General features: G+C 39.3%; 2 protein-coding genes across 2 annotated transcripts; one reads left to right on the forward strand and one right to left on the reverse strand.

Moving 5' to 3' along the window:
* Positions 1-30,476: 30,476 nt before the first annotated feature.
* Positions 30,477-56,583, reverse strand: SH3TC1 (SH3 domain and tetratricopeptide repeats 1). The gene is made up of 17 exons (XM_074147866.1): positions 56,376-56,583; positions 54,591-54,665; positions 52,229-52,356; positions 49,516-49,621; positions 47,553-47,696; positions 46,707-46,884; positions 45,830-45,903; positions 44,744-44,939; positions 43,690-43,817; positions 41,565-41,606; positions 38,330-40,009; positions 37,474-37,654; positions 34,775-34,925; positions 32,469-32,591; positions 32,018-32,168; positions 30,941-31,137; positions 30,477-30,707 (listed from the first exon to the last, which is right to left on the reverse strand). Exons 1-17 carry the CDS (start codon positions 56,581-56,583, stop codon positions 30,477-30,479), a joined length of 3,993 nt encoding a protein of 1,330 aa, XP_074003967.1.
* A 19,252-nt stretch (positions 56,584-75,835) lies between these two features.
* On the forward strand, positions 75,836-222,059 carry ABLIM2 (actin binding LIM protein family member 2). Its single transcript, XM_074148116.1, has 22 exons — positions 75,836-75,891; positions 116,493-116,636; positions 131,688-131,871; positions 141,561-141,676; positions 146,493-146,619; positions 148,749-148,842; positions 164,859-164,946; positions 168,212-168,270; positions 172,682-172,759; positions 177,409-177,555; positions 183,843-183,963; positions 185,698-185,796; positions 191,330-191,431; positions 192,691-192,744; positions 197,923-197,975; positions 198,606-198,753; positions 203,876-203,934; positions 204,255-204,257; positions 205,972-206,026; positions 207,362-207,369; positions 207,604-207,684; positions 220,305-222,059. Exons 1-22 carry the CDS (start codon positions 75,876-75,878, stop codon positions 220,416-220,418), a joined length of 1,950 nt encoding a protein of 649 aa, XP_074004217.1. The 5' UTR covers positions 75,836-75,875; the 3' UTR covers positions 220,419-222,059.
* The last annotated feature ends 10,076 nt before the right edge of the window (positions 222,060-232,135 follow it).

A 232,135-nucleotide genomic window follows, 5' to 3' on the forward strand; every position in this document is an offset into this window, starting at 1 on the left:
GGCAGGTTTATGGTCCCCAGCTGTTCCTACTTCTGCCTGGCTGCCTATGTGTCGTCAGAGCCATGGGTGCTGGTCTCCTCCGTGCTGTGTAGTCCACACAGCCATGACAGAGAAGTAGGGTAGCACATGGCACAACACAGAAATAATAGCAAAATGATGCCTTAGTGCTGCACTGGGGATCTATATGCTGCTGGTAAAGGAAGTGCCATTTGGATGATGTCTAAATCTAAATTTATGACCCCATAACCATTAAAATGCATACTTAATTGCTTGAGTATATTTTCCACTCTGTCTTGTCCCAATCCAAACTGGGTAATTGCGTATCAACTGATTTAAATCTCTGCATCTCTCTCTCTCTGTTTAAATCACTGAGTATTCCAATTCACACAGTCCTACTATTGTAATTCATCTCTGCGTGTGCATAAGTGTTATAAATTTCTTTGGAGTGAATTTCTATATAATTCAAATTTCTTGTTATTGTTTCCTTAATATGGTTAAAGTTCAAAAACACTCACTTCTGTTATAACCTCACTATACAAATTGTGTAAGTTAAAGACCACTCTGACCTTGCCATTGAGGTCTCTAAATTAGGAGCACATGTTTAATATTCATCCTCAGTTCCTCGTAGGAGTATTTTGAAAAGAAATCCAAAGCACACTTTAAACTGAAGTAATAAACACTGTTTATTTATCAGATTGTCTGCATCTCATTTCCTGAACTAAACAGCTAAAGTCTGTTTGCACTCCTGACATTGCAAGTCTCACAAGCTGATCCAAGAGAACATCTGTCAGTTTGTTTTCAAGACTGGACATTGCAGAAGAAAAGAAGGGGTGGGAGGAGAAATAGACTTTTACAAACACAACAGTTCAAGCAAAGTGAGAACTTTTCTCGGCTGCCTTCATAAGCCAGGCAAGCTGTGCCTTAGAGATATACTTTGTTTTCCTTTTTCTCCTTCCTTAACAGTAGCTGAAAAGCAGAGGTCATTTTTCTTCTCTGTGTTCTGCTCAAACTGATTCCAATAAATAATTTTAGGAAGTGTTAATGAGTCTAAAAATGCATTGAAGAAATACTCTCACAGTGTACTGAAAGCAAATTAAAAAATCAAGAGCTTGTTTTCCTCTAACATGAGACACAGCTACTCTGAACTCATTGCATTTAGTGCAAGAGAAGAAAGGTAAGCTTTTGGCAGAGAGACAGGATTATTTGCAGGAAATGCCACAGCCTGCTCTGTTCTTCACTCTGTTTCTAGCCAAAAGAGCAGTTTGTGTTGGTATGTTTAAGGGGAGGAAATTCAGACCTTTAATAACAGAACTGGCCTAGAAATCATATGCTTTAAATTCTGTCACAGTCTTTAAAGGCCTTTTTCTAGCTGTAGAAGGGGGAATTGTATCTCAAACTTTATCATTAAATGTAAGGTCTGCAGTGAAAAGGTAAACGTATATTTGAGCAGGTGTGTGGGAACAAAAAAAACAGTCTATTTTTTTTATTAGAAAGTACTGGTTCATAAAAAAGAAAGGTTTCCAGAGGAACAAAGCATGACAACTTGTGTTTGGAAGAGCTGTTTGATGTGTGAGGGTGTCTATAAGGAGACAGGGGTAGATCTGGTCAAAGTGTGTGTTTGAAGAGGGAAGAACAGAGAATGATAGAGGGAAAGAAAAGACCCGTTTGTTTTTCCCCTCTATAAGATCCAAGAACCAAAATTTCAATATTTTTCCTGAGCTGTAAAAGGTTCAGATTCAATTCTCTGATCTTTCTGGTCAAGAGCAGGGACTTGGATTTGATGTTTTGGTGTTGCAGGTTCTGTCCACTCTGGAAGATTCAGTTTTCTTATGTAGTGTTAGAAGCCTTAGTTTTATGCAGAAGCAAAAAGACAAATATCAAATCCATTGCTGAGTGCAGATTTCCTGCTTTGCAGCCCACCATCCTGTAGGGTCTTCTGGACCACTCACATTAATTGGCCACAAACATCGTGTGAAGAGCCATTTTGCAAGAGCTACCAGGTCTGAAGCTGCAACATGCAAGCTCAGCCAGCTGCTGAGAGGGGTTAGGTAGACTAGGCAGACCTAAGGCCAAACCACTGTTCAGCAGGATACCTAAGTTTGTAGCTCCCTAAAAATACTGCTGTACTGTTCTGTACCTCCTATCAGCTCTCCAAGGAGAGACACTGTGGCACCAGCTGCTCTCAGTTCAGTATGTGGGGGGCTATCTGCAAGAAAGACAAATTTACTTCAATTCAAAACACGCTTCTATGGGTTCTTCAGACAAGATGTGTAGCCAGAGCCACACCGCAGTCTGCCCTAGCTCATAGATTTTTGTGTGTGATTCAAATTTGTTGAACCAACAGTCGCATGTAAATGATCATGAGCTGTAGAAACTCCTTATTCTTGGAGTTTGGCTATAGTGACTCAGAGAAAAAACATACAAATGTAAAAGGGATTTTGCTTCCCTCTGGTCCGTGCTCTGCTTTGCTGTTGACCAGCTGCCTAGAATCTCAAATAACCTCATCCCAACTGATGTGTCCCTGTGAATATATATATCCTGCAAGACTCTGCCACATGCAAAAAGGATACGGTGCATTAAAGAATGGAATGGAATGGAACAGATCACTTGGAAGGGATCTACAACAATCATCTAGTATAACTACCTGACCACAGGGCTCACCAGAAGTTAAAGCAAACTATTAAGGGTATTGTCCAAATGTCTGTTAAATACTGACAGGCTTGGGGCATCCACCACCTCTCTAGGAAGCCTGTTCCAGTGTTTGACCACCCTCTCAGTAAAGAAATGCTTCCTAATGTCCAGTCTAAACTTTCCCTGGTGCAGCTTTGAACCATTCCCACGCATCCTGTCACTGGATCGTGGGAAGAAGAGCTCAGCACATCCCTCTCCACTTCCCCTCTTCAGGAAGGTGAGGAGAGCAATGACGTCGCCCCTCAGCCTCCTTTTCTCCAAACTAGACAAGCCCAAAGTCCTCAGCCGCTCCTCATGGGACACGCCTTCCAGCCTTGTCATCAGCTTTGTTGACCTCCTCTGGACATATTCAAGGACCTTCACATCCTTCTTAAATTACGGAGCCCAGAACTGCACACAGTACTCAAGGTGAGGCTGCACCTACACTGAATACAGTGAAATAAAGAAAGAGGAATGAATTTGAATTGAACGAGTTAAAGAGAAAGAATCACTTTTAGAAGTTTTCTACTCATCTGGGCCCAGTGCATTTCACCTTAGGATGCTCTTAATGAACTGTCAGAAGCAACCTAGAAGTGCAGTTCACAGTAAAGTGAAAATAAAGTCAGCTTATAAGCCTCAAGAAGACCATAAAGTGGTCCATGATTGAGAACGTACCATGTCTCACAAATCTAGTTCCGTCTAGAAGAGACTAATAGAAATTGTAGTCTGGGTAAAAGCTATGGATGTCGTATAAATACATGCTGACATTATTAATAATTTTTTATGCTGTCTAATAACATTTTTCTAAGCAAACAGATTAAAGTCTGTGTGAAGCCTCATGATGTATAATTTATTGGAATTCTGCTGTCCAAAGAGTCATCAATCCTTCATAGTCTACCTGAAATTATGTCAAGTATTTCCATAGGAATATCTCCTGAGCCTAACGCTCAGGTCTTATTATAACTGCTGCTGGCTGCAAGACAAAAGAATAGAAAAATTGAAATTTAAAATTATTTTTTTAAATGGAGAAATGTTCCTGATAAATAAGATGCAGTTTAATAAGGATAAGTGCAAAGTACTACACTTTGGCACAAGTAATGAGCAGTCCAGGGACTGAAACAGGGACTGACTGGTTCTATACAGTTCTGCATACAAGTTTTTGAGCTTATGAGAGACCATCAGCCTACACACTGAGGGGAAAAAATCACACCAAAACCACCCAAGCCTCTTTCTCTTGTTGAATTACACAGAACGTTTGTAAATCTTTCAAAAAAAAACCAAACAAAAAAAAACAACCTCAAATTTCCTCTTTCCTCACTGTGGTAATGTCTCAGTTGGAATTCTGTTCCTAGGTTTGCATTTCCTACTTCAAAAAAGATGTGAATCAGTTGGAGTGAATCCACAAGTGTGTAAATTTATTAGAGGTTTAAAAATATGCCTTACAAGCAAAGCTTGAAAGATCTGAAATTGTTTAGTCTAAAACAAAAGAAGACAGAATAGGGACATGATAAGAGCATTCAAATATGTAAAAGGTTGCTGAAAGAAGAGGGTAAAAGCTGTTCTCTCTGTTCACTGGGGTAGCTCAAGAAGGAGAAAAAAGACTCAAGATGGTGCTAGGGCACTTTAGGGCTGATGTTACGAAAATCTTTTTAAATATAAAGGGACTGATATTTTTTACATATAAAGATAGCAAAGCATTGGAACTGAGTTTTGTGGAGAGGATGTTGGAATCTCTTTGTTTTTAAAAGCCTTCTTTCTAAGAAAGCTTAGATAGTTTTTGTTCAGAAATCGCTTAGAAAGAACTGATCCTGCCTTGGGTAGGTAGGACCTTGAGCTCCCTTCCTACTTTTCTTCTGATTTTGTGACCGTAATGGAGACAATCTGCCTGATTAAAGATTATATAATCAGATAGCAGAAGTCCTAAACTGAATTTAGGAAGCTCACTCAGAATTTCAAGAAAAAAAAGAAAGAAAAAGGTGGATTAGAATTAGAGATGAAGAAGGATTCAGTTAAGGCTATTGGGGACTAGTAGTTTCAGTAGTGTGGTAAAACCACAAGGCAAAACCCAAGTAGAAATACAGTGAGATTGAAAGTGAAAATGGTTGTACATCTAGAGTTTGAGGTCTAGGGATGATCAGAGGATAAAGTGCTGGGAATGGGGAGATCAAAGAGAAATATATAACAGATGGAAGGGTGAGGGAAAGAGAAACGTTTCCTCCAGCTGGCATGTATTATCTCCTGGAAGGATTGGCAAGATTCTCTAATCTTGCCAAGAGGAGGATGTGCTGTGAAGAGAGGGATACCAAGTGTATTTTATTAAATTCTATTCAGCGAGTAAGAAAAGACTTGTTGTAAATGAGTTATTCTTATAAATGTGCAAATTCCATGTATTAATCCAGCTTGCTCCCTGTGTACTATCATTATTAGTGTCACTAGGTGGTCAGTGTATAACTATGGGTATTCTCTAAAACATCACAAAATCAACCTCCTTCTGTCTTCCATCTCTTGCCTAATTATTCTTATTTATACCATCCCATATTCTGTGACTGTTTTTTTTCCCTTGCTGGCAGAGTAGCAATGTTCAGAGGCCTGCAGATTTTATGAATCTTTTTATGGTGGCTTGGCGTTGTAGAAGGGTGGTGTGGATGTCGCTGGATATCAGCCAGTCTTTCTCTGAGAGGGTCTGCACAGAGGGTGCCAAGAGGGACGAGGACTGGAAGGCTGAAATAGAATTGTAGAATTGATTGCAGAAACAAATACAGAATTAATTCTAGAAATCAGACTAAAAATTTATGAAGAAAACTTTATTCTGCTTAAACCATGAAAGGACAAATTGTTCAGTTTCACTTGGAAAAGTTTAGGGGATTTGCCATAAAAATGGTCCCTGCCTAGGGTACACAAAAAGGTAGTATATGACCAGTTGCTTTTCTCATCAAATTTATCTAATTGAACAATCAGTCCAAAGGAAGTGGGTTTAGGAATATTGCTGGCCTCAAGTTTTCAAACTCCTGAGCCTTTTTCTCATTATGAATTTTAAAATTAATAATCTATATTTTGTTTCTTTTTATTGTCTTCCTTTTATAAGCCTATGAGTTGCGTTTTTGAGCTTCCCTCCATAAAATGAGAGCTAGAAAATTGTTTTATTATGGAATGGAGACTGTCAAATTATTGCAGTAGTTAATGTTTTAAGAAAAACACCACATTTTCAAGATTTGCCATAAAACTACAAGAGTTGGAAACTTTGATTTAAGTTAGAGTTCTAGAACTTGAAGGTAACTAGAACTACTTCTGAGGAATTAAAGAAAGGCAACAGAAGTACAATGAAGAAAATGATAATGCTGCCTGAGTTTTCCTTGTGAAAGCTGAATGATGACAGGAGAGAGCAGCTAGCAGAACTCAAAAGCCAGGGCTGGAGATGTTGATAGGATGAGTGAAACCATAAAGTGGAGAACAATGGGTCAAGTGTGGAGAAGATAAGAACATAAATGTGGTCTTTCTGGGTCGGTCCAAAGGGCCAGTGTCCTCTTGTTTATGGTGACTTACAACAGATCCTTGGAGAAGAATAGAGGAAGTCTGAACTGCCACTTCTCAGGCTGGACAGTGCTGCTGATTTGTAAGCAGCAGTTTTCTCACATCCTGCCACCACTACTACATTTTAAACTGGAACTCTCCGCCTAACTCTGTGACTCAGACTAATTTTGAGCAAAAGGGTCGTTAGACCTTCTCACCCAAGCTATAGGCATTTTTATCAGCTTAGCCCTGTGAAATAATTGGCCAAGGCAAGTTAAGGAGACAGGTGTTACTGTTAGACCAAGCTGTTTGCCATAGGGTTTTATTTGCTTACCCTGGCACGTTTTGTATGATGTCAGCACACAAAGAATGTTTCTGCAGATAAAGCAAACGGCAAATGATTTCATGAGCCTGTTTGTGACAGATGTGTGCAGTGTGAAGAAACATTGTAGCGCAAACTACAGTACTCGTCAAGATCGTGTTATTCCAGCTCATTAATCACATTTCTCTGGTTTGTCTCCACAGATGACTATCTGTGAAAACTCACTAGCAGTCGTGACAAGGCTTTCTGCTTGCCACCCCCTCTACATAGATGCCTGTTGAAATTCTGTGTATCATTATCGAAGCCACACTGAAAGACAGATGGGCGTTGTACCTCTTTCACGTCTGCTTCACACTCCTCTTCCATTCAGGGCCAAGAGCTGCCTGTATATAAGATCTCCCACAGTTTTTCATGCTGAAAAAAATTGTTTTAATCAGCATTCTCACCAAATCCTTTTTATCAATGTGTTTTAAACAGATAGGTTAAAATCTGTCATGCTTTTTTTGGTGATGACTGGGTAAAAGAAGAGCAAATAATAGGTGCTAAGTTAGAGGAATTTGCATAATGAAATTACTGACTCACATTACTACAGTGAAATTAGAGCATAAAATGTATTTGGAGACGTGCAGACCTTAAGAGTACTTTTTTATGTGAGGGAGGAAAAAGAGGAGATGCTTGCCTTCTCTCCACTCCAAAGAACCCAAGGGAACGTATATTTACTGCTATCCCCAGGACTTCTGTGTACTCCTGGCCCAGTCTTTGGAAAATTTTACTAGTCAAGGAGTCATGCGTGCCTGTTTTCTCATCCTTTACTTGTCATGGAGCAGCTGCATTTCAGAGTTGTTAGGAAAGAGCAGTGACTACATATGGAAGAGAACAAGATGAATATACAAGTTTTTGCAGTTGAGATCAAATCTGAAAAGAAACTTAAATAATGTGATGTTCATTGTTGCAAGAGAAAACCAGGATTGAAAAATTCCATCTGTAACAGTGCACAGACCCATGAATCTTGTCCACAGACAAACCTTTTAATTTTGGATGTTTCTGGCAGGATGAGCCTCAGTTGGAAGGACAGGTTCTTTTATGGAGCTGCCATTTTCATCGTATTGAGGAACAACAGCATTGAACCAGTCAGGTCCCAAATGGCATGCGCTTCTCTCCGTTGAGCTCTGTTGAGCTGCCATTCAGTCTAAGAGTCTCAAAGCTTCATGTTCCTGTCCCTCTCTCCCCAGCCCTTCTTACTATTCTTAGAGAAGGAAGAAGGCTAACCCACAAATTAGGATTAGGGAGAGTTTCAGCTTTCAAAGACAGTAGAGGAGGTGCTTGGCATTACGCTGTCCCACAAAGACATGCGCAACTGAGAGGACATGGAATTCCTCACAACCAGGTAGCTGAAAGCTTTAGAAACAGGCTGTGTGACATTGCTGGCTGGCAGTCACTGCAGTCAAATAAATTCAGGACTGAAATTGCTTCTGCACTTAGGCATCTGTGTGTCATCTTTGATTGCATGTTTGCTCACCAGTCTAACAGGACCAAACAGCTATCTCTCTTTCAGGGACAGGATTTTTTTTTAAAACTGGGTATCTTCCTATCAACCCTTTCTGTAATGCCCTATCTGGTAGGTAAATTCTAAAATCAAGTTATACTTGATTTACTAGTGTAAAATTAAACTATATGGATAATTTTTTTGTGTGTGTAAGAGGTAGCAAGGCAATGCTTTTGGTTGTGGTGGGTTTTTTTTGGGGGGGGAGGGGTTGTTGTTTTTTTTTTAAATTGAGTGAAGACTTAGAATTGCATGCTGCAAAATCATAGCAAAGGGCTGAATCCTCAGCAAGATCAATGTTTGGGAGCCACTGTGTAGACCATGTATCATAGAGAAACTTATAGCAATAATAGCTTAATTTCACTTACATGGAACAGCAGGGGTTAAGAAGGAGATGATAGATATCCTTTAGACTGTCCCCACATGGGATTTCAGAGGTATTTGCTGTTGGTGCAGAACTCTGCCATTTTTGCTGTGTGACATCCTCAGCTCCCTCCTCTACATATTCCCAGGTAGTCCCACTGCTTGACTCCTCCCTGCTACTGGCCCCTCATTATACACTCATTCTCCTCACTTAAAATTAAAACTTCTCATTCCCACCTCCAACTCTGAAAATACTGTTATTTCTTTTCACCTCATCCACACCAGCTCCTCTTGGCTCCTCATCTAGTCTATCAATAGTGACTTCCACAAGTTCTTGAGAGGCTGTCTCATCAGAACTACTTTGTTTAACCTTACCTTTGTCTTCTCATCTGACATCTTAAAGAATCTCCCTCCTCCTCTCTCTCCATTTTCCCCCGTCTCCTTCTCCCTCTACATTTAAAGAAGTGACTCTTATCCCAGATATCTGACTTGGATGCGATGAGCTTCACTAAATAAATTAAATTATTTGTTCAAGTTAAATCAGTCTCTTTTCAATCTTTCCCAAGAATTCTGTATAAGAATCTAATTTGATAGTGCTTTATGTTTGAATGGCAAACTATTCCATGGAATAATGAAAAAACTTCTCCTAAAGGCACAAGTCAGATGATACCTTAGGGACAAGTTGTGCCTTTCAGTGCAAATTCACACTGGTATGTCAGCCACTTAGCGCAAGTATCCCAAAGTTTTAGTTTGCCAAGCTAATCAGTCAAGTCTGCCTATTGTATCCAGTCCCCAGGGTATAACCAACCCATTGTATTGTGACCATATTTGTCCCTACATATCAAACTCCAGATATAATCAAAAGTTATGCTTGTTCATATGTAAACCAACCTGTCCTCATCTTACATTCCACATCTTACAATATGTTTCCCCAAAAATTTTAGGCAAAAACATTTATCATGTTAAAATGTTTTTATCAACAAATGGCAACTCATCTGGTATCAATATTTAGTAAGTAAGCAACACTAACATTGTTTTTTCCGCATTTTTGTGATTCTCTTTTCTTGAAATGCACTAAGTGCCAACAATCTGTTTTTCTATTGCAATCAAAGGTTTCTTATACAGACTTTTTAATTGCAATGGTCTTAAAACATCTGCTTGTGGACAGAATCACTTGGGATTTAGGTTGCTTTTTGATTTCTACTTCTGTCTTTGGAGTTCAAATAACTCCCACTCACCTGACAGCATCAAAACCAAACCAGAACAAAACCTCATCTGCTTCTCGTGAATTTCCCAATGCAAAGTTGACAGCAGATCCAGAAGGGAACTGATTCTAGGGCCAAATCCCATGCAGCTTTTAGCTGGTAGAATTAATTTGAATTGAGAAGGCCCCAGGAGGGATCCTGGCACCCAACTCTGAGGGAGGAATGCAAAACTAGACCCAAAAATGTTCTGGACTTGTTTTTATAATACTGTATAATCTGGCCAGGACACTGAGGTTAATGTCTTTCCCCTTGTGAAATGTTCCATGAGATCTTTAATTGACCACAAGTCACCAAGGGTCAGGTGACTTCTCAGCAGTACAGTGACTCTTTGAAGGACATCGGGCACTGGTTCGATGCTGACTTGGAGGGAAGACTGCCGTCTTCTGAATCACTGCCACCGTTTCACTGCAGCACTTGGCAGTTCTTTGAAGATCACAGCTTCCATTCAGAGTTTAGCCGCTGTGAGCCTGCTCTGCTTTACCAGATCTGGAGAGATCATAACCTAAGTTTGTATAGTGGCTGACTTGAAGAAAGTGCCTTACAATTTAAGAAACCTTTAAATCAACAGCTGATAACTAGGTTCTTTATTATACAGGCAGGCTAAAATTTCCAGAGTATGTACAAGTTCTGCAATGCAAATACAGCTTTCAAGACACAACGAGGAAGATCAAACTGAGTTAGCTAGTGAAAAGGCATAGGGAAGTATGTATAGGGAGGAAAAAGTATAGGGAACTTAGATGTCATATTACAAAGTCTGTCTCTTCAGTCTGATGGCTCCCTCTTACATATCTCAGTCTATGGTTAAACTGAAGCAGCTTTACTCAGTTTGGGGGAGATAAAGAAAATTATTTGAGCTGGAGAGCCATAACAGTTCTCTGAGGAGAGAAAATCCTTATATATCAGTCTGGAGGCACTGGCAAGGAAACGAAAACTTCGGCACAGCGTCAGTGGTCAACCACAGAACAAAGACTCTTTAGCTGTTTTTACTGTTATGGACTTTGAGTTATAGAAAAGGAGAACATTTAGTTCATTTGATTAGTATATTGAATGGAGTTTAAGGTGCAAATCATTTGATCAAATGTGGGTGTCTACTTTCAGATTAGACAAATATTTTTCTGCATTTTACTGATATATTAAGTCTATTGATATTAAGGTTAGCCTGGACACCCAAAGCACATGCCCAAGTGTAATAACTTGGAAGACTGAGTAGCCCTTCAAAATGACACTGTCCAGACTGCATTATTTTCTATTAAATAAAAGTGAAGCTAGTCAGGATCAAAACTTACTCTCATCTAATCATCTAGTCAGCGAAGTTCCCACTGACTGGAAAAAGGGGAACATAACCCTGATATTCAAAAAAGGAAAAAAAGAAGACCCAGGGAACTATAGGCCAGTCAGTCTTACCTCTGTGCCTGGCAAGATCATGGAGCAGATCCTCCTGGAATCTCTGCTAAGGCACATGGAAAATAAGGAGGTGATTGGAGACAGTCAATATGGCTTCACCAAGGGCAAATGGTGCCTGACAAATTTGGTGGCCTTTTATGATACTGCCACAGACTTGGTGGACAAGGGGAGAGCAACAGACATCATCTACCTGGACTTATGCAAAGCATTTGACACTGTCCCGCATAACATCCTGGTCTCAAAATTGGAAACTCATGGATTTGATGGATAGACCACTCGGTGGATAAGGAACTGGCTGGATGGCCGCACTCAAAGGGTTGTGGTCAACAGCTCAATGTCCAAGTGGTGGCCAGTGATGAGTGGTGTTCCTCAGGGGTCGGTACTGGGACCAGTGTTGTTCAACATCTTTGTCAGAGACATGGACAGTGGGATAGAGTGCACCCTCAGCAAGTTTGCCGACAACACCAAGCTCGGTGGCATGGTCGACATGCTGGAGGGAAGGGATGCCATCCAGAGGGATCTGGACAGGCTTGAGAGGTGGGTTCATGCAAATTGCATGAAGTTCAGCCAAGCCAAGTGCAGGGTCCTGCACCTGCGATGTGGCAATCCCAGGCACAAATACAGGTTGGGCGGAGAATGGCTGGAGAGCAGCCCTAAGGAAAAGGACTTGGGAGTGCTCGTGGATGAGAAGCTCAACGTGAGCCAGCAGTGCGCACTGGCAGCCCAGAAAGCCAACCGCATCCTGGGCTGCATCAAAAGAAGTGTGACCAACAGGTCGTGGGAGGTGATTCTGCCCCTCTACTCTGCGGTCATGAGACCCCACCTGGAGTGCTGTGTCCAGCTCTGGAGTCCTCAACATAGAAAAGACGTGGACCTGTTGGAACAGGTCCAGCGGAGGGCCACGAAGAGCACCTCTCCTGTGAAGACAGGCTGAGAGAGCTGGGGTTGTTCAGCCTGGAGAAGAGAAGGCTTCGGGGAGACCTCATAGCAGCCTTCCAATATCTGAAGGGAGCCTACAGGAGAGCTGGAGAGGGACTCTTTGTCAGGAAATGTAGTGACAGGACAAGGGGTAATGGTTTTAAATTGGAAGAGGGGAGATTTAGGTTAGAAATCAGAAAGAAATTCTTTACAGTGAGGGTGGTTAGGCAATGGAACAGGTTGCCCAGGGAAGTTGTGGATGCCCCATCCCTGGAAATGTTCAAGACCAGGCTGGATGGGGCTTTGAGCAACCTGCTCTAGTGGGAGGTGTCCCTGCCCATGGCAGGGAGGTTGGAACTTGGTGATCTTTAAGGTCCCTTCCAACTCTAACGATTCTATGGTTCTATAATGGGTGTTTGGTGTCTCAGTCCTGTAGATAGATATCTACATTTCCAGTGAAACCAATGAAGTCGATACTATATATGTATCCAAGACTCAGATTTTATAATACAATAAATGAAGTTTGATTCAGCTTGCTAGCTCCAAAGGTCTGGAGTGGTACACTACTTGGTAGTCCTAGTGGACCAAGCAAGGACCAAGCAAGGACCAAGGACCTCATGGCAATTTCCCTGACTGCTGAGGGTTGTACAGTTGAGGCATATTGTATAGTGGACAGATGTTGTATGAAACTTTTCAGGAATTTCTGTCAGGGACTGAGCATCCACACTGCTTATTGGATTCAAAGAAATTTGAGAGGGGCTAGAGTGTTCTTAAAACATGCTGAATGATCCAACAAACCCACTCTCTCACTGACAGCAGTGGAGGTCTTCCCACTGATTCCAGTGTGAACAGGAGTGGGACTCAAAAGCACACTTCTGCTGCCAGAACTCTCAGAGCAGAAGCTCTTTACAACCAAAAAAGTGCATTTATGAGTTGAAATGCAATACATGTCATTTGCCTGTTAAAACTTCCTTACACATATAAAGTTGTTCTTCTTGGCATGCACACAATTGTGCTGTCCTGACCAAGCTGGATGTCTAGCTGCCTGTTTCCTGATAAAGCCCCTTACGATTCACACTGTTGGTATCTTTATGCCAAATTCCTTCGACAAGTTTCACTAGGCATGTTCATGTACGCACACAGAACAATGAACAGCAGGCACTATCAAATTAAATTCATTAGTCCTAAATTCGTGCAAATGCTCAGAGAGAAGAATATGCTTTTGAAAAGAGACCAATATATCTTTTTTTGTGTTGTTGTAACACTATTTCAAATTTGGCTTCTCTTTGACAGAAGAGAGAGTAGTATAACATGTAGGGTTTATGAATTGTCCCTAATAAACTTGTATTTCATCTCTTAGCTACATTTTTTACATTTGAAAATAACATCTGCTCCTTCCTTCTTACTCAATAAGACTTTTTAGAAGAGATTAGATGCAACGATTTTCTAAAAGCCTAGTATAATGAAACAGCTGAAAGAGAAGCTTAAAAGAAGGCAACTGAAAAAGAAATGTATTCCCCACCATGACCATAACTCATAGCTATATTTTGTGAGAACTCTAACAAACTAATCCATCTGGTTTTGGTTTTCAGTCACAGATGAACTAATAGCCTCTCATTTAAGTTACTGCATGGAACCACTATGAGCTTAAAGAAGCATTAGTCATTTTATTTGCATTCAAAAGATTGTGTTTTTTTGAATGTAAGGAGTATCTCTTCCCTTAAGAAAGGAATATATCCTGCATAGCAAGGATTACCAGAGAGGCAGGAAAATCTGTGTTAGCTAAAAAATTGATTACACAGACTCATTTGGGTTGGGCAAGGATCCTCCTGTGTCATCAATTCCATTCCACTGCACCAGTACCAAACTGATGATACCAATTGGATTGTGGGATGGAAGAAAGCATAATTTCAGGAAGAAAGAACCTAAAATTATTTCAGTGTATGTGTATGAAATAAAGGACCTTTAACTGTTCTGATAGCTCTCCTGTAGAAAACACTAGCAAGATTTGCATTATTTTTGCCAATTTTCTCCTCATTTGATATTTAAATGATACATTTTAATCCTAAATATTTGTTATCTGTCTTCTCACTGTTTCTTCAAGAATGTTACTAGAAGCCCTTCAGCAAGTAGTTGTGAGTAAATTAGTTGAGATGTCGCAACCATACTTTTGCCAAAGAGCAAAGAAGGTGATGTAGGACCTTCAGTTTGCTTCATCAAGGCCTGCAGCAATTAATGTACCTCTCTCATGAAAACAGTTTTAATTGTGGAAATATGCATCCATTCAAGGAAAGCCATACTGTAAGGAAGGAACTTTATTCACAACAGGCTGCCTCCTCCAAGGACTGTTTCAACCCTCACTCAAGTCTGTCATAGTTTTTCCATTGCTTCCATTTGGCATTGGATCAGGCCTCTTCGCTGATGAGTTTGAAACACTGATAGGGAATGTTTATTCTATGCAATAATCATTCCTAAAATTACCATGTTATGGTGGACCATAATGAAGAATTTTGCTGTAGTAGGAATTCTAGTCTTTCATTTTGGTTTTGACCTAGAAATTATCTGACATGCTATAGACAGATAAATTGTTACCATTTTTTGGTTGTATATAGTTTTAAATAAGCTCAAGCAGCTGTTTTTCAGTATGCTCTCTATTTTTTCATATTAGGCTCCTTATCCCTTAGTCCAGTGCGATCATTATAGATTTCATAAGAAGGCAGAGATTATCTTAAAAAAATTATTAAATTATACTGTCCTAAACTTACCACCAATGTGTTCTTCGTTTAAGAAAACGTCTTTTTCTCAGAGACTGACAAAGCAGCACTCATCTAGGCTCGGCAGTGTGTTACCTTTTATTCAACACATACCTAAGTCACAATGTGTCTTGTTTTCCTGTAGATAGAAAACCAAGCCGACGTGTATACTTGGCAATACATCATTTTGTTTCTCAGACTCACTGTAAGACATTTCATTTCCCCAAGGAACCATAGGAGGTAACAGCTTTGTTCACAGTAAGCATTTTTAGGACATCATTGTGTAAGGTCTTAGGGAAAAAGACTGTGTGTGTGTGTCTGCCTGCTCAAACAGCTCATGGAAAAGCTGCCTTATGCATAATTTATGTCAAAGATGCCCATACTGTTGCATGGAAGGAGAGAACGAAGCTCTGAATTTCTGTAGCCATAGACTGAAATAGCGATTTCTTCAGTCCTTGCTATGGTACTTATGATGGTCATTTGGGGTTTTATAAGGTTTTGGGGGTTGTTTGGGGTTTTTTTGTGTTTGTTTTATTATTTTTTTTTCTAAATGATGTGTTCCTTACTCATTCTGCTTTCACTGGTGGCTCTGTGACTTCTCTGAGCTTAGAAGATTCAGTATGGTGTGACTTTTTCTGTGCCCCACATCTATCATTAGCTGTTTTTCTAATACTTAGTAGTTGTGTCATCTTTGCTATGAGACTATAACTATTTAGGGAAGAGGGTTATGGTCTTCATTCTACAGAGATAATTTTGTGGGCACACCTGGGAGTACGTGGACATCTGTGTCAAGGAATTTCTTTTAAGAGCTGCTAGGGATAGTTTTTGGTTTTCTTTGAAGGCTTCAAGATTCTCTGTTTTGTGTGGTGTCTGCTGACACCCAGAAGCTGTTTATGTGAGAGATTAGAAACTCATTTACACAAGGTGTTACTGTCACAACCAGCTTTATAGTTCTCTCCTACAGAAAATGGGTTTTGATTTTCTCTCCATTAGGCCTCGTGACATAGGTCCAGATTTTCCATGGACAAATACAGTCAGCACCAGTATCATTTCGTAACTCAAAATGGCTCATAAGTCCACAGAAATTTTCCATTGGAGAGAGATCAAATTGTCCACAGAAATCTATTTTTATGAAACCCACAGACAAAATATTCTTGAAACCACCTCCTTTTCTGTGCATGGTAATAGCCATTTTGCCTGACAGTGCATTTGCAATTGTTGGATTTTTGGGTTACAAGTTAATAAAAAAGAGCAAATTTTCAGTGAAAATAGAAGGGGGAAGAAAGGAATATATAAATCATTGCTCTTCTGTCCTCACTAAGTCACCAGTTCTTCAGAAAGACAAAAAATTCTGCACATTTCTAAAATTAAGAATTATACCAAATGCTTTATTTTACCAGTATTTTATACACTTCACTTTTTCACCAAAAGGAAAGTAATTTTTAGTTAAAAAAATATTTCCAAATGATTTTAGATCAAACATACTGCTTACGGTAATAGGCTGGCTATTCTTAATAACAGAGCCAGGACCACATTCTCCCTTATGACATATAAGGGCAAACATGATGGTTGCAAACCAGAGCCTCAGTGTTGTCCTTTTGGTCCGCTAGTCTCGGGCACAAATACGGATATCCATTAAAATTAAAGGAGCTCAGTAAGAGTAAGAAGAAGATAGTAATTACAATTAAAGGCCTCTGATTGGCATATTCTATAAATAACAGCAAACAAATTAAAACTGAATGCAGTAATTAAAAAAAATCTGCTGCTAAATTACGCCTAGCACCTGTGGAAGATAGCAGTCAGCCACTCAGCCTGTAAATTTAATATTTTTTGTTCACATAAGCAAGTCTCAGTTCTTGCAGACTTGCTTTTGAGCTTTGCCATTACCTCACTGAGGATTTGTGCTCACGGGTGTGTTTGTGTTTATGTAGCAGTGGAAATTTTTTTCAACAAGTATGAAAATAAAGCTTGCGTGTTTTTCAATTTTGAAAATATTTTCCTTGGCAATGAAAGTGATAAACACAGTGGCTAAAAATGGTGTACTTTCTAGGGTATATTTCTTGCTTTACACCTGAAATAGGACATCAAAGTCAATGACAACAGATGCCTCAGCTGGCAAAGTTAGTACAGTAGCATGAACTCAGCCAATTAAACACAAGAAAGCTCTCATTAGTCTAGATTTTTGGAGGTATGTAGCAATACAGAACTTTATTGCCTATATTATTGTTTTGATACTATGGAATGATTGATTATATCTTTGTGAAGTTCACAGTGTTCCTGGAGTAATACTGTAGTCACTGAAAAAGCAGTTGTCTTTTAGTTTTTAGGATGTTTGCTTGAGTTTTCATCAACTTCAAACCACAGTGCCCAAAGCTGAAAGGCCAATGCAGGCCAATCAGCACAGCCAGTTGGATGTGTAATGGAAGTTTACAACACTGGGATCATTGTACTGTTCATACAACTGAGACCCAGCAAAGATAGGCATATGGTAATTGCTCTGCTGTTTACTGGTATGACTTCCTCTTCCAAAAGAAAACTTTTCTTCCAAGAAGAACCTACTTTTGGAATTGCAAAGCCCACATGTGATTATCTGGGACCTTAGGATAAGTACTAAGATGTTCAATAGAGCTGCCCATCAGTTTATGGTAAACTACAAAGCCAGAGAGACTCCATGTGACTTCACAGTCCTACTGGCCTGTGAACATACTGATAGAACTTCCTCCATTTTCTATTACCTCGTGATGTGGGAACTATGATTTATACCACAGGAAGAACACCTAGTCAAAAGAATCCAATGGCCAAAATCATAAGTGGACTTCAGACTGCTTAAAGCAGCTGATAAGTGTGAGTTTGGATGAGTGGAGTTTTGGAGTCAGGTGCCTAGTATCTGACCTATTCATTCATTCATCTGTCCAGCCCACACAATAGTACTTTGAAGTATTTCTGTTGAGGATGATGGATGGAAAAGAGATGTAAGCCAGCAGAAACCCATAGCAAGAAAAAATACTGGAAAAGATTGTGTCATGCTTGACCTGCTATTGAATCTGATTCTTCCTGATAAATATTGTAAAATTTTGGAAGTAGCTGCATTTTTTCAGTTAAAATTAGGGCATGTTGCATTCAGCTGAAATAAAACTGCGCATATAAAACAATTCTGCTTATAAAAATGTTTTAGTAGTGGAAATGGATTGCTGAACAGACCAGTAACATGCAACGGATGGTACATTTCTGTTCTAAATTACGGGTTTAAAGTCCAAGATGCTAGTGACAGCTGTTCATTGGCCTCCACTCCTCTCTCAATCTCATTTCTTAGTGGACAGGCGCCGTATCAGAATTGTCAGTCTTGGTGAGTAATTGTTTCTGCATCAGGCTGAAGACTAAACTATCCTCCCATAAACTGAGAAAACCCTTTAGCATCAGCATTGCCACTGTATTTCATGCTGTGCCTGTGCAGATAAAGAAATTATGTCTGTCTCTTTTGCTGTCATATCTGCTTTCATTCACGAGCACTAAGCTGGTCTGAGCACAAGAATAATACCAATGAAAAAGCTAAATCTTCCAAAAAGATTTTTTTATTGTTTAGCTTGGGTAGACCAAAGCCCATTCAGTCACTGTAGGATATGGGATTCCTTACTAAGCATCTATCCAGTGTTTTGGTATAACCACCATTCAAAATCTCTTCTGAACTCTTCAGCCTGATTAAATCCCATGTACGCTTGCAGCTTTGGCACAGGTCACATACACATCAGCACTGACAGCGCCAAAGGAACAGCTATAGCCTTACAAAATTGAAAGAAAACAGGTTTCCCCTATCTCTCACTCTAGTGATGTAAGCATGGTTTGTCCCTACAGAACACAACCAAATGAAATAATGCCTTTTTAGTTAGCGGTTGGACAGCTAGACATGAAAGAGTCTGAATCACCATCCCCTTTGGCTTATATCTACTAAGCTCTGGGATGTCTACAGATGGAGGTCTTTTGATCCCTCCATAGCTTAAGCTGTTCTATTTTGTCAAATTAAATCCTGAAAGCATGCAAATGCAAGGGATCAGAAGGATCTCTAGGGATCCAGTGCAACCCTGATGCTCTGAGGCAGAAATAACTACAACCAGGATACCAAATATTAAAAAAAATATTTATCTAACTTGTTTTTAAAAGCTGTAATGAAGGAGACTCTCCTTGTGTAACAGATCTTGGTACTTCATTACTCTACTATTATGAAAATATACAATATAAATCTTATTTTTCTTTCCCCTGCAGATGAGAAGAGCTATCTTCTTCATAAGCGGCTTTTACATTGTGAAGACTATAATATCTGACTTCAGTCTGTTCTAGACTAAACAAACATTGTTCCTTCAACCCTTCCTCAATGTTCATATTTTCTAAGCTTTTTATCAGTCTTGTTGTTCCTCTTTGTACTCTAATTTGTCAACATCTTTCTTGTATTGTGTTGTGCCTAAGCTGGATACAGTTCTTCATCCAAGGTCTCACTGAACAGAGAATAATTTTCTCTATATGTTGTCCATGACACTTCTACTGACCTGAAGCCCGCCATTTTTGCGCTACAGCCAAAATGTTTATTCATGTCTGACTTGTTGCCCATTACAGTCCTTCATCGTCTTCTGTCACCTAGTCAGCTATTCCCCATTCCACGTTTATTTTCCATAACACAGGTATTTAGCACAAGTTTCCTTTCTTGAAGAGATTTGAATTCTGATCCTCAGTAGTGCATTTAGCCCCTTTCAATTTGCCATCATTGAGAAATTATAGACATCCAGATTTCTTCAAAACATGTAAACAAGCCCAAAATTATCTCTCTGAAAGTTGCTGTTTGAAATCCTTTTCGTTTTGATAGTATGAAGAACCAACAACTTATTTTCAAATTTTTAGTAAATCACATTTATATTATGTATTCTTGTACAAGAGGATGTATGACCTGACACTATTTTACATAGTTTGGCATTTATTATTTCACTTTATCCATTGTCCTATTAAAGTACTTATCCTGGCAAACTCTGACATGTGAGCTCTAAGACAGTTAACTATCATTTTGGTATTTCTTACTGCCACTCTCATGCCACTGGCACATATTATGCCTTTTTTTTTTTTTATTAAATCCCATTTCTGAGGTCTTTGGGGTTGCAGAAGAAAGGTGGCTACCTAAATGATAATAATAATTATATAATAATTTTATAATAATAATAATAACTATTATATAATAATAATTTTATAATAATAAAAAGTCCATCCAAGTGTAGGCTCTGGGGATTGAACCAAATTTGTATGTTCTTTGGAAAAGGGTGTGTGAAATAAATCTATAACAAGATCTTTTATTTTAATAAGTTCAATTATAAGTACATAAACATATTTCTAAGTGATGATTTAAGCCTCTATAATAATGAAATTGTTTATTTGCACGGTGAGGTCTTCCAGAGACTTTTATTAGTTTGTTTTTATTCATGAAAGGTGAATTTAAAGAATGAACATGAATTTCATGTACAGTTGAGTACGGGCCAAATGAAAAGTGATAGTTGACTCCACCCAGCAAAGAAGAGCCACCTCCCCTTAATGGATTGAGCATTTGAAAGGAAGAAAAATAGCTTCAGGTTATCTTCAGATGTTTTCTAAAGTTGGATGAACTTAATCCATTTTGTTTTCCACCATTTATTCAGAAATACTGCCTCAGGATGCGGACAACTTTACCACTGATATTCCACCACACCCCATAACATGGAATACAGCAACTAGGCACGATAGTAAAAATTCCAACATTGGCCAAGATTGCGTGCATATCTGAGACATTTATCTCAGATACATCTGAGACTCAGCTGTCTGAACCTGTAGGCCTGGGGAACTCAAGGGTGGTAACTTTGGTACTTTATTCCATGAGGTGTAACAATTTGTTTTCACATATCTACTACAGTGTCCCAGTCCTCCTCCTACTGTATGGAAAATAGATTTGTGGTCACTTTAAGGGAAATAAAAATAGGGCTAAAATCTTAACATGAATTGTATGTTTGCAACAATACAAACATGAGGAATTTCGGAGCTGGAGTAAAGGAATAAAAGTACCTAAGATCTTGAAATCATCCCAAATCTTGGTTCTGCAATCTTCGATCTTTTTGGTATGCATTTTTGGTACATGTAGTTTTTGCCAAGGACTTCATACGGGAATGTAGCTAGCGAATGCTTGAATCTTAGTGGCACACAGTTAACATTTTGAGCCTCTTCACTTAAACTGTGTTACTGGTAGTACAGGAGAGGGTTTGGTGGCTTTATTCTTTAGTTGTTATGGCATAACTAATCAATGCCATGAGAAAAAATTGTACTACTTTTGAAGATGCAGTGAAGATATTAAAGATACATTGCTCTCCTGTGCTTGTCAAGTTCACAAATTTAATTAATTTTTTTTTTTGTAGTCTGAAAGGAACTGTTTCCATAATTTATTCTGGAGATTTATGCTTGGGTTTTTGTGGAGTAGAAATAGAGTATAGTAACAATGTATTAGATAAAAATGAAAAAAAAATAGACAATCTTCAAGTGTCATGAGACTGTTTTTCTTATGTTTGTATTCTCCAAACTACTTTGCCCACAATGGAAAAACACTGCTTGAGTATCCCACATGCATTGTTACTTTAATCAAACACCAGATGCTTATTCTGTTAGATGCTCACAAGACTATTTTAAACTAGCTCAGTGATGTTGAGAATATATTTGCTTGCTTAATCGGAACCTTTATATTAAGCTATTCCGGCTTGAAGTTAAAATTTCTGAAATTACAAAAAAGTATGTGAAAATATGCTTTAATACCACTTTTGAGAAATAAAAATAATGCACAATTCCCCTTATATTTTCCCTCAATTCAGGGGAATGGAAGGCTCAATTTTACAATTTCCTGGCTTCCTAATATTCAAAATTAAATGCAGGATAAAATTATCCTTTCATTGATTGTCAGTGTCTAACTGATAGACTTAACTGTGGAAGGTTTCTGCATAAGATGACAAAAGAAGTAAGGAAGAATCCAAGCAGAAATTGTCAAAATCACACTCCAGTAAAATCAGCCAAGTATTAGCTTCACAAAAATGTAAACGGAGCAGACAGTATCTTGGCTTATGAATTGTGGAATGGGAGAGGACTCTAATTACAGAAATATGCATCAGCCAATGAAGGATTATAGATATTTTTCAGAAAATAAAAAGAAGTTCCATAAGATCTTGAACTGTAAGGAAAGTGAGAGACTGGTTTTAGAGCATGGTCTTGTAACCTTCTTCCAGAATCAGACCTCTCTAATGGGTCTCATAAACCAGATCCTGTAAAATGTGTCCTACTCTGCAGCCCTCTTTCCAGTAGAACCTCTAATAAGGAGGAGGGAAGGTCACTGGGAGGACAACCGAGAAGGAGGATGTATAGGAATATGCCAAAACTTCTACATCCTGTGGAGAAGTGCTCCTCACAGCTTAGTGCAAACACAGTGCTGAGGAAGTCTCTCCACACAGCCTGCTCCCCCAGACTCACATGGGAGAACACAGCCACCCACCAGAGCTGCTCAGCAGGTGTCAGATGGGAGGAAGGTTCAATCTCTCAGGCCACATACACTCTCTGTTTCCAGGAGTCCATTCAACTTGGACCTTTATGCAGGACCTCAGCACTTAGCTTTAATCTCCTGTGGCAGGGGAATGTCATGTTAGATATAGACATTTAGCCAAATCTCAAATTCTTAATTTGACCCAGATCTGGGGCTTTATTTTAATGGAGCTTAGCTGATTTATGTGAACTGAGAATGTGGTGCATTGTCCAAATCAGAATTCCATGTCTCAGCAACTGAGTAAAATAAAACCTTAACTTGTGAACACAGAGGTCCAAAGGCAGCAATTGAAGTATTTCGAAGTGCTCAATCTCAGTTTATATTAGATTTAACTTGTTATACCCAGCATATTTAATACAGTCATTTAAAAATAGAAGACAGTTCAGAAAAGACCAACAAATACATTTGGGTAATCCAGGTATAGATTTTAAAGTAAAGTTAAGAAGCACTAAACAAGCAGTTTGCAACATTGCAGATATTTGCACATTACAAAGACTAAAACCACAGTGAAATATTCAGTGCACTCCTTAAAGTTGTACTTCTTGCCAATTAAAAAGAATGTGTTTTGGGCTGTTAACAAAAAGTAACAGAGAATTCTGAAGCTTCTAATGTATGATTGCTCTGAGTATGGGAGACTGGGTGTGATGCAGCAGCATCTTCAAAAGTAGCTCCCTTTTCATCCGTCCTCATTTTGAGCATTGGATAAGCTTTGTTCATACTTCTCAAAGCAATTTTCTTATTTTGTGTTGGAAGACTCATGGGTTTATTTGCTTCACCCTTGTCACAGCATGAAGCATACGCATGGCAGGGCCTGCTTATCCCCATAAGATGCAAGTAGCTCAAGCTTATTCAGTAGGCATACAATTTTGGTAGCATGTGTCAAAACATCTTCCCTACCAAGTTGCAATTTCTTAAAAGCTTGTGACAAGAATACTTTTTGATAGGAGAAAGTCCATTCCTAAAGCAATCCCACTTTGCTGGTAAATCAGTGCTCCTAGTCACTAAAGCTTTATAGAGAACAGGTAACCAGACTTCATTTGGTTTAAAATAAACATTGACCAATTAGTGCACTTTTCTCTAGACTCATTCTTAGAAATAGGACTGATTTTTTTCCAACATTAACTGGTATGTGGCAGACACCCAGGATTCAGCAAGGGTGATGAAAAGCCTGGCAGACATAAACCCAAATAAAAATGGTGTCTAAAAAAGGAAAGCAGTAGAGCAAACGTAATTGGCAAAAGGTTCAATAAGGACAACGTTTCTCCGGCTTGGTAAAAAAGTGTCGTCATCTGTTCAATGACACAGAAAATCACAGACGCAAATTTATACACATTGATCAAGTTGTAGGCAGAAAAAGAAAACAGATAATCTAACAAAGTGATTCTACCCAAAAATTCCACTTATCTGTGAAAGATGAAAAAATATGTCAGAAACAAAGACATTAATTAAATTTTTTTAGTAAAAGACAGATTTTTAGGGTAAAATTCTTACTGACACACATCTTGATTTTCTTGAAACTTCTTGTAGTTACAAGTCTTTCAAGATTTTAAGAAACCTATAGTTATCAATAAGTAAAATAAAATGGGATACTTGAAGAAGGACTGCTATCTTGGATAATAAAGAAAGAATAATATTATAGTAATACAATTATTACTTCACGGTGAACAACATATTTACTCAGCTGTATGTTTGCATGTAAGACTATTGTTATCTCTGGTATGCAGGAAGAGCAGAAAAAGAACTTTTATGCAGTGTATAATTGACAGACCTACAGCAGAGCATAAAAGAAAAACACTTTTCAGATTACTCAGTAAGCGCTTTATAAGTGTTTTCTCGAGTTCAATTCACCAGCACGATTGCATGAATTTTAACTAAACCTTTATACCATGTAAGTCTTGACCAACATGACACTTTATCTTCAGAATTTAGAGAAAATTGTACTGCATATCACGTTAATCTACCAAAGAAATAAGTACAGATTCATGCCAAGAATTAAAAATCAAAAAGTAATAGTTTACAGGGAATAGTTTCAGAGATAGAGGGGATGTATTTATTTTACTATCCTGTTTCTTTATAATTTGGATGCCTCTGCATAGTTAGTACTAACATAAACTTTGAAAACATGAGACAAAACATCCTGGACACATTTTACAATGATGCTCAGTAATTCAGTTCTGAACTGAGAATAAAATTGCCTCAATAAACAATAGGTTGTTCAAGGCTGAAGATACTCTTTAAAAGGAGAGTAAACTAAAAGTAATTAGTTTACATTTGAATTTCAAGCAGATATGGATGCTTTGCTGCATTGCCACTGGACAACAACAGTGTACCTTTATTTGGAATTTTTTGTATGTTATTAAATAGATATGAATCGCTAAGGAGAAATTATGAAAAAATGCAGAAATGAACTTGGGGGTTCCATACATCACTGGACCTAAGCCCCCATTTCTCCTAAAACCACACGCACATTTATTCATGACCAAAGGGCAAAATGTACAAGAACTCCAGAAAAGGAGGCAATATTTTGGTTCAAGGTCACTTTCGGTCACTTCTTAGGTGCTTCCTTGTATGTCCTAATACCCATATGCTGTTGCTTTCTGATATTACAAAAAGTGCTCAGTTACACTGGTTCTGTGTTAATCTCCTTGTCAAGGGAGAGAAAGAAGCAGGTGTGTTGCATCTCAAACATTAACTATGGCATATATTAGAAAAGGTGGGCACACAGAAATGTATCTGCACTTTAAGCAAAATATGAGCAGGTGGATAATGGTCTGTAATTCTTGACAAAGTCTTTCCCCAGTTTGGGAATGGATTGGCTCCTGAGAAGTTTCTCTCTCCCCAGTTTATAACCTGACTGATAGAACAGAAGTATCTAACACCAGCCAGCGGTGTTAGATATACTTCAGGAAAGATTCAGAAAGAATCCATATTATTTTTAGAAAAGCAAAAATGCTCCATTTATCATACCCATTCCAACTTCCAAAAAATTAAATATTTTCCATGTGATGGTGAAATTCCCTTCTGTTGACTTGGCAAAGAAAGGGTACTTTGAGCAGATTTTGCACATCTGCTACATCAGGAAAAACACCTGCTGAAAATTTTCAAGTTTCCCAGCACATAACTCTCTAAAGTAATTCAGCATCTAAATGGCATATAAGTTTTATATTGTAAGTCAGAGTTTACCTTTTCATGCAAAGATACAATCCATTTAGTATGTCAGTGCACTGCATGGGCAACTTAACCTGCTACTCAGTGATTAAAGTGTCAGACAGAGATAAATATTCTGGGAAATTAAACATTATTTTTCTTCCCTTTGTTATCTGAAATGGCAAAATGAAGGCAGTAAAGCATTAGAAGCAGAATATGTAGGGGAACATCTTAGCACATCAGCAGACACTGACACCAGGCAGGCAATTTATATTAAGTGGGAAAAGGGCTACCAAGTCTGCTAATACCTTTGGTACCTTTTCAGAAAAAGTGGTTTGCTCTGTAGGTTGAGTATTTTGAATGTCCCTGCATAGCATACTGCAGCACCAGGCTCATACAAAACAGTTCGTACGGCATTTCTCTCGACAAACAAGTAGCTGTCGGAAGTTGGCCATTTTAAACTAACACCAACAGTTTTCAGCATGTGTTGCTTCTAATTTCATTTACCAGGTTTCTTCTCCACTGCAATATTCTGTATTTGCATTCCAGTCTTCCTGTTACTAAATGAAGCCGTGTTCTACCTCAGAGCAGCCAACTTTCCCTAGGATGGTTGTAGACAAGTCAGTTCTCAGAACTTTAAGCTTTTCAAAGTAGCTTAGAATTATTATCTTCAACTCTTTTTGCTCCCTGCAAGCGCTCCGTTATTTTCTGGGAGCATATTTCCTTTGCGACAGAGCATGCAGATCCTTGCCTGGGCAAGATCTGCATTTCTCTTGTCCTGGTAAATGGGCTTAAAGCCTTAGCTATGACCTATATCATCAGTGTTGAATGCATCACGTTTGAAGGGGTTTTTTGAGTGGATTTTGGTTTTGTGGGTTTTTTTGGTTTTGTTTGTTCTTTTTTTAAAAAAAAGGTATTAAATTTAAGCTGGAAAGGACGGGTAATGGAGGAACAGTGTGCTACTTTTTCAGGTTTCTGAATTCCTTTCTTAATCTTCTGGACTGGAGGCTACTAATGCACAGCTAGAGAGTGCCACCACGTGGCTAGAGGCCCTCTTGGCTGGCAAACTCTATAGCTCAGTCCTGCAAAAAATGAAGTGTTGAAATTGAATAGATTAGGTCCTGAAAAAAAAAACAACAAACACACAATATAAAACAGGCTTCACTTTTCTAAGGAGGCCAAAGTTGCAAAAAATGCGGGTACGAAAAAGCAGTAGAAAGTAATGAATACCCAAAGACCGGGAACCCCGTGTGCCCCTTTCCACTCCGGACTGTACTTTAGGCCAGTTTTTCAGAGCATGGGTGATGGACCCCAGCCTTCCTTTACTCCTAAGTGAGTTCCTTAGCCATGAGACAAGGCAGCGCTCCGTTTTACACACACCCAGAGAGCAAGCAGATTTGCCATATGTTTTTATCTAACCAGGAGAGATGGAAGGAAGTCCAGGCCCCCAATTAGGACAGCCTACTGATTAGGGTACTCTGTATTTTCCTCTTCAGAAATGTGAGCTTCTACATGCTGAGGAAAGAACAGGGATTGAGCTCCCCCCTTTCCAGTAATTAAGTATTCCGTACCCTAATAGCACCACTACCATTCCCTTGTCTGTAATCCTAACATATGTCATTTCTGGGTGAGAAACCACCAAAAGCATCTGGTTCTGTATCTGACAGGGTTCAAGCTACGTGGCTGCTCACAGGCACCAGTTCGTGCCTTCCTGGAAGCAGAACCTTGTTATTTCCAATCAAGCAGAAATACCTACAGGGTGTTAGTGCCTGCAGAGCTTTTAACAGCTCAGCAGGGATTTTTTTGCTCATTAAGATTATTAAATTTTTGCTGACTAGCTATATAACTAGTTCTGGTTAAAAGCCCTCTGAATCTATATCCGCTTCCTATGTCTTTTTTTTTTTTTTTTTCCATTTATCATTCAAACATCCCATCCCTCACCGTCTTTTCTAACAAACAGACTCTGCAGAAGCACGCTTTTTATACCTTATCTAGGAGGCATCTAGACTCCATGCTGTTCTGCCTTTTTGCTTCATTAACTGGCAGAACATTCTTCTAGTTTATCTAACCAAAATTGATCATTTACATAACAGCTGTGGGTAAACAGAGCTTTATAATCTCAAATAATCAGACTCCCATTTATAAAGACTTACACCAGGAGGCACATAGGTAAGATTCATCTCACCCATCTATAGAGTTCTGCATCGTAGACAGTTGATGATTCTGATGCTAAAAAGAGTAAGGCTCTGACAGATGTCTCCTGAAGGGAAAATGAATCCTATCACTCCTGATCAAAGGGAACAGAACTTAACAGTAAAATCCTTTAGCTCAGATTCAGTTCCTCCCAGGATTTTTTAATTCCAACTTTGCTGTCCAAGTGTACTTTATTTGTTATTGCAGAATAATAAAATGACATTGTGCTACCTGGAAAAAAAGATACATATAAGGTGGTCTAACAGGTTTTGAAGCAGTTTTAAAAATTTAGAATACCATTTATATATCTAATAGAAATGCAGTTCTTTGAAATTCTATGCCTATGACTCACTTTAACCACACTGAGTAGGAAAACACAGAATTCCCATGTCATCAGAGCAAGGAGAGAATTCAGGTATACTGCCTTTTCAAAAACCAGGTAACTTTTTGTATGCTGTTCAACTGGCTTGAAGGGAATACCCAAGAAATTCAGTGTGCTGTACACTGCCCAAGCACAATTTAACATTAAAGGGTGAATTAATAATAGAGGACTGGATTGCTATGAAAGCAAAAGTTCTGTGGAATCAGGGCAACAAGATGAAGTAGCAATGCAAGAAAGATAAGGTCTTAGCAGAATTGAATTCTAGATTAGGAAGTGCAGTTTCCCTTCCCAGAACACAAAGAGACTGCCTGTGATTGCTGTAATCAGAACCAGAGAGAGGTTATAAATTTATCTAGTCTGGAAGCCAAATGAAATGGAAAATAGACTGCCAAGCACTGAAAAGCAAGTTAATGAAGAGAGCAACATCCACAATTTTCCCAGCCCTGCAGAGATCATACAGGACTTCTGTTGAGTTTTCAGGTCAAGACAAGGAAGAGAATATGGGATAATTAATTTCCCATGCTTAGTGGGACAATAGGACACCAGTCTGAATCTGAGTCTTCAAAATAAGTTTGTAAGACACCCAAACAGTAAAACTGTCAACTTTAATGTTTAGTCCAAGTCTGATTGTGAGTGTCCAAAAAAATTGTGTGCAGAATTGCTTTGAGCAGTACGCATTTATACAATCAAGACATTAGAGGTCTGATTCACTACTATTTTTTAGAAACAAAGTGCTGAGATATATTTAATGATCCTGCAGATTTACAAGCAAGGCATTATCATGTTATTTATTTTTAGCTATCTAATTCTCAGTGTGAAACTGAAAACACAGGAGCTCTTAAGTTCTCTTTACAGTGTCAGAAGTTGCCTTCTAGAAATAGTGAATACAAAGTGTTTAATCTCGAAGGTATAGAGCTAAAGCCCCACTTCATGTTGTGGACCTTTGAGCCAAGTGCAGGGCTGCAGAGAGTTACCTTGTCTACCTAAGAAGTCAAATCGTCTCTTCAAGGTAATTCACAGGTCACAATTATCATGACAGTGGCAACTGCCTGTTATATAGACTAGTGCTTACAGCACTTGCCAAGGAAGGAGATGCACTTCCCATCTTCCTGGAGTGTCAGTCTATCTAGATTATATAAGTATATTATATTATATATAAGTATCCTCTCTCCCTCTAGGGAAGATGTCAAAAAACTAATAAAGAATTCACAAGGTCAAAAAGACAAGCAGAAATCAGATACCTGAATGTATATATGGAAAGTGTTCAGAGTGCACTGTGAATGACAGATTTTAGGAAAAGATTCTTGGGTAGAGAACCACAGCAATGACAGTACATCACTACACAGACCAGGGGAAAAAAAAAAAAAAGTAATGTCTCAAAAATAAACTAGCAATTTCTGTATGAAGTTGTTAGAGAATGAAAAGGCATCATTTCAAAGTGTAGCTGCAAGTTTATCAGACTTTTTTTTAAGACACTGACATTCCTTCTTAAAATATACAGCATGATCTAATTGTCAGTTCTACCATAGCTTTGGTGTGAAAATGTTTTGAGGCACAAAGATTTAGAACTATCAAAGTTAACAATCTAGAATATTTGCAATTAAAGCAGTACATTTTTCTGAACATAATGTAGTTATATGTAAGACAGTAGGAAATGCTGTAATAAGTCATTGCAGACAATACTGACAGTTCACAAAAGGGTCAGTTAAAAAAACCACCCAGATAATTTGCCTTTGAAAAGAATGAAGAGGACTTTTACATGACCACTGAAGTCCACAAAGCTACAACTTACATATTACTAGGGACTTCAGTTCTGGTAACCAGTTATTACAACATGTACATAAGTGGTTTCAGGCACTAGTTAAGATTTATCTTCTAATTCCTGTAAGTACTGCAGTAGATTAATTTGATAGGAAGTGAGGGGTGATGTCTGGGCAATTGAATCAAACCAATTCTCAAACACCCCACCTAACATCTTTGTGCATATATTTTTATGACATCAAGTAAATACAATAGAGCTAGGTCATACAAGAACTAGGTAATGCAAAGAAAACCACATTTTATGGAGTGTTTTATCTCTGTAACACTTTATTAGATATTTTTCATTGCATTTATGCTTGATCATTTTCCAATATCCAGCTAGGCAGAATAGATAGCAAAGAAAAATTTAGTTAAAAAAAACTGTTGGGTTTTTGTTTTAGTTCACAGGCTGATCATTAAACAACAAGTACAAGACTGTATCTTGGAGACAAAGAAATGTAGTTCACTGTCATATAAACTGGTAATTTAGTCTGGGATGCTGAGCTCCAGCTTACAGCACATGCATAATGAGACACCGAATGCATTTTGCATTCTCCTACAAAGCCAGTGCAATATTTCTCTCAGTACTTCTGTAGTTGTCAGACTATTTTCCAAAGATGCTTATGAACCCTTATAGCACCGATCAGGAGCTAGATTTATTCTCCTAACATTCAACTCTGTTGCAAAGGTTCTTGCCTTTTGATAGAAGAAGAGAGACATTTCCCGATCCACAAGGAAGTTATGGTAGATGATTGCAAGTCTTGTGTAAATCTTCAGTTGAGCTTTTTTATTGCCCAGGTCCATGGCAGCAGCAAGTGCCAAATGATAATAGCCCGCTGCATCAAAGGGATCCTGAAATAAGAGACACAAAGATAGTACCTTCTATGGTATAACCAGTGTAAGAGGGCATAAAAGCTCAGTTTATTAGGTATCAAATGAGAATGACGTAGATTCTGAACTTCAGTAGGTTTTCCCACTTTATTATTTACATACTAAATGCATAAAACCAGAATGCAATAAACCCTGATGTTATGAAACACTACTCAGTATAACAATTTTCTGCAGCAGTTTTTGGTATTTCTTACCTTAAGGTCATAGAATATAATGTCTCCTAAGATCAAGTACACCTTGACATAATACAGCGTTTCCTCCTCAAACTCCAGAGGAGAGGAACAGAGGGACAAGGCCTTCAAATAAAAGTGTTCAGCTAGTTCACAGCGACCCAAATGATGATGGATGGCAGCCAGCCGATGGTAAGCTATTCGTTCATTTAGCTGATTTCCTAATGAGATAACGTACAAGTCAGGATAAAACCAAAGAGACAAAGGAGACAAATTGCCTCAAACCAGAATACATGTATGCTATTTTTTGTTTACTTCTATATGGTATTTGCTGATCTGTTCTTGAACAAAACTAACTTTGCTCAAGAGATACATGGCCAAAACCAGCCCCTTAAGAAAAATTCCACAGAATTCCTGAATTTCCCAGTGTAGGATTTGACAGTGTCTGGGATTTTCTTAATAAATACATTGATATGACATGTATATATTTACACACCCTGCACATACTTACAAAGAATACAAATAGATTATTTTGAAAGTATAGTAGCTAATGGGATTAAAGACTCCCTTGCCCCTCCCAGTACACACTTTACATCAAAAGTTATGACAAAAAGATGATTTTCAGGCTTATCAAAATGACCTGTGTGCATATGGAGGGGTGGAGGGTTCTTGAGCAGTCGAATGGCTCTCAAATTCAAAGAATAGTCATGTTGGAAACTACCCTATCGGTTTTGATTACTTTTTCCTAGGTCAGTTCACCAGCAAGGCTGTGAGCAAATCTAAAAGAAATATGACACTCAAAAGCTTCTCAGAACAATATTATTCATTAATATTACATCTTAGCTGTGAGAAGAACACTCAATTTGGATTTGGTAATCCCAGGTTTAATTCTGTGCTCTACCAAATGTTTTCCATCTGAGCTTGGAGTTAGGAGAGACAGAAATAGAGGTCCTCATTCTTGAATGAAAGTAAAAATAGCAGTGATAGATTTCTCACCAGGATTTCATAATGATACTGAATTCAAAGGAAGAAAGATTTTTAGAATTCTGTCTCATTTTGGAGATATCAGTAACATTCAGCTATAATTGAAATTGTTCTTACCTAAACTTACACTGAGCGTAAGAGATGCCTTTGCATATTCCAGACTTTCCTCATAAGCTTTCAGATTCACCAGCAACTCCACCAGTTTATTGCATAATCTGAGTTCGGTGTTTTTGTTGCCAGTCTTAACAGCAAGTGGAAGAGCCCTGTCCTGAAATACATAAAACCAGCTTAGGCACTGCTGAACTGCAGGATATGCACTAACAGGCTTCCACTTATGTCACATCAAGCAATTTCTGGTTTTATTTTGCTCTTTGCATAAGGCATATCTAACACCCAGGAGTTGCAACAGGTGAAATCTATTAACACCATGACTAAGTACTCAGCTGCAAGAGGTTATAAGGTTATAAATTGTTTGCTGAAAGGATCAGCTTTTGTTTCTGCATATGTAGAACACCTGCTGTGCTGGGAGGGTACATAACTATTGATGCAGTAGAAAAACTGCACAAACCCTGTAGAAAGTCACGGCTTTCTCCTTTTCCCAAGTACCATTGAAGAATATGTCTCCAGCAGCTTCAAACAATTCCATTCCTAAATTTGGATCCCCTGTGTAAAGAGCAGCATCCTGAGCAACCTAAAAAAAAAAAAAAAAAAGAACAAACAAACAAGGAATGGATAAAGAAAGAAAATCTTGGTTACTAGTTGGTAAAAAAAAAATCATAAATATTAGCAACTGAAAAAAGATCTTGTAAAGGCCTCTCGTTGTAAGATAGGAAAGGCTATTTTTTATGAAACCATGGTCTGTCTTTTTGGTACTCTGGTTTTGAGTAGGCCAGTGGCAGATGCTGAAGAAGGAACATAAGGACTTGGGCACATATTTTTATGGTGTCCCTTTTTCTGGCAATAGTACCCAGCTACTTTTGTCAGCACATCTCTCTAAAAACCAACAGTGCATTTGATAGCTGCAATATATTAAATTTGAATTAAATTGCACCTATCATGGAAATAAACTCTAATTGCAAGTTAGATATTGCTAACAGTGCAGATTTAAAAGCGTCTAAAGTGAATTCTGTAAATAAATGCAGCTCCACTATCTTGTTATTCTGAGATAAATAAATGCCATGTTACCAAAAAGGACTTCATGAAAGGCAGCATGCATCCTCCTCAAAGCAAGGATACCAGGATACTAAGTTACTGATAGCATTAGTAATGAGAAAGGGGGCTTGCACATGAAGCAAGTTGAAGAATCTTGCTTTGGTTTTAGAATCTTTAGTTTTTAAGTGACATCCGATTAATAGAAGTCCAGCTTTCTACTTCAGCACAAAGGCAGCAATCCTTTTCAGTCTGTCTTGGCTTCAGGCGCCTAAAGGCTCTATTGCATCACATTTTTGGAAGCCGTTTTACATGCAAGTTAAGATGTGATGAGTTGCACAAATTACTGGCACACTGGTCAACCTTTTAGTGGGCAGATTCCTGCTTTGAGGCTTTCCTCACGGAGAGGCACTGACTCTGCTCTTAATACCGGGTTCCATACATGCACAGTATGGAATACACATGCCTGTCCCTGGCCCGCTCCTCCTCTTGGAGGAAATAAAGCAGATGGAGAAAGCCATCCCACATGCTGATTTGGCTTTGCACTGACTGATTTGGGGGCTATCAGCTAAAATCACTTAGTAAAAGAAAAAGAAATAACAGGCCTATAACACAGTCCCTTCCTGTAAGCACATTTATTCAGTTTTCCTGGTAAGTATTCAAAAAATCTAACTTAATTGAGAGAAAATTGTGTCTGAGTACACATTTTTCTGCTTCTTTGTAGGTTTTTTCAAAACATCTTAACAACAGATGTGTGATTATTTTATTTAGAGATCGTGTTTTTTGTACCACTCACACACCAGCCAAGACTCAGATCGGGTACTGTATACGTCCTGCGCTACAAGACAGCACTGCCCCTTACAATGGGAGAAAAGTATTTTTAACCCCTTTACAAAAGCAAGAAACTAATTCCCCAAATGCTTCAGTGAATGGCTAGAAGCCAGTTAGACGACAGAGTCAGACCTGGGCTGCAGTGCAGCTCTGAGTAGGACTCCAGATCATCCAGTTTCAGCAGCCACAAGGGCTAGATCCCTGTTTCAGGTCATCTTTCAGTCTGTGTTAGCACAGCAGTAGAGGCAGCAGGTCCCAGCTGGTCTGAGAGGTGTGCCAGCCACATGCCCCCTCTCTCACTGTTGCAAAGGCAGCAGCAGCAGCTCCAGCTGGCTCTGTGCTGTGCTATGCACAGCCACAGAAGGAAAGCTTTAGATGCTTTGGAAACGCTTCCTGAAAAAGCTACTCTGTTTTTCTGGGGATCTGTCCCACAAGCCAGTATGCTAAGATGATGTCCTAAACTTCTAAATCTCCTTATCTCTTCCTCTCCTCTCTTTTTTGGGGGTGGGTAGGGGTGGGAGCATCTGTCAGTCTGGTTTTGGTAAATTTGGCCGAAACTACAACAGATGATTATTATCTCTTATGCACCATCATGTAGCACGCATACATGGTTCGATTGCTGTGGTGCTGTAGAGCTGGTAGACGGTGAAGAAATACACAGAATTTACAACAGAGCAGGCACTAAGAAAGGTCACAGCCCAAAATCTTTCCAGAGTCAAGCAACAGATTAAAATGGAGCACCACCAGAAAATGCTGAGACTTTCAGCTGTGAAGCATTAAGCACAGAACATCAGTTAGCAAAATCTCTGGGATCATTATAATGAATTACTTATTCTCCAAGCCACCTGCACCATGTTGACAACATGTGCATGCCTGTAAGTGTTGACAACATACCTGAATATAAAGATCCACAAGTTCATTCTGCCTCAGAATGTAATATATCTTTCCTGCCCGTAGCCAAGCATATGCCTCTTTCTCTTTTTTCTGGAGATCTATAAATATTCCAAGGCTTCTTTTGGTATATTCCAGAGCTGACCTGTAAGCCCTGGAACAGGGGAAGACTGCTTATCACTGAGGGGTTCTTCAGAATTGGGAATGTTTTTCTTCATAATGAAAAAAACTTTATGTTAATATAAAAAACATATCTGTTTCCTCTAGTCAATACACAGCTATAATTTCTCAATTATATTCCATTAGCAACTAGCAAATTTGGTCTTCCTTTTTTGTTCAATCTATGTTTCCTGTTCAATTGTTATCACATTATATTCTTTCAGGATATCTTATTTTAGATGTGTCCTTCTCCTACACCTCAGGCTACTGACAGGTGGAAAAATCTGTCCTCATCTTTAGCTCTTTATTATTTATCATTATCTTTAATGATTATCATTTATGGCTTTTTCCCCACAAACCTCAGAAAGAGGTTGTATCTGTAAATATTTTTTTTTTTCTAAATATCACCTAGGCCTCAGACTTAAGCACAACTCAAACTAATCAGCATTTGTAGAAAACCTTGGAGGCGGATGGACAGACCTGATCAGTTCTAGAAGCACTGAAATTATCAGGTCACTGGGCAGTGCAATTTTCTTCAAGTGTAAAGGCACTGTGCTCTCAGAAGAGTGGTCATACTTTTCATTAGAAAGACCTGTAAGATTGATTGAGCTCAGGGTGCTTTACACCAGACACAGAAGCCCTAGACTTCCTTATTAAATCCTTCTCTGTCTTATGATAGACTCGCATCAGCTTGACCTGGTGTATTTTCCTCCAAGCACAAGACACAAACATATTGAAATACAACATGAACTGCGCAGTTACAGTGAATCTTTACATAGCACATCCTTAGAACAGCCTACTTAGACCTCCAAAAAGATCCAAAACAAACCTACAAGTAATGCTCTCCCCAGTATTTCGCTTTATCAAGACTTTAGTTCTGTCTCAACAAGGTATCTTGACTGAGGGGGGGCGGGGGGGGTGGGGTGGGGAGTTTTTACCACATCCTGATTCTTACATAAATTGAAGAGACCTGTCACTCCTTTTATACTCATAAGAGGAAGTAAAGATGCTCTGAACAAGCCTGACGTTTCAGTCTTTTCTTTGCTAACAAGCTGCTAACATGAGGAAAGGCAAGGTAGTTAAAGTAGTCCAACTCAGCCCAATTACTGAATGCCACTTCCATCCCTCCTTCAGATTTTTTGCTTTTACAGCAGACATATACCAATCCATAAGCAGCACAGCAACCGGAATGGGTCAGGCTGTGTCCCCTGGTGTGGCCACAGTAATTTACAATGGAGGTGGTGACACCAAGGACATCACTGTTCTCATTACTTCATCATAGACACATATCCTTGTTACTTGGGACTGTTAACTGAAAGAATACTGCAATATTATGGTCTAATATCATATTGAGTACATGTCATTATCCAGTAGCCTGCAAGGGTTACACAGCCAATATTTGGGACCCAGGCTTCTAGATGAGAAGCAGGGAGTTGGATGTGATGATCCTCATGGGTCCCTTCCGACTTGAGATATTCTACGATAAATTCCATGTTCCATAATAAATGCACAAAAAGCAGCAGCATCCCCAACTAGTGAAAACCTTCTTCAAATTCCAGGTAGTTTGAATTTTTAACCAACTCCTTTGTTTTCAGCCTCTCCAAAGGCTTTTCACCAACTATTTCATTAAACAGCAGTGAACAAAGCAAAATAAATTAGGTGACATATTAGGAAAGTTAGAGGCTTGGACTGCAGCCACTTAGAGCTTAAGTAAATATCTACTCTCTTTCCAAAAATGAGGATATTTTTTCCATCCTTACTGAGGTATGCATGAAAATACCTGAATCTGAAGTGACTCCCTGAAGTAATATACAGTAAGAAAAAAAAAAAAGAAGAAATCAGACAAAGCTGCCTTAAAAAACACTTTTAAAATTGTCTAGAGAAACCTGTACAATCCCCCAGCACCTGTTAGTTACTATGAATTGACTTGTGCAGTCTGTTTTTTCAATACAGCAAAGGAAAAAATTGGTATTCTGAAAATAAGAGCAGTATAGAAAATGCTGGAGACTGACACTATGCGGTTTTGCACATAGGCTTTGTGCTTTTGTAAGTTTTGGAAAAAAAAACCCAACCCCACAACATTTCCTCAAAGAGAAACACTTACATAGAGACAATTTGATGTCTGACCTGCTTGGAATATGTAATTTGATCTCTAATGGAAAAGTTGTCTTGTAAAACTCTGTCATTGCAAACAAGTCACCTGCCAGCAATAATCCTAGAGCTATAGCAGTCATCAAGAGTTGCATAACATATAATACTTTTTAAACGTATTTAAACAGATTTAAAAATTAATTTAGCTCTTGAACTGGTGCTAATCCCTGATGAACATCTTGTTCTTCCTTGGGAGATGATAGTTACTTAAAAAAAACCAAAACACACAAGAGAAGTCTCCACTAGCAATGAACCCTTCGATTCTAGTAAAGTGTATTGGCAAAGTAGAATTTAAAAAAAATCAGTCATATTTAGCTGTTGCAAAAATTGAGATCCTTTAGCATGACAGAAAAGTTACAATCAGAATAAAGCAGTCATTCAGCATGTCTTACCTTTCTGTTCCTAAAGACAAATAGAGTTGACTAATGGTTTCCAAAATTTGTCCCTCCAGAACTTTGTTGGACATCTTTCTAGCTAAAGATAGCTGATATTCATTGTAGATGACACACTGAGCCTCATTGGGAACAACTGTACTGTAGAACTGACACAGCAGTTTAATTACTTGTAGTTGACCTAGGAGAATAGATTTGAAATACTACCATGAATCTTTATTTTAAAATGAAAGATGAAAGTTAGTTTTAAAATAATTCATTCTTACTGTTTCACAAATTCAGCACAGTTAATGAATAACAATGTAAAATTAATAACAAAAAGATTCCACTGCCAGTTTCTTCACCCCCAAAGTTAACAAAGAGGTTACTTCAAAGTTGATCTCCAAAATAAAATAATAAAACAGTTACATTACCTATATAAGCTGCCTTAATCATGGTAGCAAGAATAAATAAAGCATGGGTCTTCAAATACAACTATATGATGCAAAAGTAATTCAGATTACCGATTGTTTTCATACCTTTAAATTCGAGTCTAGTGATATCATAACTCTTGTAAATATTATTGAACATAGAAATGTCTAAACTTTTTACAGATTATTTATTTTTTGCTTAACACTTCATTTTCTCTATTGTTTCTGAAAAACTTAGTTGCCACCAAAAGACCAAGCCAACATGTATTTATTTCTCTACCATTATGGGACAGAGCAAAGATTTCAATCGCTTTGGTAGCTATCACGTAACATGTTGTTTAAGGAACAACCATAACATACCTAGGAACAACTATAATGTGCCTATATAACAAACATTCCCAAATGGGCTACATTTCATAAATTTAAGAGAAAAAAAAGGTACTTACTTTCCAGATGACTTGTCTCCATTGCAACTAAAAAAGCCCATTCGTAATAAAACCTTCCTTTTTCTCTTTGAGTTCCACCAACATAGTAACATCCCAACTGAAGGAGGACTTGGATAAAGTCTTGGCCACAGTCCATACTTGGAAGTTTGGAGAACAGCTTCACTGCCCTGATATAATAATGTTCTGCCAGCTTGCTGGCTGCTGCATGCAGGCAGAGTGCCCCAAAATTAGCCAGGGCTACAGCTTGGTTATGGGTCATCTCAGTTTCCTCTGAAAGACGCAGTGCTTTGTAGTAGCTCTCAGCAGCTTCTTTTGTATTGTTTGTTCTTTTCAAAGCTATAGCAAGCATATTATAGGCGATGCCTAGTTGTTGAGCATTGCTCCATGAAGAGTCAACAACAGCATTTAAAATGGCTAAAGCCACATCATATTGCCTGTAAAGAATGTATAACCAAGCAAGTGAAACCAAGTAGTTAATAGTTTCCTCTGGCCTGGCAGAAACGTCAGCATCCAGTGCTTTCAACATGTAAACAATGGCTTTTCCATACCGTTTGTGGTGACTGTACAGTTTTGCTAAGCTAAGGTAGATAGTGCTGCATAGTCCTGGCTGTTCATTAGTGAGCACAGAGGAAAGTGCTTGTATGAGGTAAGGTGCAGTTTGGGATGGGAGTATTTGTCTGAATTTTCTCAGGCCGTAGAGCTGGGGAGCATTTTTGATGACTAAATCAATCCTTTTCAAGGAATCCGCTAAAGTATTTGAGCTCTGGGAAGAGGCAACCTTTATGCAACTTAACACAATGTGCGGCAAGCACTTTTCATTGTAGGACTCTGCTAGTTTGAAATAACAGTTGTTTGATAAGTTGTTTTGTAAACCCAAGTCATTAAGCAACAGTTGAAACCTTTCCAGGAACGGCAGCTCCTCTTCATGCTGTTTGTGTGCACTGTAATGTTTTGCCAGCAGAAAGCATGCCCTTGCCTCTGCATGTTTGTTCTGGCTCAAAATTGCCCTCTTCAGAGCATACTTTAGAATATCTGACTCCAGGTCAGTGCTGCAAATGTAGTTGGGAATTCCCATGAGAAGAGACGTAGCCTTGTCAAAAACATAAGCACATTTTTCTTTGTTCTTCTGTGTCAAGTAGATGACCGTTAGATTTGTATAAAGAGCAATTACAAAGTACAAATCACTAAACCCTCCAGCTACTGCTCCCAATGCTTCCTCAAAATACACCCGAGCCTGGGAAAACTTCAGCTTTTTAACACTGAGCCTGCCTAAGAGAAAGCACAGCCTTGCTAATGCCCAGGACTTACCTGCTTTCTTTGCTGCTTCCCTTGCTAATCTAAAAAAGCCAACCAGTTCTTCTTCTTCTGAAAACCCATAAAACATGCTATTGATAAACGGATAAGAGAAATCATACAGGTTTTTGAAGTTTCTGTCATACTCTTCCCTATTTAAGAAGAGTATCAATGACTCAAAGACATCAGATGCTTGAACATCATCTTGACATATGCGGAAGCAAGGTGGAGGAAAGGTTTCTGTATTTGGAGGGCTAGCAGAGTCCTTTCCTTCAGTACTTGGCTCTTCTGCCTCGATGGCCTCCAAATTCTTGAAGTTCCTCAAGAATTCTTCTATCTTGCCATTCTTGCTAGTAGATCCTGTGCTAGAATGTGAACATGGAATTTCTGAAATTCAAAAATAAATTACAGATCACAACTTCATGTGTGCATGCACACAAAGATCTTTGATAGACCAACAAAAAATATCAGTAGAAGATGCTATGAGGAAAACACAATGTAAACATATTTCACTTTCTTAACAGTATGTCTAGGAGACAAGCCAGAGGTGGGGAAAGAGAGATCAAGAAGGATCAGGAAGGAACAAGTGTGGGAGAGTGGAGAAGTGGGGATAAACGGGACTTGCACACATAAGCAGGTTGCTGATCAGTACGCTTGCCTAGCCAGGCCCTGTGCCTGATCCAGCACTAATCCAACTGAAGTCCAACATTAATTCAAACTGTTTTGTGCCTGAGTGTATACTCAATATGTGCTGAGGGCATATTTTCTCTTCTCTATGGGTACGTGAGAGAGAGATCTGTCAACGAATCAATAAGCAGAACACCAGAATCCAGAAAGACCCAAGGTCTGGACTGGAGGCTGGTTAAAGGGCCCAAGGTCAGAGCACGGATGGACTTGAAGTCTAAGGTAACTGTGAGTTTCAGCATGTGAGTTGAATAAGGGCATGCCTACATCCTGATAGAAAGCTAAGGCGGGTTAGCCAGCGAGGGTGCGCAAGACTGAGCTTGTTGAAGTCCGACATGGATGCTGTGAGGGTGCCTGCAAAGGTCCTGTTCTCCTGTCCGCATTATCTCTGTGTGGCCAGCCATACCTGTGTAATAAGATCTCTTCTTTCTATCAAATACCAACCCTGATTCTCTGCTGGCACAGATTAACTTTCTCAAAATTACTAAATTGGTGGTCATTGATCCACCAATGTGGATTCTCCAAGCAAATTCTCCTAGTACTGACATTGCTGAATATCTTACAAATATAAGAAAGAGATATGCCATCACTTCTTTAGTCTTTCTACTGTTATCCAGCCAAGGTAATAGGGCAGGGACTAAGGGCATAGCTTGCAGTTATAGTCAGTGTAAAGCTTACAGCTGCATATCAACAGGAGCTTATTGAAGCTGCAGATTTAGAGCTCATTTTCCTTAGAATCTCATTTCTGAAACTGTTCAGCAGAATCATAAATATAAAAATTGGTATTTAGGAAAATGTAGTACAATATACGTAATGATAGTTACAGCTTAGCATCTAAATGCCAAAGGGAAATAATTCTGCATCCTCACCAAAATATCTCCTTTGAGAAATATATTTATGGGATGAAGTTTTCTAGCAGATGGAAAATCTGCTGGAATTCAAAATTGGCACTTGTCAGGTGCCCCATAAACAGTATTTTGCCCTGTTAAACAATGGGGGGGGGGCGGGCAGAGTTTGGGGTGTGTGTCTGCAACAGCAGTAAAAATTAGTCATAGAGTTTGCAGTTGGATAGCAAAGTCCAAGAAAGACTTCTGATATCACTGAAAACCCACAATGTCTTACAGCAAAACCTAGGAAAATAAACAATAAGAGAAGAAAGTTAGAATGTGAAGAGACATTAGAAAGAGAAAAGCTGGCAAAGATACAAAAAAAAGAAATCAGAAGTTGCTTTAATTTTACATAAAAATTGAAGTATTACCATATTCATGAGCTTTCTGAAGTTCTTGTTCTTCTAATCGGTCTGTAAGAAAGAAAAAGAACATGTTATTTATGGTATCTTGGTTCTTTCTCAGTTTTAAATATCCTAAAATAAGGCTATTTTTAAGTTTGGAATTCTTTCTGTCAGAAGAATTGGATATGTCCCGGAAATTTAGAAGATGAGAGATTTCGCAGTCTGACCCAAAGGTGACAGATACCAGGGACTTACCATCCTGCTGATACAGTTCACTGCGTCCTACACGGTTGGAAAGCATCACTGCTGCATTAAAATACAAGCGGCAGCACAGATACAATCATTCCCCACAACCCACCCCCTAAAATGAGGTAATGAAAAACCCTTAATATTATTGAAATAAGTTTTAGCCTCACTCCCAGGGTGGGGAATAATTATTTAGGGTAGTTTGTGTAGATCAGAGTGTCATTTTTGTGGCCATTCCAATAGCATGCAGATGAAAAATCTGCATCTGAATCTATCTTTTAATACTAGACATTACTACTACAGATCTAGTTTTAGATGTTTAACATAGAACATCTGTAGAACATTTAAGAATTACTATTTTGTTTAGAAGATATTTCTCAAGGTATTTCAGTTGTCATGCTGCATTTTAGGATTATATCCTCTGTCTTTCATACACTAGATGAAATTCTGAGTGTACAAAGAATATATGTAAAAGCAGAGGCTCACAGAACTAGGTCTATTTCAGCTCATGGAAAGCTATTTTGCTTGCCTTCAGGAGTGACCTCTCACTGACTATTTACTTCTGGATCTCCTTTCTTTAAATGCTTTCCTGTGGACAAATGCCACAGATGTTTACATCTAAGTCATAGCGTAATGCTCTGAATATCTAATAGGGGAAGTGCTCACAAGTAAATACTTCCCATTAGGTTGATGTAGACGGAAGGAATCAAAAACCCATTTATTCAGATCGCACAACAAAACACCAAGTGAATATTGAAAATGCTTGCTCCAGGCGAGTCATGTTGATTGATTGTACATTTTAAGAGGAAAAAAAAGTGATAAAGATGGTACTATTAGCTAGGGAAGATGTGAAAAAAAGTTGGCACTTGTAAAAATTAGGGAGAAGACAAGATGTGGTGAAAAAAGTGCAACAGGCCAAAATAGCAGTATGTCCATTATGCCAGTGAGATTATTTTAGTAACAAATAGAGGTCTGAGCTTTTGTTCCCAGGCTTTTCATCTGAGCAAGAAAGGTGAGATGTGAAGTCATTTTGTGTATTGACAAGAGTTTCATTTTTCAACTCAGGCCTGACATGCTTTAGTTATTATTCACACACACACTTTAATTTGAGGAATTAAATCAATGTGCCTGAGTTAAACCTACACAACCAGCTCCTTTCAAATTGGAGCCTGCAGGCCTTTCTCTTAGGATACCACTAATGCAGATAAAACTGTGTATGCTTGTCAAATATCTAACATCACCATGGAGCAGCCTGTGGTGAGATAAGAAATTGCTGCTCCTGTTCAGCAAGACAATTAAATTACACTGCCTTAAACTAATTGGAATAATTGGGGTTTGACCTTTATAGATTTAGTGTATGTAAAGCATGAGCATTTAGAGAAATAACAGCTCCATCAGAGATGCAGTTAAAAGTATATTTTTTGCTTTGCATGAATAGATGTTGCTTTTTTCTATACTTTTGAAAGTTAAATCAAGCACAAAGAGGTGTATGTTTGCATTAGCTGTCAATAATTATTATGCTACCTTTCCTAAGATGAATGAAAAGCCAGCAATATTTGGGTGAACATATTGCCTTTTATAATGCAGCACTCTTGACATTTGAAAGCTTATTCAGCTCAATAACAGAGTTTTTAAAACCCAGCTGTTTAATTCACTGAAAAAAAGGACAAAAGATTTGTAAATGCTCTGCTGGGAAAAGTCTTGCATCAGCAGGAAAGTAGCAAAGATGATATAAAGGATTTTTACATGCCATATCTATGATCAAACTGAATACCAAGATATTTCTAAGTAGGTGTAAAGGCTGGAATGTCATTGAAATTGAAAAAAAAAATAAATCAGTTATAACAGGGATATAGGAACTGCATGTGTATCTTGTGCAGTAAAAAGGAGTAAAACTCATACTTACCTATTTGATACACAGAGCAGACATCCGTGATGGAGGTTTGTTTTAACAAATGTATGACTTCTTCCAAATTTTTTTCTTTTGAAAAAAAAGATAGCTCTTCTGCTTCAAGAAAATCCAGGTCCTGTGGTCTAACAAAGAAAGGAGCAACTTTGAAAGCAGACTTGGCTTAAGGAGCTCAGTGCATCAGCCAAATTTGAGCTTGTTAGAGAAACTAATACTATCTTTACATTATAGGTCATACTGTGTTCAAAATTAGTAACAGTCATATTTATAAAATACATACAAACTGATGATAGCTATGCTTACAGCTAACAGTTTCTGCCATATCGAAGTAAGCTATATGTCTATCTGTGCTGTGATATAGCACTTTATGACACAATTTATTAGAAGCACAAATCTTTAAGGACATTATGGTATTGATTTTTCCTAATATACGCTTAAAGGTATACATCAAGTGAACCTGTGAACAACATTTAAGAACTCCTTATTTCAGCATGCAAACAGTCCAGGCGTATTAATAGGAGCAGCCTATTTACATGGTGCAAATGAATGCTGAAATGCACACTTTTTACAGATTTCTGTCTGCTTTACGAACAATTATTTGTAAAAGGAGGCTCATTTGAAGCAAGTTAACACCTGTAATTGAGGGTACTAGCAAAAATAGAGTTTGGATGCTTTAACATCAATTTTGACAGACCAGCAAAAATGGAATCTTCTGTAAGAGTAAAGCTTCTTGGATCTTGTGATCCAAAGAATAGATGCAGAACCAGGGATAGCAGCTACAGCAACCCCTTTTCCTCAGTGACAAACTCAGGTAAAGGCTGATAACATTTTCCACCGTTTAAGCAGACTTCACATTCCAATTTCTTTGTATTTGTTTTGACTGATACACACTATGACGACTCCCATTTAAAAAAACAAACAAACAAAAAACCCCCAAAAAAGCAAACAACCAAACAACCAAAACCAAACAAAACTGAGTTTAACATACAGTATTTTAAAGATTAAGAGACAAAATTCCTTTTTGCTTAGGCATTAAATACATATAACTTACTTAGTTCTAGATAAGTCCAGTTTAACATGACTTGTTTTTACAAAACCTATTTGGCCAGTAAACATATGTCTTCCAAGAAACCATTCCATGCATTCAATGAAGTAGCCAAGGATCTCAATTTTGTCCCCTTCCTGGAAACTAATCTCTTCCAACACAATACTTTCATAATTCATCACAGCTAGACAGGATCCCATTGCTGTGTAATAGGGAGAGAAACAGTGTTTGCAGATAAAGTAATTTAACAATACAAATACACACAATAGAATAGCAACTCAGCAGAAGAACATATTTAGCAAAAAGACATTCCTGGAACTCTCGAGTTACACATCCAATGCAGCAAGTTTTAAAGCATCCAAACCTAATCATCTTGTTTTCAGCAATTATAATTGTAAATAACAGCATAAAACTCCTCAGTTCCCAGCCATTAGACATGAAAGTCTAAAATGTCTTCAAAATTCTAGCGAATTTCATCATGAAGTAACAAAAAGAACTGGTTTAATTCCCTACTTTTCCCTTTTAATAGTGGACTCTGAACTTGGGCCAGAGTAAAAACCTTTGAACCTTTTACCTAAGGTAAAAATCCTTATTAGAGAAATATAGTTATAGAACATTCAATACAGTATTAAAACAAACACGTGGTAGAAAACAAGTGATATTTACTCTCTAACCTCAGACGATCTGTACAAGTTTTATTTCTCTGGCAGTATACGTGTGAAATATCCACAATAATCACATAGGTACATTGTCTTATTTTTTAAATTTCTTGATAAAAATCTACAGAGGCATCCTCAAATGAGTTATTCTTTGCTAATTTGTGTACCTACTTAATACAAAATATAGGAGAAAAAAAGGGCAGATATAAGACATCAGTTTTTAACTCAACTTAGACATGTTTAGCCATATGTTTTGTAAAACCCTTTTGTCACAGGCATTGCTAATTTTACTGCAATATAATTTTGAAAGCTGTTTTCCCGTCCTAGTAAAATGGGGAAAAAATATTGAAGCTTTCAGAGTCTGTCCTAATGAAAGCATGGAATAAATTGGGTTATTTTTTTCCAATGCTGATGTTCAAATGAAGTTTCTTACCAATATTCTTGATGGATTTAGATTCAGTTTTGTGTGCAACTTCAATAGGATTAGAATACATTCTAAGAAACCATCTGAAAGTAGAAAAAGAAATTAGTGTATGAAACACTTCAGTAAGTGTTGTGACAATAACATTGATATCTTAAATCCACTGAAAAACAGATGCACCCCTCCAACAATTGTCCTTCAGTTTCAGCCTGTACACTTCAGACACAGCTATATTTTGAGTAATATTTAGTAGTAAAAGAAGTGCTAGTTCAGTCAGTCAAACAAACCTGAGAAAGTCATGCTATTTCTCCCTGCCCAAGGTGAATAGAAAAATTCCAGCTTTTTAACTACTAAGGGCACCAAAAATGAATTATTTTCTGGTGATTCCTGAAGCAAATCCACTGATAATTTCATTGTTATAATTTTGACTTTATAGCAATTACGAGCTTGGACATGAATTTGGAAACAAACTGCATTACGGAAGTAGATGGCTCCTGTCAGTAGTGTTGAGTAAAAACCACTGCTAGCCTGTTATCATCCACACTTCCAAGCATCCCACCTGTTACCCAGCCATGTTTCCAAGCATCCTGAAAAATGAAAATTCTCACTTTGTATTATTCTAGAAACGTTAATAGATTTTATTTCAGACTGAGGAAAAAATCCACAGTACGTAATTCACAAGACAGGAAACCATCTTTAAATGGTTCTCTGCAGGCATATGGATTAATTTCAGTTGTATAGTATAGAAGGAAACAGAGCATTTGTTCTTGGTGTTAATGGAAGATGGATGTTCTGTAACAAGCTACCAACTAGAGACATCTGTGTCTAAGCAGACTTGTTCATATGAAACATATGCATATGAAATAGGTATCTGGAGTTAGGTACCTACTGATGAAAAGGGATCAATGGCTCCAGAGAAGCACTAGACAGTAAGGTCTTGTCACCATCCACAGATCCACCTATTACATCTTCAGTAAAAGACCCAGTCTCCAAATAAGTGTTTATTTCATTGTCTGTAGCCGTTATCTTTCTTATCAGGTTGTCTGGACATAAAACAAAAAATGCCCCTAAAAAGAAAGCAGTGAAGCAGATGTCATTTTATGCAATGTTTTAGTGTCATACAAGCTTTAAAACTCACTTCAAGAGGATCAGTAATATTCAGAGATTCAAAATCTGAGATTTCACAAGAATTTTCTTTCCGATTGTTCAGATATTCATACTTTTCTGTCTAGTTTCTCTTTCATTAGAAATATAAAATGCAGAGCTGAGGTGTTCATTGAAGTGTAGAGCCGTCTTCTGCTGCACACTTTGTGTATTCCTGTTGCAGTAATCAATGATGCGTCTAGCACATCACTGTCTGATGATGGCAGCAGGTGATGCTATTTATGAGAAGCACATGAGCCTAGCAACTATCTGTAATCCCACTCCTGGACATCTCCAGCATCTGCAATAATATTAAGCAAGTTGGAATGTACATCCCTCCCTAATCCTTTTGGACCCATTTATGGACCAATAATGAATTTCATTAATCACTTGAATTTCTTTAATCACTTTATGATCCCACTGAACCCAGTCTGCGTTTGTTCCTTTCTCTTCTCTTTCTGGTGCATTTCCAGTGAATAGATTTAAATTTCAATTTACATTAAAATTCTAAAATCAAATATTAAGACCTATTCAAATACTTAAAGAAAGATACTTCTCTAAATTTAGCCTTGGCATGTATGGTCTTCCTTACCTTCCTGTACTAACAGGCTTCTGTACATCAAATTTAATGATTTTTCATTTATACAGACTTCAATGCCTGCTTCTTCCTCCTCTTGAGAATAGAGCCAGAAAGATTGATCTAGGAATAAGTTCTCCATGCAATGATTTATAAAACCTAGAAAGAAAAATCCAATTTGTTTTCTTTGCAGTTTTACAGTATTATACAAGAAAATAACTTTTCAGTAAGTCAGGGACTGGGGTAGGCATTCACATAACTCCATTATTGCTTAACCCACAATGTATAACTAGTTTTACTACATAGCATTGACTATGAAAAGTTACATCCATTAAGTCGCATGCATTACAGCTAATTTTAATGCTTAGCTCTCACAAACTACACCTGAAAGACGCACAACTTTTTTGTGCCCAATCCTGCTGAAAATGGACCCTTACAAGGTTTCCCCATGGTTTAAGCTGCACTTGAAAGGTTTGGAGTCTGAAAGAGGTAATCACTAGGAAGCTTTGAGCAACAGGTGCTTAGCACCACTTAATAACAGATGACTGGAAATAATCTCAAAAAATAATCTCTTTATAAATTTCTGTTGCCTGATTCAGCAGTGCCAATTTATGCAGATATTGTGCCTGGGTATCTGATTCCTGGAATTTCTTTGGGACAGAGATGATGCTGCCTACCAGGGTCATGTAAATCACAAGGAAGTAGTGCTTTAGCTTAGAAACTGGGACTCCTTACATTAGGATTTAGGGATTTCAAAGCTATGTGATAGTTTCAGGGAGATCTGAATTGGTGTATCATAATTGTCATGGTATACATAGTAGATTATTACTTAAAGGGCCAACATTAATACATTAAAAAACCCTTTGTGCAAAAATTTATGGTGAAGAAGCGTGGACAGATCAGTGCATAAGTTGCTACTCTGCTATTTGGAACTTGCTAAATCAATTCCCTATTATCCACAGCCTTGCCCAAGAGGAAACTTCACCTTCTCGTGCTTTCTCTGCAAAATTAAATTGAAGCAGTACTTTTTCTAGTTCTCTATGGAGCATTTTAAAATACAAAATAGCAAATAAATAGCAAATGTTAAATTAAAAATAAAATTCATTATTTTAAATTGGTCTGATGAAAACAGGCAAATTGAATAGTAATGCACATGAGCTCTCCATCCACAGAGGAAAAAACTTGGGTGAACAAAATGGAAACAAAGATCTGATTCAAATGCTGTTCTTCAGAAAAGACCTGTGAAGTTATAGGATGTTAAAAATGGAACTCAAATCAATGGCATCCCATTGTTACAGACACATGCTCAAGATTTAGAAACAGAACTGAAGCATGCAGAGCATACAAAGCAATCTTTGCTTTACTTGGTATTTCCTCTGAAGCCTTAGCAACTCTTTCCAGTTTGCTTACTACTATTCAGGAAAGATGTTGAACAACTAGAAGAGTCTAGTGGGAAGCATAGTCAGAGGTCTAGAAAATACACTCTGAAGAGGGGTTATAGGAATTAGGGCTGATTTTCCTAGTGAAAACAACATGGAGTGGAAGTGCAGGTTAGAAGTCTCCAAATTGGTATTAGCATGGTGCAAAGGAAGAAAAGTAACCTCTATCTCTACAGTGAGCAAGAAGAGCTGTAAAAGCATTTAAGTTGCAGCACAGGTTAGACTTTAGGACAAAAATGCCTGGATTGGAATAGACTGCTTAGAAAGAAGATATGACCCGATTCTGGAGTATCTAACTTAGACAAGCCATCTGCCAGGAATGATAGCCACTACCTGCATTGGGACAAAGGCAGGTTCTCCTGGAGGGTCTCACCAGCCCCAGACTAGTACCCAGTTCAGGAACATTACTTACTGCTATGAGGAGTTAATACAAAGAATTTCAAAATCCTGTTCAACGAGTTCCCAGTCAATCAAAAATTGTGTGCAGAGGAACAAAAAAAAAAAGCATATTGAACTGTTGTATGGTGAAACAGCTTTACCCAGTGAGTGGTAGGTTAGGAACTTCCATATTTCTTCAAAAGTTTTAAATGTCACCACTATTAGATCTTGATCACTATGAATAGACAGCAGTCTGGCAGAGAGCTCCTAAAAAAAAAAAAAAAAAATCAAAACCAATACTTTATTTACAGTTGTACTTTACTCAAGTACAATTTCTCACTAGGTAACACATGCTAAAATGCTATGTATTAAGACGGATAAAAAACTCATCCAGGATTATAGGTATATGAGATACCTGTTCTTTAACACATACCTACAACATACAGTGAACCAAGCTTTAATCTGATTTTTTTTTACCATTTGTACCAAGAGCTCCAGTGAGGTTAATTTTCAGGGGAATTAAGACCTCAAGACTGGCCACACCGAGTGAGACTAAAGGCCTGTATGGTTCAGACACGTTTATGTGGAGTGTCCAATATTCTCTCTTTAGAGTGTGAAAGCCAGGCAAGCATCTAGGGGTGCTTTCCAAGAATACCCTCTTAGCACAGAGCAATTTACAGCTTGGAAACTGCCTTTGCCAGGCATGTGGGCATTAATAATTGATAGTGGAAAAGGTTTCTTTTTGTTTGTTGGTTTGGTTTCTTTGACTTAAAATTTCTCTAGCTAACTGGAGCTACAGTAAATTTTTAGGATCCACAACATCCTGCTGTTAGGTTACCCTCAGATCTCTGTAACATATGAAAGCACACCTCCTTTGATGCATCTTTAAACCATGGTAGCTTCAGTCTTGTTCCAGGGTAGACATTGAATAGTCATTCCCTCATTGACTCTTTCTATGCTTAAGAAAATATACTGGAGTTTTTTGGGTGGTGTTTTTTTAAAGATGCAGTAAGATCCTCATTTGTATTGGTTCGTGGTGCTAGAGTAGCATTAAACTGTGCATTTAACAAAGATGAGCAATGATCATTGTAAATTATAATGATGGATTTTATGAGGAATTTCAGAAATACTATGAGGGAGAACTACATAAACCTTCAAATAAGTGAAAGAAATACACATTTTGATAGATTCTAGCCGAAAAGTGGTAATATACAGTCTGGCTGCACTTCGGTTAGCTTAAAATCAGGGCTCTCCAATGATGCTGGCTACTGTATTCCAGGGAAATACAAAGAATTATGGCAGTTTGAGACAAGTATCTGAACCAGTATCTCAGAGAATAAATCAGGGGCAAAGCTAACAGATATAGTGCTACTGTATGATTTCCCAGCACTGTACCCTTGCTTCCATCACATCAAAGTTGAAATGCATCTAAAACAATTTAAGGACTGATCAAGAAACTGATTCTAACTCAGGGGGGAGGGGGAAGAAATTGTCCCTCAAACATTTTCTGTAATGTGAGCAAGATGGAACTGATCCACTGTTTTTGTGACTGTTATATCATGATTTAAAAAGAATTAACTCAGATCTTTTAAACTTCTGTATTTTCAATTCACACAACATGAACAGATTAAAATAGTAATTCTTTTTTGAAAAGTCCGACTTAAGCCTCTTCCAACAGGCATGCCTCATCACTGCTTTGATCTTCTGCATGCCCCTTTCTACACTTGATTAAATATTAACGAGAGCCTGAAATCTATTAATAAATTGCCAACACATGCTAAAATATCTCAGCCTCAAGGGCTTTATGCGCTGCTGAATATCAAAACAACATTCTAAGGAAACTTATCATTACAAATCTTGCTTCCTTCAAAGTCCTTTTCCTAGTCTGTTTCTAATAAGGCCACAAATCTATTCTATTTGTATGCTGTTTTCCTTCTCCTCCTGATCCCTTCTCCCTTTCTCCGTCTCCCCCTAAACAAAAGCCAGAGCAGAGCAGCAGGAGTACAGACTGTTTTCACAGCCACAGAAATCAGCAGGCTGGTGATACAGAGTTCACAACACATGAAAGGAAAATCATGTAGGAACACATGCATCTGAGAGTCATAAAGCCATAACTAATTAAGATTTCAGTGCTTGGCTTGCTCGAGAAGTAGGCTGGAACTCATGGCTCAGACAAAAAAGGGACACCAGAGGTCAAACAGTATCATCCTGCTTTTTCATCAAGAGGAAAGGGGAGACTTTAAATTCTATTTGTAGCAAACCTCATAGCTTGTAGAAGACAGGTTTCCTATATACAAACAAATTAAAGACAGTAATAAAAATATGCTAACCCACTTGTGTACTATTTAAAGCTATAGCCATCTAGCCCTAGGAAGTCCAATATTTATGCTATTCTCCTTCAGACTTCCTCTTTGGCTTAGCAGCGGGCTTCCCGGGTAACCTACAAACCAAATGGCTCCAAGTGGCTGGAAACTGAAGTGAAGACTCAATACATTGAAAAAAAAAACAACAACAACAACAACAAAAAAAAAAAAAAAACCAACAAAAAAACGACCAAACAACCCAAAACAACCAGAAAATCATTATTTCCTTTGACAGAAACCCAATCAGAACATATTTAAAATAAAAACCCTTCAATGCCTTATTTAGTTGGATTCATTTATTTCACATCAATTTGGTGTTCCAGTGTTTTCCAATGGCTTGATATTTCTAATGTCTCTAGATGGTTTTGGGCCATGGGAAACTCTGGTCACTGAACTCAAGCATACAGCATGTAGGTGGAAATAGGACCCAAAGATCTCACAGATTATTTCAGTAGCAGAGAGCGTATTCTCTGAATACATAAATTAATTCCCAAGCAATTGACTGACTTACACTGAAAACTGCCATCACTTCCCTGCTGTCATTTTCCAGAAGACGGAGCTGCCCTCTGAGCTGTTTTTGGAGTATGGGATCAGGACATCCACTCTTTCGTTTTACCATCGTTAGCTTCAAGGAGATATCTGGAGAAGGATATGTATTTACAGGGCTACAAATTCTGTGAATCAGCTTTGGAGAACCAGAAAATCCCTCAAAATTATAGAATCCACATTAGGAACTAATTTTTTAGGTTCAGAGACAGACACACAGAAAATTGACCTACGCATGTTTCTTTTTCATTTTTATTATCCAGTAGAGATAGTAGCCTAGCCTGAAACACAAGATTTTTTTCAGTTGCATAGTAAAGGCTACAGCTATACAAAGGAGAGTGATGTGAAAGTCTGTAGAAATTTTGGGAGACAACTGACACACTTGGGGATGGAGAAGAGAGAAGAGGAAAGAGGCAAGCAGATTGGTAATCTAATTAGACAGCTCTATGGGCATTGAGAACATGCCCAGATTTCCAAACATCCCATGCATATTTTAAAAACTGAGGCAAACAGATACTGGAACAAAAAAAAAAAAAAAAAAAAAAAAGATAGTTCAGCATGCTGCAACTCTTTATGCTAATCTTAAATTCGTGGTTATCTGACATGTCACCCCCACTACTTCAGAAGGCTTCTATAAATTAAATATTGAAAAAGCTGTTTCTTAGCTGAGCTGGTTGAGCAGTACCAACCAAGATAAATAGTCCAACTAAAAGCTCACTTACATGATTCCCCCAGCACATCTCAAAGCAGCTAAATACCTCTTCCCAGATCTTGACATCTGTTTACAAGAAGCTTTTACTGCAGCAAAGGATACAGTTTCAGCTAACTTCTCCCAGATAAAGAGGATCTTTGATAAAGCTACTTTCATTCCATATGTCTGTTAATTTAACTCAATAACAGTAAATCATATTCATAAGTTTTCAGATACCCAGATGGGCCCATATAAGCCTACAATACCCACTCAGGAAGAATTCCAATTGCAAGTATGCAAATAGGTCACGCTTGCAGCAATAAATGGGATTGTTGTACATCCCCAAAATATTCCAGCTCCTCTGAGTTTCACCTTTTAATCGGGCAAAAAAGATATTTTTCGCATTCTAGTCTAATATGCTGCATCTTAATCTGTTTTCAGAGGGCTTCCTATGTACAACTCCAGGAACTCTGTGATGACTTGAGTCTAAATTACCTGTTACTTTAAGGTCAAGAAGGGTGGCTCAGAAATACAAAGCAGTGTTACTGAATTACAAGACCTCTCTGTTTAAGCTGTGGTCATACAGTCAATTGCTAGTACAAAGAACATAAACTAGAGTCTTTGAATGTTACTCGGATCACTGTTCAGTAACAGTATTCCTGACATTTTCATTTTACCTGAAGCCATAAATGATACTGGCACAAGAGAAGACTATTACTTAAAAATATACATTTTCTTTTACATAATCAAATTGACTCCAAGTTAAATTGTGTTTCTACAGTTACATATTTAAATTTTATATAAAGTTAATATTACTGACATAATGATTACATTGAATTAAAACAACTGAAATATGGCTGCTTCTGCCAAAAGAGCTATTAATAATGCCTAATGGAAATGAAACATGGTTCAAAACCCCACTGCATCTATGGCAATCTTCCTGTCTGCTTCTGTGAGCTCTGATCCATATCCCCAGTAAAGAAGAACTCCAATTCTGTACAAAGTGAGACAAATAGGTACATAAGCACAAATAATTGAACTACAAATAACCATATGCCTGGGGGAGACTCTCTACCACTGATGTGATTTGTCAGGTCAAGCCAGACAGCAGAGTGCACACCAGTGTTGGTTTTTTGATGATTATTTCTCTTCCTTCCCAAGAAAGAGAAGGGAAATGTGACTAGACCATCAATGTCATGAGCGCTGCAGAAGGGAAGCCTGCTGTACCTACTTACTGAAGAACTGCTCTCAACTGCAACTTCATTGCAAATACAGCATTAAAAAAATAAAAATAAAGACATGGAAAGGCCACACACTTAAAAATAAGACATTAGAAGAATTGAAATTAAATAAAGTAGGCAGTGAACTTATTTGCTTTTCTTTTTTTATTAGACATTACAATACAGTCCATAAATTGTTTCTGGCTTTTATAGCAGTTAATAAGTTACTTCTCTCTTTTTATGAGAAATTCTCAACAAATCTTATGTAGAAGTTGGACACTTCAAGGTGCCATGAAGTATGTTATAAAATTGCAGGAGTGACTACTACAAATGTTGTTGTCATAGTTGTCTCAAAAAACAGTAAGCAATGAGAAAAGTATGATATTTAAAAGAAATGATGGAATAAAATGTCTTACCAGTTGGAAAATTCTCTGCTTGACTGGGAAGGATCCTTGAACTGACATTAGTGCATTTTTCACTTTGGGAACACTCTATTATGATAAATGAAAGGAATGGTTAAGTGCATTTTCTAAGTCCATATAAATCACACTGAAAAAAAACAAAACCCCACACTTTCAACTCCTTTGATGCATTGGAAAATTACTAAAAGAAAGTAAATACATTTTTCCCCTTTCTGCTATGCAATTGCCAAAACCACAAAAAGTGTCTGAAGATCATTTCTTCTACTGAGGAGGAAGGTAAATCTTGATTTCATCATTTTGATGTGAAGCTTCAAGATGATGGAGAATTGGTGGAAAGTTCACCTCTCAGGAAACTGAAGTCCCATTTAGTAGGGAGCAAGAGTTTGACTTAAATTTCCCTTGCACCTATACTAAAAGTGGCCTCCACCAAACTTCAGTTGTATAATCTGGCAATGATATGACTGCCTTGTACCAATTTATACATGGAGAGAAATAATCCTTCTCTTTATTTGTTATGATCTTAATAATTGGGAGGGGGTAATGTAAAAACAAGTGGTTTGAAGTTTTAGAAAAAAAGGAAAAATAAGTACTCACTTCAATCGTAATTTAATGGTTGATAAGGGCAATTAATTAGCAGATGGTTTTGGTATGTGAATTTGCCATTACTATTATCTCAATAGTACCAGATATGGACTTTCCTTGAAAGGCATTTATTGAGACATTAATATCCAGTGAGTAATATTTTATTTAAAAACTAAGCCTAATTTCTGTGGCTTTTAGGAAAAAGTAAAAAATATGAGTGTTTTATTACTCATGGGAATTTAATTTTAAATAATAGTTTGTTATTAAATTTGAGCAAAGCATAAGTCACTATAAATACATTTTAAACATCGAGACTGTTTAAAGTCCTGTAATTAGATTCAAAGACTTAACATGGACTCTGTGCCCCATTCCTAATTAATGGGATGACTTGCATACTTCTTGGAAAGCTGAAGAGAAACTTTATACTGCCCTGGGATGCTTCTACCTGGTATTCTTTTATGTCAGCAGAGTTGCAGTTGTGAACAGAAAGACATTGTCTTTCTGAGCCATAGGACATGCAATTTAAAACGAAACAGTTTTGCCATGATGGCTTGAAGTATTTTCACATTCAGAAAGCTCTCAGGCCTAAAGAAAGCATCTGGCCGCTGGTTTTAAAGACAGCCACCTTCGCCACTGCACTGCTCCAGCCAAAGAGGGTTTGACTTGCATGTTTTTACTGCATGAAGTATGTTTTCATTTGCAGAAAAATAAAGACAGTGTTACATCTTTTGCTGAAAAAATGGGAATCTGCATGTTTCTATTTTAATAAAAATTCTTAATCTAACACATCTTTGCTTCTGAATATTAGATATTATAGCAAAAAGAGCTAGAAAAAGTATTTGTATTTCAGTTTTCTGGCTCTTGGGTTCTGATAATTTTCTCAGCTCATCTTAACTAATAGATAATTCACTATCTGGATAGTCTGTCCAAAGTTTCCAAATTCATTTGTCTGTCCAAATTTCAGTACAGATCGTTTAATAGTCCAATCTATGCAGCATTGCCCAGGAGGAAATGAAATATACCTGTTTGCTTTGTTACATTTAACAGTTGTAGATGTATTCTAAAAATAGCTCAGCTGAAAATCACATGACAGTTCTCTCCTTGAGCACAGCAAACAATGTTTAAAGAACATAAGTAATTTAAACTTGAAGAAAAGTCAAGAGCAGAGTGACCAGGCTGTACTGATCAAGGTCTTACCCACTTGTTCTTGCAACCTGTCCATCCCACCTCCTTCCCCGGCAGTGCCGATGGCAGTATTGGTCTCCGCATGCTTCCAGTCAGAGCTCCACTTTCCCTGTTCCATTTCTCTCCTCTCCAAGTTCCTGTCTTTTTTTCCCTCAGGACCAGGGATGATGGTATTAGCACTGAGCACGGATGTGCTGCCTGCCACCGCTGAACTCTCCATAATTTGCAGTTCCTCACAGTGGTGCAATTAACATTATCAACAATCTGAGGGAAAATCCAATAATATATTTTAAAATAACTCTCATAATATATGAACATATTCAAGAGCTGTTCCTCTCCTGCACGAGTTATTTTTAATTGTAATATGCATTAAAGTATTTCCTTTAGACTTCTTTGAGGGGCATTGTGGTTTAGCACCCAAATTCATCCTAGAAAAAGCTCCTGCAATTAGGTGGCATCACTGCTTTAGCAACAAAGCAATAGATTCAACTAATAGCCAACAATCTAAGGCCTTCAAGGCCTGAAGTGAAATGTCCTCATGCCCACTGATAATTATTCATTCTTGGCCAGCTTTAATGCAGAGCCTCCAAGGGATAGCATCATTCACATTAACAGAGGCAATGCAGGGGAAAAACATCATTTTCTAAAGGTGACGAGAATGGAACGGGTACTGCATGCTTAATTCAAACAAACAGGAAGGTTTTTATAAATCCAGATAAAGAATTAATCCTCTGCAGGAACTCACACTGAAGGAAGACTGGTATGCAAGGATCCAAAGAGTTTTTTGCAGTAAAGTGATCTACTGAAGGTAGAGGTCAAGTCTGGCAGCAAGACTGTTATTAGCATGAACATCAGGAAAAAGGAATAGAAATGGAAGTAGAGCACAAGTAGTTGTGAGCTTCACTGCTCCCTCTTCAGTCATCGACGTGGGACATCCTGCCTCCCCACTTATTGGGCACAAGCTACTGCAGCTTCAGAAAAGTGCAGCCAGACCATCAGCCAATGCATCTGCAGAGGACATGACTCATAGCCAGCATGTTCCCCACTGATATTTAGACCCTTTTCCTCAGTGGGTTCTCACATGCCTCTTTAATTGATTTCATAAAGCTACAGGATAGATTTTGCTGTAATCCTGTCACTTAAACTGAACCCAAATTCCTCTGTGCTTACTCCAGCTATACTCGCTAACAAGCTGCTTTTATTATGAGTATAGGAACTTTCACAAAGATTTCAAGTTTGTTTCGCATTTGTTTTCCAGCAGAAATTGGTTAAAACTGAAGCTGTTGATGGAAGATTGCTTTCTCTCTGCCAAAACCTCAGACTACTGCCTGGTCACCTTTACAATCTGCCTTCAGACTGGTCTGCAAATTTCTCCCTTCTCTGTTCACCATAATATGAGGTATCCCAAAGCATATTGTTGTGTCTTACTTCTTCGCATACGTGTCTTCCAACACTTCTTGCCCTCCAAGCTTCATCTTCTAGATCCCTAAACCTGAGCAAACTGAGCCCCAACATGAACAGCAGCAAGAGCTCCTAGCTGTCTGCCATGGTGGGAGGGTACACAGGAAAAGGCAGCGACCTGTTTGCACAGCTTCCATACTCTGTTTTGCAGTCATTGTGACCTTTAGCCCATGGAGCACTTGAATAAGCAGTAAACTATATATAGACGTAAGCATGTTATGCAATTATAAAAAAATTAATGAGGTATACATACAGGTGGTATGACCAGGTCAGAGAATTAAACTACGACCATATCTACCACAAGCATGTAAGTTACTGAAGTATGAAGAAATCTAGGCTGGATATTGTTTTAATGTTTTCATGGTCCCATTTTGCCATTTATTCAAAAGTGCCTAACAAAGCATTGAGGCTGATTTTCAAAGGATGCTTTGTGGCGTCGCATCACAGTTCTCCATATACAATTATATGTATAAATTCATTTATGCTGATAAAACATAAATAGTAACTCAAACACAAGTGATTTTGATGCCTTTTCTCAGAAAAGAGTATTTCCACTACCATAAATGGTTAACATTATAGTTCTGACTTCAGATTTCAGTTTCTCTTGCTAACTTCCCTGAAAAACTGCTTATCAGACTTGACGACCTAGTTAGAAATTATTAAAAATAAAGGCCTGCCAGAGAGCAAACTCACTTTGGTAGGGATAAGCTTTTCCATTTGTGTAGCTGGTCTTTTCTTTAAGGTAATGACAGGAGCTAACACCATTCTTTGCAGTACTGTACCAGGATTATATGTAATGCATTGTAGCTTCCACACTTAAGAATTAAACACTCTTCTGCATATGTTTTGTAAATATTGGTATCTTCTATTGATAAAGATGTAAATATTACGATATTAAGGGTAATTAAATTCCAAAGGTGGTTGTTTAAATTACATTGTTCTATGAATCCAAAGCCAGTTGTTATTTTTAGATCAGGATTATCCTTAATCCCAGAAATAAAATTCAGTGTTCAGAATATTAATTTTTTCCATCAGCTCCTATCTACAAGCAGAAATATCACCCTTAACAAAATTTAGGAAAACAAATATACTGTGACTTGAATTCTTAGAATTCAGTTGAGTTGAAGAGATATTGATTAACTTTTCATGTCTTCTGAGTCAATGCATGTTAGTATACATAACATATAAACAGGGTGGTGAATGAGCCTACAAAGCATGGTGCTGCAAGAGCAAGTAGGACATCTGAACAAATCAAAATGGGTATGATCTGCTTAAGAAGATTCAGTCACAGTATCCCAGAGCCTAAGCCAAGGGAAAAAAAACAAATCAGAATGAGTGAAAGAAATGCAGAAATGGTATGTTCTTATCAATGTTTTCTCTTGGTTTTTCTAAGATACACAGTATGAAAATTAAATTCTTAAAAATATTTTTAACAGTCATGCTCTCCTCTACAGATTCCTTTCCCATCTATAATGTTTGTTTTAACTATCAAATGTTAACTCATGAGTCTCTGAGAACAAGAGAGTAAACAACTTCCCTGTAGCTAGGCACCTATTCTGTGTAGGACCTTTTGAATGTTTATTTAGCATCTAAATGTATCCTAAGTGATGCAAATTTGGTCCCAAATAACAAAGATTTCATAGAACTTCACACCACATCTCTGTCCTTCTACTGTTCACCTTTGACTATCTTATAAGTATCCCAAGGAGCAAAACTGTAACACACAAACAATGCTATGGTATAGCCATCATATTTATTATGCTGATGGTTTCTCATCAATTATTAAACCATTTCAGTACAAATTAAAACAGATTCAGAGGCACCAAACCAGAGAAAAACATTCAGCCACTATAAAACAGATTTAGAGTATATTAAACTTCAGTACTCGAGCCACTCTCATCGTTAGAGATTTTTCATAAACATATATAATGCTAACTTACCATTATACTTACTAGCAACTAGCCATTTGTTGGTAGCAACAAATACAAGATGAAGAAATGGATTAAAGATCTAACGCTCACCTTGTAAAGTAAGTTTGTCTTCTATAATTAGTTCATATAATATACAGTTATGTGCATTTTATTTATAATTTAGACAAAATTATTTTATCTCATGCTCTTTGAGGCTTGACCAAGAAATTCATATTTGGTGCAGGATGTTGACCATAAAACTTAATGATCTTCCCATTTTTCCAAACCAGGAGCCAACCTCTATTCAGAAGCCATGCAGGCAAAAGGGGGGCACTCCCCGCTGATCTGGGAGAGCCTCACTTTCTAAGGCAGGCACTTGCAGTGGGGATGAGGGTTAAGAGAGGAGAGGCAGATGGTGGACAGCTCAACGACTCCTACAGGAGTGCCTCCAGCTTCACTGGTGTCATCCCTCTCCATGGCCTGAGCTCCCTGGACATGCTGCCCTCCACAGAGCCATTGGTAGCTCCTGTCCAGGCTTACGAGGCTCAGAAGGTCACTCCACCTCCCCCTTGCCCTTTCACAGGGCACAGCAGGCTGGAAAGGTCTGTATTCAACAGCTGTTAAACACAAGGTGGAAATAAGACTCTTTTTTCCTACTGGAATTTACATAGAACAATTCCATTACCATGCTTTTCCCTCTGTTGCTGCTTCCTTTTCATTGAGGGCTTGTATCTAAAAACACAGCTAACCAGAAGAAAAAAGCTTATAGCTTGACATTTTTCATTTCCCTAACTATGCAGGTTGAGTGTTCCCCCCACACACACCTTTTCTTGTTGTTTTAAGAGGAGTTGTGGATGATAGAAACACTTCCTCTCCCCGCAACTCCTTCCCATTAAAGGGGGTTGAAGAAAGCTAATAATATCCACTGAAAAGGTTCTGGCTCTCTCTTTAAAGGTGTGTTTCTAAGGATGAGAATACGACCCAGTATATAAAAATGGTTTATATTTGAACTAGTTGCCTAAAACCTGCATGCAATACAATATTTCTCTTTCATTCATCATCTTCCCTCTAGGAGGCTCAGGACAATTTATTAACTCCTAGCTTCAAGTTATCACCAGCAACTATAATTATTGCAGTTTTACAGAGATGGAAATCAAGACAAAGATTATTTGTGGTCATACAGGAGCGCTATAGAAGTGCTGGAGAAATAGCCAGAGTCCAGAGGTGAACGCAAAGTTGAATTAATTTATCCCAAGAGAATTATTTATACATATTGGAAACTTCCAGGATGGTACAAGGTTTCTGCCATTGCTCCTCTTTACATCAATTCCTGTCTCAACCAAAAAAAATGAGCATCAGCTACTGTTTGTTACTCCTCTCATCTCATCTCACCTAAGCCCCTGGTGGATCAGACACAACTCTTCTAAATTTAAAGTCTCCATACTCTTCTAACCATTGCTGCTGTACCTAAAACAACAGAACTCTGGTTACCCCAAAATTTTTACTCATCTCATGTGGTGTGTTGCATTCAGGGCTCTAAGCCAGCCAAGACAACTGGTGAAGCCTGGGTTCACTAGGCTTCTGACTAGAAGGACCTCTGACTGTGTGCATGCCCTTGATCTTCTGCTCTGCTTCATCTCCTGTACATCCCATGTCATACAATATCTCAGTCTTGCAACAGTACTGTCTTAAATTAATCTAGGTCATTTTCCCAAACTGACACTAAAGCAGTTGTTTTATTATTCCTTCTCCCCAGTTTCAACTCACACTTGTTCCACATCTTCTGTATCAGGCTACAAACACCTTACAACCAGGATCATTATAAACTTTATCCCAGAGAGAGTAAATCACAGCTTTGATCTCTATGAAATTCAGTCACAGGCATGAAGTTAGAAAAATTCCATACTATGTACTGTACAGGCAACACTTAACACTTTTTTCCTCCAGTGCTGCTGTGTATTCCACAGAAAGGTAAAGCATATCTGTAATCAGGGTAAAAGGACTTCGGAATCTTAGTACTCTCCAAAATTGGAAGATTGACTCCTTTATCACTGAAGTAACTTTAGGTTAGTTAGCAATTCTTTACAGTAAACTATGTTGCAAGCAGCATCATTGTTCATGGTTGTTCTACAAACAAAAGAGCCCTAGCAAGCTTAAAAGATGCATTAGATTCCTTTAAAAGTTTTAACCCTTTCTTATGATTCGTTTTCTTCATACCTGAGTAGCACTGAAATACACTTTCCATCTGCAGTCCGGTTCTAAAAACAGAATAAGTCCAAAACTTTAAAATTTAGATATTGAAAATTGTAGACTAAAATTCACAATTTCATAGCTGACTAAAAATAAGCGTAAGCCATAGAGCTGCTTTAAAGAAAAATCAGTTCACTGTTAGAAAACTATAAGAGGCATCTATGAATCTCGATACTTCATTTTGAGTGCTAGATTTGACAGTGTTTGGCCTGTGGCAGCCGATGCAGAGGAATAAAGCAGGAGGACTGCTTTTGCTACTGAACAGCAGCTCAGCTCACACAACACTGCCTGGAAGAGGGAACACGGAGCAGCACAGGAACCCCCAGCAGGTCCTCATAACCATGAGAGATGGCAGTTATACATATTTTACAGTCATTTCATTATAGACACACCAAAGCATTGAACACTACAGAAATTACCCGTGTTTAACTGGCTGCAGTTCTAACATGTTGACAATAAACCTACAGTCAAATACCAGACCACAAGTATCTAAACCAGAGCAAAAGACAGACATGCAGATACAGAGCACAGGACTTCTCCTACCTTTTCCAAGTCTGATTCGCTATAACATGCTGGTAAAGAGCAGACAGATCTGTGCCTTCCTCAGTTCTGCTCAAAACTGACTCCAGCACAGCTCTTCCTGTTTGACCTTCTTATCTTTCCTGTTGATTGCACAGCCTGGCTTGGATGTGGCAAGTACAAAAAGTTGTCTATTAACTGATACTGTTAATTCCAAACTATTTTGTTTGGTAAAAAAAAAAAAAAAAGAAAAAAAAAAAAGAAACATTCAGGAGCATGGAGTTGACGTACTGAAGTTCATTATGCAAAGCAAAAATGTATCAAGTGTGCTGGAAGGTTCATTCACACACTCCTGCTTTTCAAAGCAATAATTCATGTTGGCATTTTGCATTAGTGGCTAAAAGGCTCCATGGGACACATCCAGGCCATTGTGCTATGCGAGCATTGTTCAGACAAAGTGACAAACAGTCCTTCAGATAGAGTACCAGGCTTTTTTGCCCCTTTGCTTCTGATCACAGGATTGGATTTCTTGCAGCCATTCCAGCTACAAAAAGCCTGATGAAGAATTACTTGACAGTGAATTTCCTCTGATACACTTGGGTTTAAATTGCAGAAGTGTGGAGTTTTGTAGATCTATCATTCACTATGCAGAATTAATTATCAGTTTTGGGAGTTAAGCAAGTCTGTTGTGGAGTAAATGCAGAGCATATCTTGTCACAAGACTTTGTCATTGATCCAGATGCCATATCCTAAATGACCCACAAAGGCAAGGACAAGAGGAACTAAAAATAATCCATCCTGTTTCAAATCTGCTTGCTTTTCATCCTCCGCTTCTTGAGATGTTTTTATATTCTCTTACTCCCTAACATACTGAAAATTTCACATACAGTTAGTCACAGTTATAGGTAAGCACCAAGTACCCCACGTGTCATCATTGTGGGCTGCATTGGGGCAGGCACCACATAAGAACGGAACAGACAGTGCCCACCCCAAAGACCATATATCTGTTATCTCAGACATCTCTAGCTGGCAACATCCCAACATTTGAGATACCAAGCCATTGACAAGTTGCATGTGTGTTGTCCTGTAACACATCAAACAGTCAGAGAGAGCCTATGGGATTGGGCAGCACCTGAAGAACACGGTTTGAGGTGGTGGGTTGTTCTGCACAGCACTGCTGCCCTCCTACAGCTCTTGCCAGAGGGAACAGAAAAAACAGACCCTTCAGATGCCTTAAAGACCTTAGTTATGACTCCTGCTAATCTGCTTCAGGGAACACGCACCTAAAAGTCAGTGTTAGACTTTATAAACTAGGTATTAATTACAAATCATACTCTTTTATTTACCTTCATGCCATCACACCATGCTAACATGAATTATAAATGCTACTTCACACTGATCGGCCAATCTGTTCCCGCAGTATGCTTGGGAACTCTCCATCTTTCCAGACATTATAAAGTTGGAAGGTATTCAAGTAATTGTATAAATCACAACTAACTAATCATCCCACAGTGCTCTCCTCCCACTGGAATTAATTTGATATTGCACTATAATGCAGTACACAAAGCATGCCACTTCAGGTTTAATTAATTTATGTAGTAGCTATGCCAACAGCATGAAATACCATATTTCTGCCACCATTTTACTGACTAATTTTCTGTGAGTTTCATAAATGAGTCTTTTCATCATGTTTATTTTATTTGTATATTGAACAATAATCTTTGGTTACATTATATAATCTCAGCTCTTCACTGGTATCCTTATCACCTCTTCTTTCATGTGTGCTCAAGGTAGTTTTGCAAAAAAAAAAACCAACCCAAACAAAAACAACAAAAACCCCATCTAACCCTATATTTTTCCCAGTGAATACCAATCTTCCATCCTCTATTTCTATGGCCCAATCATTTTAGAATCTACCAGTAATTAGTGTGTCCCTAAAATCTCAAAAAATACAACCATTTTTTATTTTAGAGAAGTGAAATTAGGAGAGATGCATCTCACATAGGGAAACAAGTAACAAAATAGCAACAACCGAACTCCAGGCTCCTTAACCGCATTTTCAATACCGCCTTAGAATCATAGTATAGTTTGGGTTGGAAGGGGCCTTTAAAGGTCATCTAGTCCACCCACCCCTGCAGTGAACGGGAACATTCTCAACTAGGTCAAGAATCTTCAGCTTCCTCTGTGATTTTACTCCAAAGTGTGTTTCACACCATGTATAGTACTTCAATTCTTGCGGATATGAGTATACTCACGTGCAGTTTAAGCGGAAACAAGGAAAACAAAGTTTTCAGCTTTAGGGTACTGACATCAAAAGTTAGCCCTGGACTTCCTGTTGTCTTATTTAAACAGTACCAGTCTGCATTACAAAAAAATGTAAGTGAATAACCTTATTGAAGATGTGAACAGCTGCTCCCATGAAATAACTCCAGAGACCAATATGTTGTAGGAAACAGGAAAAACACAAAGGTAGCACAGAGTGGTTTCTGTATTAGTAATTGCATTGCTCATACAACATTTTAATCACTAGAAATTCTGCTACATGTTCAGGTTTCCCTATGCTAAAAAAATAGTCTTGTGAATACTTCTTCTTTAACTATTAAAATTACAAGAAGACTTGGTGGCCCTGTTTATGTTGGGTTGTCCCTGATCTTTTCAGGATTAGTAAAAGAAGCTGCCAGGAGGCTGAGGAGGACATTGCGTGTTGAAACAAGACACTTCCTCTAATTGTCTCTCTCTGGCGTTGCTTTTCATCATCCTGTTTGTCTGCCCTTCTGCAGCTGCATGTTTGTCTGACCACTTTTCACTACAGCGGCTTGTGTTAGGAAAAACAACCCATTTTAATATTAAGGCCAAGTTATACCTTCCAGTATAACTATTGTTCCACCCCAGTTGGGGACATACCTATGGAGGAACAGTCTGCTGCCAAAGGAACCAAGCTGAACATGTAAGCACATTGAAATGTAACTCATTTGACTGTTTACTGATAACTGATAGCAAATACCAGATTTCGGCAAAAAGGGATTGTCCTATCCACTTCACTAAATTCCCGTCTGATCTCTTTCATCTCCAGTCCGCTAAACATGACAAAGCTTATTTCCCCTCGCTGAACCCTGTCATTAAAAGATCCTCTTTGTTTCACGTTCTGCTGAAATTAGCATTCTTCACTATTTATAGCTGGCATGACAAATTTGAAATCACACAAGATACTGCTTTCTTGGCTAAATTAGTCTCTATTGGTTCCTGTGTCATCCAGTGGTTAAGGTATAATCACTGGGAAAAAAAAAAAAAGCAGCAGTGTAATACAATCTGAACCACAAACTTCACAGATAAACATCTACTGAGCACCTAGATGTGAAACCTGTACATCTTGAAGCGTGAACTCAGTGGCAGCTGTTTACTTAGCAAACTTACTTAAATAATTATATTAATTTTAGCAGGATTAGCAGCATGCATGGATGTTAGTTGTGTTATCACGTTCACACCAGGCTTACACAAAACTTCCACAGAAATAGGTTTAGCCATATGTTTCCTTTTGATTAGCATGTTATCTCTCTGCAGTAACTGCATATAGCGTTAGCTAAAGAGTTAAAGTGTTTTCTCATGGAGTCCTGTCATCTTTTCATCTGCCTGGTTGGAACCCAGATAGCTTTACTTCCCCCAGATCTCAAAAACAACACCACCCCAGCTCCACAGCCTGGTTCAGAAAGGAAAAACAGAAAACATAAAAAGAAAAATATACTCCTCTCCATCTGTACGGAAATGCCGTCGCCTTGTAGTCTGCAGGAAAATGCTGAGTCAAAACATCCAGCTGTTACACCACTTAAACAGTTCCTAAGCTGTTTACCCAGCTCACTAAATAATAGCTGAGTTTACTTACAATTACCAAATGTTAATAATAGACGTTACTGAGCTTGTTATTCCTCAGCACAAGCCATAACATGGTGCACACCTGACAAAGCTTCCTCCTAAGTTTAGCAGCTCCCAGGAACCACTGTTACTCACTTGAGGACATTTTTGGCCATGGACCAAAAAGCCAACACGCTCCTACCAAGGAAACGATTTGGGCTCATATCCAAATCCCAGCAGGCAACAAGGTTGTGACGGGATTCCCTTTTTGGTCTCAGCCATGACACGGACCATGGGCCTCCATGTATTAGAGAAAGAGAAGCCTTCTAAACCAGTTTCATCATCTCGGAATAAAAATTTATTAGCACTTACCACTTAGAGGATTAATCATCTCCTTTCTTTACTCTCTGGGTCACCAGGATAACAGTATTTCTGCCCCACAGGGATAACAACCTCCCCTAATTAGGCACAGACTTTTGAGTTGCACATGGCACGGAAATCTATTACTTCTCCATGGCCCCAAACCAAAATCATCCAGAGAGCTTGCATTCACAAACTCCAGTATAGGGAATGAGCTTTTTCTAACTTTTTTTTCCTAGTTTTGAAAGTGAAATTTGTTTCCTTATATCTTCTCTAATCTACTACAATTAACAAACCACCCGGTAAACAAGGCTTCTAAAATATCAGACATAGCCTTAAAAATTTAGGTAACACATGTTGACATGGAAGCAACAATGCTATTCTTCTACAAATCTCCAACTACCAAAAGGGGGAAAAAATAACTACATGTAATTCAATTTATACTTAAACTCCCACAGAACACCTATTTTTCTAAAAAAAATTATTTTTTACCCTCCTCAGGCAAACAACCCACCTTTTATAGCATTGCAGATGATTTAAAGGCAAATGGGTACTTCCTTTTATAATCAGGTGAATTGATTTTTCATTAAATGTTAACTTTTTCCAGCTGCTTGAATTTTCCAGGTAGAAATAAGAGTTTATTCTTAAGGAAAGATTTGTAACCTTCTTATAGACAGCTAGGAAATACTTATGTAATGTTATATTAATTTGAGATTATTTATTTTGTTTTTTAAATGAATTTGGTATTTCTTTTCCTTCTGAAAACTCTTTTGTTTTCCTTGTTACGCATTCTGAAAAGGGCACTAATCAAGGTTTTTTTCCTGAGTGAGATTTCTGACACAGTTTTCCTACTAGCTTTTAAAACAGAGAAAACTATGTCAGTATATCTGAAACTGTTTATTGTGAGGAGAAAAATCATGTGGCTCCATGATTTTAAAGAAGAAGGGGGAGAACAAGCAGCAATGAATATTTAGTTCTGCTTAATTTCCTTCTCCCTTCTAAGGATTTGCATAAATGTATACTATTTGAAAGATATTTTTATATTTTTATATACATATTCATACTCTTTTTTTTTTTTTTTTTTTACTAGGGTGCTAAAGCATTTCTGGGATTGATAAAAAGACATTCAACAGAAAAGCACTTACAATCCTTAGCTGTATGCTGAAACACTTAATTTGCAGTACTGAAATTCTGAAATTTTACCCATCTGCTTGGTGATTCTGCTTAGTGCTAGAAAATGCGGGGTGAGGGAGCTTTATTTATGGGAGCTTGAATATACATGGAATACAGATATCTCCTGAGCTAGTTTTGGTATGGGGGAAGTAAATTTTGACTCACTTAGGCATCCAAAGTGGAGGAAAGATATTTCAATATGGATTCAGTGGAAACGAAGGCTCACTTTTGCTTCTACTGATGCTCTATGGAAGAACATGCCTGAAGGAATACCTGGAAGACCCAAAATGATAGGTAGCTGCCAGGCCAGAAACAATCACAGAACTGTGATTTATCATCCTATAATCTCTATGCTGTCCGTGAGGCACAACACAGTTCAGTGTCAGTAGTTTGTGTAAAACAGAATGAATGCTGGTGGTAGGCATGCCACGTGAGGGTGTTCCCTTTGATCAAGGTAGCCCAAAACACTACCTTCTTATATTTAGGGATTAACATCCCCAGCCACCAAAATGTCTACAGTACAGAAAATCCTATATTGATAATTTTGACTTTAAGAAATAACTGTAAAAGTCTGCATCCGTGTAAAACTAGCAAAGTAATTGTGATTTTTCCCAATTAGTGCTGCCCTCTAGTTGAGACCTGAAGAAGGGCTCACGTGTGCAAAATTGTGCCCATTTTTTCCAGCTTTATCTGTACATCCAATTTATAGCTTCTAGTAACTTTTTTTTCTCTTATATGTATGTTCTTAGACTTCTTGGCCACAGACACCACAACTAAGTATGTAAAAAGATGGTAACAAGCATTACAAGCACAACACTTTCTGCTTCTTAACTATCCAGCCTTGGCATGCTTGATGCACTATTTCCTAGATGAAGAATAAAGTCTTTAAAAGGTACAGTGCAATCAACAGTCTTGGTAAATATGAGGAAAGATTTCCTGTTTAATAGAGAGTATCTGAGGTACAGTGGAGCTTTTGTCAATATAGATCTGAAAATTTTCAAAACTCTAGATAACTCCAATTTAAATTTTGGTCTTTGAGCCATCTTACAATTCCAGTTTTGGACTATTGATTAAGTGATTTCAAGTGATTTCACTTGCCATGACGGACAATAATGATGTTAAGGTGTGAAAGTATAGGGGCATGCTATAAAAAGATTATTAATATGTTTAAGAGCACGCAACTAAAAAAGAAAAATTATAATAAGCATTAATACACCCAGGCTCACTCCATTAAATGCACAGTATGTGTCATATCCATGCATTATATTCAGGAATATTTTTTCATTTTTTCCTGTGTTTGAAAAAGAAATTGTTTCTCCTTATTTTCTAATTGACATCTGTCCATAAGTTATCAACAAACCTCATCTAAAACCTTTAAGTTATCTTTTAGGTAGGCTTAGCCCAAGCCATTACATACAGACTGGGACCTTCACCTTGTATCATTAAGCCTGGAAAGCAACACTGATCGTGCGAGACAGGTTCAATGCGGCTGGGGACACAGACAGGAGCATTCGGTCACAGCTGCCTTTTTCTAGGGAGTGATGTCTTCAAGCCCAGGTATGTTCCCTGGCAGAGTGTGCCAAAAGCTTCTGTAAATTGTCAGGCATCTTATCAGGCAAAGCCTCACTTACAGATGGTGCTATGTGAGAATTTTATCACCCAGGAAGAGTCTAATTTCTGCTAGCATGATACTGTATTTTTTTACTTTTTTCTTGCATAAGAACAGTGTTAGAGATGCAATGTAGGAAAAGCACCGGGAAATCAGAATACATCAGCCTGTACTGCAAAAGAGAGTTAAATTGACTCGGGGCCAATGGATTGTAATATCATCTTCTTGAATTGAGAACATGTAGCTTCACATAAAGAACAATTTTGCAAGGAGTCACGTTTGCAAGGAACTACAATATCCTTAATAAGCGTTAACCTCTCTGCAACAGGCACAAAGGGGACAGTATTATAGTTCTTGCTTGTTTACTACAGAAAGCACAACATTATTTACATGTTTACAGTCAGGAGTACTGATACCGCTGGCTACACAGGCTGCATCGCATTGCACTGAAATCCTCACAAGCTTCATCTGCTGTTCTCAAAATGAGGTTTTTGCCAATATTTTTGCAAGTGTAGTGACTTTTATATTATTCATGCTTAGTCTTGGCTCCTCCCCAAACCATCCTTTGCATTTGTGTTTCCGCACATTTCATTGCAGTGACCTGGATGGTTGTCATTCCCGTGTATAAATTATGTATTGGTGCTAATCATTACCTGCTTGACTTCCTGTCAGATGCAGCAGTCTGCAATATTAAAATTTATTTGTTCTGACCAACTTCCCAAAAGCTGACTGCTGACATGAGAGAACAGTCCTTGATTGTCTCACTGTAACAAAGATTTCTTTCATCCTCAGCCATTGTTCCCTTTGATGTTATTTCACTCTTTCTGCTTTCAAAGTTTGCCTGGGAGTTTTATTTGACCTACTAATTGTAATGCGTTTGGGTTTGTAATGGGTAATTGATGTCTAAGTTATAACTGCTAACACAATATTTATATTCTGCATATTGTGTGAGAGGAGCTTTGCATAAAAGTTGCTACAGACATCTTGATAGTGCGATGCAGACATCTCAATATAGTTCTGTGTTATTATTTCATTACAGATGCTTCACATTTATTCATTATTTATAAACACCTGTACTTCTGGCTCAGTGAATAGTTGGCAATTTATTTCCATACCCAGAATCTCATTTTAAGATCCCAGCCTCTTACTCTTCTGAAACTTCAGACTTGACTTTTACTTTATTTACTACCAATGTCATATTGATACAGCAAACACAGTAAGGTGGTAGAGAGGTACCTACTGTCACAGGCACAAACAGGTTACAAACACAAGCGTGGCTTATTTTGGCAACTGTCCCAGAACCAGTAATTCCATAATATAGTAGCTTTAATGTCAGAAAAATCATAATTTAGATTTGGTATTAGACAGAAAATTAGACTGGTGCAGGTCTAGTTACAGGACTGCAACCCAGGCAAAGAAGTCCAGCCCTGAATTCCTGAGACATATGACTAAAAAAAAACCTATGGTTTTAACACACAGATGTTTAGGGAAGTTTCTTCGCACAAAAGAGAATCAGTTAAAAGCAAAAGAAGGGTCATGACAGGTTCGTAGTCTTCTGTGGTATAAAAGAATTGCTGGTTTTGAAGTAATAGGAAAATGACACATTTCTGGAAATTTATAGAATACACTTGAGGGATAATTTGTCGTTTAAAATATAATCACTTCAAAATAAATTACTATGAATTGTAAGATTACTTATCTTCCAGAAGATATAATAGTTGTCAAAAGACAGCAGTTTGGAGTGAATATGAGCCTAATAATTAGATCTCAGGTTAAAAAATAAAGAAATACCAAAGTTTCTTAGGACCTTAAGCTCAGCTTTCAGGGCTACCTAATAAAATTTAAATACAGAGACGCACAGTAGGATTTAAAAAAGGATAGCTAATTTATGTGGGTTTTTTCTGATTTTTTTTTTCATGAGGTCCATTTTTAGAAGGATTTGAACAACTAATCATATAGCAGGCACAAGCTGATCAATTGTTCTTTTAACTTTCACTCCAAGTTGCTATTTGACCTGAATATCTTGTGATACTATGTCAGCTTTGAACATGAAGCCAAGGGCCAACTTACTGATGTTAAACAGCTACTTGGATTTGTGATCTTCTATATTCTGGACCAGCATGTAAATCACTCCTGGCAGCTGGTTGGATGATGTTTTTTTCAAATTTTTTTTTTTTTTCTGAAGAAACAAATGTTCTGCTTCATTCCCAGTGCAGAAGTTCTAGTTCCTCTCCCTCTTACTTTTAAAATATGACCCCTTTCATACTCAATTGGCAATGACCTCAAAAGCTTTGCAGGCAAACAATCAAATAAAAGTAATAATTTTATTGTGCTGGAAACCCATGGCTTCCCCGTTGTTGGAAAGTTCAGAAATATTAGAAACAATCCTTTTTGCTTGCTTCAGTGGGACTTTTTCAAGAAAAGCACTAAATAAAAATATTTTATGACAACTTTCTGTGAAACTGAATTTTAAAATACAAGTGTTATTAATTGACTGTTACCCCATTTGGATTCCCTGAATTTTGAAAGTAATAAAAGGGAAAAAATTAAGAAAGGCAAATAATTTTTGATCTGGTTAACTTCATTTGAATACACAGCAGGGGGGGAAACCACAAAGAACTGTCTGGCTGCTTGAACTACACCAGCCTCTGCAAGAATGAGAATGTATATTTTGTCAGTCCATAAATCTGCATAAATATGTTACATACTGAACATATAGAAGCACACAGTCATGTGTAATGAATATACACTATATTGATCTGTTTTGGTTACATTTAAAGTGCTCACTCTTTTTTCCTTTACATAAAGAGATATTCCCTTACCTGTCAAACTATGCGTTTCTGATAACTGGAATTATTAGGAATTCTATAGATAGTGAAGTGTTTTTTCAATTACAGCTATTGTAATAGAGCAAGATGTGGGAATGTATTTAAGAAATACATACAGTTTAAATACACAGGGACAGTAAAATGCAATATAAGTTCTTCCATAACACTGTCCAAATAACATTAGTGGAGAAATATTAGAAAACTTTTTTGCCTTGCATGGAGTTTTCTAAACTCTTCCAAAAAATAATGGTGCTCTAAAAAGAATTCAGGATGACATTGTGGCTGTGGAGGAAGAAGCAGGATCATCAGGATTGCCAAGGGCCAATTCAATTTCCAGTAATGACAGAAGTGGTGCAAAGTGCTGACAGTTTATAGGCTGCATTTTCAGCCTTCCTTGCAGTGGCTGGACAAGCTGATTGCTTTTAAAAATAAAGAGATGACTGCCTACTAGCCTGAGATTTGGTTTGGTAACGCAAGACTGAATCTTACATTGCTCCAAGGGGTGTATCTGCCCATTCTCAGGATAGATCATTGTCCTGAAAGATCTCAGCTGTTTCGTCAATGAGACTGGATGCTCAGTGGAAATCCTTTAGCGTAAACCTTCTTGCCAATTCTTTCTGGATGGTTTCATGTTGACTGTGAAGCCAACAATTCCACCACACTTTTGCTATCAAACTTTTCAAAACCAACTTCCTTAGCAAAAGAGTCTTTCTGGAGAGCAAGGATAACATCAAATCCAACAGGGTTCAGAGTAAACTCTTGACGACTATTTTTGCCATAAACCACTCATACACTGTGACCTCTTGTGACCTCTTCCCAAGTAATGCTAATGTTATCTATGCCATCCATGATATTAAACTATCTCCAAAAGTTATCCAGGCAGGGCTTTTCCTTACCTGTTGTCTCCTGGATAAGCTTGGAGAAGGTCCCTTCTAGATAGCAGGTCTTGAAAGCGGTGATTACTCCCTGGTTCATTGGTTGGGGTCTCACCAGTGGCAGAACATTACTTTTTCATTGGGCCATGGGGTCTCCTAATTAAGCTTGTGGCAATTGGCATTCTCCTAAACATGGAGAATGTTGAAGTCCATGACCTGTTTCTCATAGTGTTCCCTAAAGTCTGGCACCATCTAGGCACTTCGAGCATTTATGTAGTAACGCGGGCCTTTCGGTTGTTTCAGTGACTGGTAGAGAGAACTTCCAAAATCCTCTTGTAGTCCTGGGGTTCTCACTGCAATGAATAAGTGAAGGCTTTAGCGTGCAGTCTCCTTCTGCCCTGCTGCCCAGCAGAAGGGTCAAACTGTCTTGTAGCAGCCTTAAAGCTCCAAGGCAGTTTCCTCTTTACTACATCCAGCATGGACTGCACGCCCACTACCTTCAATACAACAAGTTATGTATAATTTAGCTTTTAAAGCAACACTTCAGCATAGCCACAAGCTTACTAGCATCACTCAAAGATTGCCTGGAACTCATGATGGTTATTATATGCAAAGACGGTTTGTGATTAAAAACACAGATTGCAGTGATGCTAGAAGTCAGATCTCATTGCCATGAGTGCAGAACAGGCAAGATGGAGGCTGCTGCGTAGCCACAACTGAGATGCTCTACGTGTGTCTACTCGTGATACATAACACACACGCATGCGTATTCATGCATCATCAGCATCAGTGATGTTCTACGAGGCCAGCTGCAACTCAGCTGGCATCCTTCAGTACAGCTGGGCAGCTCAGGAGAGCTTGCAATGGAAAATAGGTGGTAGAAGATTGCAGGATAGAAAACTGGTAATAAAAGCACTGATCAAAACACAATGGTAAACAATCGATGATGCAACTCCAAAACAAATGACAGAAAGTGACAGAGAGCAGCATGGTACTGAAGTTAAACGTTGCTAGTTTTAAGGAATGACTAAGTAGAGTAGGAGTAAAGGGTGGAATCTGATAGAGCTGCATAAATTCAGGAGTGACACAGAGAAAGTGAATAGGGAATGATATGTTTGCTATCTCTTCTACTACAAGAATGAGCCAGCATCAAACAAAGATAGCAAATAGCAGGATCGAAACAAAAGCAGATAGTTCTTCACACCACACAGTTCAGCTTGAAATGGTTTGCACAGGATGCTGTAGTTTCTTGAATTGTGCATGGCTTCAAACAGCAACCTGGCAAGATAACAGAAGGTTCTTCAATGTGAAGAACACACATCTAGCTCAGGAAGCCCCCCCCAGCAGATATCTACTGCTGGTGACCCTCAGGAATGGGAAACTGGGTTCGATTGTCTGATCCTGCCCAGCTGCTCTGAGTGCAGGTCCACACTCTTCTCAGCGGTAGCAATTATCTCCAGGGGCTCTCAATTTGCATCAGTCAAATGACATGAGAGCCATACTGTACTGCTGTATCACACAGAGCCGAGGACTGTGGTTCCCTGTCAAATCACGGCACGTAAGCGCTGCTACGGAGCTCATCTCACTTCAGTTACTGGTGTAGGATGGGAAAGTTGTGTAGGTTTTTATGGTTACAACTATTAGTTAAGTTTTAACTTTTAGATAACTGTTGGTGGAAAAGAGCATAATAAGCGTGCTTATATAAATGCAAAGCAAGTCTTCACACCCCTGTTTCTTCATGCTGTTGCTGTAATTCCGAGCTGCCCCAAACCCAATCCAAAGTCAGCGTCAGAGGAGCTGAGCAGTAAATACAACACACTTATGTGACTACAGCTGGCTCCTGGTTTTGTTAAACAGATGTTTTGGGGTTTTTTAAACATTATTTCTTCCAGAAGTATAGTAGATTTTCAGATTGATGAAATACTGAAGAAGCTGGCTGTAATAAAACATCCTGTGTCCTTGTACTCTCAATTACAAAAGATCAGTGAGAGTTCACCTGCTCCAGAAACCACCACCTGCCCCTCCTGAACAATCAGATTTGCTGCCAAACATCTGTGCGGTGCAGAGCCGCCTGGAGCCGAGGAACAACGCAAACATCCTCATCCTTATCCTCATTCCCTGGGCGGGTTTGGAGGGTTTTTTTGGGGGGTGGGGGACACGCTAAGGCACCTGTGCGCCAATTCGCTTTGCTCGGGCAGCGTACCAACATCGCGCAGAAGTCGGGCAGGGAAATGCAGAGGAAGCCCTCACCCACCGAGCCCCGGGGGGCTGGATGGAGAGCTGGCGGGCAAGGAGGTGAGCGCAGGCGGCGGCGGGGAAGTTTCTCCCGGGGGGGGTGGGAGGGAGGAAGGAACCGGGAGGGCTGCAGCATCTCTGCCCGCATAAGCGGCGGGGCCGGAGCCTCCCCCCGCGGCCGCAGGAAGGCACGTAGAGGGATGTAATCCGCGGGGCGGAGGGGGGTGGGGGGTGTTGCCGCGGAGCTGCCTACACTTCCCAAGGTGCCCGCCGCGCCGCGCTGGGGCTGTGGGTGCCGGCACCTGCCGGCGGGGGCGGAGCGCGGCGCCGCCTGCCCCGCTGCGGGCTGCGCGGCGGCGGGCGGGGATGGTGCCGGTGCCGCCCGCGGGGGCGCGGTGACAAGCGGCGGGGAGCGGCGGCGGGCGCGGCCCCTCCTGCGCGCCATGAGCACCGGCACAGGTAGGTGGGCGCGGGGAGGCGGGGGGGGGGGGCGGGCGGCTACCGGCCCCCCTTGTGTTTGGGGTCCGTCACGTTGCGGCGCGGCCGCTCTCCGGGGTGCGGGCAGGGGGAACCGGCTGAAAATTGCTAAAAAAGCAGAAAATACGCGTACGCGTATGTGCGCGGATATCGCGGAGGGGAGCTGGCGCTGCCGCAGCCGCGGGGCGCTGCCGGGCGGGAGGAGCTGCGGCTGCCGCTGCGGTGCCGGGACCCTGCGGGGGGGAGGGATGTGGGGTGCTCCGGTGGTGCCGCCCCCGCCCCGGGCGTCGTCCGCACCCCCAGCGGGGGTCCCCGGGGAGCCCTTGGCCGGCCGCAGCGGGAGGCGACCCGTGTCTGTGTTGCCCCCCCCGCCCGCCCGCGCCGCCGGCGGCACACCACGGCACGGCTCCGGGGGTGTCTCGCCCCGGCCCCGCAGCCGACATGCGGGTGAGGGCGGCTGGCAGGCTGCTGGCACCCCCTCCCCGCCCCGCATCCCGGGGCTCCTCAGACGGGCGTATTTGCGTTAAAAGCTCGGCCTTTTCGGCGGTGACAGAGAAGGTGAAAATCACGGAGCCCTAGCTGGGATCGCCAGCCGGAGGGATCCGGTTGCCCAGGGCGATACAAAAGTAATTTCTCCTGTGATAGATGCAGAATTCGAGAACTGACTCGGAATTGTATTTTCCAGCGATTCAGCATTCGTCTGCGTTGTGTGGCTGCGGGGGGTGGCTACTTCAGAGCACAGCTGATCACAAAATATTACAGTCTTTAAGGCAAATACAGGGTTGTGCATAGGGGAGAGGGAGGTTGTGAGAGCTGATTGTATATTTCATTTTTGAGGGTAAATGTAGCTGCTAAATATACCCTCTGCCACAACAACGGGGAGAGGTTGAATAGCTACAATTACATGGTGACTCTGTATGTCAACATGCTTAATCATATCATGTCCTCAGAGCGAGCCAAATGAGAGCCTACTGCAAACAAAGGGGAGAACGAGCTCCCCGTGAGAACAGTGCGAGATCTGGGGTCAGGCACCTGCCAGAGGCTTCAGCTGAAAACTGAGTTTGGTATTTCCTCATGTCTGTTAAAGGCGTAGACGTTTCCCTGTGTGCCCGTCATCCACGTTCTTGCGTGGTCTGTGGATGACACACGCACTGCCAGGGTGCTGGTCCTTTCCGGGGAAGTGCCTGGGCCAAGGCAGGTGTCCAGGGGTGCAGGTGAGAGCAGGATAAGTGTGTGTTGAATTGAATCATGTGCTAGAAATCCTGAGTCTGCTCCCTGTCTCTAAAGGGAATGGAGATGGTTAACGCAGATGGTGACATCTGCATTGGAGATGATTAAAACTCCAGCACAGAACCCTATCCTCGGTTACCCGTCTGTAATTTCGAACTGAAGAACATGAAATACTGTGAAACATTTAAATTCTGTAGTGGTAGAACTGAGGCTGGTGGGGGGAGTATTAAAGTCCAAAGTTGTATCTCTATAGTATTTAAAATGCCAATTAAATAGATTGGAAATTTATAAATCCAGTAGAAAAGTTAGTGTGTAACAGTCTAGTGCAGAGGAGACTTGACACAATTCTATCTCAGTAATTGCACGAAACATGGTGTAAATGAAATAGCAAAAATGAACGGTGCCAAGATAAAAATAACATCCTGGGAAAAAAAGAGAGTGGAAAAAACCCCTGAGAGTTCTTAGCTCTCATTTGAAAGTATAACTGGCAGTTTTAAGAGCATTGGTTTTAAGTATCAGTTTAGCTTTGATGTTTCCAAATTTTGATTTTGCGTATCTATGTAGCCTTTGTAAACAATTTACAATCAATTTTTATTATAAATTAAATGTGAGGAGCCCATACCTGCCATGCAAAATCAATGGAAATTTTCCATTGACATCAATAGGGCAAGTATTGCACAGCAAATTTAATGCCACGTTTTGACTAAAATTACTGTTTCCAAAAGATTTCCGCCAAAATTACTGTGGTAAAGCTGTAATTCAAAGTTTGGTGTTTACTGTAACAGATATTTCTGGTTCTGCAAATTAAGGGCGCATTGTGGTACTAAGATCAACCCCACATAAAGTTCAAGGAATTGCTGCACTGTTTCATAATCCAGGAGAAATCCCTGCTCTTCCTGTTACTCTTGAGATGGAGTAAACTGTTGTGGATCTGTGCTTGTTACTCCAGAAACCTTTGCTCAGACTGTGTTCCCTCTTGTGCTGATGCAACACATCGTTAGCTACCTGCATCAAGAGGGTTTCAGGCAAACCTGTGACCCTGCCCTGCTATTTTAACCGTAAAATTTGGCTTTAGATATAGAAATGTGTGTATTTGTTAAACGTGATTTAGTTTGTAGTATATAGATACGGATAATACAATTTAAAGTGCCCCAATAGTACGTACTTTGAACCATCATTCTGTGTTAATGGACTGCAGACTCATGCTGTAATTTTAAATCTAGAAAGCATATGATCGTGTGGCATAGTAAAACACAGCTGAAATGCATTATTACATATGTTGTAATGAGATTTCTTCCAGGTGTGATTTTCCTCAGCTGAGATCCATATACTTACCATTGATCTTGGCTGAAACTATTTCTAAGAGCTTATTCACTGCCCTTTACACCTGGATTTACACATGGCATGGCTGTGCTTTTAGGATTCTAAATGTACTTTAAGAGTTTTTAATATGATTATCAGTCTAATATTTCAGTTCTTTGCCATGTTGAAATCACAGCAAGAAGAACAGAGTAGGTTAAAAATTGTGGATTGAGAAAAGTAGGTTCCCATCGATTCCCAGAAATAGGGTAACGTGGTGTCTATTATTTAAGTGCAAAAAAAAAGGAATCGCAGAGCTAATTACATACTAGGTGAATTATCTTAGATTAGATTAAAAGTCATGACACAAATTCATACAGCTATTTAGTCTTTAAACTGTTACATTAGAGGGAAAATTTGATTGTGTGGATCAGAGAACAGCTAATGGAGTGTCACAGCCCAAATGGAGGAGGAAGACAGTGACTCTGGTTACAAAAGAGGTTACGCAGGTTGGTCCCTCGGGCTCCTGCTCGGCTTGGGAGATGCTTAATTCCTTTTCAAAGTTCACATGCAAATACACTGATAGGAATCCTCTCTGGAGACAATAGTACGACTGTTTCAGACTGTAGTATATTTTATAGTTAGATACAGTGTTTTACTTTCAGCCCTTCATTTTGAGCACTAGTCAAAGAGATCATTGAATTACTAGATACGAGCAGCAAGAGGTTGACTTCCTTTGGAGTTCTCCAACTAATGAATGTGTGAAGATTATAACACACAATCCTCCAAGTTTTATAATTAAACAGGATTAAAACTGCTTCATTCCATTGCCATTTTAGCCATGTTTCCCTGAAAAAATAAGTAATGACATATTTCCTCATGGCATTTTCTTCCTTTGAAGTTGAATTGCATATAATGTATGTAATTTCTTAGACTGCAAAAAACAGGAAGCCGTATCTTAGGATTCTTTAAGGTTTTTGGTTGAAGATTCTTCTTTAGAGCTCTTTAGAAAAGGATTTCAGCTCAGTGTATGACATCTGTTAAATGGCATCGTGTTCTGGGACTGTAAGAACATACAGCGCAGTTAGGAGAGGATGAAATAGGTCAGAAGCTTCTCAAGTGATGGTACATCAGCTGCTAACTTCTGACTGCAGGACATCCTGGCTGCCATGGGCCTTCATGTGCTGCCCCAGCGCTGCAGCAGGTCTTTGGAGAGATACCTAGTTCTGCTTTAAAAACCCCAGATACGTGGCTTTCTGACCGCGGTCTGTTTCTTGCCAGTTTGCCTGTTTGCAGTGTGGCATCTGTACAGTAAGGAGCATCCTCCGTGCCTGGTATCTGCACGCAGCCGACTGCCATTTCACTACATGGTTAAAGTCAACATACTTTCGGGTTTGCTTCTCAGGACCTTAATGGCTTATGTACTTAATGCCCGGTAATGAGTTTTGCCATAAAAACATAAAGGGCTAAGAAATGTAATGAAAATTGAAAAATTAATCAAAGCATGGCTATTGAGGTAGCCTTTTCCTTCTTTAACCTTCTTCTGTGTGAGGGGACGGCCAACAGTTAAGAAGTGAGGAAACCCTGATTTTAGTTTGGCCTAGTTTGACAAATTGTTCACTCTCTGCACTACAGAAATTCAGGCTTTTAGCAATGGAAACGCATCTCTCTTGACTGTTATTAACTTTAAGCTCACCTCTGCATTTTCCAGTCCTGCTAGAGGGTTGCTGGTGCCATTAGCTCACCTTCAGACCTTGGGTTCTCAAACCAAGCATTCAGCGCTCGCAATAATGAATTAAACATATTTGTGTGGAAATGAGCTGTGCTGCTTGGGGCTTTTCAGAGCAGAGCCCTGTAAACACCCGGGTGAGAGGGGCACAGCCAGCAGAGCTGTGGCTCCGCACAAGCAGGGCAGTGGATGGGCCTTGGAGATTATTGGACAAGTTGCTGGCTCGTGGTCTGCATCCTTAAATATAACCCTAAGGCAAATATTTCTGAATTTAGATTATTCCCTGTGTCAAGATCCATTAGAGGTGTGTTGAGGTCCTTAACTGTTACTGTCTGAAATGTTGGGATGTTTTTTTCACAGCTTATTAGTTGATGTTCGTGCTCTGAAATCGAGATGTGGTATTGTTTTGCATGAAGCGGGATTATTTATTTTTCCATTTCAGAAAAGGAATGTGAGAGGAATACGAACTCCAGTGAATATTTCTGTCTGCTTTAGGAGCCGTTTTTCTCCCTTTCTCTGTAAAAGCAAATCATTCTTCTACTGGCATTAGTCAAGTTGATCAATAAGTCTGTTTTGGAGATTCTTCTTATCCTATAGGACAAGTTGTTTGACCTGTTGTTGAAGGAAAACAAAGTCTAAATGCAATTGACCATGAAAAATAAATATTCCTGAATTGTAAGATATCACTAGTGATATTTTAAAAAGACTTGAATGTTCTTTTAATAAGGGGTGGGGGGTTTTTTTGCTATTTAGAAACTGTTATTTTTAGATTTAGGTAATACTGTCATTGGAAAACAGTAACAGATCGTAGTTGTTCCTCCTGGTGGATGTGAGGAACAAGTGTGGTATCTCGGCCATTGCTACTCAGTAGCCGTTCACAAACACAGCATCCAGTTCCTTGGAAGTTTTCAAGTCCATTTTCTATTGTTGCTTTTCTAGCACGGGGCACTCACTGATACTTCAGAAGAGGATGAAACGTGAATGTCCCATGTACTGGTTTATGGAGTGAAATAACTGGATAGAGTATGAATGTGACCACTAAGCATACAGTAGTTGGGTTCCTTCAAACTGTTTCAGAGGATGACAAAGGAAAATCGAATCCCTGTAACGTTGTTTGTATGGTGAAATCCTTGGGGAAGTAGAAGGAGTTAAAGTTTGATGCGTATCATATGAAGAAGAAGCCACAGAACCTGTTTGGCTCGAGAGTGTCATGCAAGAGCTTTTGTCACTTTAGAAAATAGGTCATATACCTCCTTCCCCTCACAGGTGTGTGTGACTTGAGGATTCGCAGGTAGCAGGGCATTTCAGAAGTAATCCATAAGGCAGTTTACTAATTGATGTCTAAATATACACTGGGTTCTTCTCTGCTGAGCAATGTTAAGTGAGGCTAAATGAATAGGCAACCCTATATGTAGTGATTAATTTGGAGAGTTCTTGATCACAGACCACTTCAGTTTTTGCTTGGCTTGTTTTTATACTTCTGTCAAGAGAGGTCATTGAGGTACATTTATAAATCCCAGATTGCCACAAATATTGCAGTTTAAAATGATGTAAATGCTCTAGAAGTCATGAAAAATATTTTTACAGTTTCATCTTTGCTTTCATCTCAGTTACTTTTGTTTACTTTGCCCTGTTTACAAGTTCTCTACCTTTCTTTTCCTGTTGATGTTCTCAGTATTGCAAACTTAGCTGGGTTCTGCAAGTCAAACAGGTGTTTCTGTTCCTTACTTTCTAACAGATCGGTGGGGATTTTTGATAGCGTTCAGCTGACAAGTTTGGCTTTACAAAGTCTTGTAGGGTTTGCCTTGCTCCAGTGTTTCTTTTGGCTTTACAATACCAGTGGCATTGAAGCAATCACTTGGTGACAATTTTAGATCCACACCGATACAGAGGATCTAATATTTAAGGTTGCCTATATAATTGTGTAGGTCACGGAGAGCAAAGGAAACCGTAGAAATGGGCTGTGTTGCCGCTGTTACCCTTGATGGCAGGGAGAGGGGAATGGAAAAGGGTTTGCAGCCAAATCCCATAACCGGGGCACGAGGCAGTCGGGAACAGCTGGGGCTGCGTATGTCTGCACAGAGAGTTGTAGCGAGCTTCTGGCAGGGACTCCAACACCTCGCCCCTCCGACTCGCACATACGCTCTCCGTTCTGCGATCGGTTAACCTGGCTATAAGTCAGGCTCACAGAGTGCCGACTGTAGGGTTCCTGCCCTGCTCAGGGTGAAAAAAAAAAGCCCCATGCTCTGCCTTTGAAGCAGTGACAGAAGTGTGCCAGAGTGTAGGCGGTGGGTAAGTACTGGTGATGAGGGCACAAGGTTGGTTTGCGTGCCGTCTTGAACTCCTCCATGACTAATAGTGTACACTTAGGTACAGTTTTCCCACCATCTTGGTCAACAGAGTCCAGCCCCTAATCCTATGGGGGTTCGTGCAGTGAGCACGATGAGAGGAGCTGCTGTGGACATCCCTCAAGTGTGGACATGCAAAGAGAGGTGGAGAGGTCTGCTTTTGATCCATCTGGAGAATAGAGGGCCAAGGGGAACTGAATTGTCATCTTCGACCCCTTAATAAGCAGGCAGAGGGACAACAGAGCCCAGCTCCTTTGACATGTGTATGGAAAAAGGGTGGGAGGCAAGTCAGGAGGTGTAGCAAGGGAAATTCCTGCTGATTGTAAGGAAAAGAAAAATCGCAATGAGAGTCCCGGAACCCCAGAGGACGGTGCCCTGAGAAGCTGCGAAATCTCCGGCCTCAGAGATTTTCAAAATTTAACCATAAAAGGCCTGAGTAACCTGACCTAACTTTGGAGATTGCCCTGGTCCAAAGTTTTTGTGGGTATCTGAAGCCATCATTAAGTGTGGCTGCAGAGCTCCCATTGAGCTGCTACGGAGATCTACGGGCAGATTAATCTCAGATGTTTTGCATGGCCATTTACCAACCAGTCTTCCTGGATGTGTTTTGCTGGCTCATTCCTGCCTGGGAAAACTGGAGAAAAACTAATGTCAGCTTCATGTGTGAACATTTGTAAGCTCTCCTGCACCAGGCTCTGTAGAAACAGAGTTTATGTACCACAAATCTGTTTAACAGTTTTCTAAAAGATGCAGACCTCTCCTGTGGGTTATACATGTGCAGCTGCAGAACCCCTCCTCGACTGGGATGGGGAGTGTGGTTTGAGCATCTGGCTTCTCCATTGCTGCAGGGACTTTGAGAAATGCTGAGTGTCCATCACCCATGGGTGAAATCACTGTGAACTGCAGTGTGTTTTGACACTCTTAAACCAGGGCATTTATTTATGTGCCTTAGTACAGAATTACATGTAAACATTTTAACATCTTTATCCAAACAGCCACGGCTTTTTACGGTACAAAACTAAGATAAAAAGCATCTCAGAGACTGTCTTAATGTGTTGTCAGCCGTGAGAGCAACCAGAGCTTTTCCAGCAACTTCTTTAAGGCTTCTGTCTTTACGAGCTATAAGACCTTTAATAATAAACATTTGTGTTTCAATTTGCTATATGCCATATTTGTTGTCATTATTTAAGATCATAACACTGTCTGCACCAGCTCAGATTAAATGTCTGTGTGGCCCAGTAGCCTGTGTCCAGCTGTGCCCGTCGTGACCTAGGAACCACCGATAACAGTGGATAGTTGTGTCCATCTTGGTCTTGAATGTTTTTCAAGACGGTACCAAGTGATGCATCACCTCAAATGCCGAATTTTAGTTCACTTTGGTACCATGGCCTAAATTTCATTGTCTGCAGAAAGCCATCATAACAGTAAACTTCTATTTATATCTTAATAGAGCTACTCAGTTACAGTGCTGTAGATTTGTTTGTGTCTGTATTATTAATTGGATTTGATCCAAGACTGAAACCCAGGTTGTGCTGAGGACCCTTAACTCCCGTTATTTCTAAACTTTAGGGTTAAATAATCTCTCTGGACTGAAGCGATATGCTACATTTTCAGGAAAACTGCTGAAGCGATAGGCACCCATTTTGGATTTCTCTCCATAGATCCATAATTTTAAATTGTGATATGCCTGAGCTGTTTTCCAAGGTCAAGGCTGATTTTTCTGTGGGAACACCACGGTCTGTGTCCTGCAAAGAATATGAGACTGACATTAGGGTGATGCTGCCAGCTCTGAAGAAATGCTCGGCTGGGCTTTCTGCATCTTGTCTCTGAAGCACATAAGGTCTACATAGATCTAGAAGCATGCCATAGTCATGCCTATTTTAGAAAGCAGAAAACAGCACGAGCTGCAAATGTAAGTTGGCAGAGGAAGCCTGGCTGTTAAGCTAAAGCTGTCAGAAACTGCCACAATGTTGGTTGGATACTTGCTTGATTTACCTGTCCTGAGTTAGAAAAAGGCAGCTTCTCAGAGCCTTTCTAAATACAAAGGTACTTAATATTTTTGAAAACATATAGGAATGCTATATATTGGAGGCAGTCCCAGCTTTAGTCCTGGTAATTTTTGATCTCATGCATTTGTTTCCTAGGTGCTGTAATGATGTATTTCATAGAGTGATAGATGCTTTCAGTATAGCTGTTTGCACTGTGGACATCAAACAGCTCACCAATTTCGGTTCTGAAATTCATCTTTAATTCTAGATACTTCTTTAAAGTATTTTTACCACATTGTCTAGGTTATAGGTCAAATTCAGTTGCTAAACTGTGTGATCTTCTACTGCTTCTCTGTATAACCAGTTGTTTTCACTCGCATATCCCAATACTTACTTGTTTGCAAAAGCAGAGCCGTCTTCCCTCAAGACAATGAAAGAGAACAAACTTATCACTTCTCTTCACAGTCCACTTCTGTACTAATTATTCTGCTCGCTCAGAAATTGCAGTACTGGTTTATATTTAAAAAAAAAAAAAGTTTTCTATTTTTCTATAATTGAACCTATTTTCTATAAGTCAACCTGTGACGGTATTTTAAGGAGTTGTGCATCCAGCGTTGCTTACAGAGACCTTACCAGTGGGTGAATAGTAAACCTTGATGTATTAAAGCAAGCTGCTACTCTCAGCCTGCCCGGTGCCCCTCTGCTGTGGATCTGGAAGGCAGGTGATGACTTTTGTGCTCTCGGTGTGCTGAAAGGCAAAGAACTGAAGTGTAACAGGTGGCCCCTATGAAGTTTCTAGGGAAATTATGGTAATTATGCTATTGAAAGAAATTATAGTATGGAAAGTATTTCTACTGCATTGATATTATTGGACTATGAAGAATTAACAGTTACCAAAGGACCTATATTGGTCACAGGCTATTTGGCATTTCAACTTGACAGCTATGTATAGCACTTGAGCTGTAGGGAGGGAGGACTTTGGATGGACAGTAAAAGCTATACATCCAGGAGAGCTGTTGTACTAACCCGTAAACAAGTCACCCTATGTGTTTTGCTCCTTTTTGTCTCTAGATTGCAACCTCTTCTGCTGCTTTTGAGATGTCAGTGTTAAAATCTTTTTATCTATTTATTTAGACTTTTTGTTGCATACTTCTGTGTAAGCATTCTAAAATGCTATGCCCTAAAGAAATTATTAATGCGATGAAAAATTGGAAAACTCTTTTAAATAAAAATAATGTAATAAATGGGGTAATTGCTATTACATTAATATTCCCTGTATTTCGTCTGACTGCTGTTTATGTTTTTTGTGAACTTTGGGGAGGAGATGCTATCTCTCGCTTTGTGTGCTATATAAACAGTGATACTATTTTTAGTTCCAGGCCGAAAGATAACATCATCTCTTTGGGAAGATTCTGCTATATTTTGCAGGAGCTCCTTCCTTTTTCAATAGAAATTATCACTCTTCACATTTATGTTCTCTGATGTCAGGATTTCCTTTTGGTAGAATTTCATTATGGTACTGTGGGTGCTGCATGTTTTTATAAATATATTTAGCTGCTTAATAGTAGTTTTCATCAATTGACTGTAGAGCTCTCAGAAGAGAAGTAAATTCACTTGTGTATGTTTGGGAACTGAGAACACATTTGTGACTTGTGTTTGGTCGGATTAGTCAAGAGGAAAAGGATTTGAAACACCAAAGTCTGAATTATAACTGTTGCATCCATTGGGTCACTCTGACTTCACGTGTATAAGGACATTTCGGGTCAGCTTTGGCATTAACATGAGTGGCTGGCATTTGTCTGCAGAAGTAAGAAAGGGAAACGAATGCTTAATTTGTTTGCCATCTTCCACTAAGTTTTGAAAAATAAAATCTGGTCCTTAGGTTGTCCAACAGCTCGAGGGGGGAAAGAGGGAGGAAAGAGTTGGGCTTGTAAAAACCAGATGCAAGAAAGCCTGTTTCTTGCTGTTAACTCCATGTCCCAGGCAACCTGGATCTCCCTCCCTCTTGCTTTTTCTTTCTCTCTGGATTGTATCCATGTGGAGATTTCATTCCAAAAAGAAATCAAGGTTGCAGCTGATGTCACCCCTCAGATAAGACTGTACATGTAAAATACTAAAAAAAAAAAAAAAAAACCAGAAACAAACAAACAAAAAAACTTCAACAAGAATCTAACCCTGGAAAATGTTTTGGTTATTTTTTATTTTTTACTTGGCAGGAAAAGGCTGCACGTACTGGCACCCGAGCTGCGAGCGTGCAGCCCCACCAAGGAATCTGTGCAGCCCACAGTGACGCCTGTCCCAGCAGACCCCTGCCAGCAGCTGCCACTGTCACTTGCCAGTTGTTTAAAGCTCTTTAAAGGTGGCATAACGTGGCAAAGAGATAACATGCTGCTCTTTCCTCTAGAGGCAGGTTTAAGTTAATATTTCCCCAGAGGCCAGTGTTACAGATTCGTGCAGAAAAGTGGAAAGAGCCCCTGGCTCTTCTCTCTGCTCGCCCATCTCCCTTTCCCAGCCGGGAAGGGAAGCTGGGGATGGAGGCAACTTTCCGATATTTCAATTTCTACAACTTTTGTTAGTCACAATCCCATGAATACGGTAGGTAGTTTGGAAAATATTTGTGATCTATCCCAGATGACACCAATAACACCTCTCAGCTTTTGTAAGCCCCAGTGACCTGAAAGCTTAGATGTTGGGGTGAAGATTATTTCAGTCCTGAGGGCTTGTACTGAGTCAAACTTGTTTACCGGGTAAATTTGTCTAGTTAAAGTGGACCTGCTCCAAGCTACACATGGCACTTCTGTCCAAAATACAGTGAAATAACCAAGGTCATTTTAAGGGAAGTCTGACCAAAGTGCACCACATTGATTGTCCCCCGTCACTCTCTAAATCACTACAGCAGCATCGAATTCCCGTATTCATATGTTTATCATCAGGTTTTGATCATGGTGTGGTTCCAGAAGAGTGTAACCACTGGTATAATTGAATACTGGGGGAAGAAGGATCTGCATAATGAGAACCATCCAAGTGAGACATGGAGCAGACAGGTCACACCAGGGTGTCCACTGGGGACCAGCGCAGCACCAGCACGGGGCATTTATGGAGAACTGCATTGCTGAGCAAACTCATTCCAGCTTTTGTGTTGATTGAAGCGTTTTCTGATATTTGGCCTTTGCAGAGAATCCTCAGTATTGTACAATAATGGGCTTTAACAGGACTTCAAAACACCGAAGCCTATGTTTCAGAAGCTGCGTTTTGAAAAGTGCACTCCAAAATTTGTTCAAATTTATAGTTTATTTTAAGAAATCCATGAGGGTTATTTTCTGAGCTGTTCACATGAAGCTGCTGATGAAAACAGCAGCCAGCCCTGAAGCTTGCAGACCCCATAGGGAATGCCTGTCAAAATGCGCTGTGGCAGAGCATCAGGATAAGACTCTGGCAAGTTAAATTTGTCTTATGCGTGCCCAGAGAGTCTCAAGAAACCAGAAGTGCTAATGCTGGGGATGCTGACTTATCAAAGGAGTGCAGCTACATGCAAGAGGATTAATTTTACTAATATGTGCTTATAATTTACCAAGCTAATAAGGCTCTGCAATATCTGATGCAAATCCACAAAAAAGTTAAATTTAGTAGGCATTGTGTTGTGCCTTTATTTTGAAATGCACATTATTCATGTTTACAGCTTGGCATTTTTCATTTGTAGTGCTCATCATAATGTTTTAAAAGTTACTCTAAAATTGATTCCTTAAATGTTTTTGAGATGAATAGTTTTCAAATTCAAGACTAGATACCCTCTTTGTCATGTGTAGTCCCATTGAAGCATAAGGAACTGTGCACTAATACAAGAAAGAAAACTTTATGCTGCAGTTATTAAAAACTGTCCCTTACCTTAGACTTGAAAATTGGAAGAACTTTTTTTCAGAATAAGAATATTTTATATTTCAAATATTTTTATTGATAATATTGCTCAGTGACCAACTCCAAATATAGCTTTGGCAAGCTTTCTTGCACAGATATAGCTACCGAAATGTTATTCCTTAAAAGTTGAACCCCAGAGCCCCCTCATCTATGAATTGTTGTACTGCAAATTATTAATGGAATATGTTATTCTGCAAGTTCATGGCTGTTTTATGTCATTTAATGCAAATGAATTGTAGATAAAATACACTAGGTCATTAAATGTTTACTTGAGATAATAGGTCTGTTTATTCAGCTTGAGAAAACTAAAGGCGGAGTTAAGACTGGACTTAAAAAAAAACGTAGGCAGGACGCAGGTTTTAATTATGATTTAGAATAAAATCTACAAGCAAATAAGTCTAGAACAAAATTATAAAAGATTGCTGTAGGTTGCTACAGTGGTACATTTAACATACTAAACTATTTGGAGTGTGGCACATTTTCCACATCAGAATTAAAGAAATAGCAGCTTAATGCGTTAAGTGATTTCAGTGACATCTGCTCTGTCAGTTGCCTATGGGCTGGAAAACTAAGTATTGTGGGAAAAGATACACAGGCAGATCCAGCAGCTCAGGATTCAGTGCTCCAAGTGGTGGAGGGCTAAGGGCAGTTTTGGGTCCCCGGGTACCAGTCACATTGGTGAGATGCTTTTGGCCCCTGCCTTGGTTTGGCAGGAGATGCTCAGGTGATGGGCATTGTCACCACCGTCCCATTTTTCCTCCTGCTGTAGCGGTAAAATTGTTGAGTGGAATGAAGGGGCTATTCCTGGTGTTTCCATGAGGAATATCACTTGCTGTGGGAGGATGTTTTTCTTTTTTTTTTGCCAATGTTTATCCCTATTATTGGGGCTACAACAGTGGCCCCAATTATCTTTGTCTGCTCTGGAAAGGTGGCTTCAGAACAAAACTCTGTGATTGCAGTTCTTACACTAGAATACCTTATTTTGGAGCATCTTTAGGACTTTGAATGACCTTATACTATTTTTTTTAATTACTTTAGTTTCATCAGTTTGCCAGATACTATACAAGCAGAAGTGAAAACCTTATGCTTACCCTTGAGATCTAACTGTCAATTAGGTCATGTATACACAGAAGAAAATTAAGGGAGAAGTCACAAGCAATAGCATCTTCTTCTGTAAAACAGAATATAAGTTGGAGCCTCTTTTTTTTTTACCATTTGGAATTTGTTTATGATGTTCATACAGGAAAAGGATGAAGGGACTTAAAAACCTTTAACCTTTTTCTGCAACTATGACAGCTAGAACTACATTAAAATAAATAAATAAAAAAGAACAGATTGCTGCATAATCACTTATCTCCCAGTGATGGTACTTAATTTAAAACGTCAAGTATTTCAAGGCTGTGATAAAATTGTGAGACTGAACAATGCTTCTTATATTGCAGACAAAACTCCCAGAGCTCCCATGTCAAACAGCCAAAATTCAAAATGCAGCCAGATTAGCAGAGTTAATCGCATTGCCTGTTACTTAAATTGCAAGGGAGCTGTGCAGGGTGTAGAGGCTGGAAACTGGATACCTGTGTAGTAATGCCTGTGCCTAAGGATGTGACCCACAGGGTATGTGGTTAAGTGGGATTGGTATTTACTGTCACAACAAAATCACTACTTGTAAGGCAAATTGCAATGTTGAATGTGCAACTTTGTAAACCAGGTTGGTTTCTTTGTATGTTTGGTGTATGCATAGATTTAAAAAGACAGCTTTGCTTCTCTGCTTCGCTGTGACTTTTTGGTGGTGGGTTCACCAGCGTCATTGTATGTCTAATACGTGGGTTGTAGGATTGTAATGAAATTCCTCCTGAATTCTCAGGGTCAGTCCTGGGGGCAGACTGCTGCAAATCAGAAGGCAGGCAGTGTCAATGGAAATAGATAGGCATATTCCTTGTGATTGATAGCACTATGGGACAAGAAATTTATTCTGACGCTTATATCTAAAAAAAACCCCACAAAACCCACAAGTCATTCATTTAGCCATTTATGTGAGTATGCCTAAAATGAGCTTCTATTCTGTTAGAATCCAGTGGTCTAAAGCTACAAGTTCAGAAATGTTGACACACACACCCCCCCCCCCAGGACATCCCAAGTTCTTATGGCAAATCCAGAGAGAAAAGTTTTGCATTATTACTTATGGTATGTAGTACAATATTGGAAGGTGGCCTTTTAAAAAAACCTAGATGGGCAAAGGTGCTCCTGGTTAAAGGTGTTCAGCAGCCCTGAACACCAGGTCACTTTTCCATAGATGCTAAATTTGGAAGGCTAATTTTAATCTCCCTGCTTTAAAGTGTGTGTTCTCACTCACCTGTGATGATGTTAATGTTGGGGAAGGATTTTAGGCAGAAGGTCTTTTTTGCTGTCATGCTGGGGTCCTGCTGCTGAGGCAAAGTGGAGCAGGTCCGTGGATGGGATGCCTGGATGGTAGGGGGCTGAGTATACGAGGAGGGGCTGCGGGAGCCAGTCTCCTTCAGGAGGCTGAGGGGGAAAATTAACCATAGAATCATAGAATGGTTAGAGTTGGAAGGGACCTTAAAGACCATGTAGTTGCAACCCCACTGCCATGAGCAGGGACACCTTCCACTAGACCAGGTTGCTCAAAGCCCCATCCAGCCTGGTCTTGAACACTTTCAGGGATGGGGCATCCATGACTTGTTCCATTGTCCCACCACCCACACAGTAAAGAATGTCTTCTTAACATATAATCTAAATCCCCCCTCTTTCAATTTAAAACTGTTACCTCCTGTCCTATTGCTACACTCCCTGGTTAGTAGTCCCTCCCTATCTCTGGGGAGGTACTGGAAGGCTGTTATAAGGTTTCCCTGGAGGCTTCTCTTCTCCAGGCTGAACAAGGCCAATTCTCTCAGCCTGTCCTCATAGGAGAGGTGCTCTAGCCCTCTGGTCATCTTCGTGGCCCTCCTCCTGACCCACTCAAGCAGGTAATTACTCTCCTCATGTCCCTACTGGTGGCCTGTAGAGAAGATGGAGCTGGGCTCTTCTCAGAGGTGCGTGGCAAAAGGACAAGAGTCAACAGTGGCAGCTTGCAACACAGCGAGTTTTGGTTAGATATAAGGGGAAACAAAATTCCCGAGAGGGTGGTAAAGCACTGGAGCAGGTTGTCCAGGGAAGTGGTGGAGGTTTTCAGAGCTGGATGGAACAAGGCCCTGAGCAACCTGATCTAGTGGGATTCGTGCTGAGCAGGAGGCTGGATTAGTTGACCTCCAGAGGTGCCTTCCATCCTAAATTATTCTGCAGTTCTAAATATAGCATGTGGGAGTACTAAACGACATCGGCATGATTAAAGTTATATTTGAAGCTGGACTAGGATATCAAGGCAATGCTTCTGGGACTCTCACGCAGCACCTGCAAAAAATATAAAGACATCTATATTTTCAATGGAAACACAATTATTCTGTAGCATAAAGATATCCCAGCTGAGAGTTACATGACTGTCGTAAAAACATAGCTATGTCTTGGGGTGTGTGTGATGCTTAGATGTACTTTGTAAGGGGTCAGATTTAATTCTCCAGGTCATAAACTGAACAGCTGAATGGATGCAAGGCTTCTCTCTCCCGTTCTGTGGCATAATTAAAAAGACCTAATCTCTTATGCTTCTGACGTCAGAATAAAGACAATACATTTCCAATATTCTGTAGATTTTCTGTATAGTAGAATACCCAGCTTCTAATCTTTAATTTACTATGTCATTACTACAACTAGGCCAGTTTTAAGGAACTGTCTTGGTTTAAAATTGAATCTTGGGACCGTTATTTTCTTGTGGAGTGAATGCAAAATATATAGCAAATTGCTAGACAGGAGAGGTAGAATCTCATTAGTATAAAACTGTAAAATGATTTGAGAAGATATTGAAGAAAAGAATAAATTTTAAAGATTAGAGCAATTTCAAGGTTTAAAAAGCAAAATTTATTTTGTTTCATTTTGTAATTATGTCCATACCTCATCAACAACTACTAAATGGACCGATAAATACTAGAGTTTAGGATTAACATATAAGCATTAAAGCCTTTGAGTAGGTTTGAGTGTGCTTGAAAGGTTTTGGATCAGTGCTTTAAATAAAATAATTAAATTTTACTGTGTGAGTAGAAGAATACACTTTAAAGTCATAATTATAATTCTGACTTTGTACAAATGTAATCTCACTGGTTGAAAAGGGAACATCCAGAATGAATGAAAAACTGTCTTGGTAGCTTTCAGATTGATTATAATTAGTTTATTTTCCTTCTTTTCCCAGTTTCTGATAATTATTAATAATTTAATTAATTGGTAATTATTATTTCCAAATATGGAAGTGGGAAATCTGTCCCTCTGCTGGAGGATCCTTGGGGGACTGCTGTTATAGTGCTGTAGCATTGGGCACAAAGGCTGCCTATCTGGAGGGCAAAAAGATGATTTACAGCAATTTTCCTTTACCCTTCCCTCCTACTAAGTGGAACTCACAAATGGAATTGGCCTACTCAATTTGTAAATAAGTGTCGATTACATCTATATAGATATAATGGTGCCAGCAGTCTGTCAGTAATTGGACTGATGGTGGGAGTTAGGTGACAGATTTGGCATCCAATTGGAAAGAAAGTTAAATGGAGGCTTAAAAGAAGCAAATTGTGAAGCGCAGCAGAAAACGCTCTTGAACTAGAGGTGCAGGGATTCTGCTGATTTTGCAAGTGCTATACCGAATGGCGCTATAGTAGTGGTGTATTTATTAATAAAGATAAAACTATTACTATGTGTATAGAAAATCTCCATGACCCCATCTTAACCAAAGAATATTATATCAAAAAGTCTTAGATTTTTAGATTATAGTTATCATAGAGTGACATTTTTTGCAAATGGTTAGCTAGCGTTTTGGGCACTTCTTATTATTTTGGTTAAGGGCAAGAATTGACAACAAATGCAGGTATTCTTTATAAAATCACATTTTCATAAGAAAATAACATGAAGAAGGGCCATTTTTGTTACCTTCTGTGCTTTAGCCCCGCTGTTTGCAATCTCGTGATTCAGAAACACCCCTTTTCAGCTGTTTCTCCACTCCAGGGAACCTGTTGCTCTTCTCTTCCCATTTGGATTTAGTAATCAATGGCCTTTCCCTTGGTGGTTCTTCTCTGTCCTCAGGGCAGTACCGGTTTTTGCCAGTGGTTCCCAGGTGTTTATATGCAGAGGCTTTCTATTGTTTCTTAGACCTTCCTCTAAAAGAGGCGGCTTTCTTTTTTTTTTTTTTTCTTTCTTTTTCCCTTAATCTGTAAAGTTTTGATATGAGTCTATATTAAAGGCACAGTTTGCACATGTCTTTAATATTGGGTTATATCCTGAATTTGCATAGTCAGAATCTGGAAATAAGTGTGTGTAACATTGTGGAAATATTTATTCAAAAAAAAAGACTTTCTTCTTCGGTTGCCTAATTTTAAAGCTTAGAGATTAAAGATGTTTCTTTTTTTGTTACAGAGTGCCACATATGGTTAATTCCTGCCTGAGAGCAGTGCTTTAAACCGGTATAAATACTTTTGCTTTGAATAAAATATATTTGCGCATAGTTTCATACACAATGGTCTGACTAAGGGATTTTGTTTGAGAATTACTAACTTATTTCTGATTAAACTTGTATTGCTATTGGCAGTAGCATTTCAGCAAACAAAAGCTGGCATTGTGTAGACATACAAAGTAATTATCATCCTTCCTCCAAAGAGCTAGTGGTGTGACCAACCAAATCCATCAAGATAGATATGTATTGTACATAGAATATTTCAATTGACTTCAGTACAGCTGAAATACTACACAAATATTTTTCATTCTTTGTTGATGTCCATATCGGTATACGCTCTACTAGTATGAGCATCCAAAAATATGAAAGACTGTTAATGGATTCACATCTGCAGAGAAAATCAAAGAAAGAAGCTAGAAAAAGACTACATAGCCATTAATTGGGATAATTCACAATTAAAAGTTTATAGTTATGTAGAGCTACTTGAAAGGGGAAAATAGCACAAAGACCTACTCTACTGAGCTTCGGTGCATTGTATGGATTGTATTGTATTTCAAGGGATTGAAAACTTCATACTGAAGTGTTATCAGCTTCACTGAATTGTTAGAAAATCTAACTTCTAAAAAATATTGTATTTTTTAAAAATTATTATACGCAATTCTCCAATAATTTCAGGGGGGTTAAAAAGCTCTGTTTGTCTTTTCCTAATGAAGGATAAGATTTTCATGTGTTTACAGGACTCCCACGCTGGAATCACAGGAAGCATTGATGAGGATTAGGAGATCTGGCAGCTGAGTGACAGTGAGATCTAAGAGATTCAGACATGCTTTGCATAGGAAATAAAATAAACTCACAATCTCAACAAAAATTTTAAACAAGCACAGAAAACGGAGTGAGCAGTTATGCACTCAGGCTCGCAGCATGTCCCCCATCCTGATTTTTGGATGCCTGGAGTTAGGTGGGGTGACTCCCACCCTAGTAAACAAGAGGAGACTGAAATTGTACCCATCTCTGTATTTGTGTAAAGCTCATGTTTTCATGGAGTGAAGAACTAAAAGCTTGTTTGTTTGACAGTTCCAATTGCCTTTGGAAAAGATGCCATGTTAGTCTTCCTCACAGACAGTTTGGAAATGTAAACTTTGGAGATGTGAACTGCCTAAAAGCATTGTCATTATGAAATCAGTGATACAACGCATGGTGTTAAAACCTGTCTGCCTTGGGCTGTCAGCGTGGTGTCAGATGGTGAGACTGTGACATGATGGGGGTCATCAAGCTGTATGGCTTGGGGCAGAAGTGCACATCATTCCCATCTTCCACACTGAAATTCAGACTTTTCAACTCTATTTCAGCTCAGTGTCGGGAGAGGGACTAAAATTGAGATAACGCTGGAATTTCCAGTGCTTAGTGGTACAGGTATTACTAGTGGAGTAGCTTAAAGAGATGGGACTGATAGGTGATTGACAGTATGAAAAATGTTGTTAAAAGGACTGAGTCTGGAGGCTAGGTCAAATTATGGGTTTCTGCAAGCCACAGTGGCTAATTTAGCAATTTATGCTTTTGGCACCTACTGTCTCACTGGCTTGTGGAAGCAAGTTGGTTAATCAGCAGAGAGAAGCTCTTCCAGAAGATGTCTCATTTTGCACAGCCTCAGTGACAGTTGTAGCTAAAATTATTAGAAATGTAAGGCTTGGATTGCATTAAGGAATTGCTCCTCGTTCTCTGCTTATTTAACATGTTGGCTCCTACTGTGTCCTTTTTCTACCTTTTATGTAAGAAACTGTATTGCTGAGATAATTCAATCACATCCTATCATTTTTCGTACCCTGAGGACCTCATCAGTCTTTTCACGGAGCTAGATATCATGCTTTGAATACGAAATTGATACTCATTTCTTGCAGCTTGATCAGATTAAATTTATTAGACTATGTTTTTCTTAGGTACCTCACTTAGACCTATGTTCATGTCCATGTTTTAAGAGAGTACCCAGAAAAACAAAATAACTTTTTGAAATTCAGGCTTGTTCCTACAGAAACATTGTTAAAACAAAAGGTTTTGAAGTGCAGATACTAATAGTGCTTAGCAGTGCAGAAAAACAAATCATACTGGAGCGAATGTTGATTTCATTCATTACAAAGCAGAATTGTCCTTTTTAATACAGTGAGAGCAGGGCTGTCACTCTAAATGATAGAGAGAAATGGGATGCCATAGAAAGGATATTTACCATCTGAGTCACCATGTACTTTGTGAGTATTTGGGCTGGTAGGAGAATTATCTTTGCTTATATTCTGTTTTAGAAATAACACTGGAAGTGTGCTGCGGTAGCATGGATCCCTTGCTCTTTCTGTGTGTCGTATTAAACTAAGGTTAGGCTCCTCATTAAAACCAGGATTTTTGTGAGATACTTTAGAGCGGAGCCAAATTGTGTCCCAGTGCTCCTTTGAGTAGGTAGCAGTAAAAAGATCTTCCATGTTTTGCAGCCCCGCAAAACAGTAAGGCAGACTCTCCTCCTGCTGCCCCATGGGGACCCCCAGGGCTGGTGGAAGGAAAGGGTGAAGAAACTGTGTACCCAGGAGAAGTCTGTGAGAAGGATTGAAGGTGTGGAAAGGAGGCATCACGGTGGGCCAGGAAAGAGCATTTGTGGAAAAATGGAGAGAAATGAGGGATAAATGGGGTTGGCTGCAAGTAAGTCAGCTGCTGGGCAGTGTCCTTCTCTGGCTGAGCTCAGCACCTGATGGCCACAGTCTGTTCTGTTTTCTTAAATTGTGGGTTTGGTGGGATGGGGGGGTGCGTGCTTCTTGGGGACTGGCACCCAGCCTCCTTGCTGGCTGTGTGTGGGACGCATCCCCGTGTCCCATGGTTCCCCAGATTTGGCCATGCATAATTTATCCTGCTTCTACATAATGCCAGCTGGCTGAACGGCAGTCATCAATGCATAGACCAAAACCATATGTAAGTGGTCATCCCTTGTGGGAAAGTGGAAGGGAGCTTGAAGTGGTTAAGGAGGAAGGGCTGCACATACAGCCTTGGAGCCATAAGGGAGTGCCATAAACCATGTAGGCAGTGTCACAAGTAGAGTCCATGAGCTAGGACAGCTGTGTTCATGGTGGCCCAACAGACCAACTCTCGTTTCACAGGATAAAGGTCAAGGGATAGCATCCTCCATAATTGTTGTCTTAGTAATAGCATCCTACGTAATTGTCATCTTAGGAGGTTGTTATTAAAGACTTGAATCAGTAGGATTATTGGCAATTGGGACAGCTTGCAGCCAGATGAAAATCCCCGTTTCTTTCCCTTGTGCAGAGGAGGAGTGACCCGTATCTGGGGTGGGCTGTGGGGCTGCCAGTCTCTGTGTTGCAGCTACTCGCTGGGCTTTTCTGTGTTAGGACAGAGACAAAAGCTTCTCTTGAGGAAAATAAAGGTTTTTCTAATGCTTTTGCAAAGGTAGCTGGTGTTCAGCAGGCCTTGACTACAATTTTAGATTAATTTTATTGCATGGGATGTGAGGACTTATCAGGTTCGGTCCCAATGAAACTAAAAACCAATTTAGATTAAGAAAGTACCTCAAAACAGTTTCTTTTGCTTTCTTTTTGTTTTGACTTGAGAAGCATTCTTTGGTGTTTTCCTCCAACCATATTTAGTTTCCCGCCTCGCTGAACAGAAATTAATTTCTGCATCACACTTTTTATCACACAGGGCTGCATTTATTCACAGAATCTTAGAACAACTCAGGCTGGAAGGGACCTGGAAAAGATTACCTGGTCCAACCTTTTTGTGGGAAAGGGAGCCCGGATGAGATTATCTAGAAACCTTTCCAATCACATCTTGAAAACCTCTGGTGATGGGGACTCCACCACATGCCGGGGAGGTTGTCCCAGGGTGTGATTGTTCTCACTGTGAGAAATTTCTTTCTTATGTCAAGATGAAATCTCTCCCAGTGCAACTTGTACCCATTCTCCCCTGTCTTCTCTGTGTGTGGCTCCTTGTGAAGAGAGCGCCTCCGTGCTCTTTAAATACTGTAATACTGTGATGAGGTACTCCCTGAGCTTGCTCTTCTTCCTTCTAGTCCAGTGAGTCGGAAAAAGTAACTGCAGGCAATGTGAAGACTGTGGCAGCTCATGTTTGTGCACACCACAGCCTCACCCTGACATACCGCTGGGACCACCAGTTTCCCTCACTTCCTCTAAACTAAGGTCTCCATGCAAAAGAAAGCTGGGTACAGAGGCTGGATGGGGACTGGCCGGCTCTAGCATCTCCTGCCCCCAGAGCACACGTATCCCACTATTGTTCCCTTGGCACAATGAACGTAATTTGTTTGTGGCTCAAATCAGGGGATTTGGAATTGTTTTCACCTGTCCTTCACTGAATTGCATTTTTGTACATTACCTGGGAAAAGAGGCATGAGACACCTTTCTTTTATAAATAAGACCCAATTTTATCAGATGATGTTGCTTCTTCCCTTTCTATCCACAAAAGACGAGTATAAAGCTTCAGACCAAAATAGTCAGTTTGACATAAAACTCACTCACTGTCTGAATATGGTGGCAGGTTGCAAATTTAGCAAAACTTAGTCCAAAAGTGTGTTGTGTAGATAGCTCAAAAATGTATCCGTCGACAGTAGAAATGTTAGTTGCAGAAGTGTGAAAGAAGTAGCACAGTGACATCCGGGCTCTGGGGTTGTGTTTGTGTGAATGTAATGCGTTTCTCCTATGAATGCGGTGTTGAAAGATAATCGATTGCAGAAATTGTCTAGCCTGCACGTGAAAAGTGAGGCAACAAGCTCATGTATCTGATGGGGATGAAGCACAATTAGATTTGTATCTAGGAAGAAATTCTCATGCTGTGACAGCTTCACCAAAGTTAACTAATTTACACCTATTTAAAGTACTGGGAGTTTAGCACCAGCACTTCAATAATGTCAATACCCATATATATTTAAAGCAACTGTGCGATTGCAATAAAACAGTGGCTAACGTCTTAATGCCAAAGTAATCAGAGCAAATAAAAACAGAAGTTCAATTTTATATTTTGGAGTAATTGTCTAAGACATTTTTATATGCCATAGAATGCAACATAAAAAAGAAAGAATCTTTGGAAAGGTCCTTAAATTATTGTTCATAATCCTTTTAGAAACACCATTTCATACAGCATTAGTGGAAAGTTAGTAAAATATAATTTAGTTGTTGATTGGAGGTGATTCATTGTGGCTTGGCTAGCAAAATGAACTATTGTTTTCTACATTATTTTATCTTGCTTTTGCTTTTATGGTGTTGCTATAACAAGCAGGCATTGTTATTATTATTCTGTTTGTACCAGGGAGTGGAAAGAGAAATGAGCCATGGAAATTCCATCTAAACTGTTTGGGTTTTTTTCCCAGTTCCAAACACTTGCTCATTTCCGAGCCAGGGAATGTGCTTGTTCCCCTCCTCCATTCGATGACACAGATGGAGCGAATACCAGCGTGAAGAGTGGTGGCGAGCAGGGGTGCACCCTTGTTGGTGCTACGGAACCTTGCGGGGTGGGAAATAGCACTGCAATGCCTGTTTCTGATCTAGGGTAGTGGCTCTCTATAGCTTAATGCCCTAAAGATGAGGGGACTGGCAGGAATATGGCTTGAGTAACTGGTGGAAGTGCTAGGAGTGATTATCGGGTAGTCAGGAAGCTGCAGAGCAGTAGTAGACATAGAGTGCAGTGTTTTTTTTAAATTGATTCTTAACATTTTGGAGCTACTTATGCTAGAACTGAGCAATAAAGAATATCATTTAATTTAGACATACTCCAAGAAAAAAAAAAGTTTCTTTGTTTCTTGGTATTAAAGTGAGCTCAGAGACATAATTTCATTTCGGATGTTACTGATGAGAAATTGTAACCTTGGGCAAAGAGCGGAAAGGCTGAACTTTTTGGCAGTGATGAATAAATTGCTAAGATCAAAACTTGCCTGAACTGAAATCAGAAATTAATCCCGTTGAAAGTCTTCCACCCAGATCAATAATAGTTTTACTGGTGGGCTTCACTGGGAACAGGGTAAAGTCCAACAGTATCACATTTCTAATGATGGCTTCTTTTTTATCTTTACTTTGAGAACAGCACTCCACGCTGTTGACAAATTCCTCGGTGATCATCAACCAAAATGAATGCATTTAAGTAGGCTTTGGATCTGACCTACTGCTTTGCAGCTACATCCCTTTATAGAGAATGGGATTTGGAAAGCAGGCAGAAAAATGTTTTCTGGCGTGGTCGCTGTGGGCTCAATGCAAGGATTAAAGGGCTGGGAGTCAGGCACGTCTGCATGGGATGTGGAGAGCTGAAGATGAGGACGTGTCTGAAATCCCCTCTGCCCTTTGGGGCACGTTTCTTGTTCAGGGCTTTACGCTTGGGATTCACGGTTTGGATCCTGACCCTGATTTCAACGTCAGGATGGAAAACCTGACCTCTGAAAACCTGGACAGAGCTGGCCGTGTGGAGGCTGGGGTTAGACTTGCAGCTGCTTGACCCCCTGAGTAAGTGGAATTTTGCAGCTGTGGTTCCTTATTGGATCTATCGGGGTTTAACTCACGCCGCCAGGTTTTTTTTCAGATTGCCCTAACCAGGAGACTGCAGCCCATTTTTTGCAGAGTGGTTTCTGCCTGTGTGTGCCTGTCCTGGAGGTGCCACATGTTGGAGACGGGCTGAGCTGTAGCAATGCAGCCCGGGCTCAGGTGGGAAGTATCTCTCTGGGTTTCCTCCAACAAATATGCTGAGGTCCCAAAAAGCTCTCTGTAGTCACGTCATCTTGGAAAGCGAAGAAGGTAGCTCTTCAAATAGAAGATCCTCAGATCTGCTGGGTGACACTGAGTAAAAGCACTCAGTACCCCACATATGCAGGAAGGATTTATGCTCCAAACAAGCACATATAGCTGCTTTACCAACCACTACCTGTGAAAAAGCAGGGGGGGGAAGCCAAAGGCAACTTCTTGTAGTCCTCTGGGGACAGCTGGGAAACGGGAGGCAAAAGATCAGCTGGCTCTGCCTTTGGATGTGCCGAGGAGCACGCGTGACAAAGCTGCTAAGAAGGGGGTGTTTGGCCTTCCAGCTTTGGACTTAACATGTATGACACTTCAGGTCTTTCCTTAGACCTAGTCCCAGGCCTCTTAACTCTTGAAATCTTCCATTATTTTTTTCAAGGTTTTTGTGTGGATTCATTGCTTTTTCTTTATAAGACACCTCCAAAGTAAAATTTCTGTATTCTAATTGCAGCACGTGAGAGAGTGGGTTGAATCTTTTTTCCAAATAGCACCCAACCCACATTATCATTTGATAATCTTGCACGATAGGTAGCTTGTGATTGCAGAATTATGGCAATGTCTGTGTAACTTTCCAGAAGAGAGCGAAGCAGTGAAGATCCTTTTAGTCTCTCTGATTGCTTAGTTGATACTTCAGTTTGTTCTCCGTTTAAGCACTCAAAATTTCCATTGATTAAAAATCCAGGCAATATAAATGGTAATTTTTTATGTAAAACAATTATAAATTAACAATTAGCGATCTCTTTCTCTCTTTGTGTGCATGTGGCATCAGCCCACACAGAAAAATACATCTTTAAAAACCTGCTCCATGTGTTAATTTACTCCCAGAAGAAATACCCAAAAATGATCTAGGCATCTTTGCAATACCTGTCATCTTTCTTGCACCATTTGTGATCCCCTAAATGTCAAATTAATATTGTAGTTTAATTCCTCCTGTATTAAAAGGATATAAATTAGCCTTTCTGACTTCCATGCCTACTACGTACAGTTTTTGACCACGCCAGCTGACATTTATTGCCTCGTTCTGCTTCTTCAATTTCCCTCCCATAAAATGCCAGGCTCGGATTCTGGGTTTTATCTTGGCAGTTCTTGTTACAGTACCTTTTCTATTGCAGCCAGGATGCTTTCCCTTAATACAATACATCCCATTATCCTGTTTGCTTTCCCAGCTAAGCGCCAGGTATTAAGCAGACAGTTTAAGTTTCCCTCTTATGGTCTCAAGTCCTTTCTCTGATTAGTCCCTTGTAGTGCCTGACCTTTTAGAAAGCAATACCTTTTGTTAATTGCTTGCCTTATCCTTATTACGTGGCAATTTTTCACTGCTAAATGGCACATGTCAGCCTATAACCTCTACCTAAGCAGGTCTTTTCTTACCTGACACCTACTCCATTTGTTACTGGCCATCCCTATCCGTTTCATAAGGTCAGCAGATTTCCTGTGCAGCAGCTTCGTTTCTGAAGGTGCGTGACCTGTGGTGTCATCGCTGTGACTTTCATTATCATTTCGCTGCTAACCAGACTGTATCCCTTTACCCTCTGACCAGTGTCACTTTGTAAAACACTTTCTGGACACGCCAGTACTCTGTCACTCATTAAAAAGCCTCAAAACTTGTCTCATAGTCCTCTAAAGATTTTCTTGCACCTTATTTCTGGGTTTGATATACCACTAATTTTTCCCATTATACAATCTCTGCTAAAGGCTTTGCAGGCTTTATGTTTCATTTCTGCTCACTATTTCATGTGTACAGTTTTCTGAAGAATACTAAATTGTGCTTTTATTCTAGTGGGGGGTGTAAAAGGGGATAACACACCCTTCAGTCTGGATCTAGGTCTGCTGTAGGAAGATCCCCCCTGGGAGAAAGGAGTTGGGAGTGGGAGAGGTTCTGCTTTCATTCATCTGAGTTGCTGGCCAGCAGACAACGCCTGTCATCATGAATTTCAGGGCTGAAGGAAGCTCTTTATTCCTGAGAGATAACAGGGAGCTGAGAAGGACTCATGACCCACTTACCTCTGGAGCGAGCACAGCTGCCTGCTCTCCCTTATGCAAAGCTCAGAGTGGATTCTCAGCCTGGTCTCACATTCTAAGTTTTCCTGCTTCATAAATATGCAGCGTTGTCGGTGTCTTATACTTCTGTGCCTTGTAGTACAAGAGCCCTCAAATTGTTATTTTCCTCTGACTCGCTTGCGTGTGTGTTTCAATTAAAGATTCCCATGTATATGGTTCATTGCTGTGCTGGTGATGAAAAATGTTTTCTCAGGCGTAGACTTGAGGATGGAGGTGTTTGAGAGCAGGGGAGGTTTTGGTAGAGTATGACTGGTCACTGAAGGCATGGATGGGTGACTCTGCAAGTCCATTCCCAGCAGGGATGGGATTAACGTGAGAGGCTGGGCAGAAAGTTGGAAAATGTGGGTTTAGTTATAGAGACACCATTTATCCAACTCTTATCTCATCAAACCTTTACCCTTTTCATGTTTGTTTTCACTTTTACCATGTGTTCATCCTCTTTATTTGGATCATAAGTGTTTGAAGGCAAGAACCATTCCGTAGTAGTGCCAACTTTTAACACAACCACTAAGGAATACATCAGTTAATAAATGATGATCATTAAAAGGAAACATCTGTTTCTTAATTTTATTTTTGTCCTAGTGGTTAAGAATTACCAAAATCTGTATCATTACATACGGGATATACTTAATTTTATTGCATTTATTTGGTTTTTTTGTGATCATATTAACCTCAATAGAAAATCCAAATAAACACTAACCTGGATCAAAACCACTGTACTTCAGAAAGAACATGAAGGAGCCGTACAGCCAGTTTTTCAGACTTAGAAGGCAAGTTACCTTAAGATATACTGAGGAAAATCTATGAAATATGATTTCTTGTATTTTCCAGCATTTTCAAAGTAAAATTCATTAATTACAGATTGTTTGTGAAAAGTAAATTTCTTAATCTGCATTGAGACTGGACTCTGTAGTCTCCATTTGCTTTTAAACAATCATATATGCAGTTGGTTAGAAACTTTGTGGGTGACTTAAAGTCCAAGGATATAGACTCATAGAAGATCCCGAGTTAGAAGGGACCTACGAGGATCACAGAGTCCAACTCCTGACTCCACACAGGGCAACCTAAAAGTTAAGCCACCATGCAGTCCCAGAGGAGCAGGAGAATTGCTGCGTGCAAGCAGATATGTAACAAGTATTGCAAAGTCCCTGAATCTCAGGTGGTGTTTTAGCTCTGGTTTGTAAAAAAAGAAAAAAAAAATTGGTTAGGAAGTAATTCATATTTTATACTGAGGAAAAACTTCTACATTCTTCCATATTTAATAAAATAAATAATTGTTTCTAAATGTTTTCAAAGACAGGCTTTAGAAAAAGCTCAAAATGTGTCTGGTGAGGTGTTGTGAGTATGGGAGAAAGGAGCAGGGTTAGACTCTACACTATCACCTTCATTTACTATTGACATTCACTTTTACTGGAAAGAGGAAAGCGAGTACAGGAAAAACACATGAGTTAATTAGGAGGGGATCCGAAATCTTTTAAAAATGCCATTTACAACTGATGGTACCATAGGCTATAAAGAGTTTGCAGCCAACTAATCCATTTCTGCGTGGCCTAAATTCGTTGCTAAGCTGTCTGGCTGCTGTTTGCAGAGACATCAGTGAAGGCATTGACCTCAGTAACGTAACCTTGGTGAAAGGAAACCTGAAACAGAGGATGGGTGAGGGCATTGCTGTGGCTACCAGGACTTCAACTTGAAGTTGTAAGAGGAGCCAAGTGCCTCATCCTTTCCAATAGCAAGGGCAGGGTACCATTAATGCTTTCAAAACCAGGGAGATGCAGGTGTTTGGCTTGCGTTGATTTGAGAAATCAGGTTAAAGCTATATTGCTTTCGGGATCATTTGCAGCAGGGGTGTCAGCAGGCGGTGTCTGAGCTGTCTCGCCTGAGCTGCTGTCACTGCTGTCTCTTGTCACGCTCCCCGGAGTCAGCCCATCACACTAACGAAGTGCAATAGTCTTGTGCTCTGTGCCCGTGGCTGGTGCTGGAGTTTCACAGCAACACCATCAAAACCCTCCGAGCTCTTGGAGTGCGATTTCTCCTGTGCTGTAGGCAAGCGGTGAGACCGCAGGGGAGGCGCAAGGATTACACCTAGAATTGTAAATACAAATTAGTACACTATGTGACTGCATTATGATCGTATAATGTCAAAATGTGGGTTATATAGCATTTAGCCTTGAAAAGGAGAAAGCCTGGTGAGCGGAGGGAAAGGCTGTGTTAGAGTGAAAGCGCTTTCACTTTTCCTGCCTATTAATTTACGTTCCTTCAGAGCATTGCTATTTAGCAAAGTGCCTTCTGTGTTTCTGCCAAGCTGAAGTAGCCACTGGGGAAAACTAAGTAGGCCAAATCCTGCAGATATCTGGAGAGCTCTGCCAGGGTGGCTGGTGATGATCCAAAAGAGTGTGGGGATGGATTTGGCCTCACGCAGGCAGGACAACAGTACTGAGCAAAATAAAATGTTGCCATAAGGTTTTAATACCAAAAGTCTGTTGCTGCAAGATAATGCATATATAATAATTTTTGAAAATGGAATAGTTCGTAGTTTTGCTTTGATGTGCAGAACCTGCGATGTTTAGGTCTGCTCTCTGGGTCTCAGACCATGTCAGCCAGGGGCTATTTAAAGTTACAAACCACGTCTGGCATGGCCCAGGACAGCGGTGTGTCACCATACGGATTTCTACAGTCGGAGCTCCTCAGCTGTCCTTGTAGAAATGCTCGTTTTATTCCCAGTAGTCAATACTGGACAAAGAAAGCAATGTTTTGTTTCCTATCCATTACAAAATGAAAAGGTACTTTCTGTATGTAAGAAACCAAAGGGAAACACTCTGAAACTCGGGGGAATTCTTGATTTCTGCTGTAGTTGATGGGCATTTCTGTAAGATCTATGAACCATCAGCTGTTTCTGGCTTCTCATCAGGAAATATTTTCAAACTTGATCATAGTTGCATATAGATGCTTTTGAAAGATTGATGCTTTTTGTCTTAAAAAAAGGGCCTCCGCCCCCTCTTTATATATTGTTTATAAGAATTCGTCCATAGTGAGCTGGTAAGAGCTTAAAAAAATTCATGAGAACTTCATTATGTCATAAAATTTAGACTTTATTCTACACAAATAAGCCTTTTTCCCCCCTTTCTTTTTCAAACAAAGAAAAAAAAAAAAGCAGTATTTAAAGTTTTACAAAAATTGCTTTTTTTTTTTTTGGGTGGAAATTGGAAGGTATTGAACTTTCTGCAAAATGATTCAGCATCAACTATTGAAGTTGATGGAGACTCAGCCTCCCATGCATTTTGGATCAGTTCAATAGATTTTAATATGATTCAGTGCAAAATATTCTTCAACCTGCGTAGCCGAGTGAGCTTACTGTGCACTTGTGCATGGTGCTACACAAACTGTGTTGTTTTCACAGCCCTCCCTCAGCAGCATCAGAAGCTGTGGAGACCTGTTTTCACATTTACACCCTTGAGTAGCTTCTGTTTGTCAAAAGAGAGAAAAAAGCTGTTTCTTTGCTGCTCTGTAACCAAGTAGGCAATGACTGCAAAGAAGGATGGTGAGCAATGGGGAAGGGAGGTGGGTGAGTGGGTGGGAGGAGAGTGTGTTTTGGCTTCTGTGAAGCGTGCAGGGAAAAAAATAATCTGCATTGTGGAAAAGGGAGGTGCAATCCTGTTCCTTTTCCAGCACCCTACTCCAGGTTTAGCTGGTTTGTTCTCCAAGCCATCATCCCTTTTCCAATGCACACGTTACTACCTTCATACAAATTTAGTCCAAAGCAAGTAAGAGCTACAGATTTTAATCCTTGTGGAGTATTCACATGATAACTGGGCAAGCAAGTATTGCTTTAAATAGCTCCATTGCTGTTATTCCAGTGACAGGCAGTCCAACTCCGTATGAGCAATCCGGGGAGAGATTTTTGGCTGCCAGGTATCTCACTGACTGCCTTTGGGAGAGAGACATGCTTACAGCATCTCCTTTCAAAATCAGTGCTGTGCCCTCCTGCACCGGGGGACAGGGACCGCCTGGATCGGGGGGACAGCTAGAGGGGGGTTTCCTTGCTACCTCAGCCCATATTTTTAATTTTGTGGCCAGGCAGTTTGCAGATTTTCCTTCTTCGAGCATTTTTCCCCAGGTGCCTGGCACCACCTTGCAGTGGCTATGGAAGGTGGCACCACCCCATGCAAAGACAGTCATCGCTGGCACGTCCTGCGTCCGGTCCCTCTGGGACCCTGCCAGCGGTGGCCCACCCACCCTGTGGACGTGACAATATGTAGACTCCTGCAGGACACTATTTTTACCCGGCGGCGAGGTGTTGGCTCGCCTCCTGCCTGTGCGTGGGTGCTGCAGGAGTCATCTGACCCCTGGGCACGCTGGCGTCGGAGCGCTCCGTGCCGGCACGCTGCCGCAGCTCCCGCGCCCCGGCCCAGCTCCTCGCCCCGGCTGGACACCCAGCAGCGGTGCTTCTGGTGGCATTTCCCCTCTCGGAAGGCATTAATGCGGGCATGCCGGAAGATACAGGTACGGTGTGATGACTCCACGTTTTGGAGAGTCTAGACCTGAAATGACTTGTTTTTCAGCCGGAGCTGCGGTAACTAAATCGCTGATACTGCCATGAGAATAATTATTCAGTGTTTACATGGAAACGCAGCAGAGTGGAGGAAGATGGTTAAACATTTATTTTAAATTATGTCTCATATTCTTTTAATTATAAGAATGATGATTTGGAAATTAAAATGATACTGACAGCTGACAGCTCAATTTGAAAACTTTCCTCATTTTATTTAATTTAAGTTTACTTTGGACTTTATTAGCTTGTAATGGAAAAAAAATACCTATTGCTTTATGGAGATACATTGGGAGTGCTGTTCCTATTTCTTTTCTCATTGTAATCTTGATAAACCCATACAAAAATAGCCTTTATGTTGCTGCAGTAACCGTGCCTAAAATTCAGCAGAGACTTTTGCTAACTGCCTTTGGGTTTGGTAAATGTTTTATTATAATAATGAGGGCAGGAGGTTAGCTCGTGCTAGTCTTGTTTATGTGGCATGAATTTTGCGCTGAGCATATGGTGAGATTCGGAGCTCTTGTGTGTTGAGTACTTGTGCTGTGCTGCATCTCTTAGGCACGGTTGTATTCACATTCTGCTGGATAACACCTCTCCCTCCTCCCTGATCCCATAAACTCTGTAATTAGCAGTGAAAGCAAAGGTTGTTTCAGTTGTACTGTCTGCTTGCTGTCCTGTATCAGCTATAAGTTTCTGTTCTGATTATGATCCATAGGAAGTGCTGGAAAAGGCGTGCAATCCTTTCCTTTGTGCCAAAGGAAAGGCACTGTAAAAGCTGATGTTTTTAAGTAGTAGGCGCAGGTGTGGAGTTCAAAAAGAAATGTGATTCTTGAACCATGTGATTTCGTATTTTTGGACTACATGAATGAATTCAATTAAATAGAGACCTATTGACATAAAGATTTATTGCATTTGCTGAATTGCCTGTCTTAAAGGTATAGGAACTAAAGAGAGAAGCAGTAATAGTGCTGTGCTGTAGGAGCCGCAGCAGAGGTCTTGCAAAGAGCAGCGAGCGTTTCTGGGGGAGCGGCTGGACCCGCTCGGTGCAGAAATTCCCCACTGGGGAAGCGACTGAGCTCCTGTGCGCTGGCCTGGGGATAGTTCAGCCTCTGTATGGACAGCTGGAGGGCTTGAGGGAAGTTCAAGGCAAAACTTCTTTAGCTTTCCCTTTATTCTTGTGATGTTCTGCTTTGTTGTGAGCTGTATGGAAGGAAAAGGCATCGCGTTATAATGATAAGGTGCCATAAAGCATGCAAACACGTTTGAAATGGCTTTTAACACAAGCTGCTAATTGAGAAATATACTAAAACAGGTTACCACTAGATATTTAATGTACTTACAGGTTTGGTTCCTGTCCGTTTGGGCACATGTACTCCCTCCTGCCCTGGTGCCAGGACCACTGGAGTTCACAGCTGAGCAGAGCTGGGGCCAGGGAGTTGCTCTTCCCTGCTGCCCCGCGTGGTGGGAAGGATGGATGGGGAAAGCTTGTGGAGTCCCCATTTCACAATTGCCCTTTCTCTCATCCTTTCTGTGGAAAGGACCATCGAGGTCTCAGGCCCCCCCGTAATGAATCACAAGTTCTTAGGGAAAAAAGCCACCACCAGCTCCCTTATCTGAAGTAAATTTATAGCTCACACCCACGCAGTTCTCTGAGCACTGCCTGCATTAATGTATTACATACTACTGTGCTATATTATCCTTCCCCCCGACACAGGCATTTGAGTACTCCTAGTCACTGTATTTTACACACGGATACAAGGCAGGGAGGGAGCAGGGGTCAGCTTTAGGCACTTAAAAACCAGGAATAATGCTTCACGGGGATATTTAGAGGCACTTAAATACTTGTTTTCTTTGCTTGCATCTGGGTGTTTTTAAATACAACCCTGAATGTTTTGACTGAGGTGATACAAGAAAGGTTTGGCAAAAAAGCAGCTTGAACTCCAGTCTCTAATTCCGGTCAGGTGCTGCTGCACTCATCTGCTTCTCCTTGAATCCTCCTCAGAGAAGATTGCAAATTTAATTCCCCTCTGGGCTGCTGTGAACCACACCCTCCCCAAAATGCTTGATAGAGCGTTTCAGCAATCAATACTTCTGTCTTGTTTCTCAAATACTGAGTGAATAAATGGCATTTGGGTCTCATATTTGTTCATTTTGATTTTCTGTCACTGCCTTTAACTATAATGAAAGGTTTCAGTGTCGACACAGATAATTTCCTGCTAATTCCTTCACGCAGAGAAATATCTGTTACCAGAGCTGTGGTTTTTTTGGTTCAGAGTTGGAATGTGGCCTATGTCTTTGTTGAAAAAAATGAACATTTTTATGAACTAAACAGCTGATATTGGTAATTTTCCATATTACCGTCTTTTTACTCAAACAAAATTTTTCCGTCTCATGAAATGAATGTAATGGGTAGTGAAGAAGGGATGTTCCTGGTGAATTTATAGAGGAGCCAGTATTGCTGACAGCTGCTAAAGAAAACGGATGTAGCCTTTCTTCTGATGGAGGGTTGCTCTTGGAGGCAAATGACATTATATTTGTCCGAGCCTGAAGTGAAAGACTTGCACTTTTTAAACCCAACCTCAAGAACAGGATGAAAAAACCCAAAACAAAACACAAAAAGAATAGGGGAGACGACACCCCCCACAACCCCATTTGGTTTTCCTTTTACTGTTGTCTTAAGGCTCTGGTTCTAACCTATCCATCCAGGTACCTTGGTGAGGAATTAGCACTTTCCCTGGATTGAGACATAATTTTGGGGATTACAAGAATTTGTTCTTTAGAGATAAAATATTAATTCACATAAATGTTGTCTATCCATTCAAATTGCACCTTCGTTTAGTTCACAGCACTCTTTACAATGTCTGTATGAAATATCACAGAACAGAAAGCACCCCTCAAACCTCAAGTTCATCTCTGGGGCTCCCAACATAAGAAGCACATGGACCTGCTTGAGTGGGTCCAGAGGAGAGCCACGAAGATGATCAGAGGGCTGGAGCAGCTCCACACGAGGACAAGCTGAGAGAGTTGGGATTGTTTAGCCTGGAGAAGAGAAGGCTCTGGGGAGACCTTATAACGGCCTTCCAGTACCTAAAGGGGGCTACAGGAGAGACTTTTGATCAGGGAGTGTAGTGATGGGGTGAGGGGTAACGGTTTTAAAGAGGGGAAATTTAGTTTAGATACTAGGAAGAAATTCTTTACCGTGAGGGTGGTGAGGCACTGGACCAGGTTGCCAAGGGAAGTTGTGGATGCCCCATCCCTGGAAGTTTTCAAGGCCAGGCTGGATGGGGCTTTGAGCAACCTGATCTAATGGGAGGTGTCCCTGCCCATGGCAGGGGGGCTGGAACTATGTGATCTTTAAGGTCCCTTCCAACCCAAATGATTATATGATTTCAGTATTAAATTGTGTCATTTGGCCCTTTGTCATTTCAGGCTTCTGTAATTACCACGAACAGTACGTCTATGAAACTGTTTTTCAGAACAGGGTTAAATAATATGGAGTAAATGGGATACGTGGCCTTATTTGTGTCCGTATGTTGAAGAAAGCAGATGGAAGTCTTTATTATTAAAATTCATATTTGAGGTTTGATCCAAAATTGAATGTATATTCTTAAGCATGATGCTTCTTAACTTTTCAGTACTTGATTTCTAAGTTTGGAAGTCTAATGACTTCTATGGATCTTATGCTAAGTTAGAAAAAAATGCACCAAACTGGAAAAAGCATTAGGACTGTGTCGAATTCTGCAGTTTCTGGCCATGTGGTTTTTCATCAAGTTTGTAATCTACCATGAAGATTTCTCTCATTTGGCTGTCAGAGTCTCATAGCAAAGGTGTTTGTCATCCTCTGCGTGGACCAGTCCTAAACATGATCTTTTGCCAAGGGTTTGATTTCCCTTTAGCAGTTTGCTCGCAGCAGAGAGAAGGTGACATTTTCCATCCCAGGCTCCGGAGTGGAGCATGACCAAGGACACACGAATCTTCTGCCACCACCATCAGCTTGTCTTGTGCTGCTTCCAAAACACTCCTGTCTCAGCCAAATCTCGTCCCCATGCCTGGCACCTCATCCCAGTCCCCACTGCTGTTAAATCCTACTTAGTCTAGCAATGCTGAAGGAACCACGCTTATTCAAAGGGGGGGTTTTTGGACCACATATTGTGGATTTTCATGGATCTAGTGTACCTGTATAGCGTCCATCTCTGTCAGGCTTCAGCCTTTACTTCAGGTACTTCCAAAAACAAGGTCTTAGGCTTTCTTTTTAACATTAAAAAACAATATATTGTACCCTATCCTTTTTTTTCACCTTTATAAAAAGCTTAAACTGTCTGTCTGAAATTTTCCCTGAAGAAATGAGCTTGAGAACACCAACTGTGAGTAATGTCTCTGTAAACAGTTGAAGTTTGGCAAAGTTATAAGCACACTGAAAACATCACTTTGCAGTTGCCATCAGGTGTGGAATGCAGCTTTAATAACGAGTAATACCACTGCCTCCTCTTCCCCATGATACTTAACAGCAAGTCCATAAGTTTGAGCCAACAGTATAGAAGTAAATCTGAGGAATGCATCTTATTTGACATTTTTTAAACAAACCATTGCTAATTCAATAAGCCCTACTTTATCCAGAACTGCAGAATTATGTAACGCGTAGCCTGTTGGAAAGAGAGAGGGTGAGTCTTGACATCAGAAATATGTGAGCACTGGACATTTGGCAAGTTTATTGGCAATGATGTCTCCAGTAGATAGGTCTTGTACGCCAAAGAAGTGCTGTGGAAAGTGTTTGCTAGTTCACTTCTTGCCAGTTTTTATCCTTGTCAAAAAGTAAGTGCGGTCAGATCTTTTTAGGGTTTTAAGGATTGGTGGTTACCTCTGCTAGAGTAGGATGCGGTCTGGGAGAAAGGGAATATTTGGAAAATCAGGCATTCATTTGTATTTCCATTCAGAAAAAGTCATTTGAAGTTAAGAAGGAAATTTCTAGTTTCATTAAATTGTACAAATCAGGGTATGATTAATGAGCTCTTTAGTTAGTTATGATCCGATGATAATCTCGGATCATTGCATTCATCAGTAATTCACTGTTTCAGTCATTAAATATGTTGATTGTATCTTTTGTTGCTTCGAAGACTGATTTTGATACATAGGCATAAAAGTAGAATTCTGAAAATTACCATATGAATGTATTTCCTTTAATATGACTTGAAATATGTTAGAATCTTAACTAATATAGTTAATTTCTCAAAATTGTCAGCAGTTGCAATTTCAACATAAAGCACAATATACTTTAAAATATTGAAACTTAAACTAATATAACATTAATTACATCACTTTGTTGTGCTAGATGGAAAAATAAGTATTTAAAACTGCCTTCACAAGCATAGTTTTATAATGAGCCCAAAGGCACTGTTTTCCCACTGGGGTCTTGTTGAAATACTGAGTAGCTTAGTTCTGTACTGAGAGAAAAGCAAAATAATTATTCAGCTGTCTGCCATGCATATTTTAAATATGATTTGTGCTACTTGAAGATTAATGGAAGAATTCCAACAGAACTACTACATCTTTTCCTTTTTAATTTATTTTATAATGGAGTTGTTTTGGCTTTTTTGAATTCTGAACCTTGATCCAGAGACGTCAAGAGAAGCAAATACGTGATGTTCCCCTGCCCTTTAGCTTTGGACACTGAGCACCACGTTCATCATGGAAAAGCAAAGCTTTGTTTTCTGCCACTTTGCAAAAATTATCAGTTTGCAAAAATTTTCACAATTCAAAAAAACAAAGTTGGAACAATTTGCAGTTTTCTGCTGCTTTGCAGTACGTTTATCAATGAACTCCCAGCTGCAAGAAAGCAAACAGAGAAATGACATTTTCTCTGGAAATGTGACAATATTTTTCACTTTAGGGAGAGGGGGTATGTTTGGTGTGGAGGGCCCCCTCAGGGCTCCCTGGGGGTGCACCTGGGTCCTTCCAGCACAGGCTCTGTACTGGGACTCCTCGGCCGGGTTACTGCCCTGCCCGTGGGATGAGATTGCAGCTATCTGTCCCTCCGCAGCCCAGGCACCGGTGCTTCCGGAGAGATGCTGTTCAGAAAGCCTTAGCCATGGGAAGAGTTGAGCATGGAAAAAAGGCAAATGTTTAATCGTTTCAATCAGAATTTTATATTTAGAATGTAACTATTTAGGCCAAAATGTTCTGGGTGTGGCCAGCTCTTTCTAAGTCAGGTCTTCCATGAATTAAATGCTATAAATTTGATGCTTGTTGGTAATTCTGGAGGGAGCAAACCTTTATCCGTAGTTATAAACTTTTAGCAGCTACTCTTCTAAGTAACTCAGGAAAATACTCTATTCTGGTTTTTTACAGAGTTGATTCTTTATGAGGGTGGGTAGTTTGTTTTGGGCAGGTTACAGTAAAGAGAAATTCTCATGTCAAAAGTTAAGTATTGCAAAGTTCAGAGTTTCCTCTGTTTTCTTTTGAGAAATAAAAAACCACCCTTTCAACAATAAGCCAGACCCTTGAACTGTGTGTGCTGTTTGCTCTGCGTAAATTTGAGCATCTGCCTTTCTACAAACATCTAATTGCCTGTCGTGCTGTGTTGTTTTTATTGGAGATGTACTTAATTATAACCAGGGCTTCAGTAATAGCTCCAAAGTTCACATTGCCTTGAGCAGGACTTTTTTGACAATCCCAGAATGCATCATGTCAGGAGACAAGGGAGAATGCTAATGGGTGGTGAATAATGCTGTGGGCAGCTCAATCCCATGTATCTCCTTGGGAGAAAAAAAAACAGCTTTACTTACAGGAGTAGAAAGTGCTTGTTTGGCTAAAACTTGTAGAAACTCTCCTTGAAGAGTGGGTGGGAGGCTCAGCATCCGTCGTGGCTTTGGCCGGATTGACCAATCAGAATGACAGATGGCCCCTCCCTCCCCTGTCTTAAAAATAAGAGAGAAGAGGAAGAGAGAGATTTATGAGTTTAGAAAAAAACTAAACTACTTTAATAAAAATATTAATAAATAATGAAATAATAAATAATAAGAACAAAATTTAAAAAAAGGGGGGAAAAAATAGTATACAGTATATACAAAACCGTATCAAGCTCCCAGGATGATGGTCACGTCACCAGCAGGCACAGGCAAAAGTCCCAGACTGGACACAGCGATGGCCAGGAGCTGGATTCCGGATCTGGAGTCAGGAATGCTCAGATCAGGATCAAAGGCAGACGAACAGACAGGGTCCTCCTTGGATGTTGACCCTTTGATCCCTCAGCTTTTATACTGAGTGTGATGCCGATGAGATGGAATACCCTATTGGTCAGTTTTGGGTCACCTGTCCTGTCCGCTTCTCCCTACAGGTGTGACCCCTCTATGCTTTTCGCTTCCAACCCTCCAAACGGGCAAATAACAAAGTTACCTGACCTTGGTTGTTATAGCAATAAGTATAAGCAAGGGCCTCTCTGCATACCGTTCCTTGGTATAATCAGGTCTTATGACTGTGAGAGTGAACAGATTCTGAACAATATGCTGTTAATTTCAGAGTTTAGTTAGTTAGAAGAGGCCCGGCTTAAAAAGTAAAATTACAAACAGAAATTGGTTCTGTTTTACCTCAAACTGGGACAGCATCTCATTGAAATACTGACTCCTTAAAGTCGGTGGATGTGGAAAGGCCTTCTAGGTATCCAGCTGTGAGGATGAGGGTGAGAATAAAGGAGGAAGAGCAGTAAGGTTGGATATTGGAGAACCAGAGCTGGATGATGCTTACTTACTGATGTTGGTGTTGTCTGATATCATATGTGTTCAGAGTGACAGTACCATCACTGCCTCTGTATGTTATCCCTACCTATGGTGAAGGTATAGACATTACTGTTGTTTTGTTGTTGTGTGGTTTTGGTGACCAGTGTGAGTTTAATCCAGCTTCTTACAAATTTATCATTCACTTCACAGCAGTTTCATATGAAAAATTACTTCCTAGCTTGTGTTTTTGTTGGGTTTGTTTTTTTTTTTTTTTTCTTAATGTTGATGAAAGAGAAGGGTTACACAGCAGTGGCATTAACCCATGACTAAACCCTGAAGGGGAACACATCTGATTCCTGTTCATACTTAGTGTATTGGCATATGAGAGGTTGCTCCATCTTGACTGGTTGGTTGGTAAGTTTATTTTGAAGCTAAAATTAAAAAAAAAAAAAAATCTATTGCTTTGAAATAAGCAATCCAACCTTAGAATAAAGATGCCACATTACAGAAGAATGTCATTAAATATGTAATTTACTTAAAATACTTGATATGTTTTTCCTGTTACGTCCTTCACATAGGAAAAAAGCCAAGTCTATTGAGTTATAGTACAGCCCCTTTATAATTAAATGCCTTGATGTTTGCTCTCTAGACTCCGAAGTACATTGCGAGTACTGCAGCAGAATTGCAAGAGTAAAGTCATATCTCACCTGTTCTACATAATACATTGGGATGCCAGTTTATATTGTTCTTATCAATAGCCCAATAAATGCAGTTTCTAACTTATATCACAAGATGGCAGCAAATTTTTAATTCACTTAATATCTTACTAACCTAGATAAAACTAATCTTTTGAAATCATGGTTTTCTTACAAAATGACAGCAACCTTTGTTTAATGATGTGATATACGTGGTGTTTACAGAGATGTCAGTATCTCAGAAGTATGAACTCAAAACATCTACGGAAGTGTATTTCTATCTTAAAATCAGCTAAAAAGGTAATTACTTTGAACTTTAAATATCAGTAGCTCAGAGTGTAATAGTTGCTAAATCCCATTAAAGGTATTTTGGATAAAACCAATAGCTTTTATCTATAGTCTTTGGCTTCTTGAAGAGAAAATGTGACAAAGCATTTTTTAAAATTCAGATGGAGGCTCTCAAGACTTGATCATGGGGATTCTTTCCTCTACAAGCATTTCTGATTTATATTTGAAATGTTTGCAGGTGTGAACTTGGAAAGTTCTGAAATGAGAAACTTGGCTCAGCTCCCTTCGGAAATGTTTTCTCCTATGCTGGACAATACCAGAAGTTAAAACTGTTTTGTCTGCTTGACCTGGTTTGTTCCAGGTGCTAATTGTCATTATTTGTAGGTCTTACAGAAAATACCTCTGATGGCCTTTAAAATACTCTATTTTTTGTTTTCTCTTGCAGTTTCACAACCGCAGGCTGTACACAGCCAACTGGAGAAGCCATCAAGTACTGCAATTCTCTGCAATAACTGTGGAAACCCATGCAAAGGAGAAGTTTTGAGAGTTCAGAACAAATATTTCCATATTAAGTGCTTTGTTTGCAAAGGTAAGTGCTTGTGAGTAGGGCATTAGCACTGGGTGTGTGACTTCATGGTCCTGGAAACTTCACAAACGTATTTTACAATGCAGTCCATGCCTGAAAGGATTTACTGTAAACTCTATGACTGCTTACTGTAAGACTATAAACTTCCTAAATCCTAAAAGTGGAGTATGATTTGAATGGATGTAAACCCATGGAGTTTATTATAGAGTTGGGACCTGATGAAGAACAGGTGGAGAGAACTGGTAGTGAAACACGGTGCAGGGTTAGGAGAAAACTAACATTTACAAAGAAACTCGGAGGTTATCCCTCTCCCAGCTTTCTCATGCATGCCATGGGGTGGGCCATGGCCACATCTGTTCCGACTCTCTTGTGTTGGACTGTGATGTTTGAACCTGTGTGACCCTCTGTCTTTTTCCATTTTTGGGGGGAACTACTTGGTTTACTCTGTATATAAACCTGTACATACCTGTACATACACATACGTACATACATATTTCAAACTCTTTTAAAGCCACCTTTTCTTATGGCAAATTTTATTATCAAACTAGTTTTTCAGACCTAACTCAGGAAGAGAGCGGCTAATTTGTTATTCAGGAGTCTTGTCTCCTGCATGAAGCCTCAGTAACATACTGATATGTGCTCCATATAATTATCCTGATTAAATCCAAGCCCCCTTTTGTACAGGTCTCCTGTGAGAAAGCATTGACAAGTCCCGCGGGGAGGAATCAGAGACACAATTATACATTATACTTTTTCATTTCATAGAGCATCTCCTTTTAGAAGTTGCCAGGTCACCTGCAAATGCAGCAAGAGGATTCTGAAACTATTCACTTATCCCAAATTTAGGCAGTGCAGAGGTTTTTTTTCCCACCCCCATGCAGAAGAAGATGGTGAATATACTGTAGAAGCTGCATTAACCCTACCTGTCTGTAAGAGATAAGGAGGAGTTTGTTCACTTCAGGCAGATCTTAGATAAAAGAAAAAAAAATCACTACGTTAATGAGGAAGAAGCAGGGTGGCATCTGTCAGGCCCCCGTCAGACTCAGCTGGCACAGGAGGTAGTGTCAGAGACGTGTGGTTAAACTGCTTCTTGGTGTCAGGGCTCTTGGAGTGCTTATATTCCCCTTTACTAATCATTTTGCTAAGTGCTAAGTTTGCACACATGGATGGGGGTTTTTTTCTCCCCTCATTATTTAAATGCCATAATTCCTTTTATCACTTTTCAAGGGTTTCCGTCAATTTGCTGGCATCCTTCTGGTATCTGTTTTTGTTTTGTTTCTGGGTTTTATTTGTTGCTTAAGAAGCATAAGTTGCTTTCTAGTGTGGGTTTACCACATTAACGTGAGAAAAGCTGAAGAACAGAACAGGGCACTGAACATACATTTCACTAGCTAGCAAAAAGGGGAAAAAATCAGGTTAGGCAAATGTGATTTGGGATTTTAATCGTGCTCAAATCAAGGGATGAAAAAAATATAGTTAATGTGTTAGAATTTAGCAAAAAAAGGGTACTCAGTACTCCTGGTCAGTTGACCAGTTACCTCCTTTCAGCCTTGGAGGAGAGGTTCACGCCACGACCCCTTTTCTGAATCCCTTTTCTTGTCATGCTGCTGGACTGTTGTGTGTGGGCAAGGGTGATGATCCTGGGAATATATTTACGTTACAGTTGGCTCCTCCCTGTGGTGCATTTATTTTGATGGTACTCAGCAATGCAATTTGCCACCTCTCACCTCATCCACCAAAGATAGCACCTCAAAAGGGGCTGTGTGTCCAGTGTCCAGTGTAGCCACAGGGCAGTCCCAGGACAGATAATCCCACGTGTGGGCTGGCTGCATCGCCCTGCTAAGCTGCCTGCTGCCTGCCTGCTTAGGTTGACTGCCTCTGTATTAAACCATCTCATAGCCTTCATCAGAAAACCTTGGATACTTGTAAAACCACAGAAAATTATGTTCCTTCTCACAGTATTTACATATGTATAGCAAAGGAGATCACAGACTGACAAAGAGCCCATGAAGAAGTACAAATCACTGTCTCTTGCGAGGGTGTCTAGAGGTATTTGAGGTCTGTTTAAATGAGTTGATCAGTGACAAATGATATTACAGTGCAAGAAATCACACTTACCTTTTTGAATATGTGTGATATGTGAAACCCTTTATTTGATAGTGTTGGATAAATTATGAGGTTTTGGGAGTCATAAACATTGAATTGCTTCATTTATTTTTTTTTTAAGGTGTAAAGGTAGTTTTCTATCTTGCCTTACTGCTGTCTGAGTATTCCTATGAGGACTGTGAGTTTCAGAATGGTAACAGCAAGTACCTAGGTGCCTTTTGTATTTCAGTTAAACTATATAACTGTGCAAACCCAAGGAATGTCAGTGTAGAGCCATTCATCCCCACCCAATTCTTCCTGAATTCCCCAGGTAGTGCTTCTAAAGAAAACTAAGTTTTTAAAATCAAATAATCAAGTGCTGACTGATTCTTGTTCTTTTTCAAGATGGTGAGATGTACATCCAGATTAAAAAGTTTTATAGCAATACTGTGAACATCTGCTGGTTTTACTCAGTATCAAAGTTTAATAGGACTTACGGAGGTATATAGGCATTATAGAATCGTCTAGGTTGGAAGGGACCTTTAAGATCATCTAGTCCAACCATCATAAATAAGGTTTATACTTGTATCTATTCGTATATGTTATTTCTTGTTAAGGTGCACATCTAATCTGCTAGTAAAAGGCTGTAGGGAACATGCCATCTGGTCTCACTTCAAATTTTTACTCAGTCTGTAAAATATCTCCCATTTTAATCAGCTTTAATAAAAATGCAGTTATAATAGAAGAAATATAATGCAAACATTTTATTTGTTATGCTTCAAGGGCTTTGGTTCCCATGTTTGAGAATTCTCTTATTATTTCTTACTGCCGTAATGAAAGGGCCAAGAAAAATGACAAAAGGTGATGAAATATTGTGATAAAATATTGATGACTCAGACTATCAAATTAAAACAAGTTGTGTTGTCTAGTTCATTCTGAGGGTGTCTGTCAGGTCAGGTCTGCTTCTCATAGAGGGTATGGTATTAGGCAAAAACTCACTTGGAGCTTGATTACAACAGTTTAATTTAGTGAGCCAGTAAAGACACAGACTAACATAGAATTGTAGGTAGGAGAGACACAGGTGCTGCAATTATATTATTCTGGATAGAATCTTTGATCTTTCATAAAGATAGAAATTACCTTGGTTTAGGAGTGTTTGTCAAGTATTTCTCTTTCTATGATGTGATAGCATCCCAACATTTCCAAAGTAGCAATAACCTATGTCAAATGCAGTATTTAGGAAATATTGGAAGTGTGAATCAAACCCTAGTGTTTCTAGGTAGTCTGAATAGTTTGATTACTATAGCTTTATATAAAATCGGAAACTGCACTTTTTATAGTATTTTATATGGTCACTGTAGCAGACCAAATAATGGGCAATCCATACTATGTTTGCAAATCTATTTGCATGCAAAAACCCTGCAGCCTCCATCCTAGTCAGATGGGAAAAATCCATGCAGCCCTGCAAAAAGCTGTTCTTTGTGCAAGATTACTCATATGTGAGAAGAACCGTAACTTGATGAAATGAAGTAAGCTTGCAGTCTGAGCCACAGATGTAAAAACATGACCATTGTGCTATAGCAGCTACACTGTGTGTGTGTCTGTCTTGTTTTACACCTAATCAAAATTCACTGGATTGCTGTGGATGCAGCATGTGTAGTCTTTCATGGCAGCACGGCTAGAAGTTTCAAATATACTTTTTCCCCCATGAATTTTCATCTGTTTGTTTAATTAACCTGTTAGAACATACCATGTCTTCAGCTGGAGCTGGATATGTGGGTCAGTGTTTCTGATTCTTGTGGAACTCCATTTTCCTGGGAGTTGTGAAAACGCTCTGGGCTGGATGTATCACCGTACAACATTTTTTCAGTAGAACATACAACACAACCCAGAGTTATATCATTTATTGTGAAGCCATATTAACAGGAAGGGCTAACACAGAATGTTCAGTAAAAAGGTTAAAAACATCAAGTAACTTGATAATAGGAGTGATTTGTTTGTTAGATCAAATGTGTCTGCTAGGATATAAATATGTTAAAAGCCATGCTGTGTAATCTGAGGGGCTCGTGTTTGGACATAGCTACGGGGTTTCATGTTTCAGAATGGGAGTCATTTATGGGAAGCTCACTGGTAAAATTTCTGAGTCCCAACTTTTGGCCAAGCAGTAGTGGTTGATGGCCTGTGTGGTATCTTAGGCACTGGGGATGCAGCGCAGGGGCTCGTATTCATCAGGTGCTTTCAGCAACATGCCCATCGCTTCCCAAGTATTTTAGGAGTTTGCTGTCCCAAATCATACTAACTCAGTGTAATAGGAAAAACTACGCTTTCCACGCAGTACTCTCATATTGAGTCTGGCCGGTGTGGTGGGCTTGGGGCTGACTTACCAATTTCATGTTAACTTAATAGTTTATTTCATTGAAATAATGATAATAACGACAATTATAATCACTTTTGCTTGTGCGAAAGGGATTTAATACAGTGGCCAATTGTTCTACATTGTGGTTTTGAGATTTTTAAACTTAAACTTTAAAAATCATTAATCACTAACTTTCTAAGAGCAGCTCAATAATTTGTGTGAAAAAAAATTTCAGCAGTGAACTTTCCCAATCATGAAGTAATTGTTAGTTTTTCTGTTGTTTTGATCACATCCTTGTTAGTTGCAACCTTTCTTTGGATTCATGAAGAATTTTCTGCAACCCCTCTTGTCTTGGTTGCATGCCAGTCACATCAGCACTTAGCAAAAGCTTTATTTCATGGCGTATATTTCATCCAGAGCGTTGAATTTTTTTTAAGAGTATCTTTCATGAATTTACATGGTACTAGTTAAGTGTGGGAAAGGGACAGGGTAGGGATCACAGTTAAGAGACTGGTAAAGAAATATCTTCCTAATGTTCCGATAAAGGTTATCTATCTATCTATCCATCCATCCATCCATCCACCCCAGGAAGCCAAGCTTCTATTATTTCTGGTTTCCAACTTGATTTATCTCATTGACAGACATAAAGTTTCTGGGGCTTTAGGTTTTAGGGCATAGTAAAGGGCATGCTTACTTTGTTCTTTATGGCCAGAGTATTACATAATACACCTGCTTTACCTTCTTACTCATAGGCAAGTACAGTTTTCTTTACTCTTTTCATTGCCTTGCTTTTCTCCCTATTTATATCCTTCTAGTCCAAAGACTGGTAAGTTGCGCTAGAAAGTTAAGTGCTCATTAAAAACATGGGTAGGATTTTCAAAGAAGTAATTGCTGAAATTTCTGGAGGATTATCCGAACTACAGATAACAGCCATGTGCAGAGGAAGTTTGCGTTGCAGAGGTCTGGTTCCTCACTGGGAAGAGCTACCTGGGAAAGGTACTTAAGCGTGCTGGGAATGTTGAGGTAGATGTAGATAAAGATATCAAATAAATGAAGAGTAGCAAAACACACTCTGGTTGAAATCAAAGTAGGACTGGGACAAAATTGAATGCATTTGAAAATTACGCCTGGTGTTCGTTAGATAAAGTTTGGGATGGGAACATAAACTTTGCAGGCAGTAAAGTTATTATTCAGATAAAGCAGTTTTGAGCATACATAATTTCAGCCTACATTAGATAGTGTCACCCCTGTGAAGAGCCTGTAATTCTTTTGAATTACTCAAGTTCTCTTCTTAAGGTAAAGTTTTTCCCCATGCAAAAAATGTCAGTGCAAGAATGCCTTTATGTAGAGGTCTGTATCATGCTCTTTCACATGGGGACACAGCAGGGGTACAGCCAGCACGATGGAGTAGCTACTGGGCATTTCAAGGCACTAAGGTGATGTGAAGCCTGCTTGGAGAGCCAGAGAGAGTTGGTGCATAAAATTCATCACTGCCACTATGGTGTTATTCCACCTCCTGCTTTCTGCGACTCATTAACACGAGACCATCTGCCGTATCTGTGCATAGTCAGAGCAAGCACTTAATTTGCAAACCTGTAACTGGCACCCGAAACACCATTATGAAAAATCAGAAAATATTTAATGTTGTTGCTTTACATGTTTAAAAAAAAAAAAAGCAAACTGTTTTAATTAGTCTGGCAAATGACAGCAGTATTTTATCATAAACACTTAAGATGTTATTAGGTTGAAAATGGATTAAAGCACATTACCCTGTTTCTTAGATCTCTTTAGCATGCTTGTAAATTTTAAATAACCAGATTGATTCCTTAAGATAGTAAATCAACATAAACCAGATAACTTTTCCAGTTTTCCTGGGGGTTGTTTCGGTGGCTTGGAACAGCCACATACATAGTACTGTGAGGATCTGTCTCACCCTTAACCCTGTAGGAGAGCTTTTATAGGGCCGTAACACTGTCTTTAAGCTACTGGTTAATTCTGCTTTCCAGGAGAGAAACAGAAAATGGAAATGCACTTTCTAATGCAAAAATTACTAGATATGTATTTCCCATAAATTATAGGAGTCAAGTTGCATAGTGCACAGGAAACTCCTGAAACTCTCCATTCTAATTAGTACACCTGAGCTGTTAATGTTTTGTCAGTCTCATAAGAGCATTCTGAATCTCTAAGGGGTTTCCTGCTCTGAAGTGTGTACTCCACAAATTAATTTATGGGTATCGTGGCCAGTGTAGCTGAGAGCTTGTGTAGATGTGCTGTATGCTATATCCTTTATGGCTTTATCAATTCTACACATGCATGGTGAAGTGTTGTAAGAAGGATAAGATATAGCCCATGCTTCTCTGTATCTTACCCGCTGCAGAAAGTTGGTCTGGTTTTCCTTTGGCAGAACTGCCTGCCTTCCTGCAGTTCTTGGGCCAGCAGCTCTGCCCCAGACTTTCCTGGTGCTGCATACTCCTATTTTTGTTTACCCGGACTGTAACAAAATGAGGTGAGATTCCAGATTATAGCTGGTATTTCAGATATAGCTAAAATGCCACCAGTCACTGACAGGCTTGAGTTTCATGGACATCTGCTTGGAAAGACTAAGATATAATCACGCCTGCCTAGGAAGGGTGATTGGATTATATACCATCGCAAGGTTCCTTCTGTCTTGCTGCTGCCTCACCTATAGACAGAAGTTTCAGGTGTGAGTTGTCCAAGAGGGTGAATGAGATGATACACATGGTGACTTTGCATGGTCAGCAAACTCCACCTGGGGAGGACTTCCCCAAAACCTTCGTGAAATGCTTACCTGGACCCATCCACACCAGAGCACGCAACAGAAAGAATATCACAGCAACAGTTATCTTCTCGAAATGGGCTTAGACTGCTTCAAATTAATTGCAGATCAGTTTGAAGTTAAGTCAGAGCTGTAGTGGTGGAAGTTTGCCAGGTGGTTGCTAATGCTTCTCACAGGTGTTGTGACCAGAAGAAATGTTCCTTATATAATCATGAGCTGTTGGAGAATGGGCTCCCAGGCTGCATCAACGGTGTATAGAGACATGTAGTTTAGCTGCCAAAGGAGAATTTTGTCAATCACATACTAGGTGTCATTCTTGGGATTTTAGTCAGCCACCAGCATCCGTCTCAGAGATGGAGGAAAATACTAGAAATGGACATAAAGTCACAGTGCTGAGGAAGAAAACATATTTTTTCTTAGCTCTAAACAAGCAAAGATATTTTTCTTGTTTTCTCCGTAACAACATTATGAATGAGTTTTCATTCCTTCTTTTATTTTCGGGGTCTCTGCCTGCCTCTCCTGTTTTAGATTCATGCCTGGTTGCTTACCTCAGGCAACAAATGGGAGAAAAAAAATAGACTTCATACATGCAGTTGCAGGTTGATAAGCAAAACGCTTGATTATCTCTCAGGCTGAAAGCAAAACAGCACTGTTTGGATGACAAGGAGGCCAGTGCATTTTACTGTTACAATCTGCTGTAGCATACAGCAGCACAGTGAGCGCAGCATCCTCGGAGCCTCTCAGGACACAGCTGATTTTCAGGCCCAGCACACAGCCAGAAAATTAATCAGCTTTCAGTAGGCTCATTTGCCAGCAAGGAAAATAGAGATGCATTTTATATTTGTACAGTGCAAATGGAATACTGATGGCATACAATAGCGGGCTAGCAACGTGCTTAAAGTGCATTAATTAATTGCTATTGCTGCTATTTATTTTTATAGGCTGTAGGCAATAAAGAATTATGGAGTTAGATTGACTGTGAAATCACACAGCGTAAATGACAGTGCTCCAGGTGCTGTTACAGACAGTGGGCTGGCAGAAAAAGTAGCCTGTTTCTAAGCAAGTAGAGGAACCCCTCAGATCTGTATGAGGTGTTTTGGTGTCAGGTAACTGCAAACCATCTTAATGAGTGGAATTACTGAGTTGTCAGAGAAGCAGTCCTGAGGTACCCTCTCAGAAATGGTGTAGACATCTTCCACCTCAAGTCCCACAGCATCTCCAGGTATCGGCTTGCTGCCAGATACCATAAGCACAAACAAACACCTGTTCACTAATTAAAAATTACTGCTAAAGCTCATAACTGTTCTGCATGGGGCACTGCCTTGCTGTGCAGGGTAATACCAAGACAAGCAGCTGAGTTACTCAGTGTTAGTCTCTTCATTGCCACAAGTGCTATGTTCGCAGTGCTTTTCTTGTTTAACTAAGATGAGCATCAGTAATGGTTGGAAACTGTTTCTAGGTTTTAAAATAACCCTACCTCCAGATTCTCATTTTGGATGACAAGCATTGGGTAGGAGTGGATCTGTGATATAAAGCTGATTTCCTGTCCTAGGAGAGTAAGATCTGGTAGTTGCCTTGAAACATGCTCCCTAGCCTTCCTCCAGCTTTCCTTTCCCTGATTTCTTGTCTCTGCACGTGTGCGGGAGCATCTCAGCTGGGCAGTCTCTCTGTCCATGTAAGGAGAAGGCAAAGGGCACAGCATCTCACCCAAGGGGTGGCCAATGTGTCTGTTTTCAGAGCTACTGTTCTCAGCTTTAAGTTGAGACTATTTTAATATTCAAGCCAGTATTTAATCGAAATCCCTATGTTCTCCTCTGGTCAGCTGGGAGCTGAGTTAAGTCATATCAGATGGTTTAAAGGGTGCAGGAGAGTTCTCAACTTGAGTTGTGGCTGGTGGAACATAGGTGGTGGTGGAGTGATGTGTGAAGAGCAGGAGAGGAAGACATGACTTGTGGAAAAGCTGTGACTTCATGCAACTTCCAGAGTCAGTAGGTAAGAGGGAGAGTATAACTACAGAGACTTCCTTCATGCTTCACATTCACTTACAAGCTAGATTTTTCATGAATAAATATATTTTCATTTCATTCCTGAATAAATATAAAGACTTTGCAGAGGGTAGCACCTCTGTGAACTGTCACGTGCGTGGTCTCTGTTACGGGCATGTGCCAAAACAAGATGGAAAGAAGGGTCCCAAAGCCCACCCTGGTCAGTTTTCTGTGCCAAAAATTGCATTACTGGACTCTTTCTTCGGAGTTTTGCTTATAGCTAATCAATTTAAAGGGAACTCTAGAAGAACTAATGACTATTGACAAAAATTAAGGGGCTCAATGTGGCATCAAGGTTGGATACAAGTGGTTTTCAAAACCTCTTGGAATGCTGAAACACTGAAAAAGTGGTATCACTGATACAGATTAAAAACTTGTGTGATGGCTATGCCTGTTTGAAATCTTTTCATCCCAGTTTTTTTCTCTGAAGAAATATTTTAGAATGTACCTAACGTTTTTGCGTGAAAAGCCCATTTTCATTTAAAATCTGTAATGGAAAACCTATTTTTCTTCAATAGAGCACGTGTAAGATTACTAAAATCTTCACAAGTTATGTTTTTAGTGACATAGAATTGGCTGGCTTTATAAAAGAAATATTCAAGAAAATTATAATCCACTGCCATAAAAATGTTCTTGCCTTAAACTCAATCAGAAGTTATACTGACGTACATCAGGAGATTTAATAGCCTTGCTGAGCGGAAGACGTTATCAAATCTCTGAAGAAGAATAAGCATGTCGGCCACTAGTCTCAATTCAATTTGTTATGACTCTAATTGGTCTGAAATAAATTTATAGCTATTTAGATGTCAGTTTATTTCTACTATTGTATTACACAGAAAGTAGTACTGTCAGTGAAAACGAAAGAGCTTCTTTCCTTATTTCCCATGCTTTTTGTGCTGTAACTAAAAAATTCGAGGACTCAAAATTTCGTGCAGTATCAGGGAACAGTTGAATAAAACTATTTGGGTATTTTTTTATATTATAATGTTTGTGAAGTACTGACTTTATGGAGGACAACGGAAGCATCTGCTTAATGTAGCAGAAGCATTAAACAGAAGAACTGTGTTTTTGAATGTTGATACTTATATTTTATGGATGGTATTGGGTTTAAGGTACCCAAACCCTAAGAAATTTAAAAAGAAATTTTTTTTCTTAATTTCATCCAAACTTGTCTCATGTTTGATGCTTTTTATGGTTCTGTGATCTCTCTTTCATTATGCTTTAAAAGATAGTCTCTTTAGGCTAATTCTTTAACCATATCTCATAATCCCTTTTTAATATTGCTCAGACTTCATTCCAAAGCTATAGAGATCTGAGGTGTTTTTTTCCATCTTTTTTCATTCTTATTGGGATGCTGTTCCACAACCTCTTTCCTGTGATGGTTAGAAACATTTCTATTAATTTGCAGCCTCCATTTGTTCATTGCCAGGGTTTCCTCACTTGTTCTTGTGACAACATTCTCATTGTATTTAAATAGCTCTTCATCTTTTCTTTAACTTGCTCTGTTTAAACCTCAGATGTATGTTGAGGTGTTAGTTGTTTGGGGTTCTTGTTAGGCTAAACAAGACACGTTCTGCTTGTCTCTTAAAATAGGCTTTCATTCTGTAGCTGATAGCCCTGCTCTGCTGTGAATCGGTGTTTTGTGGAAGTAACTGAGCATGTTATACTGTGTGCTAGATGAGGGCTCACAAGGTTTACCGTCATTAGTACTAGCCAGCTCTGTGGGACCTGCTTGGCCCAGACCATCCTTTCTTATCACTTCAAAATATTAATAACTTTTAGTTTTCCTGTGATTGCCCATATTCACAAGTCTTTCTTTCCTTCTGCCACCCAGAGGGAATTTTTTTGTTGCTCCTGTTTGAATGGAAGACATTTCACCTTGTGCATTTAAAGTAAATCCCTTCTCCATGTCTCAAGGTATCCAGCTCCCCTTCTATCCAGATCCCTCTCTATGCCAATAGCGCCTATGGGCTTTGGGTCATTAGCACGCTTCATTGCCTTGGTCTGCTTTGTCGTAGCAAGAACGTTATTCTTGTTGGCATTTACCTTAGTCATTAATCAGCTGTACTAATTGCCATCCTTGGGACTGTGCTGCCTCCTCCTTCACAACCCACTGTCATCTTCCCCTTGGCCAATTACCTAATTGCAATCTTATCCTGTTTTTTTTTTTTTTTTCTATCCTATCTATTGCTCTGGAGCTACAGGTAGGAGAGATTTACAGCACTTTATCTACAAAATCATGCATCTCGAAATAGTTCTTTGCAGGAATTAAATAATTGATTCTGTATTGCGGAGTAAGTATATTGGTAGGTTGTTTTTCCTTCTCATGGTCCACTTCATTTCTTGTATGAATGTCACCCTGGTGTGGTGTGTAGTGAAAGCCACTGGAAGAACCTATTACTTTGGTAGGTGGTTCACTTGCAGTGTACCTGTTGTGACTGTCAGGCTGTTAATATTAATTGGGAAGTACAGTAACAGGTACTTGGAACCGGTAATTAGAACAACTTGGGTAGAAAACAATTCTTACTCTTCAATCTGCTGTTCAGGTGAACATGGAACAGTTTATGTTCCATCTTCCAGAATTCAGCCACTCTTCGTGTACAGGGAGGATGAAGTGACGGCAATGCAGAAAGGGGCCTGATTAGAGGTCGAGCGCAGCTTTTATTTTGAAGTCCAAATATCTTGTTTTAATGTATCTTTTCAGGGAACAGTTTCACTGCAGGGTTTCCCCTGAAGCCAGGATTAAGTGCATTAGTGCAAATTGCTTTGGAGTAATACACAGTGAGCCATGGTAATTGTAACCTCAGTGACAGTAGAGAGAAAGGCAGATACCATCGGGGTGAGACAGGGTCCCATCAAACACCAGTGGCAGGGCTGTCACCAGTCCACCTGTCCCAACCTCCCACCGGGGCCCTGTTAGCAGCCATGAGGCAGGGTCTGCCTGGCCTCCCTTAAGAACCCATGTTGGCACTAAAAACACAGATTTGCTTGTGCTTACCGCTTATTTTAGCAGATGAGTAGTGGCAAGAGTGCCCAACAGAGCAGTGGCAGATAATTTGTAGGTACACGATCAACTCCTCATCTTCCTCTTGTTATGGGAGCCCAGCTCCAAGTTCCCCTTGGGTGGCACGGACCAAAACGTGTAGGTCAGTGCCTGCCCTGCAGCTCAAAGCGGTTCTTGGTGGCTTTGTTCAGGTGCACTGCAATAAGGCCCAGCGGAGGGCCACGGAGATGATCAGAGGGATGGAGCACCTCCCCTATGAAGACAGGCTGAGAGAGCTGGGGTTGTTCAGCCTGGAGAAGAGAAGCCTCCAGGGAGACCTCATAGCAGCCTTCCAATATCTGAAGGGAGCCTACAGGAGAGCCAGAGAGGGACTCTTTGTCAGAAGACGTAGTGACAGGACAAGGGGTAATGGTTTTAAATTGGAAGAGGGGAGATTTAGACTAGACATTAGGAGGAAATTCTTTACTGTAAGGGTAGTGAAGCACTGGAACAGGTTGTCCAGAGAAGCTGTGGATGCCCAATCCCTGGAGGTGTTCAAGGCCAGGCTGGATGGGGCTTTGAGCAACCTGCTCTAGTGGGAGGTGTCCCTGCCCATGGCAGGGGGGTTGGAACTCAATGATCTTTAAGGTCCCTTCCAACTCTAACCATTCTATGATTCTAAGATGTGCAACTATTGGCTTAAAGAAATATTCCATAGGGATGTGACCCCTCCCTGCTTGCTTCAGAAACTCAATTATGTCCTTTAGCTTTTTTCTCTTATGATCCACTCTGCAAGTTTAAATGCTGTATGATACAATTTAGAGCTGCTGTGGTGCATCATTATTATCAGCTCAGCATGCTGTTCAGCATCATCTTAAATCCATAGCTGATTTGGGCTTCTGGCACACCAGTACATACCTAGCTGAAATATATAGACTGAAAGAAACTCATGATATTCAGCAAGTCATGCCATAGTTTTGAAAAGTCTGTTCAAAAAGCATGTCCTTAGTAAATATTGGAGCAAGGGTGAGAAAGAAAAAATGTTAAAGTGTTTGTGTTAAGCCCGTGAGATAAAGCACATAAACAATGTATTGCAAGATAAATCATCTAGGCCATAGTCCATGACAAATGTAAAATAATTCCAATTGTATTGCTTATAAGAAAGGCTAATTAACCCATGGTTCTTCAGTTCTTGGTCATATACTGATACAGTTTCAGCATGATTGTTGTTTTCTGTCACTTAGCGGTTGGGGCCATCTCCAAGGAGAAAGATCAGGACTTAAATGGCCACTTGGGGTTTAAAGAGGGTCTTGAGCCCATGTCTCCTGTGCTGCAGTCTCTAACTACTAAGAAAGATGTTAAAAAAAGGGCAGGTGATTGGGTGTGTCTTTGAATTAACGTTCAGATCCTATGCTTTCTTGGGATTTCTGTGCTATGAGTATGTGTTATTTTGTGCCTCAAGAATGCCTTCTGGACTCATTTCTCATAGTTTGCAAGATGACTGGTTTTGGCGTTGCAAGCAGGCGTTGGTGTGAGATAGGAGGCTTTACATTTAAAAACCAAAGTGCTTGTGAACTCTCAGGTACCTAAGCAGAAATCTTAGTCTTGGACTTTAAACGTTTAGGAACCTCTGCTATTTTGGGACCAAGGCACTGAGCAGCTCTGCAGTGTTTTGTACATGCAACCCAAATTTGATAAACAACATTCCCACTCTTCCTCTGTGTGCTGCATGTGAGTAGTGACACTGCTGCGGTCATCTGTTCAGCCCTCTGACCATTAGCATCATTTGCTGCTGAAAGTGCTTCCCTACATGCACGTCCCCCAGGAGCAGAAGCATGTAGTAACAAGTGTGATGCTGTGACTTAAAGTAAAGTAGTAGTCAGCACAGCAGCAGAATCCCTCACCATTTTGAATTCTAGTTCTCCTTATAAAGCAATTCAAGTCCGTTTTCAAAGATCCCCGTCAATCAATGAGGATCATCTTCCACATCTCTATCTACTCTGTATGACTTTAGCCAGACTGTTGTATCTCTCCTTTCCCACCTTAGATATTCTCAAAATGCCAGCCTGGCTCCATCCCTGGTGCAATGGAGGAAGCCCCTGAAAAGTCTCAAAAGCTTCTGGTTAATCAACTTCAGATTCCTACAGATTTAGCTTAAAAAAGTATAAATCAACAGATAAAAACTCTGCTTTTGCCAGGAGCACATGATTCTGGATGCTCTCCAATTCATGCTTGGTGGGTGATGTTTGTTAGGTAAATGTAAGATTTGATTGAAAAAAAGGATCTCGTAAACTTGTGGAAGTTGCCACGTACATCAGACCCCATGTTTAGAGGGAGCAGTATTTTTGACTACTTTTGGGTCCAGGAGGAATATCAGACAATTGTAATCTCTCAGAAATGTTTCTTTGTAACATGGGTGCTTTAGATTTTGAATGTTTATATCTTTTATGCATTTCCTTTAACCTATTAGATATGATGGGTGTTGTATGTGCTGTGAACTGAACTCCAAAAGACTTAACTCTGTATTAGCAGCCTCTGCACTGAGGTTAATATTTTTACATGGAATAAATCCAAACTATGAGTGTACAAAATACACTGCTGATGTAATTTACTATAAAAGTAGTGCTTTTCAGATGCACAATTGTTCTGTGATAATAAGTCAATATATTGAAGTGCTCTAAAATACTCCACTAGGAACCATACTGATCATAGGTGAAAAATCAGCATCGTCTTAGAGAGCGAACTTTGCTTTTCCAGCCTTCTGAGTCTGCCTTTTCTCTTCCTGCAGCTTGTGGATGTGACCTGGCTCAAGGAGGATTTTTTGTGAGACAGGGAGACTACATCTGTACTTTGGACTACCAGAGACTCTATGGCACACGGTGCTTCAGTTGTGATGAATTCATCGAGGGAGAAGTGGTCTCAGCACTGGGCAAAACCTATCACCCAGACTGTTTTGTGTGTGCTGTCTGCAGGTATGTTTTCTACACAAAGTTATGTTGCATTTAAAAAGTAGATTTTTGAAAGACCAATGCCAGGCATGCAAACTTACAGCCTACAGATGGGGAAAAAAAAAAAGTTCCATTTTCTTTTATCCACTCCCTAAAAAGTAGCAGAATTTTTTTAAAAATTTACAAATTCTGAGGTGCGTCTTTTTCTTTTTTTTTTTTTTCTATATGGTTTTTCTCTTTTATGGTATCTTATGTGTGAGGTTTTCAATGTACTTGAGAAACTGTCGCTGTCTCTGCTGTCAGACCTTTTGCCCCAAATGTTACTTTATTCCTCTGGTGTCTGCTTTTTCGTCTTTTGTTGGCTGAAGTTACAAAGGATTCCAGTGCCAGCGGCTGAGTCTTCAGCGAGCCAAGAGAACACCATATTAATAGGTTTAAACTGAAGTTTCACAGTGCTGCTTCCCAGAAACTCCAATAGTCATTTAAACTAGGACAGAAAGGTCCTGGACTCACAAACACTTACGTACGTCTTGGATTTCACTGAGGAACTCCAGCAGCTATGGAAGTGACAAGTAACACAGCACACAAGATTTTGCCCTGCTACAGCCTGGTGTAGTTCAGTGGGGTCATTTCCCACGTGGGTACGTGTGACATTGCGACCCAGTGTTGGTGGGGATGTTTGCAGACTCTGCAGTACAAGCAGTTGATGTCTGTTTGACCTGCGTTTTAATCCTCTTCTGTGGAAATCACACAAATAAATGTGCTGAAGACTTCAGGAAGATCAAGCCTCAGGAAATGAGCTGTTATAGCTGTTTGGAGCAAATGGAAATGGTGTAATAATTTCTCTGGCTAAACTTGAGCCTTTAGCAGTACAAGAAAAGTAACCCCACCTTCAAAGGGAAAGTGCAACGGGGCCCTGATGCACCACACTGTAGATGCTGTATGTGCTGGTGCCTCCTTCAGGTGACTGTGCAGCCCAAAACCAGCGTGTCCGTATCGCTGTGGCCATCGGCCAGCCCAACCTGCCCAGCTTGTAGGGCTGCCAAGCTCCGGTATCCACCTGTGATGTAGAAGCAGGACTTCAAGTTCCAGAACAGCCGTGGTTCATGGCAGGGTCTCAGTTTAATATAACAATTACAGGAATAATTAAATTATCGTGTTAAGGGGAAGACTCTGATGCTGACAAACCTTTATTATATTAAATTCTGTCTTTTCAAATTTTGTTTTGTTTAGTAGGAGATATTTTTTTCCTTTTGGATACTTAAAACAGACATGAAGAGTAAACAAAAAAAGCCTAAAACATTGTGGGTTTTGTTTTGGTTTGTTTTTTTTCTTAAATAGGATGAAAATTATTTAATTGGGTAATTGTGGATCTCCTGAGTTAACTGCTGGCTGCACATGTTCTCGGCCTGCAGCCTGTCAGTATTCCAGCTTTTCTGCAGATGAGCACAGCTAATTCTTGGTACCTTTTCTTCTTAGCACTAGTACCTTCTGTAAAGTGAGGTACTTCTTCATTTAAGAGAAAAAGAAAAACTGGTTGATTCCATTTTCCTCCTAAATGTGCTTGTATCGTCAGCCCCACCATTAGTGTTTAACATTCAGGCATAAATTATTTACCTGTGTGTTACTGTACTCCGCAGCTTGGAACCTAATTTAGGTGTCAGTTGGGCCGTTGGATATACTAACCTCCTCCTGTCCTTAGTCAGTCCTTCAGCTGATAGTTTGGAGCTTGGTGGTACAATTTGTCTCATCTCTCTAGAAATTCAGAATAATTTTCTGTATGACTAAACTATTTATTCTTAAGTACCTAACACTTCAGGTGAGCTGAATTGTGATACACTGAAAATACTCACTAGAACATGCTACAAATATGCTTATTGAAAACATGCTTAAGCTTTTAAAAATTAAGTTCCTGATACAACATTATTTCATATAAAAAAAATAAAAATCAGAGATGTTCCCAAAACTTCTGTATAATTAAATAGTTGGATTAAGAGCTATTTCATTGATGAAGTTTCTAATTGCTGCTATCCAGAACTTCAGTAGGAAGATGCAGATCTGCTTCTGTTGCTTTCCTTAGAAGGACACATAAATTTATGTTGTCTTCGTCAGAGCCAACTAATGCCCTGCTGAGTAGCCAGACTCAATTAGTATCTCCCAGGGGGGTTGTAACACTGACTTGTGGTGCAGAGCAACAGAAGAATCCTATCATCTGTTTATAGTAAAAAAACTGGACTAGGTCCTCAACTGCTTTAAATCAGCAGTGCTTCTATTACCCCAGTTTTTGCAAGCCAGGCATAATTTATGTTTTTTTTATGAGAAAGGGTGTCCTATCTAAACATCATCAGAATTTATTTTATTGAGTGATATCCTCAGTAAAAATAAGGTGGGTAGACTGTAAATACATGTGGCTTAAGCAGAACAAAGAACTATTTTATTTTGTTTGTTTTAAAAAAGAATATTAAAAAGAAAAAAAAATAGAGCCATTTGATTTGAGGTACAGGATTTTTAAAGCATTCTACCTTGGCATTTTCTTCGGTGGGAAAAGTCAGGAGTACCATTTGTGTCCTTGTTTCTTACAGATGGGCACAAACCTTAAGTAATGGGCCAAAAGCACATTATCTGAGGCAGTTGGCTGATCGCTCAAACTGCATCTGACATTGCCATTTACAGCTGGACTTTAGTGTGGGTGCTCTGTTAGAAATTCGATTTCCAGAATGGTGTGAACTTGCAAGGTGATGACGGCCTGACAGTGGGGCTGATCCTGCCCTAATGGAAACCAAGCCAGACTCTTACCAACTTCAGCAGGAAAACATTGGGAGCAGAAGGCACTTTGCACTCATGACACGGGTCTCCAGAGTGGTGCAGGATCGCTAATTGCTTTAAATGAGCCCTTTTATAACCTGTATTTCTGTTTGTATGTTCTGTTCTTTTCGTGTTCCCTGGTGCCTTCTCCTCTGCACTGCATTCATAAGCTGCTGCCCTCCTCTGTGAAAAAGCTCGTGCGTCAGAAACCCAACTCATCCCTGGGCATCCCTTGGGACCCGGATGTTGTAGCGCAAGGCTGCAACAGGTCAAAGTGTGAAAAAAATGAATTAGTGTTCAGAGAAAAACTATTAAAAGTACAGTGTAATGTATCATCCTATGTAGTTGTTTCTCTCTACCTTGCATTGACCAGTTTGCTCCTAAACAAATTTAAGTTTTAATTGCATGTTTGCTCTGCTGGCATAAAGATTGAGGGTTTGGCCCCTTCTTCTTACAGTGCTACTTACAGTCCAGGGAAATGATTTTCTGCTGTTGTGTTTCATGATGATAATGCCTAAAACTAGGAATTAGTAGAAAAATAACAACACAGATTAAGAAACGTCCATATTAACTGCTTACTCTGAATTCACAGTGAGTGAGTGGTCAATGTTATTCTTAGGGTTTCATTAACTGGAAGGGGCTGTGCCCTGCAGAGGGCTCACAAAGACATTTCCTCCAAAAGGTTCATGTCTCTGTAGAATTGAAATAGAAAGAGGGAGACAACTAAGGCTATCTGTATCACTAGAAGCTGAGTTTTATTAAAATTGTGCATGCAGCTCTTATATGGGTGTCAGAGACAGGACTGTACGGCTCCCAGGAGTATTTTATGCACGATGGCAAAGGGCAGGACGTGGTCTTTCAGAAAGCAATAGGTAACCATACCTGTGATAATACTTTTTAAAATGGAATTTTCAGGAGAGGTCTTAATGTGTTAATAAGTTATTTAGGTGTATTAATACATCTATGCAAACCATACATGCATAAGTTATATGGTCTGCATAAGGTTGTACTATACATAAACTCTATATTTGATTGTTACTGACATGCTATGTGTTCATAGGGTAGCAAAAATCTGGAGCTTGGTTTTAAAGGTTAATGTAATTGGTGAAGTTGGAGGTGCTGTTTATTCACCCAGCTGGAGGAATGTATACAATAGCTATCCCTTGAATTTTAGTGTTCTTTTAATTAAAGGTTGGAAAAATATAGCTCCTACTTAAGAGTCATATTGTCCTTCTCTCTTCATCATTTATATGTCACAAAAAGCTATATTTTTCCAACCTTTAATTAAAAGAATACTGAAATTCAAGGGATAACTGTTCTATACATTCCTGGGGGGATAAATTAGCATGTATGTTCCAGGTTAATAAACAAACAGGTACGTGTTTGCTTTACAGAATTTGGATATCTGAGTTCAGTATTTTGTCTGAATTTAGGAAGGTTTGTCTTGAAACAGCATATTGGCAGAAGCTGACTGTGTGCCATGCAGAAGTGAATAATGTGTGGAGAGGCAAAAGGCAGTTACATATTCTTCAAGAGGTTTTGTGCCAAATCCAGATGTAAAACTTCTCTCAGTTCATTCGTATTTCTGTTATCTTCAAGAAGGTAATTTGCTGTGGCCAGGCAGCTGAAGATAAAAATTCAGAAAACTGAAAACTTTTTTTTTTCTCTCCCAACAACAGGTTCATTCATTCAACATTCAACACTGCTGTTTCTAGGAAGAAGCTGAAGGCTTTTGTGTTTGTATGTCTTAAGAAATTAAGACAATACTGAAAATTAGATGTTAAAATTCAGTTTGTTGTAGAATGTAGCAATTATGTCAGATGCTTTTTCAATATACTAAACCTTTTTAATTGCTCACTTTTTTTAGTGCTGCTGAATTTTGAGAGTTTGGTTCCCACTTAAGCAGTACTGGTTACTTCGTAAAGCACCTCATAACACATGCTTCTTCATCTGGATGTTGGGGCCAAGGTTTTGAAATCAGACTGTGTGTTCTGCTTGGCATTTTGATTCTAAAACAAATAGATTTATCGATATATGGTGCTTCCTGAACAAAGGAGTCTTGCTGTCCTGCTATTCAGATTTACACCTGAAACATACCTATTGCCCTAGAGTCATGTAAGATGGAAGGGACCTGTGGAGATCCTGTGGTCCACCTCCTGGCTCAAAGCAAGTCCAGATTGAGCAGGCTGCTGAGGATGTTGTCTCATCACATTTTAAATACTTACAAGGATGGAGATCCCACAAACTTCTCCTGTTCCAGCATTTTCCTCGTCAAACCAGGACAAGCATGCTTATGGGAGTGGTTTTTTTCTTCTTATAGTGAATTGGTATTTCCCATGCCCCAGTTTGTGTCTGTTACCTCTTGTCCTTTCACTCTGTACCTCTGGCAAGAGCCTGGCTCCAACTTCATCTACATGTCATCAGGTAGTTTTAGGCAGCAGTAAGATCTCCCCTGAGCATTTTAGAGCTGAACAAGTCCATCTCCTTCAGCCACTGCTCATGAGTCCTGTGGTCCAGCTCTGGGCCTAGCCACCCCGACTGGTCTCCCTCCAGTAAATCTTGTCCTGAGGAGCCCAAAATGGTACACGCTGCTCCAGAAGCAGTCTGTCAAATGATGAACAGAGGGAAAGATGACTCCCTGGACCTGCTGACAACACTAATGCAGCCCAGTATGCAGTTGGCCGCCTTTGCTGCAGGGACACTCTGCTGACTCATGTTCAGCTTGGCTTCCATCAGGACCCCATGTCTTTTTATGCTTTCCAGCTGATTGACCCCCGAGTTGTACTGGTGCACGGGGTTATTCCTCCCTGGGTGCAGGACTTGGCATTTGCCCTTGTTAATATTCGTGAAGGCAGTAGATAGCAAGTAATGTCCACTTTGTCTCATCAGGTTTAACACCCTGTGTCAAATTCATCCCTATGGAGCAACTTTGAGAGATATGATTGTCCCAGGTAGAAATGAGAGCAGAATTTGATTCTGTAGGTCCTTAGGTTGCATTCTGACATTACACCTGGCCCAGTGTAACTGCAGGCTGTGACTGAAATGAATTGCTTTGCTCTGCCTACAGTCCTGACCATATGCTTCTGTTAATTTTCTTATATTAAATTTAGTTGACTGTTCAGCCACAGAATCAGATCAGCAACTTAAAGAACAGAAGGCCATCTGTCTGCTCTAAAAAAAATTGAATATTTTCTTTTGGCCCAGAAAGCTGGAATGTCTTGTCCACAGCTGCATAAGATGAGGCGTGGTGCAGAGATGGGTAAGACCAGAACCAGACCTTTCAGTATCAGCACAGATTTACCCTGGATTAGGCTGGTGGTGGTTTGGTGTTTTACAATATAAATTTGTTGGTCAGCTCCAGTCATTTCTGGGTTTACAAATATTGTAGGCAGGCGGATAAAGCAAAATTCATTGGGAAGTGAATCATAGAAGATGTATTAAACTCCTAAAGTCATTTCAGAGAGCTACTTTAAAGATGGTCTTAATTCTCATTCTAAAAATAGATTAGCCAACTGTGAAAATCACACTGAATATTTTTAAAAGGATAAGTAGCTAATTAAAACCCATATCTAGCAATGTTCAGTGGGTGACTGGTTGTGAGATGTCATTATATTCAAAGGCAGATACACTGCTCTTAACCTACAATGCTATTTATAGTCCTGCCCACAAGTTAAAGAGCTCAGAAACTGAAACCTCGTTAATTGACTGTTATCACCTTCTGTTGTGCTTTCACTCTTAGCAGCATTGAAATCCTCACATAGGGCTGTTTGTGAAAGGGAGAGGTCAAATGTTACAGAAATACTGGCAAATGTGCTGTGTATGGATTCTAGATTCCCAGTCAAGGAAATAGTGAAGCAAACACCAAGGCTTAATTACGAGTTTAGAAGACCAGTGAGGGAAGGCGACATTTGCCTGTGCCTTTGGGCAGACAACTTCCAAGGAAGATTTTTTATAGAGCAAGGTATCTTGCAGACGTAAAAAACTCAATAGAGACGTGAAACTGTTGCCCTCTCCCCTCTGAATGGAAGGGCACAGTGAATTGTTACTGAACTTTAAGAAAATAGACCAAATAAGGTACGTTTATGGGGTAGGAGAGCCTCCACACATGCTCACCCTGAAGGAGGCTCTGTGGCGTTCCATGGTGCCTGTGAGCTTTGGCATGATATGTGGGTGTCATCTACCTGGCTCTGTCTTTGTGCTGTAGGAGGTCAATTATCCTATTCCTCTCTAAGTTTTAACTGTATTTTCTTTTAGATTATTTAATTGCCTAATGTAGCTAAGCCAATTCAAAGTGAACGGTCCCTACTTCTACTTTACTTGGTGTATTGTTTCAGATGGGTTTCTGTGCTCAGCTGAATTTTTGTTAGGTAAATCATTGAGTCAAAAAATATATTAACTTTGCCTCTGGCTTCTGCTCCTAATATACTAGATAGAAGACTGCTCAGTAGTCACAGTACTTCTTCAGAGCAGTGAATTGTTCATGGCTTCCAGGACGTCACCATCTCCAGGATTATTAACGGTGCAAAGCATGCTGTTTTACTGAGACATCTTATGAGAGTCCAATTGGGTCATTAGCTGAGTTCCCAGTCTTGTTCTCCATAAAGAGTATGGCAAACCATACTTGATGGTGATATCCCACCCAGGGCACGCAGCTGTGCATAAGAATGAAAGATATTGGGGTAGTTGTACGGCAATGTAGTTGTGTGATTGTATCTGTGGAACAGGTTAGTGTTTTCATGAGGGTTTAATTCAAAATAGATTACCAGTGGCTGTAATAAATATATGGGTGTCTGTAAATCAAGATGAGATGTCTTCCTGAAAACACATAGGAGGTCAATTACAAGTTTTTGTCTCAGTTCTGGAACAACTGGAATTCCTTGGCTTGTGTCTTTCCAGTTCAATCAATAGTGCTTACTTCTAGACTTGATTTTGTAATATTGTATTAAAATGAAAGCATGATTAAATGGCATCTTTCACATTGGCAGTAGAAAACTAGGATAGCATTTAGATTATATCACTCCAATGTTAAGACAATTTTTGGTAATTAGTCATAAACTTTCATTATCTATATAGAAGTGGATCACATTTGGTAATTTTTATTCAAATGAACGTATGTTCACGTCCAGAGGTCCTTTCCAACCTCAACTCCAACTTCCGTGATGTTCATGAGACCCTTTTATTATTTCATATATTAGAAGTCTCCGTGACTTTAAGCAGTATAAAAATCCATTGCAAACAACAGTTATGACCTAAAAAGAACATTTTAGGTTTTTATACATAACACAGGAGCTTGCTGCTGCTGGATTGCTGCAAGATAGAAAAGATTTCCTGCTCACTGGAGCAGTGGGGCTCGATCACATCTTGTCTGTTATACTAGAGAGAGTGTTGTCATCTTCTGATCAGGTTATTGAGTACAATTCATGGTACAAAATCCTGTCTTGAACAGGTGGAAATTTAGGACTCCTGGATCTGTACTAACATGGCATTGGGCCTGTTTGTACCAGAATCACACATGGAACATTTAGTTGTTTCAAAGAGCAGGGCAATTTTAAAGGCTATTTCCATAAAATATTTTTCCTTAGCTTAACTTTAGGTAAGTAATAAGGTAGCAAGTATTTGGAGTATTAAGTCATTAGTGAAGGGGAAAAAAAAAAGCAGAATTCATTATCAGATCTCCAAAGATATAACAATATTTAAACTCCATATGTCCTCATAATTTTCAAAGTATTGCCTATGGACCAAAATGGATGACAGTGCTGAACACTTGTTTAACTGGTTTAAAATAGATTTTAGTAACATTATTTAGAAAAAAAAGACAGCATTGCTTTCGTTTTCTTTAAGTAATAAAAAAATTCTTTTTTAACGTAACACAAATGTAGAATAAGCCACTCTTGGGTGGTTTAGGGAGCAAAATAATGTTTATGCTTAACAGGAAGTATCTGTGCAGTCTTTGTAGTGAAGACAACCTTTCAATTGGCATGAATTTGATAGCGTTCTTGGGAAACGTCATGCAGAGTTTTAATGAAACGTTAATGAAATAATCTGATCAGATGGACTTCACCAGGCAGAAGGCTTGCATTATGTTTGTGCCCCACTTAAGCCATATTTTAATAGCTCGCTTGGGATTTAGTTGGACATGAGCTTTGGGTGGAGTGAAATGTGTTTTTAAATCCTCGCCATCCTTTGCTGCATTATGAAGTGATTTGTCCATCTGGTCCTCTTAGAGAAAAAAACTCAGTAGTTTCTGTGCCTGGACGAGAAAACTCACAGCGGAAAGCTTTTTGTTTTAAGGACATTGGTAAAAGGAAGGAATTAATTAAGTGTAAGGAGAACTGGTTTTGAGTACAGCAAGCAAGTAATGTAGACACTTTGGGTTTTATAAGAGGGATAGATTTTCTCCTGTGAGAGTTCACTGACATTTACTTTCTGAGCATATAGATTAAGAGGAGGACTTTGATATGATAAAAGTTGTGAGGAAAAGTGCTGGTTTTTTAATGTGTAAAAGTCATCACTCTCATGCAGCATTTTGACAACATAAAGGCAGCTGCTTTTGTCTATGCTTTCTCCCTGTAATGCCAGTTTTATTTTCATTCTGTAACTGATACTGTTAGTCATCAACTCTTGCTGATACTGCATTTCTTAAATACACAAGGATTTGGATTTGAGTGGTGTTTTGTATCTTTAGCTTATTATTTTTTCTAAGTAGCTGTAACATCTGTGTTTGCAATTGTCTGTTTGGTGTGTCCCTTCGATACTTTATCCTCCAAGTGGCTGGAAAATTGCGAATGAGAACTGGACAAGTAGATAAAAAGAAACCAGAACAATAATCAGTTCCTTTATGAGAAGATATCTAGCTTTGATAAAGGCCCGAGACTGTAACCTGTTTGCTTTTGTTTCCTCTGTTGTAGGCTGCCTTTCCCTGCGGGTGACCGGGTAACTTTTAATGGGAAGGAGTGCATCTGCCAGAAATGTTCCCTGCCCCCTTCCAGCAGCACTGGCTCTTTGCCCATACAGAACCTGCGAAGTAAGTAGGGGTTTCTGCTTTTTTCTGTTGGTACTTCTTAGTCTGCAGAGGTTTAAAGAACATGATTTTACACCGATACGTTTAACTGGAATTTTTGCCACTATGCTGCTTAAGAGGTGTCAAGATATACAAAGTAGTCTTGTGATAAAGGATATGACAGTTTTCTGAGAAGTCTGATAGTAAAAAGAAACACAAATGGTGCCATTATAGGGTTAACAGTACACAGAACCTCCCAGAACATTCAATTAAAACTGGAGTAAATCAAATTATTTGAAGAAAGGTGCAAAACGGATGTTAATATTTTTGAGGATTTAGTCCAACTCCACCTAAAGTAAAATCCAATGTGCTATTTAGTCATTTGTAAGTGTTCCAGGATTGCTTCAGAAAATATCAGTGACAGGACTGCATGGCTAAATACAACACAGGAAGGGTTAATGTATGCAGAGTGACCAGAGGGACATTTGCCTTGACCTCAATACTGTTGTGTACTATGACAAGATACAAACACTTCAGAAATGAAATGTGTTCTTTTGATAACAGTTTTTTTTGTAGCAGATCATAAAGTGGTGTTGTTGCTCTGAACTCTGTTCCTCTGCTGATTTGTGCATGAGGAGCTGCCACACTTTAAGATTCATCCACCTCCTGTATGTAATTAAACAGCAAAGACAGAGATATTTTAATGACTATCTTATCGCATCAAGCTGGATTTGGCATGGCTGAGGTAGGACTCCATAGAATGTTCTTCTTTGAATATCAGGAATTCAGTTCACTTCAGGGAGAAATTTCTCCTTTTTTTTTCTTTTTTCTTTGTTTTTCCCTACGTCTCTCTTTTTACAGAAGTTTTCACTTCTCCTTTCTCCAGTTTGTCAGCAAAAGCTGCTGTGTGAATGCAGTGAGAGACACTGTGCTGTTGGTAATGCTGTACTCTTTTGTGGAGGAGATGGCCCTCTCCTAGGTGCTTTCCCTTGTCACTTATTCCAGAGATGGATCATCCTCAGCCATCTTGGCTGGCTGCATTTGCAGATCCATACTTTAATGGCCTGTCATCTGTTTGTCTCCTTGTCATATGGGAAAAGTGGCTTTGACTTTAATGGAAATTATTTGCCTGCTTGAGTACTGACAGAACAACTTCATTTGATTAAAGGATTCTGTGTCACAGATAATGTACTTACATTCCCTTTCTTTGTACATACACGCACTCCATAGAGAATTTTTTCTTGCATTGCATTTGCCCAGCTCTCTGAGGTCGCTGCACCGAGCCTCCCCAGCGCACGGGTACCTGCAAACCTCAGCAGGTTTGCAAGCAAACCACTTCCCTCAAAGAGAAAGAGCACTGGAAGCATATCTTTGTGGCAGAACCTGACCTTGGAAAGCACAAGTTTAGCTTTTCCCTGAATAAAATCTCAAACAGATGCAAGTATTTAAATACAGGTCTGCTTTAAAACTCATTAGAAATGGAGGAAATCTTGCTTGTTACAGGTTTTAGTGGATACAGATAAGAGTCTTGGTTCAAACCTGGTTATCTGCCACACTGTAGACTGGACTTCTGAAATAATTTGATTTGTTCTTCACCTGAGACTTACAAACTCTGCTTCTCAAACGATGTAGTGATGGGGGTGAGCTGATAGATATCATGGCTTCTTAAAGGGCAGACTGAGGTCCATATCGATCTGCAAGTAAATTGTGCCATGATAGTGCCAGGATCCAAGATAAATATCTTCCTTACCTGTAGACAATGTCCATTCTTATCTCTTACTTACTCCATTTCCCCAGTGTCTTGCAGTGCTGCTGCAGGGCAGCATCTTTTGATTTCATGGTGACATGTAGCACCCAGCTGTCCCAGGAGCTGCAGAGCTCCTGGGCTTCTGGAAACTGGGTAGCAAGGTTATAGAGCTTTGATGGGTCAATGGGAAACATTTCAGCCACAAAGACATGGAGGTGTGTGCATGTATATATAGCAGGATATGTCAGAGCCTGACCAACGACAATATACAGAAAATTAACCAATTATCTAAAAAGATAAGAAAGAATTTGGGAAACATTTGAATTAACATGTGATATGTGGAAGAGCAATGTGTAATAACAGTTATTTTCCAAGCACTTACTAATCCTTAGGCTAGGACTAGTGTTTCAGAAATAAACAAGCAGCGTCAGAGACATTTTGGTTGAACTGGAAAATTGAAAGTCTGGAATGGCTGTCTGTAGCTGTGCTACAGATTACACAAAGCAATACATGGCGCTAGTGTCTCCTTGTTTTAACAACAGTCTTCTTGGAAAAGACCTTGATGTTTTAAACAATTCTTTTTATAAAAGAACAGTAGTGCACAAAAACACGTGACTTGAGGCAAGCTGAGTCAAGGAGCAAGTAGTATGTTGACCTGCTGCTACGTTGGCTTTGCTCTTGGCTCAGAACTGCCTGATACATACTATGTGTGTTATTCGACGGCCTATTTTTCTCTGACTTGAGCTTAATAATGCTCTCAGGACATCTCTTGGGACTCACTGAACTCCCAACATTACTGCCCCTTATGAACAGTCCTTCTATTTTCATCCTCCCAGTTTGGTTTTGACCTCTTTTACGCATTACCTTTGAAAGAAATGAAAAATGACAAATATTTGCTTTTTGCCCGAGTCCTTGAATTTTTTATTATTGTATAAATACCTAGGTACCTGTTTTGTTTCTCTTATAAAACGCTAGCTCTGGAAACCTCTTGTGGCAATGTTGAAAGACTACTCGGGGAAGAATATCAACATGTAGCTGCAAATTGATGTGTTCTGCAGAGTTATTAGTTGAAATTAGGTGAGTCACCAAAGGATGCTGCATCCAAGACAGGAAGACAAGGACATTGCATCAATAGGCACTGTTGGCATAGCAACCACAATATTTGTTTTTAATTATCTGGAACCTAACAGAGAAAACAGCAGTTAGGAATAAAAAAGTAGCTCTCAAAATGCTGCTTTTCTGCTCACCCAAGCTTAAACCAGATGAAAGGTGAATAACATCTGAGCACACGGTGTTGTATTAAGTTTGTGAAATAAACCCTCAAGCAGTGAGATTAAATTAGATTACCAGATGAACCCCTGGTGCAGGGGAGATCATCTGCAGCTGATGATCTCAAATATCTGATTGCAGTTAAAGAATAGATACTGCAGTATTTATTGTCTTGTGGGACTAAATCCAGGCACACACCCAAATGTTCTCTTTTATTAGCAAAACTCAAATGTTCTGATCTGTGGTGCACATGGTTTTGTGCTGGGCTTGTTTCCACATATTGGTGCTCTGCAGGGTGATGTTAGAGAGACATATTATTACTCCCTTAATCCATTCCAAATCCACTAAAGGAAAATAAGAACTATCCTTTATTGTTGTGCTCTAAGAAATTAAACATTTACAATTGCACTAACAGAGCGTCTCATTAGGGTCACGTAACCAACTAAATAGAATCTTAAATCAGAAAGTTTTTAAGAGGACTGCTTAAATCTTTTAATGACTTCCTATGTTTGAAGCTATTTCTTAATAACTAGATAAATCTTTTTTAATGCTTTTGTGTATCTTTCTCTTCCATGCAAGTCGTTGTGTGTTTTTTCTTTTCTGGCATCTCTAAGTGACTCTTCAAATGCCTTTCAGGTTTTGTCTTTTCTCTAGCAAATTCTTGGTATACATTAAGAATTCCTAAAAAAATACGTATTTTCACATAAGATGGAAGATTATAATCGTATGGAGGATTGGAAGGTTTACTGAGATATTGATACTAGAATAAGTTTATTACTGATGTTTATCCCTATTTTTTTGCATATTCTGACTATTTTAACATTTTGTAAGAAAATTATACAAAGATCGGAATGTGTAGAGAGTGAATGAGAGCTGGACCCTACGGAGTAATAGAGGATTCATTTAGGATACAGAGAGTGAGGTTCAAATCCCATGTCAGTGCAGCTTCCCTAAACAGAGCCCTCACTGGTGAACTGTTGGCGTGGAAGCTAAGAGTGGATTTGGCTTTTACCACCATAATCAAAAGTATCCATGATTTAAAAAAAAAATCCAAAAGCAACGAAATCCCCCAAAAGTCTTGTCCTTTCTTAATTACTTTTACTGAAGATTATAACTACTTCACTTGTAGCCTGTTTAATGAACATAGTCGAGTTTATGTTATCCAGTTGTGACATGTTTTGCATTTAATTTTCCTTTGAATGTTTTTGAGCTTTTTATAAGTGAATATCTATGAATTATAAGTAATAAATATATAGCTAGCCATCACTTCCACATGTTACAACGTCACTACTACTTAGGAATTTGTAATGCCTCTCAAGTATTGGTGTATTTTTCCTGGTTACAGGAGTTCACATCAGAATTTCAACTTAGTTTTTCCACAGATGCAAAAAGAATTTTGAACTATGAGTAAAGCTTTCAGACCCAGAAGCAAAGTCTAATACGAAGGTTCAGTTATTCATTTTAATTTCATGACTTTTAGGTCTTTTTTTATTAATTTTTTGGGCTGATTTGTGATGCTTGAAAACTTAATCAGCCAAACTTTGCATCTTTTAAACGCAGTATAAATGAATTAAAATAAAACCTAAGTCACTAGGAAGCCTGTTGTTAAGTTTTTTTTCTCTTAATGATTCATGTCTCTAGCAATGTTAGGACAATGCTAGGGCAGCAGCACTTGTCATCCATCAGTGAGCAGCCAGCAGCGAGCTTTACAGCCTGCACGAGCTGTTACTAGGACACCGATGGATCCTCGCACTGCAGTAACCAGTGTTGTTGCGTGACCATCTAAAGCATGTGATTCACTCATACCGGATTTCTCCCTTGCAGGTTGTGGGGGCTGTGGCTCAGAAATCAAAAATGGGCAGTCCTTGGTTGCCTTGGACAAACACTGGCATTTGGGCTGTTTTAAGTGCAATACATGTGGCAAGCTACTGAATGCAGAGTACATCAGCAAGTAAGTTGAGTGGAGGAGCATTTTCCCTTGCTTTCAGCATTCTTTTAGTACCAAATAATTAATTCAGTTTTGCATATCCTTTACTTCGTGTTTATCAGTATTTGGAGATATATAAAATATTAGAGATTATTACCTGAATTATTTTCTACATTGTATTAAACACAGAAAAATTCAAATTAAGAAAAGTAGAATTTGTCCATTTACCTGAAATGGGACTTGCCAGAGCTGTAGAAAGGCAATGGTGAAGTATGCCCTTAGTTATCTGTGTTTGACTTTGCTCTGTGCGATGCTGTAATGTGAACAAGCAGATACTATCCTTTCCATGTGTTTCACATAAGCAAAAATGTTCTCCAAAAGTTCATTAAGGAGGTACGTATCATGCTTTTGAGCTGCTCCAGAGCCTCATGCTGTCAGATTTGGACTGAATGCGATTACAGTGATGAGAGGCAGCACAAACACACACACAGACCAAGTCCCGTGTCAACACTCATATCAGTCCGGTGAGATACAGAGCTTTCACTGGCCAAAGCACCTGGGATTAATTTCTCCTTCAGAGAAGTGTGTTGATACGATGAAATTTTCCTGAACGGTTAAGTAATTCAGTCACCAGTGCCCAGAGATGATGGAGTTTCAGAGATGATGTCCCACTGACTTTCAACAGTTCTTTGGATTTAGATTAATACAAGTATACATTTAGTTTCACAGCTTGCACTGGAGGCTGAGAGAACAGTATTTAATAAAAGGGTGTTCTTAAATAAGGTTTTGCATTATCTCAAATGTTATGCTACTCTGCTTTTTTTTGCTTGTTATTTAGTAATAAAGATCCCATAAATTATAAAGATATAGTTATTGTGAAATCCTCTTTAAAAAAAAAAAAGCTAAAAGCCAAAGAAAATAACTCAAGAGAAGAAACATCCCTGCTTTGATTAATTCAATTAATTATTGTGATAACTTCTAGGTTAGTGTCTAAGCAATCCAACTTGTATCCTATAAAATTAATGTTTAAGTTTCTCCAGGGAAATGTCCAATAAAATTATGCCTCTGCTAATAAATCTGTCTGATCATGGGCTGTTTTAGCGTAGCACACTATGTTAACTATGTTAAATATGGACCACAAAAGTCATCAGAGGTCTGGAGCACCTCTCCTATGAGGACAGGCTGAGAGAGCTGGGGTTGTTCAGCCTGGAGAAGAGAAGGTTCTGGGGAGACCTTATTGTGGCTTTTCAGTACTTAATGGGGGCCTACAAGAAAGATGGGGACAGAGCCTGTTGCACTAGGACAAGGGGTAATGGCTTTAAACTAAAAGAGGGTAGGTTTAGACTAGATACAAGAAAAGCATTTTTTACAATGAGGGTGGTGAAACACTGGCCCAGGTTGCCCAGAGAGGTGGCAGATGCCCCATCCCTGGAAACACTCAAGGTCAGGTTGGCCGGGGCTCTGAGGAGCCTGAGCTAGTTGAAGATGTCCCTGCTTATTGCAGGGGGGTTGGACTAGATGACCTTTAAAGGTCCCTTCCAACCCAAATTATTCTGTGATTCTTCTAGGAGAAGAGCCTTCATTTTCTTCCAGACTACTTTATTTTCATTCATCGGTGTAGTGGTCTAAATGTAAAATTTGTTAATCTATGACTGTCTTTAAGCAAGTCCAGTCAAGAATGTCAGTAGACTTAAGTGTTAATCAAAACTTGGTTTACAGTATAGAGAGTCAGTTGAGAAATTACTCTGAAGTCTAAGCTAAGTACAATTAGATGATAAATAGAGAGTGAAAGAGTAATACGTAGAAATAAGTACTTTTTTTTCCAGAGTGTGAAACAGGTGGAAGAATTTAATGAGTAACACTATCAAAGCAAATCGTATGAGACTCTCAGAGACTTGAGTGTTGTGACTGGGTGAGAGGCAACGGCTGAATTCAGCAGCAAAGCAGACAACTGGGATCGTGGTAGACTCTGAAGGGCCAGAATAGTTCATTAACTATTCAATTCTTTGCAAAATTAATGAGTGCGAGTATTTAGGAGGGGGGAAAGTCCATAAACACCCTGTGAAGTGTTAAAGTATTAAAAAATTTTAGCTGTAAAATGTCCCAGTAAATCTGTTAGCCTACCTAAAGCAATCTCTGGTTTACTTCTCTAGGGATGGTATTCCATACTGCGAAACGGACTATCACGCGAAGTTTGGTATCAGATGTGACAATTGTGAAAAGTATATCACGGGAAGAGTGCTTGAGGTAAGGAGAACCTGTCATTCAAAACACATCTCAAAGTGTAAAAAGAGACTTGCTCTTTTGGTTCTAGTCATATTCCCACAAGTGGGTCTTAATGCAGCAGTTTAATGTCACTTTTGTGAAATACTAGGAACTTTTTCGATAATTCTTTTCTGTTTCTCTCTTGATGGTTTAATAATACACATACTCCCTAAATGGATATTTGCGGTACTGGAGTACCTTCAGATAGCAAAAGTAATAAGTCAATGTGTTATCAGGCACATTTTAATATTTCTGCTAAATTCCTTTGTAAATTCTGCTCTTTGATTCTGCTTTACATTCACCAGATTTAGAGTGAAGCTGCTGAAAAACTAAGATGAATCCTTTGAAATGTATTTTTTCACTCAGAAATGAGCTAAGTTGAAGGTTTTATTTGAGTTTGCTGGTTTAGTGTAGGTGAATGTTTATACTTTATCATAAAGAGATTTCCACATAACTGACCCAGGGTCAGAAATAGTTATATTCCTTTGATATAAATAGAACTTATCCTTGGATCTAAGTGTATGGTTATCAAATCAATTATATCATTTATCCACTTATTCTTTCTGCCCTTTTTCTGTATCTTGCGAAGCCTTAGCGGTACTGGAGTTAGAAAGAGGTTTTCCAGGTTGCTCCGTTCACTCCTTTCTCTTCATCAGTTAAGAAAGCCTGGAGGGAGTGGTACAACTTGACTGTCCAAATGGTGAACAATTATAGCTATGGAAGGGACTGAGAAGCAAATGGAAGGAAACAATGACTCCCTGCTAGATGGCATGGTATGGTGTTAGGGTAAGGCATCGGAGGCTTTTCCACTATCACATATTTTTACAGACATCTCAGAAAACAGACTTCTAATAAGGGATTTGAAAGAGTATAAAGACAGCATTCTCACTATTTGCAGATGTCTCAAGTGAGAGAGGGAAAAAAGCAGATAATATTAAGAAAACTTCAAAAGTATAAGAGGTGACCAATGGAAGCTGCTACATGTTTTCAGAGATGGCGGCCTTTAACACTGAATGAAAGGTAGTAAGAGGGGCTGGGCTTTGGAGGTGAAGCTAATTAATTTATATTTGATGTGATAAAGAAGAAGGAGGTGAATGCAAAGAGTGTAATGGTAAAAGCTGGAGCAAATTTGGTGTGCGCTTACCCGTAGCAGGTTACAGGGAGCGATTAATACTAAGACAGGAGAAGAATAGAAACTCCAATTTCTCTACTGACTCTTTGCTTCACAATATTGTGTTTTTCTGTCCTAGTTCTTGCCTTGAAATGTCTGTACAAAAATACTCCTTTTATTTGGTAATATTTTATCTGCAGGATGGTTAAACAACAGCATGTGGTGTGATGTGATTAAGAGCTGGGTTCTTACTGTCTCTGTGGATGATGAAAAGGAAAAATAAAAGTTAAAAAGATTTGCATAGTAACAGTGCTGAGTTGGATTTGTGGGACGTGTGGCTGTATCTCTTCTAACTGCTTGGTGAGAGCATACTAAGCAGGATGAAAGGTCCTTGTTTTTTGTTATAGATGGACCAATAACAAACTTCATAAAAATTAATTCTTTAAAGCTATTGTAGGAGTTTTACCATGACTGATACATCTGTCATTGTAGTTCTAGGTGATGTTTTTGGTTAGCGCATGTGTGCCCTCCTCCTCTCCCTTCCCTAACGTGGCTCTGATGAGAGAGCTGTAGTACTGATTCTCTTCTTACTTGGATACTGGTGCAGGCTGGGAGTGACTTTGATTGAAGTCTGTGGCATTTAACTGTGGAAAAAATACTGATGCAACATTCTGAAACCTTTTTTTTTTAAAAAAAAAAAAAAAAAAAAAACCTTAAAAAAAATGAGGAGAAAGGACTTTTGCAATCTATAAAAGCACAGCAGACTCAGATAATATCACTGTCAAATAAAAAAGATAGGATGAAATTAGTGTGAAGCAGGCAATAGATTTGAACAGGTACAATGTTATTTAATGACTGGAGGCTTATTACAACAACCTGGAAACTTTATGATCTATACCCTTCTTTCCATAGGATTGTATAAAAACATGTTGTTGCTTTGTGTGCAACAAAACTAATGAAGCTTGAATATGGGTGAATGTCCAATGTCCTAGCATTCTGCTGTCACAATAGGTCCTGTTTCTTATGACATCTCCCAAAATACCTGCTCCCATCCCCTCTGTTTCCCCATGAAGTATTTCAAGATCTTTCTTTACATTTCCACTGCCTGTTTAAGTGATCAAGAGTCGGCACACAGTGGGAGGCTACTTCCATGGTGATCAGCCTGTGATTTCCATGAGCCTTTGGACCTCTGTAAGGGATCACCTTAAATGGCTGTTGAGTTTCAGTGTTGATGGTGCAGAGCAGTCAGATGAGGAGGTAGGACGTACACCTCATTTCATTAGGAAGCTAGACTAAAAGCTATGACCTAAGCAAACAGATTTGAAAGAACACAGAGACCATATCCGTAGCTAACATGGTTAAGTCATTTGTTGTTCGTCTGCAGCAGGCGGACTTTTTTGAAAGGCTGGGAATTGGGGCTGATCTCTTCTGTCTCTCTGGGATCAAATCTGGGGCGTGTGTCACCGGCCAGCTTGCTGGTACATTTGTATATCTCCTGATCAGGAAGACAGAAAAAAGAAAAAGTAACCATGGCTGGTTTTTATTGTAGGATGTAATTTTTGTGGAATTATCTGGAATCCTGAACATTTTTCCAAACTTCAGTATTTCTCTTTACCATTTGAATATAATCTGGAGATACACTGAAATAATAGGGGCAAAATGCTATTAAAGTGGGGGAAAATCTTGATACCGATACTTATTAGGCAGAAGAGTAGTTTCCCAAGGGAGCTGCTGGAAGCTATCACTTAGGTTGTATTAAAACAAGATTGGACAAGGCACTGGAAAATCTACGTTAGGGAACAGTACTGCAATGACAGAGGGAGGGACTATATGACCTAATAGGATTTTTTCCATCTCTGATTTCTCTGATAATGTCAGGAGGACAGCTGCTTCCACAATTATTCTGTGCCCAAATTTTATAATATTGTCTCCTTTTCCAACACTTGTTCATTTTAAGTGTTTATTCAGCAGAGGAGGAAGGGAGAGTCAACTGGTGTGAGTTACTGATAACTTACAAAAATACAGCTGTTTTTGTAGGTTGCCAGCCAAATACAATGATGATTTAGTTACTTAAATTCTTCCTTCAGCCCATTTTCTGATTCATTCCATGTAGTAAATGGGCTTAAACACAGGATAGTTCTGTTTTTAATTCCTTTCTTGTTTCTTTCTTCCACTCCAGTCCACCTTGGCTTGCCCCCAATCTCCCAGGGAACTTCTACTGGAAAAGCTACAAAAGGAGCTGAGGAGCTAATTTACGGACACCATAAATTCTTCTATTGCTTTTAAAGGCAACAGTTTTGCTGTTCTTTTTACAAAAACCTTGCCCACCAGTGTTTTTATGGGCGTTTGCTTTGCTCGTGAAGGATACAGAGCCCTGTTTAATGCAACATCTGTCCTCCCCTAGAAAATGCGATGTTTTATCCCTGACCATATATATTGATAAACCTACCACCTTAAATGGGGAGCAGGAGGTGACTGGAGTTCACTTTATGGTTTCTTAAAATGCAGTAAGACTGAAAACCTTTAGGGAGAAAAAAGGTTTATTTTAGTGCTTATGCTATGGTTTTGTTCCCAGTCCAGCAATAGCTAAAATCATGCAATAATACAGAAAATAAACACATTTTAAAATAACAAGCTGTTGATTTTTATAGCCAGCCATTTCCCTTTTGTCATGTTGCAATCTATTTCTCTGCATTTGGCAATAAAAATATTTTTTCTCTCTTTTCCTATCACAAGCAGTTATTTATTAATTAAAATCACTAGTTGTGCTAATAAGCATATCATAAAAATAGGCAAAATAAGTTTAATTGCCTTTTTTTCTAAAAATATACTGTATTTTGCATGCTAATTCAGAGCCTGATAAAAACCCCTTTCGATCAAGAAAACATTTTCCGTTTGTTTCATGATCTTTAATCAGTCTCGTAGCTGTGTTTTGCTCGGAGGAGGCAGAGGAGGGTTGCCTGCCTCTCAGTCCTTCCCACATAAGAAGCCGTGCAGAGGCTTGGAAGGCTGTTGAGGTGCACGGAGGAGCTGTCTGACACCCAGTGACGGCTCCTGGTCCCCTCCTGGGGAACATGCCTGGGTTTCCTTAACATCTGATATTTAGAAACTCAATTCCAGCAAACTCTCTATTTGTAAGGGGCACTGTATAGTTATTAATTCTTCTGATACAGATCTTCTCCCATTAGTTGATGAGATCTACAGAGAATTCATGGAGAATAGTCTTAGTTCCTCCCAACTTTTGTTTTGCAAAACTGAATGAGCCAAATTCTCCTCTGGTCATGAGGTCAGCTCCAGGCTCTTCTGGGGATGCTGGTGGACCATCACTCTGCCTATTCCCAGCTGGAACCACCTTCTCTCATCATGGGGGAGCATAGTACTCCAGATGACGCCTCACCACTACCTTGTGCAGTGATAGTAACCTCTTCCACTGTTTCAAAAGATAGTACTTTCCCTGGTATATCTCACACTGAGTGTGGTTTTTTTCTGTGGTTTCATTAACACTGACAGCCTGTAGTGAGATATGACTTGGCGGGGGTTCTCTTCATCTGCTGTTTCAGCTAATGATGTTGTTAGAGGAAGGCTAGGTTGTTAGAGGAAGCCTTCATATACAAAGATAACTTCCTGGGGATGTTTTAATGGCAAATGTGGCATAGGCTGTGAGGGACGGTGTGATTGCTTGGATAGGCAACTGCAGCCCAGCAATGGTCAGGGTTAGTTGGCTCTTAGCAGGCCTCCGTGACCAGCTGTACTGGTGGCTGATGAACTAACTGGATCTCTGCCCCTACTAGCTGGTGTCTTGAATTTCATGTGAATAAAAGTTGACAGTGTAGCACATTGGAAGTTATGCTTCTGGAGAGGTCTCTTGGGGCTTATTTACATGCAACTCAACTGCTGCTGTAAGCGCTGAGGGGTATTGACTAGACTTCTGTCTACAACTGTCCCGTGATTTACAGCTTCATGGTTGTGGTGTAAATGTGTCCTACAAATACTAGTGAAAATAGCTGTATCACTTATTAAACATGAAGATGGGTCCAGCTGCTGCATCTGACATCCTAACATGGCAGTGTGGCACTCAGTATATGTAGGGGAAGAAAGGATTAATGTTCTTCTGGTTTACATTGTCTAGAAAAGCATAATCAGTTGGGTTTTTTAAATCTATTAATCATAACCGTATGTTACTTTAAGGGAACAAATGCAGTAGGCACTAGACAGGAATGAGACTAGAAATGTCAATTGCTTATATGTCAATTAAATGCCACTTATACATCATTGACTTATTAATTAAACATGAATTATATTTTTTTTGGTAGTTTGTTTTGTGGTTTGCCCTAGGGTTGAGCTGCTTTTGTTTCCAGCCCCATCTACTTTGTAAAACAATTGCCTTTCCCTTTGCAAAACTCTTGGTATAGCAGAGAGACGAGACTAATTCTTTACACAGGGTGTACAGATTTCTGCCTGCAGTGTGGAAGAATGGTTCATTCTGAAATGTCTGTTTCCCTGCTGTTTCGCTAACAACAAAACCTAGTGATGTGTGAAAGGTACTTGAGCAGCTTATAATATAGGCATTAATACTGAAACATGCAATAAAACCAGCTCTGTCTATATGAAGGAAGGGTTTCCAGTAGCATGGGGAGCCTTGCGAAGGCTGTCGGAGCAGCGAAAGGATCCAACTGTCAGTATTAATCTTCAATTAGAAACTGCTCTCTACGCCAGTTTTCTCCCATCGCAAGAGAAGAAGGAAAACTGTTGGAAAAGATACATCTAAATAAATCAGCATTAGCTCTTGCGAAAGGAAACCGTCTAAGGTAGGAAGCATTAACTAGCACTTTCAATGTTTAGTGTTTGCAGAGATGCAGGGTGTTTTGCAGCTTGAGAACAGTCTCTGTTTTGGTGCCACTTACATTCGTCTGGGGCTGCTGCTTTGCAAAGGCAGGTTAATCATCAGTGCATAGTATCTGAACTTGGCTGGGTAAGTGTTAATTCACAGTTGACTTAGACTTTCTGCTTTAAAACAGACATCATTAAAAATGCTATCAACAAGCATTAAATAACAATGCAAATATTTTTGACCTTAGCTTTCAGCCTTCTCTCTAGTCCAATTGTATTGTTTTAGATAAATTCACCTTATCTTTCTCCCACCCTCATCCTTTCCCTTTTTCAACCACCTCTTCTTTCCAGAAAGAGATACAGAGCTACACCTATCCGTATTTATTATCTGAACTGTTAAAAATTCACAGTTGTTGAAACATGTCAGGAAAACCCAGTACATATTTAAATGCATTGTTTGCATAGTTTTTACCCTGTAAATCAGTTATTAGGTTTATTGGGGAAGAGCATGGAGTAGTATTTGGTGATAGCTTAAGCTATAGAGCTTACATTTTTACCAAAGTAAAGGGTTCTGCAAACTTTTTCTGAATAACTCAGAATAGAAGTTCAGAATTTGAGGGAAACTGGTTGATAAAGAAGAAAGAATGACTGTTGCAGGTTTTGTGTTTTGTTTTTTTTTTTTTCCAGTTGCTTGCTTGCTTTTTGTGGAATATTTCTCTCATATGTATGGAAGAAGTCCCCGGTAGTGCTGCTGTGCGTTGGTGCCTGTGTGGGTTTGTATATGTTAGTGTTAGTGCATAGTCTGACCTCTCGAGCCTGGCAGACAGGTGAATGGTGTCCACTGCCTTTTCTCATTACACAAAAATGTATTACCAGTTAACTATCCTAAGCTATCTTAACTGATTAATTAAAGCATCAAAGCAGTGATTCCAGTAGTCACCTCGATACTGTCTGAGCCTTAGACACAAACAGCATATATGTGCCAGTTACAATGCTTTTCTAAGCAATGTGTTGCTGTAGTGATGCATTGTTATCTAGTACTATTTGCCAGCATTTGAATATTTTGACAGTGTGAAACATTGCACTTTTGGGATGTTTTTGGTTCCTCATCCTATTACTTTGCATAATTTCTTTCATTTCTGGTGGGTCGTCTGACTCAAGCCTGGGGCACGCTGCGGTCGTCCAGACTGCTGCTCCGCAGTGCCCTTATACCTACCCGTCATCCAGCCACCGGCACAAGCGCCTCCCTCTAGCTCTCTCCCGTAACCATGACAGTGGTGCGGCAGTAAGTGCACTTAGTGACAACTGGTTTTGTTGATAAAGTATCTCCAGGATGCTCAGTGGCACCATGTGACAACGGTTCGGTGTATCTGCTAATAGCAAGAAAGCAGCCTATGTGATTCATTTCTTGTGTCTTTAAGATTTTTTTTTTTCATCCTGCCAATATGCAGCGGGTTTTGTGCTTCTTCAAATTTCTTTCCCTCCCAAAGAGCTTCTGAATGGTACCTTGAACTGGAAATGTGTGGATGAATCTGAAAGTAGTAACGTCCTACTTACAGGAAGTACTATTAATGTCAGTTCTGCATATGACAGCAGATTTCCAGTCCCAGCTAAATTTCGGGGTCCAGAATATCAGCCCTTATTTAGGCGCAGAATGAGAGATGGTTTCTGTCCTCAAATGTTTGCAGCCTGGATCACCACGGCCAGCATGAAAAGAGCTGGCTTCATCTGATATATCGTGCTGCCTCCCCAGGGCTGTTCAGCGTTGGTTGCAGCTTCATCTTCCCATCTGAAATGGGTGGGCTAAATACACCCCTGCCAAGTTGAAAAGGAAGGGGAATGTGTCTGCAAGTAATCTTTCTCCTTCTTTTCCTCTCTGCTATCAAGGGATGGCAGAAGTGAGAGCCAGCTGCAGCTTGTCTTGGCCCGTAAGTGGGTTTTAAGGAGTGGGAGAGGAAAGTGGATAAGAAACGAAGGAGGTTGTTGAGCGAATGGAAAACAGAAGCCTCTTCCAATCTCAGTGGGTGGCAAGAAAAATTTGCAAAGCTGAGATGAAAAAGACAAAAGGGGCAGATCGCTCATTGCATAACAATAGCAACTGAGTGCAAAATCAGTGATTTTGGGCATGAAAGACGATTTTGGTTTACAAGATCGTGTACCAAAGTCTGTAGAAAAAATGCACTATTGACCTTTTCCAGCTTTTGCCTGGCTGTGACAGGGCTGAATTTGCTCCTGAGTCAGAACTTGTTTGCAGATGTCACAGAAGGAGAGTACATTTATGATAATGCTGATTTTAGTCTTTCTTAATTATTCCCTTTAGGGTTTTTGAATTTTTTTTTTTTTGTTTCTCTCACAAGTATTAGAAACCTTTCCTTCTGAGAGTTCGGTATATAGTAAGTTACTATCATTCTGAAATAAATGTCCCCTTTGGTACATTCGATCTGCAGTTTATACCTGGAAGAATAAAGAGTGTGTGGGAGGCAGTAAAAATGACTCAAATGTGGGTGGGAAGTCTCAAGGCTCTGCAAAGTACAGCAGGATAAGCCAGAACCAAGACAATGTGAAATAACCATACATGTGAGACAGCTAAAGCTGTAAGTAATGCTGCAGGTGCACGTATTGAACCTTTCCCGTGACTATTTCTTGGCATCTAGTGGAAGGATAAGTGAATCCAGGAAGGAGAAGATGAGGAGAAGGATTGATTCAAAACATTACACTACATTTACGCTGGTGTAAATCCCGTTGAAAATGTTTCATTTGCCCTGGCACACTGCTGAAGTGACTCAGTGGTGAGTCAGGTCCACTGTGACTAAGACAATTAGGAATAGTTTTCCTCCACATAATTCTCTCTTTGTCTGCTGGCTCTCACACTTTTCTCTCCTCGACACTGTTGTGTAACATAAGCAATAGATATTTTGCCAAATACCTCTACCTTGGTAATGTTGCCTGTCCCTTCATACCCAGTAGATGACATGACAACTGTTTACTAACTTAAGCAGTATTGTATACAACTATTACTGAGTAATCCTTCAAGTTCTTCTGTAGCATATGCAAAACTGGCTTTGCTGTAAATGTGAATGTGGTTACACTTAAAGCTGGTAACTGAGCACCATCTTCTACTTCAAGCAGCAAAGGTGATTCAAGCAAAGGCTTGAATGATTTTCTGAATATCATCACTCTATTAGGAAAATACCCCATAGCATCCAGTTTATGAGGCATGTATAGTCCACATAACAAATACGCCACTACGTGAGTGCAATGGCAGAGTTATGAGTGTGGCCACTGAACAACACTTGATGGTGTAGTGCCGTGCACCTTTTCTAGGGTACTCTTGAGATAAAGACAGAAGAACAAACACCTGGGCCCTACATGTTACGCAGCCTTTTAGGATTAAACCCATACCTCACAACCTCACGTTGAAGCACTGGCCAAGAACAAGAGGTTTATATTACTGGGTGGGAATTAGCAAGAACAACCCCTGATTTCAGCCTGCTAAGTGGTATAACTTGGTAGGAAGATTTTCTGTGGCAGTTTTGTGCTGTTAGGTCAGAGAGTTTTTAAATAATAACTAATCTAGTTCTGGGAGCAGGAGCTCAGCCAAAGTCAGGGAACTGCATTTACTTACAGAAATTGTGAATTTGCCTCCAGTGCAGTGACTGGTTGGGATATTTAAAGTTGAAAAGCTATAACTCATTCAAAAACTTCATTAAATTTCATGAAGACAAATATCTGGATTTCCTTTTTCTACCTGTATTTCATTATCAGTTTCCTGTACATTTCTGCCACCTAAGAAAAAGAACAGTTCATTCACATAATAGTTTAGTACCCCAGCAAAAACAGTCATTTGGGGAATGAATGAGGAAGCATAAACAGGATGAAATTAATATTGACTAAAGGAGTTCAGGGGTTCACCTTTTTTGATTTACATACTCTGAAAAAATTCCCCAGGGAAGTTATGTACACCTCAATTGTTGAATTTAAAATGATAGATAATGAACTTCCCTTACCCAATGTTAAGATATTTTTCTCCTCAGATCTACTCAAATGAATCCATGGACATAAGCTGAAAGTGGTAGGAGATTAATTTATGAAGGAGTTGTATCTGGATTTTATGTTCTTGTTCATTATAATGTACATCAGACGTCTTGATTTATTTTGATCCCTTATATGCAATTATAAGTACTTGGAGATGCATATGCATAACCCCTTTTATTGAGCATTTCTAAGACCACATGTAGGATACTGCATCCAGCTTTTTGCACTCCTGTACCAAAAGACATTGATTATCTGAAGCTGTTTTGGTGGAGGGCCACTGTGATAGTTGAGGGGCTGAAGCACATCGGAGATGCTCAGGGACCTTAACTTGTCCCACCTGGAGAAGGGATAGCTTCAGAGGGATCTAATAGCAGCATTGCCATTCCCACAAGGAGGCCTTCAAGGGTGTGGAGACAAGCTCCTTACTGAGGTGCATGGTGAGAGAGCAGGAGACAACAATCATAAATTGAAAGAGGGGAAGTTCTGACTGGATAAAAAGAAAAAAAAAAATCATTGTAAGGATTTCTAAGTACTGGAGCAGAGATTGTGCAGTCTCCATCATTGGAGGTTTTCAAAATCTGACTGGACAAATACCTGAGCAAATACCTGGTCTGAATTGAGCATCAACCCTGCTTTGACCAGGAAGTTGAAGTAGATGACCTCCTGAGGTCCTTTCCAACCTGAATTATTCTGTCATTCTGTTGTGCGCTTGCACACTTCCTGACTTTAAACTGAATTGTATTTCTACTATTAGCTGTATAACAAAGTGCACCTGAAGAAATCTGTGCCCTTTAATGAAAGAATGTGAATGTCCATGGGAATGAAAATTATTCAGGAAATGGAGATAAAGTATAGAAAAGAGAATAATTTATTGTCTAATTGAAGTTTAAACTTTTGCCCATCACTACAATACCTAAGTATTTTTCTCCTTCTCAACTCAAACAAATAGTAACTCCCTTCCACTTAGAGATAGCAGCAGTCAAGTCCTGTGTCTTTCATAAGAGCTTTAGTCCTTCATTTCAGGGTGAGAAGCTGCCTGATGGAAAGGCTTACTGATTGTCATTGGGTTTGTGCTTTATTCTGTTTCCCTTTGCTTGAACAGGTGGTTGTCTGGTGACGACCCAACTCTCCAACAAATTTGTTCCATGTGAGAAGCTTTTAACTATGAGCACTTTATAACCGTCTTCTGTTGGCTTTGTTTCTGGGTCATGCAAGTGCACCATGCCTTGGCATACCAGCAGGATCAGTGTTTTGTAGGCTGACTTCCACTATCTTTGTTCAGGATAGAATACAGTTAGGACTTCATTTGGAGATTTTACAGTATGGGGATGGCAGGATTTGGACCTACCTCAATAGATAAGTCAGTGGTAATAGTGCACTATTACAGCAACCTGTTATACCCTTAAAATGGAAAATTCTGTGGTCAGTGAAAACACTCTTTGATATGATTGAATCATTGCAGCAGTCTAACCTTTTCTCCCTTCCATAAATTCTTTACTCCCAGCAGTAAAAGGCATTGTTACTACTGTGCATTTTGATAATGAGATAGATTTTTAATTTTTTTTTTTTTTTTTCAGGAAGAAGTTTACTGAAAACTTTTCATTCTGAGAAAAGGAACTAGATAATTACCAGTTTATTTAAGATATTAAATGATTTTGTCAACTTTCTTTTTTCCCTCTAAATTGGAGAGATATGGATTTGATGGGTGGACAGTTCGGTAGATGAGGAATTGGTTGGATGGTCACATTCAGAGGGTAGTGGTCAACAGCTCAATGTCCAGATGGAGATCAGTGAGGCGTGGTGTTACTCAGGGGTCTGAATTGGGGCAAGTACTGTTCAATATCTTTATCAGTGACATAGACAGTGGGATTAAGTGCACCCTCAGCAAGCTTGCAGACAACACCAAGCTGAGTGGTACGGTTGACGTGTCTGAGGGACAGGATGCCATCCAGAGGGACCTGTACAGACTCAAGAAGTGGGTCCATTCGAACCTCATGAGGTTCAACAAGGCCAAGTGTAGGGTTCTGCAACCCCCAGTATCAATACAGGCTGGGATTGAAGGAATTGACAGCAGCCCTGCCAAGAAGGACTTGGGGGTACTGGTGGATGAAAAGCCAGATGTGAGCCAGCAATCTTCATGCTGGCAGCCCAGAAAGCCAACCGTATCCTGGGCTGCATCAAAACAAGTGTGGCTAGCAGGTCGAGGGAGGTGATTCTGTTCCTCTACTCTGCTCTCATGAGACCCCACCTGGAGTACTGCATCCAGCTCTGGAACGCTCAGCACAGAAAGGACATGGACCTGTTGCAGCAGGTCCAGAGGAGGGCCACAAAAATGATCAGAGGGATGGAGCACCTCTCCCATTAGGAAAGGCTGAGAGAGTTGGGGTTGCTCATCCTGGAGAAGAGAAGGCTCCGGGTAAACCTTATTGTGGCCTTTCAGTACTTAATGGGGCCTTGTAAGAAAGATGCGGTCAAACTTTTTAGCAGGGCCTGTTATAGAACAAGCAGTAATGGTAAAAGAGGGAAATTTTAGGCTAGACATAAGGAAGACATTTTTTACAATGAGGGTAGTGAACACTGGCCCAGGTTGCCCAGAGAGGTGGCAGATGCCCCATCCCTGGAAACACTCAAGGTCAGGTTGGCTGGGGCTCTGAGGAGCCTGATCTAGTTGAAGATGTCCCTGCTTATTGCAGAGGGTTGGACTAGATGATCTTTAATGGTCCCTTCAACACAAACTATTCTATGATTTACTAGCTACTTTACTAAGTGAGTAATGTGGTCAGATAGGACGTACATAGAGTTCACTGGTGAGAGAATCATCAGAAATCTTGAGTCTTCTCTCCAGGAGAGAGCTTATGCTTTGAGCTCTAGGCTGTTCTGGTTCAATCCCTCATATGTCAATCCATAAGCAGTTGTCACTCGTCAACTGGAGTAAGAGATGACATCAGTCACCCTCCTAGCAGTGGCGTGAGAGGCCAGAAAGCAATGTTATTGTGATAGGGTTACAATTATTATACATATCATCTTTTATTATAATTCTACCACTTCATCAGTTCTTGCAGCCAGAGCCAGAGAATGAGTAGAGGTTTTCACTGAGCTGTCTGCAATAATGTAGGATCTTTTTCCTGAGTGATGACAGCTAATTTAAAATCCAACCTTAACTAGATAAGGTTATTCCTTCTGGTATGAATTACTCTAGTTTTGCTAGTGTTGCATATTTCCCAGGCCTGGTGTTCATACTGTTCTGCAGACTTTAGGATAACACCCCTTACTGTCTTCACATTGTGCTTTAAATTATGTGATTCACATTTGTTGCATGAGGTTCATTGTTTTATCTAGTTCAAGCCCTGAAGTTAGGAGAAATGAGAAAAGGAGGTTGTATGTACTTTTTGCAGAGCTTTCTGGACCTGCTTTAAGTGAAGCATGGGTTTACTTGTCGACGTGGTATGGGACAGGTAGCAACACTGCGGTGCCCCCCATGCTTAGGGCAGGGGGTGTGGGGAGGTCCTCGGCTCTGCTGGGAGAACGTTCCCCATGTTGACCCAGCCCAGAAGGCTCCGCCTGCTGTGCAGAGGAGATTTACCATTCAGAGCGGTCCCTCATACCTAAAGGGAATGAAGTAATTAATAGTACTTTGTCTCAGAGTGTTAAGGTTTTTACTCTGCCTTTAAATTAGACACCAAGACTTTGACTCGGTGAGTGTGGAAGGCTGGTGTAGACATTTGAAGAAAAATTAAACTGTTGATAGTGTACTGTGTTCCTAAGGACACACTTCACTATTCAGGTTTGAGGAAATACCAGTTGAGAATTAATCTTTATGTTGATCTTCATAATAATACTGTCTTCACATCTGGATGCCTAGGCACACAGACCTGGTGCAGTCTTGAAGCAAATGTAGAATATTGAGAAGTTTTCTTACAATCTAACGCTTGAGCCATAAGAGATCTCTGAGAGATGAATGTCTTTTCTTCTGTGCTATGTGTGTGTATCGATATTTTATTAAACATGGGGCAACAGTCTGTCAAACTAAGCTTTCAAACTGTGCAAAGAAGAAGTGACCACATAGTTAGAAATTTGTTTGCTGCATTAAACTCCCTCACATCAATATGACCAAGAAAAAAAAAAAAATAACAAGGCCATCATTACAACTAAACTGAAAGCATAAGACAGTTGCTGCCCCAAGCTTATAAAATTTCTGGGTTCTGCTGGAACTGATTGTTCATCTATGAGATGAAGCCTCCAAAATAGTCTGAAGAGAGAGGAGACAGGGTGACTGATGAAAGCCTCCTTGGCACATACCCAAGTGGGGTTATAGTTCACATTCCGACCCAACACACCCAGGTCTGAATATGGTATCTAATCAGGCTAATTGTATAAACGTATCAAGGAGTATTATTAGTTAATTCCTGCATCAAGTCCCCAGCCTCAGATCCAGCTATCACCTCTCCTTTAGCAAGATGGTGTGATCTCTTTTAAATACTTCAAGTGATGAAGAATCCGTGATATTGTGTCTTCTGTGCTTTGGTTAGAAGAGAGACATCATAAAAAAATTTTAAAAGGGGGAACAAAGAAGACTGTCAGCACTTTTGAGTTATATGAAGAGTTTGAGTATGTCCCATTTGAATTCAGAGGTAATTATGCAAAATCCATTGGCTGGTGTGAGCATCAACAAAAGGATCACTGCACCTTTTCTCCCTGATTTTTCTGTTATAATTGTACCTAAGTTATAAAAAGACATCTTTTTGTGCCATTGTACAGCTAGTTGATATTACTTACTCTACAGAGTGAATTAAAATTATGTATTTGGTTATGCTGTTAAATTTAGGGAAATAGAGTTTATTCTGTGATGCATCCAGGTTATCCGAGAATGTGTTCTGACAGTTTATTTTAACGAAGGAATAATTGAATTCCCCTAGAGAGTGTTAGCCTGGGAATTGTATCAGCTATGCTGAATCAATTGAATTATTGAGGCTATGCATTGCATTAGCAATGCTTGTGCAGTACAAATCTTCCAAAGGAAATTATATTTCTTTTCAGCTTGATATTCCAAATTTAAGTTTATCTTATGATAGTTAAATAACTTTCTGTGCTTAAACACCTGCACTCTCTCAAGACATTTTAAACTTGAGGTTTAAACCTGGTACTGATACTTCACCATCTGATACTTCAAAGTGTTGACACAGTAGTGACCATCTTCCAAACAGTAGTGACCATCTTCCCTGTCTAATGTTGCAGAAATCACCCAGCAGTCTGCACAAATACACCATAAAAAGTAGAGTGAACCAGAACAAAGCTGTTTTCAAAATAGCAATTCTGATGTGATGCGTTGCTCATCTGTATTGCTGATTTAAAATACAGCAACAGGTTTTCAGGGATGGACCAAGTTAACACTGATGAAGTAAAACCAGAGATTCTTAAGCCTAAATGTGTCACACTCCTGTGTTTGATAGTATGAATGGCAAAATACGCCCCAGGCACAAATTAAGTTCTTTAGTATAAATACTGCTGAAGGCTTCGACATTCAGGCAATGAAAAAAAGACAAGTCAGCCCTGTTAGATTTCTAGATTAATAGAAGGAGGATTTACAGTGCAGTCCTGTGAGAGCATATTTACATGGTGAAGACAGTGGGGCAATACTTGATAGTCTTACAGGAACATGCAATGCCTTTTCAGCCTTTTCCAGATAAACATGTTATAAGACATTCTACATGGACCAAAATTTGCTTCTTTTTGATTCAGGGAAAACATGTTCACTCTATAGAATTGCTTTTATTCTGTAAATTCAGAGGCTTAACTATTGCACATTAACATTTTGTGTAGGCAAGACCATAATTACATTTTAAATCAGGAGTTGTCTGTAATCAAAAATAAGCATTGTGGTTGTAAGAAATTGTTGAGCTAATTGTCATTAACTAATTTACTCTAATTAGTCATATTCTAGAGGATGAAAGAAAAACTCCTCATAGTGAAGCTTCTAAATGGATCAGTATACTTAATCATCTGTATGTTTTTTCCCTAACAGGCAGGAGAAAAACATTATCACCCAACGTGCGCACGATGTGTCAGGTGCAGTCAGATGTTTGCAGAAGGAGAAGAAATGTATCTTCAAGGTAAAAACAAAAACAAAAAAAAACAACCAAACAAAAACCCAAAACCAAACCAGTTATACTTGGCAGCATTGTGCTCTTGCCCATACCTGCTAGCGCGGCTGTGCTTTTTGCACATACTCTCACTTCATAACTACCAAACAAAGTGAAGAATGTAATGTGTAGGCTAATGAAAAGCAAAACCAAACCCTTGTTGCTTCTTACTCACCAATTACTTCTCTCTCAGTTCAAACCCAATAACAAGTGTGAATCACACAGAAAGGATGAATCGTAGCAGTTATTTCATGCAGATGGAAGTACTCGACAGTGAAGATTATAGAATTTTCCATTTAAAAAATAAAAGTGATTTTTCTACAGTGATAAATGGTCCAGGTGAATGTTCACACACATGCGGAGCAGCAGGTTCCATAAAGCTGCTGTTACAGTCCTAAGATCAGTTCTGTACCCGTTGCCCATTTGGGTATGAGGAGAAAATCTGAAGGTCCTTACCTGAAGTGCCCTCAGTGGGTGAAGAGGATGCCGTGGAGCTGAAGCCCATACCACACAGTATGCCTATTCCTGTACACACTTATGGCTGTGTAAGGTGAAATTCAGTGGTTCTTGTCAGGGAATTTCAGTGGCAATAGAGAAGTAATTGCACAATAATTTATTCAGTAGGGAAAAAAAAAGTTATTTGCCGTAGGTATGAGCTAAAAATCTATATTTCCTAAGTAGCAACTTTTAGCTGTACTAAACTGATCAAAGAAAACAATGTCTACACAGTTAAATACAGGGTCAGACACCAGAGAAAATGAAGGCTTTTGCCTATGTCTTTGACTGGCAGTTTCTTTTCAAAGGAAAGCAGAAAAGAGAAACTCTGTGGAATGTGGGAACTGCATGGCTGGTGCGTTATCCTAAAATCACATGCTTGCCTAGATCTGTATTAAAACTTCGCAATTGTCCACAGTTTTCTAGAAGCATACTTTGCAATCATTCATTAAGCTGGAAAAGTTAGACTTTATTTAGAACACAACAGTGGTCTCAGTAAGATCTAATTATAATTTAGTACGTTATTTAAAATGACAATTTTATTGTCACTTTGGTTTGCAAGAAGAACTAGCTCATTAAAGGACATAATGATCCTTGTCTGTGCTCATGGATTCTCCCTCAGGAGCCAGAAAATGCTGTGGCTCTTCCAATTGTGAAGTAGCTTAGCAGTACTAAAATCCCCTGGGAAATCAATGCTTTAAAAAGATATCAAACTGCAAATTCGTTTCTAGACGTCAAACCCTCTGAAGCTGGGTAGCAAGTGAATCTTCTTTTTAAGATAAGTTAGTTATAAGGTGGATATTTGTTAGGTTTTGTGCTGATTTTTAGTTCAAGTAACCACAAAGTATGCTCAGGTCCTGTTAATTTGGACTCACTTTATTTTCTGGTGCATGAAACATTCATACCAGCTTACTTTTAGGCTTTCACATGAAGAGCAGTTTTCATTAGAAACTGGTGCTAACTTAATAAAAGATCCATGATTGGATATTTGGACTGCCTGACCTGATGTGTTAGATATAAAACCCTGGGGTCTGGCATATTTTATTAAATTATTCTTCATCCTCTTAATAAACTACTGTAAAGTTCCTTTAGGTGTTGCGTGTTCCTTAAAAGAAATTGAGTCATCAACGCTCATCCAGCAGATGACTTTTGGGTGAAAGGACTCTCTTTCTTCTGTGTGAAAAAGTTTCACAGCCAGTTTTGTGTAAGCATAGGTAGGAGTAATTAAAAAAAAAAAAAAAAAAGTTGATCTAAATACTTCTTAAAACCATTGGGAAGATTTACATCAACTTACACATCAGTTGGGACAAACGCTTTCATTGGGCAAGCTCAGACTCACTCGTAATTGGAAGATAAATTAGCATTAAATTTAAAGGTGCTATAAAGATGTTTCTTAGTGGTTCAGTCCCCAAAAACTTCAGTAACTTAGTAAACACAATTTATCTAGTCTGTGCTTACAGATAGTCTTTTACTGCTTGAGTCTGGGTTCATCCGGGTTATTTTTGTGAAATAAATTCTAATGATCTCCATCTGTCTTCTGGGAAATAGACTTGCTGTTTCTATCTCGTTTCCAAAATCCACTGGTTAGAAAACTATCAAACTGCAGTGAAAACAAAGCATTTCCAGTAAATCTTCTTGGTGCTCTCCACCCATTATAAACATTAAATCTTTATAACACAAAGGTTCTCAACTTCCCATTTAGTCAGGCAGAAGTTGCACTGCACTCACATTGTTTAACTGTGCGGAGCTTTAGTTTGTGGTTTGTCCGAGCCCGGACTGGCATAAATATAAAGGTTCCTTTTTACTATGAAAATTTACAAATGATTCTTTTATTTTATATAGTTACACACATTCCACTTCCATTGAACACTGAGTACTGAACATTGTGTTCAACTTTTTAAAATATTTTTTTTTTCTTTGTGACTAATGGAAAACTATTAAGTTTCTTTCTCACACTTAATGCTTACTTATATCTCTGGAGTTCATGATCCTCTCTTCTATACTTACATGCAATAGAGAATTGGCTCATTCTGTATTTTCTGCTTCCTCCAGGATGGATATTCCACTGAATTCGGGCAGTTATTAGTATTTTGACTTACGAGAGACAAACATGTAGGAAGTGCAAGATCAGTACAGTGAATAATTCAGAAAGGAGGACTGGATTTTCAGCTAGTGTTAAATACCACAATGCTATTCCATCCCATCACAGTGGGCTGCTTGCTATGACCTGAACCAGACTATTACAAGAATATGTATAATAAGAGTACAGGAAATTCTAGCTACTACATATAAGGGGGAAAATATTTACCATGAGAGTGGAACAGGTTGACCAGAGATGCTGTGGGATCTCCATCCTTGGAGATATGCAGAACCCAATTTGGCACAGCCCTGAGCTTCCTGCTGTACTGAGACCTCTGAGCACAAGGTTGGGCTGGAGGAACTCCAGAGATCCCATATCAGAGTTTTTAGGACTCAGGTTATGATGTTGATCTCACATATTCAAGTACATGTAGCTTTCTGAAGATCACCTAGTCTTCAAAATGTATGTGATCAGGCTTACTGATACTGAGAAGCTGGCAGTTTTAGCTTTGAAAGCATCCATGAAGTGGTGACAGCAGTGTAATCAGTGTGCTGTCTCTTAGAACACCTTATAGGAAGGTTTAATAAGGTTCTTCTTTTAAACCTTTTAAAGTCCTTATTAGAGAACTGAATTAAGCAGAACTTGAAATTTACTTTCCAGGTGCATCCATTTGGCATCCAGTTTGTAGACAGGCTGCAAAGGCTGAAGAAAAAAACAAGGTAAAAAGACCATATTGTTATCCATTGTTATTCCTTTGTCACGTTATTCTCTATTCATTTTTTTGTAGTGGGCATGGAGGGAAGGATTTGGATTTTTTTCACCACTGTAATTTTAAATTTTAAATGACAGAAATCTAGTAGGTTAATGTAATGTAAATATTCTCCTTTTACTTAGTGATTAAAGCTACAAGTTCAGGAGAATGCTGACCTAAGAGTTATATGTATAAACTGAATAAGGAAAAATGTAAAAATATGAAAGAAAAAACAAAGTTAATTTTTAACTTCTGTCTGATTATGATGTGATCAGTGCATGACCTCTTCTCTTTTTATGTGGCTCTGCACTTAAAAGATCAGAGGACTTTCACTTTATTTGTTTTTACAAAAAATATCTCCTTGGAATTTCTTTTTTATTATTTGTTTGTAAAATGTTGGCAAGCAAGCCTCAACTTAATTTAATCTCTGGCTTTAAGTACCTCCTTAAGTTGGATGATTTGTGCATCTGTCTGTGTGCAAGGGGGAAAGGAGGGAGTTCTGGCAACTTTAATAATTACAAGGTTAGCAGATGAATAAGATGCCCCTAGGAAATGAAGAATTAATCTGTAGCTGGGGAAATGATCTCTCTGAAGTGGTGGGACTGATGCAACTATCTCATTTAATGTGGAGGCCAAGTACGGGGTTTTTCAGTTCTGATGCTCCAAGTTGGTACCATTGTTCAAAAAAACTCTGCTTCAATTCATCAAGGCTTGGATGGAAGGCACAAGTCAGACCAGCAGGCAGCAGTTATAAGAAGAGTGTTTACAAGTCTGGTATGTTAGCAAGTGCAACTTAGACTAAATTACAGTTTTGGAAAAAAATTTGGCTTGGGCTTTACGCTGAAGGATCTTGGCTGTATTTTTTGTACCCGTGTGTTTGGGAAGCCGTTGCTCTGGTATTCTTCATGGCGAGCTCTGAAAATCAAATGAGTAGCATTTCTGTATAAAATCTATTGTTTAATACACGTTTATTTAAAATTGTTAAAATACTTTAATAAGTGCTGATGATTCAGCCTAGCACTATTAAGCAGTATTTCAGGCTTCCAAAGGATTTTATTCTGGCCGAGTAACAGAAATTGCAAGCCTAAACCCCAGGTAATTTATTGAAAATGTAGTAGGTTGTTTTTTTTTTTTCCCCTCCTTCAAAGAAAGGCAGTGGACAAAGTTGTACTGGGTTCCTACTGGCTGCCTTTTCCTCACAAAGGCAAAGAAAATGTACTTGTAAGACATGGTGTAAAGGCTGACTCATTTATAACACATCTCTTGGAGTGCTTGGAGTCTGCCCTGTCCCCAGCAGAGAGGAAGACATCTGTATCTGAAAGTCAGTGGGAGTTTTGCCTGAGTAGAGGAAAAAAAAAAGTAGAATGGAGCTCAAAGAGTTTTTCCAAGTCTAGTCATTTTTCCTTTTTTGTGGGTTTTTCCTCTTTTTTTTTTTTTTTTTGGTCTTTACACTAATTACCAAAAAAATAAACCAAGAAGAAAGGGTACCATTTCAAAGAGGGTAGTAATGGACTTTTCAACATAACTTGTAAAATTGGGAATGGGGTATACTGGTTGAGAATTTTTCTGGTTATCTTTGCAGTTTTCTATTTTTAAATGTTATCTTTCTGTATATTTATATAGATACATGCTGTGCATGTAATTAAATAGGTGACAAAGGCAGAAGGAGTAAGTGGCAGCACACTCCAAAGCTTTGGAGATGGAGTGGAAGGGAGAACGAAGTTGTGAAAGAGAGTGACAGCAAAAAGAAAACTGATGGGAGAGTGAGATTGTAAGCAGAAGGGATGAAGCTAAAAAAGAAGAAATCAAAGTAGCAAGAGAAAGAATAAGGATTATCAAAAAGCTTAAAGGAAAAAGAGGTAGGTGGAGGGAGAATAAAAGTGCATAGTATGGAGAAAAGAACTGAACAGAAGCAACAGAATCAACTGAGATGTGAGTTTTTATTGCAAAAAGCTAGGGGATTATGTGCAACACGCATGGACTGGGGATGCTAAAAGGGGTAATGGATCGTGCAGAGAATAATAAAGAGCATGTGTGAGATGTGGAATGAGCAGGTTTTAATCATCAGGAGGAGAAATGGAACAATTTGTGGGAGTAACTGAATAGCGTAAGGAAGCACAGAAGCAATCTGCAGAAGTACCTTAGAAAGATGAGACTCTACACTTCGATTGCAAAAGTTAGAAATTTTAATGAATTAAAGTTCTTAAAAACAAAATGGCACCTCTAAGTTGAGGAAAACCCCTGAAAAAAAAAAAGAGTTAATAAATATGAGTTATTAAATAAATGTAAAAGTCATTAAATATATTCAGCCAGATATGTTTTGGAGAAGAGGAGGCTGAGGGGGGACCTCATTGCCCTCTACAACTACCTGAGAGGAGGTTGTAAAGAGGTGGGTGTTGGCCTCTGCTCCCAAGGGAATAATGACAGGACCAGAGGAAATGGTCTAAAGTTGCGGCAGGGGAGGTTTAGATTAGATATTAGGAAGAATTACTTTACTGAGAGAGTGGTCAGGCACTGGAACAGCCTGCCCAGGGAGGTGGTGGAGTTGCCATCCCTGGAGTTATTTAAGAAACGTGTAGACATGGCACTTCAGGGCATGCTCTAGTGGCCGAGATTGTTGGTTTATGTCTGTTTGTGGGTGGGTGTGGGGTGGTTTTTTCTTTTTTTCTTTTTTTTGTTTTTTGTGGTTGGACTCGATGATCTCAAAGGTCCCTTCCAACCATGAAGATTCTGTGATTCTGTTATGCGTTTTAAGGTCATGATACACTGTGTGATCTTAAAACACACTCCAGTGATGCACGTGATACAGAAAGAAGCTCTGAGGCTTTATCTAGGGAATCCTGAGGTTAATCCAGAACTGTCATTTGGTTTTATCAGGGTTTAAAACATTGAAATAATGCAGTTTTATTCAGGTTTTTTTTCTCTACTGAACCTCCTGTAGGGACATAATGAAAGAGAAGTATGGTTTGCACGTAACGTGAATGCATTGATAACACTTTCATGTCATTTACAAAAGTTCTACAAAAAAAAAAAAAGCAGTATGCTTTAACTATGCAAAAGATCAATGCAATTACACTGTGTTGAATGATCATCTCAACAGCATCCACAAGTATTTCTCAGAGAATGCTCTATTTCCATGCCAGCGTTTGCCTTGTCCCCTTGGACCTTCTGAGCTTGTCCAGAGCCTTAGTGTGAGACAACTGAAAGCGAGAGGGAGAAGATTCCCAAATCCCAGTCAGACATGCCAAAACAATTAAACTGAATCTTTTTTATATGGATAAGTGTCTCCATATACTGTCTGGGAGAAGTCCATAGGAATATTTGAAGGTCTGTGGAAAGTCTGTGTGAAGGTCTGTGGAAGGATAGTTGTGATCATTGAGTTTGTTTGCTCTGCTAGCATGACACAATACAGATATAGTCACATATTGCTTCTAAAAGCTAGTAAATATTTCAAGCAAAGACTGGAGTTGTAGGAAGGATGCTTTCTTGACCTGAGAGCTTAATAATGCTAAAATCCTTTTAAGGGTCTAAACAATTATAGCCTCCAGTTAAGAGGTGTCAGCCTTTGGTGAGACAGTAGATGGTGGTCATTCAGAGTGCATGGAAAAGGACATACTTTTTGCAATCAGGGACAGATTTTTTCCACAGATGGGAAAGAGTATTTTATGATGAATTAACATATGTGGGTAAAAGAGGGTATAAAATAATTGATTTCATAGTAAGATTTGTTTAAACTTCAATTATGAGTGTCAGGTCTGTTTGCTCATGGTTAATATCATTGTGTCTCACAACCCTTTGTTATTCAAAAGTAATTATATTTTTCATCATAAAGGAATCTACTCAAAAGGAAGCAGTAAAGGTCTGTCACTGTGAATGCCAGAATGAGTGAAAACAGAGCAAAACCAGTTGAGTATTAAAATTAATCTGGTAGTCTTATAATCAGAGAGGGGAAAGCTAACCTATTGGGTACCTCATTCAGGGTGCTCTGCAGGATGTGGTGCTGTTTGCTAGGAGTGAGTGGCGTGGTAGCGTGACGCGTTCCAGAAGCAATATGGATTGGTTTGGTGGTATTGAAAATGCTGCCACCATATCATCTTGTGACCCCAGACTCAGAACTGTTGTCCCTGATAGTGTCCAAAAGCTGTCCCGGCAGCACAGAAGTGCTCCAGCCCATTTCATTCTGAAGGGAGGGGAAAAGAAAGTCATATGTAAAATCATTTTTGCATTTCCAAAGGTCAGTTTGATTGACTAAAGGTATTATTTTAACTCTTTGGTGTGGCTAAATAAAATGTCCGGCACACTCTTTTTGAAGTTGCAGTTATATTCTCTCTCCCTCTCCTCTATTTCTTATCTATTTCACTTCTCTTATCCTGCTGTAGGAAACAAGGACTTCATCTGAGAGTATTATTTCTGTACCTGCTTCAAGTACATCAGGTTCCCCAAGCCGTGTGATCTATGTGAGTATTTCATGGTGAAATTCATTCTGTGGAACGGGGAAAACCCTGTGCTTCCTCCTACAGTTTAGCACATTGTGTGGAAAGCTAGTATCTCCAAACCACTGCAGTTGCTGATTCCTCTAAAACAGAATTTACTTTCTCATGTTTAAAATGCTTGAATACTGCATTTACCATAACAGAATTCTGGCAGTTTCCTGTTATTTTTTTGGTGTATTTATAGCACTTACATTACCACTAGAGCTGGCTTATACCAAAGCATGAGAAATACCACAGTGCTTTCTAAAAAGAAAAGTTTAAGTAAACAGTACAGCCCACAGGTAGATTACAAGCCTGGATTTGAACACAACTTATCTAAATTGAGCTCTTGGGCCTGCATCCGATTGCTTACGAAAACACTGGTGTGTGTGATTGCAGGACTCGGGCCTTGACAAATGCCATTCCCTAACCTCAGAGAACCTTTGATGTGTTTATGGTCTAAGAAGTGCTAGCTCTGGAAAGCTCATAGAAAGGATTTAAAATAACAAGTACGATAAAAGCTTAAGCTGAGTATTTTTTTTTCAGTACCAGGTGTACCTTGCTTGTCATAATTGCTGTAGCTAATGTTCATAGCCAAATTCTCAAGGCTACTACCAATAAGCAAAAAGTATCCACAAGTGTGGCATGTTCTGTACAAACATCTTTTGGTGAGCTTCAGTATTCCCAGGGCTATTCTTTGTCCTGTCCAAGTATCCCTCAGGTAGGCAGGTCATTCTCATCGAATAGGACCATATGCAGAGGAAATTGCTGCAGATGTGATTGACTGCTGGAGAGATTATTATACAGAGTTTAAGGGCTTTTATCTACTACACTGAGACAAACAAAAGAGTGCCTGGGAACCAAACTTGTCTTTTTTCTTCAAGTATAAGTTATTTTGAATGCAATATAGTCTTTATCTGAGTAAGAGTGAACTAGAAGTGGGAGAACTGCCCCTTATCTAAATGTTTATTAGTTTTTCTGAGCTCTCCTTCCAGTAGAGCTCCATGCTGGTGGATACCAGTAAAACTGGTGAATATTCCCAGTAAGAAAATGTCATTGCCTCAACTCCTGTGAAGACATTTCATTGTGCTAGGACCCTATTATCATGTAAGCCCTTTCTTTGGCTAGATGGTCTGTATTTCCCTGGCCATGCACCACTTCATTGTTTTTAGAGGCATGAGCATTCTTCTGATATTTATATGTTTTTAGTGACATTTATCAGACTGTTGGATAGTACTGTTTTTCTTTATGTTTGTGATTATAGCTTTAAGCATGCTTCACAGGCTATTAAAAGTCAAGGACAGCCCTCCATTCTCTTTCTGTTTTTTTCAAAGGATATCATTAAATCGGCACACAACTCTAATGTTTCTTACTGTAATATACTTTAGAGGCAGCCGGGACTGTGAAAGAATAAAGTTGTCTAGCAAATATGAGCCAATTAGGAAAAAAGATTTCCCAGAAGTGTGCAAGTTCTTGCTCTATCTCTCTCATCTCTGACTGCTTAATTGTCAAAGCTGTGAGATTGATTAAGTTCTATTTTGTCTTTCACAAACAGGAAAGTAAAAAGAATTAAAAACATGTCATTGGACTTTCATATTATCAAAATGGTTGTTTGGCTATCTTTTGCATCTGTTTTCTGTTACAGGAGTGTTATGACATACAGACATGCTCAAGATTTATCTTGGGTGCTTTTGTGATTGGTTTTACCAAACCTATATTCATGCTGCCACTGAAAGGCAGGTCCCACCCACATGTGGCCCTGTCCATCTCCAGCGGTCTTCCTGTCTCCTCTTTTGTGCTAGTACTAGTGGGTACAGAGGTATGATCATTCAGATTTGAGACCAGATTCAGCTAAAAAATAACCCAGGAAAAACCTCCAGCCAACCAAAGAGGCAAAAAAATACCCAGCCATCTACATGACTCTAATGCTAACGTAGAAGGCAGAGCAGAGTGGGAAGGCACACGCTGGACAGCCACTTTCAGCAGTAGCATGGATTCAGGTCATTAAAACCAATAGTGAAACTGTACCTTAACAACTGGTGAGCTCTGTGAAGTATCATGTTGGACAAAAGAGAATTTAGAGAAAGCGGTTAAGGATTAGGAACCGTGAATTTGTGGTGCTCGTACTTTTAAAGGCATCAAGTCAGAGCAATATAGCTGTTCTGAACAACGTGCCACCTCATGGGCGATGTGGTCCTGGGTCATGGTTGAGTGGTCAGCTAGGGAAAGATGAAGAAAGCGTGTTTTGACAAAACCTGAATGTGATTCATACAGACCTTTTACTAAAGCTATACTTTTTCTTCTTTTGTTGATACCAGACTTTGGTGTCTTTTGCACTGAGAGAGGGCATAGGCCGATGCCCTTTGAAGTTAATGGGCATCTTTTCATTAACTTTAGTGATGGCTGGATTATATCTAGACTGAAATTTACCCCAGTGCAGGCATCCCCTGAGAGTCCCTAAATACCACTTTAGTATTATCATTATTTTCTAAATTATGACATTAAATAGGTCTTAAATAAAAGTCTTTCTTTATATTTAGCTATATTTTATGAAGAGAGAATTAGGAGCTCCCTGCAAAGATATATCTATCTGGAAGGTTTAGGTTAGGTTACATAGCTGTGTTCTCATACTAGGAATAGAAATCACGTTATATTTTTATACAGATCATATTTGCCAATTATACAATTTTAAAATTACATATTCCAAATGAAATAGATATTCTAAACTTAGAGCATGCTTTTAACAGAATCCAAAATACCAGATTTTTGAAGAAATGGCTTAAAGCCTCTTAGCTGTAATTTGAGCCTTCCCTAGCACATTTAAATTCCACGCACATATTTGTAAGTAGGTGAAACAAATAAAATAAAACCCAATGGAGGCTAAATGTTTGTAGAATTGAGTGTGTAGAAAGTAACTGTATCTCTAAGGTGTTTTTTGATCCAAATTTGCCTACATTTTGATACTTAAACTGAAAGGAACTACTTAACTAGATGTTTTTCTCCTGACAGTTTTGAAATCTAGGAGGAGGATCTTATATGGGGAGAGATAGGGGCTAAAATTATTACCATAATTCACATTTAAATATTCCCAATTCAAAACTTTGGGTTTCTCCACAACTCTGGATACCTTAAAAAAGAAATTATCAGAGCCTCCTTGGCCTTCCTTGTAGGTACAATGCTGCCCAAAGTCCTCCTGAAACAGACCTGATAGACAGATGACTCCTTTTCTTTGCATGACCTGTCCCTGCATCAGAGCTTGCCCCTGGCTTCTCAGTAGGGAGGGATTTATTTTCATTAAGAGGCTATTTCATTGCTCTTTGCTGCTTAAAGTAGCTGCAAGGAAGTTGAGATCTGTAGATCACTGAAGAATCACATATTTGATTAAAACACATTTTTTTTCATTAGTATTGAGGATAAGAATACATGGTGGTTATGGTGGCTTTGTTCCACTTTCTTACTTAAGAGGAATCTTCCTACTTTCCTTGTTGCTTATGCTTGCACAAATTCTTACGTTGTTTTAGAAAAAGGGATAAATGAAAGTTGTCACACTAAATTTCTCCTGTATGATTAACCTAATAGAAAACTTCCCTGGAAAATCTATTGAACTTTTCTTAGCCTCATACTAAGAAAAAATGTAATCACACATAAATCCTGGATACTTTCATATTTTTGCACATGGAAAACATTATTATATTTGTATAGCTGGTCATACTGAGATTTTCAGAGAATAGTGAGATTCACTCATCATTTTGTTGCCAACAAAGAGCTTATCATTCTGCAAAGCTTGAATGGGCAATGAGACCATTATGCTGCCCATTTCTCCACTCTCAATGTGGCCAACTTGTCATATCTACAAGACAGTACGTGCTGGACACAGTTTTGGTGCACATTACCATTATCCTAAGGATAATCTGTGCAAATGTAGCATTTGATAATTATATATCATTGGGAAAAGCGCAGTAAGAGGAGAATGGGGAGCAACACAGCCCTTTCTCTTTGTTGGCTGTGTGAGTCTCATGAAAGGATTTGAGCTTTTTTTAAGTGGCATCTGTGATCTTCCAACTAATCCAGCATGGTGCAAATCCATCATCTGCTGGTTTGTGACCCATAATTAAGGGCTACTTAGACATAGTCAGGAAAGGAGGTGAAGCTGTGGCACACAGATGAATGGCAAAAATGAAAGACTAATGTTTTTCAGCATCTGGAGAGTATGTGTTGGAAATATGCATTTGATTATTCACTACTGCTTATGTTAGGGGAACTCTACACACCAAAACCACTTTAAAAATGAAGGGCTTTTTACCTGAAAGAGACTACAATATCTGTCCCCCGTGTCTCTTTGTGCAGCTTGCAGTAAATGGGATATAACCAGGGGAACTGGAATAATGCCATGCTATTCTTATTAGCCAAATGTGATTGACAAAGAAAAGTGTAAAGTACCAGTATATAGAAAGAAAACAGCAGTAATATTTAGCATTGTATAGTGAATGTAAGAGATTTAAATGTGCACAAACAGAAAAAGCGGTTTATTATTATTATTATGACTTTTCTACCTACACTCATCTGTCCTTTTCTGATTGCATCTTGATCATATTCTTTCTTATTCTCACTGCTTTCTTTCCTCCTTTTCTTAGGCAAAGCTTGGAGATGAAATTCTTGACTACAGGGATTTGGCTGCTCTTCCTAAAAATAAAGCCATCTATAACATTGACCGCCCAGATATGATCTCCTATTCTCCATATATCAGTTACTCTTCAGATGACAGGCATAGTTACGGGGAGGTACTGACACATGGGTATTTTTTTTTACTGTGAATTTGAGATTTTGTATGCATCATTAAACATGTTGCTGAATTTAAAAAAAACTAACTTTTATAACCTGAGTTGAGTCATGTCATTCATTCATTCACAAGGCCTTCCAAAAGACAAGATGTTCATTTCACTTTTTTAGTTTGTAGAAGTTAAAGAATCGCTGTCTGTTATTTTTGAAACAGATGACACGTAATTAAAATACATTATCCTATGAGAGGTGTTCTACATGCATGTTTTAGGAAACAGGAGCCATTGCTAATTATAATGCGAAAATCAGAAGCGAAGCCAAATGACTGTCATGATATTTTTATTTTTTTTTAAAGTGTACCATATTATTTTGGTAACACAACAATGGTATCACTTCCCTATGCACAGATTTCTTTCAACTGTCCCTTACTAAAGTTCATCCTCATGTCATGCATGCATTTCGACCTATGCATATGCAGAGCTAATATTACACAGTTTATGCTAATGAAAACTAATTTACCATAATCTTACTTATACTAATTCTGTTTTTTGTGAAGCATATTCGTATATAACTCCTGTCATGCAAGTTAGCTTTTCTTCCCTAACTGTATCTACCTTTTGTTTGAATTTCTGATTTATTTTATAATTTTAGATACTTTTTAACAAATCAAACCACTTACGTACACTAGGTACACTATGAAGATATGTATGGTCTGGAATGGAAGTCTGCATTATTCTCTATAGGTATAAGTGGATGGGTAGAAATAAATACTATAAATAAGAGCCCCACTGTTTATATGAGCCCCGGTCCTGCTATCACTTACACCTTTTACACTTAATCTACTACTGAAGTCTCAATACTCCTCTCAGGTAAAGTGCAGCATGTATTAAATCTTGTAGACTCTCTTCCAAACCCTCTCTGTACAATGCTGAACCACAGTAGCTCTATTATCCTACATCCTAAAAGAATTAAGGTTCTATCTGGTAAAGGGTTTAAATGGTATTTTAAGTTTCTAAATTTACAAAACTAAAAGCTGCTTGCTAGCTCTGAACCTGTGGAGTACAAACATTTCCTTTCTATGTCAGAATTTGTGGGTGCAGATAATGTTTGTGGCCCTCCTAGTTTACATCTAGACTTGGCAGAGGTGCATAAACTAAACGACCTTCTGCCCAGCTCCTGTGAGGACTTGCTTATTGCATCTATTCCGAGGTTATGGTTATAAAACCATCACACTCACCATAAATCTGCGCTGCTGCTGGAGGGGGTTTCCTCCTACCTGCCCTCTGCATCTCCTTGGCTACTTGCTTCTCCTTCTCCCCTTTGCCAAAGCAAGTGTCCATGTGGCTGTGGTAGGGCTTAGGTTTCTTCTGAACATTTGGCGTGATCTGACTCCACGCATCACTCAAAGGCTGGAGGTCCCACAGGCAGGACAACCACCCGATGGTGTGGTGAAACAGCTTGTCTTGGTAGACAGCCCAGCCTTTGCTGAGATCAAGTGGCAGTGAACTGTGGGAACCTCAGCATCGCACATTCAGGAATGGAATAGAAGGTAGTTGCAGTTGAGCTTTAAAAAAAACAACCAACCAAAGAAATAAAACCACAGCAAAGAGGGCTGTCTGTCACCTGCTTTTAGTGGGTAGCTTAGTGGTGAGCCCACAGCAGGAGGGGTTTATTCGAACAACTGGAGTCATTGCCCATTTCAGTGATCATATAACTTAACAGAAGATAAAAGGGACCACATCATGAATAGGGGCCTTTTCTTTTGGGTTTGTAGGAGACACCCACAGTATTTGCACCACCAGTCTAATTCTGTCTCAGATAGGTCTGTGCCAATGTAGGCATTTGTGTCAGCAACACCACAGTGATATCTTAAAAAATAAAAAAAAAGTGGGAATCAGTCATCTGTTTCTGGGTGCCTAAGCCAGGAGGGGATGTTGGGCTGTGCTCGCAATCCAACATGCACATTTTTGTGATGCTCCAGATATTTACATCCTTGATATTGTCAGGGGAGAAAAATATCATAGAATCATAGAATATCTCAAGTTGGCAGCGACCCATAAGGATCATTGAGTCCCTGCGCACAGGTCAACCAGATGCTCCTTGAAGTCTGACAGGCTTGGTGCTGTGACCACTTCCCTGGGGAGCCTGTTCCAGTGACCGACCACCCTCTTGGTGAAGAACCTTTTCCTAATGTCCAATCTGAAGTTAGAATCATAGAATGGTTCGGGTTAGAAGGGACCTTAAAGATCAAGTTCCATCCCCGCTGCCATGGGCAGGGACAGATCCCACTAGATGCTCAAAACCCCGTCCAGCCTGGCCTTGAACACCTCCAGAGATGGGGCATACACAGCTTCTCTGGGCAACCTGTTCCAGTGTCTCACCACCCTCACAGTGAAGAATTTCTTCCCAATATCTAATCTAAATCTCCCCTCTTTGAGTTTAAAACTGTTACCCCTCATCCTATTGCTTCACTCCCTGACAAAGAGTCCCTCCCCATCTCTCCTGTAGGCTCCCTTTAGGTATTGGAAGGCTGCTATAAGGTCTCCCTGGAGCCTTCCCCTGATGCAGCTTCATTCCATTTCCTTATGTCCTATTGCTGGTTACCAGATAGAGAAGATCAGCACCTCCACCTCAATTGAGGTCACCCCTCAGCCTTCTCTTCTCCAAGCTGTACAAACTAATTTACCTGAGTTGTTCCCAGTAACTCTTGCCATTGAGGCCTTTCACCATCTTGACTGCCCTCCTCTGGACACACTCTTATAGTTTGATGTCCTTATATTGAGGTGCCCAAAGCTGCACACAGTAATCAAGGTAGGGCCACACCAGTGTAGAGTGGGACCAATTGCCTCCCTTGACCGGCTAGTTATGCTCTCCTTGATGCCCCCCAGGACATGGCTGGCCCTTTTGGCTGCCATGGCACACTGTGGTCTCATATTCAACTTGCCATCAACCCAAACCCCAAGATTTCTCCACAGGGCTGCTCTCCAGTCTCTTTCCCCCCAATTTATACATACGTATGTCCTGTCTTCCAAATTTCAGCATCCTGGCTACACCTGCAGCTGCAATATTTTCAGTAGATTTCTGCTTAACTGAGTTGAGCCTTTAGTTTTGAAAGGAAATTGAACGAACAGCAAATTTTCAAATTACATGATGTTTAATTAAAAATCAAATAGTAGAGATATTTTTATTTCACTTAAAGCAGCCAGCTCTGAGCAACAAAGTTCTAGTCCAGATTTAACTAGGGCTTGTGTCTAGTCTCAGGCAGTTGCTTTAAATGTGAGTTTCCCTACTGGCAGCACCGTCTGTGGTACAGTACTGGTCTCACCAGACTCAAGGATTTTGTAGTAACGAAATCAACAAAAGCTTCATATGAAATTATTTATATCTTATTCTTTATTGACTTCTTTGAAAACAAATAAAAAGAAAAATTGCCCTAACTTAATTGACAGGTGTTTTTCATAACTGTATTGTGTTATACATGGATATTGATATTTTAAGAGTAGTTCTTCTCACAAGTAACATCATGCATGAATTTGTATCACTAATTTGTTGTGTGTTGCTGTTTGCAGTCACCTCAGTTGCTCTCTCCAACACCTACTGAGGTAATCCCCAATGCCTTTGTACTCCTGTTCTGACCCATTTTGTGATGCATAAACCTGGTCATATTGATAACCAGCAGAGTCTGCAATGTGGGGTTTTCCTCCTGCCTATACAGTGCATGGGGTTTTATATTTATGGTTTTCACAGTGTTACTTGTGTTGAATACGTGCTCTGCTTCTGGATTGTCATCTGGATGCATCTATCTCCACTGTCATCCATGTTCCTGCTTTCCAAAATAAAGGTTGTATTGTGGTCACTTCTTCAAGCTCTACTAAATAAATTACATTGGGAAATATGATTTATGTTTGCATTTAAAGCTGCCAGCATGAATTGACTTAAATTAATGCTTGGCATAGTTTTCTCTTTTTTTTTTTCTTTTTATTTTTTTATTTCACAGATAGTTAGCCTACTTATACTATTTGTGCACACATACTCTTAAATCATTTACACGTACCTAAACTTCTAGGTCTGTGTATTTTGATGTGCATTAATGATCAAAGCCAGTCATTGTTTCAAGAAACGTCACCTTGGAAGCAATGAAAGCGTTTCACAGAGCTTCCCAGATACAATTACTCAATTACATATCACAGGCTTGGCTAATTTTTCCATTACCTCAATTTTATTTTAAGAGAACTGTATTGCAAAATTTTGGTAATAGTGGGAAATTGCAAATTTTCATTAAGGTTTTTAAATCACCAACTGTCATTATGAGTATTGGTTAAACAGGGAAGTTAACCAATAGAAATGTAATTTAATTGACAGTTTAAAAATAAAAACATGCTTTATTTCATATTGGATTTCATGAACTTGATTGACTGTTCCTTACAGAGACAGAAAGTACACAAAAGGTAAGATGTGAAATAATCAATATGAAATCTTGGTGTTTTGGAAGATTATAATAGTTTCCTTTAAATGAGCTATCTGTTAGCAAACAGTTGTACTATTAAATTCCAGAAGTGACACTGGTATGGAGGTTAGTGCTGCCGTGTTTTGTGTTATGTCAGTTCTCCAGGTTATCTAGCTTTGCCCTCCTTGCTGTCTTTCTCTAAAGTCTATGATCAGGTGCTCAGGCATCATCATCTGCAAACTTGGCACCAGTTTTGTTGCAGGGGTTTTTATTAGAGGAAACTTCCAGTGTATCGTACAGTTGGACACATCACAGGCCATTAGCTAACATCTTATGGTATTTAAATATCATTGCAAGACTTTCTAGACATTGCTATACTGCTTGTAACTCTCTTCACAAGGGTTGAAATGGGTATCAAATAGTGTAGCTACTTCAGGAGGGAAGCATCTCAAACTGGGCATAGAGGGGTTGGTGGCAGAACGCCTACAGAACGCTGCATGCTTGGGAAGGCATAAGTTCTCCCTTTATTGTGTCATTTCTTCTGAAATGGATATTAAAGCAATAGTGCTACTTACCACTATGCAAAACTGATTTTCAATTTTTGAAAATGCAGTCTGGGGCGAGGTGGAAGGGATGGAGCACACTTGAGCCAGAGGAGAAAAACTGGTGATGGGAGAACATTGTACATCTCCGTAGAGTTGAGGATAATCCCAGAGAAGCCAAATGGGAAACTGCATTCATCTAAAGATGAATGGATGGGTATATTAAGTTGTCCTGATAGGAATCTGGGAGATGATGATGGCGATAAGTGGGATCTCCTGTGTGTTTAGATGATGAATGATCCCATGGGAGTCATACAGGTGCATAAAGATGTCCCAGGATTCATGACAAGTGACTAACACTGTTATGGTATAGCATATCTTCACTCACTCCTACTGGAATAGGGGAGGGGAAGCATCTTTTGGACTAAAATTTTCCATAAGGGAGTATCTGCAGGTTACCTTGATTTGTTCTAATTTGAAGTTAACTCAAGCCAATTCTTGCTTGTCTTAAAGAAACAAGAAATCTGAATTTGCTTTTGTAGCTGGTTTACAAAAAGTCGTTTCCAGATCTAATTCACTTAGTAATGCTTTTACTGTTAAGAAGATACTACATGCAAATTGCAATTGTAGTTTAACTAGCTATAGAGAGTAAGGGTTTGGAATGGGTGTACATGGTTTTAAGTGGTTGAAGCCAAGGTTTTTGTGGGAAATAGGTTGTATGACTTGCTTTGCACAATGCTGCAGTATTAATGCTAATGCTGTATGAGTGTTTATATCACTTACCTAGCTAGTAATGACCATGTTTAATATAGTACACTGGGCAATTTGTACAGCCGATACAGTTGTTTCTGTAATGTAATGAAGCAAACAGATACTGATTTTTGTGTTGCCTGTAAGCATTATGCATCCATTCATATGGGTACAAAGTGACCATAGTACTATCATGCTAACCTGATCTCATCTTCCACCCACCCATGTATGTTCAGGGAATTATACTGTCCTGAGAAAACACTTCTGCGGTGTTATATTCTTTTCAAATTATATTGTCATTTTAAATTCATGTATGTGCTGACTTTCGTGCAAACATGACCATTCTCTGATACTTGGCAGAGCTCCTTTGGTCACATTGTGGTGGAGGTGCTTACGGCTGAAAGCCACCTTATTTCATTGGGATTGCATGGAGCGTTACGACAGCATCGACTTTCACCTACATGGCACAGAAATGTGCAAAATGGCATATTCTGCCTGTTTTGGAAGTGATTTCTCTTCCCTAATGACATATTTCCTTTTTTCCTCTCAGGGTGACCAAGATGACAGATCTTTCAAGCAGTACAGGACGTCAAGTCCTAGCTCTGCTGGCTCACTGGGTTATGGTCGCTACACTCCAACCTCCCATTCTCCTCAGCATTACAGCAGACCAGGTAATTGAAAAGCAGCCTTGTTTATTCTCTAGATTTTTCCACTATTTTGTCTTATGTTGTAAGTAGGATAGACTCCAGTAGGCAGGGTTTTAAGGTGGAGTAGCAGTTCATTGCAGTGATGTATTTACTGTGAATATAGGGTCCCATGGGGAGAAAGGAAACAAGTGCTTCAGAAATGAGCATCTAAGAAAACGAAAACAAGCATCTAGAAAGATTGATTTGATGTATCTGTAAACAGAAGATAGAACAGTTTAAAGGACTTAATCCTGGTCCCATCCTGCCTGAGGCTATACACACAATCCACAGCTCTTTCACGGTGCGGCATGGTAGCAGTGAATGCACACAAAGCCAAGAGGGTGATTGAGTGACTTCATTTCCCTTCTTGTACTGCAAGGTAATGGTCTGTGTCTCCTCTCCACAGTGCAAGAGCTGGAGGAGTGACTAGTGGTTCTAATGGCTAGATTTTGAAGTCCAAGTTGCTTTAGTTGAGAAGCATACAGCAATGTTTACTGCAGCTTTGGCCTGCAGTGGCAGCTCTGTTGGTGTTCCTGTTGCATAGGGGGGGGTCACCCCGTTTTAATGTTTGCTTGGGGGCCTCGTACAAAGGCCACTTTGTATTTTGGCATTGTATAGAATTTTATCCTTAGAAATAATCAACTAAATTGTTCAAAATTCATTCTAATTTTTCTCCACTCCATCATTTGGGTGGAAAACACAGAGCGTTTGTATTATTTTCTTGGTGTCTTTTCATTTCATTAGGGATAGATTATAATTATAAACTAGTTTGGAAAATTGGGAGTTCTTAATCTCTCCAGTGGAAATGAAAATTTTATGGGTAACACAAATAATTTTTACAGGAATTGAGTATTTTTACCACATAAAGTCTTTGATGAAGGGGAAATGAGATAGAGTATCAAAGATCCATTAAAGAGAGGAAAGATTGGTCTCCGCCGAAGGTCTGGCAGCTGTGCCATGCTTACGTTTAGCTGCACATGGTTAAAGAAAGGAGGAAAGACAAGCAAAATTCCAAATTAATTCTAATTTTTTACAGATTCATTGAAAATTTAGAAGATAGTCATCATAATTGCCATTTTTAATAATTGCCATTAGTCCTTCAAAATATGTTATCAGGATATTATTACAACAAAGCAAACAAAGATGATGTCTGAGAACGTTTTTCAAAGTACTCAATCACATATCTAACTTTCACAGCTCAAATAACTTCAGGATGTTTCTTCAAAGCTCAAATTAGTCATGCACTTGAGTGCCGTGGTGTGTTGTGAACTAAATTCTACCAGTGTGCACAGACGGCATTGAGAACTGGACCCACTCATAGCACAGTTCTCAGCAGAGACAAGGCTCTCCCCATTTCATTTCATTAGATCCATTATGAGCATATATCATTCCCTCTTGCATCTTTTGAATATGCAGATTTTCCCCTGAGTACAGCTATGCTTTTTGTGATGCCTTTTCTGGAATATTTTCTGATGCGTTACATTATCAGCATTTTATATGGTACTCTTTCTGTCTGCAGAAAGCCCATGTCCCTTGGCCAACCACATAGTATGGCCACTGTGATGTTTTTAGCAATAACCAGAAGTCTTAAATACAAACTATATGTTTTCTAAGCATCAGGAGGAAAATGTTCCTGAAAAAAAAGGATGGCATTGTAATTTGTGGCTTTCAGTAAGTGAACTAAATAGTTTATTTTCACTTACTCTCTGTTGCCCCCAGCTGGTACTCAGAGTCTTGGTACCAGTAGCTGCATCTCCCTGCCCCAACACCCAAGCCCTACATCTACATTCAGACATCATTACATCCCTTTCTTCAAAGGTAAGGTCCAGGAATGCAAAACCGTGCTGTGATTACTGTAGACTTATTTCAGATGTGTTTCACTTTTATGTCTGTGCAAGCATGGCTTCCACTTGGATAAAATTTGTCTTAATTTTGTGCAAGTGCTTTCTTGATGTACTGTATAAGTTTTAAGAACTGAGTGGGTATGGGTTGTTTTATTTTTGCTTTTTTTCAGTGAGTGTTAAGTGTTTTTTCAAAGGGGTAAAGGGAAGGGATTAGATTTTTCGAATGAAAAAAAAAGAGAGGGAAATAATTTAAAAGTCAGTTTGTCCTAAAATTTAGTGTTTACCCTATTTTGGTGATGCTAAATAAATACAACAAGCTTATCTGTTGGATCCAACATTGGATGATCAGTTATCTAATGTTCTAACCTGCACTTAGGGATTTTTTCATGTTATTTGTAGCATTACCAAAAATTATGCCAGAAAAGTTGGTTAAATCAGTATACCTGCACTGGTTAGCAAATAATGTTATAAAACAGAGTAAGTGAGTCTAGTCTCCTTGCCATTAAATTTTTTTGCAGTGGATATTAACTTTTAATGACCTCCATGTTGCAGATGTGAGACAGTAACAAGAAATGCCAAGAACTTTTGAGTCAAAGGCTATTTTTTTAGCTAGTTAGTTTAATGTCAGAAAGAGAAGACATTCAACTACCACGTGTCTTCCCCTGAGTCTGTTCTCTCTAGTAACAATACAAGCGGGGAGGAGACATGAATGTTGAATGCCAAACATTTCCAGTGGCTGTTCTTTGACTCTCATGTACTGTTTGATTTAAAAAACCTGCAAAACTGTTCTTCTTGCCTTCATAACCATTACAGAAAAGGAAGTGAGCCTCTGCAGGAACCAGACTTGCATCTCGAATGAGTAGCAGGCGCTCATCACCTTTGGAAAAATAACTAATGCAACTTTATTGGGCCCTAATGCATCCAGAACAGTTCTGCCCAAAGTCAGCTGAATTTCACTGGTATAAGCAGCAACGGAATCGGGCTTGAGTCTCCCAAACGTGATCCCTGAGAGAAAATTTTGGAAGAAAAAGCTGATGAGATTAAACTGATTGTTGCCATTGTAAAGTCTACCTGCAAAACTCCTTCCCGCACCCACAAACACTCACACATCCACCCACCCCCAGACACTTCTTGGAAAGCTGGCACACATCCTAGTATTGCCTGAGGCATTGCATGAACAATTTTTCAATCTGTCCTCTAAATTTGGATGATATCATCCAACCTGATGTACTGAGTAAGAAAAACCTGTGCTGCAGTGCCCAGTTTCACTGTATGGAAAGCTCTTATTTGAAAGCCCGCCTGCAGTTGCTTAGCAGCGCTCCTGTTAAAGTGGGTTTCTGTTCAGTGCTACCCACTGTTGCTCAGAGCAGCAGCAATTACTTTGTGCTGCTGTTTGGGGGAAGAAAACCTCAAGTGGCAGCTCCTTGTGCCCAAACAATTATTCGTTGTGTGATCAAAATTATAATACTTTGCAGTTCTGCGGCACTTTTTATCAAGGACCTGAAATATTTTGCAAGCAGTAGCTTATAGTGCCTCACAGTGCTCCTCTGAGGAAGGCAGGGCTGTTTATGCTTTTCCTGTATAGGTAATTCTGAGACCTGCAGATGTTGTATAGATTATCCGCTGTTTTACACTGAGTTAACGTCTCAGTCCAAAAGGGGTCAGCAGATTTGCCCCTGTCCTCTTCAAGTTCTCCGAATTCTTTTCTCTGAGTTGCACACTGTATTTTTGCCTTATCTTGAGAAGCCTTTTGAGGGTGTCAATGTGCTATGGTTTTTTGTCTTCAAAGTGGTTAGTGTGGTGAGAGTAGGATTGTAGAAATAGTTGCTTTGTATCCAGACCAAGATTAATGTTGTCACTTCAGTTTTAAAGTGAAATCACACTCATTTAAAAATTTTTGATTAAGTCCAAAAATAATACACTGCTTAATAATGCTAGATTATTATCTTTGTAAGAGCAGTACTCCACAATCGTCATAAGAAATATTTCTTCAAGCTTCCAGGAGACAGAAATGTTACTGCCCTAGGGAAATTAAAACAGGCAGAATCTTCCTTTTGACTTCACTGAGTTTGCATCGTATACTTCCTGAGAATTACATGGTTCATAATTTTTCCAGCAAAAAATATGATTACTGAGATCCTGTTCTTTCTTCAGTATACTGTAGTCTAGCTCCCATGAAGTGTGATAGGATGAGCTATTCTTTGTCATGCAGACAAATGATTTGGTTGTGGTCTTTTAAGGATTTTTGTCATCAAAACATCTTCGAAATAAATCCTGTGGCAGCTTTGCTTCAAGACAGCTTCACAGTTCACACCCTTGCGAATCATAGGGTGTGATATTCCAAGTGCTGATGCTTGGTGTAACTCTTCCTCTTGAGGTGATGGTGCCAGTGAGTGTACAGGCTGTGCTGAGCGCTACTGAAAAAGCACTTACTTAAAAGGTTGTGGAAAGTATCTTGCCTTTCTAGTGCAGGAGCACAGCTTCCAAAGCCCATTTAATTTGGCTTTGAAAGCTTGAAAAGAATTAGTCATCAAACTTCAAAAAACTTTGTCTAGCTTAATGCACCATGTGCAGAGATATGAAAGGATCCAGTTTTGGGAGCAGGCTCTGACATCTCCCTCATTAGACCAGTGATATCTGTTTGTTGTTCAATCCCGAACTTACACAGCTCTTACTGTAACTTGTTATCAAATCTCCCATTCTCCCAGATAAGATAAAAGCTGACTAGGAAGGGGTATAAACAATATGATCCTTTTCCTGACAGTGCCTTGAAAAGAAAGCATGGTCTGAGCTGGTCAGTTGGCTCCGCGCACATAAGGTTAAAAGAGCAGCCTACCCTGTCAGCAGCCAAAAGACACAAGGAAGTTTTTGTGGTTGACACTCAAGTTCAAAGTAAACCTTTCCAGATTCTTTCCAAGTTAAACAAAATCCAGGAAGGAATTCATGATTCTGGTTTTTCGCTCTCCACTGACCAGTAGAGCAGATCACAGCCTGCAGCTCCTTGCGGCAAAAGACAAAACCAGAAGTTTGAAAAATATCTCTCTCGGGTAGTGTTAGTTTCTCTGAGACCTTGTTTGAAGTTCTTCAACGTATACCAGGCAAACCTTGAAAGAGACAAATTCTTGGCAAAGTCCCATTTTAGAGATTTTTATTACAGGCTAGATTAAATGACTGTCTGGAGTTCCTACACATGAACTTTCTACATGGGTCTTTGGTTTGCTTTATTATTAAATACTTATTTTGCATGCAAAATGTGAAATACAACTGCTCTTTTGTGTTTTTCCAAATCAGTGGCAGAGTTATAAATGTAATTTAAATGTGCATCAGCGTGGATGAGCGGGCTGCAAGAAGAACCTTTTCCCTCATTTCATCCTTAATTCTTTCCTTTTGAACAAGTTAGAGGTGCAAACTGCTCCACCCAGGTGATCCTACCATTGAGCAATTCACAGATTTGCAGCCCCCCAGTACTTGTGCCTTCATCCTTTTTCCTTACAAGTTTATTCCTCTTAATCAATGCTTCCTCCTTATTCCCTGCTGACACCCTACCCTGTCCCTGAAGAATGACTCTCTATATATGTACAGTGCTGGCACCTTGGGGTCACTGCTCAATGAAATAATTATTCATGCAAGTCATATATTACTATGAGGTTTTAATAATACACTAATTTTAAGTAAATGAGGAATTGATACACTGTGAAAATCACTTGACAACTTTCCTTTTCTTTTTAAATTAAAAAATTCCAATAGTAACATCACATTGGGATGAAGATTTTTAAGGTTATTGGAGTTTTAAAGGATCTTACTTAAATAAGTGCACAGCACTGCTATTTACGTTCAAATTTGGAAGGACGTAGAGGCTTCTTCCATTTAGTAGGGATGGTCAGGCATCTGGGCAGCAAGCAGCAAAGAAAGAGGGAATTAGAAAATGTGCTGTGAAAACCTGTCACCACTTCTTTCCTTCCAAGAGCAAAGTGGGAATCAAGAAACTGAATAACGGTCTGGTTCCTTGTCTGAGGACAACTTGACTGCAAGCTGGTGGTGATGCACCAGATTTTTAGTAATGTTATAATCCTTACCTTACTTTTTGGAAGGACCACAGGCTATCAGCATGTGCAGTTGAAATATCACTTTCTCAGCTGCTCTGATTACATTTTTTTCAACAAGAAATCACTTATTGAGTACACAGTGGTAATGGCTGACTAGTTTTCAAATTTTAATTTTGCACCAACTATGAAAATAAGAGACACAAAATTTAGAACAGATTAGGTAGTGAATCATCATGAGATACACAGCACACTCTTCTGACCTCTTCTGGCTTCCTTTTCCTCCCATCGAATTCAGTGGCACTACCCGGTTGACTTCAGTGGTGCATGTCAAGGCTGGCTTTGGTGACAGACCGATGACCATGTGTCCACTGCTTGTCAACAGAGGCAAGGGTTCAGCAGAGGCTACCTCCATGGCGTGGCCTCGGCAGTTATGGTAATCCAGTAGTTTTATGGTTATAAAACTTCCCCTCCCTGAGGGCAGAACTCAGTTACAGATCTAGTGCTCTGAGCTGCTGCACTTTCTTTACCCCCCAAAAAACTTGCTATAATTTCATCCTTACTAGCCATTAAATTTGTGCTCCATCCACACTAAAACAATAACAGCAAATTAACAACCATTTTATGTTAGAATAAATGTCATGTTTGGCTTCCAGTTGCTTAACAGTGCTGTAAATTATATGGATTTTACAAGTCCCAAAAAAGTAGAGCTTTACTTTTTTGTTTGCCAAGCAGCACTATAATGCCATAGAGTGTGCTTTGGGGAAATTAGCTAAGAGGAAATGAATGGCACCTGCTGAGCTTTTGATAAAACAAGTGGGAAAATGAATATGGATCACTCATATGTGTATCTTGAAATTTGGTGGACTATGGCATTATAGGTCCATGACTTGATAATCCAACCTTGTTTGCATAAATATGCTGTGGCATGTTACCTGTGGGAAAAGTTTGCAATTAAGAACCAAATTTCAACATCTTTTTTGTCACTAGTGTATGCAGCAATATTTATCAACCATAACATCTGGTTTTTGGCCTAGTCCTGCTTTGAGATAATTTAAGCACTACTGAATGATTTCATTCCTGGTTTCAGGGGCAGACTATGGGCCATAGCATTAAACTTTTCAAAAACTTGATTGTCAGATTATTCAGTTAAGGGTATGCAAAACATGTTACAAGATTGTGGATGTTCTTATCCTTTTATTTTCTTCATTAAAGTGTTGTTAAAACAGAAGTGTTAGTTTAAAAGTGGGGCAGTTTAATCTGATACATCAGATATTCATTACTGATGAGATGTTTGGAGAGTGAGCCAATTACAGCGTGTTGAAAAATAATGGGTTTTACAAAAACCATATATTTAAAAATGTTGGATTAACAAGTCATTCTGAACAAGCTTTTATGCTTGAAATACTCTACTTTGCTTTCCATTTTTTCTTTTATCTGCTTTCTTTGCTCTTCCCCTTGGAGGCAGTGAAAGTGGTCGGAGCACTCCAAGCTTATCCATGTACTCAGACAGCAAATCTTCACCTTCTGTCTATCAGCAGGCTCCTAGGCATTTCCATATTCCAGGTAGGCATTCACTGCTTAGCTTTTGATCTTCAATTGCTGGCACCTGTTTATTCTCTTCTGAATGTAATTTTATTTCATTTTTTTGCATTGATTTGTGAACTTTGAACTGCAAGAGAAGAAAATGTTTGATAAGTGAAAATCTGTTAAACTTGGTGTCAGAAATGAAGGAGTTAGAGAGCTGTGTGCTTATGTATATAAAAAATACGTTAGAGGAGGAAGATAGTGACAAATGTTATTAAGCCTACAAAGATACAATTATTTATAGCGCCATGGCTTCATGGGTCTGTTGAATTTGTGTGCAGGAGGGAAGGCTGAAGGGGTTTCGGTTTTGTTTTTTTTTTTCCTTATCCATCTGCTCTCTGAATTAAAGAATCATATCAGCATAGACTCTAAAAATAGCTGGAAGACTTTAGACCTCTGGGAGGCTCACTGTGGTTGTGTCTTTGCGTATGTACTATACTGTTTTCAAGTTCACATTCAGTCAACAACCACATTAAATTTATGTCCACAGTGTTTAGCTTTTTGAGTGCTAAGCACATCTACTTACTCAATGGAATAGTTTATTTAAGTTTCGCTGCTGGGGTTAACTTTCTGTAAACAGACAGTAATTGGGAATTGTATCTGCTCAAGTCTGTAGTACTAAGTAAATCTGTTGTCTGTACAACACGATGTGGGAACCCTGGACTGTGGCTCTGGGGGCTTTCAGAAAAACTCCTGGAAGGCCAGGTTAGCTATAAAATTCAAAATATAGACAAACTGTAGAATTTCCTGTAAGAATATTGGACATTTCCAGTATAAACATCTATATTAAACATGTACACTTTCTTCATAATTAATGGAAAAAGTCCCTTTTGAAGTGTGATTATTATTGTCTGTTGTACCTGTATATGGATTTTATTTTAAGCAGTGACAACTGTAGCCAGTTTCTCTTCATTTTCTATGAAGTATGCGTTGGTAGTGCAGGTGTAACCACCAACATTTCCGCAAATGGATGCCATTCAAGGTGTCTTAAAGCATTTTGAGGGACTTAAGGGGGATTATGCTGCAGTGGTAGGTATAGCCAGTGTTATAAATATATAAGGATGATGGGTAAGGCTTCATTCTCTTGTAATAACGAGTGAATGACAAACCACTGAATGAATGCGTAGTCTTTGCTGAAGTGTTTGCATTTTTAGTGTTGTTGAGAGGAGACAAGAGCAGCATGGTCTGAACTGCTTGCTTACTCTTTTATTCTTTCCTTTCTCTTTCCTTTTCCTCAGACACTGGCGTAAAAGATAACATCTATAGGAAACCTCCTATCTACAAACAGCATGGTACAGTCTGCTTTTCTCTGTTGCAGTTTTCTCTACAAGTCCTTGTAAAGAAATGCATATTGACTTCTGAATTAGTGAATTAGTCTTCACATTTCATTATGGCCTCACAATCTCAAATAGAAAAGGAAAAAAAGTAACACAGAAATTAAATAGCATTTTATATAAGATGATATCCAAGGATTCAGTAAGTTCTCTAAAACCGGGATAATGGTATTTTGATTTGTCTTGGTAATTCAGAGCTGATAATAACTTGAAAGCAATTTTCTTATGTATGGAATGATATAAAACATAAATGTAGGAGGTTGTTCTTCTCTTTTAGTCCATGTCTTGGGGTATCTAGTGTTTTGTAAATAATTCTGACTGCTACATTGCTGGGAAAAAAAAGTTCATTGATAAGTAGTGTATATGAAATACGTACTTTTCATCTGAAATTCATCAAGATGTAAAATATCAGGAACAAATGTAGTCAAACCATGGCAGTGAGGAACAGATTCAGTTGCTGATAATATTGCCAAGATATGATTGGAAAAACTTTGGTAAACCCAGCAACAAAATTGCTGTCTGAGTTTCTAAACAACAGCAAGAAATATGTGATGTTTTGTACCACTGGGGATTTGACTTAAGACTCTAGTAAATGTGAAAAAAAAAGAAATATAAAGTCTGCATTCTTCTATTATTATTTTTGCTGTATATTTCACTGATTAACATCAATGGAATTTCCATATTGTTGTCAGTTCCTACTGTGTTCTCAGTGGTGTTTGGCAATGATGTTGGTTTATGATACAGACATACAGAATTCTTTTTTCCATTATTAATCTTTGAATCAAATGTTTATGGATTCTGCTGCAATAGGGTGCCTGAAAAGTGCAGAAGTATGCTTCTGACTAAGAGTCATGACTGCGGTACTCCTGGACTCAGAAGTATAGGACAAAAAAGAAAATAAAATAGATAATATAAATCTGCCCCAAACAAAAAAAAAAAAAGAATGATTACTCCCCTTCTTGGGAATGAATGAGAGAATAAAATAGATATGAGAGATGTTTATCACACAGTGAGCAGTAGCTATGGCACTGTGGGGATGAAAGCTTGTGTCTTTGGGGGTGCAGATGGGAGAGCGAAGCTATGCCACACTTTATGGCAAGGAAAGGTCCAGTCTGTGCCTGTGACCAGTGTCTCTGTTCGAGCAACCCCTCCCATCCTGTCACCTTCTGCAGCACAGTCCGCACCGAGGTGACCTCCCGTGTCATATGTGAGAGTGAGAAATCTCCGTGTGTCTGTTCTCCCATACTTCAGCGTTAGCTAATAGATGAAAACTTTCTGTGAGTGAAAGGTTAGGGAACTGCTGATACATCACTGGCTTCATGGTCAGAACAAGGAAAATACATTTTACAAATTTTTCTTTTGTGGTAACAGGGGGCTTTAACTGGTTTTAAAATACCCAATTCACATAGTTTTTAAAATTATGCTTCTATGTAGTTATCATTTTTTACTGTCTTTCACGGAAAACAGCAGTTATTTCTGTTTTGGATGAAGTTCTAGTTTGGATCTGAGACAAGAGTAAGAGAAAGAAAATTGTCAGCTGATGTCTCCCAACTGAGTGAGTCAGCCTGTGCACGTTCACGGTAACTGGTGCTTCATGCTGAAGTAACTGCACATTCAAATCATCCAGATTTAGATAACCTCTCTGTTTTTTCTGGGTACGGTTTTCAGCAAAGTCAGGCTCACTGACGTTTCAGTGCACTTTAGGTGTTAGTCTTTGATATACATTTTCTGCTCACAATCTTGAACAAACTAATGTTACCCCTAAGGCAAAAAGATTGTATCTGTTTGGTTTAGTGCTTGATTTAATGTAATCTGCCAACCTTATATTCTGCCCAAGCTCTCTAATTCCTACTTGTCTTTAGATATACAAATCATTTGAGGTAACTACTCAGGCTGAGCGAAAAAGCTACTGTCAAAGGAAAAAGTTGAGAGTTACAGTGGTGTTTGGAAAGATCATGAGCAAATGCAAAGTTACAATCATCTGGTGCAAATCAGCATAGCTTTACTGATTTACACAAGCTGATGATATGGCTCTGATGTCCTGTATCTTGGCTGTGTCATTTAACATTACAGATATTTTTGGTGTGCAAAGATGATTCTAAGCAGCCGCTTTTTTTTTTTTTGTTCCAGGCCAGGCATTTTTATATCAATTTTCCATCTTTCAGATACGCAGTCGAAGTCTGGTTTATGTCAATTTTGCACTGCTCTATGGAGTTGTTCCTTGTAATCACTGGAGTGAGCAGAGAATTAAATTATCGAGACAGAAATCTCTATGGGTTAATAAGGATATATGTTTTAAACTTTCTTTTATAGATTATAGAAGTTCTGAAAAGTTATGTTGAAAATACATGCTCATTTTTCTACTGAAGAGCAAAGCATGATTTACTCTAACTCAAAACCAAAAAAAATAATCAATAAACTTTCCTTCCAATAAAAAAAATAAATGAAAAAATAAATACAATTTACCTTTTATTCTGGAAGAACTCCTGGCTAAAGCATGAACACATGAGCAGCTGATGATTCAGCTCCTCAAGCTAACGTGACACTGAATTGGTACATGATGAAAAGGAGCCAGAGAACATTCCTTCATTGAAGAGACCAAGTTTGAACAAACAAGCACAAAAATGTTCTTTAAAACAAAAAGTGCAAGAAGCTTTTCCAGAACATTTGGCTTTAAAAGGTTTCAATTACAGCAGTGCCCAACAGATTTGCTGTAGCTACAGCTTCTGTGTTTCTATTATAAACACCCAACTTCAGAATGAAAAAAAGGTGGTGGAAGAATGGGACATGTAGAGATCAGACTGAGAGCTGGGATCAGAAAGTGTAGAGTGCGGGAACCTGTGTGGTTGTTCTTTTGTGTGTGTTCATGTTTCAGAAATATTTGAACATAGTTCAAAGTTTAAAAAAGAAAATGAAGAGGTTTGTTCTTCAGCAATATGAGCACCTATCCGTGTGAAACATTGGGGTTCACAGCAGAACTGAGTATCCCTTGTAGCAATAAAGCTAATGCTTAGCACTGATGAAATTCAGGCCACTTGGATTTATCTGCCAACCATGTGTTGAAAAAGCACTCTCAGAAACTTGGGAGGGGCCAGCCTTCATGGCCCCCGTTGGTTTTAATTGTACTCCTCTGTATAAAACCTTGGTGTTTAACTATTTTGAAGTCAGATGCTCTCAAGATCCCATGGAACGTTTGAAATCTCTGAATAACTCTTTGGATTAAACTTGTTTTTTTTTCCTTTGAAAACATCAACATCTTGAAACAAAAACAATTTCCAAAAATGTATCAGAATCTCTATGTGGATTTCTGATTTAGTGAGAGCAAGATCCGTACATATAACCTGGAACAACTTGTTGACTGGTGGTTTAGGGTATGCTCCCAAAATATCAGTGAACAAGGTTTAAACCTTTCTTGAAATGTAGGGACTTTATTCTTCATCTGTCATAGATGGGTATTTCTTTCTGTTTCTTTCTCAGAGAAGCAGCTTGCCATCTTGGGAAAATGCCCTTGTCAGGATGCAGCTAACTGTAAAAACCTTGAGTTTTTTCATAATGCTGTTTTTATTTTATGACCCAGATTTGTTTTGCCACATTAAATAGAGAGATAAAACCACCTTTTACAGTTACAGGTTTTCACCTCTAACCCATAGATTTTTTTTCCTTACTGCAATTTGTCATTTTTTAAGTATCACCTCCTCAACAAAACCAGTTAAGGTCTGCGTGTGAGCTGTGTAATGGCACTAGAAAATAGACCTGAGTAGCACTGCAATGCTGATGGTGGTGGCCTTTTGTCCGTGATGTTTAGATGCAGGGCAGGTCCTCTGCAAACATGCTGCCTGGGGAAATGGAGAGGGCAGAGTTCTTCCCAACTTGCTGGGAGTGTTGCAGCACTTCTAACGGTGCAACTAGATCTCCTCACCTCTCTCCCTGAGAGTCTAATCCGAGCCTTAACTTTTGTTAAGAACGAGCAGTTTTCTCCACAATATGCCATTAATTTCAGAGAATTAGAAGAGTCCTAGCTAAGATGTAAAACTACTAAACAGAAAGTTGGTTCTGTTTACTTCAAACCAGGACAATCATACTATTTTTATTATCGATAAATATGTTTTCTGGCTATATTGTGTTGCCTGGGGCTCTTGTGTTGCCTTTGTACTCAGGCATTGCAGACAACCCCCTTGTTATGATGACTTCTCATGGACTTAAAATCAAGCTAGATCATTGCATTACTCTAGTTTTGTACCATTAAACTCTCCCCAAAACAACATAGAGTGGTAGAAAGGCAAGTAGGACTCAAATTTTAGGAAGTTACCTGAAATGGTATGAAATTTGGCACAAAATATTTCTGTAAGATTCTGAGGTGTAACTCAGTGCCTGGAACATAAAAGACAAGAAAAACCACATTTGATGGTTGGGAACTATCTAATGAGTAGCTTTTAGGTTTTCAGTTTTGAGTTTTTCTTCTCAGCAAGTTGGAAAGTTACAAGAAAATAAACCAAAAGTAAAATATCAGCAATATTTTTTTATTAAAATACTCTTTAAGAGGGCAATATAGTCAGAAAAGTGGTTGGTCACAGAATTGTGCATTTTAGAGTCTGATACAGCCTCTCACAGATTTCATGAAGAGGTAACACCAAATTTGTTCCTATCTTCTTTACCATCATTGCCTATCCTTTTTGGGAAGGTAGGAGGCCCAGGTGTGCAGACCACAAAATATCTATGTAACCATATGTACTTTCCTGGTCAAGATAACGCAGAACAATCGGGAAATGACTTGCTCCTGTATGCAGTGACCATATAAATCTGTCCCCAAGTTATGATGTAGGTTTTTTCCCACCAATCATTTGCTAAACATAGTTGCTTCCTAAAAAGATAGGTTCAAAGTCCAGCAAGAATAGATTGTCTAAATTTACTGTGTGCCTGAAGGATGAGTATTACTGTAATCATTTCAAAATGATTTTAAGTAATTCTGTGAAACCATAGCTCTACACATCGAATTTTCTGCCCAGCTGTTTTGGGTTTTTTTAGTTGTTTCTTTTTCCACTCTTAAAAATATTTGGAACAAAACCACAGGCAAAACAGAAGACAAAAAAAAAGATGTAATCTGTTCTAATTTTTAAAATTAACTTAATCTTCCAGCCGCAAGGAGATCAGAAGGGGAGGATGGAAGTTTGGACCAGGACAGTAAGAAGGTAATGATCAGAAAGAACAAAAGGGAGTAGTTTATTGATCTTTCTTGAAGCAACTGTTTTTTAAAACATGTTTCTACTTAAAGGTATTCTTTCATATAACTAACATAATCATTACTACTTTTAGGTTTTTCCAAGAAGATATAGAAAGGTTCAATCTCTCACACAGGGGGTTTAGAATCTACATTCTACAGTAAAGAAAGGAATAGGGGTATTGAGATTAAGAGCAATAAGCTCACCGATTTTCACTCAGTCTCAATATATACATTGGTGATTCAGCTAACCCTAGGGACTTTTACTTAGGGTGCATATGAACATACAAGAAAAATGTTAACAGAAGATTAATTATAAGAAAACTGCACAGTGCATTTTCTAAAGTGGTGTGCAGTGGGCAGCTTAATTAACAGACAAACTATCCTCAGCCCAGCTGAAAGTTAAAAGTTTTTGGTAGCTGTGGCATCTAACAGGGAGCCCCATGATACAGTCAACTTTTATCATTTGATAAAGCATGGTAAAAGTTGCAATGAGCATAAATATACAATCAGTTCATGAGACTTCCCAGACAGGTGAAGTAGGAGAACTGCATTCAGATGTTAAATCCTAAATCCTATAGCAGGCTTTTGCTCTCTCCAGCTAAAGACGAGTTGGCTTATTCTGAAAGGGGATATGGACACCAGAACTAATTCCCCGGATTCAGACACCCGGTCCCTGTCTCTTACTGCCGGAAGCGACAGAGAAAACTTCACGAGAGCACAGGAGGGCACGACTGCCGGCTACTCCCGTGAGTACTGCTACCTGGATTCAATAGACAGGGTGGTAGTAGCATCAGGCAGATGGTTGATTTGTGCTGATTACTCCTTCATACAAACTATGTGGTTTGAATATTAGTAGAGCCATTTCTTCAGTATCATGATAAAGTGTAAAGAACATTTTGCTCCAAAGATTAATTTAGAATAGGCATTTTTTATTCTTTCTCACAGTTATACCTATAAGTTCACAGAAATCTTCCACATATATAAGCCATTGAGTAACAAGGTGGAATAATGGGATAATTTTGTTGCTAAATACTGGTCTGAAGACCATATGTCCGTGTTTACTGTCAATACCAAAAGCATGTTCCACACATTTCTCACTCCACGTTTCAGCAAGGCAGGAGGTGAAGGAAATTATCATCATAATTGAGTCTGACTTTTAGATTACACAAATGACAAAAAATAGGTTAAAATAATTTTAACAGATAACTGGGCCATTTCTCTCCCTGCCTCCTCCACTTTACACCATACAGCAGTGGCAGGTCATCTGGGGTAAACAAGTTGGGGAGGCAGTTTTCCAAAAGAATGCATCCAATGCGAGGCATGTCTGGTGGCAGGGCTAGGATGTCAGTCTTGTGGGCATTTTGGTAATGTGATAGCTGGCTCCATCAACTTATATTAAGGAAATTATGGCTTAGCTATGCAAGGAAGAGGAAAAACAGATGCTACAAAGTCTGTCACAAGGCTGTAACAAGATAAAGAGGAACAGTTATTTTCAATCATCAGTCTCGCTGGTCTAATTTGAAGGGATTTGATTCCTTAGTCCTCACCAGACATTGCATACATGTGCACGAGATGTATTGTATGATTCCCTGTGCAGGGGAAACCAAGCCTGACTGTGTCACACACCTAACATGTACAAGTCTTTGTCCAGACATGAACACCTAAACCTTCATTGTAATGTGCCTGTCGGGTGTGTTTGGAAGCTTTCTGTAGTTGATCTGATGCTTTTCTACATATGTATTGAGAGAATAGTCCTTGCGTGCAAATTTTAAGTAGGGAGAAGAATGTTGCAGACCAAGAACTGTGTTATACAGGAACAACATACGGTGTCAATTTTTTTCATGAAAATATTGCTATGCCTGTCACTCTTCTATACTAGCATTTCTTTTATGTTTTTTTCGTTATTTTGGGAATGTGGAGCTATTAAAACTAGAAATGCAGAAGATGATTCAACCTCTGTCAGGGTCAATATCACCTCTGTACCAATGCAATATAGATTGCGTAATTCATTTTCCATTGCTTTTGTCAGTGTTTCTCTGTCCCTCGTGAAAGTTGGCCCTGTTACCCAATTAGCAACTACACAGAAATGACATTGAGGAAGTTTTCTTTTCCTGACATTTACACTTTTTTTCCTGCCTTTCTTTGTGATTGTATTCAGTCACCTGACTGTTTTAATACCCATGAACATCCTAAGAAATTCCTTCTCTACTCAGCGTTTCCCTATTTAGTTCTGAATATTTGTAGTCTGTCACAGGTCCTGTTGGCTGTGGAAGAGTAGCTTTTCTGCCTCTTGCACTTATGGTTGAAAACTCTGACATTCAGCCCCATCTCTCTGGCTTAGTCAGCGAGTATCAGAGAAAATAAACTTTTCAGGTACAGGTTTGGTGCCAACGGGGTTACATGCAGAGTGGAGGGGGTTAGCAGGCATCACAGTGCGAATCTCTGGTGATGTGTTCAAACATACTGTGCAAACAGCCCTGTGTTCATCTGTCTGGCCTCTGAGCAAACCAGAGAAGGCTTATTCTGCTCTTGAAGATATTTAGCCACATACGTTATCTATATGCCCAGAAGAATCCTTCTAACAACAAAGCAAATCAGTATGAGGCTTGTGTAATTAGCAGGCATCTAGAGTGGAGCTTGCATCTCCTTACATCCACCTGTGTAAATGTGTCTTGTTTCTGTATATGTAGATGTTTAATAGTTAATAATTTACCATAATTAATTATTTTAAGTGTCACATATTTAGGAAAGCAGACATCTAGCAAGGTGTGTTAAGCCTTCCTGTTCACGTGTCCCCGGTGTGCAGAGGGGCAAGCTCAGAATATCTGGGTTAGAGAGAGTGTCATACTGGAAAAAGCAGGAACCATATCCATGCAGAGAGCAGTTGTTATTCAGATAGTGCCTATTTAGAGGGAAAGATGGCTTTATCTTGGCCAGTTACTCCAGAAAATTTACAATAACGGTATGACTGCAGTTGGATGTGATAATGAGCAGTATGTGGTTGTTGGCTTTCAATGTTCTATTTTTTCTTTATATTAAAAAAAAAAAAAAAGAAGCAGCAAAATAGAATGTGTTTAACTTTACAGCTGAGTTCGTGGGAAACAGAAGCTAAGTGAAATAGAGTTCCCACTGGAGTCAGTGGGTCTTGCTAGCTTGTTTTGGATTACTGCAGCTTTACTTGTCTCTTGGATTTTTTCCAGCCGGCCACACGATGTCGCTTGTGCCCGCGGATGTGGCTCAGTCCTGGCAGCCTGAGAGCCAGCTTCTCGGCTGCTGCGCGCTAAAGCGAATTGGGTTTGTTTTCGAACTGGTCTTTACCTTAGTGCGTTTTGCCTTGGTAACTGCGTAGTATTATTTGGCAACAGAACAAAACTGTCTGACCCATCTTCTCTGTAGTCAGGAGGCCAAGGAATGGAACTCAGCACTGATGATCAACACCAGCATCTTTTTCCAGGCAGGAGCAGAGATAGTACTTTTGTTGCAGATACATTCATTCTATCTTAGAGATATACTCTTTGCCCTCTGATGTCACTACCGTTCCAATAACTTTCTATTTTCCAAACTGGAATAGCTAAGTGATCCATCTAATTCAGTATTCATAACTACGTCCCTGTACCAGACATGGAAACCCACTGTGGGGCTGAAAACAAAAGTTCTGCTCGTCATTTATACCACTCCTTAGATGGTGGTTTATTATGTTTCTAAAACATCTCTTGTTTTTAGAGATCATCTTTATTTTACTAGCTTAAGTAAGTAAGTTTATCAACCCTTCTTTCCTGTGTTGAGCTTTCATTGCCTCACTTATCCTGTAGGCCACTGGTCTGGTGGAGTTGATTTAACCCACTTGAACACTGATGAACAAGAACAGCACAAAGGATTCTTCCAGGATCTCTTGTCACTGTCTGAAAATACTATTAGTTCCATATGTTATAATATCAGGACAGACATTTCCAACTTTTGCTTTTTTTTTCTTAACACTTGTACTAGCAATTCAAAGTCGTCTTGTGATTGAGCTCCTTCCCCGGTATTTCCAAATTATGAGCTCTTAGCTTAAATAGTAGAAGTGTGGGGTATTTTTTAGTCCCCAGGTGCATGACTTTTCCCATGAATTACAAAATTTTACCTGTTTCTATTACTCTAATGTTCAAGGTTATACCAGTTCTTTATGATATCCCAATCCTCCTCTATATTGGTGCTACTTTACAACTTTGTGTAGACAGGGAAGTTTATTAGCCCATTACGATTTTTGGTGTCCAGATTATTAGTGGAAACATGAAAATGGTTTCAACTCAACACCAGTCCATGCTCCCAGTTTTCTGTTGGAAGCAAACTGGTAGCTGCTCATTATCTTTTTCCCCTTTTAAATATAAAAACCATAGTTGCTGTTCTGCAATGGTAACAGGTATTGGACTTGCAATTTGATAGGAGCTTATTGCTCCCTGTTTAAGTACATAAATGCTTTGAATTATGTTTCCATCACAACTGTGATTCATTGGCATACCCTTATTTCATGAGCTTTCCTCCTTGCTCAGTACTCTACCTTCTTTTCCTAAAAACAGAGGTGAAACACTCCTTCAGTGTTGGAGCCCTACCTAGGTTACCTTTCACCTCTGCTGTTTACTGACATAATGTAACTCCCTATGATCCCGTTTCTTCTTTCCTTATTCTCTTTTTTATTTGGATAGCTGGAGAACCTTTTGCTATTTGTTTTAATATAATTTTCAGTGTTTAACTCAGCTTGACTTCTGGCAGTTCTCACTTTATCTCAGCACATCATGAGCTCTTTGCTGATCCATCTTCTGTTTTTTCTTTCTGTATGCTTATTCCTAATCATGTCCTTAGGGTATTTATTGATCCAGTGGGGTCTGGATTCCCTTCCTGCATTCCCCTTTTGACACAGATTGCTAACATTTTTGACAGAAAGAAGCATTGTACATTCAGTTCTTTGAGCTGACTTCTGAAACTCTTTGCATCAATTTATCAAAGTTTCCTGTACTGGAATCAAGAATGTTTATTACACATGTGTTTTTTCATCTTCTGTTTAATTTAAACTGTTTCAGCTTGTCACTTCTATACAGAATTATTTTTATTAACCAAAAACTAATCTGAAACACTTTTTGTCCTTTCACCAACAAAAGGAACTTCCAAATTTTCTTAGTAGGTTCTCAATATTAAAAGTAAGGCTCTTTGGTTGTTTCATAGCGACCACACACACACAGTTTCATCACCGTATTACATCCAGTTTGTTCATGTTTTGTCTATCTTAAAACCTTCGTTCTCTTGAGTGTTTGTACTCTCAGTGATCTACTTTATCCATTGCCATATCTTCATTTATGCTTTTTTCCACTTGAAGCAGTAGAAGAAGTTTTAATGAAAGCAAAACATTTTTTGTGGTTTTCATTAAGTGATAGAATACCAACCGTTCTTTTTTAAGAAACAAAACCAAACCAGATCACATACATCATGATCAGAAGAGATGTAACTCTAAAATGATCGTCCTTTTAATCCTATTTTCAAGTCATGGTTTAACACCAAGTTGGAGGGCAGAGATTTCACAAGCTCTCAAATCTGCCTTGCGTCACGAAGCTGCATAAGGCTTCCGTAACACGAGTCCCACAACTCTCGCCATGTCATGCCCGGTAAGGTGATTGCATCCTGGCATGCTGTTCTTTATAGACATTGTTACACATGTTCGTGTACATTAAATACGGAGAAAAGGTGAGCATTGCTCAGTTCTATTTCATCCCATTAATGGAATGTACATATTGATCTTGTAATTTCTGTTTCTGGATGTTTTCTTGAATTCTGTATTTTAGTAGGCTGTAAAGGATTTAGAAGAAATATAACCATATATTATGTCTTTTACAGGATTTCCATATTCTAAATCAGCATCTCTACCTGGCTATGGAAGGAATGGCTTACATCAGGTAGGTGTGCATTTAAATGCATTCTCCAAGCAATAGTGTATCATAAATAGGCAGCTTAGTAACCTAGTTGAAAATCTACACAGTAATAACACTTCAAAGGTGTTTTGGCTGCCAGCCCTGTCTGACGTATTCATACCCTACGTGGGTTACAGTTTGTCTGTCTGCAAGAGTAGAATAAGACAGACAGAGGCTTCTCCTTTTAATTGTGTGCATCATAAGTATTAGGAATCTTAATTCTCATCCCAAAACAAACTTGAGGTCCAAAATGTACAGGCTGCACATATTAATAGATCACAGAATAGCTTGAATTAATGATAGAGAGGGTTAGGCCTAATTAGGCAAGTAATGATCTTGGAGCAAAGGTGGAGCAGCCCACATCCATTGCATTTCTTGAACCATCTGTTCTGTTTTTTTCTAGTACACGTGTGTGTGTATATATGTATATACACACAGAGTCATTGTAGTTTTAAGACGGAGAGGTAGCAATACAGAGAGAATGGTGGGCAGCAGTCCAGAGAGCAAAATGCATAACAAAATTATGATCAGATCAGACAGTCATTATTCTTCTAATCCTTTTTTTATAATTTTTTTAAGTCTTTATGAAAAAGGCATCTTTGGCACTGTGGTCTCTCTCTCTGGCATCTAGCATTATGGGTCCTCAGTTCCTGCCTTATATTTTTAGGTACAAACCAATTATGGTTAATAGTGATAAGCTGGCGATACGTAGATGCACATGCACTTACATTTTGAAGATTTATTTGTGTCTAAATTACATGGACAGGACCTCATTCAAATTCCTTCCTTTCTCCAAAGCAGTATGTGAAAGCTGCAGAAGCCCATGATCAGGATTAAACTTTCCCAGTGTTACCAGTAGCCTGAAGCGAGCGAGGGACTGACTTGTGCCCAGCCTCTGCGCTGGTGATGCACCAAAGCCATCAGAAGGCTTCACACGGATGAGGCCAAAGCAAACCCCGTCAGCAGTGGAGTTGGCCGCGCTTGCAGGCTGAAGCCTTGCAATGTCATATGAAAGCAGCAGATGGCAGCATTTGTCCCACCTAAAGGCTCCGGCCTCCCAGCCGAAAACTGTAGGAAGGTTGAGAAGGTTGCTCATGGTCAAAATTCTTCTCAGAATGGGTGTCCTCCGTTTGGATTGCAGGTTCATACCAGCTTTTGTGGTTTGTTATTTTTAATCAGCCATCCCAGTGCTGTGTAACAAAATAAACCAAAACCAAACAGTAAGGAGCCTTGCAGTTTATTGTGAGCATAGCTGTGCACGCCGTTGATACCTTAACAGGCAAAAATGAGACCCGTGGGAGTCATATACTAGTGCTTGTCTCATCTCCTGTAATGTTTTTCATCATAACATTTGCCAGCAAAGGAGAAAGACAGTGGGTCAAACAAAGCTATGGCACATATGCACAGTTCTCCCTGGTCTTAGTGGCATCAGCAGTATAAAACAGAAAGCAGAATGAGACAAGTTTCAGTGCAGCATAACTGATTTGTGACGACATCAGTAAGACATCTGCATCACAGGGAAAGGCATGTGACAATCTCAGTCTTACCTTACTGACAGGTTTTCAAATGGGGATGGCTGGTGGCTTTCTCACACTTTTCTGTTTCACTGAAAGCTGCGAGGAATCAGAGCTCGAAAACATCCAAAGGGCTTAGGGGTGAGGTGGGTTGATATGACAGTGCAATTGCCTCTCTGAGTGACATCCAAGCTGGTCTATGGAAGTTCACAACATAGACAGCAAACTGCACCTGCAGTGCCTCCAAGGACCCAGGCACTCACTTGACGCTCCATCCTCTTCTACAGGCAGAGCTCCATCTCTGCAGTTGTAGATCAATGAGTGTTGTGGGCGCTTGGGATGCCTGCTTTGAGCAATTTGGTCAAGTTCAAATGAGAATTTATCCTCCTTCTCACAAGGGTCTTTATTTTGATTGTGTGGTACCATCTGGTTTTCTTTTTTCTCTTGACAATGTGCAAAGTAGTAGCAGCAATTTTGGTGCTACATTTCTTCTTTTCTTCTCTTTCAGCCTGAAAATATGGGCCAATATGAAACGGACCAGGAGGCGAGCTGGGGGATGAAAGGTACATTGCAATATCATTTCCCCTCCATGTTTTCATTCTTTGAGGATGCTCATTAACATGTTGCCATAAAGGTTACTAGATCTTCACATAATAATGACAAGACAGAGACCCAGCTCAGTATCGTGTTTATCACAGAGAATCTTCCTTTTATCTCACTGAACATAAAGGCCTGACTGAAGTCCTGCCTCATAAAGTGGTGCAACCAGGCTGAGTCAATCCCAGTGTCCTCAGTATGTGGCAACAGCCTCTGTGGTGTTGGTTTCATATCAAAGAGAGGAAGAAATTTAAGATAATCGCTTCTTCAAGACATATCTAATTTAAAAAAAAAAATGTCCATTGTGCTTCTTGTTTGTGCTAGGGTGTGGTTAAAATGTATAACATTCAAAAAGTAGAATTTATTTGCATTCATTTTTTTTATTACAGTTTAAGTGGACTGTGAACTTAATTTGGAACTTGGTTTGGAATTTTCAAAAGAGCTGAGCAATTTAGGAACATGCATCTATTCATGGGGAAGAGTAGGATTTTGTTTCCAAGACACTTAATCTTGTTTTGAAACTCTAATGCTTCACTTCATGCCTCTGTGTTGATACAAATCTTTGTCTCTATGTTTGAATAGTTTAAAGTACAGATCTTGAAAAGTAGACTTATCTCTAATTTCATTTCAAACTATAAAAAGGTCTATGAAAACATACTAGCTATCCTGGTTACATTTAATCATCACTGTGAATAGATGACCTTGTGTTAGTCATATCATATATGGTCATATACTGACCGAACTAGTGCTAGTCTAGATCCAGGAGTCATTGTCTCCACACCCCCAGATCATCTTTTCTTCACTATCGATATTTCCACTGCAGTCAGACCAAGTGCAAGATGTTGGCATCTTGAAATATTGTATTAACTTAATGGTTTTCATATATGTTCCCAAACTGACATGCCTGTAATAATCTGTATATTTTAACTATTTTCAGTAAAGAGCAATAAGGGCAGGACTTTTGGGTGACAGACTGACATAACTCTGCCCAAAAGCCCCCTGTAAAAAGAAATTCCCAATTTTGCCAGACATACTCGCTGTGTAACCCAATGGCATCAGGAGATGGATTTTCTATAATAAGCCTTCGGTTTCAAGGACTATTGCCTCGGTAATAGACAGTGTTATAGGCATTCAGAGCATGGGGGTGAAATGCTTACTATGCATGCGGTTATCCAACAACTGTTGAGAAGAGAGAAATGTAGTAGCATAACAAATTGCTGATGTACCCAGATGTTCATTGCAGTGACTCCAAAAGAAGCCTATAAATTCTAAACTGTGAACCTGTTCTCATTCTCTTGCAGAATACAAGGTAAGAAGGGCTTTTCCAACACTGGAAGAACAATCAGATTCAGCACTTCCTAGCAAGGTTACATGTGTTCCTTTTTTTTTTTTTACTTTATTTTGTTAATTTTTGTCGCAGTGAAATATTTGTCAAATCAAGATGCAAGTATGTACCATTTAAATCAGTAGTTCCCCACACTGTCATTTCCACGCACTAGAATCAGATTTGGCTGGAGTTCATATGCTCTTGTCTTTTTAACAGATTTATCCTTATAAAACACTTATTGTAACAAACCGAGTTCGTGTGAAATTGCCTAAGGATGTGGACAGGACCAGGCTGGAGGTAGGAATGATATTTACTTGATGGCTTCGCAAGTCTTTGTCCTGTTTGTTTATCATAGATATTCCTGTGCCCAAGTAACAGCAATGAAAGAATAGAGAGAAGAATAACATTATCTGTTATATTTTATTTCAAAACAGTAGTATGTAGGCAATTTAACAAAAAAAGAATAGCCAAAAACCTGGCAAATGTCTCACCAAATGGTGCTTTACAAAACCCATTAGTTTTGGATGATTATACAGGATATTGAAAGTCAGAATGGGGCAGGTGGATACTTGTTTTTTTAATTCATATAAAAAAAACAGACCTAGAGTAACCTGAGTATTATAAAAAAGCTCCATTTATCCTGCAAATACATGAACCTGTGTTTCAGGTGCATTGCTTTATTCAGCCTATCCTTTAGCTGTGTGATCCGTGATCACTGCGCTACAGACTTGCTGTAGCATCCACCTCTCCCAAAGAATAGTAGTATAAGCTGGAGAAATGCAGAGGTAATTTATCGTAAAGGAAAGCTTGGTTTCCAAAGGCCAAATCCTGAAGTTGATGTTCAGGCAAAATTCATGAGGTTGATTTTTTTGAGTGAGTAGTGACAGGATTGAATAAAGACTCACCTCAGTTATTCAACTAACATATCTTTGTGTGAATTACTATTAAGAAGAAGAGATACTTCAATAAAAATTATGTGATTATGTGATTAATATTGGACTTTTGGGAAGATTTATATCTAAATAGATTTATTGTGTTTTTAACTTTATAATGTGAGAAGAAAAGAAGAAAGAAACTTTAATCTTAAAGTAAAGAAGAAAAACTGAAGTAGTAGAAAGCTCCTTTTTTAAAAGAAAAAAAATACCAAATTCTTATACATGTAGTATATTTTGGAAATGGTGCTATCTTCTTAAATACTTCAATGTGCTTGTCACCTGATGACCCAGCAAGTGGTATTGATTTGATTGTAAGGAAAAAGAGCCTCAAACGTGTGCTGTTTTAAGCCTGGGGTATAGCAAGCCATGACAGCAATAATAAAAAGCATAATGAGTCCAGAAAAAGGAGCAGGGATTTGGAGGGATACTCATCTGAACACATCTTCTAAAGGATTCTTTTATATTTATATATGTGTGTGTGTGTGTGTGTGTGTGTATTAAAGAAAAGAGTCTTTGTTTAAACACATCAGACTGGTCTGAATAGCAAAAGCAGCTCCAAATTGCTTTTTTAAGACAACATATAGTTTGCTTTGGATGGATTGTGCCTGTCCTGGCTGCCATTATCCGTAACTCATACACTGCCCTCAGCTGGGACTGCTGTTTGTTTAACATAGGGGTTGCTCCATCTGCCTCGCACCAGGTGCCGCCCGGTGCCTGGTGGCTCATGGAGCCCAACCACTTCAAAGATCTCACGGAGATTTGCAAAAAGAACAATAAACAAGATCTGCTTCAAACCTGCACCAGGAAAGCGATAAGGGCACCAGGCTGATCCTGCTGATCATTGCACTGTGTTAAACATGCATGTCTGCAGGAGGGACTCCTTTGGAGTCCATCTTACATTTATTAGGGATTGGTAGGTTTTTAAACAGGATTATAACTACTGGAGAAACAGAGGCAGCAGCTCATCTACACATTCAAACCAAATGCAGAGTTGAAAGGCACAAACGGTTGCCTTCCCTGCCAGCCTCTTCCCATCCTTCTGCATTACAGAGCTGCTGGAAATAAATGTCTTTGCATAGAAAAGCAATTTATCATTATTTCCTCTTGTGGCAGGAGAAAAAGATTGTAACTTACTTGCTGACGTGTACATTCAACAGATTTCAGGCTTGGGCAAGACCCAGGACTCAGGGAGCCCAAGACTACATTTATAGGTTTGCACAGGAACAGACCAGGGCTAGACATATACCCCATGTGTTAGTAGAGGACCCACTTAGTGTATTTTGGTATTCTCAAGCTTTTGGGAAGCAATAGTGGGAATAAGGGAAGCAGGTTTTAAGGTTAGATCTCACCTTTTCTTGAGCTGTTTCACATTCACTAGAGGGTATGGTTCAATGCTCACAGATCCCTCAGAGGCAAGTGCTCTCTCTGAGCAGAATGGGTTGCCAGCTGGTCTTGTGTTTTCATCCTGCACAGCATCACTCGAAACGGCTGGATTGTACCAGTGGTGAAGGTGATAGCACTGCTAAGCCAGGGCATTATCCAAACTGTAGAGTGATTTATCTTGGAAAATATTTTAAGAAAAGAAATCCACGTTCTAATATTCCAGCTTTGTTATGATCAGTTTTGTGGATGGATGCCTCACCTTGCTCTTGCTGCTAGAAATCAGAACGAGCTCCTGGCTGTGACGGCTGTGGGCAGGGTACAGGTAGTGTCACTGAAAGGAGACTTAGAACCGTTGTGTTTTGTATCAGCTATCAAACCTGAAAGCAGTCTTACCCTGTCCAGGATGAATAGAATATCTCACGCCATGTTTCTGATTTTCTAGTCTACTTAAGAGCAATAAGTTGAGTGAATCTGCATGAGCTAGCTTTATTTAACAGCCCTCTTGCAAGTTGACTTGAAGCAGGCTCCTGTTTGTGAAACAGTTTGTTATGAACTTTGAGTGATCCGGCATAGATGTCATGGAAAAGGCACTGTTGTTTTTCTCTGATTCCCTCTTAAAAGGGAAGTCTCCTGTATTGAGTGCTGTTGTCACGAAAAGTGAACTCAAGGAAATGGTATTAGCTCCTTGGGTCAAATTAAGGGAGGCTCTAATGAAGGCCTCGGCTAGTGGTCGAGGACCACAGGAGGGTGGGGTTTTAATGGGTGGTAGTGTTTTCCTAACTTTGCTCCCATTGTGAGTATTTTTAAGATTACACTGTTGTGTAAGAAATTTATTTTAAGGATTATAAAAAATATTTTCTTGTAAAAAAGCATATTTTTCTAAGCCCAAGAGGTATCTAGAGATTAGGAAGGCTCAACCGGTAATAAATGCGTTCAAATAATAGGAATTCTTTCTTCAAAAGCACATACATCTAAGTGTAGAAACACTCGGCATGTTTTTGTTTGCTTGTTCTAACTCAGCAGTGAGGCAGAAGTAGCCCAGTTCTTGTGCTCCTCCAGGAGATTTTTATGCCAACAGTGAACTAATACATGCAGCATTGAGAGCTAGTTATAATAAATGGCCTGCTGATTTTTAAATACATTACTGGTGCTCTGACTTTTGAATGAATAGCCTGGGTCTTAATTTCATGCAAGCTGATTAGAAATGCAAGGAATTTACACTAGATAAGAATTTGGCCCAGGAATTTTTTTAGAAGTTTATATCTACCACAGTGCTATTTATTCTAATATTAGATGAACGGACGAGCATTCCTGTGAGCTATTGTAACGGGAAATGGTGAAGAACAAGTTAATTCAGATAATGAACAGAGCAACATAGCAGTAGGACAGGATTGGGTCATACAGCCTGGGTGAAGACAAAAAATTGCACCCTCACCACGTCTGCAAATGACACAAATTGGGGAGGACAGCGGTTGACGTTCTGGTGAGCAGAGGGACCTGGCCAGGCTAGAGGAATGGGTCAAGAGGGACTTCATGAGGTTCAGTGAAGGTAAATCCAGATTCCTACACTTGTGAGAGAATAACGCCATTCAACAGCACAAGACGGGGGGAGCAGCTCTGCAGAAAAGTACCCGATGGTGTTGATGGAAAACAAGCTGAAGATGAGTCAGCAGTGCACCTTTGCAGTGAAGGGGTTATAGAGAAAAACATGCCCTTCTCAGAAGGTGGCACTGGAAGGCGAACAGGCAACAGTCCCAAGTTTCAGGAAAAACATGCCCTTCTCAGAAGGTGGCACTGGAAGGCGAACAGGCAACAGTCCCAAGTTTCAGGAAGGGAAATTTCAATTAGATATAAGGGACAAGTTCCTCACTAGGAGGGTGATGCACTGGAACAGGTTGCCCAAGAGGCTGTGGAGTCTCTGTCCCTGGAGGCATGCAAAACTTGCTGGACAAGGCCTTGAGGGATGTGGTATAATTTTAAAGTTGGCACTGCTTTGAAGACCTCCATAGGTCTCTTATTTGCTGGATCTTGTGTTGGATAAGATAATTTTAAAATAGGATTCTAAGCTACCTTTGCTGCAATAGCATTTGTAAAAAAATACATAAATTGGTCTATCTTGGAACATCTGTATCAAAAGGATCATTTTATTATGCAGGGGTTAAAATATAGGTGTCCTGGCTCAAACTTCCCTATTTTGGACAACTTAAGCCCTCTGTTTCCAGGGTCCAAGGGATCACTTTTGGATGGTACACATTAGCACATTCCTTACCTGCTGGTTTCCCAGTGGTGTTCCACATGACCCATTTTGTTTTTATTTCCAAAGGAAGTTGGGCTGTGGACACTTTTGAAAATCTTGATGCCTCTATTAAGTACTTGAATACCTTCTATGATTTAGGCCTTGAGCTCCTAAAAGCATGCACTTGATACTTTTATCTTAGATTGGATATTGTTTGCCTCTTATTCCGTCACAACAATGTGATTCAGTGCTTGCACATCCAAATTGATAGTTCATGCCCAGCTGCATAGATTTTTTTTTTTTTCCTCCTGAAGTTGCTTTTATCAGAGAGTATAAGATTTCTTTTGTGGTCACAGGCTGGTAGTTTTGAAAGCCAACATAGTTAGAGTCATCCATTTGGAAACCCTCTTTTAGTGTTTTCATTTGATTTTCTTATCTTAATGTATCTCAGTTTCTTTAGGCTTTTCTTTTGAATGTCAGAGAGTTAAAAGCATTATTCATTCATGCCTATCAAATACAGTAGAAAATATATTATTGCACTTTTGTTTGAGCCTGTTCATTCTTTGTTTAACAAGGATACACTGAAACAATTGCTAAGGAAAAAAATATTCTGGAATTTCAAGTAGCAAACCTTCATCTGCCACCTTGTTCTCTTGTAAACAGAAATGAGAGATTTAAACATGGGTGCGGTCTTGTTTGAACAGAGCACTCACATTAATTCAAACATGCTTTTCCTCCTGAAACTGCTTGTCTGGATTTGTTTTAGGGATGACATTTTTTCCACTAGTTTTTATTCAACAACCACCCTGGGTCCTAGCCATTTGGGCTGCAACCATTTTAGGACTGGTTTCCAGTAACTGAGCCTGAATTTATAACAGTCCCAGCTCCTAGATGTCATTCATACAAATAATGTTGTGTGTCCCACCTCCTCTGGAGCTCAGATGGAGAAAATCAGGGCAAAACTGGAATGCTGTGCATTTTAACATAGAGAAGTGCAGTTTGTAGTTTGGGGCTGAATTTGAGGTTACGGGCTCACTTCACAACGAAGCTTATAACCTGGAGTGAAAAAGTGCAGTTCGCCTACTTCAGTGGAACTTGACACTGTTTAACTTGCAAAATGTTTGTGTGATGTTTCTTATTCTAGGCATGTGCTTGCGTTGTGATGAGTTCTGGATGGCTATGTCAGTTTTCAAAGCCCTTGTGAAAAGAGTCATTGTAAAATGAAAATACACATTAGAAATTACAAGATACGTACAAAAGCTAATTCCTGTCAGAGTGGAAACACTGTGGGAGTGAACAGGGATTAGATGTGGAGAATTCATACTATGGATGCACTCAAGTGGAAACTAAGCGAAACTGGAAAACCTGCTTTAAGGTATTTTCTACCTAAAGCAAATGAATATGGAAAGTTTCATGTTTACTCCAGCATACTTTTTTGGATCAGACCTAAAGACCATAGGCATTCCACCTGAAACCAAACCAAGCTGAGTCTGGGACAAATATCCAGACAAGTGCTAGGGCTAACATGCATGAAAATGCAATAAATAACTTCATTTGATTCTCCAGTTTAATATTCATCTACTTCTTAAGATAAAACTGCAGTTAATGTCTTAAATTTTTGAAACTCAAGATCCTCTATATATTTTCATAATTCATGATGGATTCATAGATTTAGTTTTATTTATGAATTATTTTCTTAATTATATAACATTTTTATCAGCAGTCTGTTGAAGGTGATTACCTATGTAATCGTCAGTATGAAAAGGCTCATTTAGTTGAGCGACAGCATGATGGCACGAGTAATCTTCAGAGATGTTCTACTGTGTACCGCTGTGTAGGTAATATATTGATACCCCTAAGCGAAATACTTGTATCTTTTCAGCTTATGGTATAATTACATAGGTGAGGAAAACACTGAACGTACAGTGCTATTGCAGAATATTTTGCTTGTGCCTTGTGATATTTCATAAGAGGTTATATATTTAACTGCCCCACAGTAGTAGTGCTGAATGGAATGCAGCTTCTCTGTGAAGTTTCATGATACCCTGAGATACCAAATGACATATATCCACAGGTCGAGGAGCCTTGTATAGATGCTTGGGGCTACATCGGCAGGGGCAAGGGTTTCACACTCCTTTCCTCGCTGCTTCTATTGCACTGCTTTTCCTGGGAGCCTTTTCAGGGACCCACATTGCTATGTGGAAGCAGAGGAGAGATGGGGATCTACACCTCCTGCCTAGACTCAGTCACACAAGTGCTCCAAGTTGCACAACTGTTCAGTGTTGTGACTAAGTGCCTTCATCTAGCATAAGCTCAATTGTAGTAGCACCTACTGCCTCATCCCCTGATCAATGGAGTTGCTCTAGTTATCTTTTGATACCTTTTGAAGTTCATTGGGTGGCAACTCATGCCGTTTCTTAACGTTCCCTCCCCTATCACATAATTACTTAATAGTTTGAAATATTTATTGAGCGTGAAGCTTAATTACTTTGTAGATGAGCATAACATTCAGTACTCCCTTGGGAATGTGGCACATGGCTAATTACAGTTTTGTAATTAGCCATGCAGTAGGCTTAGAAGAAACCTCTGAAAAGCCTGCTGAGCCCCAGCAGTGCAACAGAAAGAAGGGGGAAAAGTGCAAGCCTTGTGGAAGCAGAATGAGGATTTGAAATTCAGTAGATCAAAGAGAAAATTTTCCAGAAAATTATGATTGGGCATCTGAAAGTAATATTTGGGCTAACTCAGAGGCACAAGAGAAGGGAAAGGGAGGGAGAGGAGAAAAACTGGAGAAGGGAGGCAGCTATTATTGTTCCAAATGTATTCAGTTGAGATACTTTTAACGTTCAAAATCTGAATGCAGGAAAAGACTGTCCCACCAGCAAAGCCTCTACACTAACTACCCTAAAGAGCTAAGAGATGATTATTTACATGAATGCTTGCTTACCTGTGGATAAACCTTTCCCAGTAAATCCCAGTTTAGTTTGACTGGTTTGTATTTTGAAGACTCTGGAAAAAATCCTGTAGCTTTTACTTCTGGATTTTGTAGATCAGAGGTTGGAAATGTTACAAGGACTAAAATGAATTGAAGTGGGCAACTACTTAAAATTACACTCTATAAAATTAGAGTGCACAGTAGTGCTTCAGAGAGTGACTAGCTGAAAGACTCACTATGGATTCAGGCAAAGGCAATGTAGTGCTCAGCTGTCATTTCCGATAACATATGTTACAAAAAGCAAAAGAGAAACAAACCCGAGGTTTTAAATGACGTCTAGGAATTAGGGCTTTGATTTTTCTAGTCTTCAGCTCATCACCTCCTGCCATCCACTGTGTTGGTTCATTGGTTCAATATTGACTCATGGAGAAGTATGACATCCCCTGGATTTCCTACATCAGCAGATTTTCACAGGAAGACTCCCATCCAATTACTGACACAGAATAAACATGCTTGTACAGCACGACCTAGTCACAGCTTACTGCAGTGTGGCTCTAAGTTAATTGCAATTTTCCCTTCCTGTGACTTATTCACACTAATGCCGCGTTCTTAAGTATTAGTTTTGAAGATCTCTGAATTTCATTAAAAATACAATTATTCTTGGGGAAAAGAAATCTCATTGAATTAAATAAACATTATAACTCTATTTAGAATGATTAGTGACTTTTTAGCAGACCACAGAAAAACAGAGGCAAGCCTCATTAATTTACAGTGAAAAGCATCACTTTTTTTCTGAGATAACACTGAGGAGCAAGTATTTGAATGTGCAATTAATTACTTTTGTTCTGAGAGACTCAAAAATGAGCGTGTATCTGTACTGCTCATTTTAATTATCGTGTTTCGTAAAGCATGAGGGTTTTCCATGATAGTGGTTGCGCTGCAGCAGAGAGGCTTAGCTCAGCCCTTGCTTAGTTCTGTATGTCTTAATAAGAAACATTTGCATTGTAATTCTTCCGTTGTGCATGGGTATGTTGTAGGAGAGCTAGCTGCATAATTACAGTGAGGCGTGGGGACCCTTCCTACACAGGACTGTGCCATATAGGTAACGTCCAGGTGAGGAATTACAGCAGCAGCATTCAGTTCCCAAGCTGCAGGCCACCTTCAGGCTTCCCAAAGTGGGATCCCAATGTATTGACCCCATTTCTGTAATCCAAAATGCTGTCAGTGCAGGTGAGAGATTGTGCTTCTGGAGACGCGACTCGACTCTTCCACACAAAGCCACTGCTGCGACCCATGGACACATCTGGTGGGACCAGCACTTTACTGAACTCGAGCCTCCATGCCCTTCTCTCATTTGTCGTGCAAGATGACGTGACATGCTCACCAGAACAAAAGCTTGAGCATTATTGACTTTACAAGCCTCAGATTAATACAATTTTATCAAAACAGTATGATGTGGTAGTCCTTTCCAGTGTGACAATTTCACAAATATATCCCAAATGCTGATGTTCTGATGCTGTGAGCTCTGGTTTAGCAGTCATTTTAGTGAGGAACCATCTTTAAGCTATTTACTTTATCTTTTAGCAGGGCTTTCAGGTAGCATCATGTTAACATGCAGCTAGGCACTGTTCAGCTTCCAAACTGAGCTCACTTAAATGCAGCCAGTTCAGAGTGTGGGCAGAAGGGGACCTTAATCTGGTCCTCTGTACTCTCCTCAGCGTGCCCAGCTTTGCTATTGATGCAGAGCAGAGAAGTAGATTGAGTTAAGCTGCCTGAATATGGCCAAATTGTCACAAAGGGAATTAAGAACCGGTTACTAGCATGCTGTAAAACACCCAGACTTCCTATGTAAACAAGGCCAACACTAGTTAAAAAAAAAAAAAAAAAAGGAATGAATTTTGCTTTTACTCATAAGTTGGGCCATTCATTTAATGGCCCAATGATGCACTGTTAATGTAGCTGGATATTTTGAGCTGATCCAATCATAAAAAAAAAAAGGAAGGAAAAAACCAAAAAAGATATAATGTTCTTGGCCTTGTAAAGCATAGCTTTGCACACGCATCTTCTCTCATAACTCAAGATGAATATCCTCCCTATTCCCTACACATAGTTTTCAATTTCCCTTCTTTTGTTTGACTAATGAGACAAGGGAACACTTCAGTTAAGACAAATTAATATTCAAATAGCTGAGAAGAAAGATAAATCAATCTAATATTTCATAGTGGTGCATTTTCTCTGCCTTTGTTTGGGAAGAGTTGTAGGTCTTAAAGCTGTAAGGTTTAAGAAAGTCCCAACAATAGTGCAGACAAAATTTAACATCACACATACAAAGAAAAGTATGAACATAAACTTCCCACACTGCCTTATTCCCATGGTGTTTAGACCCTTCAAATACTTGTAGACATTTACCATATTCTCCCTTAGTCATCATTTGGCTAAGCTTATACATACTTAGGCCTTTTAGTCTTTCCTCATAAATCAAACTCTGCAACCCATGATTACTTTTGTTACTTTTATCTGAAGCTTTGCCAGTTTGATGACATCTTTCTGGGGTCAAGGTTTATTCCACAATTTACAGACAGAACTGTAATCATTGCTGCTTCTAGGGTCGGTCCCAAAGGTAGAGCCTATCTCCCTTAAGAAAGAGATGGTGCAAGTTTCTGAGATGCAGGGAGAACAGTGGGAATTATACTACATTGGGCACAGACTGGTGCCATCAGAGAGGGTTAAGATCAAAGGGAAGTGCTCCCTTCCTCTAGAATTAATTTTGCATGTGGGTAATGCCTTGATGGAGTAAGAAGTTTATAGACTGCTAATATTGCGGTCTGACCGTTAGTCAGGGACACACTATGTGGAGGAGAATTAAAAGCAAAGAAACTTCCTAGTGGAATGAGAGGTGAAAATAAGTGAAAGTCATGCTTTCCCCACCTCAATCTCTGCTACTGCGTCTCTGGGCTGGAAACTCTCAGCTCCTTTTGGACCAGGCAGCACCAAGTGAGAACTTCTATGAGGAAAAAAAAATAATAGTGCTCATGTAAAACAAAACTTCAACATAATTAGAAAATGAGTGCATGCAAGGAATGAAGGTGATGTCATCTGGATGCAGAGTGCACATTTAATTCATACTGGCTTGGATAGATGCCTGCGGACTGAAAGCTTGCTAAGCCTGAGGGCAAAGCAAAATGATAAATGGCAAAGGACAGCATTGGAGAGGAAAGGGGGAATTGCAGAGCTTGTAGTGAGATTGGTGGCAAGCTTCATTGGGAGAGGAAGTGTAGCAAGTATTTGACACCCTGCAGGAGGCCTGATGTAGGGCTTGCTGACTCTCCCTCCATTGACCTTCAGTATTGGAATGGACCTGATGAGACCACAGCAGTTTCTAGGAAGACTTGGTGTAATTTACCTCAGGAAAAAAAATGGTGGAAACATTCCTTTTGAAGTTTTACATTTCCCATGGTTTTGGATGATTGGCAAAGTGGATTTACCTGCAGGGAATAGGCTTTCTGATTTTCTCTTTGAGTATGAACTACAGTTTGTCACTGCTTTCTCCTGAGTGAGGGGTGTCTCAGGTCTTATTCACAATCTAGAAAGCAAGATAGAAGAAAATATGCTACAGGGTGCTCATCCAGACTTCTTTTTCAATCCCACAATTTACAGACACACTCCTTGCTGTGAGAAATTGCTGAAGTTAAGCTTGCTCACATTTGTCCACTGGATTACCAGGAATATATGAAAAAAAAGATCAATGCAGAGAGAAGTTACTTTTTCTTTCCAAACCCAGTAGAATTAAATTCTGTCAGTGAGAGATTGTTTCTAAAATACATTGTCAGATGTTGCTTATTTCCATGCAAAACAGGATGTCCTTTGCCAAGTATGCATGGCGTGTTTGTTCCATGCTATGCATAGTGCTTATGATGGGTTGCTATCATTGGTCAAACGAAAAATGAAGGCTCCATTCCAAATTCTTAGTCACTGTTGTTCTGAATATGTGGAATCTCAAGGGAAAAAAAACAAGGCTGTCCTTTTTTAAGAAACCACAAGGGCCCAAAATGACCATTCAAGGTAATTAAATGTAGTGATTTTTTATAAACAATTTCATCTATTTTCCTAGAGTAATTTACATTACAAAGATAAACACATTGTTAATAATTAGAAAATAAAATTTTGCTTTTGAATTTGTCAAAAAAATAGCTTTGCAAAATAGACCGATGGGGCTGTGTCCATCCTGGTCAGGTAAACTATCGTGGGATTATCAGGGCATGTCAGCACTCTCCGTGTAACAATTTTGGCTAATAGTGGCAAGCACTGCCTAGTAGTGGCAAGACGATGCTGAGACCTGGATTCAAATGAAAGACAACCTTGACTTATTTGAATTACCAGTAAAAACATAGTCTAAAGGACCCAGTGGCTCCCCTTCCCCTGGGGAGTGGTGTGTGCCCCTCTATCTTCAGCATCTTGCACTCAGCATTTGGAGGCAGCATTATTCACATTCGTGAGGACTGTGTCTCCTTTGAAATGATCCTCCTGGCTGGCTTACTGGCATGCATCTTGAGAGTGAGTGACATGGACTAAGTGGCACATTTGAGCCTCTTTCAAGTGACGAGGACATTGAACCCAGGTTTCTCACCTCCTGGGAAGTCCTGCAACTAAGAGACAAAAAGAAAAGGCCAATATCCTTCCCTAGAAATAACGCAGTTTATCTTTTCTGTCTTTTCTGTCTTTTCTGTGTGTATATTAATAATTGTTAGGCAATTGTTATCTTACCTCTGTCCAATTCTTTATGTTGGTATTCTCCCCTATTTCACTCTCTCTTTTTTTTTTTTTTTTTTTTGATATTGAATCATGAAAACATCAAATAGAAATGTAGTTCTTGGCATTAAAAAAAAAAACCAAAAACAACATTATCCAGCTTGGGCTTCTGATATGAGTCTATCCCCACGGATAAGCACATTTTGGATTTAAGAATTTAGCAGTGTGCTCTCTCCTTTGTTACAAGGCTGCTATTAGTGGATGAATGTGGCATCCACCACTCTCATTAAAGATCAAGGCAAAACAAATCCAACTCTGAAATTACATTGTTATCAATCTCTTTAAAGTCCTGGAATAGCTTAAATTTGTCTTAGCGTGCTCTGTCATCAAGCACCATGTATAAACACATCATTTTCCCAAGGACCATGGCTTCTGCTCAGTTGGAACTATATTGGAAAGATTTTTTTTTTTTCAGAAGTCACTACTGCCATCAATAATTTTATTTATTTCCCAGCTACTCTGAGCTCATTTGGTTTTGATGCAGTCTTTTCCAGAACCAATTTGGGAATTTAAGGCAAATCCTAACGCATTATTTTGTGGTGTGTTTTAAAACTTAGGGAGGGCAGAAATATTCCTGTGCACAGAAGAGTTTAATGATACCTTTTGTATTTTCATTTTCAAGAGGCATTTGTCCCCTGAAGAGTTCCAGGAAGTCTTCAAAATGAGCATTGAGGAATTTGATCGTCTGGCACTTTGGAAGCGGAATGACCTGAAGAAAAAGGCCCTGCTTTTCTAGCCCCTCCCGGATAAAATATGTGCTTAATCAAAACAAAAATAGTCTTGCCAGAACTATCACATGCACTTGCTGTTGAACCATTGTCCAGCTTCATTGTGTTAGTATGTGTCAGGGGAAACAGGACAGATTAGATGGCAATGCGTTGGAATACAGAGAATTTGCTAATCTTGCATGACCAGATGATTTTGTCAGTAACTCCTGGTCCTACCCAGTTTACAACGTGCGAAAAATCTAGCTTTAAATTTATTGTTGCTTGCAGTTATTGCTTGATGCAAACGGAAATTATGAAAGGAAGAGAAAAAGTGTAGCTGTGACAAAGGAAATGCATCCAACATTTTGTTCCATTAAGTTTTACAACGCAATTTTTACAAAATCAAGTAAGTAATGAATATGAAATTCTCCAACAGGGGATCACATGCTATTAAAAATATGGTAAAAGCCAAAGAAAAGCATGTCCACAAGCAAATATTGCAATTGTTTATGTGTGGTACTTTTTAAGAATGAAAGCAGAAATATGGAAGCACCTTAATTCTACTTCTTATACTTTAGACACAGCCTACTCTCTAAAAGATCATATTTGTCTAGAAGGTAACTAGCTATCTTTAATTACAACACAAGAGTTTTTATTTTATTAAGAATATATTGTGACATAAAACAGTTATAATGACTAAAATGTATACAGACCTACTTAAAAATTTAGTCCCATTCATCAGGAAAACTGAAGCCTTATACAAAACTGGTTTAAGAGTGTATTGTGCCAGTTAACTATGTTTTCCTACTAGTTTGGGGTGTTTGGAGAACTTTTTTTTACATTTCATGCTGATAAAAATACCATGTAATCTTAATTATATGTAGATAGATGTATCTATCTATAAAAGAATTATTTTCATTAATATATATGTCCTAAGTAAAGACATTCTTACTCTCCCCACTTTCTGGCTTTACACAGTAAGCCACGAGAACTATGATGGCAATTGGTAGGTGTGGAAATGGAACAGTTCAGCATAAAATGTAAGAAAAAAAGCTTGGTGTGCTCTATCAATAATACATCCAATTATAATCAAATATATAAAACCCTCATGCATTACTATTTGCATGTTTCTGTACAAATCAATTTAAAAAAAAAAAAAAACCAACTATGTGATACTGGTGCAGTACCTTGAAACTATCTTAAATAACAAGCAAAGCTAACAAAATCTAAGCGTTTGATATGAGCGTTAGACTTAATATCTCTTCCAGCTGAAAGACTGTATTAAATTTAATAATTTCATATGGTCAAAAGTATGGTTGCTGACAAAGAATGTTTTAAAGTGAGTTGCTAGTTTTGTGTGACACTAAAAGAGCATTACAAAAAGTACATTTTCCAGCCACGTGTCAGTATTATGCATTTTTACTGCCTTGAATGTTTGTACTCACTTCCTACTTCACTATGTCTTTTTGCATTTCCTTAAGGTAACTGGTTAATATATGCACTACAACACACTGTTTCAACTGACCCAGCATTGGAAAAACCATAGCATTGAACATGCCTTCTTCCAACTAATTTTCAAAATCCATGCTGTTGGAAATAAATATTTTCTCATGACCTAAATGTTTTGTCTGATGATACAAATGTTTAAAGAATTCATTAAAACAAAGACATAACTGAAAGACTTTGCTAATGTGTGTATAATTTTTTAGATTGGCCTGCTGCTCCGGGTAGGTAGGGCATTTGCATTAGTTTTGTGCAGTGAGGAGAGCACTAAGTGTACCTCTGAATGTCAAGTTACTGTAAAGTTGGTAATGATTTAAACAGTCCATCTAGCAACCGATACATCTCACCAAGCAAAAGCTGCTTCACTGGTGATGTTCAGTACAGAACCATTAGCCACTTGTAAGTGAGAGCTCCTGATCACCTGTAGACTGCATCCATAATGCTCTTCAACCTCACAACAGCTTGCTATCTTTTGTCTACATGTGAAAACTATTTCAGCACACTGAAACAGGTCAATTTAAAACATCATCAGCAAGGTCCATTGGTGCTATGAAAATCTAAATCCAGGAGAACAATCACGTGGAGAATGATGATGAAATCTGATGTTGGTGAAGACGACTCTTCTCATCTACACCTTCTGGGGACATCAGATTGGTTACAGGCATCTTCTCTGTGAGTAAAAAAAAAATTGCAGGTTGATCAAAGAAATCCATATACCGGTGCAGATCAGGTTCAATGTGGATCTTCATAAATAGTTTGAGAATTGCTTAACCGTGGTGGCTATTATACTGGTGTAGGATTCAACCTATGCTGCAAGAAAAATGTGCATCACTAAGCAACATGTGATCAACAGCTCCATGCTGCTGTACTGTATCATGCAGATGTATAGCTGATGACAAGTGAGGACAGTGAGGCATGTGAGCATCAGTTCTTATCAGAATGCACAACTGTACCTAGGAGTAGTACCCCATCATCTATCTGTATTTGCTTACAAGTCAGTTTGTTATTCTGTGCTCCGTTTTATGGTCAGTGAAGAGAAAAAAAGCACTTCAAACACATCCTAATGTTCAAAACTAGTTATATGAATTGCATCTATCTAACATATTTCTGTCCACTGAATATGGTAAGAAAGCTAATCCAACTGCAGATGTATACATTGCAAGCTATCTAATCTTAGATGAAATTAATTCTATGGCTACAGTCTGTAATTGAAAATAATAAGCCAGATTTTACCAAGTTAGTGGAATACCCATCTTACAACCGTTGGTCGTTCCTAGAGCATGTTGCCATGTTGTTGCCAACTCACTTTCAGCCATCAAGATGGTACTTTGAACTGCGCAGATCTCACAAAACACCTAAGACAGTAATTCTTTGTGTTCATTATACTGTTCACCAAACCGGCACATACTCGATGCCAAACATGCAAAAATGTTTTAGAAGACAGTCAGTTTATCAACTTACGTTCCTACTACTAGCCAAAACCAAAAAGGAATTTTGGCTTCCATACACAAAACCTTTGCTGACGTTAGATGAACAAGTACTCTTGTGTGTCGGTCTTATTTCGTTTTCCTGGAAGTTTGAAATGGTCTGTAGATGTCTGTTCTGTGCAAAGGTGGTATAACTCAATAAGCTGTTCTGTTTCTCAGATGATACATGTCGGTGTATCACTCTATATTTAAAGCATCTACTGTCATATGGTGTAGGGACCTATTTAGTTATGCTTTCTAGCTTAACTAATTTCTCATTTACAGTATGATATTGTATGCTGGATTTGGCACCAGCCAAATACACCAGTGTAAAAGGGCCATAAAGTGAGTAGTGTTGTAATTCACTTCACTGCTAAGTCTTCTGTACATCATCTAAGCTCCGTAAGGCAGAACGTGGCATACCAGAGCATACAACATTTCTGTTCCTAAAATATATCATATTTTCCTCATTTAAAAACTGCAATTTGGAATTTTAGTCATGTAGTCTTCTTTTAGGAACTTACGAGTGTCTTATTAAATGTGAATAGACTAACATGTGCATAATCAATGTTCTGGTTTATTTCTAGCATTCCATATGCTAATCTTAAATAGCATTATGAAATGGAAAATGCATTTCAGAGTAATTAGATAAATCTTTGCCAGAATATTCCATCTGATAATGTGCTCCAACACTGGCAGTAACAAACTGAGAGTCTTAGCAAATCATGGGCTCTTTTTTAGACAATGCTCTTTCAAGTTATTAAGATACTGCTCCATAGTCCTGTTTTCGAGGAAATGCTGTCTTTCACCATTTTGGCAAGTATGGATATGCCTATGCAGCTCAAAAGGATCAATATAGGTCTTGAAGGAACCTATTTTGGTATGTATAGAAGACACAAGGGAATTCTGTCTGAGATTTCATTTTCATGCTTGGATCTGAAGTGTATGTCTCAGCTGTTCATGACAACCCTGATGGATGACCTAATTCTCACCTCATGTATTTTAAAAAAGGCACGTCTCAAACACAGCAATGAAAGAGCCAACATATTTCATCATCATAGTCTTTGAGACAAAGGAACACATGGATTTTTGTGGTTGATGAGGAATATCTGACCAACAATTCCAGATCGGAAACCAGGCCTGCCAGATTACCATTATAGCTGTCTCAGAACACTGGACATTTTTGTCTGACCTTCTGATATTTCTTTTCCTTGTGGTTCAGGGGAGAACTATGAAAACTGGAATTGCAGAAACAAGAAAATACATAGTTGTGAGAGGCTACCTGGAATGTAATAACCCTCTGAGACAAGATTAGTTTTACCTGAACAAAAAAGGATACAGTTCAGACCGAGAAAGGTGCCTTGTCTTACATTCCTCATTTTGCTGAGGAACCATCTATTTAACATTTCCCAAGTGTGACCAAGCCAGACCATTAATTTTGTTAGCCGTTTCACAGATCTGCAGGAAAATGCTGTTCTGCTATTTGCAGATGAGCTAGGTGAATATGTAAAATTATACTGGAAGCTTGCATTTCTTCTTCATATCCAGGCCGCTTTTGAAGTATGGCTGAATCCTCACAGGCTCATGGGAGGTGCTGGGTCAGGCCTTTGGAGTTTTTCTATCCCTTCTCACTCTTTCTATTCTGTGAAAAGCCATGTTAGAGAAGGTGGTACTCAGTCAAAATGCATGCCTTTGAAACATTAGATCTCAATAGTTTACTTCTCTGGTAATGAAGCACACAGAGCAAATTGAATTTTCTTGGATTATTGCAGCTGGTTATTATTCCCTCCTGACAGCCACCACCTCTGTTACAGCTAAGAGAAGTAGTTTTGTGGTTTTCTACGTGCTCATCCTTTCATGCACATTTTCTTCCTACTACTCAGTGTTTGACATCTTGACTACTATGCACACAAGTATTTGTAAGTAGGTAGGTTCCATATTTTTTTGTTAATTAGTTGAACAAATCTGTGCAGCATTCAGGCAGTTTGGACCAGCCAGTAGTCCTTCTGTGCCAGACTGCCCAACAGCAGCAGCTCCCCAGTGATGGGTAGGAAACTAAAAATGGACAAAAGCAACATCTCCCACATATCAAAATGTATAATGATTCACGGCTTTAGGGAAGAGGTTTACTGTCTTGGCTATGATGTGTTTGCCATTTGTTAGGAGTCTGGGTATCCTTGATTTCTTTTTCTGAATCTTGTTACATTTGTGTCCCGAATGATTTGCAGTTGACCTGTTTTCTGCACTTGCTATGGTGCACTCATTTATTGCATTCTCTAATTCTTTTCCCCACTAAGAATTGCAATGTTTTCAATTTCTTTTGAGATTAAAACCTTTCTTTGCCCTTGATAATTCTTCTGCAAGCTCCTCTCAGCCCATTGTACATTATATGCAGGAGGTGGTCTGCCAGAATAAAGGCATTACAGTACTTGCTTTATATTCACCGCATTATGTCAAACATTGTAACATCTTTTTTCACAGGGGAAGAAGAAGGGTAAGAATGACTTTGACTTTTTTAATACAAATATACGTTATGCTGAAGCCCTAGTAGAGCTAGCCTTACTATTGCAAGCTGCTGAGATTTTTTTTTGTTCCCCAAGTGGACATGCTCCTGAACTCTGACATACGAGTAATTTTAATTTTTTTCACTACTATCTATACATTTTCCTATTTACTCATAATTAAATAATGATAGAAAATTAAACGATTGAAATTGCTAATGGTTGTCTGAATTTTCCCAGTTCTCTGGCCTGGAATAATTCTGTTGTGGAACCAGGTTAATACTGTTCTTGCCACTTGATAATTTTACCTGTCAAACTTTAAAAAAAACAACTCTCTCAGAAGTTAAGGATCTGGAATACAGAAACTTTGGGGTCCCCAGTTTTTGCCAATTTTATACTAGACTTTTTTCATCTCCTAGCTATTTTTTGATAGATGGCAGTGCCTGTGGGACTTTATGAGTCACTGTATAAGTATCAAATTGTTCAAATTGCATTTTTTTCCTTAATCCTTTTTTTTCAGTGTAATAACTGGTTATTTTTATAGTGCAATAAAAATAACATAATAATCAAAGGCTACTGAAATTATTTATTCCATTTTAAATGTCACAGAAGAGAATATAATTACCTAATAGAAGCCAAAATATATCTCCTTTTTGAGTAGAGGCTAAAATGAAAGTGTTCTAGAGGAGAATGTACTCCTGTTGTTGTTAGTGGGAGGACTCTGTTGCTGTAGGTTATTATGAGGTGCTGAATTTCAAGGCAGACACTTTCCTCCAGGGTCTATACATTTTTAAAAAAATATTCTATAAAAATATAAGTATCAGTTTATGTGCTTTCACATTTACTTTACCTTTGTACCTCTGAAATAGGCTCAGATATCAATTAGCATATTTCAGGCCTTCTCCACTCATGAGATGACTAAAATTAGTATTTCTATACTAATATTAGTTTGGCAACACTGCTATCATTCTAAAATTAAAAGCATTTATGAAAATTTCCTTGACCCCTGTCTCGCTTACTAAAAAATGGTGAAACATCTACTGTAAGAAATTCAGTAAGAAATAAAGAGGCCTAATACTTGCAAAATGAACCTTGTAAATATACTTACTCTTCATCACCAGACCTTTATTTCCAAACACTGTATAGAAGGCAAACATTAAAGTATCACGTGCCCAACCATAAATAAGGTCTTTTTCTTTCAAAATCCTTCTAATTCATTGGTTTAAGTGGAAATACCGGAAAGGGCATTTTGAAGCGGAAAAAGGTTGTTCCTTTTTTATTTGTTAAAAGTATCATTGAAAGCAAATCCAGCCAAGCTTTCTTGAAGAAATAAGAAAATTACTCATGTAAAAAAGTGACATTGTATCACAGTGAGTCAACTCAGGAGTCAAGAAGGTATAAATATGGAGTAACTTGAAGTAGCTTTTCCAGTGCTTACGTAAGTGTGTTCCTGTAGGAACAAGTGCAAAGTAATGCACAGGTAAAACAACACAGTGGGTTTATCTGAATAGTTGAGATTTTCAGCAGAATTACACAGGCATTATTTTAAAGGTGATAAGTTTAAGAACTGGCTGTTCCCTGATCTTGATGATAAAGGAGAAGGAAGGCATAGAGTTTCATGCATTGTTGAACAATGTGGGGGAAAGCAAGAGGCAGGGAAGGGCTGAGATTCCATTTTTGGCCTAATCTTGCTTGAATTGAAGAAGGCGTGGACAAGGAGCCAAGATTTACTAGAAATCTCCCAATGGGTTCAACCTTAATATAAAAATAAAAATAACGAGAGTAGGATTTTATTTGTTTTAAGTTTGTACTACCCAAAGGTAGAACTACTTTTCAGTGATGCAGGGGGTTTAATATGCAACTAATAAAAGGATGTTAGCATAGCTTTTTAAAAATGTCAGGCACTAAATGCTAAGCCCACTGAAATCACTGGCAATCTTACCTGCACAAGACCGCAAAGGTCAGGTTATATAGAAATTCTTCTACAACTGAAATCAGGAGGGATTATTTGTTTTTCTTTAGCTCAAGAATATGAATGGGAAGAAACCATTTTCAGCTACACATTAAGATTCTATAAAGTATATATTATCCTTTCATATGTATTCCCTCCTTCACCTTGATTCAAAATCAATTAGCAGTGGAATGAAGAACCTAATTTCAGGTACTTTACATCTCTGTGAAGAGAAGATAGTTGCTAATAGGTTTGTTACACAGGAGAAGACCTATCTGTAGAGAGTGAGGAGAGGCCCGTGCATTATATAAAAGCTGCATAATCCATCTTCTTGAAGTTTCTATAACGCACACTTTTTCAAATTTGCTTTCTGCAGAAAGGTGAATGGCGTTTCTATAACAGTAAGTTTTACCTGTACAAGAAGTCCTTTTGGGACACATATATACTCAGCACTTAGATTCCTGAAACAAATGTAAAGTATGTATGAAACATACGTAAAGTATGACTATCTTTTTTCCCCAGCGAACCAGGAAAGTATGTTGTACCCAAGAAAAAGCAACTTGTTGAAGAGATACTTCAAAAAAATACTCTTTTAAAAAAATCAGGAAGATGTTAAGTATGAGAGTATTAATAACAATAGATTCTGCAGTAATAGGATCACAGCATATGATAAGAATGGAAAAAAAACAAACCCTTCATCAAGAGCTTTCTGCTGTGGGTAGAAGACATTTATTCCTGGTTTGTAAATGCCTCAAGCGCCTGAGACAGCTGTAGAAACACTGATGTTTTCCTTACAGAAAAATCAGTTTCAATGTAACAGAAGATTTTTGTTCTAAAAAGCTGTAACTTGCCTTCTGTTTTTGAAATCCTGCCATCATTATGTTTTACTAAAGAGAGTGGCAATTACTGTAATGTCACTCTATCTCTTGACAGCCCAGATTGCACAGTGGTTTTGCCTGCTTTTCACTATTCCCAGAGACCGTCCTTTCCCCCATATCAACATGAAGCGAGGGCAGGAGGTCGGACACGGCAGGATGCAGCCACAGCAAGGCTCGCTCCAGGGTGCAACGCATCAGTGTCTTCTGCACAGGACAGTATCTGGGCTCTCCATGAAGTCAGCATTTTGACAATTGTAGGGTTTTTATGTCTGCTCAAACAACAAAAATCCCTCAACCCTCACCCAGAGGCAGATTGTGTTGACAGCCTTTCTGGTACCAAATGGCAAGAACATACCAGCTCTTTCTTACAGCTATGATTTCACTTTAGATACTGAAAAAACCCACTCCATATTCTTGTAGAAACATCCTGAAAGGTCGTATTGAAAAGTATTGAGCAGACTTTTGGGGGATGCCAATTATCACTTGCATCATCCAATAGTTTTTCTTATAATTGTTTTCTCACTAGGATGTTGCTGAGGTTTTGGGGCCTCTTAAACTAGCGACTTGTCTGCTTATGGACTCAGTCCAAGGCTGATTTGAAGTGGTATTGAGCGTATCTTTAAAAACTGACCCATACTTTTAAATGCTTAAAGTACTGTTTTCCTGCCTTTTTACATTATCTAAGTGAGCCAAATCCAAATTGCTTGGTATTCCTTACAAGACATAAATCACAACAAGTGGTTGGAGACTTTTCTTCTCATGCCTGTGTTTCTCAGATTTCATCCAATGTTGATTTTCCAAGGGAAAAAATATTCTTAAAACATGCATAATAACTCTTCTAAAGATAACAAATACGGCCTATTATTGTCATGACTTTTCTCCTTCAACACACTGGAGATTATCTGATGGTTAAAGTCCCAATCTTGTAAACAACTATATTTGGATACTTTACTGCTGGGACTGCTCGATTATTTTTTTTTTGTTCTGATTATTTTTTTTGTGTGTGTGATAACCAGTACTAAGAAGATTACAGGAAGATAAGGGCATCCCTATGGCTAAGTTTCATTAAGTCATGCGTAAAGCTTGTGAAGACTGTTTCTATGGCAGTTGCCCTTGATAGAGTGAGAATTTATTGTGAATTATTGAGAACAAAGACAATATTTGGAACATTGCAGAGATGTTTGGTCTTAAAGCTAGAAGGTGCTTTGTCAAACATGGAGGACGTGTGTTCCAAATAGGGAGATTTATACAAAATTGCCTTCTACTATTTTGTGTTAGAAGATGATAAGTTAAAGAAGTTTATTGGGTGCAAAGTATGACGTACAGTTACTGTGAACCACAGAGTTCCTTTTAATGACGTGACTTCAGTTTCCATACAAGAAACTCCTTAATAATCAACTGATTTATTTTGATCATACTGTGTTTGAGGTGAGTTATATGCTGTTCCTTTTAATTCTATAAAATAGAATTTGTATTTAAATAGTGTCATTAAGATGCATGGGAAAGAAATTCACTGAATCACTGAGGTCTATTTTGCAACTGAAGTAGCTTACAAGATGCATGTGGCCATATGCATGGTGGGGGGAGGAGCGGGGAGAAATGCCATTTTAAAAAGCAGCATTGGAACTGTGGAAACTCAGAATTCAAATAAGCCAAAAATTCTTTTGAGCCCTTCAGCTTTAGAGAGAGTTTGTCTTCAAAAGGAATTGTTTGTGCTGTCTGATGTTTGTCTCTGTGATAGATGGCCCATCCTTTAGTCCCTATGGAGCTACCACCAGAAGACAAGAAGTCCTTACCAATCTGTCCAACAGCCAAAGGACAAATCCCTTGTTACTTCACTTTCTCATCTGGCATAGGGCATAAAGTGCTTATTTTCTTGTGCCTGTCTTGTGATGACTGTTTCTCATCTTCGCTTCTTTGCTGATGAGCTTTCTAACATCTTCAGGACATTTCTGTGGAAGAAATACTCTGCAGTGTTGCTAGAGCCAAGCACCCTGCTAACAGACTGCAGAGGGGCCACACAACGTCTTGGGGCAGGCAGAGGCTATACACTGATGTGCTATTTAATGTGATGTGGGCATTAAAATTTATCAAGCTGGAGGCAGGAAAGCCACCGAATCCTTGAAGTGCTCGCTGCAAGCATAGAAATCAGTGGGGCTATGCACAGATTACACTGCGTGCGCCAGAGCAGCCAAGAGCTGTGCTTTTACAGCAAACTCTTGGATTGTTCTCTCTAGCGATCGTGTTTTACAGGTCATGATACAAATCAAGTAGCTCTAAGACAGCAATAGCTGAAAGCAATTGAACTGTGGAGAAGAGGAGCTACGGTTTAATTTTTCAAGGCTGACTAAGCCCTTTAATATTGCCAGAAAAATAACTACTTCTAAGTACTCCAAACTCCACTCCTGCCAGCTCCCAGCAAGCGGAATGAAAAAAGGCAGGTAGGAGCAGGCTGCTGCTGTCAGAAGAGCTCATCCAGTAGACAAGTTCTTCCCTGCCCATGCCCACAGGCATACAAGAAAGAGGACAGCTGAAAGTGAGATTTTAGGCTAAATAATTTGTCCCAACAAGGTTGGACTGTGAGTTCAGCACTCCTGGCTTGGGCTACAGAGATCTCATGTGTATCCTAGCTGGCCATGCAGTGTAAATGCTGAATAAACAGAAATTTCCCTGGTTGAATCTGTTATTTTGGGTATTGAAATGACTGAGGGTGATGAAACAGCACAGAAGACTGCATTAAACCTGGCCAAATCAAACGAAATTTTATTCACCAAAAATAAACGTGCTTAATGAGTTGTATACTCTAAGATGCACAACCTAAGCTACGAGCTTGTACAGGATAATGAACTTGCATGTAGCATGCTCCACATACTTCTCACAAGGGAACACTTGTGCATCCAACTGTTACAGTTGAAGTAAAAGAGGCTTCAACATCTAGCTGGACCAAAGATGAAGAAACCTTGTTGCCTTAACTGATGTTCTTCTTCTGTGACCTCAGTTTTCCAGTTTCTCTACGGTCAGTGAAGAAAAATATGTGAACTTCTCAGAGTTGGAACATGTTTACCCACCTTGTCCATATGCAAGTTTGCACTGGTTCAACCTGCAATTTTGTTGTAAACTAAAGCCTGTCTTAAGCTCTCAGGGGGCATTTTTTATTAGTATAAACTTCAGTCATCATAAACTGTTTCACCTCGTGCTTGATTTAAATCTGGCTTGTACCGAGCTAAACTAAGGCAACAGAACCCAGTTTTAAGTCAGTGTTGAGTCTGTGCATTATTTTACACCATTTTAACAAAAGGGCTTAAATTGTGATGAATGGCAACACGCTCGGTGTGCTCCCTTTCTATGCTGTGGGTTATTCCCCCCCCACAGCTGAATGCCAGAATGACAGCATCTCCTGGGCGTAAATGGGACAGGGATGGACTGCACTGAAGCTCCGCTTATGAT

The sequence above is a fragment of the Numenius arquata genome, chromosome 5 (assembly GCF_964106895.1).
Source record: "Numenius arquata chromosome 5, bNumArq3.hap1.1, whole genome shotgun sequence".
Taxonomy (NCBI): Eukaryota; Metazoa; Chordata; class Aves; order Charadriiformes; family Scolopacidae; genus Numenius; species Numenius arquata.

Bases quoted from the DNA above. Each gene is read 5' to 3' on its own strand.
- SH3TC1 (XM_074147866.1), bottom strand. From the start codon at position 56,583: ATGGAGAGTTCAGCGGTGGCAGGCAGCACATCCGTGCTCAGTGCTAAT. The intron at 44,940-45,829 runs GTAAGAAACTTC...CCTATTACACAG, and splicing joins TAAATCCATCAAGAATATTG to CAATGGGATCCTGTCTAGCT. The intron at 43,818-44,743 runs GTAAGTTATATG...TTTCTTTGTTAG, and splicing joins CTGGACTTATCTAGAACTAA to ACCACAGGACCTGGATTTTC.
- ABLIM2 (XM_074148116.1), top strand. The intron at 116,637-131,687 runs GTAAGTGCTTGT...CTCTTCCTGCAG, and splicing joins TAAGTGCTTTGTTTGCAAAG to CTTGTGGATGTGACCTGGCT. The intron at 183,964-185,697 runs GTAATTGAAAAG...TGTTGCCCCCAG, and splicing joins TCAGCATTACAGCAGACCAG to CTGGTACTCAGAGTCTTGGT.